This window comes from Schistocerca americana, chromosome X (genome assembly GCF_021461395.2).
Source record: "Schistocerca americana isolate TAMUIC-IGC-003095 chromosome X, iqSchAmer2.1, whole genome shotgun sequence".
In the NCBI taxonomy this organism is placed as follows: Eukaryota; Metazoa; Arthropoda; class Insecta; order Orthoptera; family Acrididae; genus Schistocerca; species Schistocerca americana.
The window spans coordinates 548,962,903-549,206,695 of NC_060130.1; the positions used below are offsets into that span (position 1 = coordinate 548,962,903).

Sequence of the window (243,793 nt, forward strand, 5' to 3'; positions counted from 1 at the left end):
TTTTGTTTTTTTGGGCTGGGGTGACAACAGTCACATAAGCCGCATGGCAGCGAAAATGTTAAAAAATTTTAAGTTTTTTCACATAATAAAATTCGGAGGCACTGTTTTTCAGCAGGCCATCGTACAAAACACCTTCTTTGTGCCACCAGATGCAGAAGATTATCTTTTATGGATGCACATCTTTTATGGATTCTTGAAGAAATGTTTTTGTTAGAGTTCACCCGTTACTTTCATTTTATGAAGTTGACACAAAGATACTAATATTTACATCACTATTAACGATAACAGACAGAAATAGTCGGTGTAATTCATGAAGAAACCTACAATGTTCGAGAAAAACGCGTGTATAGCCACCCAATGATTTACGTTGTTTTGAATTGTAACGTGCAGTATCAATACACCTCTATTTCGGACTTTGACCGTTGAATTAAAATAGGGCACAAAGATTAAATAGTCGTAGTTCATCACATTTGATAATTATCGGGTACACTGGAGTAGACTATCATGAACTGAAGCCTTAAAGAGTCTTTATCAAAGCTCATAGATCTTACAGAATGTGGAGAACAATTCAAGATTCCCTGAAAGGAGAAAACCATTTTCGCCCGTTAACGTAAAAGCTCCCTGGGTATGGTACCACATAGCATTGAATAAACCTGTGGCTGAAACGTCAGCTTTATTCAGTAACAATTATTTTACAATATGATGCAGTACCATACCCTGAAAAGTTAAAGGTAACTGTCTCTGGCTGTGACAGCCTACACACGTCCATCACTTTCTGATGTGATATTTCAGCTGGCACTTCCCCCAAACCCCATCCCCTCACCTCCTTACATAGCAAAAGTGCTTCACACTGCCTCTGCTGCCTTCATCCCTCTCTTACGCCAAAAATGAACAGTGTATCACAAACGTTTGACTTTTTAACTTGACACTCATTTTAACACCCGTAGAAATATTCAGTAACTTTATATTTGCAAAATTCAATATACACTGAAGAGCCAAAGACACTGTTAGACCTCCTTAATATCGTGTAGGGCCCCCGCGAGCACGCGGAAGTGCCGCAATACGACGTTGCATGGACTCGATTAACGTCTAAAGTAGTGCTGGAGGGAAGTGACACCACGAAACCTGTAGGGCTGCCCATAAATCTGTAAGAATACGAAGGGTTGGAGATCTCTTCTGAACAACACGTTGCAAGGCATCCCAGATATGCTCAATAATGTTCATGTCTGCGGAGTTTGGTGACCAGCGGAAGTGTTTAAACTCAGAAGAGTGTTCCTGGAGCCACACTGTAGCAATTCTGGACGTGTGGGGTGTCACATTGTCCTGCTGGAATTGCCCAAGTCCGTCGGAATGCACAATGGACATGAATGGATGCAGGTCATCAGACAGGATGCTTAGGTACGTGTCACCTGTCTTAGTCGTATCTAGACGTATCAGGGGTCCCGTATCATTCCAACTGCACACGCCCCACATTGTTACAGAGCCTCCATCAGCTTCAACAGTCCCCTGCAGACACGCAGGGTCCATGGATTCATGAGGTTGACTCCATACCCGCACACGTTCATCCACTCGATACAATTTTAAACGAGATTCGTCCGCAAAGGTAACATGTTTTCAGTCATCAACAGGCCAATGTCGGTGTTGACGGGCCCAGGTGAGGCGTAAAGCTTTGTGTCGTGCAGTCACCAAGGGTACACTAGTGGGCCTTCGGCTCCGAAAGCCCATATCGATGATGTTCCGTTGAATGTTTCGCACGCTGACACTTGTTGATGGCCCAGCATTGAAATCTGCAGCAGTTTGCGGTAGTATTGCGCTTCTGTCACGTAAAATGATTCTCTTCAATCGTCGTTGGTCCCTTTCTTGCAGGATCTTTTTCCGGCCACAGCGATGTCGGAGATTTGATGTTTTACCGGATTCCTAATATTCACGGTACACGCGGGAAATGGTCGTACGGGAAAATCCTCACTTCATCGCTACTTCGGAGATGCTGTGTCCCATCGCTCGTGCGCCGACTATTACACCACTTCCAGACTCGCTTAAATTTTGATAACCTGGCTTTACAGCAGTAGCAAACGATCTAATAACTGTACCAGACACTTTCTGTCTTATACAGGCCGTTGCCGACCGCAGAGGCGTATTCTGCCTGTTTACATATCTCTGTATTTGCATACGCATGCCTACACCAGTTTCTTTGGCGCTTCAGTGTATAACCTCTTGAAATATACTAGAGCTCCTAACAAACAATTACAGTTGGTAAATATACTCGTAGTAAGCTGTACGTCAAAATCCGTGGGAAAGCGCTACAAACTTTTGCATCAACTTTAATATATTCAAATAAATTTTAAGTACGATGGTATATTTGTTATTGCTGCTATGGTTGTCAGTCTGACCACTGGTTAGAAAATTACATGCCGCACTTAAATATTCATCCCGATATACTCTCCATGCGGGATTCTTACATCGCTGTCGTCACTGCATAATGTTTACTCCTAGATATACCACCTAGCGGCCAGTATTTGGCGGGCAGCAGCGCGGAGTAGCCGCGTGGGTTGAGGCGCCTTGTCATTGTCCGCGCACCTCCTTCCGTCGGAGGATGGTATCCTCCTTCGGGCATAGGTGTGGGTGTTGTCCTTAGCGTAAGTTACTTTAAGTTTGATGTAGTAGTGTGTAAGCTTAGGGAACGATGATCTCGGTAGTTAAATTTGGCGGCCAGCGTCAGATGCATCGAGGGCAAACTCTCAAAGCAGAAAGTGTTCGGAGCTGGACAGACAGCTCTACACTATTTCACTGTGAAGTTATTATAGTCATTGAGCATGTGGGACAATTTGCCAGTTTCACGCAGATGAATCTTTTTATTCTTGTGACAATCTTGACAATATGCACTAAACACGTATTTCTTCCTATTTTCTGAACTATTTAATACCTGCCAATATGAAGTGTAATAATGAAACTCCAACTTGACTTGATTGATGCCTGAAAAATAAAATTATTTGGCAAAAAATATGTCAGATCGTTCATCAGTTAACTATGAAACCAGGCAGCACTGCAGCCCACCTATTTTACGCAACAGAGAAAATACTTATCTGAAGTTGGGCAGGAGAGAATATACAAAAAGTGACTGTACACACACTGATTTTAATATACAGGTGAATCAACTACAAGTTGCACTGCAAATATTGCAGAAATGGTTCAAAAGGCTCTGAGCACTATGGGACTTAACTTCTCAGGTCATCAGTCCCCTAGAACTTAGAACTACTTAAACCTAACTAACCTAAGGACATCACACACATCCATGCCCGAGGCAGGATTCGAACCTGCGACCGTAGCGGTCGCACGGTTCCAGACTGTAGCGCCTAGAACCGCTTGGCCACTCCGGCCGGCATTGCAGAAATGGAGAGTGCTATGGATGCACAGTTTTCAGAGAATGAATTGGTAGCAGCGGCTCGTATTAGACAAAAACAGATTGTAATAGTACTTATAAAGTGCATTTTTTTATGGAAACATACACTTTTTAAATCGAACAGTGCCTATTGACATTAACAGGCTAAAAGGAGGCTAAGTTACAATGTCAGTGGTGTTTGTTGCAGGATTCTAGTGAGAGTCGTTTATGAGATGTATTTTGAAAAGTTTCCACACCGACAAATGTTTGTGTGACATTGATAATGTGTAGTTTCTACGAACGATGCTATTATGTCTGCTTACAGTGTGCTTGTGTGTTCCTTGAGTGCGACGTGATTTGCTAGTCAGTTGGTATGTGACAGTCCAAGCAGTAGTTCGTGAGCGGACCAAGGGATTTACTATTGCAGAAAAAGCCGCTATGCTCATGGTGTATAGAGAGTGTAGGAAGAATGCAGTTCGTTCTTGTACGGTGTAGGCGGCAAGATATTCCAATAGACAATAACCATCTCTTCAATTATTTATCATCCTCTTCAACCATTTACGTGAAAGTGGTAATGTAGCACTTAGTAAGTGTTACAGATGGAAACAAATGACGACAGATGAGAGAGTGGTTAATGTTGTTGCTGCTGTTGCAGTTGATCCGTACGTTAGCTCCCGCGCAGTCGCACGAGGAAGTGGCATGAGTCAGGCAAGTGTCCTACTCATTCCCCATCAAAAATGTTCAAATGCGTGTGAAATCTTATGGGACTTAACTTCTAAGGTCATCAGTCCCTAAGCTTACACACTACATAACCTAAATTATCCTAAGGACTCGAACCTCCGCCGGGACCAGCCGCGCAGTCCATGACTGCAGCGCCTCAGACCGCTCGGTCATTCGCCATCTATACAGGTTCCATTCTTGTCACGTCTCTGTCCATCAAGAGCCGAATGCAAACGATTAGGAGAGTCTTTTAACTTCTGTACATGGGCATTAAGACAGGATACTTCAAATGTGTCGTGTATCATGTTTAGTGATGAAGCCACATTTACCAATCATGGCCAGGTAAACAGCTAAAACATGCCCTATTGGGCTGTTGACAATCCCAGTTGGCTTCGTCAGGTGGATGGTCAGCGTCCATGGAGTGTAAACGTGTAGTGTGGGACAGTGAACCATCAGCTCATAGGCCCGGTTTTCATAGACAGAACGCTGAACGTTTACAAGTATCGCAGCCTCCTAACAGATCATCTTTCACGGACGCTAGAAAACGTTCCTCTGCAGACTAGGAGGAACCTGTGGCACCAAAGTTATGGCTATCCAGCCCATAGTGCACGAAGTACTACAGCATCGCTTCAGGAATTGTTTCCAACTCGTTGGATTGGACGTAAAGGATCTGTACATTGACCGGTCCATTCCCCGGATTTGACACCTGCAGACTTTTTTCTGTGGGGAAAATTGAAAGACGCTGTTTACAGCGACATACCAACTACATTCAATGACATGCAACGATGTATTACTACATCTTGCTCAGACGTATCCACTAAAATGCTAGCACGTGTGCAGAATTCGTTCCATACTAGACTGGAAACGTGTATTGCCGCCGTCGGTGCGCATTTTGAACACAACCTGTGATGGTCAATTGTCTCGTTAATAGTCAGAACCTACATAACTAGTGTATGCATTTCTCATGTTCTTTAGTCTATGTTACAACAGGTATTGTACAAATGTCGGTGTGAGGGCTTTTCAAAATGCGATTCGCACTAAAATCCTGCAACAGGTACCACTGATACTCAAATTTACCCTACTTTTAGCTTCCTAATGTCGATTTTAAAAGAAGTGTATGTTTGCACGAAAACTAAACTTCCTAAGTATTCTTACAATCTGTTGGTAGACTAACAATACGAGCCCGTGACTACCAAGCCAGTCTGTGAATATCGCTCATCAGTAGCAGTTTCAATTTCTGCATTTTTTGCGGTGCAAGTTTTTATTCTGTATCACGAAATCTTACTGATTTAGTAGTACATCCCTCAACTGATACCACTCAAAGACGTTACTTGATTCACACAAAATCGCTGAGGCATCCATCTTTCAGGTGATCAATATGTTAAACAATTTCCTGACAGTGTTAGTCTCGTTAAATATTCTCTCTGTGAAGTTATACTCTCTAGAAGAAAAGTGAAATAAAACGTAGCAACTGCTTGCACAGATCCCTCACTCAAGGAAGTTTGTTGTTGTGGTTTCCAGTCCAAAGGCAGGTTTCATTCAGCTCTCCACGCTACTCTGTCCTGTGCAAGCACCTTCATCTCTGAATAACTACTGGAACCTACATCCTTCTGAACCTGCTTGTTTTATTCATCTCTTGGTCTCAGCCAAGATGCAGTGATTTGGAGCCCTTGCACTGACCGGCCTGACTGCATGTTATGCGTTACAAAATACGTTTTTTTTTTATCCCGAAACCGGCCGTGGTTGGAATAAATTTATTGGTACAAATGGGCGGAACTCTTTAATTTAATTAATCGTGCCTCATAGCTGCAGATGTCCTACATACCAAAACTTATTAAGTCATCGAGGAAATTAAAGGACACGTTATTGTGTACAACTCACATTACTGACTGCATAGCTGCACTTAAGACGGCCATGGTTCATATAAGTAGGCTACGGGATGATGTCACTCCTACAGAACCTTGGACAGCACGAACCGGCAGTCCGCGTCACAGCTCAGAATACAGCATTGTACTACCCACCACATCTTCATTACGCTGGGAACGCCGCTTGCTTCCAAAGCCCACCGGTTGGCACTTACGAAATATACTACAGTGAAGAAGGAATTTGAAAAGTTACTGGCTCCTGAAATTATTTGACGTTTTCACAGCCCGTGGGCACCCCCTCCCCCCTCTACATTTAGTAAAGAAAAAAGATGGTTTCTGTCGTGCTTATGGGGTTATGGGGAATATTGTGCCTTTAAGGCGCAGACTACACTTCATTGCTACGCTGTTGCATATCTCCAGGATTTTACGGCTGTGTTAAGCAGGCACTCTATTGTTGAAAGAGACTGATTTTCAAAAAGCATATCACCAGATTCCAACGCCGCCCCAGCAGATATACAAAAGACAGCAGTAATCACGACTTTTGGCCTCTTTGAATTTATCAGAATGCCTTTTGACCGAAAGAATGTGCTTCAAACATGGCAGCGATTGGTCGATGCAGTCCTTCGTGGCCTGCTCATATGTTTCACGTATCTCGAATATTTATTGTCTTGCTCGGCCTCTGACGCTGAAAACGAGAAACGTCTGCAAATTATTTTTGATGGACTTTCCCGACACGAAATAAAGACCAACAAAGACATATGTGTGCTCTGACAACATAGGTGAACTTCTTGGGACGCTGGGTAACCCTCCCAGGCATTCGAACTTTACAAACTAAGGCTAACTTGATTCAGTCGGTTCCCCTCCCAGAGAACTTCCAATTTTTTGAGTATGGCAAACTTCTACAGATGCCACCTGCCCCTCGCCACTGCTACACAAGCACCACTAACAGCTGTACTGTAGTGCCCAACTTCATGAGGACAACACTCCGTAACATGAAACCCAGATGTGTTATCACCATTCGAAGATGTCAAATCCAGCTTAACAGACACTGTGCTAACCGTCTTCCCTCTACACTACTAGCAATATTGTTGTGGATGTGAGCCAAACCGTGACAGGAGCTACCCTAGAGCAGTAAACTGATGTTACGTGGTAGCCACTTGGGTTCTTTTTCTGTAAATTGACAGAAGCAAAAACAAAATAGAGTGCCTGCAACAGTGAACTTTTGAAGGTCTATGAAGCCATCAAGCATTTTAGACTGTATGTAAAGACACGCCATTTTACAGCTTTTGCTGATCGCAAGCCAGTTTGCTTGGCTTTCTCCACCCCCGCAATCCTTTCTCACCACGGCAGTTCCACCATATACAATTCATCGACCGGTTTACAACTGAACTTCGTCACTTGCAGGGTGCTCTCGAATAAATGCAATTTCCACGAAAGTCGGCTTAAAACAATTGGCTGCTGTTCAAGACACAGAGCTACAGGAATTATCGAAAAATCAAACACAGCACTGTGTCAGCAGAAACTACCAGTGGACATCTTCTTCATGTGGCTCCACATTTGTTAAAACCAACCACAATTTTTCGTTCCATCTAGTTTTCGAGAACAGGTTTTTAATACAATTCATCAACTCACTCATGAAGGAGTCAACACCACTATATGGTCACAAAAAGATTTGTGTGGCCGGGCGTGTGGCGTGATTGCCGGTTATGGGTGAAAACTTGTTTGGCTTTCATCCAGCTAGAGTGGGACTTCAGGTCTACCAACCTTTGGTACATTCTGTTGGGTACTGCCCACTCTTGTAATATAGGGTGCCTAGGAAGCTGCGTTTTCGGATAGCTAAACAACATACAAACAAATCTTATTAATGGAGTTTATTACAGTACTTGAATTGACAATACTGATGCTCACCCCCATGCAAGGTTTTAATTACGTATTCACTGCAACTGATATGTCCACCCGACTCATCTAGGGCATCCCAGCAGAAACGGTCGCACAAACTTTAACTATGTGGACCTCACAATTTGGCTGCCCTGCGGACGGGCAGATGGAGCAAGGCCGCCAATTTGAGTGAACCTTGTTTCGTGTGAACTGATGGTTTTATGCAACATCATAGCACCAACTACCACCTATCCAGCAACAGCATGGTAGGCTATTGGCACCGGACTATCAAGTCGACCCTAATGTGTCACAACTCTTCTTGGTTGACGGGCTTGTCCCTTGTATCATTTGGTTTGCATGTTACATTCGAACCTGATCTCCCCGTCAGACTTACTTTGGAATTTTTCAGTGAACAACGGACTACCCTCCTCAAGACCCCTCTCCTTCTTAATCCAACATATCTGAAACTTCATTTCCAGTTTCTATCCACCCACTGTGTCCCGCCACATACACTCTCCCATTTTTATGCACAAAGACTTATCTATATGTTCTCACGTGAGGCTATGTACAGACTCCATCAGCCCCTTTGCAACCGCCTTATACAGGTTCGTACACGCTTTTGGGCCATAGTACTCACACAGTGGCGATTTTCACTAATACTAAACACACCAAGGCTTCCGCAGAGCATGTCGAGACAGTTTATCGGCTGCAGACGGACAATGCTGTGAGTTTCTGCCTCTATTGCCACCCAACGACGACGCTGCAGTATGCATTAGCCAATCAACCTACGCTATTACCGGACGGATCCACCGCTCTTCTACCTTTGCCAACAGATGTAGTCACTAATGACGCTACGCCGCCACAGGAAGAACAGTCGCCGGCCGAAGTGGCCGTGCGGTTAAAGGCGCTGGAGTCTGGAACCGCAAGACCGCTACGGTCGCAGGTTCGAATCCTGCCTCGGGCATGGATGTTTGTGATGTCCTTAGGTTAGTTAGGTTTAACTAGTTCTAAGTTCTAGCGGACTAATGACCTCAGCAGTTGCGTCCCATAGTGCTCAGAGCCATTTGAACCATTTGAAGAACACTCTCAGTACACTCACCCAGTTCCTCCTACACTATATGCAGTACGAGCCAGGGCTGGCAGAACTGTCCAGTACAAATATCCATTCTTTCTGGGAGCTTCGCTCCACACGGCAGGAGGTGGGCAGGGGTAGGGGCTGAATGTGCGGCGATGCAAACAGTTGATTATTATGACAAAAAGCGTGGAATGTATGTCTTTTCTTTGACTGAATTACTTATTTTGGAGTGCTTTCCGTTTCCTGCCTTGTCTTTGTGTAATTCGCTTGTGTAACATGTACGATTTTGTGAATTACATGTGTATCATCAGTAATATAATAAAGCATTTGGTGTTAACACGGTTCCTATTTAATTTTGCCTCATTGTTCTCACGGTTTATCTCACAGTAACCACTTGTTATTAGAAATGTCATTTTAGTGCTGAGTTCTATTTCTTGGCCACGAGCTTCGACTGTCATATAAGAGGGCGGAAAGAGCCATAGGTTTATAGAACTTATTTCTTGTGTCTAGCTAGGTTTTATTCTTGGAAATATTGTGGATAGTTCAACATATATGTTCAAGTCATACCAACCTTGTTTCAGGATCTTTATTGGAATCATGCTCGATTTGACAAGCCAAATAGCTGCATAATGATAGACTACTTTCTCAAAGACCTTGTCATCTAAAATAATTTTACCTTAAATAGAATTTTTTCCATACAACAGAACAGAACAAGAAACAGTCAGACAGATATCAAGAGAGACGACAAAACCGCTAAAAGGACGAAAGATTTGGAGTTTGCAAAAAATTTAATGTTTCCACCTAAAATGTGAGGTCTTGGATATAAAGATAAAGAAGCAGAAAAAAATGGAAAACAAAAATGGTACAGCATTGCATATGGATTTCATAATTCACAAATATTTTACTTGAATATCCTTATGAAGCATCTTATGAGGCAAAAACTACCCAAAGAAATCAGGAGGCAACACCAAACGTCTGCAGTACCAACACCAGTACTGATAACATCACCAGATACAGTAGCGACTTTAGAATCAGCAGGAACAACAAAAGTAACAGGAGCAGCACTAGTACCAGAAACAGCAAAATCAACATCACTAGTAGCACTAGAATCATACAACACCGGCAGCAGCAGAATCATCAGAAGCCACACCAGAATCATCAGAAGTATCCAAGGTAACATCAGCAACAGATAAATATCCAACATCAGTGACAGCAGGCTTATACCAACAGCAGCAACATTACCAGCAAAAGAAATGGAAACACCTACAGAAAAAAAATCAGAATTAACAGGAAGCTCTTAAGATAAACAGAGACAATATTTTATCTCAGGTGAGTGGTTCACCTGAAATAATTAAAGCAATACCAACAGCAAAAAAAAAAACCAACTATCTCTCATTTAAGCTAACGGTCCATAATGTTCAATCTCTAACCTATAAATTATAGACATCGTAAATAATACTAATATCTGACATAAATATTGATGTTATCTGCATAACAGAGTATAGCAAGGAAAATTGCAAATAGAAACCATAAATAACCTTGGTTTTCTCCTAGACAGCTGTTTCTGCAGATCTTATTATAAACATAGAGGCATGACCATCTTTGGAAAGCAGAATTTAAGGCATAGATCAATTCAAACATATTGGTTTTTAGGCGGTTTTCCACATCCCCCTAGGTGAATGCCATGCTGGTCCCCACGTTCCACCTCAGTTACATGACTCGCAGTCACTTGAAAACTTTCGCGCTCTTTCACGGCTTATACTAGCAAAAATCAATTCAAACATATATCGATCTGATAACGGAAAACGACTTTGAAATGGCAGCTACTGACCGTAACTTTTTAATGATTCCTTGATAGAGAGTTTGAACACTTCTTTTTAAAATCTTAAAGATCAGTAATTACTTCAGAACAACACAGATTTCCTGAAATCCTCAGATTAAAAAGATAATTTTCTGAACGTAACACCAAGACTCAATTTAATCCTATAAGTAGATACACCAACTAGAATCTCAAGGGTTACTAAAACTACTCTACATTAATTTTTCAAGAAACATACTCTCCATACAATACCAAAGCACTAAATACAGTCTATACACTCACAAACTATGTTCAGAAAATAGATCATCCATCAAAGCAAGTGGGTGTAGGGACCTCGGCAATGGTAGTACTAAAACCTCATGCTACACTCTAAGATGGGGTGAAGTATTCAGTGAGACAGATGTAAATGCCATGTTCAATAACTTTGATGAAAGATGTAGGTATTATTTTGACCAAGCCACTCCAGTTAAACAATGTAGACTTATACAACCTGGAAATAAAAGTTGGATTACAGCTAGCTTAATAATGTCCAGTGCAAAGAAATGATTTCTCCATCCATACAGCTAACTAAATCGTATATTACTCAAAATTCAAAATTATATCAAATTACACAATACGATTTACCACTACAAAGAACCTATTAAAGATATAAAAATAAGGTAATGATGAATACACCTCCAAATAAAAAAAAAACAGAGGCCAGATGAAAAAAACATCAAATCTGAAACATGTCCACAACCAATGTCAAAACCAAATGATGACAGCCTACATGGCTTTGGAACTCATAATAGGCACCACAACGAAAATAGCACTCTACATGGAGAATCAATGTTTCCTAACCAGGTCAGACAAGATGAGCTCATTTTAGCAATGAGATCACTAAAGAAATTGAAATGTGATTTTAATGATGTTCCAGGTTGTATCATAAAACGGCCAGGGCGTTGTATTGGAGACCCTCTGAAGCCTATAATTAACCACTCGTTTCCGTCAGGAACATTTCAAAATATTCTAAAGGTTGTTAAGATCACAAAAATGGAGCTACAGACAATGTTCATGATTATGTGCTTGTAGCACAGCTTAATGGTTTCTCAATTATCTTTAAACGTCTATTTTTCAATAAGCTACAAGATTTTATGAACAAAACTCAGTGCTATCAAACTACTAGCATAGTATCAGAGCACATACACTGATGGACCAGAACACTATGAGCACCAACCTACTATCGATACAAACCCATCCAGGAGACAGCAGCGTCACCTGGCTAGGAATGACTGCTAGTCAGACACACACATCGTTCATGTAGCATTAGTCAGCGTGTTATCCATGTGTAGAATGGGAAAAGTGTGTGATCTATCTGAGTTTGACAGAGGGCAGACTGTGGTGGCCCTGAGAGTCGGCATGTGCACTTCGGAAACTGCACGACTTGTCGGGTGTTCAGGGAGTGCTGTTATTAGTGTCGCCAACATCTGGCAAAACCAAGGTGAAAACACGTCCAGACGTTGTGGGATTGGGCCGCGCCCCTCATTACAGGTGCAGGATGTCGTAGGCTGGACAGACTGGTCAAACAGGACAGACGACGAACTGTGGCCCAACTAACATCAGACTTTAATGCTGCATCTGAACACACAGTGTACAGAACAGTCCTAATGATGGGCCTCCACAGACGACGGGCCATGCATGTGCCTATGTTAACACCATGACATCAGCAAATATGACAGGAATTGGCACTGGACGTCGCAGTGGCGGAGCGTTGCATTATCTGATGAATCCCGATAACTTCTTCATCATGCCGATGGGAGGGCTCGAATCCATCGTCTTCCAGGGCAACAGCTCTTTGACACCTGTACGGCAGGATGGAGACATGCTGCTGGTGGCTCCATTATGCTCTGGAGAACATTGATGTGGGTATCTATGGGACCAGTGGAGGTCGTGCAAGGCACCATGAAGGCCAAGGGGTATCGTACATTGGTTGCAGACCATGTACACCCCTTCGTTACGTTCATATTTCCCAACGGCAGTGGCATTTTTCAACAAGATAATGCGCCAAGTTGCAAGGCTCGAAGTGTGATGAAGTGGTTTGAGGAATCCATTGGCGATTTCCAATTGATGTGCTGGCTCCCAACTCGCCACGTCTGAACCTGATCGAACACATCTGGGATGTGATTGAATGTGGTGTCAGAGCTCATCGCCCCCTCTCCAGAATATACGCTAATTAGTTGACTTGTGTGTGCTGATATGGTGCCAACTACTTCCAGCGACCTACCAAGGCCTCACTGCTTCGGTGCCATGGGGTGTCGCCAACATTTCCTCTGCCATAGGTGGACATACTCGCTATTATGTAGGTGGTCATAATTTTCTGGCTGATCACTGTAGATCCACAACCACAACTATCCACAACTACCTACATGCTGTCCTAAAAGCTACAGCTGCTAAGAAAATGGCTGCTAGAATAGTTCCAGACCTGTCAAAAGCGTTTTATATTATAGGTCATGCTGCTCTACTGTATGATTTCGAAATAAAATGTATTGGCAGTACAATATATGTATCGATTAAATACTACCTCACTAACCGTAAAAACAAGGTGTTCTTAAGCAAGACATATCACAAAAACAAGCACAATCTCATCAGATAAAACTTTAATGAAATATAGTTCTCTGCAAAGATCCACATCAAGTGTAATTTTCTTTCTCCTATACCGAACATTATTGATCCGAGTGATACTGTTTATGCTAAATAGAAAACTGTACTGCCTAGAAACATCGGAATTTTAACTATGAAGTTAGGAAAACAACTATCATTTCTTGAAAATAAACAGCAAAAGTTAAAGATTGCTTAATGATATGAATTTTCTATGTATAATTTTCTAGAGTGACCTAAAATGGTACACACACGTTCAAACTCTTCAACCAAGTTACCATCTACAGCTACATCTAAATCTACATCGATATTCTTCGAACCATGCACTTCAGAGGGGCAGAGGGTACATCCCACTGCATCAGTTATTAGGCTTTTTTCCTGTTCCATTCACATACAAAGCACAGGAGAATACTTTTTTAAATAGCACTGTGTATGCTGTAATTAATCTAATCTGTCCTCACGATCTCTACAATAGTGATATGTAGGGGGTTGTAGTATATTCCTACAGTCATAATTAAAGTCGGTTCTTGAAACTTTATAAGTAGACTTTCGTGGGATAGTTAACATCTATCTTCAAGAGTCTTCGAATTTAGTTCCTTCAGCGTGTCTGCGACACTCTCCCATGTGTCAAACAAACCTATGACCATTTGTGCTGCCCTTCGCTGTAAATGTTCAATATCCCCTATTAGTCCTATTTGCTATGCATCCCACAGGCTTCAGCTATCTTCTAGGATGGGCCACTTGAGTGATTCGTAAGCAATCTTCTTTGTAGATTGATTGCATTTCCCCAGTATTATACCAATAAACCGAAGTCTACCACCTGCTTTAACCACGACTGAGCCTATGTGATTATTACATTTCATATCCCTGCAAAGTGTTCCACCCAGGTGTTTGTATGAGCTGGTCGACTCCAACTGTGACTCAGTGACATTACAGACATAGAATACCACGTTTTGTGACTTGCAGAAGTTTACGTTTCTGAAAATTTAAACAAGTTGCTAGTCTTTGCTCATTTTGAAATCTTATTAAGATCTGAATGAATATTTATGCAGCTTCTTTCAGACAGTACCTCATTATAGATAACTGCATCATCCGCAAAAAGTCTGAGGCTACCATTAGTATTCTGTACAAAGTCATTAGTATACAATATGAACAGCAAGGCTCCCTGTACACTCACCTGGGACACACCCGAAGCAACTTTTATATGTGACGATGGCTCTCCATCCAGAATAACATGCTGCCACCTCCCTACCAGAAAACCCTCAGTCAGTCGTAAATTTCGCCTGATAATCCATGTGGATGTATCTTTGACAGTGAGTGTAAGTAGATAATAAATGTAGGTTCTGCACCACTAGAAAAATTTTATAAAAAATAAAAACTTGCTCATTAACACTCGCATTTTTTATTTTCCATAAAATTGATGTAATAACCCAGAACCTACATTTATTATCTACTCTCCAATTTACCCAATAATAATATAATATAATAAAGTAATATAATAATAGCTACAACAAAAAATCATTTTAGATACATTTCCCATAGGCGAATGTAATGTAATTAAATATATTAGAGAATTTTCAAAAAGCATTTTTAAAAACTTTTTCATAGCCCCAAAAATTGTCTTATTTTTGACTTTTGTGGAAAACGTGTTTTTTAAAAAAATTGTATTAAAAAATAAGTAAATAATAATCATGTTTTAACAACTTATTCTTAGTCCCAAAAATTGTCATATTTTTGACTTTTGTGAAAAACGTGATTTTTAAAATTATGTTGAAGAATAAGTATATAAAATTAATTACTTTCTGCTTTAGCAGCCATAATACTATTATGAGTCATTGTTTGTAAATGTTTTTTGAGATAAGACTTATTTACAGTTCAACCACATTCAGATACATAATAAAAGTAGTTTACTTTGCTTTCAGCTACCTAGTTTCAGCTACTTTTTGAAAACAAGTAATTAATTAAAATGTATTAGTTAACAAATATAATTATATACGAAATGAAATGGACAAAAAATGGACAACAATAAGAAAATAAATAAAATGAATTACTTAACAAAGTACATTATTTTAAAAACCATAGTGAGAACGTAAGTATATGATTAAAATGTATTAGTTGCCAAAATTAAATAATTAAAATGAAGTAGTTAAAAAATTAAATTGTATTAAAATTTTCAGTTTTTATTTTTGTATCTTTCTTAAAATGTTTCAGAAAAGTATATAAACATGAATTTAACATTTTTATAAATTTTTTAAGTTTTTGTTCATTTGTATAGAAGCAAATATTAATAATTAAACATTTTAAAGTAAGTATTCTATGTTGTGCATCGTGTGTAAGATTCTTTTTACCGCCCATAATTACATAAGCAAGTGTATCATTTGGAACTTTATCATTAAAAGTTGCACAAAGTTTCATAATTGTTTTTGTGTAGTTACAACGTTCTTTCTACATGTCATATTGATTACATAAATTGGATAATTATTTATAAAACTAAATGGACCAATATCAATATCTGATTTTAGTAAAATAATTCTTTTAAAATCAAGAAATGCATAATATGCTTCAAGAAAATTATTTGGAGGATTGATATTCCAAATTTCTTGAGGAAAAACTTCATTTCTACCATTTTTAAATATATATTCTGTGGTTTAACATGATCAAATATTGATTAATCAACTGATTATTTTTACGATTTGTGTGAAATACAACAAATACAAATTATGCCACGCCAAATTCTATAGAGTTATAGTAATTTGTTATATCTAGTTCAAAACTGTTTTTACCCGATAAACCAGCAACTTCTTCTGTTTGAAGTTCATAAAAAAATAGGAAATTAATAATTTTTAAAAATCACATTGTTCAAGTTCATAATTTGGTTCATATTTAACAAAAGGTACACGAATTTCCATAAATTCTATAATAATTTTAGTTTCTTTAAGTAACGTATCTTTTATTTCAATTCCAGCATATTTGGTATCAGACCAATGTAGAATTTCATGTCCAGAAGATGAACTACATGTAAAATTTACAGTTAAGTCTCCTTGAAACATATTTCCTTTATAATCTTTAAAAAAATCCACCAAGTAATGATAATTGATAAGGTACTTTATTTTTTTACTATTTATTTTTCCTGTGTTAGGAATATTTCCTTCTAAACTTATTTTGTCACTAACAGATGAAGTTAATTGTAAAAAACTGTTGATAAAGTAAAAGGCTGTTCAATTCTAGATAAAATATTATTTCCTTTTTTTATTGTTACATACTCAGACAATTTAGTTAGATAATTATCAAGTAACTTTGTGTCTAATTCTCCATCATAAGTTGGATAATCTGTACCATCATTTCCAATAATACTAAAATTCAGGTATAATTGTGCATCATTTGGATGTAGCCAACCATCATCAATATCTATTTCAATTTCTGTATAGTGTTAGGAACATTTAAATTATTTTTAGTTTTTTCATTAACAGGCAATGAATAAAAATAATAAATTTCGATTTTATTTATGATGCAGTCTAATATTATTTTAGTAATTATTTATTAAAGAAAGGTATTGTAAAATTACTGTTGCAGTAGCACCATAAAAGTCAATTCAATTATCATTTACATCATTCTAATTCTTGAAATGTAGTAAAAATAGGAACATTTACAAGATATTTTGGTTCATAAATTATTGGTCCACCAAATCCTGCATTAGGCTTAAATGAAGCAATAGTATTAGTTTCATTGTGAAAATGATAATTTTGTTTTACATACATTCCATCAGCAAGATTAAAATTTATACATATTAATTCAAAAGGAATTAATTTAGGAACGTCTTTAGCTACAGCTTTTTCATTAGGTAAAGAAGTTGATATTTACAACTAAGTACATTTCCAAAGATATCCTTTATATCCATATATAATTATTCTTCACTTTCAATAATAATTATATTTAAAATTTCATCTGCTTTAATGTGTACATTAGGTTTCTCCGAATGTATAAATTTGTTTAAATTTTTTAAGCTCTATTGAGCCACAGAAAATTCTATTGTTTCGCCATCACAATAAAGTTTATTATTTTTTGTTGTAATATTTGGTGCTAAGAAAATTGAATAAAAACCAACTAATGAGTCATTCTCATAATTATCATGTATTGGAAACGTTAACCTTTTTCTAAGTATACTAGATCTATCACAAAGTTGAAAAAGGTGACTTATTTACTACTGAAAAATTATTAATAAGTATAAAAATAATAAAAAGAGAAAAATATAAATAAATGTAAAAATGTAAATAATTTAAAAATGTAAATAAATTAAAAAATAGAAATAAATAAAAAATTATTAAGTCAATGTACAAAACCGTTTGGGAACGTCAAGTAACAATTCTAGAAAATAACTTAAAAAACAAACACAGTAAACTTTTACCAAATTCTATTAGATGTCCAATAATTGGATCAAGTGGTCGTGGAAAAACAACATTAATGATTGTAATTATATTTTAGCTCCAGGATGGTTAAATTCGAATAAAATCAAACATTTGTGTATTTCTTCGAAAGGTTAGATAACCAAAGTATCAAGAATTTATAAAACAATGCTAAAAAGTTGAAGATAACAATTAATAAACAAATTGTTTGTTTTATTGAAAATAATGAAGACATTATACAATGAGATTAATGTAAAGAAAATTCAGTTGCTGTATTTGGTGATTTTCATTTAGAAAATCAAGATTTTGTTAAAGATTATTTTACTACAGGCAAAGACAAAGATGTAGATTGTTTTTATTTAGCTCAAAAGTATTCAAAAATACCAAAACAGCTAGTTAGAGAAAATTTAAAGTTTTTCAATTTATTTAGTCAAGATGATACAATTTTATATAATATTTATCATGAATTTGTTTGTAGAGATTTAAAGTTTGATAATTTTAAAGAAATGTGTAGTGAAAGTAGCAATGATGAAGTTTGGTTTCTTAACAATAGGTATGACTAGAAAATTAAAGGGAGGAAAATTTAGAAATAAAATACATTTTTAACAATATAATTATTAAATAAAATCATTAATTCAAACATTAAACAAAAACATAAACATAAACATAAGCATAAACATAAATGTTAAATATAAATGTTAACCCAAACATTAAACATAAATGTTAAACACAGACATAACCAATAAATACAAATGTAAAACATAGACATAAATGTTAAACATAAACATTAAACATATTTAATGTTTTTTCTTCCTTAATAAATGTTTGCATTGTATGATAAGGTATTTGTTAAAAAAAGCAAGACAAACTCGAAAGAAAGCTGCACAATTATAAGAAAATTTTAAACTTTGGAAAACGCTACCACGAACAGAATATGATAAATATAAAAAGGAAGATCAAAATGTTATTGATGCTATTGAAAAAGTAAAATGAGATATTGAGTGTTTAGGTGATAATGTTGTAAAAGCAATTGAAGAAAATAGGGAAGTTGAAAAATTAATGATTCCAAATCGTTATCATATAGAAGATTCTGGAGATTTATCACCAATTAAAACATTACAAGATTCGTCTGATGATATTCCTGGAAAATATGATTATACATTAAGTGTACAGTAGTTACTTTCGTAGACTTCAAGAAGGCCTACGACTCAGTTGACAGACAAACACTATTCCAGATACTTTATGAATCAGGGATAGATGAAAACACCAGAAGACTTGTTGAACAAACGCTCACAGATCAACATCAAGAATTAAGTTTCAAGGCGAAATTTCTGAACCATTCAAAATCAAAACAGGAGTTCGACAAGGTGACGGACTGTCCCCAATTCTCTTTAACTTGGTTTTAGATAAAGTAGTAAAAACATGGGAAAACACATTAAAAAACAGAGGCACAAAGGGTATAAGCATGGGCCAAGGAAAGAACAAATTTGAAGTAAAATGTTTAGCCTTTGCGGATGATATGGCATTGATAACTGAAAACCGAACAGACGCAACAGTGATGCTTGATATGTTACACGAGATTGCTGAAAAGACTGGGCTAAAAATATCCTACGAAAAAACCGAGGATATAGAACAAACATAATACAGAAAAGTTTATGAAAACAAAGTATGGAAAAATTAAAAGAGTTGATAGATTCAAATACCTGGGGGAGTGGATCCAAGCCAATGGACTGGACAACACAACAAATAAATAAAGAAAAAAAAAGTTGGAATTTGCATATAAATTAACACAAAACTACTACAATAAGAAATCAATAGCCATACAAGCAAAGATTAAACATTATAATTCAGTTATTAGGACACAAGCAACATATGGATCAGAGTGCCTAACAATGAATAAGAAAGGCGAATTAAGAGAACTAGAAAAAAGAGAGAGAAAAATATTAAGAAGAATTCTAGGTCCTGAGAAAAACAAGGAAAACAGGTGGATTAAAAGGAGAAATGAAGACCTATACAAAAATACAGAAAAGATCACAGATACAATGAGGAAGAGACGGCCAAAATTTTATGGACATTTAAAAAGAATGGAAGAAACACGAATTACAAAGAAAATTTTTAATTACGTTAGTAAGCTGAAAAACACCGTAGGATGGATAGAAGCAGTAAAGAAAGACGCCAACAAAATAGGTGCTACAGAAGAAATAATACGTGACAGGAATAACTTTAGGCTACTTATAGAAAACGCAAACTATAAAGAAGATGCGCCAAAACCTTGACCCTAGACAGTGTGGACAGATGAGCAGAGACGAGCAGTTGGCGAGAAAATGAAGAAGTACTGGGAAGAATGGAAGAAAAAGAAACACCATAAGTCTTAAGTTGTATGCGGTCCATAGCTGGCCAAATTCATAATTTTAAAAAAATTAAGTGAAACAGAAGTTAATGACATATTTAATAAATATGAAGAAGAAAATAAAAGTAAAAATATAAACGAAATTAAAACATTAATGTTACTAAAGAATGATAAAGTATATAAATCATTGTAAAGATAAAGCATTTGGTTTAAAACCTGTTGGTATGTTTAAATATGATGGTAATTTAATGAAGAATTTAATGGTGATAATATAAAAATTGGTTATAAAACATATAAAGGTACAGATGGATTGATGGAACTTTTAAGTGAAAAACAAGTTACTATAGAATATTTAAATAAAAAGTTTGATGCTGTAGATTTATCAAATTACAAAGATACATTTTTTAATTAGAAGCATTATATTCTGATAATAATCCAAATAAAATAAGATGAAGTAGTGGTAATGACTATAATTACTTAATAAAAAAAATTGTTGATGTATATTCTCCAAATTTATGAAAACAAACTATAGACTCTTCAGATAATAGGTCTCCAGAACCAAAAGGTAAAGGATTAATTAAAAAATATGCAGATAAATCAATTGAATATGTTTGCATGAATGATGGTAGACAAATATTTGATAGATTAGCAGAAATTCATGGTGAAGAACTAGCTGGATATAAAACTTATCATAATGAAAAAGTTAGAATTGCACAAATGTTAACAAATATATTTTTTCATTTTCTATTTGAAAATCCAAAAGAAATTACATATTTAATTAGATTTTTAAATAATCTTCCACACGGATTTTGGAAAAGTGATAAATATGGAAAAGGATTTAAAACACTTTAAGTAAAAACTACCTTTTGCCTGTTTATAATTGATGTGGTCCAGGTACAAAATTAGAAGAAAGGTTAAAGAAAGGTAATAAAGATATAAATCAATTAGATGAAACTTGTAAAAGACATGATTTTGATTATAGAGGTAATAAAGATTTACAAAAAAGATATGAAGCTGATGTGAACTTCAGTTAACTGCAAAAGAAAAAATGTATGCAAGTGATGCTTCATTTGGTGAAAAAGTAGCAGCTGCTGCTATTACTGGAATAATGTATGGATAAAGAAAATTAGCTATGAGTTTAGATCCTGATGAAAATGGTTGGGGATTAAAGAAATCTTTATAAATTTTTAAACTCCTTAAATTTTTTACTATATAAAAATAAACTAAAAATTTTAAACTTTCTAAAAATACTTATTACATTTTTAATTCTATAAATGAATAACAGTACATTTGATTATACTTTGCTACCTAGTGGCAAAACTAAACGAAAATCAATTAAATTAAAATTAAATAATGAACAATTAAATGTATTTCGCCATTTTTTACAGATGTTCAAAAAAGGAAAAAAGAAAAGAAACTTGGTGGAAATTTACTTGTTACATTAGGTATTCCTGTTGTTAAAAAAATTATTGAATACTTAACAAAAATGAATGAACAAGTGGAAGGATGATTTTTACCATTATTATTAGCTGCATTACCATATTTAGCATCAATGGATCATTAGCTGGAGAATATGCAGCAACTGCAAATGCAGCAATAAATAAAAAGAAAAATTATAAACTATTAGAAGAACAAAAAGACATAACTCAGAAATGGAAAAGAAAGTAGGTAATGGAATATATAAAAAAAAATTCAAAAAATAATAAATAAATATCCTAATGCATTAAGCAATTTTGACATAGAAAAATTAACTAAACCATTACAAATTAAAATCTGTGGATGTGTACATATGTGTGATGAATTGCAAAGTAAACGACTTAAAATTGAATGTGGTATGGATAATTTAGAGATAGCTGACAATCCTTGTATTCATTGGATTTGTTACTATCAAAATAATAATAAAACAGTGGTTTTTGATTCATTTGGTGGTAATATAGCAAAACAATTATTCAATTACTTAGCAAAAAAAACGAACTATACTACAATACAAAAAGAATATAAAATTTTGATGAAGTAATATGTGGTCTTATATAATTATTTGTTTTAAAAGTCTTTTGTGAAAATTATAATTTTAATGACATTATAGATTTGAGAAATGAACATTTTTGGAAATAAGATACATTTACTAAAACAAAATGAACAAACAGTTAATACGTATACATTCAATTTAGAAATAATTTAAAAAATTGAAAATATTATTATACAACTACAGTCATCAATAAGTCCAAATATAAGTAACGTAATTGAACAATTTCAAAAAGGATTTAATGTTATTTTAAAAACAGCTAAAGGCTATATTGGTTTTAAAAACAGAAGGCTTGTTAATGTAAATGATTCAATTTATCTCCAGAGTGCTGTTACCAAACAATACTTAGAAAAGGAATATGTTACAAAACCTGCATACACCAACATTCTAACACAATTTAATAACTATGTCAACAATACACAATTTAATGAAAAAATTTATCAAACTAATCAAGATAACTACAACACTTTCAAGAATTTCTTTACAAAAAAGGAAATAGAAAAAGCTTTTTCAGATTATTACACAAAAACATATATATAAGTTAAGTAATCTTAAAGATAAGTTATATGATAAACAAATTATTGAATTCTCTTTCATAACAGGTGGTGAACAAAAAATTTACAATTTTGAATACATTTTCATACTTAAAAGAAATATTGTTCTTGGAATAATATAAATATAGATTTAAACTATGATGATTTTCAAATAAAAGTATAAGTGGATGATAAGCTGTATCAAATAATAATAATAATAATAATAATAATCAATTAGGGTGCACAAATAAAATTTTATAATGTAACATTGAAGAATTCTGTTAAATCTGTTCCTGTAGATGTAAATATATTTGTATTTAATTAAATAATAAAAACTATAGTAAATTACTTATTTATATAAATGGAAAACCATGATTATCATAGTTATTATTTAAAATGTACGAAGTTTACTTAAACACATAATCCACATAGAGTATTTACTAAAAATGGAAGACAAAGAATTGAATGTCTTTGTACAATATCTATATCTAAAAAAAGTAAATTTGTTAAAATAATTTTATAGTTGGTGAAGGTTTGAATAATAATATTCGTGAAAATATAATTAATGAATTACATAAACACATTAGAAAGAATTTTAAAAGAAGAAATGTTGTTTCTTGTAATATAGATGGTATATGGCAAGCTGATATAGTTGAAATGGGTTCTCGAATTGTAAAACGAATTTTTATAATAAATAAAGATTATGAATATTTATAAACAACAATTGATGTTTTTTCAAAATATGCTTCTGCTGTACCTATTAAAACTAAAACAGCTAAAATTATAGGTGATGCGTTACAAATTATTTTTACATTTAGAAAGCCAAATAATTTATAGACAGATAATGGTAAGGATTTTTATAACAAGCATCTGTTGTTGAACGTTTTAATAGAAACACTTAATGAAAAGATGTGGAAGAAATTTGATTTAAAAAGAAATTATAAATGGTTTAAATCAGTTAAAAATCTAATTGATGAATATAATACAAAACATTCAACAAACATGAAACAATAGAAGTAAATAACAAAAAAATAAAAATAAGTTATATTTTAACTAATGAAGAACCAAAATTTAATAAAGGTGATAAAGTTAGAATTAGTAAAGATAAAAGTCTTTTTGAAAGAGGATATACAGCTAAATGGTCAACAGAAGTATTTCAAATTGAAGGTGTTCTTCATTCTATTCCAATTATATATAAATTAAAAGATAAAAAGGAAATGTTTATGAACAAGAACTGCAGAAAACGAAATACACAGATGTATACATAGTTCAAAAAGTTTTAAGAAAGAAAGGAGATAAAGTTTATGTTAAATGGTTAGGCTTTGATAATTAACTCAACCATTGGAAACGTAAAGAAGAAATACTTTTGTAAAGAAATAGTTTACTATTTAGTTTGACATTCAATTACATTTTAAAAAATAAGTGTCAAATATTTCCATCAGTTTTTAAATCTTGGATTTAGTTATATCATTTATTTTAATTCTTTCGTCTTTTTATTAATACTTTCATCTTTTAATTGAATTCTACCATCTTTCATTTAAGTTATCTCGTTGTTTAATTTATTCAACCTTTGTAGTTTTTGTAGATACGATTTATTTGATTTTTGTAAAATTTTATTTTATCTTCGTAAAAAGATTCCATTTATATGTAAAAAAATTATATACAATTTTTTTTATATCGCAATAATGACCATGTAGTAATGTATCTACTTTATTTTCCAATACATATGTTTTACTATAATGAGTTCATAGTGCATTTTTGTTTATTTGAATTATAAATATTTCATGTTTCTCACTTTTAATTAAATTAAATTTTCTATATTGTTAAAGAAACAATCTTTGTAATCTTCTAAATATATTCTGTTTTTAACAACACACATATTTAATTGCTTGACATTTCTTTTCTATTTTGTCACCAACTTTAAATTCATACACCTTTGCTCTTAAACCCCAAATCCATCCATTACATCCATCTTTCATTTTACCAACTACTTTTTTATTTATTTGTGGAATATTATATTTATTATCGGTACGATAATCATTTTTATAACAGTAATCAATCATCGATTTCATATCTTCATAGAAATCTTCTGTTTTAATAATATAAATATAACTATCTGTATTTTGATAACATAATTCAATATTTTCTTAAAATTTAAGCTTCATAAGTCTATAATGAAAATCATACATTAATTCTTCAGATAAATCAAGTATATTTAATCCAAAATAAAGGTTTATTAAATATTATTCACGTGAATATCAGCAAGATTTCATTAAATATTTTTTTACGGTTTAGCTAGAAAATTACCACATATTTTACTATTTGAAACTATTTTTTATCTTGTCTATTTCTGATACTTTTTCATTGCTTTACAAATTACAGGATTATTCATTACTTTATAGAGATCTTCTTCAAAATCATTTGTAGCTTTAGTCCTTTCTGTGTGTTTTTGATCTATATATTTCTTTAAATAATTAGATTGTTTAAATTTGAATACATTATGTATTTTTATAAGTTGCATTCCAAAAGAGAAATATTGTTTAAGATTTCTAAAATGAACTCCATATTTACAATTTTTTTCTAAAGTAATTTTTAATTTAATTTCATTTGTACCTGGAACAGGTTTTAATTCGGGAGATAATGGAAAATCTTTTTGTAAATCATGTAATTCTTTTCGATATTCTAGATCCAGTTCTAATATATAACAATGTTGACTATTGTTTGAAATTTCCCTTATTTTTGTACAGTCAAAATTTTTTGGTTCTACCCATTTAAATCGACCATATGGTAAATATTGGCTCATAGCATAACCATAAAATTATTTGCATCTAGAAACATTATATAACTTGACATTTCTTTATTATTATAATCTTTTAAATATTTATTATTTGCTTTTAATGTCTTTTAGAACATTGTGAAATTCGAACTCTTATTCCTTTTTCAACATTAAGAGCATATCATTGTTCAATAATTTTTGACATTGCATCCCAAGATAATCCTGGTGCTGTAAAATACCAAGAAAGATCCAGCTTATATGTATTTATCATGTTTTTCTAAAATTCTCAGTAACATCAGTTAACTAAAATACATCAGTTTTAAGATATAAATCATGATTTTCACCAATATTTTTATACTGAATTCTTCCCAAACTAATTTTGCATGTTCATAATTTTCATCAGTTATATCACAATCTTTTAATTTACACCAAAATTTACTAAATATACTAAATTAAAAAATTCTGAACAAAAATTCTTTTTAATATTTGTTAATTGATTTTTCTTTAAATTTTACGATAGTTTATCAAGTGAAAACTCCCTAAATTTAAATCTATCAATAAATCTCATTTTTAAAATCTGTCTATATTTACCGAAATTAGTATATTTATTTACATTATTTGGTACTAGTTCTATTTCCTTATCATCTTTTACAAAAAGATGTGTCATAACCTGATAAATTATGCACATAAATAGTTACAAAATCAGGATGTTTTTGTTTTAAATTACAATTACTACATAATTGAGCAATATATTTTCCAGTAAAATGATCATGATGACGTACCTATTTAATATTTTTTTTATAATGACATTTCATAGTGTACAAATTGTAGATTTATGAAATATTTTGTATTCATGTAGTGTAAGTGGATTCATTTCTTCAATTTCAGAATATATTCTTCCAATTTATTCAAGTTCTTTGCTTACACATTCAATAAAATTTTTTATGACAATTCCATCGTATATAGAAAACAGGATCTTTATAATTTTCATATATATATTTAATATAATAACAAAATCCACTTGGTTCATGTGTTTGATATTTCATTGTATATGATTTTTCAGGATTAGGAACACAATTATCAGTTTTGAAAGGTAAACTTTCAAAATCATTATTAATAACAAATTGATCTTTTTGTGTAAATTGATAATTATTAAAATTAACATATTCTTCTTCACTTGGTATTTCAACTTTTAATGGTATGTTAGTTAAACAATTTGTTGTATAATTCTCTAATTTTTCTTTACTATTAAAATGTAGTAAACATAAATCACAAATAAATTATGCTTCAGTATGTTTAGTCATTTGACTTGATACTTGATTTTTTAAATAACAATAATATATATTATTATCTTTATTAAAATAAAATAGATTTACATTTTTTAGAATTTGTTATTTTTAATGGATATACTTAATTGTTTTCATCTTCATCATTATCAAATGACTGAACATTAATAGATTCATTAATTATATTTCGTATTTTTGAATATTATCAACTAATACAGAAAATTCAATATTTTCGAGTTTTTTTATCAAGATCAAGACCAACATCTATATTTTGTTCTTCTTTCAGAATTTTTATCTACAGGAAATGACGCTGCATTTATACACCATAGAAAACATTTTTCAACATTATTTTTTACATTAATACAAGAATTTTTGTTTTTTATTAATTCAGGTGACTCAATATAAGATGATCCCTTTAATGGAACATTTATATTAACTGCTAGCTGTAAACATATAATTCTGTTTAATGACCATCCTAATCCCTGTGCTTGATAATTAGAAAATTTTTCTCAAATATGTCCTTTATCATATTTGAATATTTTTTTCTGGTAAAATTGTAGATTTTGGTGTTTCTCGTCCAAATTCTTGATATATTTCATTTATTTCATCTGTTTGTATTTTACATACACAATATAAATAAAAATTTATGTTTACACCATGATGTAATGTCAAATAGTCTGCAACAATTTAAAATTTTTTTTTATTGCATTTAAGAATTGGTTAAGATCAAGTATTTATATACTATTCTTTAAATTATAGTTTGTAATCTATTTACAATTGCTCATCCAACTAAGTAATCTCTAATTGTCCTTCTGTCTCTTGGTTTTACAAATATATTTGTAGAAAATGGAAATATTCTTTTTAATGGTTTATGTTCTTTAGTTATAAAAACCTTATAAATATAATAAAATGGCAACTTTTTCCAAAGATTTTCACTACTCTCATATTTATTATTATTTTTACAATATTTTTGTTATTTTCACTGTGTTCAGGTATATAAATATTAACAGTATTTTTATAATTTATACTTTCTTCAAATATATAATGTTTTTATTTTCACTTCCTTCAGATTTATTATTATTTTCAACAATATTTATTTTATTTTCACTTGTTTCAGACATTATTTCTAACAAAATACGGATGATTACTAATAATAATTGATCGATTACTTATAATATATCTAATAAAATTAGCTTTATGTAAATTTGAATATTCTAGTAAATTATTTATTTTACAAAACTCATGAAGTTTTGCAACATTGAATTGTTGTGCAACAATGTTGGTTTCCATTTATCTCTTCTATTTACTAAAAGAAAATTTATTAATTTTCTAAAAACTGTTTTTTAATGATAATTAACTAATAGGTCCATATGGATAGTTATTTAATTAATAATTAATTAAAAAGAGATATAGTATATTATTTGCTTTAACAATCAATTAGTTTTTAAGCAATTAGTTTTTAAAATAATTAGTTTTCTATTTAGTTTACTCTTAAGTTTAACAATCAATTAATTTGCTCTTATATTTACTACAAAAAATTCATTAGATTTGTAAGAATTATTTTTATTTATATAATGATAATTACTTAATAGATGTGTATGTATTATTATATAATAGATAACTAATCGTAAAGGACTATTATTTCATAAATAATAAATCCTAATTCTAAAGCTTTCTTATTCTTTTTATATTCTAAAGTACTTTTCTTAGATCCATTATTATGTTTATCTTTATGTGATGCATTTATATAACAACAATGTAATTCTTTAATTTCTTCACAAAGTTTTCATTTCTTTGTAGATGTAGATTTTTCTTCAGTTATAACTTCTTCATTATTCATTGTAGATTTAGATTTGTTTTCATTTTCCATTGTCAATATTAATTTTGTATGTCCTTCACTTGTATTTCGCCTTAAATATTCTTTAAAATAATATTTAGCAAAATCTTTTCCACATACACAAGGAATTCGGTTTGTATTGTAATTTTGTCTAAGATATTTATTTATACATTGTCTAAATATAGTTCTAAAGCCATCTTCTGTAAATTTTTGTAAAGTAAAATTATCAAATGATTTCTCTGTATTATAATATTTACAAAATTTTGGTTTAACAAAACAATGTTGTTGAACTTGTCTCATTTTTATATAAAAATTTATTAGAATTCTTAAAAGTAAATTTTTATAATTTTTTAAATTTTAGTTTATAATTATTCATATAAATTATTAAAAAATAATCATCGTTGAATCATCATCATTGATTCAGAAGCCTTATTCCTAAATTGTCAATTTCTATCAAATAAACGATTAAAAGAGCTTGTAGTTTCTGGTAAGGAATCAAAAAGTTGATCAAAAGATCTAATTGTAGTTACTTGTAAAGAATCAAGTGTTGTCAATATGTCAACTGATGTCGATTTTTTATTTTAATAATAGTTTTACAAAGTGGGCAATTTTCTTTTTTCTTTAACCATTTGTCAATACATTCTTTCTGAAAAATTTGATTTCAATTTGTTTTAATAAAGTGAATATTATTTTCATCAATTAAGCAAATAGGACAAACAATATCTTTCTCTCACATCTCAATTATATCATAAGTATCTTTTTGTTTAGCTTGCATTTCGTTTTGCTTCTCTATTTATAAGAACTAATTTTTATTAGATTTATAACAAATAAAAAATAATCATTTAGCTACAATTTCAAAATTACAATATTGTTAAAAAATCACATTGTGAACTCTGTATCATGAAATTCATTATTTATATTTTTAAGTTTCTTCATTCCTTTATATATCATTTGCCCTTTCCTACTTATTTCATGTTCCCAAGGATCAATTAATATGTAATATCTTTTTGGTAAAATAACATTAAAATCATTATTAAGTTCCATACAAATTTTTTCTCCATATCTAGTATTTAAATATTCACAGTCAGTAATATCATATAAAATATTTGTCTCTAGTTCACTTATTTATTTAATCTCTTTTGAGACACTAACATCATTGAGTTTCATAATTATTGTCTCCATTTATATAGAAAAACCTTTATTACTTTTACAAAAATAAATTTAGAGTTTATATTGTTAAATAATATATTTTTATTTACTTGCATTCACAATGTAAAATTATTTTTCTCATTAATTTTTTTTCTTTAAATGGGCAACACTAAGCCACTGTTAAGACAGTGTAGTGAATGTATGATTAAAAATAGTATTGAGGAAATCTATAAAGATTAATATCGAACAGGTGGACATTGTTATGTATGTAAAGAATATAAGAAAATTAAATTTACTTGTAAATGTGGCAGAACTGTAAATAAGTGTTATTGCAAAAAACATTTACAAACAACAACTCATAATAATCTTACGGCTGCTAAAGCAGAAGGTATATAATTTTATATACCTTCCTTTAATATAATTTTAAAAAACACGTTTTTCACGAAAGTCAAAAATAGAACAATTTTTAGGGCTAAGAAAAAGTTGTTAAAATGCTAATTTAAAAAATGGTTTGTTAAAACAATAGTTAATTCTCTAATATATATGTAAGTAGGCTGTTTATGTTTTCTCTATGTAAGTAGGCTGTTTATGTTTTCTCTATGTAAGTAGGCTGTTTATGTTTTCTTTATGTAAGTAGGCTGTTTAGGTTCTTATATTGGTAATGCCGCCGCCACGTAGCGCTCTCTGTATGAAAATGAAATCACTGGCTGTGCTGTGTGCAGTCTGTGTCTGCTTTGCATTGTTGTAATACTCGCCATTGTAGTGTTAGGCAGCTGGCTGTGAACAGCGCGTAGCGTTGCGCAGTTAGAGGTGAGCCGCCAGCAGTGGTGGATGTGGGGAGAGAGATGGCGGAGTTTTGAAATTTGTCATGGACTGATATATTTATATATGATGATATCAAGGTAAATACATTGTTTGTTCTCTATTAATATCTTTCATTTGCTAACTATCCCTATCAGTAGTTAGTGCCTTCCGTAGTTAGAATCTTTTGTTTAGCTGGCAGTAGTGGCGCTCGCTGTATTGCAGTAGCTTGAGCAGCGAAGATTTTTGTGAGATAAGTGATTTGTGAAAGGTATAGTTTAATGTTAGTCAGGCCCATTCTTTTGTAGGGAATTTTGAAAGTCAGATTGCGTTGCGCTAAAAATATTGTGCGTCAGGTTAAGCACAGTCCTGTATAATTGTTCAAAGGGGACGTTTCATATGTCGACCCTTAGCCTAGGATACCTCACTGGAATCTTCTGATTTTTTGTTGTAGTTTGTGTAATTAGTGTAGATTTTGTTTATTGCTAGCGCGTAATTGTAGAGAAAATCTCCTTTGTAGTTGCAGTCTTTCATTGTCGTACTGTAAAACAGTTGTGGCATGCATGTAGATTTGCACCAAGTATTTCGCAGCTGCAATTAACTAGATATTATTTTCAGTGCTATGTTAATGTGTTCTCTTATTTTTGATCTTCAAATTGTGTTTTTCTGTGTTGTCGTGTGAAATACTGTGACAATAATGGCGTGTGAAAAACGTAATACTAGGCTCCAAAGTAAACTGAGAAATGACAGTGCAAATGAAAGCAGTGTGTTAGCGCCACCGAGTAATGAATTAACTGATGTTCAAAGTAGTAATTTGGTAATTGTGCATAGGGAAATGGAGCGGGCGTCAAACAATGGCGTGGACAGTGAAACAATTAGTGAAGAGGGAAGCATTATCGATCGATCGGTCGGCAATAGCTCGCCTCAGGAAGCCGAAATGATAGGACACAATTTTGCAAATACTGTAGATTCAGGTTTTGCGTCCTCACCTTTTTCTCAAATAAGTCAAGACACATTTTCAGCTTGTCAAAATGTGAATGTTGCCGGTGCAAATGCACTGCCGAAAAGAGTAGAGGAACAGATTCCAGACACTAATGCATTGTTATTACAACTAAAGCAACAAATGGAACAAAATCACAGACAAACACAGTAAAAGCTGCAAAAGTTAGACACAATGGAACAAAATCAGAGACAAACACAGCAAAAGCTGCAAAAGTTAGACTCAATGGAACAAAATCAGAGACAAACACAGCAAAAGCTTCAGAAGTTAGACACAATGGAACAAAATCTTCGGAAGTTAGACACCACACTTGAACAAACACGTGAAGATTTAACTACTGAGTTACATAACATTGAATCGAAATGTCAAAAAGTCTGTAATGACGTAAAAACACAAATTTGTGAGCATTTCCAACCTATTTTTTCGCGTCATGAGAATGCATTACAGAATCACGAAGCAGCCATAAAAGAGCTGCAAACCATTGTTCATGAAAATCATGAGACCTTGTGGGCTAAAATTGACTCAGTTGCATCTACCGATTCAGTTACGCAACTGGCAAAAACTCATGAAAACTTAAAGAACACAGTAGATTCGATTTCAACACAAATGGACACTCTGAAACTAGGTTCAGAAAAACACACTGAGGAAATGTGTTCACTATCGGAGAAAGTAGCCGAACTTTCGGATCAGGTCACTAACTTATCTACAAAGGTAGATGATGATCTGAATGACACAAGACCCGTAGCCTTCACTGACACAGAAGAGTATGAACAAATAAGAAAATTCAAACAAAATCAGAATCAAATTAATACGCAATACAAAAGAGAAATGCGGGAAGTACAAGATCAGCTGACACAGGTAATACAAGAATTACGTATTTCAGAGGACACTCGCGCCCCAATAAGGGAAGAGGGACATAGAAATACGGAACAGCCGCAAAATAATAACACAGGGCATTTCGGTAATTATGAAAGACATTGGCAAGGTACACCGAATTTTGAGATGGAACCGCCGACACGACGTAACAATGACCGATATGCTACTCGCCGACACGATGATTTTGACTATAAGCTGTTCATTACTACACGTAAATTCAAAACGTTTAAGAATTCTGCCAACGACATTCATCCACAAGCGTGGCTCCATCAATTCTCTCATTGTTTCCCTCCCAACTGGTCATTGGAGCACAGGTTAGAATTTATGTGTGGCTACTTAGAGAATGAACCAGCTGTAAGAATGCGATCGGTCATTCACGATTGCCACAGTGAAGGAGAATTTTACCATGCCTTCCTCTCAGCATATTGGTCTCAAGCCACACAAGACCGCGTAAAACATAGCATCATAATGATGAAACATTTCGAACAATCTGAATTTTCCAGTCTTGTGAAATATTTTGAAGACATGTTGCACAAGAATCAATACCTGTCAAACCCATACAGCCCCTCAGAACTTATCCGCATTTGCTTAATCAAACTGCCTGAACATTTACGACATATTATTTTAGCAGGACGTTGCAAAGACGACATTGAGGCTTTTCAGGGCCTGTTACAAGAATTAGAAATTGACACAGACAGTCGCGGGATGCGAAAACAGGAAAACAATCACTACAGGTCACATCCGTCACAATTCCGTGACGACAGAAACGATAACTGGACGCGACAAGGCTATTCTCACCACACAAATCGTGACCAAAATAGACACCACCCGTATGACAACCGTTGGCAGAGTAGTCATAATTACAGGGAAAGATCACCTCTCCGCAGTAATGACTATCACAGAGACAATCAGAGAAACAGACAATATGGGAACCAAAATAACTATTATCAAGGGAGACAGAATAACTTTAGACGCAACAGTCCAGCGCGCAGTTACGATTCAGGGAGAAATTCTCCACCACGTGACCGACAAGAAAGAAACTATCGAATCTACCGACATGACAACAGACGATATGATCGTAACGACAGACCTGAACTGCATCAGAACTGGCGAGATTTAAACAGAGCAGGGCCCTCTCGTCACGGTGAATTTGTAGAAGTTAGGTCTCCAAATCCCAATAACGACGCGCGCCAACAAAGAGACAATAGGCAATGACTCACACTGCTGGCAGCCACAATACGTACTTATGAAACTGACGACGCAGCTGCCGTAGCTAGTAATTACGTAAAAATGGAAGACATTAGGGACATCTTACTACAGGAACACGACGTAAAACATAACAACATTGCATATCCTGTGATTCACATTACTGTAAATGACGTAAAATTTACGGCAGTACTTGACTCTGGCAGTCCCATTTCAGTAATTAGTGAAACAGCTTTTAGCAAATGCAACAAATCGAACGATTGCCCCACACTTCCGTTACGTAAGATTAAATTACAAGGTGCAATCTTTGGAAAAAGTGTAGATGTACGCCAACAAACCAACTTAGAATTCTTTTGCCAAAGCCACAGCTTCTCTATGAACTTTCTTATTGTTCCATTATTGTCGATGGAAATTATACTGGGAGTAGACTTTTTGAATGAATACAAAGCTATCTTAAGCTTTCACGATGCTGAAATAAGTTTAGAGAAAGAAGGTAAGTCAATAGCTTTGAAATTTGAAGATTGGCTCTCAAACCATGACGAAGAAATCAATCGGCTTTACCTTCTGTTAGACAACAGATCGGAATTTTCTACGGAACTAGACAGTAACAATCACTCTGCAAGTACTGACAGGGATGATGTCGACGGCGCATTTGACACTAATAAGTTAATTCAGAATAAAATTCAAACAATTGAGAATTGTAATGACACTGATAGGCAGGACCTTTTTGAGATTTTACAAGAACATTCCACAGTTTTTACTCATAAAACAGGAACAATCAAGGGATTTCAATACCAATTTCGTGTTCGTGAGCATACTAAATTTTGTGTTAGACCATATGTAATTCCAGCACATTATAGGGACCGTGTTAGAACAGAAATACAATCTATGCTCGACGAGGGCATTATTGAGCCTGCAGTAAGCTCATACAACAATCCATTACATGTGGTTGAGAAGAAAAATGGATCGATTAGGCTTGTCTTAGATTCGAGACAAATCAATACTATCATTATTCCTGAAACAGACAGACCGCAAACGTTGGAAGAACTTCTTCAAAATTTTAATGGTGTAAAAGTGTTGTCTTCCATTGATCTCCGATCCAGCTTTTATCAGATCGAACTTCATCCAGAATGTAGAAAATACACAGCTTTCCTTTGTTTCGGCGTTTGTTATCAGTTTCGGAAACTTCCCTTTGGTTTGAACATTTCTTCAGCAGCATTCATTCGCGGGCTACATTCCATATTACCTGAGTCCTTAAAACGTCACATCACCTTATATGTGGACGATATTCTGATAGCAGAAGCTTCATGGGAACAACATAATCGCACTCTCAACAGTTTGTTACGTATTTTTGCAGAATCTGGAATTACAGTTAACTTGGAAAAGTCTGAATTCGGTAAGACAAAGGTGAAGTTTTTGGGACATATTATTTCTTCTGAAGGCATTCAGCCGGATCCTGAAAAGTTAGAAGCAATCAGAGCCATTCCAGTTCCATCCACAAAAAAACAAGTCCGTAGTTTTCTAGGTCTCGTAAATTTTTACCGTCGTTTTCTGAATATGCAAATTCTTGTTACACCAAAACTTTGTTCTCTCACTGGAAAAAATACTATTTGGAACTGGGACGAACAAGCACAGTTGGAATTGAATTCTTTGAAAGAAGCGTTACTTCATGCGCCAATATTAGCTCATCCAGATCTATCACAAGATTTCTGCCTTAGCACGGATTCTTCTAAAGTCGGTCTTGGTGCCCATTTATTTCAAGAAGCCATAGAAAATGACATTACTGTTCAGAAAATCATTGCTTTTGCTAGCCGAGTGCTAACAAAATCTGAAAAAAATTATTCCGTTACTGAATTAGAAGCTTTAGCTATCGTTTGGGCATTTAACAAATTCCGTTTCTTTCTTTCTGGTAAGCACGTAAAAGTGTACAGTGATCATCGTGCATTACAATTTCTTATGTCTTCAAAATTAAATCATGACAGGCTAAAACGTTGGGCATTGTTTCTGCAAGAATTCCGCTTCACAATATTCTACATTCCCGGCAAGGAGAACATTGTTGCGGACGCGCTGTCACGCGCACCTGCTGGGCTTGAGAAAAGTAACACAGAAGGCAACCTCGAGAAAAATTTCAGTATTCTTTACATTGAGAAAGTCGCCTTTGAAAACTTCATCACCACATCTTTAAAGGACATTGCTCATGAACAAGATAAAGATCCGATTTGGAAAGACATCAAGAGCAAATGGCATGAAAAGACACACACACAGATTCGGCATTATTACCTGGTTAGAAACAACATACTCTTCAAACGCTGCACTGTTGATGACAAGCTATGGGTACTTTGCATTCCTGACGATTTTGTTAATAAGCTTATTTGGTACATTCATTTCAGCTACGCACATTTTGGCCCACGAAAATGTTATCATATTCTTCGAACGACTTGTTATTTTAACAATATGGAAAAGCGAATTCGAAGAGTCTTGTCTATTTGTAAACTTTGTCAAAAGGCGAAACCATCCACTGTCTCACATCGTGCTCCGTTGTTTCCTATTATTCCTTCTAAATTAAAAGAATTTGCGGCTGTTGATCTCTTGGGACCGCTTGTCAGAACATCTAATGGATTTTCGTACGTTCTAGTCGCTGTTGAACTTACTTCAAAATTTGTTTCTTTCACTCCGTTACGTAAAGCCACTGGACGGTCTGTATCCAACGCCTTTGTTAAAAATTTCTTACGTGAAGTTGGACACGTTAGTAAAGTCATTTCAGATAATGGACCGCAATTCAGATCTGCGGTTTGGTCACGCATGCTTCGCAACCATAAAATCAAACCTGTTTTTATTTCATTGTACTCACCACATTGTAACCCGTCTGAACGGATTATGAAAGAAATCAATAAGCTTTGCAGACTTTATTGTCACAGAAAGCATCAGCATTGGGACAGATATTTACACTTATTTCAAAATGTGCTGAATGAAATGCCTCATGATTCCACTGCTTTACCACCTACTCTTGTACTGAAGAATGTAGAACCCCCGAACAGAATCAGAGAGCTTGTACCTTTCCCGAATACACGTAAACTTCGACACAAAGACATAATTGATTTGGCTCTTAAAAATATAAAATCTGCAGCAGACAAAAGGAGAAAACTACACGGTAAAGCAAATGCAAAGAAATTATATATTGGTCAGAAAGTTCTCATTAAAGCTCATTCATTGTCACATAAGAAGAAACACTTGAGTCACAAATTCTTTCTAGTTTACAATGGACCTTACAGAATCCGACGTATACCACATTATAATTGCGTTGAAGTTGAAACTCTGCGTACTAGGAAGAGTAAAGGTTTACACCACATTTCTCATGTAAAACCGTTTATTGACAGATAATCTGCTTTTTAACTTAGTCTTTGCAATTTTCACTTCACGGTACTTGTACAATTTGTCACACTGAGAAACTGTTAACATGCAACTATGTTTTAAAGCTAACTAACTATCCAGTCAAGAACATAGGTAACATAGACAAGTAATTGCGAATGCATTGTTATTGCGAACAGACGACACAGTGTTGTTATTTATACATTCCTCCTCGTTAGTTGCACGATTACATAACAAATATACCGCTTACATACTTAGAACATATACCAGCACTGCTAATGAAATTTTCATGCAACATTTTGGTTTGCTTGAGAGTGGATTCTGGATTTGAGGTGCTTTCTGTGAAATGCCAGATGACACAGTGGTTAGTTTATGTGACAGCTACACGATTTTATCACGACGCTGCTAATGCATGACAATTTACAATGTTGCTTTTGCGGTGTATCTGTTTTATATCTGCACAGTTTTTTCTGAATTCTTCTATAAAGTGAGACATGTTTTAGTGGTGACTTTTGTGCTATTGCTACAAGGAGACAGCCTTTTCCGTAGGACAACAATACGTTACAGCACAGTAATTTCTTCATCACAACAATAAGCGTAATAACTAAGAAATCTATACGCAAAGCATTTCACTTTTGTTTATCATGAGGTAAGTACATTGACTTCTGCAGAACTTAGCTTTCGGAGGACAATAACTACGACACTTCCACAGAGATTATCTTACAGCAAGACGCACATTTAACGCTACAGGACACGTATTTGAGTGATTAATTTTGTACTTAAAACATTTATTTTTAAAGAGTTTTGAATTACAAAGAAATTTTTCGTGATACATTTCATTCCATTGCTGTAATCTGTAACACCTGAGGGTATAATTACAATAATCCTCAGGGGGGTACACGCCTACTTTGTGTACCATGTGTGTGGCAACCACAAGGAACCCTAGCTAATATGGTATTTGCTTATACAACTTTACACATCGGTACCATATTTCTCTAACACACAAATTACACAGCTATCTGATTATTTAACTGAGAGAGACAAACATTTATTTTACTACATCAGTGACACATGTTTACGCAATTATACAGTTGGGTAACTTCACACTTATGAAACTGTATTTTGTCTGTACTTTGTAAACTGTTCATATTTTTTCGGAACCATTGTGATACTATGAGAGCTTTGAATGATGTATTTCGTAGGGATTCATGATTTTTAAAGTACTTTTGAGGCAGATGACACTTTTGACATGAGCAGAGAATTTTTTTTAATTATTGGAGGAAGCTACGACGATTTTGAGATTTGACTGAGGTGTTATGATGTTATTTTTATGACGACGATGTGTATTATGCTGCTGAGGTATGTTTATGATTAATAGGCTGAGGCTATATGAGTTATTTGAATATGCTTCATATTTATAATGACGAAATATTGACGAGTGTCGATGGATACGTATATGTGTAATAAGGTAAGGAGTAATGAATAGTGGGTAGGGACTCTTGACTTGTGAAAAAGGATGTTGGAAACCAAGAATCGTACTTTAAGAGTTATGACATGTGTGAATCATGTGTGAATGTATCACAATGCCACTGAACATTTTTTGGACACTGTTATATTCATAGGATTTTGTTTCTACACATTTGCAAAGTAAATTCTCGACCTGTGAAATTTTGTATATATGACTGTCACTGTAGCGGTAAATATTTCCGTACGAAAGTTAAGTGACCACCTGCACGTAATGCGTCGCGGGCACCCAGCTGTGTCAGACGCCTGGAGAAAAAGCCATTATTGGGAGCCCTTTTCAGGGCACAGGTAGAACAAAAAAAAAGGGAGGCCATTATCCTGGCCATTGCCATTCCTTTAGAGAAAGCATCGCAAATCCGACACGCTGATTACTTGGAAACATATCGTACTTTCTGATATTTACTGAAATGCCTAATAAAATGACAAGAAATATTTTTACATCTGCACACCTGATTATGACAAGCGTCTTTCTATGAGAGTTGAGAGAATTTCTACTAACTTATGAAATGTCACATGACTACTGAATGATATTTTTATGCTTTGCTTTTCATAGTTGCTTATTTCATTTGATATCTGGTTTCCAGCTGTGTTGCAGCATTGCTTTTATAAAATAAAATGCATTTGCTAATGTTAACACTTTCTGTCAACAGATCTATTAAATAATTATTTTATGATCCACATTCTTTAAAAAAGGAGCACTTGGAAAGGAAAGAACAATAAGAAGGAACTAGTAACTGCATTCATAATTTTCTTTTCAAGTAATTGGTAACTTTTTGGTAGAATAACTTCTTGTGGTGCACCACTTTAATTACATAGACGTTAAGATGTGAATATACATTTCCCTTATCTGCATTGTTGTTTAGTGTAATATTTTTTCTGCTTACGCTATGTCATGTTTAGGTATAAGTTGCTGCTGTTTGCCAGGCATAGTGTTATTGAATTTGACTTTTGCTCATTTATGCTGCTAGCTTTGCCAATTTGCATTTTTTTGCATTGCTGTTTGTGTTGATTTGTTATGTGATGCTGCATTGCCTCGTCCCTTAGTTTAGCATCTGAGCTCAGTAGATTTAAGTTAGCTTAAGAGGGGGTAGCCTCTAAGAGAATGAGTTGCGATGAATTGGAAGAAATGCATTGAGAAAACAGGTTTAGGTAGGATTTTCTTGGAAATAAATGTTGAGGTAAGAAATGTGTGAACATATAAATACAGAAAGCATGCTTAGATAGAATTTTTTTTGGTGGAAACAGAGGATGAAATAAGAGGAAAGATATATGAAGTTTTGGGTTGGACTGCAGTACCAAATGTTACACTGAAAACGAACCCTGTCCTTTCCTATTGGTGTTATCCCACTATGTGTGTGTGTACCCTTGTGTATTTGTTTTCTTCCTGTCTCTGTGTAGTTTCATAGAATTTTTTCTTCTTTTAATATTAAACTACATTCACTATGATGAGGAATACTGTTATCCTCAAATATAATTGGCATTAATAATATGTTATTTACTTTGTAAAGATATTAGACATTATTCATTCTGTTTAAATGCTCATGTGTGAAGTTGATGTTTCGCAAGTTATTCTGATCTTTTATGTATTTACTTATGTCACTATTTTTGTAACACTCATGTATATGTCTATTTCTATTCTTTTGTAACGCCTGTTTTACTACAAATGTTATCTGTATTGTTATGTTTTTAATGATGTATTGTGTACCTTTGTAATTGTATTCTCATGTTATAAAATTGTAATTGTCACCAGTTCATGATATTATTAACTTGTTAGTTACATTTCACTGCACACGTTTCTGTTGGTCATAGTATATGGACAATATGTGAGAAGTAGGGACTGATAGTGTTTGCATGTGTGTTAATGATTCAGCAAGGGACTGGATAACAGCATTGCTCGTTCTAAGGACAATTCCAAAAACTTTGTGAGTGCACAAGTGGTGGTTTATGGACTTGCTATATTCTCCGCAAGACTCTTCGATGGTGAATGTGCACCTGCACAATCGCAACAGATGGCTGCTGGTCATCTCTACAAGGACTACAGTGGGTCTGCACCTCTGGTGGCCCACCAATACCATTATCTCTACAAGGACTACAGTGGGTCTACATCTTTGATGATCCATCAATACCATTATTTCTACAAGGACTGCAGTGGGTCTGCGCCTCTGGTGGCCCACCAATATCGTAATCCCTACCAGGACTACAGTGGGTCTGCTCTGTGATGACCTACCTACCAATATTCATCAAAACTTCGACTGACTCTGCAGTGGGTTTGCTCTGTTGTGGCCCATTACCTGTCACCATGTCGAGAGTCAGCACTGTCTTTCCATTGGAAGGACAACACTACTTCTTCAAGACTGCATGGAAATCCACTACTTTCGTGTGCATTTTCTTCTACTGCTCAGACTTTGAGAAAAACACTATATTTTACCGTAATGAATGATCAGGACTGTCTTTATGGACTGTGACAAAATTTTAGCTTTTGACCAACGTTGTATCAATAAGTGTGTGCATTTTATATCTTTGTTACTGTAATTGTGAAAATTTTTTGTCAAATCTGTATTGGCCAGTGCCCAACACCATTTGTAAAAATTTTTTGTGGGGAGCATGGGGGCTATGTAAGTAGGCTGTTTATGTTTTCTCTATGTAAGTAGGCTGTTTATGTTTTCTCTATGTAAGTAGGCTGTTTATGTTTTCTTTATGTAAGTAGGCTGTTTAGGTTCTTATATTGGTAACGCCGCCGCCACGTAGCGCTCTCTGTATGAAAATGAAATCACTGGCTGTGCTGTGTGCAGTCTGTGTCTGCTTTGCATTGTTGTAATACTCGCCATTGTAGTGTTAGGCAGCTGGCTGTGAACAGCGCGTAGCGTTGCGCAGTTAGAGGTGAGCCGCCAGCAGTGGTGGATGTGGGGAGAGAGATGGCGGAGTTTTGAAATTTGTCATGGACTGATATATTTATATATGATGATATCAAGGTAAATACATTGTTTGTTCTCTATTAATATCTTTCATTCGCTAACTATCCCTATCAGTAGTTAGTGCCTTCCGTAGTTAGAATCTTTTATTTAGCTGGCAGTAGTGGCGCTCGCTGTATTGCAGTAGCTTGAGCAGCGAAGATTTTTGTGAGATAAGTGATTTGTGAAAGGTATAGTTTAATGTTAGTCAGGCCCATTCTTTTGTAGGGAATTTTGAAAGTCAGATTGCGTTGCGCTAAAAATATTGTGCGTCAGGTTAAGCACAGTCTTGTAGAATTGTTCAAAGGGGAAGTTTCATAGTTAATTCTCTAATATATTTGATTACATTACATTCACCTATAGGAAATGTATCTAAAATAAAATGATTTTTTATTATAGCTATTATTATATTATTTTATTATATTATATTACTATTAGGTAAAATGGATAGTAGATAATAAATGCCAGTTCTGGGTTATTAGATCAATTTTATGGAAAATATAAAATGCGAGTGTTAACGAGCAATTTTTAATTTTTTATAAAATTGGTCTAATGATCTGTAACCTACATTTATTCTCTACTAGTGTAGATGTGGTACTGAGTGAAATGCTTTTCAGAAATCAAGAAATACTGAATCTCCCTGACTGCTTACATCCAAAGTCAGAATGTCATGTGAGAAAAGCCTTAGTTTGGTTTTAATGAAAGACATTTTCTGAATCCATGCTAGTTAGCACGGAGGAGATCATTCTGTTCGAGATACCTCCTAATGTTTGACTTGAGAATATGTTCTAAGATACTACAACAAACCAATGTCAAAAATAATGGACAGCAGTTTTTTGGGTCAGTTCTACTATCTTTTTTGTGACTGGGTGTGACCTGTACTTTCTTCAAACTACTGGGCAGGGTTTTTTGTTCGAGATTTATCTTAGGTTATAGTTACAGGAGGGGCTCACTCAACTGAAAATTCATTATACATTGGTCAGCAAGTATATTGTGGTTATTTAATTCATAGCCAGTATTTCCACCTTTGGCACAGATGACAGAGGCAAAGTGTCGTGGCAAGGAGTCAATGAAGCTGTGGTAGGTCACTGGGTTGAGATGGCACCAGATCCGCATACACAAGTCACCTAATTCCCATAAATTCCATGGAGGGAGGTGTTGAGCTCTGACGCCACTTTCAGTCACATCACAGATGTGTTTGATTGGGTTCAAATCTGGTGAGCTGGGAGGCAGCTCATCAATTGCAACTCTCCACTGTGTTCCTCGAACCACTCCATCACACTTCTGCCTTGTGACATGTTGCATTATCTCGTGGAAAAATGCTACTGCCATTGGGAAACTTGATTGTCATGAAGGGTTGTAAGTAGTAGGTCGAAGGATTTGTGGCCCCACTCTGCATTCTTGCCAAATCCATTCAAGTAGGTGGATCCAAGATGGCCGCCATAGATGTCGCAACGTCACACTGATGTCATGGCAGGAAGTTCCCCACCCCACAACCCTCCCCCCCCTCCACTCCCCTCCCCTCCTCCATCTGGGAATTGTCAGGAAAAGGACTCAATCTGTGCTGAGCTGCTGGATAGGACAAAAGTAAGTGTTTATTTTGTATGCATTGTGGTATATTGTTTATTTAAACAATTTGAGTTTTCATTGACAGTAGCTCCATCCAGTATGTTCACCTTGAGGTCCATCCGCCCCCTGTAGCTGAGTGGTCAGCGCCACAGGCTGTCAATCCTAGGGCCCCGGGTTCGACTCCCGGCTGGGTCGCAGATTTTCTCCACTCAGGGACTGGGTGTTGTGTTGTCCTAATCATCATCATTTCATCCCCATCGACGCGCAAGTCGCCGAAGTGGCGTCAAATCGAGAGACTTGCACCAGGCGAACGGCCTACCCAACGGGAGGCCCTCGTCACACGCCATTATTATTATTATTACCTTCAGGTCCAGAGTCTAACTGACCTAATTCACAAGAACACTACCAGAGGCTGTTGCTGGCCCTCCCCTCCCCCCTATCCCTCCCCTCCCCTCCTGTGATGTAATCCAAGATGGTGGTCCACGAAAAAAAATACAGGAAATTCGCTCAGTCGGTGCTGAGCTTCCCAAAAGGACGGACATTTTTGTTTACTGTGTACTACGTGTTCAATGGATGAGATTCCTATGCTCGAGAAAGAAGAGTTTAAAAGATATATTAACAGTGATCATGCAGCTGAGGACTGTGTCTATAGCCACCTGCACAATGCTTGGGAAGCAATGATATTTGGTGAATGTCTACATCTACATCTACATTTATACTCCGCAAGCCACCCGACGGTGTGTGGCGGAGGGCACTTTACGTGCCACTGTCATTACCTCCCTTTCCTGTTCCAGTCGTGTATGGTTCGCGGGAAGAACGACTGTCTGAAGGCCTCCGTGCGAGCTCTAATGTCTCTACTTTTACATTCGTGATCTCCTTGGGAGGTATAAGTAGGGGGAAGCAATATATTCGATACCTCATCCAGAAACGCACCCTCTCGAAACCTTGCGAGCAAGCTACACCGCGATGCTACACCTTCCGTTCCTCTAGAGACTTGCGGTACACGGCTGTTAGAAGGGGGGCAAGTTCTTTCGCGTACTCTGTGTAGAATCGAATTGGTATTCCGTCAGGTCCAGTGGACTTTCCTCTGTTGAGTGATTCCAGTTGCTTTTCTATTCCTTGGACACTTATTTCGATGTCAGCCATTTTTTCGTTTGTGCGAGGATTTAGAGAAGGAACTGCAGTGTGGACTTCCTCTGTGAAACAGCTTTGGAAAAAGGTGTTTAGTATTTCAGTCGTACGCGTGTCATCCTCTGTTTCAATGCTATCATCGTCCCAGAGTGTCTGGATATGCTGTTTCGAGCCACTTACTGATTTAACGTAAGACCAGAACTTCCTAGGATTTTCTGTCAAGTCGGTACATAGAATTTTACTTTCGAATTCACTGAACCCTTCACGCATAGCCCTCCTTACGCTAATTTTGACATCGTTTAGCTTCTGTTTGTCTGAGAGGTTTTGGCTGCGTTTAAACTTAGAGTGAAGCTCTCTTTGCTTTCGCAGTAGTTTCCTAACTTTGTTGTTGTACCACGGTGGGTTTTTCCTGTCCCTCACAGTTTTACTCGGCACGTACCTGTCTACAACGCATTTTACGATTGCCTTGAACTTTTTCCATAAACACTCAACAATGTCAGTGTCGGAACAGAAATTTTCGTTTTGATCTGTTAGTTAGTCTGAAATCTGCCTTCTATTAATCTTGCTACACAGATAAACCTTCCTCCCTTTTTTTATATTCCTACTAACTTCCATATTCAGGGATGCTGCAACAGCCTTATGATCACTGATTCCCTGTTCTGTACATACAAGAGTCGAAAAGTTCGGGTCTGTTTGTTATCAGTAGGTCCAAGATGTTATCTCCACGAGTCGGTTCTCTGTCTAATTGCTCAAGGTAATTTTCGGATAGTGCACTCAGTATAATGTAACTCGATGCTCTGTCCCTACCACCCGTCCTAAACATCTGAGTGTCCCAGTCTATAACTGGTAAATTGAAATCTCCACCTAAGACTATAACATGCTGAGAAAATTTATGTGAAATGTATTCCAAATTTTCTCTCAGTTGTTCTGCCACTAATGCTGCTGAGTCGGGATGTCGGTAAAAGGAGCCAATTATTAACCTAGCTCGGTTGTTGAGTGTAACCTCCACCCACAATAATTCACAGGAACTATCCACTTCTACTTCACTACAGAATAAACTACTACTAATAGCGACGAACACTCCACCACCGGTTGCATGCAATCTATCTTTTCTAAACACCGTCTGTACCTTTGTAAAAATTTCGGCAGAATTTATCTCTGGCTTAAGCCAGCTTTCTGTACCTATAACGATTTCGGCTTCGGTGCTTTCTATCAGCGCTTGAAGTTCCGGTACTTTACCAACGCAGCTTCGATAGTTTACAATTACAATACCGATTGCTGCTTGGTCCCCGCATGTCCTGACTTTGCCCCGCACCCGTTAAGGCTGTTGCCCTTTCTGTACTTGCCCAAGGCCATCTAACCTAAAAAACCGCCCAGCCCACGCCACACAACCCCTGCTACCCATGTAGCCGCTTGTTGCGTGTAGTGGACTCCTGACCTATCCAGCAGAACCCGAAACCCCACCACCCTATGGCGCAAGTCGAGGAATCTGCAGCCCACACGGTCGCAGAACCGTCTCAGCCTCTGATTCAGACCCTCCACTCGGCTCTGTACCAAAGGTCCGCAGTCAGTCCTGTCGACGATGCTGCAGATGGTGAGCTCTGCTTTCATCCCGCTAGCGAGACTGGCAGTCTTCACCAGATCAGATAGTCGCCGGAAGCCAGAGAGGATTTCCTCGGATCCATAGCGACACACATCTTTGGTGCCGACATGAGCGACCACCTGCAGATGGGTGCACCCTGTACCCTTCATGGCATCCGGAAGGACCCTTTCCACATCTGGAATGACTCCCCCCGATATGCACATGGAGTGCACATTGGTTTTCTTCCCCTCTCTTGCTGCCATATCCCTAAGGGGCCCCATTACGTGCCTGACGTTGGAGCTCCCAACTACCAGTAAGCCCACCCTCTGCGACCGCCCGGATCTTGCAGACTGAGGGGCAACCTCTGGAACAGGACAAGCAGCCATGTCAGGCCGAAGATCAGTATCAACCTGAGACAGAGCCTGAAACCGGTTCGTCAGACAAACTGGAGAGGCCTTCCGTTCAGCCCTCCGGAATGTCTTTCGCCCCCTGCCACACCTTGAGACGACCTCCCACTCTACCACAGATGAGAGATCAGCCTCAATGCGGGCAGTATCCCTGGCAACCACAGTCGTAGTCCGATCGGGGGATGCGTGGGACGAGCTGGCCGTCGCCGACAAACCCCCATCCCGAACCCCACAGTGATGTCCATTGGCAACAGCCTCAAGCTGTGTGACCGAAGCCAACACTGCCTGAAGCTGGGAGCGAAGGGATGTCAACTCAGCCTGCATCCAAACACAGCAGTTGCAGCCCCTATCCATGCTAAAAACTGTTGTGCAAAGAACGTCTGAACTAATCTACAGAGAGCGCAAACAAATCGACACAAAATTTAAACGGTTATTAAAATACAAGATTGCCTATTAAATGCAGTAATGCTGCTACTTGCGCACTGCTGACACACTGCTCGGCGGCGGAAGGAGACTACGCGAATTTACACTATTCAGGTACTAAAACGCGATGCTACAACTCTCAAATACTATAATACGCCAGAAATTTATGAATTAGACAATGCAAGTACCAAAAACACGCAAAGAAATTAAGAATTAAACTATGTAGCAAATGAGTGAGCTAGGAGTATACGACTTGCTGCTGCAGCTGCTTATCCAACGACGGCAGGGAGACGTATTCAATAATAAGACGAATAAGCTTCATCAAATAATGAAGATGCAGCAGGTTAGGGCTAAGTTACACTTCGCAACTTATGCTGATAAATGTGTGTGCTATAACTGTAGGTCATCTGATAAAGATCCAGTCAGTCTCCGAAAGCCCAAAAGGCAAGACGTTCACCCTCTCCGGAGCGTGCACTCCCTGCCCCCCAGAGTCTTCGCGCCCGCAGGAAGAAGCCTTGCGCCAGGGTTGCAGCACCGGCAACCAACAACCACAGGGCGGCCGTGCGCTAAGCACTTCCTGTCGCACTGGAAATACCTCAGCCATCTTTGTAGCACACGGATTTCCCTGATCGTTGAACCGAACTGCCTCAGGAATTATTAAATCTGGTGCTTCAGCAATGTGCAGAACATTGTCACATACATACCTTGGAGATGTTACAGGACTAAATGTACCACTACACTAACAGAGAGAGAGAGCAGAGAGAGAGAGAGAGAGAGAGAGAGAGAGCAAGAATATTGAAAGAATTTGCGATGCAATTATAACGTTTTATTCCGAGGAATACCACCACCACACTTGAACACTGATTCTAAAAAAAAGATCACAAGACATTTGTGAGCCCCGCCCTCTCCGAGACACTTCGCGTGCTTTTGTGGGAAATACCACAGACTTCTCTTGTCTTTGAGCATGAGCTGCTTCGGGAGTTACTAAATTCAATTGAATATGTCTCTAAATACACTTTCAAAACGATCGCTGCACAGTAGTTTGCTTCAGTTTTGCGATGTATACCGCCACACTTGAACACAGACTCAAAAAGATCAGAGCACGCTTGTGAAACCTCCCTGAGATACTTCGCGCGCTTTTGTGGGAAATGCCACAACCTTCGCTTGTGCCGGCCGAAGTGGCCGTGCGGTTAAAGGCGCTGCAGTCTGGAACCGCAAGACCGCTACGGTCGCAGGTTCGAATCCTGCCTCGGGCGTGGATGTTTGTGATGTCCTTAGGTTAGTTAGGTTTAACTAGTTCTAAGTTCTAGGGGACTAATGACCTCAGCAGTTGAGTCCCATAGTGCTCAGAGCCATTTGAACCATTTGAACCTTCGCTTGTCTCTGAGCAACAGCTGCTTCAGGAGTTATTAAATCCAATTGAATACGCCTCTAAATTCACTTGCAGAAAGATCGCTGCACAGTAGTGTGCTTCAGTTTTGCGATGCATACCGCCACACTTGAACACAGACTCTAAAAAGATTTGTGGCTCACCTGTGAAACCTCACAGTCTCTCTCCACTGCCCTGGAAAATTTCCGTGCATAAACAAATTATGTAAAGTGTTTAACGCCTCATTACATTTGAAAATGTTGTTTTAAACAATTTGTTTCAAATACATTCACACACAAAGCACTGTATTATCTTCCCAGATGCACGTGGAACGGAACTACATTATGGCAAAAGCACTCGAAAGTACATTGGGCAAGAATATTGTTTATAAATTGAAACTAAAATAAATGAGCGCAAATACACCGCGTCAAAACTCTGAAGACGATTGTTAAATACGCTATCACAGTAGTTTGCTACACGAGGCACTGTCATAATTCGCGACCCGCGAAACCGCGGCGCATCCGTCAGCGGCCGCAGCTCGCCAGAGAGTGAAGCGGTGACGGGAAGCGGAGCCACTCCAGCACAAAGAACGGATCAGCAGAACGACTAGGTATTTCCAGAGCCCCACGTGCAAAAGCGCACGCAATCCATGGCCAGCAGACCTTGTCCTGCGTACACAGACCAGCATCCATCGGTAGGTGGGGTGAAATGCTGCACTCCTATTGGCTCCTGAAAATACTGTTCAGGACTTTCCATCAACCGCGCTTCCTGATTGGTTCCCGCCTGGTCTCATTCTGCCAGTGTCAGTTCTCCAGTGTGGTTGCTATTTTAGTTGCATGTGCGTCAGTTTGTTGTTAAAAATGAAGCGTTCAGCGACATCAAGCACTATCAGTTATAGCGGCAAACGACGTAGAATTGTAGAAGAAGAAGAAGAATATAAACTGCCATGTAAGTAAATAATTTGTTTCTGTGAATATGTGGTTATGATGTAGAAATCGGGAAAAAATTTAGTGTGTTAAAAAAAGTCTCTTCGGTAACTCAGTTTCTTTTCCTAGTTTTACAGCGCAACTCCAGAATTTTATTTTAGATTTCGATGGTAGACGGGAGTGGGAGGAGGAGGAGGAGGCTGGACCACAGCGAACTCTCCCTTTTGAGGTCCAGTCCCCTATGGAGAGCATGCAACTAGAGCTGCCACGTGAGTATTAAAAAAATTCATATTAGTAGCAGTGTAATTTGTTTTTTGTATCGTTGGTTTGTTTCCCATTTCATACTTGTTCTTGTTACAGCTCACATGGTGAAAATGCAGCTCGAGCTGCAGGCAGTGTGGGAGGCTGAAAAAATCGCCGGCCATATACTGTGGAACAGCTACAAGCAGCGAGTACACAGCGCCCACAGTCGCGTAAATATAGAAAAAATATCTGTGTAGTAGTAGCTATGAATTCTAGAGAGGCTAGACTTCCTAGACAGGCAGTTGGAGGCTATTCACCAAATGCAGCAGCAATTTCCGGCACCCAGTGAGACAGTAGAGCAGTCCTATAGGTGGAAAAAGATAATAGTAATTTTTGTTTGTTTATGTTTGTTGTTGTAGACGGGACAGATCGTCGGCACCATAACGATTCCGACGAGGACGAGATACCTGAATGGGTCAAGAAATCCTAGACGAAGAGCTGCAAAGGCAGCGTGATCTGGCCCCTTTGGAGGATGAGTTTTCTGAAAGGCTAGTACAGATATCTGACGAGCACCCAGAGCGTGGAAGGTAATTACTCACTCCACTTACAGATAATCAGTGTTCTTTCTTTCCTTGCAGCAGCAGCAACAAACAATGTCTACAACGTTGTACACAACTGTGTTCGTTATTCTTTCTCTCTTCTACAGCGGCTACAGGACACTATGATGTGGGTACCGGTGACGGTGAACCCTGTAACATTAAGGCGAAGTCTTGTGCGACACACTTCGCCAGCAAGGGCGCCGCTAGTCGCCGCGCGAGAGGCCGCAGCCGCCACCGCGGCCGCCACAGCCGCCCCAGCACCGCGTCTCTGGATCAAGCAAGGAGGTACCACCCCTCAGGCTAGCGGGTCAGGCCTACAGCAGCAGCAGCAGCATCGGCAGCCGTCGCCACAACCAGGCTGTTCCCACTGGTCTGAGCCGGTAGTGCCACCTTATTCTCCTTCTCAGCTTCGTCAGAATGATCGTCGTGTACGAAAGGCGCAGATATCCCTGTGCACCTCGCCGACTCCATCATCAACGGGATGGATCCCATCGCCCTCTAGAAGTAGCTTTATTTAGTAATAGAGATGATCCTGTGACTAGTGGCAGTTCCCTCTCCTGTCCTTTTAGTGAAGGACATCAGGTCAGTGACACCACACCGCAGTTAGAGTACTCGATGATTGCAGACGCCTTGGTGGAGCGTATCTCGTTCACAAGGATCGAGAATCCAGCAAGAGGGTACCACGGCCATGTCGAGTTTCTAATAGGGTGCCTTTCTGTTGCGGAAACGGAGCTCGTCAAAAAAATGGTCAAATGTGTGTGAAATCTTATGGGACTTAACTGCTAAGGTCATCAGTCCCTAAGCTTACACACTACTTAACCTAAATTATCCTAAGTACAAACACACACACCCATGACCGAGGGAGGACTCGAACCTCCGCCGGGACCAACCGAACAGTCCATAACTGCAGTGCCCCGACCGCTCGGCTAATCCCGCGCGGCAAACGGAGCTCGTCAAAGCAGTCAATGATCCGCGGTATCTCGCCATTAAACGCAGTGCAGTACTCTGCGTCGAACTATTGCACCCCCGCCAGAGTTGCCTCTGGCGCTGAAGAGACAAGTCTTCATTATCATTATTGGTAAAATGGCGTGATAACACGGAGCACGTCAATCGCCGAGTGGTTTCGTGAATCCACCTTGAGTACTATACTGCCCTGATTTTCCGAGATGGAAGTGAGATGGTCAGCTAAAGCACTCAGCCGAGTACTACGCCTGGACATCCATACACATGTCTATGATCCGGTAAATGGAGGGTCTAGCTATAACAAACGCCCTAAGGATATAGCTAATAAGCAGTTATGCACTAATGTCGAAAATAGAAAGGATCAGGCTTGTTTTGCATGGTCAGTACTGGCTTGCGAGAGAAATTACAATCGTAGCAATCATCCTAAGCGTCCCGTTACATACCATGTAGGTGATAATATTTTTAGGTGTTATAACTTTGATCGTATCGAGTTCCCCGTCAGGTTCCAGAACATACCCTAATTTGAGGTGCATAATACCAGCATATCGGTTCATGTTTGTGGCCTGGAGAGGAAAAGCAAGCCAGTCGAGCATGACAAGCATATAGCCGTCGGTCCTCCCTATTTCTCAGAATCTATCGGTGAGCATGAGATCCATGTAAACATGCTATTCTTCTCTGAAGGCGATAATTATCATTATGTTTGGATCAAAGACATGTCCCGACTTCTGTTCTCTCAGTTGTGTAACCGAAAGTGTAAAACGCATATTTCCTTAAGGTGCCTCAATGCCTTTTCTTCAGACAGTGCATCTAGTCGAGTACGCTTCCAATGATCCGGTGAGTGTCATTATGCCTACTGAGGAAAACAAATTCATTAAGTTTAAAAATGCTGACCACCAGTAGTGATGTCCGTTTGTAGTATGCGCCGACTTTCAGTGCCTCCTCGCTCCTGTGACCCGCTGTGGAGGTCACCTCACATGTCGCTTTACAGAAAAACACGTACCATATGCGGCAGCGTACCAGATTGTATCGTCCTATGATTCGACTCTTAACCGCTATAAATAATAAGTCGGATGTAATCCTGCAGTTTGGCTGCTCACTGAGCTCGGAATACTGTCATGGAAGCTTGTTAAACTCTACAGCGACAACGTTCCCGTGACGAAACGGAAGGACAATGAATATTTGTACAATAACACGGTTGACTGTCACATTTGCGGGCTGCCGTTAGACAGAAAAGCGGAAACTTCTGATGGGGACCACTGTCATCTTACAATGAAGTTCCGTGGTGCAGCTCACAATTCGTGCAATTTGATGTACCAGCTACTAAGGCACATACGCGTTTCCTTCCATAATTTAAGTGGATATGATGCTCACTTTCTAGTTGAGGACTTGGCTAATTTTGGCTGGGGACGAATCAGGTCATTGTCCTACCTGAGAGCGTCGAGAAATAAATTTCCATCTCCAAACGAATGACGCCAAGAATAACGCTCTGCTTCCTTAACACGATACATTTTATGCAGGCGCCACTCCAGAAACTAGTTGAAACTCTACCTCGAGGGGATATGCATATCACTCGAGCTGCATTTCCCGACGACGAAAAGTTTCAACTTGTAGGTAGGAAGGGGCTTTTCCCATACGAGTATGTGGATAATATGGCAAAACCCAACGAAACCAGGCTACCCGACATGACTGCGTTCTCCAGCAACCTTACAGGCGATGTCATCACGGATACAGAGTGTAGGCATGCTGTGAATGTCTGGCAGGAATTCAACATCTCCACTTTAGGAGAGTACGCATGGCTTTACATGGACACAAAAGTGCCCTTGCTTGCGGACGTTTTCGAGAAATTCCGGAGTCAAGGCATGACCACATATTCTCTGGATTCCGCCTTTTATTGCAGGGCACCTGGGTTGTCTTGGGGCACAATGGTCAAGAAAACAAAGTGCAGCATCGAGTTATTGACCGATGCTGAAATTCTTTTTCTCTTTGAGCGAGGGATCCGCGGGGGACTTTGCCAATGTGTCCATAGGCATGCAACGGCAAATAACCCACGGATGGGTGACAGGTTCAACGCATCCCTTGATTCGAGTTACATAATTTATTTGGATGTAAGTAACTTATACAGGCACGTCATGCAACCATCACTCCCTATTGGTGAGTTTCGATGGGTTCGAGGAATGCAAGGGATTAGGTGGAAAAGCCATTGAGCGTTTGGCAGCTGATTCTGATGTACGGTATATGGCGGAGGCAGAACACACATACCCTATTAGTTTGCTTATTGCACCCTACTAGTTTGCATGATGCGCACTCCGATTTGCTGCTGTATCCAGAGCAACTAATTCCGTGAGGAGGATCCACCCCAAAACTGATGTTAATGCTGGGGAATAAGTGGAGATACATTATTCATTATCGTAATCTCCAGCACTGTCTCAGCTTGGGAATGGAGCTGGTTAGAATCACCCACGTTAACTCCTTCAAGCAGTCCCCCTGGTTAAAGGAGTCTATTGATCTGAATATGATTCAGTGAGCTTCCGCAATGTGTGAAATTGAGTAAGATGTTTATAACTTAATGAATACTTGAATATTCGGCAAAACAACGGAGAATTTGAGGGCATGGCGTGAAATTTTGATTAGAACCAAATGGGATGGGCATTATGGCGTAATAAAATTCATTGCCAGATCAAATTTTAGGCGGGTCACCATATTCGATGAGAACTTTGTTGCTGTGGAGACGGCGAAGACTGCAGTAGAATTTACGAAACTTATTTATGTGAGGATGTGCACCATGTGTATAAAAAAAATAAAAGAATTAAGAAAGCATAACACATCAATTGTGTTTGAATAAATAAATATACAAATAATACAAATATAAAAAAATGTTCAAATGTGTGTGAAATCTTATGGGACTTAACTGATAAGGTCATCAGTCCCTAAGCTTACACACTACTTAACCTAAATTATCCTAAGGACAAACACACACACCCACGCCCGAGGGAGAACTCGAGCCTTCGCCGGGAGCAGCCGCACAGTCCACGACTGCAGCGCCTTAAACCGCTCGGCTAATCCCACGCGGCAATATAAATATATTGTTTTTTTTTTGTTTATGCATCCGAATTTTTTAAATTTTTTTATTTTTTATTTTTTTCCCACCTGCAGTCTTCGCCGTCTTCACAGCAACAAAGCTCTTATCGAATTTGGTGACCCGCTCTGGTGGCTGAAAATGACTTGCACGTCCGTTGAAAAAAAAAAAAAAACCCTGGTTCAAATGGCTCTGAGCACTATGGGACTTAACATCTTAGGTCATCAGTCCCCTAGAACTTAGAACTACTTAAACCTAACTAAACTAAGGACATCACACACATCCATGCCCGAGGCAGGACTCAAACCTGCGACCGTAGCGGTCACGCGGTTACACACTGAAGCGCCTAGAACCGCTCGGCCACCAGCGGCCGGCGTTCGTTGCACCCTCCATCGGTAATGCTGAAATGCAATATGGTGTTGGGGGCCACCCACAGCCTTGATGACAGCTTCCACTCTCGCAGCTACGGTCGCAGGTTCGAATCCTGCCACGGGCATGGATGTGTGTGATGTCCTTAGGTTTAATGAGTTTTAAGTACAAGGGGCTGATGACCTCAGAAGTTAAGTCCCATAGTGCTAAGAGCCATTTTTTGAACCACTCTCGCAGGCATACGTTCAATCAGCTGCTGGAAGGTTTCTTGGGGAATGACAGTCCATTCTTCACGGAGTGCTGCACTGAGGAATGATATCGATGTCGATCGGTGAGGCGTGGTACGAAGTCGGCGTTCCAAAACATCCCAAAGATGTTCTATAGGATTCAGGTCAGCTGGCCGCGATGGCCGAGCGGTTCTAGGCGCTTTAGTTCAGAACCGTGCTGTTGCTACGGTCGCAGGTTTGAATACTGCCTCGAGCATGGTTGTGTGTTATGTCCTTAGGTCAGTTAGGTTTAAGTAGTTCTAAGTTCTAGGGGACTGATGACCTCTGATGTCCCATAGTGCTCAGAGCCATTTGAACCATTTGACTCAGGTCAGCACTCTGTGCGAGTCAATCCCTTACAGGGATGTTACTGTCGTGTAACTACTCCGCCACAGGCCGTGCAAAATGAACAGGTGCCCCATCGTGTTGAAAACACAATCGCCATCCCCGAATTGCTCTTCAACAGTGGGAAGAAAGAAGGTGCTTAAAACATCAATGTAGGCCTGTGCTGTGATATTGCCACGCAAAACAACAAGGGGTAACCCCTCCATAAAAAACATGACCACAGCATAACACCATCACCTCCGAATTTTACTGTTGGCACTACACACGTTGGCAGATGACGTTCACCTACACCCTGCCATCGGATCGCCACATCGTGCACCGTGATTTGTCACTCCACACAAAGTTTTTCCACTGTTCAGTCGTCCAATGTTTACGCTCCTTACTCCATGCGAGGCGTCGTTTGGCATTTACCAGCGTTATGTGTGGCTTATGAGCTGCCACTCGACCATGAAATCCAAGTTTTCTCACCTCCTACCTAACTGTTATAGTACTTACAGTGGATCCTGATGCAGTTTGGAATTTCTGTGTGATGATCTGGATAGATGTGTGCCTGTTACACATTACGATCCTTTCAATTGTCGGTGGTCTCTGTCAGTCAACAGACGAGGTCGGCCTGTATGCTTTTGTGCTGTACGTGTTCCTTCACGTTTCCACTTCAGTATCACATCGGAAACGTTGGGCCTATGGGTGTTTAGAAGTGTGGAAATCTCGGGTACAGACGTATGACACAAATGACACCCAATCATCTGACCACGTTCGGAGTCCGTGAGTTCTGTGGAGTGCCCCATTCTGCTCTCTGACGATGTATAATGACTACTGAGATCGCTGATATGAGAGTACCTGGGAGCAGGTGGCAGCACAATACACCTAATATGAAAAAGGTATGTTTTTGGGGGTGTCCAGATACTTTTGTTCACATAATATATATATATATATATATATATATATATATATATATATATATATATAATGTGCGTCTTGTAAATAAAGTAGTTTTTAAGTTTTTCTCCTGCCGCTAGCCATCCAAGACAGCTTAGTTTTCAAGTGTATATATCTATACAACTCACAGCTCATCAGAATTATTGTAAGAACGTTTGCTATTGGGGCTATGAAAATTAGTTTTTAAGTGTACACAGTCTATCAAAATTACTCTAAAAGCTATGTTACTGGGACTGTGGAAGTAGTAGTAGTAAAAAAAGTATTTCTACATTATTTTTTAGCATAGACTTAAACATCTGAAAAAATTTTAAACATTCTCCTCCAGTGCTACTGGAAAAAATTGTAATAAAGATTCTCAACCAGCGTTACTGTTATAACATTTAACTTAAAAATATCTCTGCCTTCAAATAACAGAGTCAAATTGTACCTCAAGAACTATATTGTACCTCAAGAACTGAACTGTACCTCAAGAACTGAATTGTAATCTCAAGAACGATATTGTATTTGTGTGAACTGAATAAACGAAAAAAATCGATACCATACGTCTTTGTTGTTATTTACAAAAAAAGCCATCCCCTACTGCATTGTGTATAAATATATAAAGGATGTGCATGATACAAATGACTTTAGTTTTTCTGAAGTTATGTGGTATTAAGGAGGTGAAGTTTAAGGTGATAGATAACAAAATACATAAAATGTTTGCGTGGAATTACGTCTTTCGTGCTGCACGAATTGGCAGGAGCCACGTGACCAAGTCTGCTTACAAATACACATAGCAAACATGTTAAAATTATATCTCCTGCGCTTGAAGAAACCACAGACATAGTACCTGGACGAAACTGCATACTATCAAAGTGGGAATAGAGCGAAGAGAAATAATACACAATATATGAGGTAAAAGCTCATTTATTTCTCATCCAACTTAAAAGCAATTTTACATTACCCTAAGCAGACACAGTTACACTATTTTCACACATCTTCTTCTTGAGTCGATGGACAGCAGGAACCCATCTTGAGTGGCCGCAAACTTGAAGATTCGACGCATCCGTGAGATGTTCTCCTTCCCCTTTACGTAGATGATGATACCCTTGTGGTCAAATAATCGAAGCGACGTCACCATATCTTTATAGGATGTACCAGGATCATCCCACTGAATTTCATGGTACAAATGTGTTAAGCACTTTGCACTCTTCCGTGATTTAGTGCACTTCACATCCTTGAAAGACCTCGGTGATGCAGCATTTGCTGATAATGTCTCTATTATTCCGGCATCGACTGTGTATGCTATGCATGCAACATCTTTAAATATGAACTGTCTACGATCATCATTATACAAACACTGAACGTCTGCAATGATGTTCACACCTTGAGACACCACTGTGAAATGCTCTGGGTATGGCGCAGCACCTGTTCATTTATACAGCTCGTTGCATAACACCTGTGAGAGGACAGCAGATAATCACACGGTCATGTAGAACTGGAGTATATGCTGCCGTGTGTTCCGGGAAATTTGCTGAAGATTCAAACTCAATTCATACATCTGTAGGTCCAGACTTAATTATTTAGTTCTGTTTTGAGCAGTCTATTACAATGATCGGAGATAGCTCCTTGAATTTCCATGGACTAAGTAGACACCCTCCTCCTTCTTCTTCAGCAAAATGGTTCAAATGGCTCTGAGTACTATGGGACTTAACATCTGAGGTCATCAGTCCCCTAGAACTTAGAACTACTTAAACCTAACTAACCTAAGGACAGCACACACATCCATGCCCGAGGCAGGACTCGTAGCGGTCGCGCGGTTCCAGACTGAAGCGCCTAGAACCGCTCGGCCACAACAGCCGGCTCTTCTTCAGCACTTTCGTAGTATGAAGCACGAAACCTCGCACATATGTCATATGCTAGAATGTATATATTTTCATCCTACTGCAGGTGTGAATTGTCATATAGGTAGAATTCTGAATTCAAGTAGACCCTGGCATTAGTTAATTGGCAGTAGTGGCAGTTGTCGAATACAGTGAAGTCATTTGTTATATTCCCTCTTCTATCAGTCTGAAACGCAAGTATGATGAATCTAGGCGTCTCTAGCTGCGAAGAGTTTTATAGCCTATGTTTGTCTGCTTGCAGGCGGTAGCACTGGGCACTCATAAATCTCCCAAGAGCGGAATATTAGTGATAGATATGTACCAGAATCCAGAACTTTTGAAAGCTTCAAACGCTCCTCGTCTGGTACACTGATGTGAGAGGCATTTTCCATATTATCTCGCTGATTGTGATCATATGCTACTCTCGAGCTGCTGGAATGTATAAGCTATTATCTGTCGCACTCCAAACCAGAATGAGTTCCTGTTTAGCATTCGTGATAATCTGCTTCATGTCCTCAAAGTAGCCCACACGCAATTTTAGACGTATGAATGCAGTAAATCATTTGTACTTTGCAACTATTCTATCCACCGGCATGTCTACGAACCTTCCTGCATTTTCTAAACCATTCAGATCCCTTGGTGATGCAGAAACATATGCTTTAAGGGTTGATGTTATGTCGAAACTGCGTGTAAGGTCGATCTCAGACCCACTGAGTATATAGCGTATCCCTTGAAGCAGGGATGCTAAAGCATTACGTGTAAGCTTGGATTCCACTGCAGCACTGCAGTCGGTTTTCTTGAATTATTCTTCCAAATGTATGATGTCTTGCACGGAAGGGTCAGTGCGCCTTGGTGCTGGATGAAAATACTAATTTCGTCATTCTTGTTAAATATGGTTGAAGCATAAGATTTATGCGATAAGTATTCCCGACATATAATTCGCTCATAATATTCTACTGGACTGGTTCTGTTATGTGCGGACGTGATTCCAAGGTTTCAAGCCAACTGATTTAAGAAACTTGTAGTTCGTATATGTTATCATTTTGCAGTTCAGAGCGAAGTGACGTGCTGTGGATTTCGTACACTGGTTTTATACCGTAAGCCCATCCTGCCTTAGATGCAATTGTTCAACGTTTTCCTCATCGCGAAAGCAAACAAGTTGATTATTCTGATCCACAGTACGCAACTCCAAATAGTCCAGTGTCTGAACTGTCATTGTAAAGTACATTGCATTGACGGGAGTCTCAACAATCTTATACCCTGTTGCAACTGAGGGAAACACTCCGTAAATGCCGGCCGGAGTGGCCGAACGGTTCTAGGCGCTGCAGTCTGGAACCGTGCGATCGCTACGGTCGCAGGTTCGAATCCTGCCTTGGGCATGGATGTGTGTGATGTCCTTAAGTAGTTCTAAGTTCTAGGGGACTGATGACCTCCGCTGTTAAGTCCCATATTGCTCAGAGCCATTTGAACCAACTCCGTAAATAGTATGAATCAGACTGTCGTTGAGATAGGAGTTCGTTGCAGTGCTACACTCGGCTCAGACTGTGCTGACAGGCAGTATGTCCACAGTCTGATCTGACTTGTAAAATTTACTTCAAGACCTGTCCTTTTGTGAAACCCAGTATACGTCCTATCGAACCTTTCTGGGTAAAGTCAGTCGTTGTATTCACAGTCCTTATTTCAAATTTAAGTGTATTGATGTTTGCACGTAGCTCAATACGTTTTCCAGACTGTTTTAGGACTTCGTTTAAATCGGCGATGTCGTATGCGCCAGGTTCTATCCCAACGATTTCCTTTCCACCATTAACATTCAGAAGCAGTTTGATGTTAGCCTCCATAATATCTGGGATGATGTTGTACGTCTCCAGTCCAATCAATGCAATACTCCATTCACCCATGGTAAAATCAATTGGTGGTAAGTAATTTGTACGTAATACAGATGGTCGTTCTTTTAAAGTCAAAGTGTACGACATTGCATCTGAACCTTAAAGCTCTTCCTTATGTATTCTTCTTCTTTGTAAACGTCAAGTGACACATGATGCATATATGTCCGCAGAGGTGTATATTAAAATCCCGATAGCGCAGAAAATTGTAGAAGACATATCTTCTGTGAGTGATGTAATGTTGCAATTCTTCTGGCGGTTGCAGGTCACCAAAAAAGTCGAAATAGTAGACGGAATTAGCATTTTTCATAACATATGACACCCAGGGGTACCGGGGCCTCCAGTAACATCTAAATTTACAGTACCACTTTCACCAGTTACTCGGTAATTATTCCGCATAAACACACCACGGAATCTTGGAATGTTGATTTTTTTCTAAAAAGCTTAAGAAGACCACTATTTGTGAGTGCCCTATCTGGTAGGATTGCTAATGAGCTTTTTTTATTTGTGAGTATACTAAGTACATTCCTGTACCGTTTCAAGTATAGTCCCTTTCCGATGGCTGCGGCTTCCATCATGCTGTTATGTCTCCTTGCTTCTGCTAACTGCGATTGGGAGTTCTGGGCGTTCCTGACTGTTCGAGCTAACAGTTGCAGCACCACCAGCGAGGGCCTTACAGCCAAGAGAGCTGAGACGGCTGGGACGAGGAATGGAAGAAAACCACCAGACGTCTTGGGTATTGGTAGAACTCGAGGTGCTTTAACTGATCCTCATCTTCTTCCTGCTCCCTTCGCTTCAGAGCGTTTTTAGCTGCATACAATGCTGTCGGGATACAGTTCTTCAAACACCTTTGCTTCCCACACTTCTTCTTCGCCTTTAGTGTACAACATGTAGCATTCATAACTCGCTTGAAATTACTCACTCCTAGAAACAATTAAATTTTTCGATGCATGGTTTTATCAACTGCAAATGCTGCAGTGCGTTGACCTGTATCAATATCCTTTCTTCTGCGTATCACCTTAGCCTTATCAGATCCTTTCTTCTGTATATCGCCTTAGCCTTGTCAGCTAAAGCCCTATCTGCAATGTGACAACTTGGGAGACATTTATTTGCAGCGTACCCAATGCCGTGTTTCATACACGCTTCGTCAAGCAGATTAATCGCCTTATCACCTACCGCCAAGAGCTCTTGAAGCTTTGTTCCAGATTCACTGTAGTTATATCCCGGAATATGTAATTTCACTGGCAGTTTGTCTAGAATACCACCACTTCCTCAAAAGCATGTTATGCTACTGCCGTGCTTGCGGACTCCGGACCCCACTATATAGCAAATCTTTAGCATAAATATAACAGTTTTGAGCTGCAGGAAAACCAAGTCATTTGACTAGTGCTCTATTTCCCCGACGTCTTATGACTCTCTCCAAGAAAAACACAGCCGGTTCTAAGCTTTTCTGCAACTCCTCGGTACAGAAGCAACCTGCAGTTTCTTCAGCTTTACTGTCCTTCAAGATATAAGTTCTAGGATTCGTTCTTTACACCTTTGAAACTGTAAATATCTATGTTGACCAATGTGGAAGGTATTATTTCTCAAATGCTGTCGTGTATTTTGATATACGTACCAAATCACCTACATTCTCTCTAAGCTCAGAGATAGTTGAAACAGCCTCATTCGAGTGAGCTGTATTACCTGCAGCAGCTGATGCCATGATCAGACGTAGCCGACCTATTAGCTCGTTGTGGTCGTCATAATATACACTGAAGAGCCAAAGAAATTGGTACATCTGCCTAATAACTTGTGGGGCCCCGCGAGCACGCAGAAGAGCCACAGCACGACGTGGCTTGAATTCGGCTATCGTCTGAAGCAGTGCTGGATGGAATTGACATCATTAACCCTGCAGGACTGTCCATGAATCTGTAAGAGCATGAAGGGGTGGAGGTCTCTTCTGAACAGCACGTTGCAAGGCATCCCACATTTGCTCATTAATGTTCATGTCTGGGGAGTGTGGTGGCCAGCGGAAGTGTTTAAATTCAGAAGAGTGTTCCTAGAGCCACTCCCGCAATTCTGGACGTGTGGGGTGTCGCTTTGTCCTGCTGGAATTGCCCAAGTCCAAACAACTGCACGATGGACGTGAATGAATACAGGTGATCAGACAGGATGCTTACGTACGTGTCACTTTTCAGATTCCTATCTAGGTGTTTCAGGGGTCCCGTATCACTCCAACTGCACACACCCCAAATAATTACAGGGCCTCCACCAGCTTGAACAGACACCTGCTGACATGCAGGGTCCATGAATTCATGAGGTTGTCTCCATACCCGTAACCGCTCGATACAAATTTGAAACGAGACTCATTCGACCAGGCAACATGTGTGCAGTCATCAACAGTCCAATGTCGGTGTTGACGGGCTCAGGCGAGGCGTAAAGCTTTGTGTCGTGCGGTCATCAAGGATAAAAGAGTGGGCCTTCGGCTTTGAAAGCCCACATCGATGATGCTTCGTTGACTGGTTCGCACACTGACACTTGTTGATGGCCCAACATTGAAATCTGCAGCCATCTACGGAAGGGTTGCACTTCTGTCACGTTGAACGATTCTCTTCAGTCGTCATTGGTCCAATTGTTACAGGATCTTCTTCCGTCTGCAGCGATGTCCGAAATTTCATGTTTTACCGGATTCCTGATGTTCACAGTACACTCGTGAAATGATCGTACGGGAAAATTCCCACTTCATAGAAGATGCTGTGTCCCATCGCTCGTGCGCCACCTACAACACCACGTTCAAACGCATTTAAATCTTGAGAACCGGCCATTGTAGCAGCAGTATTCGATCTAACAACTGCGCCAGACACTTGTTATCTCGTATAGGCGTTGCCCACCGCAGCGCCGTATTCTGCCTGTTTACATGTCTCTGTATTTGAATACGCATGCCTCTACCAGTTTCTTAGGCGCTTCAGTGTGTATACTACAGTATTCGGTTGTTCACTGCTTTATCCTCAATGTCAGTACCATCACCGTTGCTTCAGTAGTATTCGTCGTTGGAAAACTATCAGTCCGTGCAGTTTTGTTTTTGCTGAGAGCTGCCTGAGAGATTCAGTAACCGGCTTGAAGGTCTCACTTAGTGTTTACTGTCGATACATATCCAACAACCTTTACGACCGTAATTTTTCTCTCACGGCTTTCCGCGCCTGAATGACTTTCTGCTTCGTTGACATCTCGGTGTATACTAATCAGACGTCTCTACAGCGTGAGGTTTTATATAACTGCTCCCACTTCTCAATAACAAGGTCCTCTACATCTCAAAAGCCTCAACTTTTTCAAGTTAGTCGCATCTTCCTTACCGATTCCATTAATTAACTCATTTAATGCACTAATCATACTCAGAAGAGTCCGGTAATACGTGTCTAGTTCCCTGCGCGTGTTTCCAACTTTATGCACGATAATCTGGATTTTCGCATCCATCTACAAGCGAATGTTCAGTCTACACTATGTGATCAAAAGTATCCGGACACTGAAAACTGAATGATGGTAGGTACAGGCGAAATTTCCAAGAGTTTCTGTATGTATATCCCGTTAAGAGAGGTGAGCACATCAGTAAACGCTGCACCATGGACAAATTTGCGGCCATGTCTGGCTCTCAACTCGAGAGAATGGGTGCATATACACTATGTGATCAAAAGTATCCGGACACCTGGCTGAAAATGAGTTACAAGTTCGTGGCGCTCTCCATCAGTAATGCTGGAATTCAGTATGGTGTTGACCCACCCTTAGCCTTGATGACAGCTTCCACTCTTGCAGGCATACGTTCAATCAGCTGCTCGAAGGTTCCTTGGGGAATAGCAGCCCATTCTTCACGGAGTGCTGCATTGAGGAAAGGTATCGATGTGGTCGGTGAGGACTGGCACGAAGTCGGCGTTCTAAAACATCCCAAAGATGTTCTATAGGATTCATGTCAGCACTCTGTGCAGGCCAGTCCATTAGAGGGATATTATTGTCGTGCAGCCACTCCGCCACAGGCCGTGCATTATGAACAGGTGCTCGATCGTGTTGAAATATGCAATCACCATTCCCGAATTGCTCTTTCTACATGGGAAGCAAGAAGGTGCTTAAATCATCAATGTAGGTCTGTGCTGTGTTTGTGCCACGCAAAACAACAAGGGGTGCAACCCCTCCATGAAAAACACGACCACTCCATAACACAACCGACTCCGAATTTTACTGTTGGCACTACACACACTGGCAGATGACGTTCACCGGGCCATTCGCCATACCCACACCCTCCCATTGGATCGCCACATTGTGCACCGTGATTCATCGCTCCACACAATGTTTTCCCACTGTTCAATCGCCCAATGTTTACGCACCTTACAACAAGCGAGGCTTTGGCATCTACCGGCGTGGTGTGTGTTTTGTGAGCTGCCGCTCGACCATGATATCCAAGTTTTCTCACCTACCTCATAACTGTCATAGTACTTGCAGTGGATCGTGATGCAGTTTGGAATTCCTGTGCGATGGTCTGGATAGATGTCTGCCTATTACACATTACGACCCTCTTCAACTGTTGGCAATCTCTGTCAGTCAACAGACGAGGTCGGCCTGTACGCTTTTGCACTGTACGTGTCCCTTCACGTTTCCACTTCAGTATCATATCTGAAACATTGGACCTAGGGATGTTAAGGAGTGTGGAAATCTCGGATGCAGACGTATGACACAAGTGACACCCAATCACCTGACCACGTTCGAAGTCCGTGAGTTCCGCAGGGGGCCCCATTCTCCTCTCTCATGTTGTCTAATTACTAATGAGGTCGTTGATATGGAGCACCTCGCAGTAAGTAAAAGCACAATGCACCTAATATGGAAAACGTATGGTTTTAGGGGTGCCTGGACACATTTGATCACATAGTGTGCTATAGAACTTAGATGTTCTGCAGACAAAAAATGACACAATTTCTTACCACCATTCTGGGTAAACAAAGGGCCTAAAGTCACTTATATTATTTTGATATGGGAAAGGTTTAGCGGAAAAGTAATACAGGTGCACGTGAACAAGTTAATTAGTTTATTATGCAGTAACTAGTACACCTTTGATCATTTTAAATAACATAGGGTAACATTTTAGTCGTAGTCACTGTCCATAATGTCACTAACAACATCTGTTAAGTCTTCCATGCCGCCGGCCGGAGTGGCCGTGCGGTTCTAGGCGCCACAGTCTGGAACCGAGCGACCGCTACGGTCGCAGGTTCGAATCCTGCCTCGGGCATGGATGTGTGTGATGTCCTTAGTTTAGTTAGGTTTAATTAGTTCTAAGTTCTAGGCGACTGATGACCTCAGAAGTTAAGTCGCATAGTGCTCAGAGCCATTTGAACCATTTTTCTTCCATGCCTGTTGTTACTCCCCTAGGCCTGTCAAAACATTATTCTTCATCATAACGTCGTTCTGCCTCTCCCTGTTGTCCTGCCCCTCCTCCTCCTGTCGTCCTCGTCATCCTGAGCTTTTTGTACTTGAAGATTGTTTCTCATACTTCAGATTATCAAAGAAAACGTGGTGAATATCGGAAATGAAGCATTTCAGCTCTTGCAGGTTCTTCCACTTCACAAACGTTATGGGTAACTGAGCACTGTACAGTGTATTCAGTGTAATCTGAGGGGGTCTCCCACGAAGTGGTTTGGAGAAGTCAGCTGTATAAAATTCAGCATCATCATTGAAAGAAATCTTAAAATGCATGATGAATGGGCATTCATTTTTTACGTGAATCCACCTAATTGACCGCCACGCAAATACATTCCTTTCGGTATCTCGTGGAACGGATGACTTGGTCAAGAGTTTCATGTTAGCGATAGGTACAAAATCTGCCTGATTCATTTTGGGTAACTGTGAATTGTTTGCTGGACCTTTTAACGACGTCTGCCCAATCCTGAGGCACGTACTCATGAGTTTCATTCCTCTTGCGTTTCTCAATAAGACCAAAATCTTGATCACACTCGTTGAACGTGTGCCCAGGTTCTAAGAATTTGTGATGAACTGTTTCAATATGTGTGTGAAAAACGATATGCATCCAGTATTTGGCAATATTTACATTGAGATTTTGTCCAGAACAACAATCTGAATAAGCTATGATGTGCTTAACGCCACAATCCAAAGATTTTACAAATGGCAACAAACAAGAACCGATTTCCTCTCAACATCCTCGACTAGTGCTTTCATCTCTCATATAGATATTGGCCTTGCCAGACACTATGTTGTGAATGCTAAGATTTATAAGTCCACAACTGACGAAGTTGTTAGTAGAAAGGCGAGGACATGGTACAGTTTTCTGTAAATCAAAACACATCACCGCAACATTGTTCTGTTTGATGCTCTTTCTTTGTCAGATTTCTTTTCTTGTCATGCACGTTCAGCCTTGCAGTGATGGAGCATCTGTTCTCGCTGCACGTATTTTTCTCCATCACTATTAGGGTCACAGCTACGTAACAAATTGTTATACTTGTCACATGTATTGCATGTACCAGTACGAGGACGGTGAAAACCCAAATTAAAACGGGTGTTGAAATCGTGCCGATATGTCCATTCCTTCACAGGGTCTTCATTTCTTTCCACACACGTACCTCTGTAAAGTTGGTACACTACAGAAATATCAGGCTTTCAGGGAGGTATTTTTTGTTAGGGTTCTGAATCCTGCTCTAATGTGAAATATAAGTGGGAAAAGACTAAATATGTTCTTCAACAACCTGCAGTTTATAAGCATGTATTTTGTTTGATGGTGCACTTTGCCCCTCTGGTCCTTCGGTGATACTCCGCTGATGGATATACTGGACACGACTCTACTGAAGCGAACATTTGATACATCAAATGTCTTTAGCAGAAACTCTTTATAAACGCGTACACCACTAAGTTTTATAATAGTACTAAGTTTCCTTTTTGTGACATTTCCCCTTCTTCGCTTTGGTTCTTTCAGTTCAACACAGCCTCCAAGAACTGCAGTTTGTACATTCCATGATCCAAGTGCCCAATATGCAGTAAATAGCTCTTCACGCTTTCTCTCTGAAAAATTGCTGTTACGTTGATATCGACAATTGTGATTGAATGGTCTTACATATTTCTCTTGATGTTCTATTCCTCGGTGTCCAGCATAGGATTTCCGAGCATTTCGCAGCCGTTTTGCAACTTCACACGTATGGTTAACTGGATTTCGTAAGCGTTTTCTTCCCCTTCTATTAGAATTCTCATCAGTTGGTGAAGTACCACTAGCATAAGATGAGGTTTCTTCTGACACAGAAGATTCTTCTGACAAAATTCTTCTAGAATGCACAATATCTGAAGATTGAGATGATGTTGATTTTACTAGTGATTCATCATCACTATCACTACGATCACAATCCGGTGGCCTGAAGTCGCTATCATCTGCAGATAGATGCGAAGAATCGGAACTGGACCCATTTACAATAAAACAAAAACCATTGCGTCATTTTCATCTGGTATTTAATTACACAGTAACTCATGTAATACGACAATTTAGCGTATATCACAAGCTGATAAAACTATCACTACTTCCTAGGAAAAGTACGTTTTTTCCATATAACTGCACACTATTTTAGGACCACTACGCGTTTCTTGCACTGGATACGCAGGTGTACACAGTAAATCACGAAACATTGTCCAAAATCGTATCATAGCCTCAACATTACCACATAAAACAAACTTGCATCATTGTATCGATTTTCCTACATATTCACAATCTATTTACCAAATAAGTTCAGTCTATAAGGCACTAACTTTGTATAATTAAATCAACAATAACTCACCTTCGTTCATTGTGGCAAATAAATGCACGAAGAGGAACAAGGAGCAACACAACGAATGTATACAATGCACTTGTATTACTTTTCCTTGGAGCCAAAACCTCAGAGCCGAAGTAGTACATGATTTCAGACACCAGAGTGCAGCTCTGAATGGAGCGTCACGTATATTACTTTTCCTCGCAACAGAATCAGTATTCCAGAACATATATGTGCATTTATCTCATTTTCTTCAAAAATATCACTTATGTCACTTTGCTTCTGACGCCCTCAAATATCATAGATATGTGGCTGTCTGCAGGGCTGTGCTGGATCTCCTGCTGTAGCTGATGCTTCATGATTCTTCTTCTTCTTATGCTGCTGCTGCTGCTGCTGGCTGATTGAGTGAGACTAGGGTCATGGAGCTCTTGAGCCCGCCCTACATCACCTCCGATGACATCACCAGATACCGTCATTCTATTGGCAAAAGCCAATCACGTGACCAGATTCAGCATTCCTATTGGTTCCCACCCTTTTTTTCTAGACTGCCGTCTTGGATGATGTTATGGGAGGGTAGTGGGGGAGAGCTGACAGCGCCCTCTGGTGGTGGTGTTGTGAACTATGTCAGTTCGTCTCCAAACCTCGAGGTGAACACATATGGTTCATTGTTCAATAGCGCGAAGTTGATACGGGATGTTAGACAATTTCAAAAGATGAGGCAGTTCCAGCACAAGTATCTATTTGCATGAGTTCTGAAATGCATCATCATGCCATCCTGCTGCATTGCCATTATTTGTCAAAAAGTATTCACCATACACTCATCCATTATCTCTTCTTTCCACTCATTGTATAGGAGGCTGTGGAGACAGTCGTCAGCTGTGCACTTGCATGTAGTACACGTATCAAATTCGTCCCTGCTCATCACCAGCATTTCCTCAGTTGTACACATAGATGCTTGCGCCAGAGTGGGTGAATGTCTTGCCTGTTCCACTTCAGAAGACTAACTGGACTTTTATCTACAGTTACAACACATGCATTTACCAGCATGAGTTTCGAAGTGTAATTTAGCCCCATCCTTCTTCATTTTTGTTATTTGATGAAGCATATTGGTCTTCTTCATAAATTCACCAAATATCATTGGTGGCTGTAGACACAGTCCTCAGCTGCATAGTTACAGCTAATATACCTGTTAACTTCTTCCTTCTCCAGCACAGAAATCTCATCCGTTGACCACATAGTACACAGTAGACAATTATGTCCATCCCCTTGGGTAGCTCAGCACAGATTGAGCGAATTTCCCGCCATTTTTCCCCAGATCACCATCTTGGATTACATCACAGGAGAGGAGAGGGGGGAAGGGAAGGGGAAGGGGGAGGGCCAACAGCGGCCTCTCAGGGTGGTGTTGTGAACTAGGTCGGTTGGACTCCGGACCTCAAGGTGAACGTATTGGATCGAACTACTGTCGATGACAAATCAAATTGCTTAAATGAACAATATATTGCAATGCCTACAAAATAAGGACTTATGGCCATCCTGTCGAGCAGCCCAGCACAGACTGAGTTCTTTTCCCACCACTTTCCAGATGAGTGAGTGGAGGGGAATAGGGGTGGGGAGGGGAGGAGAGGGTGGGGAGGGGAGGAGGGGGTGTGGGGTTAGGTTAGTAGAGATATCCCAGTTGATCTATTTTAAATTTGAACTTCCTGTCAAAACATCAGTGCAACATTTCCACATCTACAGCCACCATCTTTGATCCGCCATCTTGCATAAATTTGGCAAGAATGCAGAGTGGGGCCACACCCCTTTGCCCTACTACCATGGTCTGCAACCAGTGTACAATACTCCTTAGCCATCATGGTGCCTTGCACGGCCTACACTGATTCCATGGAAGCCCACATGAATGTTCTCCAGACCATAATGGAGCCACTGCCACCTTGTCTGTCCCACTGTACAGGTATCAAGGACCTGTTCACCTGGAAGATGAAGGATTCGTGTCCTCCCATTGGCTGATGGAGAAGGTATTGGGATTCATCAGACCACACAGCCCTCTGCCAGTGTGCTGATGTCCAGTGGTGATGGTCACATATGCATTTCAGTCATAGTTGCCAATGTCATAGTGTTAACATTGGCACATGCATGGGTCGTCGGCTGTGGGGCCCATCATTAGGAGTGTTCAGCGCACTGTGTGCTCAGATACACTCGTACTACATCCAGTTTTAAAGTTGATGTTATTTCCGCCACAGTTTGCTGTCTGTACTGTTTTAGCAGTCTGCCCAGTCATGATATCCTACATCTGTAATGAGGAGTGGCGCCGCAACCCCACGATGCCTGGACACGGCTTCACCATGATTTCACCACACTCAACACAGCATTCCTTGAACACTCGACAAGTCGTGCAGTTCCAAAATGTTCATGCCAAGCCTCAGGGCCATCACGATACCCACTCTGTTAAACTCAGATAGATTGTGTACTTTCCCCATTCTACACATGGACAGCAAGCTCACGAATACTACACCCACCATGTGTGTGTCTGACTAGCAGTCATACCTCACCAGATGAAGCAAATCCTAGACCAGTATGATTCAATCTTCGTTGATCCAATATGGATCGTAGGACGACGGCTGGCATGAATTTCTTGATGCAATAATTTACCAACAGCCGTATGTATTGTAGAAATTTATTTTATATTATGAACTTCTATGTGCTACCAGTTTCGGCATTACATTGATGCCATCTGCAGGCCCCACTCGTCATAGGCGTAAAATCGCTATACACGGTAGGAGCCGCATGATTCAGGTGCTGTAGCGGCTGATAAATTTGAGCAGCCACCAATTTGTCGGGTTGAGTCGTCCATTGCTTCCGACCGGCACAGTAGGCAGCGACAGCCCGCACGATCCAAGCTGTATAAACAGTTCTCTAAACAGGCAAATGGAATTAAGTCATGCCCTCGGTGCTATTCAAGGCACAAACGCCAAGAATGCCCATCCAGATGAGCACAGTGTCATGCTTGTGGCAAGAAAGGTCACGTACAATCCATATGTTTGCAACGGAACAAACATGAGATGTATAAGAAGTCTGCCCACTCACAAAAATCTAGTCCCAAGGCCCATGTAATCAATGCAGTGTATTCGAAGCCTGCTGCAGGCATTAGGAAAACTAGCAAGCAGTTTCTTCAGTGCTACGCCAGACCAACAAACTTTTGATTCATTTGCTTCTTAGTGGAAAACGTGTGAAATTTCAGCTGGACACAGGTGTCTCTGTTACGTTGCTGAATCGTAACACATATGAGCTCTTAGGCTTCTCACGCCTGTCTAAAACTAGCACGCACCTGACGGCTTATAATGGACAAGACATTCCCGTTCTCGGAAAATGTAGTTTGCCTACCATGTATCGCTCGCATACGGGTACTGTGACTTTCACTGTGCTATAATCACGCGATTTTGAAAACATACACTCCTGGAAATTGAAATAAGAACACCGTGAATTCATTGTCCCAGGAAGGGGCAACTTTATTGACACATTCCTGGGGTCAGATACATCACATGATCACACTGACAGAACCACAGGCACATAGACACAGGCAACAGAGCATGCACAATGTCGGCACTAGTACAGTGTATATCCACCTTTCGCAGCAATGCAGGCTGCTATTCTCCCATGGAGACGATCGTAGAGATGCTGGATGTAGTCCTGTGGAACGGCTTGCCATGCCATTTCCACCTGGCGCCTCAGTTGGACCAGCGTTCGTGCTGGACGTGCAGACCGCGTGAGACGACGCTTCATCCAGTCCCAAACATGCTCAATGGGGGACAGATCCGGAGATCTTGCTGGCCAGGGTAGTTGACTTACACCTTCTAGAGCACGTTGGGTGGCACGGGATACATGCGGACGTGCATTGTCCTGTTGGAACAGCAAGTTCCCTTGCCGGTCTAGGAATGGTAGAACGATGGGTTCGATGACGGTTTGGATGTACCGTGCACTATTCAGTGTCCCCTCGACGATCACCAGTGGTGTACGGCCAGTGTAGGAGATCGCTCCCCACACCATGATGCCGGGTGTTGGCCCTATGTGCCTTGGTCGTATGCAGTCCTGATTGTGGCGCTCACCTGCACGGCGCCAAACACGCATACGACCATCATTGGCACCAAGGCAGAAGCGACTCTCATCGCTGAAGACGACACGTCTCCATTCGTCCCTCCATTCACACCTGTCGCGACACCACTGGAGGCGGGCTGCACGATGTTGGGGCGTGAGCGGAAGACGGCCTAACGGTGTGCGGGACCGTAGCCCAGCTTCATGGAGACGGTTGCGAATGGTCCTCGCCGATACCCCAGGAGCAACAGTGTCCCTAATTTGCTGGGAAGTGGCGGTGCGGTCCCCTACGGCACTGCGTAGGATCCTACGGTCTTGGCGTGCATCCGTGCGTCGCTGCGGTCCGGTCCCAGGTCGACGGGCACGTGCACCTTCCGCCGACCACTGGCGACAACATCGATGTACTGTGGAGACCTCACGCCCCACGTGTTGAGCAATTCGGCGGTACGTCCACCCGGCCTCCCGCATGCCCACTATACGTCCTCGCTCAAAGTCCGTCAACTGCACATACGGTTCACGTCCACGCTGTCGCGGCATGCTACCAGTGTTAAAGACTGCGATGGAGCTCCGTATGCCACGGCAAACTGGCTGACACTGACGGCGGCGGTGCACAAATGCTGCGCAGCTAGCGCCATTCGACGGCCAACACCGCGGTTCCTGGTGTGTCCGCTGTGCCGTGCGTGTGATCATTGCTTGTACAGCCCTCTCGCAGTGTCCGGAGCAAGTATGGTGGGTCTGACACACCGGTGTCAATGTGTTCTTTTTTCCATTTCCAGGAGTGTATTTAGCCTTGATTCGTTTGATTTGTTTGGCTTTCAAATTCAGGACAATGTGTTGTCAGTAACTGCATTCAGTGCCAACGACAGCATAGCTAGCTTGCTGAGAGAATATCCTGAACTCTTTTCTCAAGGTTTAGGCAAGTCGAAAAATTATGTTGCACATATTACTATGAAAGACAATGTTCAGCCGAAATTTTGCAGGCCCAAAACTGTTCTCATTGCTGAACTTACAGAACTGAAAGTTAGCGGAGTTATTGCGCACATAAAAGCTAGTCAATGCGCAAGTCCACTGACTTCGCTCCCCAAAACCTCAGGTCGCATTCGCCTCTGTGTTGACTTTTAGTCTACAGTCAACCCACAGGCTGTGATTGATACTTATCCATTGCCACGTCCAGAGGATCTCATGGAAAGATTAGGCGCTGGTCACTACTTTTCAAAAATTGAATTGCACGACGCATATCTTCAAATACCACCAGATGAAGAACCTCAAACCGTGTGTGTTGTGAATACTCAATCGATCTTGTTTCAATATTTGCGTTTGCATTTTGGCAGTGCTTCCTCATCCCCCGTTTCCCAGCGGTATTTGGAACAGCTGACTGCTCAAGTACGAAACTGTTCAAACTATTTGGACCATATTGTCGTAGCAGCTCGTACAGCAGGAGAACACATTGCAAATTTGGGTGCTTTGTTTCGTGCGTTATCTGATGCAGGACTAAAGTGTAGACCGGACAAGTGTGATTTTTTTTAAAACCTGAGCTGCAGTATCTTGGTCATGTCATAAACAGTCAAAGTGTACATCCTCTTCAGGCACATTTGTTAGCCATACGTGACCGGCCAGTTCGTCGCAATCTCACAGAATTGCAGTCAGTCTTAGGGAAAATGAACTATTACATTCGGTTCGTACTGAATGCTGCGCAAATCGAAGCTCCATTGCATGGCTCGAATCGCAAGAACGTTCCCTTTTTTGTGGAGAGATGAGTGTCAAGAAGCTTTTCAAAAACTTAAAGTTGCATTGCTCAGTGATCGATGCTTCGTTCACTTTGATCCTGACAGACCAGTTGTGTTGCAAGTTGACGCTTCCTCTTATTGAATCGGTGCAGTGTTTTCCCACAGAATTGGTGATCAAGACAGGCATTTTGCTTTCACATCAAAAGTGTTGTCCAAAGCTCAGTGTAACTATTCACAATCAGACGAAGAGGCATTGGCTATTGTGTATGGTGTCACCAAATACCACAACTATTTCTATGGCAGAAAATTCTACTCAGTAACGGATCACAAGCCATTGCAGTTGCGGCCGTGGTGACAGAGCGGTTCTAGGCGCTACAGTCTGGAACCGCGCGACCACTACGGTCGCAGGTTCGAATCCTGCCTCGGGCATGGATGTGTGTGATGTCCTTAGGTTCGTTAGGTTTAAGTAGTTCTAAGTTCTAGGGGACTGATGACCTCAGAAGCTAAGTCACATAGTGCTCAGAGCCATTTGAACCACTGCAGTTTTTGTTTCATCCGACGTAGCCGGTTCCTGCACGAACTGCCCAAAAATTGCAGCGATGGGCTTTGTTGTTGTCTCAATACCAGTAAGAGATTGTGTATCGTCCGACAGCTCAACATGGTAATACGGACGCACTTTCACGTCTTCCGATTGGCCCTGGATTGGATTGGATTGTTTGGGGGAAGAGACCAAACAGCGAGGTCATCGGTCTCATCGGATTAGGGAAGGACGGGGAAGGAAGTCGGCCGTGCCCTCTCAAAGGAAGCATCCCGGCATTTGCCTGGAATTATTTAGGGAAATCACGGAAAACCTAAATCAGGATGGCCAGGCGCGGAATTGAACCGTCGGCCTCCCGAATGCGGGTCCAGTGTGCTAACCACTGCGTCACCTCGCTCGGTGATTGGCCCTTATACAGACTTTGACGCTTCTACTGCGTCTTGTTGTCACATCGATGCTCAGGGTTCTGAATATCTTCAATCTTTTCCTCTGAGCTACAGCAAAATTGCACAGGCCACGAAAGCTGATTCAGATTTGAACATTTTGCTAAAATACATTCGCACATCTTGGCCTCTCCCATTGCATAGCATAAAGAACTCTGTAGTGCGCCAATACTTTGCCCGTCGGCATAGCCTCGCTATACAGCATGGTGTGATTCTTGTTTAAAATGACAGTGGACAGTCACGTGTGTTGATCCCTAAAACTTTGCAAAAAGACCTGTTACAGTTTCTTCGCCACGGACACGGGGGATTATTCGTACGAAACAGCGCGTCGACACTGTGCTTGGCAGGGTTGTTGTTGTTGTGGTCTTCAGTCCTGAGACTGGTTTGATGCAGCTCTCCATGCTACTCTATCCTGTGCAAGCTGCTTCATCTCCCAGTACGTACTGCAGCCTACATCTTTCTGAATCTGCTTAGTGTATTCGTGTCTTGGTCTCCCTCTACGATGCCCTCCAATACTAATTTGGTGATCCATTGATGCCTCAGAACATGTCCTACCAACCGATCCCTTCTTCTAGTCAAGTTGTGCCACAAACCCCTCTTCTCCCCAATTCTGTTCAATACCTCCTCATTAGTTATGTGATCTACCCATCTAATCTTCAGCATTCTCCTGTAGCACCACATTTCGAAGGCATATATTCTCTTCTTGTCCAAACTACTTATCGTCCATGTTTCACTTCCATACATGGCTACACTCCATACAAATACTTTCAGAAACGACTTCCTGACACTTAAATCTATACTCGATGTTAACAAATTTGTCTTCTTCAGAAACGCTTTCCTTGCCGTTGCCAGTCTACATTTTATATCCTCTCTACTTCGACCAACATCAGTTATTTTGCTTCCCAAATAGCAAAACTCCTTTACTACTTCAAGTGACTCATTTCCTAACGTAATTGCCGGCCGGAGTGGCCGTGCGGTTCTAGGCGCTACAGTCTGGAACCGAGCGACCGCTACGGTCGCAGGTTCGAATCCTGCCTCGGGCATGGATGTGTGTGATGTCCTTAGGTTAGTTAGGTTTAATTAGTTCTATGCTCTAGGTGACAGATGACCTCAGAAGTTAAGTCGCATAGTGCTCAGAGCCATTTTCCTAACGTAATTCCCTCAGCATCACCCGAGTTAACTCGACTACATTCCATTATCCTCGTTTTGCCTTTGTTGATGTTCATCTTATATCCTCCTTTCAAGACACTGTCCATTCCTTTAACTGCTCTCCCAAGTCCTTTGCTGTCTCTGACAGAATTGTAATGTCATCGGCGAATCTTAAAGTTTTTATATCTTCTCCATGGATTTTAATACCTACTCCGAATTTTTCTTTTGTTTCCTTTACTGCTTGCTCAATATACAGATTGAATAACATCGGGAGAGGCTACAACCCTGTCTCACTCCCTTCCCACCCGCTGTTTCCCTTTCATGTCCCTCGACTCCTATAACTGCTTTCTGGTGTCTGTACAAATTGTAAATAGCCTTTCGCTCCCTGTATTTTACCCCTGCCACCTTCAGAATTTGAAAGAGAGTATTTCAGTCAATATTGTCAAAAACTTTCTCTAAGTCTACAAATGCTAGAAACGTAGGTTTGCCTTTTCTTAATCTAGCTTCTAAGATAAGCCGTAGGGTCAGTATTGACTCACGTGTTCCAGGATTTCTACGGAATCGAAACTAATCTTCCCCGAGGTCGGCTTCTACTAGTTTTTCCACTCGTCTGTAAAGAATTCGCGTTAGTATTTTGCAGCCGTTACTTATTAAACTGATAGTTCGGTAATTTTCGCATCTGTCAACACCTGCTTTCTTTGGGATTGGAATTATTATATACTTCTTGAAGTCTGAGGGTATTTCACCTGTCTCATACATTTTGCTCACCACATGGTAGAGTTTTGTCAGGACTGGCTCCCCCAAGAGTGTCAATAGTTCTAATGGAATGTTGTCTACTCACGGGGCCTTGTTTCGACTTAGGTCTTTCAGTGCTCTGTCAAACTCTTCACGCAGTATCATATCTCTCATTTCATCTTCATCTACATCCTCTTCCATTTCCACTTCCCTCAAGTACATCGCCATTGTATAGACCCTCTATATACTCCTTCCACCTTTCTGATTTCCCTTCTTTGCTTAGAACTGGGTTTCCATCTGAGCTCTTGATGTTCATACAAGTGGTTCTCTTTTCTCCAAAGGTCTCGTTAATTTTCCTGTAGGCAGTATCTATCTTACCCCTAGTGAGATAAGCCTCTACATCCTTACATTTGTTCTCTAGCCATCCCTGCTTAGCCATTTTGCACTTCCTGTCGATCTCATTTTTGAGACGTTTGTATTCCATTTGCCTGCTTCATTTGCTCCATTCTTACATTTTCTCCTTTCATCAATTAAATTCAGTATTTCTTCTGTTACCCAATGATTTCTATTAGACCTCTTCTTTTTACCTGCTTGATCCTCTGCTACCTTCACTATTTCGTCTCTCAAAGCTTCCCATTCTTCTTTTACTGTATTTCTTTCCCCCATTCTTGTCAATCGTTCCCTAATGCTCTCCCTGAAGTTCTCTACAATCTCTGGTTCTTTCAGTTTATCCAGGTCCCATCTCCTCAAATCCCCACCTTTTTAAGTTTCTTCAGTTTAATCTACAATTCATAACCAATAGATTGTGGTCAGAGTCCACATCTGCCCCTGGAAATGTCTTACAATTTAAAACCTGGTTCCTAAATCTCTGTCTTACCATTATATAATCTATCTGAAACCTGTCAGTATCTCCAGGCTTCTTCCAGATATACAACCTTCTTTTATGATTCTTGAACCAAGTGTTAGCTATGATTGAGTTATGCTCTGTCCAAAATTCTACCAGGTGGCTTCCTCTTACATTTCTTAGCCCCAATCCATATTCACCTACTACGTTTCCTTCTCTTCCTTTTCCTACTGTCGAATTCCAGTCACCCATGACTATTACATTTTCGTCTCCCTTCACTATCTGAATAATTTCTTTTATTTCATCACACATTTCTTCAATCTCTTCATCATCTGCAGAGCTAGTTGGCATATAAACTTGTACTACCGTAGTAGGCGTGAGCTTCGTGTCTATCTTGGCCACAATAAGGCGTTCACTATGCTGTTTGTAGTAGCTTACCCGTACTCCTATTTTTTTATTCGTTATTAAACCTACTCCTGAATTACCTGTATTTGATTTTGTATTTATAACACTGTATTCACCTGACCAAAAGTCTTGTTCCTCCTGCCACCGAACTTCGCTAATTCCCACTATATCTAACTTTAACCTATCCATTTCCCTTTTTAAATTTTCTAACCTACCTGTCCGATTAAGCGCCTTGACATTCCACGCTCCGATTCGTAGAACGCCGCCACAAACATTCTCTGCTCGTCCTAAGTCGCAATCACCATGGGAACCCGTGCATATAGACTTTGCTGAACTTTTTGGAACACTCGTTGGTTGATTGTGGTAGACTCTTCTAGCAACTTTCCTTTTGCTGTACCAATGAACTCGACAATGTCATGTAGCACAGTTTCGGCGTTGTCCTCTATCTTTTACCTCGAAGGTTTACCTGAAGTCATAGTGTCGGACAACGGCCCTCAGTTCACGTCAAATGAATTTGAAACGTTCTGTGATCGCAATGGCATGCAGCATGTATCACAGTCAAACGGTTAATCGGAACGTTTTGTCAGAACCTTCAAGCAGCAAATGGCTAAACTCCGCACCGCACACACCTGGGATCAAGTATTGCAACTATTTCTCGCCTCCTATCGTACGCATCCACGAGATGGACCATCGCCGGCGGAATTGCTTCACGGCCGGCGCCATCTACATCTACATGGATACTCAGCAAATTACATTTAAGTGCCTGGCAGAGGGTTCATGTAACCACCTTCACAATTCTCTATTATTCCAATCTCGTACAGCGCGCGGATAGAACGAACACCTATATCTTTCCGTACGAGTTTTGATTTCCTTTATATTATCGCGGTGATCGTTTCTCCCTATGTGGGTAGGTGTCAAAAAAATATTTTCGCACATCGGAGGAGAAAGTTGGTGATTGGAATTTCGTGAGAAGATTCCGTCGCAATGAAAGAGGCCTTTCTTTTAATGATGTGTAGCCCAAATCCCGTATCATTTCAGTGACACTCTCTCTCAGATTTCGCAGTAATACAAAACGTGCTGCTCTTCTTTGAACTTTTTTGATGTACTCCGTCAGTCATATCTGGTAAGGATCCCACACCGTGCAGCAGTATTCTAAAAGAGGACGGACAAGGGTAGTGTAGGCAGTCTCCTTAATAGATCTTTTACATTTTCTAAGTGTCCTGCCAATAAAAAGCAGACTTTGGTTTGCTTCCCCACAACATTTTTATGTGTTCCTTCCAGTTTAAGTTGCTCGTAATTGTAATTCATAGGTATGTAGTTGATTTTACGGCCTTTATATTTGACTGATTTGTCGTGTAACCGAAGTTTAACGGATTCCATTTAGCCCTCATGTGGATGAACTCACACCTTTCGTTATTTAGGGTCAACTGCCAATTTTCGCACCATTCAGATATATTTTCTATATCGTTTTGTAGTTTGCTTTGCTCTTCTGATGACTTTATTAGTCGATAAACGACAGGGTCATCTGCAAACAACCTAAGACGGCTGCTCAGATTGTCTCCCAAATCGTTTATATACACTCCTGGAAATGGAAAAAAGAACACATTGACACCGGTGTGTCAGACCCACCATACTTGCTCCGGACACTGCGAGAGGGCTGTACAAGCAATGATCACACGCACGGCACAGCGGACACTCCAGGAACCGCGGTGTTGGCCGTCAAATGGCGCTAGCTGCGCAGCATTTGTGCACCGCCGCCGTCAGTGTCAGCCAGTTTGCCGTGGCATACGGAGCTCCATCGCAGTCTTTAACACTGGTAGCATGCCGCGACAGCGTGGACGTGAACCGTATGTGCAGTTGACGGACTTTGAGCGAGGGCGTATAGTGGGCATGCGGGAGGCCGGGTGGACGTACCGCCGAATTGCTCAACACGTGGGGCGTGAGGTCTCCACAGTACATCGATGTTGTCGCCAGTGGTCGGCGGAAGGTGCACGTGCCCGTCGACCTGGGACCGGACCGCAGCGACGCACGGATGCACGCCAAGACCGTAGGATCCTTCGTAGTGCCGTAGGGGACCGCACCGCCACTTCCCAGCAAATTAGGGACACTGTTGCTCCTGGGGTATCGGCGAGGACCATACGCAACCGTCTCCATGAAGCTGGCCTACGGTCCCGCACACCGTTAGGCCGTCTTCCGCTCACGCCCCAACATCTTGCAGCCCGCCTCCAGTGGTGTCGCGACAGGCGTGAATGGAGGGACGAATGGAGACGTGTCGTCTTCAGCGATGAGAGTCGCTTCTGCCTTGGTGCCAATGATGGTCGTATGCGTGTTTGGCGCCGTGCAGGTGAGCGCCACAATCAGGACTGCATACGACCGAGGCACACAGGGCCAACACCCGGCATCATGGTGTGGGGAGCGATCTCCTACACTGGCCGTACACCACTGGTGATCGTCGAGGGGACACTGAATAGTGCACGGTACATCCAAACCGTCATCGAACCCATCGTTCTACCATTCCTAGACCGGCAAGGGAACTTGCTGTTCCAACAGGACAATGCACGTCCGCATGTATCCCGTGCCACCCAACGTGCTCTAGAAGGTGTAAGTCAACTACCCTGGCCAGCAAGATCTCCGGATCTGTCCCCCATTGAGCATGTTTGGGACTGGATGAAGCGTCGTCTCACGCGGTCTGCACGTCCAGCACGAACGCTGGTCCAACTGAGGCGCCAGGTGGAAATGGCATGGCAAGCCGTTCCACAGGACTACATCCAGCATCTCTACGATCGTCTCCATGGGAGAATAGCAGCCTGCATTGCTGCGAAAGGTGGATATACACTGTACTAGTGCCGACATTGTGCATGCTCTGTTGCCTGTGTCTATGTGCCTGTGGTTCTGTCAGTGTGATCATGTGATGTATCTGACCCCAGGAATGTGTCAATAAAGTTTCCCCTTCCTGGGACAATGAATTCACGGTGTTCTTATTTCAATTTCCAGGAGTGTAGATAACATGGACACTGCTCCACCTGTTCCACTCTCCTCAGCATCCGACGCTGAAGGAAGGCCGCAAGTATCGCTTCGCACTGCATGATATTGTGTTTTTCAGGGTTTTTAGAGCCAGCAGACGGTGAGTGCGAGGCGAGATCCATCGTCGACTTGGCGCATGCATTTATTTCATTTCAGGCCCAGACAGATTGCAGCGCCGATATCACAATCAAATTCGCCAGTATCATGTGCACGAAGATCCTTCTGTAACTCTTCCCCCAGATTCATGGATCCCAGGGACAGCGTGGCCACAGCAGCCGCCAGAGGGTGTCATCACGACACCGCGGGACGACCCCATAGAGGCGGAGCCTTCGCCTCCTCCGCCTCCTCTCGTCCTATCGCCGCCCACGCCGCAGCAGCTGACGACTTCTACAGCGTGGTATCGGCCTCAGGAGGTGGACGCGTACCCATCTGGGCGGTTTCCGGGGGACATCTCCGCGAGAGCGAAGGCCGGATGGCGGGGTACAAGCGTAAGTCTGAGGTCCCCTGCCCCCACAGTATCCGGTCCCACAAAGTGTCCAACCTCCTGCTTCTCCTCCCGTCGTCGTGCTCCATATACGACGACGGTCCGTCGCTTTGAGGGGGGGGGGGGGGGGGGGAGAAGAATGTTGTGGCTACAAGAAGTCAAGCGCCAGCACGCCAGTCGAAAAAGATAGAGAAGAGATGACTGTGAGAAGACATCAGCAATCGCACACTGACTGACCCCTCTCCAGGACGACAACACGGCAGCCATGGCCCCTATGTGAAGAGGATATAAGCGCTGCGACTGACTGGTGACGACCCTGATGTTCAGGAAGCCGGGGAAAGACCACTCCCTCCCACAAAATTACCGACCCATCAGTCTGCAGAGCGCCCTCAGCAAGATCGTTGAGAAGATAATACTAAAACGACTCACTAGGCACTGCATCACAAACGACACCCTGAGGCCGGAGCAATTCGTCTTCAGGAATCACCACTCGACAACACAACAACTCCTCCGCGTCGGATACATAACACACGGATACAATACAAACAAAGCAACTGGGGTGGTGTTCCTTGACATCGAAAAGGCCTTCGATCGTCTGTGGCACAACGGCCTCATACGCAAACTCAGTGACGCAGGGTTCCCCAACAGGCTCGTACGTCTCATACACTCATATCTCGACGGACAGGGGTATCAACACCGACGTGCAGGGCAAACAATCGACACGACATGGTATCCAGGCAGGAGTGCCCCAAGGAAGCATCCCAGGGCCCTTACTGTTTAACCTCTACATTAACGACCTCCCAGCTACACGCAACACGACGGTGGCAATCTACGCGGATGACACTGCCATCCTTGCGCAAGATTGGAAGCCGTCTAACATTAACTCACGATTACAGACTGCACTCAGAGCAGCAGAGCCTTGGCTGGTGAAATGGCGTTGTTGAGTAAACGTCGACAAGTGCGAAGTGGTTCTGTTCACTAGAAGACCGAGACTACTGCGCAGACATCAACACTGCAACCCAATAACACTACATGCTCGCCCAATACGTTTCCGCGAGAGCGTCAAATACCTCGGTGTCTGGCTAGACCGGAAACTACTTCCACATTCAATACGTGACCAACAAAGCAAACGCGAGGCTCAAACAACTCTACCCTATGCTTAACGGGCGTAGCACTCTGAATAGGAGGTTGTCCAGGTCCATGTACATGACACTTATTCGACCCCCGATGACGTATGCAGCCCCTGTCTGGGGATACACTGCGCCCACACGCCTACGCCGTCTGCACCTCATACAGAACAAAGTACTCAGAATCATAAGCAACGCTCTGCGCTACACACGCACTGCGGATCTTCACCGGGAATATCGGCTAGATACCATCTTCCAGGTATTCCAAAACTCTCCACACGGCTGTACAGTAACGCGAGACACTCGCGTAACCCGTTTATCCTTTCTCTGGGCAACTACGACCACAACCATAAATGGAAACATACTAGACCAAAGACACTATTAGCAAGCAACTAAACATCTATGGTCCATAGCACGCTGACACGACAGTAGTGGCGAGCCCCTGCAACACAGCTACTACTGGCAATCCCAGATGCTCGACCCGCCGAAAAACAGGCAATCGCAGGGAAACCGTACTGTACACAGCAGCACACAAAGCAGCCCCCACACTGTGAGCTGATCTATGATCGATCGCCCACTAATGTATGACGACCCTGAATTGTTACAGGGACGCAGCAGCTGCAGCCATCCCTTCAACGAGCTTCCGCAACGACAAAGGTAACGATGCACGATACCTCTCACTAACATAACCACATCTTGCATGCACTGTCGCAGCTAGCAAGCGACTTTTGCCCTTACTACCCGTCCTACTGTCGCAGAGGTCTTTCTCCCTTGGCGCTTCCCTTGGCACTTTTTTCCCTCTGCCCTTACCAACCACTACCCTTCCATCGCTTTCGTCCACTTTCTGTCTCCTGATGGATCATGTCAAAGAGTAATCCTACCCAGACACATGGATAACATCACAGCCCGAATCCTGTGACTCACGATTTGAAAACTAACATGTTAAACGGAGGTGACAGTAAAACTTTTGGTTTGGTCACCACGTTGGTGTGGGCGTGGACGGGCCCCATCCTTTATAAAGAAAATTATAAAAAATGGTGACGGCCCAGTTCAATAGCAGCTTCAAGATGAGCGACTCGCATAGAAGCGTCAACACTCTCTATGTAGCAGATTTGGAACTGTTTATACTGAAGAATCTAGATTATTTCGTATATCACCCTTTGCATGCGACACATCTGTGCAATTACAAAGTTAAGTACTGTATCTTTTCATTTTGTAATAAAACTCATTAATACGGTTTGTTTGAATGTTTGTCTAGCGAAATGACTGTGCAGGATTCCTAGACACCGCTTATTTGACGACGAGCATAGAGAGATGACAGTCCATGTCTTCTCAGTGCTTGATCAACTATTCTTCTAAAGTTGAGCCACAGTCCCTGTCCCTGTCCTGTGCTGAAAGTTCCAGGTTCTTTATGGAAATATGACACTACTGCTTTTTTACCTATTCAATGAACATATAAATCTTTCTACTTATTGTAGTTGCTCTTTGTACTTTGATATTTATTGTTGCTATACTTACCTCATAGCCATTGATACCAGTTTCAATGTAGACTTCCTCAAAGAGGTTGGGTCTGTTTGTTGCCATTTGCTCCAATACATTTTTATCGTGAGTGGGGTTCCAAACTATCTGTTCCAGCTCATTTTCAGTGGAGACATTTAGTAATGTTTCACAGATTGTCTTGTCACACCCACCACTAACAAAACTGTAATTTTCCCAATTGATAGTTGGACAATTAAAGTCTCCACTGATGATAAGAGTGTGACTGGGGAACTTATGTACAAGTGAACTGATGTTTTCTCTAAAGTTTTCCGTTGCAACAGGTGACGAGTCTGGTGGTCAAAAGAAGGGTCCAGTTGTCATATTTGTCGGCCCCTGTTACTGAATCTTGCCAAAACTATCTCGCATGCAGCTTCAATTTCTATCTCAGTAGATTTGTTTACTGCAACTAATACACCACCTCCATTTCCCAGTAGCCTACCCTTTCGATATACACTAACTTTTTTCCGAAAGATTTCACTGCTGTCAGTTTCAGATTTCAACCAGCTTTCTGTACCTCGTATTATGTGAGCTTTTCACTTCAAACTGTGGAACTTTGTAGCAAATGCTTTGGCAGTAAAATACTTGAATTTTAATTCTCTCATCTGTGGGGGCATTCTTTGGAATCTTACACTTATACTTCTGCATCTCCTACAGCTGTCGTTATCTGGACTGGATGGAGAATCGTCTATCTAGAAACCCCTTGTGTGCACTCCACATGGGCAGTAGCCTCTGATGTGTAATGCGCACCTGACCCATTTAGGGGACCCTACAACTCTCAATTCTACGGCGCAAGTCCAGAAAATCATAGCCTAGCTTCTCACAGAACCTCTAAAATCTCTGGTTCAGCCCTTCCACTCGATTTAGAGCCAGGGGGCTACGATTAGTTCTGGGGACAATGCTGCAAATTGTGAGCTTCGTTGGAACTGGACGCACAAAACTGGTCTTCTCAATCTTCTCTGCCAGTCACTGGAACGACACAAGAATGACTTCAGAGCCCAAACAACAGGCATCATTTGTTCCAACGTGCGTCACAGTCTACAGTTGATTGTACCCTGTTCCCTCAATGGCTGTTGGAATAGCCTCTTCAGAAAGTTGGAGAAGGCCCCCAGGCATACATACAGACTACACCTGGCTCCTCGTGTTCTTTCCTCTCCCTTGTTGCATATCTTAGGAACTACCATCACTCGCCATATGTTTAAACTGCAGATGATTAATCGACCCCTACCCTTTTGTGTTTGCTCCCTCTTGACACAGGACAAATGAGGTTTCCCTAAAACAGGCGATGTGAGTCCCACTGTCTCAGTTTCACTGAGAGACAGAAACTTGTTGGATAGGGGATCAGTATAACATCATAAGTCCTGCCTAGCTCTCACCTGTGCAGCATGCCTAGATCTACCACTGACGCCATTTGCAGTCAAGTGGCCGAGTAATGACACATTCTGTACTTCCTGCAGAGGACGCAGGACAAACAGGTGGGGACAGTACTTGAGGTGCTTTTGGTACCAGTACCAGAGCTACACAATTGTTGGAAGCTCTTCCAACACACTGAGCTGCAGCAGTTGCCAACCATTTGACAGTAGTCAGGGCGATTTCCAGCTGCTTACAAATGTCAACTAACTCATCCTGTGTTCGATAGCAACATTCACTGTGGGGCTGCATTGTGGCTGGTACTCTGTATTACAGGACAGTTAACAAATAACTGTAAAATTTGCCTGCTGACTATCTTTTAATCTGTTGAGCTAAAAAATTACCAGTTGGCTATAAGAAGTGAAGTAAATACACGAAATGAGGTTTCTATTAAGGCAACAGAAAAATCTGTGGTAAAAACTACTAGTTTCCTAAAACTTTTTGAGGTTCATTATAGTTCTTTAAAAAACTCGAAAATAGAGTTACTGTACGATACGTGTAGATAATATATACTCCTCTTGAATGGAAAACTAGATGTAACACACGATTTAGTTCTGCAAATTTTCAAAAAATGTACGATTGTTTGCATTGATATACACTGACATCTGGGATGATCTATTCTTCAGCAGTAAATGTGAGTCACAAACGCTGATTTGTCACGATATAAGTTACCTGCAACACACATATCGGTAACATGCGAAAATTTTCAAAAACAGTTTTTTAAGTGTCTGAAAGTTCCCAAAAATAGCCTATTACTCAAGTAGTTATACAATGAAATTAGAGAAAGTTTGTTTTGAATAAGGACAGGACTGCTATTCTCAAAACTTTTAAAAGAGCACAAATAACAGTAAGCCTACCGCTGACTATAAGAAAACAAGTTTATCGCGGCACTCGCAAATGTTCGAAATTTCACAATAAATCACAATAAAAACAAGTAGAGTATTCACATAATCAATGAAAGATTATGCATAAGTGACACAAACAGTAAAATATGAGACTCTAGAATTTCAAAAGGACACACAAATCTGACACATGTGGTCTCACACAAAGGAAAATTCTGAAGTTAGCTATTAAATATACATAAACGTACTAGCCGATTGCACGGATTTTTACTTACCTGATTCTGTGACAACTTCTACACTGGCATCCTAAAGGTAAACACTGCAGTGTCAGTCTGTCTCAGTCAAAACCGCGAAAAAGTGCAACACTGACAAAGCATGTCTTCTGCTTGCTGCACCTAAAAATGCTATTCTGTTTGTTCTATGCTACAAGTATTGAACAAAAACTGTAACACAGAAGTGGCATTAAACGCATATCATGCACATTTCCAACCCGTTATCAGGTACAGAATAATATCCTGGGGAAATGTGCCATGCAGTCAATCTACATTTAAAACTCAAAAACAATGCATCAAATTGATATGTAACAGCAAGAGACAAGTTTCATGTTGCCCTCCTTTCCATGTACTAAAATGCTTTTATTCGCCTGTGCTGTATGTGAAACAGTAGTCTTTCTTACAGAGCATTTATTAATGTCCAATGCTTATGAGCAAGACACTGCACTAACAACTATCTTCTTCATATACTGGTCTATGTCTGCCAGACTTTTAGTGCTATTCAGTAAGCGACCAAAGATTTTTGTGGCAGAATAATTCACCCATCTCTGTGCCAAAGTCAGATTTAACCTAGAATTCTGAAGATCATCCTTTGTTCTAGTGTTGTAGGTATGCACTTCGCAATTATTTTGGATTGGATTGTGTTATTAATAAAAAAATTCGTAAGTCAACATGTATATTGTGAAGTTGCCGTGAATATGCCAAGTTTTTTTAAATAAATGTCTGCAAGATGATCTCAGGTGGGCTGCAGAAATTATGCTGATTATACGCTTTTGTGCAATGAATACTTTTTCTCATAATGATGACTTGTCCCAAAATATGATGCCATATGAAAGTAGTGAATGAAAATAGGCATAGTAGGCTAATTTTCTGATATATCTATCACCAAAATTTGCAGTAATCCTAATAGCATAAGCAGCTGAACTCTAATGTTTCAGCAGATCATCAGTATGTTTCTTCAAGCTCAATTTCTCATCAGTGCACACAACCAGAAATTTCGAATATTCTGCTTTAGCAACAGACTTCTGTTCAAACTAATATTTACAATGGTGTTACGCCATTTACTGTACAGAACCGTATATACTATTTTTTCTCAAAATTTAGTAAGAATCCGTTAGCGGAGACTTGATAATTTTCTGAAAGACATTATTCAAAATTTCCTCACCTAATTCCTGTTTGTTGGGTGTGATTAATCTACTTGTATCATCATCAAAATGAACTAGCTTTGCATTTTCATGAATACAGAGTGGCAAGTTACTAATATATATTAAGAACAATAAGGGATGCAAGACTGCACCCTGTGGGGTACCATTCTTGATACCTCCCCACTCCTCTGGTGATTTTTGCAGACTATCTGCACAGTTAATTTCAACCTTCTGTATTCTTTCAGTTAAATATGAATTAAATCATTTGTGCACTGTCCCACTCATACCACAATACTTAAGCTTATCTATAAGAATTTCAGGATTCACACAGTCAAAAACCTTTGAGAGTTCACAAAAAAATCCGATGAGTGATGTTTGGTTATTCAGGACATTTAATATTTGATCAGTGAAATCATATATAGAATTATCTGTTGAAAAGCCTTTCTGAAAACCAAATTGACATTTTGTAAGTACTTCATTTTTACAAATATGTGAAGCTACTCTAGAATACATCCCTTTTTAAAGAATTTTGGATAAAGCTGTGAGAAGTGAGATTGGGCTGTAATTGTAAGGATGAGACCTATCCCCTTTTTTATGCAGTGGTTTGACAATAGTATATTTCAATCTATCTGGAAAAGCCCTGTTTCAGTGCGTTACTACATATGTGACTGAGAATCCTACTTACCTGTTGGTAAAAAGCTTTTAGTACTCTGTTGGAAATGCCATCAATTCCATGTGAGCTTTTCTTTTGAGTGAATTTATTTTTTTCCTCATTTCAGTAGCAGAGGTGGGTTGAATTTCAGTTTTATCGAATTCCATAGGCATTGCCTCTTCCATATACATCCTCGTATTTTCTAATGAATAGGTGGATCCCATTTTCTCTACAACATTTAAAAATGATTATTTAAAATATTTTCTACTTCTGACTGTTTGTTAACAAACATTTTATTGAGTTTGATAGAAACACAATCTTCCTGTGCTCTCAGTTACCCTGTTTCCCATTTAACGATATTCCAAATTGTTTTAATTTTATAATCAGAGGTGCTAATCTCAGACATAATGCACATGCTTCTGGACTCTTTATAACTTTTCTTCATGCAGTACAGTAGCTTTTATAATGTTTGACTGTTCCTGGATCATTGCTCCGTCTAGTTGTAAGATACATTTCCCTTTTTTGTTTGCAAGATATTTTTATCTCCTTAGTAAGCCATGGCTTTTTAAACTTTCTTGCAATTATGTTTCACTGTTTTCTTAGGGGACACTGCTTTCAGATGTACTAAAAAAGGTATCATGAAATAGGTTAAATTTAAATTAGTATCAGGTTCTCTATACATCTCATCCCAATCTAATTGTTGCGAGCTTTCCCTAAAATTTTCAACTGTTCAGTAGCTAATTAAGCACACTATTTTGGAGAACTGTTTTGCATTACTGTATGGAGTTCTGTCATAAACTGTAACTAGCTGTGCATCATGATCATACATACCATTCTTAACATGAAAAGTTTTTATTTGATTAAATTTATCTTCATCTATAAAAACATCATTGTGCTGCTTTCCTATACCACCAGAGTGGGAAAATCAATAACTGATGTCAAACTGAAAGAAAAAGTAATACTGCAAGGTCAAGCTTCCTATCAGACTCTTTCAGAAAATCTACATTGAAATCCCCACAAACAATAATTTTCTTCCTTCCATCTGACAAATAACGCAAAAAAGAATCCAAGTTTTTCAAAAACGTCTGAAAATTTGTCAATGGAAACATACACAAAGCTACGAATATAAAGTACCATTATTTGGTGTAAGTTCACATACACATGCTTCTACGTATATCTTACTCTACACAAAAATGTTTACTTTCAAAATTTTTCAGTCTGTCATAAAGTTTAACATGTATGGCAACTCTCCTTCTCTCTATAGTGTCCCTACTTATATGTGCTGAAAGCTTATATCCATCTACATTTATCTTTTCCATATCAGTGACTATATGATGTTCAGAAAGGCATAGTATATTTATTCCACCCTCAGTTTCTAAATCTTCTAAACAACGAAGTAGCTCATGTACTTTGCTTTTTTAATCCCCTGATATTCTGATGCAATGTGTTAACATTATTTTTCACTGTGCTTTTATGAGAATCTTGTGACATACTAACATCATTTTTCACAGCACTTTTATGAGACTCTTGCAAGATCTCACCATCTCTAGAACCTGCTTGTCTGATCTTCTTCTTAAACTAAATTTCATTCAATGTTGAGTCACTGGAAACTAATCTTAGTCTAAAAAGTGGTACTTCCATGTGTTTCAGTGCCCTCTCCTTAAAAATTTTTGCTATCGTCCCACCCTGTTTACACTTTCCTTTCCTACTGAGTTGCAGGCAATGCCTTGTGAAGTCCCACCTACCAACAGCATCAACAGGAACCAAACCTATGCCTGACAAAGTGGCTGCCTGAAGCAGCTGCTCTAGCTCCCTATTCACCCTCCTGACAGAGCTGCTCAGCTGGAGCTAATCACACCACATGAAAGCAGGAACCAATTTTATGGTTCGTTGCAGATGCTATTTTTACCAGGTCACACTTAATATTGTAGAACTGATTCCTATCAATACTGCTTCCAGCTCCGCCCACTACAGTAATATGATCCTGCTTCTAAAACCCTTGTACAATGGTCTTACATGCTCTAACACTTGGCTGAGACATGCACTGGGCTTGAAAAAAGCTTGTGTATTGGTAACTGTTACCTAATTTTTCCTTTAAGATCTGGTCCTCATCTCCTGCATGGATACTACCTAACAACTGAACTTTCCTTCTACTTCCTAATTTTTTTGAAACAGTTGGTTGCCTGGCGAAAATTTGTTTGGTATTAACTACACTTAAATCTACCTGAGCCTCTCCTTTGGTTAACTGAGGTAACAAGCAAATCTATTGTTTGTTCAATGGTGGTACTGCAGTAAATATTTGAATGTGTATGTGTCCATTCTCAAATAATCTGTCGTCTTCCTGATCGCTGTTCTACTCGCGAAGTAAATGAACGTGAGAAGTCCGTCGTGCTTAAGGAGGTACCGTTAGTGCCTTGAGGATTTCGATGTTTTCCCTTGTTTCGTGCATCTTTTCCTCCTCGTAAAATGCTTCATTTCAGACAGAGGTCTATCAAAATGTTATAATATTTTTGTAGTTGGAGATGTTGATACCTTCTGACAGTCTTTGGCCGATGCATAAGTTTGACTGAGTTGCCAAGAATTCAAGTTTTGGTCGGAGAAGTAAGCGGACGTGGGGAGTAGTAGTATCTATGGTCGGAACTGTAGCGTCATTGGTCTGTACTGTGCTGTTCTGTTATGTAGATATGTATACATCTCTGCCTAGTAAACAAACAATGTTTGTTATGAAGTAAGGGTCCAGAAAATGGTAGTCTTTATTTGGGAGACATGCAGCTATAACTCTACATCTCGACTTGAATCGTGTAAGATTTAACTCTGAATCAGTGATGTATTAATTGTTCGGGATAATTTTGCAGTTACTGGATGTGTGTTGCGTACAAAAATAACACATACATTCAAAACAAATCTTCTACACTGTTAACTGCTAATGCCCAAATTTTATTTCTGCACTAGTATTAAGTAACTGCATTGTGTGTAGATCACGTATGTCATGGCAGATTTAATCGCAGCCTCAACTGATCTCCTTTACAGTGTATCTGAAAATATCAACACAAAAGATACAGTGTTGTATCCAAATAAAATTTAAAAAACAGTCGTTTGCTACATTTGACAATTACTTGACTAGTCTCAGTCTAAACATGTGTATTGGTAAATCCAGAAAAGAAATCGATAACGAAGTGAAATTCATGTCTACAGTATAAAGAGAGTCAGGTGTATCTACAATTTTTGTAAAATTCTTTTTAAACTACAATAAAACGTCACTAGACTGAAATATTCTTTTTAGAATTGTATGACCAACAATAATCGAAAATTACTTCATTGCTGATGTAGATGATCACCCGATTCGTGACAGTATTTTCAGAAACAACTCGTCTGATGTAGTATCCGTATGTTACGATAGAAAATCGTGTCACCTAATGTTCATTGCACCATGTGCCTTTCTTCAAGCACATACGTGTGTTTTGGTTGGCAAATAGAAGTTGCCATACAGTATCAAGCTCTCCATTTGCTACATCACAGATGGATATTGTTATATTTTTGGTAACCCATTTGATCTGTTAGATACATGCTTGCCATATTATTATGATCAGCATTGACCACTTTGAATAATTACTAGATTCAACACCCACAACAGTTTAACTGCAATTATTCGGATAACATTTTCTAGGCTGCAGGCATTATTGGCAGAACATACATATGAAATTACTTTGTAGGAGACTGCACTGCTGCAGTCCTTCCCATTCTTTTATGACTTTCTTCGTATCTGATCCAATGTCAGACTGTTCTGCAGTTGGTTCTGTATGGTCTAGCTTAGTTGACAAACAACATGTACTTCAGGCCAGAGATTCTCAGTTGAGACGAGTTCATACTACTGAGATGAGTGGTCCGTTTTGTTTTCTCCCATTCTATGAGACTCCTACGTGAAATTTTCTATTGGAATGGTGCATTTTTACATTGTAAAAAGTACAAGCCAGTTTCATATTGTTGGTGAAATGTGGGCAACAGAAGAGGATTAGAGTGTGATAATGTCCCCCTTCAAAATCTTGGTTGTGGTAAATCTCTAGTGTAGCCAAAGTTTTGGGTCATGTATGAATCATCAGCTTTGACCAGTGATGTAAAACTAATGGCTGCTGTGATGTTACATTTTGGTGAGTATATTTACACTTTTGTTGTTACTTGGTAATGCCAACAAAAAGCAAAAGTTTTGACAGATTGATCTGTCACTTAACCTGAGGTCTAGGTTATGTCAGGAGATGACAGTTTGTTTGATAGTTGGCATAGTTAACAAATGTGAAAGTAAAAAAAGAACTTGAAACAAATTATCACTGACATCATATTAGGGTCACCATGTTGTTTGCACCATTTATTGCATGTTTACTATGTCACTGGTAAAAGCTAATGACTTGCACCAAATATTACTTTTTATCCCAAGTTTTATGTCTGCTCAGTTCATAATGTGATTTTCGTTATGGATGACTAAAAAAGCAAAATAAATCAAAATGCAAGAGAGGGGGGGGGGGTGTTGTCAATAACTAACTATTACATTGAAGAGAGTTCATCTCAAAGTACATTCGAATCCATAGTTAGTAATACTATCATAAAGCCAGTAGTTTAGAATGACATTTTTGTTTATCCCAGCTGCTACTCTGTTATACTTTACACAGGGAGTAATGCACCATTCACCTATCATGTTCCAGCTCTGTGTGCATCCATAAGAATATCACAGTGTTACAGATTTGTGTTTAGTCAGTCTTTGCCCATGGACATTAGCTGATAATTTTCAGCTGAGAGTATCGGGTGCATCATACAATTTTTTATTACAATAAATGTACAGTAATGAAAACAGGATTACATTTTACAGGCACATACAGGGTTATTACCTATTTTCCATTACAGTATGACAGCTAACATATATTTTGATATTTAATACTCATTCATATTGTACCAGTATAAACATGTCTCTGTAAGATCCATTTTCAAACAATTTTGAAATAAATTTAATTTCTGTACTTGACTGAGTTTGGTAGCTTGGTAAAATACTTTTGCCTACTTCATCTGGACCACTCATTGTCAGTTTGAGATGTCATTGTCCTGTGTAATAATTTTCCTTTCCTCTTGTTATGAGTTGATGTATGTCTTTATTTCGGAGGTATAATTATAGTAGGAAAGGTCTGATAGACTGTAAACCCTTTAGAAGTGAAGGAGACCACTCCCCAAAAAGCAGAGGCATTGAGTCATTCGCAGGTATAAAAGAGAGAAAACTTGCTAGCTTTTGAGATTTATCCTTTCTCGAACTGGGGTACAAATACATTCTGAAAGCTAACACGTTTTCTCTCTTTTTGCATCTGGCCTATTGATGACTCAGTACTTCTACTTTTCAGTGAGTGATCTCCTTTACTCCTAAGATATTTATATCGAAGATGTTTATCACTTACTCTCACTACCATAATATTTAGATATATATACAGGCTGTGTGATATTTTTGCTATATGGCTCACTGCTCTTTTCTGAATTTTGAATGCAATTTTTAAGTAGCTATCTTGTGCACTCCCCCCCCCCCCCCTCCCCCCTCCATATAAATTGAGCAGGACAAGTGTGAAAACGCAAGTGTTGTCAGAACTTTATCATCCACAGTGTTTGCAGTTTTGTGCATGAGGTAAATCTGTGCATTTACCTTGTTACGCAGTACATCTATGTTCTCCCCCCCCCCCCTCTCCCCTCCCCATGTCAAATGCCTGTTTATAATAATTCCTAAAAAAAATTGTGCTGCTTACTTCTTTAACTGTTTCACTATGTAATGTTCTATTTACGTTACACATTTCACTGTAGTTTGGAATACTACATGCATTGTTTTAGATTGATCATGTGCAAGCTTCTTCATCTGTGAAAAACTACTGCAACCTACGTTCTTCTGAACGTGCTTATTGTATTCATATCTTGGTCTCTCACTACAATTTCTACCCCCCTCCCTTTGCCTGTTTTCCCTCCAATAGTAAATTGATGATTTCTTGATGTCCTATCAACTGATCCCTTCTTTTAGTCAAGTTGTCCCCAATTTTTTTCAGTACCTCCTCATTAGTTACGTTATCTACCCATCTAATCTTCAGCATTATTCAGTAGCTTCAAAAGCTTCTATCCTCTTCTTGTATAAACTGTTTATCATCCATGTTCCACTTCCAGACATGGGTACACTTCAGACAAATGCCTTCAGAACAGATTTCCTAGCACTTGTTAACAAAATTTCTCTTCTTCAGAAATGCTTTTCTTGCCATTGCCACTCTACATTTTATATCCTCTCTGCTGCTTAAATAATGGTACTCATCTACTACTTTAAGTGCCTCATTTCCAATGCTAATTCCCTCAGCATCACATGATTTGATTCAGCTGCATTCCATTATTTTTTTGCTTTTGTTGATGTTCATCTTATACCCTTCTTTCAACACTTTATCCATTCCGTTCAGGTGTTCTTCCAAGTCCTTTGCTGTCTGTGACAGATTTACAATGTCATCAGTAAACGTCAAAGTTTTTATTTTCTCTCCATAAACTTTAATCCCTGCTGCAAATTTTTCTGTGGTTTCTTTTACTGTTTGCTCATTGTACTGTTTGAATAACGTTGGGGATAGGCTTCAAACCTGTCTGACACATTTCTTAACCACTGCTTACCATTCATGCCCCTTGACTCGTATAACTGCCATCTGGTTTTTGTACAAGCTGTAAATAGCCTTTTATTCTCTGTATTTTACCCCTGCTGCCTTCAGGATTTCATAGAGAATATCCAGTCAACATTATAAAAAGCTTTTTTTAAGTCTATTACCTTAACCAATCTTCTAATGTCATGGGTCAGTATCACCTCTTGTGTTCCTACATTTCTCCGAAACCCAAACTGATCTACCCCGACACTGGTCTACTACCAGTTTCTCCATTCTTCATTAAAGAATTCGTGTTAGTATTTTGAAACAATGACTTACTAAACTGATAGGCTGATAATTTTCACACCTTTCAGCAACTGCTTTCCTTAGAATTGGAATTATTACATTATTCTAGAAGTTTCAGGGTATTTCACCTCTTCCGTGTGGAATGACCGCGCAGTTTGAGGCATCATGTCAAGGGCTGCGCAGCCCCTCCTGTTGGAGGTTCGAGTCCCCCCTTGGGCGTGGGTGTGTGTATTGTTCTTAGAATAAGTTAGTTTAAGTAGTGTGTAAGTCTAGGGACCTATGACCTAAGCAGTTTGGTCCCTTAGGAATTCACACATATTTATTTCGCATGTCTCATACATCTTGCACACCACATCAAAGGGTTTTGTCATGGCTGGCTCTCCTAAGACTGTCAGCAGTTCTGATTGAATGTTGTCTAGTCCTGGGGCCGTGTTTCGACTTAGGTCTTTCATTGCTCTGTCAAATTCCTCTTGCAGTATTGTATCTCCCATCCCATCTTTAGCTAATTCCCCTTCTATTTCTATATGATTGCCTTCAAGTCCATCTCTCTTGTGTAGACCCTCTATATATTCCTTCCACTTTTCTGTTTTCCCTTCTTAGCTTAGAACTGGTTCTCCATCTGAGCTCCTGACTTTCATACAGCTGCTTCTCTTTCCTCCAACGGTCTCTTTAATTTTCCTGTAGGTGGTATCTATCTTTCTCTTGGTGAAATATGCTTCTAAATCCTTACATTTCTCTTTGAGCCATTCCTGTTCAGCATTTTACACTTCTTGTAAATTTCATTTCTTAAATTTTTTATTCCCTTTCACTTCCTTCAGTAGGTGCATTTTTATGTTTCCTTCATTCATCAGTTAAATTCATTGTCTTCTATATTACCCAAGGATTTCTACTAGGCTTTGTCTTTTTAACTATTTGATCCTCTGTCGCCTTCACTGTTTCATCTCTTAAAGCTACCTGTTCATCTTTGACTGTGTTCCTTTCCCATGTTGTAATCAACCATTGCCTAATGCTCTCTCTGAAATTCTCAACAACCTCTGGTTCTTTCAACTTATCCACGTCTCATCCATTTAATATCCTACCTTTTTTGCTATTTCTTCAGTTTTAATCTACACTTTACAATCAATAAATTGTGGTCAGAGTCAACATCTGCCCTCGGAAATGTTTTGAAATTTAAAATCGGTTTCTGTCCACATAGACAACCTTCTTTCATGAATCTTAAACTGATGTTTTAGCAATGATTAAATTATGCTCTGTGCAAAATTCTACCCTGTGGCTTCCTCTTTCATTCTTTTCCCCCAGTCTGTAGTCACGTACTATCTCCACATACATTTCTTCAAACTCGTCGTCATCTGTGGAGCTAGTTGACATATAAATTTGTACTACTGTGAAGGGTGTGGGATTCATGTCTATCTTGGCTATGATGATGCATTCACTATGCTGTTGATAGTAGCTTACCCGCATTCCAATATTCGTATTCATTATTAAGCCTACTCCAATGTAACCCCTATGTGATTTTGTAGTTATAGACCTGTATTTACTTAACTGGAAGTCCTGTTCCTCCTGCCACTGAATTTCACTAATTCCTGCTATATCTAACTTTAACTCATTCCTTTCCCATTTTCTAATCTACCTGCTTGGTTAAGGGATCTAACATTCTGCACACTGATTCGTAGAATGCCAGTTTTGTTTCTCCTGATGACAACATCCTTCTGAGTAGTCCCCACTAGGAGATCCAAATGGGGAACTGTTTCAACTGTTTCACCTTCAGAAGTTTTTACCCAATAGGGTGCCATCATCATTTAACCATGCAGTAGAGCTACGTCTCCTCGGAAAAAATTATGGCTGTAGTTTCCGCTTCCTTTCAGCCATTCCTGGTAGCAGCACAGCAAGACCATTTTGGTTCATGTTGCAAGGCCAGTTCAGTCAATCATCCAGACTGTTGTCCCTGCAACTACTGAAGAGGCTGCTTCCCACCTTCAGAAAGAACATGGTCATCTGGTCTCTCAACAGATACCCCTCCATTGTGGTTGCACCTACAGTATGGCTGTCTGTATTGCTGAACCATGCAATCCATCCCACCAACATCAGAGTCCATAGTTCTTTCTTTATTAGGTTTGAAACTTCTGTGTCAGCTATTGGGATTAATACTGTGGTATGGTTGATATGTGGAAGTTTTGGTATCGTACTCTCTTCATCTGTTTTATCAGTTCATCTGCTACAGTTGTGTAGTATCGGTTAAAGTTGTTTGCATTTCTAGAGGATATACATCCTTTTTGGCATCTTTCAGTGGGCAGGTGTCCTCTGTCCATTTTGTTCCTTTACCCTCTCTTCATTTATGAAGGACCACAAGTCATTTTAATAAATCATTTGAGTAATTTTCTCCTTTATATACAGCTGTCTTAGCTTTATTTCTGTGATGCAACTGCAATACTCTTACTTTTTTATTTTGTGCTTGTATGTATTGTATTGTATGTTAACTGGGGACCTAGAAACAATGGAGAGGCTCTGTCCCCGCCGCAGCCACAGTGGTCCACAACCCCACGATGACTACCGTAGTCCACTTCACCCCTCCGCAGCCCCACACCGAACCCAGGGTTATTGTGCAGTTCGGCCCCGGTGGAACCCCCAGGGAACGTCTCGCACCAGACGAGTGTAACCCCCATGTTTGCATGGTAGAGTAATGGTGGTGTATGCATACGTGGAAAACTTGTTTGCGCAGCAATCGCCGACATAGTGTAACTGAGGTGGAATAATGGGGACCAGCCCGCATTCGCCGAGGCAAATGGAAAACCGCCTAAAAACCATCCACAGACTGGCCAGTCCACTGGACCTCGATACAAATGTGCCGGGCGGATTCGTGCCAGGGACCAGGCGCTCCTTCCCGCCTGGAAAGCCTAATTTGTGCTTCGTATTATACGAGGGCAGTTCAATAAGTAATGCAACATTTTTTTTTCTCGGCCAATTTTGGTTGAAAAAACCGGAAATTTCTTGTGGAATATTTTCAAACATTCCTGCTTCGTCTCGTATAGTTTCATTGACTTCCGACAGGTGGCAGCGCTGTACAGAGCTGTTAAAATGGCGTCTGTAATGGATGTGCATTGCAAACAACGGGCAGTGATAAAGTTTCTTTTGGCGGAAAACCAGGGCATCTCAGATATTCATAGGCGCTTGCAGAATGTCTACGGTGATCTGGCAGTGGACAAAAGCATGGTGAGTCGTTGGGCAAAGCGTGTGTCATCATCGCCGCAAGGTCAAGCAAGACTGTCTGATCTCCCGCATGCGGGCCGGCCGTGCACAGCTGTGACTCCTGCAATGGCGGAGCGTGCGAGCACACTCATTCGAGATGATCAACGGATCACCATCAAACAACTCAGTGCTCAACTTGACATCTCTGTTGGTAGTGCTGTTACAATTGTTCACCAGTTGGGATATTCAAAGGTTTGTTCTCGCTGGGTCCCTCGTTGCCTAACTGAACACCATAAAGAGCAAAGCAGAACCATCTGTGCGGAATTGCTTGCTCGTCATGTGGCTGAGGGTGACAATTTCTTGTCAAAGATTGTTACAGGCGATGAAACATGGGTTCATCACTTCGAACCTGAAACAAAACGGCAATCAATGGAGTGGCGCCACACCCACTCCCCTACCAAGAAAAAGTTTAAAGCCATACCCTCAGCCGGTAAAGTCATGGTTACAGTCTTCTGGGACGCTGAAGGGGTTATTCTGTTCGATGTCCTTCCCCATGGTCAAACGATCAACTCTGAAGTGTATTGTGCTACTCTTCAGAAATTGAAGAAACAACTTCAGCGTGTTCGTAGGCACAAAAATCTGAACGAACTTCTCCTTCTTCATGACAACGCAAGACCTCACACAAGTCTTTGCACCCGAGAGGAGCTCACAAAACTTCAGTGGACTGTTCTTCCTCATGCACCCTACAGCCCCGATCTCCCACCGTCGGATTTCCATATGTTTGGGCCAATGAAGGACGCAATCCGTGGGAGGCTACGCGGATGATGATGAAGTTATTGATGCAGTACGACGTTGGCTCTGACATCGACCAGTGGAATGGTACCGTGCAGGCATACAGGCCCTCGTTTCAAGGTGGCGTAAGGCCGTAGCATTGAATGGAGATTACGTTGAAAAATAGTGTTGTGTAGGTAAAAGATTGGGGAATAACCTGGTGTATTTCAATGCTGAATAAAACAACCCCTGTTTCAGAAAAAAAATGTGTTGCATTACTTATTGAACTGCCCTTGTATGTTTTTTTGAGAAGTCATAATACACTTTCAGTTTATTTCTTGCATGGGTTAATGGATTACCTCTCCAATCACTCACTCAGCTACCTTTTCTTTTTTTGGTATTAGTTAAATTAGCCTATTTATGACAGGACATGTAACATAATAATAATAATAATAATAATAACAATAATGATAATAACTGGTTCAATTTAGTATTTGCATCGTTGTCTACATACATTACTTACCATTTTTCTGTCATTACCTTCATTTTTTACACACATCAAAAAAAGTTTTGCCTCACCCCGGTTCCCAGAACTCCTGAAGATTGAATGTGGATATTGTATCACAGATACAGTCCCTTTGACAGTTCAGAGATGTCACTAAACTCACCCACAGATGTAAGCAACCATGCATGAGCAGTGCCTATTAGACGATTGGGGTCCGACAACCGATCAGTTCCAGTCATTCCACCAGGAAAGAGGTACATGGCTCATGTTGTCTGTAGTTCAATCATGCCTAGACGGCCAATACTGCGGTTTGATCGCATCCGCATTGTTAGTTTGTGCCAGGAAGGGCTCTCAACAAGGGAAGTGTCCAGGTCCTTCAGAGTGAACCAAAGTGATTTTTTTTGGACATGGAGGGGATACAGAGAGACAGGAACTGTCAGTGACATGCCTCACTCAGGCCGCCCAAAGGCTACTACTGCAGTGGATGACCACTACCTATGGATTATGGCTCGGAGGAACCCTGATAGCATTGCCACAATGTTGAATAATGCATTTCGTGCAGCCACAGGATGTTGTGTTACGACTCAAACAGTGTGCAATAGGCTGCAAGATGCACAACTTCACTCGCGAGGTCCATCTTTGCAACCACGACACCATACAGTGCGGTACAGATGTGCCCAACAACATTCCGAATGGACCGCTCAGGATTGGCATCATGTTCTCTTCACCGATGAATGTCGCATATGCCTTCAACTAGACAATCGTTGGAGATGTGTTTGAAGGCAACTCGGTCACGCTGAACTCCTTAGACACCCTGTCCAGTGAGTGCAGCAAGGTGGAGGTTCCCTGATGTTTTGGGGTGGCATTATGTGGGGCGGCCGTACACCGCTGGTGGTCATGGAAGGCACCGTAATGGCTTTATGATATGTGAATGCCATCCTCTGACCAATAGTGCAACCATACCGGTAGCATATTGGCGAAGCATTCATCTTCATGGATGACAATTCGCACCCCCATCGTGTGCATCTTGTGAATTACTTCCCTCAGGATAACGACATCACTCGACTAGAGTGGCCAGCATGTTATCCAGACATGAATACTATCGAACACGCCTGGGCTAGATTGAAAGGGCTGTTTATGGACGGCATGACCCACCAACCACTCTGTGGGATCTACACCAAATCGCTGTTGAAGAGTGGGACAATTGGGACCAACAGTGCCTTGATGAACTTGTGGATAGTATGCCACAACGAATACAGCCATGCGTCAGTGCAAGAGGACATGCTACTGGGTATTAGAGGAACTGGTGTGCACAGCAATTTGGACCACCACCTCTGAAGGTCCCGCTGTATAGTGGTACAACATGCAATGTGCAGTTTTCATGAGCAATAAAAAGGGTGGAAATGATGTTTATGTTGATCTCTATTCCAATTTTCTGGACAGGTTCCAGAACTCTCGGAACTGAGGTGATGCAAAACTTTTTTTTATTTGTGTATTATGTTTTTGATAACTTCAAACAGTCTTTATGTTAATGTCTTATCATGATGGCAAATGGTCTACTAGTACCTGGGTGTCACAGTAGCATGAAGGAATATTTGATAAGGGGTGATCAGAAAACTAAGGTTACAAAGCCTGTGGTGAGACATTTATGGTTTATTTCACGCAATCAATACAGCCAACTGATGGTAGTCCTACATACATTAGGTTATTTTTTCACATAGTCTCCATGTCAGTTTAGGTGCTAGTCACTTTGTAGGTTGAGTTTGTATACATGCTCCTAGTAAAAATCCTGTCCTTGCCTGTTCAGACACATTGTCACAAAGTGTTTCACCTTCTCCCAGTTCTACTGGCATACGTCGTAACATGATCTTCCTGTTCTAAATCATCTCCTCCATGTAAACTGTGTTCAAATCTGTTGATGCCGAGCTGAGTCAGTCATTGCAATTCTCATCAGTGACATTTTCTCTACAGGCCACAAACTTTTGACACCATTCCATGGCGTACTGATAAAACATTACAGTATCTTCATATATCTCTACAGCTGCCAGTGAATTTCAGCTGTGACTACACATTCCACAGAAATCAAATAACTGAGTAGATTTCTTTGTGAGAACAGGTTTCCAAACGAGTTGCCATTTGTGTGTACCCACAACTAGTGTTGTAGGTGGCACGTGGCTGAAACTTTCCATAGTTGCCAAGCACAGGTTCAAATGGCTCTGAGCACTATGGGACTCAACTGCTGAGGTCATTAGTCCCCTAGAACGTAGAACTAGTTAAACCTAACTAACCTAAGGACATCACAAACATCCATGCCCGAGGCAGGATTCGAACCTGCGACCGTAGCGGTCTTGCGGTTCCAGACTGTAGCGCCTTTAACCGCACGGCCACTTCGGCCGGCGCCAAGCACAGGTATGAGAATTATCACACACTACTAATTTCTCCATAACAGGTGAAACTCCAGGAATATTTGTTTGTAACCTTACTTTCTGATTCCCTCATGCTCCCCGTCCCCCCCCCCCCCCCCCCCCCCGCCGTCCCCCCCTCCCCCCTGGCCTTATTGTTGTTGTTGTTGTTGTTGTTGTTGTGGTCTTCAGTCCTGAGACTGGTTTGATGCAGCTCTCCATGCTACTCTATCATGTGCAAGCTTCTTCATCTCCCAGTACCTACTGCAACCTACATCCTTCTGAATCTGCTCAGTGTATTCATCTCTTGGTCTCCCTCTACGATTTTTACCCTCCACGCTGCCCTTCAATGCTAAATTTGTGATCCCTTGATGCCTCAAAACATGTCCTACCAACCGATCCCTTCTTCTAGTCAAGTTGTGCCACAAACTTCTCTTCTCCCCAATCCTATTCAGTACCTCCTCATTAATTACGTGATCTACCCACCTTATCTTCAGCATTCTTCTGTAGCATCACATTTCGAAAGCTTCTATTCTCTTCTTGTCCAAACTAGTTATCGTCCATGTTTCACTTCCATACATGGCTACACTGCATACAAATACTTTCAGAAACGACTTCCTGACACGTAAATCTATACTCGATGTTAACAAATTTCTCTTCTTCAGAAACGATTTCCTTGCCATTGCCAATCTACATTTTATATCCTCTCTACTTCGACCATCATCAGTTATTTTACTCCCTAAATAGCAAAACTCCTTTACTACTTTAAGTGTCTCATTTCCTAATCTAATTCCCTCAGCATCACCCGATTTAATTTGACTACATTCCATTATCCTTGTTTTGCTTTTGTTGATGTTCATCTTATATCCTCCTTTCAAGACACTGTCCATTCCGTTCAACTGCTCTTCCAAGTCCTTTGCTGTCTCTGATAGAATTACAATGTCATCGGCAAACCTCAAAGTTTTTACTTCTTCTCCATGAATTTTAATACCTACTCCGAATTTTTCTTTTGTTTCCTTTACTGCTTGCTCAATATACAGATTGAATATTTCTGCCCTTATTATGTGATCAATATTAGTGTTGTATCCTGCCTACTTGTCAGATATAGGGTGCCTAGGAAACCTGCTTCTCGGATCGCTAGACAATAATTCAAGCAAATTGTATTAATGAAGTTTATTACAAAAGGAAATGATTACAATACTTAACTTTATGAAATACAGATGTGTCGCAAGCAAAGGGAAACAGACATACAAGAAATCCCTTCAGTATATACAATTCATAATACAAGAGAAGTAATAAATTCCCAAGTTGCTACCATACAAGTGCCTGTTCTTGATGCTGCTGTGGAAGTCGTAGAACTGCCAGTCTTCAACTGGGCCATGGACAGGCGGCACTACGCTTATGTCCTCTTTGTGTCAAGGACGCTGCCATCGGGTTGTCGTCCTAGTGAGGGGTCGGTCCACATGCAGTTGGCATGTCTTCTTCATAGCCCTCTCTGCTCTCTTGTTCCCGACCGGCATGCCAGTGCTTGACTTTATGCTGGAATAATTAGTTTCATTATTTCACTATGTTTAGTTACTCTGGCATGCTTTATCAATTTCTATTTTTAGGTTGATTGCATGCTGTAAGTCCAATAGTGTCTTGTGTTGTCAGTATTTTCCCTAGTGTCTATGTTCAAATCCACAATAATTATTAAATAAGCACATTTTTTTTGACAAGTCTTGAATTGTACCTTCTAGTTGTTCAAAGAACGTTTTTATTTCTCCATCTGATGATTGGTACACGCCTAATAAATAACACAGCTTTGCTACAATTTTTATTTCCACAGTTGTAATTTCAAAGCTCATTGCATCAGCATATTTTTGGTATTTTGGATGGGTTTAGTTGATATGTAGCTAGAGAAAATGGTAGCCCCACCACCTTTATCCAATGTTCTGCAGAAACTGGTTATATTTGCATATTCATTTGCTTTATTATTTATGTTCCATACATCCTGGTGAAGTATTGTAACTGTTGTCTTTAATTTTAATGATTCCCCTTTGTGCGATGCACTAAGCATTTCACTAGCTCCCCAAACTTCAGTTACACTGCATTGAATTGTTGGAGGTTGTGGCACAAAAATGACTCATCTCTTTGTATTATGTTTAAACTCCAGGTGATATTTTTACACTGGTAACTAAGTTGAGTACTTTCACTTACATATTTTTCCAAGGCCTTCTGCGGTTCCCACGATGCCATAAAAAATCTCACTTAATGTAGGAGGCTTCCTAGGTCTCAGTCACCTACCTTGACTGGGTGCTTCTACTGCAGATCTCCCAGGGCTTGGGCACCTACACTGTCTGGCTGCTGTTGCTAAGGGCTACAGTGTCCTTTGTCTCAGTTGCTGCCCTCATTTGGTTGCTGCTGTAACTGATGACCCTTCTGTGTTTACTTTTGGCACCAGTGAACACTTCGTTTGCTCTTCTGCATGAGGTAGCAGGATGTTTGCCAAAGGATTGTAATCCATGTCTTGCATTTTGAAGCCTTTTTGTTAGTATGATTTCACAGTCCATATCATGTGCCTGCTCTTACCTTGTTCTACAATACACCTGTGTTAGATTTTACATTTGCCTAACCTGTGGTGTTTTTCAGTATCATGATCCTTGGTTTGTGCTGTAACTTTACTGTAATGTGTAAGTGCTAACATCTCCTGATGTATGGTATTAGTATTGGTATCACTTGCAGGGTTTCTGTGTGTTTTTGGCTTTCCTCACGGAGGTGACATTGTATTTACATTCCACTGCTGCATCACGTACTGTTCAGTATGGTATTTGATATGGTGGAACAGAATCTGTGGATGCTGCTAATCATACATCTTTCAGTTGCTTTCAGCTCTTGTTTTAAATCAATCTTAACTGCTGTACCTGCTAAACATTTCAACTGAGCATATATGGTTGCATATAGACCAACAGCAGTTTTGTCAGCATCTGTCTTCATTCCTTACAAACAATGTAGATTTGTTAATGATCAGCCAACCATTTTCCCCTCAGGCTGGTACATACCTCTGTAAAAAGGATCTCAACCTTAAGATGAGCAAAGAACAAAACCAGTAAGTGGATCAGCTGCATGACTGGGTGTTGAAGTGAAGCTGTCTGTAGCATGCTGTGTGTGTTGCATTTTCTGCATCTAGTTTGTATTAGGCTTACTCTGTTATGTGTGTATTTGTTAGGTTCTCTAACCTATCATGGAACCTGTATGCACAGACACTTAAAATCGTTTGATACGTCTAAATTCTAATTTGGCAGGGGCTCAAATCTCTGTCTGGTAGTCCCAGTTTAAGTTTTCTTTAGTTTTATTTAATTATTTGAGGCAATCAGTCACCTAGTTCCTTAAATAAGGCAATGAATTATTTATTTTCCCCAGTAGGATCATTTGTTCTCCGTCAGTAATAAAATGATGTTGAATGCAAACCTCCTTTCTTTATGTGTATGGACTTACTACATATATGTGTAAAGGACAAGTAGTACACAGTAAGTGTGACCTATATACACATGACAAATGCTGATTGTTCTCATCCTCACTAGTCTGCATGTGCTGTTCTGGTAATCATCAGATGTGTAGCAGGAAGTGGTGAAAATGGCAGATTAAAAATTTCCCACTGGGGTACCACCTGTTGCTTCAAACATTAAAAAGGTATTTTGTATGAGAACTGAGGAACCCATATTACACACAGTAGTACTTCAACATGTAGGTGTGCTTTCAGACAAACCTAATGAGAGTACCATTACCTACAACAGAAGAAATATACACCAAAAATTAAATTCCCCAGCTGAGAAATCCATTAAAAATAATGTGTGATGAAGCAGATGTAAACCTACATCACAAAAAAAAAGAGAAGAATGCAGTTGAGACCATCAGGCAGTAGAATTGTGAGAGGTAATCTTGCTTTGTCCATAGCGTTTGGTAAGCAACATGTTTATAGTGGGTTGTGCCAAATGGCAAGCACTCGTCTTTTGATTTGGTATGGTGTTTGTAAACTCTCTGTTCCTTAGCTGTGGGATGGTGAACACTGCTACGTACCAGAAAAAGACAAAGGTGATGAGAAGTACCAGAAATGAGAATAGTGAGAAATTGGTGATCACGAAGTAGACAAAGCCAAGCAATTCTCTTACCTTGGTAGCAAAACAGCCCATGACGAATGCCACAAGGACATAAAAAGAGACTAGCACAGGCAAAGAGGACATTCGTGTCCAAGAGAAATCTACTGGTGTCAAAAATAGGCCTTAGCTTGAGGAAGAAACTCCTGAGAATGTATGTTTGAAGCACAGCAGTGTATAGTAGTGCATCATAGACAGTGGGAAACCAAAACAGAAGTCAATCGAAGTATTTGAGATGTGATGCTATAGAGGAGTGTTGAAAATTGGGTGGACTGATAACGTGAGGAATGAGGAGTTCTCCACATAACTGATGAGGAAAAGAATGTATGTGAAACACTAACAAGAAGAAAGGACAGGTTGACAAGAGGTTTGTTAAGAAATCAGCAGAGTGTAAAAACTGTAGTGGAAGACAAAGATTGGGATGTATGCAACAAATAATTGAGGTCATTGGATGCAAGTGGTACTCTGAGATGAAGAGGTTAGTGCAGGGGAGGCATTCCAAGATTGCACCAGTCAGAAGACTGATGACTCAATGTGTCAGTGGGATGGGTGGATGTGAAACAGTCATTAGTAGGTAACTTCTGAGCTACCTGATACTCCCCATTTGTATAAACTTTGTTCAGATAAGTAAGACTGTCTAGATCAGCCTTTATTTTACAGTTCACGTGTGGGAACACCATGACATTCAGTTATTAATTTAAAAACATAAAGCAATAACACCCACTCAAGAAAAAAATGTCTTCAGGTAGGCCACTATGAGCTACATCCTGTACAATAATTTCAATGGCTAACAATAAACTAAATGCATATCAGAATGTGTTCTTTATAACTGAGAGAGTACTGTGAAATTTTGAAGAGACATCACCTTTTTATGCACGCAAAGACTTGCATTGTATAGCAAGTATGCCAGAACCTGTCCAGTGTTTGAGAAACATGTACTTTGGGAGGAAACAGCTTCATAGTGTCAAGCAGAACAAATACACAAATCAAAAGTGCTTGATGAATGTTCATTTGTGCATAAATTACACTCTACCCACAATTTTCATATGGTTGTTGTTAGCAGGTGTCTAATGCATGTAGATGTGGGAACAGCAAACTAGAGCAGACAACTGAATTTTTGCTAACTTCCAGTTATCCAGTGATGTCTCAGTTATAAAAGCTGGACTCATCCATCAGCAAATAAGACAATACATTCATAACCCAGTTCATTGTCTACAGTACAATGGACATGCAACAACTGGAAAGTATGGTCAAGTTGTGCTTGGAGATGAGAACCTTGTTAATATCTGCTGTTTTTAGTGAACTGCAAAGTCAACAGTACTATTTAGTACTGTGACTGTCAATACATAATTGATGAAAAGAAAAATCAGGAGCTAAAAAGCACAAGAAGAATGCTCTATTCAGTATCCAAAACATATGTTTTTCTCAGAAACTACTAATTTGTGACATAATTTGCTTCAGTGGTCAAAGCAATAGTTGTGACAATGGTTACTCCAAAGCAAACTTTACAGGTTGAAGTGGCCATGAACTCTGGCTTGTCCAAATTCACTTGCAATTATGGAATTGCCACAAACTAATTTGACTTCTCCACACTGCCAGCAAATTGAGCAGGCCACACTTTCTCCACACAAGGAAAAAGGTGCAGTGAAGAAACTGGAGATCAAAAGAAGTAGCCCAAGCCATGAGACTGTGCTGCACTGTTCTTGTGTGATGGATGTGAAGAAGATGAAATTACATAGTTGATCCAGACATTGTAATCTGTCTTACAGAACCATCAAGCCCCTTAGAGAGCCTCATCTCAACATCCATGCCATGATGGAAAGATATAGGTTGAAGATCATGCAAAATTTCGTGTGTAAGTTGGGTTGCATTTTGCAGTGGAAGATATGAAACATGAACCTTGACGAGATGGGATGGCTTGTATGCCTCAGTGATACAGTTAGCTGTACCGGAGGTGCAACAGCAACAAACTGGTGTCTGTGGCAAGACTAGATAAACTTGTGGTTTGTGAAGGGGGCAGTAGCCCTTTCAGTAAGTGCAGGAGCTAAACTCCAGATGACTGATTTTGCCTTATAATATTTAACCAACATATAATTGCTATGTTGATACTGCATATGGCAGGAATCAAGGGGAAACTATAGCTGTCATTTCGTAGGGGAATGCAGCTGTACAGTATGGCTTAATGATGATCGAATCATACAAAGTTAAGGGGATGAGACCTGGATAAATTGAAAATCTGGGTTTGTTGAGAGTTTCGTATGGACCACTAGGCAACGATTAATAGATACAGGGGAAAGAAGTATAATAGAAGAGGAATGGTTAGTTTTGAGAGATTGAAATCTGGTACCCCGCCTCCACAGAATTTGAATGCCCACCAGGAAATGGACTTGGATAGCCATTAGAGAGCATAATCACTGCAATGCTGCACTTGCATAGTGAGTGCCCCACCTGCCTCGCTATGGGCTATTTGAAAACAACATCTCTTGGCACTTGGTCTTTCTCTCTTATCACAATTTGGATAGTGTCTCTTTCTTTTCCCTTGACCTGTTGACAAGGTTGCTTTGGGTTGTGCTAGTCTGTGTCTTGTCCACCATCAGTCAGCCGTGTTTAGCTTGACTACCACTTGATGTCATATTGACTTCCACAAGTGGCCTTTCTGCTTTGTAGCTTCACCCATTTCTCTCCCAGGTTCTGATGTATGCATTAATATCCAATTACTTGCTCATATAGCATTGGCAATGAGGAAAAAGGAATTATTTTGGTGACATGGATGCTAAATTGGTTTGCCCACTGGAGAAACAGCAGCAGCTTCAGCCAGATCTGTTATAAAAGTCACTTTAGCTTCATGTGAAAAAACTCCGAGTGCACGAGGCCACTTCACACCATGCCTCAGCACCGCCCATGGTCAACAAAGCTATTTGTCCTCCATCATTTTCACCTCTCAGTGAAACTACGGAGGACTAGGTCACATTCTAGCATTGACTGAATCAACATTGCACTGCATTTCAAGTCATGGATGATTCATTGTAGTGACTGTTATTTCTGTAATGGGCATCACCAGACACATTTCTTCTGCTCCAAAATTGGTGCCTCTGTCTGACCTCACCACACTCTCCTTTCAGGAGATATTCTCTCTTTTGACTAATTGTTATACCCAGAGATATCATTTTGTTGCTACCAGGCTCATGTTTCACCAATACCATAAGCAGCCTGGACAGCCGTAACGCTCCCAGGTCACTGACTTGCAAGCTTTCAGCTTCAAATGCGATTTCACTTGTACCAGTGAAGGTTGCAAGGCTTTGTACATGGACTCCATGATTCATGATGATGTGGTTCAGCTGGCACCTGACCCTGATATTTACACACTGGCACTGCAGCTGAATGGAGGACATCTTGCTTATTGTGCAGTCCTTCGAAATTGTATTGGCTTATGGCAGGGTCACAAATTGTGATGATTATTCACCACCACGTTTTCCACCCATGCGTAACAGGTTTGGGTCAACCCCTAGGTTGCAACAATATTGTGATTCATCATTGGCCAGTGTCTCTATGGCATTAGACACTCTGGTCGCCCCTCATTAATGGTCACGGGATCACACCCTTTGTTACTGGGAGTATTCTTTTGCTTACTCCCGAGCAGACTGTCCGGATCAATGGGGGTTCTGCATCTGCTGTGGCAAAGAGGGGTAATATACTATTGTGGGTGATGCAAGCTCAATAAGAGAAAGGTGCCCAGGAAGCAGAGAACAATAGAACTTTATTACTACAGGGAAAGTATCCAATAACATGAACAACAGAAACAGCTTCCTTGTACAGACAACTTACTGAGTATCCTGCTCTATTGAAGAATGTTACTATAACAATACTGTTCTGGAAAGTCCAAGTGAGCATTCAGTCTGTCACAGTCAAGAGTCATTCCTGTAGGCACAGTCAGTACAGTTGACAACCTGGTTCGGATTTAACATGCTACAGTCAGAGGAAGAGACTCACAGCACTTCTGAAATATATATCAATGTCAGAGACAGATTCACATTTACTGGCGAGATGCTGTGCAGCATCTTGTAAAGGTTACCTGACAGGAATTCCTGGAAATATTCTCATGTCAGGTGGTGTGCAGATACTAGTTGGTGACGACTGTATTGATTGGATGTGGTGCCCTCAGTACTGCAGTGTCCAGTGCAGGCAAGCTGAGCTGTGTCAACTTGCAGGTGTTTTGACAGAATGACAACCTGCAACACTGTGTTGTGAGGTGTGTTGCTGGATCATAAGGCACCACCTATATGCCACATTCCTTTTCCATTTGGAAGCAATGGCAGAGCAATCTTGTTGCGTAGATGGTGGCTGCAATGGAGACAACAGCAGAAGATACATCATTCTTCTTCCCAATGGAGGAGATGACAAAGCCATCCGGGAGAAGTGGCCCGGAGAACAGGAGCACCAATGAAGGCCAATGGAAGCCCTGGTGGGGGGTGGCACAAAGAGAAGACTCCAGCACACTACAGAGAGGGGAAGACCATGGAGAACATAGGACAGGACCACAGTTGGAGATGTCTGCAACCCGCAACCAGGACAGAGTGGCACAGAGCGGGATCATGACAAAGGTGTATGGCATGCTGCAAAGATGTCTATTATGAAAGAAAAATCCCTGTGCAAGAGACATGTGAGAGTCACAATTGGGGGAGTAGTCCCAGGAAGGAAGCAGGGCCTGGATGATGGAGATGGAATGCTGACAACAGGCCTTGCAGCCAGAGGGGACAAGGGGTGCCTTGCAGGGGCGAAAGAGAACAGAAAGATGCCACCAGATGACTGAGTAGGTGCTGGCATGCTGGAGGCTGAAGCCGATGGCATATGAGATACCAGGGAGAGGCGGTCAGTCAGTAGCCAGCAATGTGTGACCTGCAGTGCACTGATGGAGGTATGGAGGGCACTGGTGTTGCTGTAACCTGAGGAGGCACCAAGGTTAGTGGCGAGAGTGCCTCTGGCATTGGAACAGGTCACAGGAGCCACCCGTGTGGGGACCAGAAAGCATTTCATGTCAGATCAATACAGGCTGGCTGAGAGGACAGTGTCAGGGTGCTGGCACCTGATGGGAAACAGGTGCTGGAACCAACAGTGGTCAGCAGTATGCAAGGGTGCCAGTGGTGCCGGCCAGGCAAGAACCACAGTAGAGAACATGGCAGCAGCCAGATGCAGATGTGACAGAGCATGGGAATCATTCCAGCAGATTGTCAGACATACCGTTGCCATTGGTGGGAGGAGCCCAGAGTAGTCAGCTGTGCTCGAAAGGAAGCCAGCGATGGCTGTGGGCTTCTAGCAGAAGGTGCAAGCAGTGTTGAGCACTGCCAGTGAGGGCCAGCTGCCAGATGAGGTGAGGAGCAGACCTGGAAGAACGAAAAACATGCAGAGCCATTGTCAAGAATGGACAACCAAATTGCCAAACCTGGCAAGACCAGGTGCAGCCAGATCTTGTGCACAACTTCCAAGACCAGAGGACGGGAGGTGCAGGGAAGTCCTTGAGGCCACTAGAGGTAGCCATGAGAAAGGACATTTGAGGAAGGTGACCAGATGTGGGCAGCACCAGGCAGAGCCCCACTGAAGGCAGAACATGTACCGTGGAGGTGCCTGTTAGAGAAGAAGATGAGAACGAGAGACTGGTGACACCTACACTTTTAAGGGAGGAGGGTCCAGAGGTGTAAAAGGACAGCGGAGCTGGACCTGAAGGCTGCCATACCAAGCAGAATGATTGGAGATGTGTCAGAAGGTAACAGTCTAGAATCAGCAGAAGTGGCAAAGAGATGAGCGATGGCACCAGTGGATAGAGTAGCTGAGTCAACAAAGTGGTTGGCTGCCAAGGGCACCAGAAAGACAGAAGAGGGTCCAACAGACCAGGTCAGCTGTGGAAGAGGTGGAGCTGCAGGGTGAAGCAGCAGGTGAGCCTGACCCAGTGGTGAGGACTGCAATGGTGCAAGAGCAGGCAGTCCAGGAGCTAGGAGATGGAGGCACCAGAGCTGGTGGCACCAGATCGGGGGCAGAAGAGGCAGCACAAGAAGCGAGTGTGCAAGAGACATAGGGATTGGGATCTGCAGGTGGCCAGGAGAGAAGCATTGAGAATAGTAGAAACGTGCAGGAGCTGGTTCAGTGCAACAAGGAACATGGGCCAAGGATCTAAGGCAAAATCTGAAGGAAAGAGAGACACCTTTGTTGAGTCCAGAGCTGGAGAGGCTCCTGGACAGCAAGGTGCCACCATTGAAGAAGCACTGGGGTGCACAGGAAGTGCCCAGCAAGATGCAGAAGCTGTGTTGTCCTGGCTGTAGCACTTGTGGATGTCATCACTGAACAGTGCTGCATCAGGTGAGTGATATTCCAGGTCAACCGAGCCACAGTTGACCTTGTAACTGGGAAAGCTGCCGAACAGAAAGGTGTGGATTGTAAGGAGTCACAGTAAATGGGTAAGCGAGACCAATGAAAAAAACACTGAAGAGGAATCAGCATTGACAAGAGAAGCAGATTGTGAGGAAAATGACACTAGCATTAAATGCAGACAAAGCAAAACAAATAAGAATAGGACATAGAAGCACAGAACAGTAGAGAATAAAGTGTGCACAGCAAATGCAACCCAAAGGAAGCAGAAACAATGTTGTTCAAATGTGGAACAGAACCGTGTAATCTCCTTGGGGAGACACAGAGAGAAGTGCCATCTGGTAGAGCAAAAGATCCAGAGGTTGAAGATCCAGAGTCAAAAGTGTCAGAAAAGTTTACCCTTGTTGCTAATGAAAGTATCCCATTGTGGGTGATGCGTGTTCAAGAAGAGAAAGGTACGCAGATAGCCAAGAGCAACAGAACTTTATTACTACAGAGAAAGTACACAGTAATGTGAACAGCAGAAACAGCTTCCTAGAATAGACAACACAAAGAATGCCGACATCTTCTGATGAACTGTCGCTATTATAATACATTTCTGGATGGTGCAGGTGAGCACTCAATCTGTTGTAGAGCCACTGCCTTAGTCACGGTCTGTATAACTTGTGCTGGTGATGTACTGGATTTGTTGCAACGTGCTATACTCAGAGGTAGAGACTCACAGCACATCTGAAGTGTACATCAGTGTCCCAGCCAGATTCGCACTCACTGGTGAGCTGCTGGGTGGTGTCCTATAAAGGCCCCTTGGCAGAGGAATACCAGGAAATAGTCTTATGTCACATGGGTTATGGATATAAGCTATTGGTGGCTTTATCCAGTGAATATGATGCCCTTAGTACTGTAGTGGTTAGTGCAAGCTGAGCTGCATGACTCTCAGATGTCTTGACAGGACGGCAACCTACAACACTGTGGTGTGTGGCTGGATCATAAGGCACCAGCTATATGCCACAAGAGGCATTTGTACTCAGTGCTTCAAAGCTGTGCAACCTGCTTCCATCCTACCCCCATGAGTGCACCAGGACATTGTACATGCAGTAGTCCCTCCGGGCAACTCCTTCACATATGAATTGTTTCTCACACGTTGCATTTCTCACTAGGATGTTTCCAGGTGGACACAGAGACTGTTGTTTCTGTAATAAACCAGGTGATGTATGCACGACTGGTTTTGACCAAATTGTCCCCTTTGTAATGGTGTTTGGTGGCCTGTAGGTATGGTTCTCAATCATTGTGGTCTACAAATGCGTTACGTGGCTCATCACAGTGTTTGTCATTCACTACCCATCTGCCATCAACAGTTTTGACTTTGACGCCTTTATGTTGTTTTGGTTTTGTATTTCAGATGAAGTCAAGATGGTATTAACTGCAGTTTCTTTCTTTCCAGAACCTGGGTGATCTCTGCACTGTGTTTGCATCCATATTTCAGCTGGATTTTGGGTGAGCCTCAAACTTTAAGACTCATGTCAGCTATCAGCCACCCAATATGTCTCATTTTTACTGTTCCATACCAATTCTGGTAGCCACATGTGCTGTTGTAGAGCTATATCATCTCCAGGCTGCTGGGCTTATGAAGCCAATGAAATATAGTGCATGAGCCATTCCGCTAGCAATTACAGAAAGCTCATTTGTTCTTTCTGATTGTGAGAAGATTTCAAGGCTACAATCAGTGCCCAATCACAGGTGGAAACTTATCCTATACCTTGGCTGGAAGACCTTGCTGTAGGGGATTATAACTCTAAGATTGACTTTGCCAATGCATACATCCAGTTACCCTTAGATGATGAACCACAGAACATCACTGTTTTTAATACACCTTTTGGATTATGCGAGTATAAGTGTCTCCTATTTAGCATTGCCTCAGACCCTGCAATTTTTCAATGATTTCTGGAACAGCTGATGGAGCATATTCCAGCTTGCATGGTTAACTTGGATGATCTCATTGTTGCAGGAGCATTTTTGATACGTCCACACCATTCTTATGACCCTGTAGGATGCAGGTCTGAATTGTTGTTTGGAGAAGTGCAGGTTTTTTCAACCACAAGTGATGTATTTGGGACATTGGCTCACCAAAGAGGGAATCTGGCCCACTGATAGGAATGTTGCTGCAATAGACATCTTCCCCCCTCCTCCCGACAAACTTATCTGGATTGCAGATGTTTTTGGACAAAAATCAACTTTTATTCCTAGTTCCTATTCTCCGTGACCCACGTTGTGCAACCCCTTAATTAGGTGCATAAAATGGTGTGCCTTGTAATTGGGCTCATGCCTGTGACCAGGTTTTTACTCACTTGAAAACCATGCTGAAATACGCTCCTCACTTCACACCATTCTGTCCTGGTCACCTGTTGGGTTGTGGTGGCTGATGCATCCACCTATGGCATCAAGGCAGTCTTGTCACACAGGAATGAAGATGCATATGCATCCAAGACATTGAATCCTGCACAGTGAAACTGTTCCCAGATCAAAAAGGAAACAATGACAATAGTGTTTTTCATTAAAATAATTCATAGCTTCCTTTTTGGGAAGCAGTTCTTTCTAATTACAAATCACAAGCTGTTGGTGGCATTATTTGGATCACGTTCCAGTGCCCCAGAGCAGACAGCCCAATGCCTCCAGTGCTGTGCATTGTTCCTGACTGCACATTATACCATCCTGTATAAATCCAAGGCCCACTGTTCCAAAGCTGATGCATTGTTGCATCTCCTCACTGGGCCAGACCCCAGTTTCAAGCAACAGGAGGTCCTCTGCCTCCACATCAATACTGAGCAGCAACATACAATGTGCAGTTACCACATTACAGCTGCTTGTGTTGCCACTCTACCTTGTGGCAGGTCCTCCTCTTCGTGATCCATGCCTAGCCACTTACCTCATCCATTGGTTGGTAAATGAGTTCAGCTCATGGAAACATATTTCTCACAGGTTCTTGGTTGTCAGTGACATCATTTATGTGAACACTGAGACACACACACATTGGGTGGTCATCCCAGCAGTATTGCATCAATGGATGTTAAGCTTGTTTCAATGGGGACATTGGGGGATGTCCCACATAAAGGCATTAGCTTGCTAACATATCTACTGGCCAGGGATCAACAGCAATATTGAAAGAATGGTGTGTGTTGCAGAACATGCACAAGCATCAGACATCACCCTAAAAATCTTTCACCCTCCAGCTTTCACCCTGCCTCACCCGGGACCGCATCCATCTCGATTTTGCAATCCGGTTCTTGGAATTGATGTGGTTTCTCATTGTGGGTGCTTACTTGAAGCACGCATATGTTGTACACATGGTGTCCACCGTGACTGATGCCACCCTCACCACCTTGGCCCAGGTTTTGGCCATTGTAGGGATGCCTTGTACATTGGTCTCTGGTAATAGGTCACAATTCATGGCATCTGCCTTCAAAGATTTCTGTGAGGCCAATGGCATGAAACATATTTGCAGCTCTTTGTTCCATCCTTCCTCAGATAGTGAAGCAGACACTCTCATTTGGACTTTTAAGCAGCGAATGAGAAAAGCTGTTGATTCCTCTACCACTTCATTGGCCCTCACCCTGTTTGTGAGCACTTATTGCACTACACTGATTAACAATTGTAGGCCCACCAAGCTACTCCATGGGCAACAACCACAGATGTTGATTCATCTTTTGACACCGTTGCTTTCAGAGTTCCTCTCCCATCCCTTTCAGCAGTACATGACTGGCGTGGCAATATGGGCTTGCTCCTATGAGAGTACTGAGGCTTGGACACCAGCAACGGTAGTGGAGACCCACAGGAAATGGGTTACATCAATACAGGCACAGAAGGGGCTTGAGCACTGCCAGCACAGCCAACTGAGGCCTCGACTGCAGGTGTTGCATTCACTGCCACCTCGTCCACTGCCTTCAGCTGGCAGTTTTGTGCCACGACTGGTGCCCCTGGTGGGTTGCCTGTGAATCCCCACAGTTACACTGGCTTTCCATTTCACATCCATGTGGATCAGTGGAAACCCCAAAGGCATTCTCGTTGTCAGCAGTATTGCAATGGATACTGCCAAACACACTCTCTTCCCTCAGCTGGCAGTCGAAGGGACCAGAACTTCATATGCGCCTTCACTCCACTCCCTACAGCACCATACGGGGTGTTTCTGCCCTTACACACCTGTTATGGGAGGAGGTATATGGTATGTGACCCAGTGGGAGTTTAATGCCTGCTGGAGATGGTCATTAGAGAACATAATATCACAATATGGATGCAGTTGCGTAGTGAGTGCACTACCCATCTTGCCACTTGAATACGTCAGCCAATGGTGTTCCTTGCACCCAGTATAAATACGGCTGCTCAGTGAACAGTCAGTCCCATACTCGTGTCTGATATTGCTGATTATCATCATCACTTGACACTTGGTCTTTCTCTCTGGTCACGATTTGGAGTGTCTCTCCTTGTGCTCTTGGTGTATTGACATCATTCTGGAGAACGTTTCTACTTTGCACCTTGTTGTTGCATAGCGTACTTTTGGCTTGTCCTAGTCTATGTCTTGTCTGCCATCAGTCAGCTGTGTTGACTACCACATAGTGTTTGTGTGTTTTTGTTTTCTTCCACAGGCCTTGCGGCTTCACTTGTTTCTTTCCCAGGTTCTGATGTGTGCACTGATATCCGGCTACTCGCAGATGTAGCAGAAATAGAAGGTAGCAGAGGAATAAATAGGCAAATTGACAAAGCTTATTAGAAATTCTTGTATAGCACTCAAGATATTGAGTGAAACTGATGAGAGGGTAAAACATAAAAATGCAGTGAAAAGAGAATATAGATGCCTTAAAATGAGATGAGAAAAAGTGCAAAGTGGCTAAGAAGGTATAGCTAGAAGCCAAATGCAAAGCTGTAGAAACATTCATGACTGGGGGAAATATAGATGCTGTGTATGGGAAAATGAAGGAGACTTTTGGAGAAAAGAGAATGTGAATATCAAGAGCTCAGAAGCCAATCCACAACTAACATGGAGAACACAAAGAACATAGCAAGGGCCATAACCCTATTTCCCAGAAACTTCGCACAGCGGAAGAAGGGTCAAAATAAGTGAACACGTCTCAGCTTATACAGATACTTGACATTTCTGAGAAAATTATTGTCAAAGTTTTCAGTATAATGTAGATGCCTTTTGGTGTGTGGTAAGTTCAACCGAAGTGGTGGCACAGTGGCTAGTGTTGCAGCTTTTGTGCCCCATGTTTGAGCCTAGTTCCTAGGTAACATTGTTAGTCCTTCTCTACATATTCACCCTTAAGTGCAACATATTTTTCCCAACAGTGGAAGAATTGGCAGAGACCTTGGTTGTAGAGTCTGCATTTTCTCTGTTCAGGAAAAATTACACGTCAAAAGTCACCTTGTTTTCCTTCTGAAAATACCTGCTGTGCAATGGTTTTCTCATTCGGATGGAAATGGAAGAAGTCAGCATGTGCCATTTCAGAAGAATCCTGATGTAAGGCATAATTTGATGGCCCTGAATAGCAGCATGTGTTGCCTCAGTTTGGCAGACTATTTGAGTGAGTGTGAGCAGTCATGGAACTTAGCAGGTGGCAGCTTTTATTATGTTTAGAATTTTGTGCAAGCTTTTGAAACTTGATCCATCACTGATTTTCAGTTTTTCATCAGGCTCTCTACTTTTCTTGCGATTCCGAGCTCTTCGGAGAGAAATGGTGTGCTATTTTGTTCTTCATCATTCAGACTTGTGCCACCAATCCACTGTGTCATACTATATAATTTCACTGGATTGTTGCAGGCTTGGTCCCCTTCAAACATAGATAATGAATTGCCATATTTTACCCCTGTCATAGTGGTCCCTTATTTAGAGGACCCACATGACCGACATGCAAGTTGGGTATCCGACCTCCTTATAGGAGCGCAGAGAGAAACATCGCCAGTGGATATGAACAATAACAGGTTTTCCAAATATACACGGAACTATTTCGTCATACAACATGTAACAGTGTTCCACCAGTTGGAACTCGTGACGCATGTAGCACTCTGCCGACCCGGCTTTATAAGCACGCCCAGACAGTCAGAACAGCAGTGTTTACCTACCACTAGGAACAGCTCTGGCCAGTACTTACGTTGTCCCTAGCATTGTATACACTCGCCGTAGCGTTGTAGTAGCACGTTGTATTTTATGATTGGTAGAGTAGATTTTGGTCAGTATTTTCTTCCATTGTTGTGTTTCCTTATCTGGTTTACCACCACAAGAGTTGTGGATTTTCTTGTTGTTCTTGCATTTAAAACTTAGTGTATGCCAAGAAGGCGTTTTTCTTTGATTATAATAAAGTGTGTTCAAATTGACTGTTAGTTCTTTCTTGCCGACCGCAGGACACTACAACCCCACTTTATCAGTGGGCTGTGCTATTTTGTCTAGGCTCCTTTGGCTGCATGCTAGGGTAGTGAGGTGTGGGGATTTCAATGTGTACCAGGACTAGACATGTACCTGCAAACAAACAAAATATTATTTTTTGCAACTTTATTGCTTCAAGGTGATAATTAAAACTTTATGACCATCCTTTGTATTACTTACCCCAAAAGGCCAAGTTGTTGAGAGTCTTGCTATCAAAAGATTATTTTTTTTATTTTTTTTTTTTTTATTTTTTTTTTTATTTTTTTTTTTTTTTTACTATGAGAGAAAGCACATTTATACAGCCATATGGTTATTCTTTGTCATTAATTTTTCATTATGGTCTCCAACACTTGCACAAACAGCTCAGTGGGGCGTAGGTGGTGATCTACACTCCAGTGATCACTTCACCATATGGATTCAGGTTCCAGACAGACTGGGGCTCAAAAGAAAACCTTTAGTTTGAGTACCCAGCAAAGCAAAGTAATGCTGTACGAACAGTCAGCAAGTCACGTGGCTCTGTGTGAACATAGACGCATCATCCAGAAATGAGTGGATCATTTCACCAGTTGATCTACTACATTGCTGATGCCACCAAACCAGTCTTCAGGAGAGATAAACTGGAAGCCTGTTCTCTGATTGATTTGCTGCCCATCTGTGGGCTTCCCAGTCTTTAGTGAGAATTTTATGGACTGCCCCAACACGTGACAATAGTAGGACAGGTAGTGTTGGCATTCACTTGGGTTGGGAGGGTTGGTACTCACTGGAAGTTTGTTCTCATATCCTAAATGTTCACATAACCAAGCATTCTCAATAAAATGCTGGTTTGTGAATACCATTTCATGTTGAAAAATTCATCATGACCCACCCAGATAGCTGCAAGCATTGGCATGCCATTTCTGTGGTTTGGAGAGGCATGCAGACCTCAGATCGAATCCACATGGTTGATTAACAACAAGGGCCAGTGTGCCAGCCATCCTGGATGTGATTTTCACTTGGTTTTCCACATCAGGCTAGATGAAAACTCAGTTACACGATTCGCAAACATTTCGAAAAAGTTGGCACACTTTCACATGATAGGAACAAATGGGATGCGTAAATTACATTCTGGGGGGGGGGAGAATCGGTCACAAGAAGGACATCTGGCCACCCTCTACTATTAACATGGCCATATCCAGAAATTAATATGCCGACTCTGTGAAGGCACAGGATAAAGCCCAGGAAGAAAAAGGTGAAATATTAATCTACAATGCCACTTTCTCCATGTATGGGTATCCCAGTGTTGTGAGGGAATGTTTCAGAATGCCATTGCAAGAGGCAGCTATAGGTCAGACAGTGTTGGTGTTGGCATGGATTGAGGAAGTTGACTTTCACTACAGATCTGTCCTAGAAACTCTCTCCCTCACTCTCCCAAATGTTGATATTGTAATATTGTCAGGTGGTCTCCAAAGTGTTCATTGGAGATTGCCAAAAGAAGATTGATTATGAGGAAAGAGTTTGTTCCTCTCACTAAACGCATATATTCATATCTAGCAAGGGTGCTGATAACCATGCCAATGGGTGTGTAAAACTGTCATCGTCATAGGTCATGGCAGGAATTTGTGAACGCCATAGATTGTTCCATGATGCCTTTCATTGTGATGTGACAATTAAGAGGATTTCAGGGACACTCTCAAAGTGCACTACACACCATGAGAATGAATAACTGTTGAGATGAAACAGCCATTAGTTCTTCACTGGACAGGGTAGTGTGTTGTGTTTTTGGTGTTTCCATATTTATGTCCAACTCCTGTACTCCTCATTTGAGGAGAATATACACAAACAAATCTGTAGCATGGCCATGGGCACTCACATGGCATACTGCTGTGTCAACCTGTTTATAGGCCATCTACAGGAAACCTTCCTAGCCACCCAAAACCCCAAACCCCTTATTTGGCTCAGGTTCATTGAGAATGCCTTTGTAATCTGGACCCAGGGCCAAGACACCCTATCCTCATTCTTTTACAGCTTCAACACCTTCCCTCTCATCAGCCTTACCTGATCCTCAGCCCAATGTGCCACCTTCTTGGACATTGACCTCCATCTGTCTGATAGCTCCATCTATACCACTGTGCATATTAAATCCACTAAACATCAACAGTACCTACATTTTGATAGCTGCCATCCCTTCCACACTAAAAAATTTCTCCTGTATAATCTGACCACCCATGGATAGTGCATCTGCCATGATTAGAAATCCCTTGCCCAGCATGCTGAAGGCCTAACAAAGGGTTTCACTGAAAGGCACTATCCTCCAGATGTAGTCCACAGACATATGTTCCACACCTCGCACATTGCTAATCTCCAGACAGCCCCCAAGACCCAGCTGCAAATGAGTGCCCCACTCCTAACCCAGTATCATCCCAGACTGGAACAACTGAATCTTATCCTTCACCTGTGATGTGACTATTTATCATCATTTTTGGAAATGAGGAACATCCTACCCACAATTCTTCCTACCCTCCCAAAGTGGTATTCCTCTGCCCACTCAATCTGCACAGTGTCCTAGTCCATCTTTACTCCACACCCATTCCCAACTTTCTGGCCATGTGTGTCATACTTATGTGAAAGACCCAGGTGCAAGACCTGTCCAATACACAATACACTCATTCAGCGCATCTTACTCCAGTACACCACAGGCTTATCTTACCCTATCATAGGTAGGGCTACTTGTGCAGTCAGTCATCTCATATACCAGCTCTGTGGCAGTTTCTGCACAGCATTTTATGTAGGCATGACCACCAACCAGCTGTCTATCCGAATAAATGGCCACCACGAAACTGTGGCCAAGAGCAGAGTTGATCACCAAGTGGCAGAACATACTACTGAGCCCGAGCTCGATTTCAATGGCTGCCTCACTACCCTTCTGGATCCTTCCCTCTAATATCTCACCTGCCTCAAGATGACTGGGTGTTTGTGTTGTCCTCATCATTTCAGCATCATTCACTAAAGTGGCGAGATTGGACTGAGCAAAGGTTGGGAATTTGTATGGGCACTGATAACTGTGCAGTTGAGTGCCCCACAAACCAACATCATTATCCTCACCCTCTAAATCAGGTTCTTTGAATTAGATAAATGCATGTTCTCCTTGCAACACGTTTCCATCCTATAATCTTTTTGTCTCATGCCCACCTCCACCTGCTCCCCCTCCAGGACCCTATCTTCACTCATCCTGCATAGACATCCTTTTCCCTGCAGTATTCCCTTCCTCTATAGTAAAAGTAAAGTTCTTTATCTTGTTTATGTGGATAGTAACAACTCATCACCTCTACAACTCAGTGAGTTATTACCATTATTCCTTAAATTATTTATGATCAAAAAGTGAATAAATTATTATATTTCAAACATCTCAGTTAGGAAAAAAAATTAAATATGTAATTACTTATCTTAATTTTACCACATTTTTAACTGATTTGAGAGGGTTGCACTAAAGGCATGTTGGTTTATAAGGATAAAAATTAGGTGTTGTAGGTACTCAAAAATTTCATTTGCCAAAACAGGTCTGTAAAGTATCTTTTTGCATTTAAATGCATTTAAAACTGCCCAATGCCATAACCACTTCTTTTTCACTTTCTATATTAATTTACTTCCTTTCCATATTCTTCTATGTGCTCTTCTTGATTTTGTAACATGCAACAATAATTTATCTGCTTACACTCCATGCTCCATATATATTGCTTTCATGCAGTTCACACCAAACTGAATTCTTATTTGTTCTGAAACATATTTCCTGTTTGTACACCATCACTGAAACATTAAACTTCATCATAAATTCAGATTGTAAGTGTGTTTCGTCACACAAAAGTGTTTCTTGGAACCTACCCCACACGCATTAGTTAAAGATCTGATTTGGGTTTTGGGTACTGCTATGAAAATTCATCAATAAGTTTTCATTTGAATCATCTCTGAAGATAAGTTTGATGGTCTCTATTTCTATTTGCAGAAAAAGCCTGTGCATGGTTCTTCTGTGCCAGCAGTTATTGAAGCACACTTTGCCATGTATCAGTTGCCGTGATGATGTTTGTTACTGATGAAGCAACAAATTCTAGGCATCTTATGTGCTAACATGCCACAATGCAACAAAACAAAACTTGATTGGAAATACACAAAGCTACAGTGCAAAGCTTTCATAACAGTGAATGAGTGCAGCCCGATACAAGAAGAGTGGAAAACAGTATTGATACTGAAAATTCTTTATTTTAGACTTGAAAATATATGCAAACATCATTTTAATTTCAACAGGGGAATGACATTTGATGGAAGAATGTTGAGCAAAGATCAGTTAACATTTCTTAAATTACATCAAACATATAAATTTCTTATATCAAGCTCTTCCAGAAGGCATCCAGCATACATTAATAATTTGTTTTTTAAATGACTGTTTTTATCAGTTTTGGCATCATATCCCCTGAAGATAAACTCAGAGAAGGTTCCTTTTAAAAGACCACAACGATTTACCTGCACCATCCCTGTCCAGTTTGAGTTCGGGCTGCATCTCCTATGACCAACAAAGTGTTAAGCCCCAGTCCCACTTCTTTCTTTATGTTACCCAGGCCCAATTTGAATTTTTATGTATCTTTAGATGACATCCAAATCATTTTCATTATTAGATTTACATACAGTAACCTATTTTCCTCCTATTTGATGTCCTCTAATGTACTATTGCAAAGAACAATCTCTTAAGTCTTGACCAAAGCAATGAAATGTGTCTCACCAACACATTTTTACATTATTTCCAGTTTTAGTTCCATACTGATTATTTCTGTTTTCCTTACATTAACATCATCTTTAGTTACAGATTGTTGTAGTCACTTTGAACTGGTTTAAGTCCATAAGCAGTTTTGCTAAAAATTCAGAAAATATACTGAAGCCACACTCAGGTGAGAATTATCAGCCGTAAGAAACATACAGTGAAAGAGATATCACAAATTTTCTCATCTCTCTGCCAATACTGTCGTAATGTCACCATGTTAGATATAAACTGTTTCATGTTACTTACATTTGATGTGCATTATTGTTGTTACTGTTTGAGGAAAAATGTAAATCAGACATTTAATCTCTTGTTGCACAGTTTTGTTACAGAAATGTATTGTGCCATCTTGATTGCTGCCATAATTTTGCTTTCACCTCCAGTAATAAATGCTGAGAAAGGAGATGAGGATGATAACTGGGTTGATCCATTCTATATAGACAGGTACAGTCACAGAATAATAAACTGATTACGTGACTTTCATAGTTGTATCCATTTTATGACTAAAAGGAAAATTTTGTGTCTGAAATAAGGAAAGTATTTTAAGATATAAGCAGTAACTTTCTTGAGAACTGAGGAAGTAAGAAAGGTAAGAGAGGGAACAGCCCAATGATAATATTTATGCAAGTGTAATGCATACATTCTTAACCTTTCTCCGTCAAAATAACTATGGTCCATGTAGTACAAGGTGCTGTCCAAAAGTTCCCAAAATTTTTTTTTTTTTTTGTTTTTTTTTTTTTTTTTTTTGCAGTTAATCCAGTGAAAGTAATATGTAGCACTTCGTGTATCATTTGAAATAAAATACCGAATGAAGATAATTATTGTTGGTGAGTGCTTTTGTGTTGATGATTTCTCTATATGTTGATTATTCATGATTTATGTTAGAGATTAGTATAGCCATTCTCCATTTGGTTTTAAATTAGGGAAAATTACATTAGAATCATATCAGATGATAAAGCATGTTGGTGTGTCTGAGTCAACTGCTTGAAAATTACCTCAATGTTAGTTAATAATGTTGATTTTTCAACAAGACCATTAATAATCTTGACTGCAGAAAATATCAGTGCTGCCAACTTGTAATCCATTCTGCAGCCTCTTGTAATATTGTACAACAGATGCCAGAGATTTGTGCCTAACAGACTCTATGTGAAATAGGTTATAATGATGTGTATCTTCATATTTTCACAACTCAATGATTGTTCCATAAAATTTTGGGCATGCAACCCATGAATTTCAGTTCTTCTAATGATATTTCATCTGTATACTGTCCAGCCATCTTCAGAGTGAGCCAAGGTGACTCATTCTGAATATGGCAGGACAGTATATAGCCGAAATATAAAAAGAAGAAGTGAAATTCATGCAGCTACACACCCAAAATTTTATGAAACAGGTTACAGTGATGTATCTATCGCCAGTCAACAAAGACAACTTTACATGAAAATCTACTGGAATCATAGGCATTTGTCAATGCTGTGTGGAGTGGCTGTGCGGTTATAGGTCACTGATAGCGAGGTCCCTCCCGCCGGAGGTTTGAGTCCTCCCTCGGGCATGGGTGTGTGTGTTGGGCTTAGCATAAGTTAAAGTTAGTTTAAGTAGTGTGTAAGTCTAGGGACCGATGGCCTCAGCAGTTTGGTCCCTTAGGAATTCACACATAGCTGAACATATGAACATTTTTCAAGTTAAACATGGTCCCTAAGTGGCACTAGGGCATAAACTTTAGGAATCTCGGCTAGACATTATTGAGTTGACACTTCATGGGTACATTACTAAGCTGGGAGCCGTTCAGCTTTCCCAGTTCTGTATATTACTTTCTGTACACACTTCAGCAACCATTATTAGACATGGTGGTGATATATTGTGCATTTCAGAGAATGGTGATCAAGCAGTCTCACACTAACTTGCATAACCCTATTTGTTATGGTTTATTCAGATATGTCAGACTGTACGTTTCTGTAGGGCCCCAGAGCCAAAGGCTCTGAAGTCACCAGTGGCATGGGGATGCTGGAGTGGAAGCTGCAGGGCGAGGCACATGGCAGCTGAAGGCTGCAGAGAGACTGCGGCAACCTGTAAACATGTTATTTTTCTTTGCCTCAGGTGATATGGGTGTCTGTTGTCCTGCTCATATCAAATTCCGCTCACTCGGCAGTTTGGTAACTCTGCTTTGCTGAAGACAGAGCCCTGTCTCCCATGTCCCAGTTGCAACAGCTGCGGTGAGGTGCTCTACCCCAACAGCAAACTGTCCAATGATAACCGTGCTCTGACCTCCGATGACAAGTGGCACTCGCATCACACCGACCCACTCCCCTTAAGCGCTAAGGCGGATGTATTTTGCAGCAGCCACGATGTGACACCCATGCCTCTGGGCAGGAGTTGACCATGCTGCTGGAAGACTTGGTCTGTCCTGCTGCTCTTAGTCCCTTGCGAACTCAGAAGCTCATACCATTTCCCTGCCACAGACTGGAATTGTGATCCTCATTGGAAGATTCGCGTGGCCATCTGCATAGCACAGCACCATTGTCCATCAGAGCTGTGACACTAAGACACTAGTATTACTTGACTGCCCCCATTTATACTCGGCAGAGCACATATGTTTTGAGAATCCACCTCTTCTAGTCATGTACTGCCATACATTACGTTAGCACCAGTTCACTGGTTTTGATTATGGTTTGTAGCAAAAGTTGCTCGCAGTCCTGCTGAGTACACCATTTTGGCAACTCGTGCACCCATGTCAACGCGACATACTTTGATACTCCATGTTGTAAAAAGTTACCACCAACAACCTGTGCCTTACTTACAGGTATGGCTACAATTACCACTGCAAATTCTCACAAAAACTACCTTATGCGGTGATGCCGCTACAGTATTTTCCCCTGTGGGAAAACTCGGTTACATGTGTTTCTCTAATCTATTACATGTCTTCTTCAAGTGTTCATAATAACATATATTATTTGTGGTACCGCAGGTGTTTTGCCTTGCCCACATGCACATGGGTCCTACTGTTACACTGTTACTTAAGCACTAGGCACCAAGAATTTTGGAGTTCCCTTTCCTCTCCATCTCTTGGCATCCAATCCACTGGGATTTTTACCACATATAGTTCCCTTGGTTTTCTGGATTTTCACTTTATAAGAATGAAAGCAACACATAACAGGGCCAGGGCCACTATGGCATTCGGTACGGTGGCACTCAGAAGGATTGTTACCCGCCGTTGTCCTTCTCTGTAACGCATGACATGCTGCATCAGCTGCTCAACTGAGATGTGCTCTTCTTGCTCCATGAACTGCATCAGACCCGGCTCCAACGACTGATTCAGAAAGGTTATACTGTATTTCATTGAGACAAAAATCCTAAAATTGCCGCCAGCCAGTACAGCTGCAGCTGTGTGATGTTAAGTTGTGTGACCCTTGAAACTGATGCTGCTAGATGAAAAGTTGGTCGTATTATATTGCACACAGTCCCATTAATCAGTATTCCACTTCCTCTGAGTTCTATGTGTGTAGCTTCCGCAAATCACCCTGCTCAAAGCATTTTGCTACTACCTCCAGACTTTCGCAGATGGGGTAAACCCAATGCAACCCAACTCGCTGCAGACTCAGCTTGGGTTTCACTATACCCCCCCGGGCAAACTATCTCCTTTTGTCTGGCTAGAAATAATTGCACCACACCTGCATTTGGATCAGTGTTTATCACTCTGGATGGACACACAGTTATCCTTCCTCTATAGCAATTTTGAAATTCTGCCCTTGAAATTTTAGCTTACCTGCTATGATTTGCCAAGATTAGTGTCATCCCCTCAATCCTGACTTCCGTGAACTTCCTCAAAGCCCCCAACTTTACTAAAAGTGAATGGATGGTATAGCACTGGAATTTTGCGTGCTTCCCCATTCCTGGAAATCAAACCACAACACATAGTTGTGCTTGGTTAGTTTTTGCTACCACTGATGCAATGTGATAGTAAAATGGTAGGTTTTGCTTTCTAGGTTCCATTACCAAACTTAACCCCAGAGGCAGTTCTTTCTGTGCATTACATAATGCCAGCAATCACCAGCCCGGAAGTAACAAATTAGTACTCAGCTGCCCATGCAAGGTGTGATGCAAAGCTTCCTGCAGGTTCATCACTACTCCCTGCACATTTCAAACACTGTCAGCTACTCCCTGCAAAAGTCTCATCAGTGCAATCATGATAGCCATCACTTACAAGCATCCCTGTAAGGCTCCTAGATTTTGATTCTTGTCTTATGATGTTTAAGCATAGTCCACCACATTTTGTGCCAACTTATGAAATAACCACATGTTGTTCAAGACTTCCCCTTCCAAACTCTCCATCTGCCATGTGCTACACATCTGTTGCTTTATTCTCCTCTGCCAATTTATTTACAGTTTCCAATATGCTGTTTAGATCCCTAACATCACTTTCATCTGCCGTTCCAAATACTGTCTTCAAAATTTTCCCACCTACCAAGGCATCCATCCCAACGAGGATGATGAGATGCATCACTGCCAAGATTCCCATTTTCAGTAACTTGAGGACAGGGATCACCAGCAACCTTCCTGCCTTTTCAAAAGACTGCTGCCCCTAGCAGGCTCTACATAAATCAAACAACATAACTAAATTACAATTATATGGAACAGTCATTCACTACTAACTAATATAAAAAATTACATATACTTCCTACTACTCCCTAGCTCATAACATGTATGGCACCTCATTCTCTAGCCCAATCACATCTTTCTGTTCCTACCTTCACTCTATTATTTTTTTCCTTCCCTTGTGGGATTTACATCTGGACAATCCTTAAATAGCCACATATGCCCAGGTGCACAATTGTCATTCTGGTGGGCACTTGAAGTTTAACATTTCAGGTGGGCTGGTTTCTTCTAAATGACATGGCCCTTGATACCTGGTGGTGAATTACTTGGTCTCCTTTTTCAGTGTATATGGACCGAACAGCATCACCCTTTGCCCCACTCTGTTCTGAGATAAACTTGCCATTCATCTCAGTGCCTCCTCCTGCTTTTCCAAAGCTCTTGTGTTTGCCTTTTGCACCCATTTCCATATTTCTCAAACTGTTCTTGCAAACTCGCACTCTGATTCCCCATTTCTTCCCTTTCCTACCTTTATCAGGTCAAATGGAGATGGCATTTTCCATCCATATATTATCTCATGTGGAAACAACCCCATATTTGTGTGGACTTTTGAGTTGTAGGTGCAGACAACATATCCCAGATATTCATCCTAGTCTTGATGATGTGAGTTTACGTAGTATTTGAGCGTCTTACCAATAATGGCATGCACACATTCCATCATCCCATTTGCATGCAGATGCAGTGCACTCATCCTCAACTTCTTTATGCTCAGCAAATGACAAAGTTCCTTCAATAGACCTGACATAAAATTGCTGCTGTGGTCAGTAATTATCATTTTGGGTACACCCAACTTCAGAATCCAGTTGTTCACCTACACCTGTGTGACCATTGCAGAGTGTTGATTTGGCATGGCAGCCATTTCTACATACCTCAAAAAATGTTCCATTATCATTAGAACGAATCTGTTCCCTGCTGGTGTTTGACTGAACGGTTCCATGACATCAATCCCCAACACAGATAATGGGCTTGATGCTTCTGTCAATCTCTGCAGTTGTACCTGCTTATGACTCAAATCGGCTCTTTGCACACACTATATACAACTCCTCACATGCTGGTCTATGTCATTTCTCCTTCCCTTCCACCAGTACCTCTCCACCAATCTCCTGTTCGTGAACCTACAGACAACATGACGGCCCTTAATATTTCCTCCTTCAACTTTGCTGGCACTAATACTCATGGTGCTAACCTCATTTCTCTGCACAGAAGACTGTCATATGTGCTAAACTGCGGCTGTGTCTGGTACTGCTCACAATCACCATCAGTGTCCTGCATTTTCTGCCATATTGCAAGATCGTTACCCAGGCTTTCACTATTGCCACTTTTCTACTTAGTGTGTCTGCATTACTGTATTTTTTTTCCCTGGCTTGTGTATAACTTCATAGTTGAACTCACTAAGCTTTAAAGCCCACCTTGCAAGTCTGTTAAATGTGTCTTTTAGTCTGAGTGACAACTTCAAAGTGACATTGTCTGTTACCGCATGAAATTTTTTCCTGTACAAATAACACTTAAAATACGTAGCCCCATAAACCACATTAAGCATTTTCCTCTCTGTAATTGAGTAATTCCTTTGCACTGCATTCAATTGTCTTGATGCATAGGCCACAGGATGCTTCTTCCCATCAATTTCCTGGCTAAGAACACACCTCAGTGCCTGATTAGATGTGTCTCATGCCAGAATAACCTCTTTCTCAAAATCTGGGAAAACAAAAACCAGACTTGATGTCAACACTTCCTTTAACTTGTCAAATGCTTCCCGGTACTTCCTTCCTAGTCAAATTTCACACCTTTTCATAACAACCATATAAACTGTGTCAACAGCTGTCCTATGTCAGTAAATCCCTTCCCAAATTTTCTATAGAAATTCGAAATCCCAAGAAAGGACTGGACTGCTTTAACTGTGTTTGTTTTTGGAAAATCCCATAGTGCCTTGCCAGCCTCAGATTCATCCAAGCTCCATTTGTACTTATAATATGGCCCAAATATCTCACCTTCTCTGATTCTCCAGGCACAATGTCAAACATGTTGCTCATAACATCTGAAACACTTTCATTAGATGCTACTCATGCTGTTCCATGCTACTTGAAAATACTGTGATGTCATCTAGGCATACGAGACACTGCCGTGATTTCAAATCCATCAACAGACTGTGCAACAATCTCTGAAACATTGTGGGAGCATTCCTTAGACTGAATGGCATCCTATATTGGTAGTAGCCTACAGGCATGGAGAACGCAGTTTTCAGATGATCTTCTGGAGCAATGTCTAACTGATGATAAGCACTCATCAGATCCATGGTCAAAAATTACTGGCACTGTTTGAAGTGTTCCAAAATCTCAGATATATTTTGAATGGGGTACACATCTGTTATTGTCTTGCTGTTGAGATGATTACAGTCACAGCAGAACATGTATTCCCTTGTCCCATCCATAGACATTTTTGGCACAACCATGATCCCAGCTCCCAAAGTGCTATTCCTATGTTCTATTACACTGACAGCTAGCTGCTGGTTAATTAACTCTTCCACTGTTGATTGCAGACACCTTGGAATACAATAGGGTTTACAGTAAACTGGTGCTTCGTCCTCTGTTGGTTCAGTGGTTCAAATGGCTCTGAGCACTATGGGACTTAACAGCTGTGGTCATCAGTCCCCTAGAACTTAGAACTACTTAAACCTAACTAACCTAAGGACATCACACACATCCATGCCCGAGGCAGGATTCGAACCTGTGACCGTAGCAGTCGCACGGTTCTGGACTGCGCGCCTAGAACCGCGAGACCACCACGGCTGGCCTCCTCTGTTGGTATTCTATGCTGAACTGTTGAAGTTGCTGGCACTGGCTCTTGTGGAAAAAAACAAATTCTCAAATTCCCATAACAACTCTTCCATCCACACATTCTCAACTCTTTCATATGCTCAATTTTCTTACGTAATGCAGTTCTACCTGTGGTTCATGGTTGTCCGCTGTGGGCACCCATTATGCACCAATCAGTAAATTTGCTATCAGTATCCCTTTCCTCAGATTCACTTCCATAACACTATAATTACCCCTGTTCACAGATACTACTCACCCAACATTCCCCTCTTATTCAAGTACAATACTACATTTCACAAAACAACCTAATGAATCCAAGACACCATTTTCTTCTAATGGTTCGACAACACACACCATACCTACAGTTTGATGTGACTCCACATTCACCCAAAGTGGCTTCCTGGTGCCACTAGACACACAATCATGTGAATTGAGCCTTAATGTTAATGTACATGGTTCAGTTGGTTTGTTCATTACTTTTAACACCCCTTATGACAGTTTCACATTGACAATGGTTTCTTCTAGCTGAAATAACATTCCACTAATCTCCACAGTTTGCTGTCCACAGTCAGTTTTGGCATGATGCTGGAACAAGAAAGCTATCCCAAGGATCATGTCATAGTCTTCTCTCTCAAGTGGTATAACCTCCATGCACTGGTCAAATTAAACCTTCGAAAGTCCACGTGCATTGTCCCCAATGGTGTGACCTCCTCATCCCCTACTCCATGCAACTTATAACGTGGTGGGTTCAACTTCTGTTGACCTACTAGGCTCTTACTAGTCATGAATGCATGTGCTGCTGTCTCCAACAGAAACTTAAATTTCCAGGTTCCTGTAAATCCTACAACTGAACATTCCTCCTATACGTACGTACTTGTAGCATTGAAATTAAATGGGAAATCCTGTAGGTGGACCTTGAGCTTCCTCTGCCATTTAACAACTGCTTAACATTACCACATCCACCCCTCCATCCTCCACACTGCTGGTTATCACTTCTACCCATGTGCCCTGGTGGCTTGCAACACTGCTTCTGCACATGTCCCATACGACCACACTTGTAACACCTTATGCTAGTCAAAAACACGGTCTGCTTATCACATACCCCCATTACTATGTCTGTTTCCTCATACTGAATCGCCATCTGGCAGAACACAAATCCCTCGGTGTTCCTACATGCACGTTTCTAGACATATTTGTCAGCAACCACTTCAAAAAGACATTCAGTGCTCTCTGCTTGGCCTCTTGTACCAGAACCTTATTTGCCTTATGACTTTGTTCCAGTTCATAAGTGTGCTTGTTCATCTCTCTTATCCTATGTGTGAATTTCTCTGCTGTTTCCCCTTGCCTCTTTAACATCGTACTCAACCTCTCCCAAAAGTACCATGTGCTATTCTGTTTCGTATGTCTCTGGAACAACCTTTCCTTCAACTGCTCAAACACTGCCACCTTTTTCAAAGACTCAGAACACTTAACATACATTTTAACTTCTCCCGCTAACAGCAACTTATCCATGTGCAACAACTGATTATCAGTCCAACCTCTCTAGATCCTCTATGAAAGAATGCACATCCTCAGATGCTGTACCCGAAAATGTCACAATCAACCTTGCGGCAGCTCCATCTATCTCCTGCTATTGCATTTGAGGCAATGATCACTGGTTACTCCTCACTGCTAACTGATAACTTAAATGTGTATTATCCACTACTAATTGAGCTACCTTTTCCAGTAAAATCTGCACCACCTCAATTTATGACATGCCTTGCATCCCTGTCTCTGCCATTGTACTGCTTTTAGGCTTCAAAATCACAAATCACAAACTGCACAACCACAAAAAGAAAAATTTCTCAGCCTGGTCAAGCCACTACTCCTCACACTTATTATACTAAACCACACAGATACAATATAGAACGAAACAACCCTAATTTCTATGCCATACTGCTTAAACTGAAAACATTGATTCACATTATGGCCAAAACGGCAACAAATGTAACACACTAGTGCCACAGACTTATTATAAGGATCAGAATAACCCAACAAACACTGCTTGTGTCCTACAGGTACCAAAAAATTATGATTCCTACCCCCACGAGACTGTAAAACAACAACAGGTTCCACATTCTACAATTTCACTTATGTTCACAACAAAACAATTCTGAAATGCTTCTCGGCACCCTTTTCTTAATAGCCAACACACTGATATAAAAACATATGTAACTGTACAACTCCCACGCCTTTTCCACATTACAAAACAAAACTGTTCATCACTCACCACACCTTGTGACTGCTGTATCCGAATAGCTCTTACAGATTATGTAGGCGGTGGATCTGAACGCCGTACTGCAAAGACATCACCAGTTACTGTGACTTCAAATGAAGTCGCCAGAGTAAAGGGATGTTGTAGCGGAGGCCATAGGGCAGAGCACAGGGCAGCTCATGGCTGCAGAGAGATACTGCGACAGTCTGTAAACATTATGTTTTCCTTTGCCTCATATGATAGAGGTGTCTGTTGTCCCACTCACTCAGCAGTTTAGTCTCACTGTTTTGCTGAGGACACAGTCCTGCTGCCTGTGGCCCAGTTGCGACAGTGGCACTGAGGCATGCTACCTCAGTAGTGAACTCTTTGATGACGGCTGTGGGGTGGCCTACCATTTCATGTGGCACTTGCACCATGCTGACCCACTCCCCACAACAGCAGAAGGTGGATGCTGGTGGGTAAATGTCCTCTGCAGTACCCGTGATTGTGGCATCCCACCTGCCTCCCTGCAGCAGTCGACTGTGCTGCTGGAAGACCTGGTCTGGTCCACTACTGGCTGGTTGCGAGTCCCTTGCGAAATCCAAGGGTCAAACTGTGGCCTCGCCACAGACTGAAACTGCAGTCCTTCATTGGAATTTTCATGTGGCCACCCGTGTAGCACAGCACCATCATCCAAGAGAGCTGTGACACTGAAGACATTGATATTACCTGACTGCCCTCAATTTATACTCGGCAGTACACATATGTTTTGCAAATTCACTTCTTTAAGCCATGTACAGACACTTATTAAGTTAAGCCAGTGCGCTGGTTTTGATGGCGGTTTGTGATAAAATTTACTCGCAGTCCCACTGAGCGAGCCATTTCGGCAACTCTTGTGCCTGTGTCAGCCTGCCATACTTTCATACATCATCTTTCACAGAACTATTATCAACAAGCCCACGCCTGAATTACAGGTATGGCTGCAAACTACTGCTCCAAATTCACACTAAAACTACCTTATGCAGTGACACTGCTACAGATTTATCGGCTCTCACCCAGTCACTGAAGTTAGGCAATGTGAGGTCTGGTTAGTACATATGTGGTTGACCACATGGAAACACTGGGTGTTGTTGGCTCAGGGACTCACAACTCACCAAAGTGGCATCCAATTGTAAGACTTGCACCATACACCATTATTATTAAATAAAATCCCAGCACCTTTTCGGATCTAAGTAGTTCAGAATCCATAAGGAGAAATTAGCTCCCAGTGGTATGTGTCAGTAATAGACAGTGTAATAATATGGAATGTCATTGTGCAAAATTTTCTCTCTCCTTGTAAAGAGAAAGAAAAAGGATACAAAGAAGGTTAGAGTTTAATGTCACATTGACAGACAGGCCAATAGCTTAGTTGATAAGTGTCAGACTACAAATACTAAGGTTTGGATTCCAATCCAAAATTCCTCCTAGGATTATTTCTGTGGCTTATTACACCTTTCACCTCCAGCAGAGTCTCCTTTCTCCTCCAGCAATGAGTTGTGTATGTTAAAAATGCCAAGTTGGACTGTGGTTCACTTCACATTAAGCTGTGGATCCCCCTAAAGTTACCTGGTTAAGTCAGTTCAAAGGTGGTCAAACCAACCTTGAGGTTGTTGAAATCGCTGCTGAACCGGAGCCAAATATTTTCCAGCCACAGCAAGGTCTGATGCGACCTGTTGATGTTTTTGAGTATTGCTATTGGTGAAGTCTTTGCTGGTAAAGCAGACGTTCTTGATGTATTCAAGTTGATTGGCAAAGTGCAGGAAGGTATTCACTGTCATTCTTTTATTAGATATGCTACTGGTCAAGCCTTCAATGATATATCTGAAATGATTAGATATAATTTTGGTGAAGATGTTCATTTGGATTTCCAATCCTGTAAGAGACTGCAAGATTGGTTGAAGTATATAATAAAGCTGATGCAAATCCTTTGACTAATATTTCTGTTAGTCATTTAAGTTTTTTTGTTTAAATTCATAATTGGGCATGTAAAATATCTGTGACTGATTATATGCACCCGAAGTATTGTGGTTGGACTGGTGAAGTAGTGAATTGGTATTATGAACCTTGGTGGAATCACATTCTGCACAAGAAACAACTCTATATAGTTGGTCCCATCAATATTCATAAATGTACTGTTGTTGACAAAATCATTGGTCGTGATGAGTTCATGGGGTCGACCTTTGTGTTCCGAATTTGGGTGTGGTGGCTATATTTCAAATGTCCGTGAGGTAATTTTGTTTGATGAGTTTGATTGGTCAAAGTGGTTGCAGTATGCTGATATTCTTAAATTAATTGTTGAAGGTAGGAGGGCCACAGTTAGTGTTAAAAATGCTCCAGGATTTAGTATTCAGTATCGTGGTCTTGCAATATTTATTTCTTATGAATATATCGTTTATGATGAAGAATTGAGAAATCATTTAAGGTTGCTGAGGTGCATGCATCATCTTCGCAGTGTTCAATAATTAAAGTAGAAGATGAGGTTTCAAAGGAAGTTGTATCACCCATTGTGTCACACATCGACATCGAGGCGGCAGAGAGTAGGTTGTGTATGGAGGTGTCAACACATGATTGTAGGTCAGAGGATTCACCAGAGGTGGACATGATGTTATTATGCGACAAACAGTTATCGTCATCAACGTCATCGGACTCATAGATTTGCCCAATATTTATATGGTCGGAAGCCTGTGTACTCCACTGTAGCATCTCTAGATATTCCGTTTAATGTGGAATTTAAGTATCGTGGTGGAGATTTTACTGATTCTGCAATCAAATCTGAATGTGATACTAAGAGTGTTCTTAATCAGTTGTGTGTGGAAAATGCCTTTAAGTATTGTAACCTGACTGTGAGGAAGTTTAGTTTTGTGTTTCATAAGATTAATTGTTTAGTTGACGAGTGGCGGACTATTGCTGGCAAAAGTAGTGAAATTAGGCAAGATACTCAGTTCACTAGAACAATATTGAGTGATGCTAAAATGCAAGTCGAAAAGATTGGATTCTTTGAGAAGTCCCTGTTGGCTGCATATCCCCTATGCATGATGTATCTCATTTATATATAGGTAGCATGCCATATATTAGGTGGAGGAATCAACATATCCATCTTCTTCTACAAACGGATTTGTAATAAAAACTGTAACGGGTTATATGGAGCTAAAAGTGTATGTTACATTTTGTAAACGATTGGATGTAGTTGCCGATATTGATTAGTATATGAAATCGCTATTGTAATTTTTTGTAATAAATTTCCATGTTGAATACACTGCTATAAGGTTTTTTTGAACATAATTAGATATCCCTGACTGCCCATCCTGACATTATATACAGTCAAATAGGGCATTAAAGATGGAATGCTAACTGAGTTGGGGAAGAATTAGTGTTTTTTCTCCCAAAAGAACCACTGCTATACTCTTAGAAAAATTGTGGGAAACTATTATATTGCCAGAAGTGGGTTTGAACTTTGCTTCACCTTAAAGCAAATATACTGTAGTGCCTCAAACATTATTTTGTCACTGACAGATGAACAGATGTCATTTTTCTCAGACTTCCTCACTGCCTCAGTCTCAGCCAGCTGTCACTGGCCAGGCATAAAGTGCTGCTCTTTGATTTTCATTTTTGGTTGTGTTCTTCTGTGTACATACTTATATAGTTTGCTATATTCAAGTCTGTGAACTTGCCTACAGACTGGATTCTAGTTGTATGTGAATTATTGATTGGGCATTTTGTGATGGAACACTGGTGTCAGCTACAGTGCAATTGGCATCTAAAAGCATGAAATTACTGATGAACTGCACTGTACCCTTAGTTACAGCAAAGGTTTAGTAACATTCAATGGTGTCACACACATCAGCGTACCTAAGTTTCAAGAGGAGTGGGCAAAGAAATTAGTCAAGAGGAAGTTAAATGGAATGAAATTATGACGAGTATAGTTGGTACTCACAATATAGTGAGATGTTGAGTTGCAGATAGACATAACAAAAAGACTGTCAGAAAGTGAGCTTGCGGCCAACATTTTCCATTGTTTAAATATAGTGAAACAGTTCAGAGGTGCACTTGGGAAAATTCTGTGTTTATCTTTTGTCATATCTGTGCTGTGTCATTGCCGTGTATAACAAACCCATGCATTGTTTTAAATGTCTGTATTTTGGGCACACCACTGCATAATGTAAAGCATAGGCAATTTGTAGGAAGTATGAATCAGCAAGGTGTGCAGATTCCCAGGTTTATGTAAATTGTTCAGGCAGTCTTCCTGTATGGGGTGTAGTGTGTCCTGTCTTCTGTGATGAAAAGAAGATTCAAGACTTTAAAGTGATAAATGAATCCCATAAACTGTGGACAGATTGGTACACATAGTTCTATGCCCCCTTGCTTTGCAGTATTATTCACGTCATGTACTTGTCCATTTGCATCAGCTGTGAATAATATTAACAAGCATGGTGATGAAGAGAGAGACTGTACTGAGAAGCCCTCTAAGTTTAAGTTCAAAATGAAGTACTGCTTTGGAACATTAAATGTAAATTCTTTTCTGAAGATTGAGAAACAGGAGGAATTGAAAATATTTCTGTAGAAGAATGATATAAATCTTAGCAGTGCAGGAAATGAGATTCTTTGATAAGAATGTAGTTGACCCACAAAATTACAGAATTTATAAAGAGAAACCAGCAGTAAGGATAATAGAAAACATGCTAATGTTTGGAACAGAATTTTATGTAAGCAAAAAAATTGTAGATAGTATAACAGAATTTATGTTGCAATCGGAAAGAATGTGCATGTTAACAATACAGTGCAAGAATAAAAGCTATATACCCTAAAAAATTGCCATGTGCCTATAAATGATGATAACAGAAGAAATCTGGAGAAAGTTAATCAGGTTTAGGGTCTTTTAGAATCTGATATGGACCTTTTTATGATCTGAAATCTCCAACACACCTAAAAACAGTATTCAAATATGCCTCAGCAACTTCAGTGTGTAAGTTGGAAAAGAAAAGAAGTTTAAGAATATTGTGGGTGAATATCCAGTACACATAAGAATGAACAGAAATGGTGAGAGACTGATCAATATGTGTAAAATATTCCAGTTAGAACTGATGTCTACACATTTTTGCAACTTCCAAGAAAAGCCAAAACTTGGAAATCTCCAAATACAAACCTGGGAGAATTTCAACTGAAACACATAGCCATATCTAAAAGGCATATAATGCAAATTATGAATAAAAAAGTGATTGGAAATGGGGAATTTGATTCAGATTGTTATCTCTCCAAGATCAAAATACAATTTTTCGCATCTAAAACAAAAAATACAACCAACAAAGTAATCAGATACAACTCTACTAAACCTAATACTACAATACGAAATATAGAAATGAAATGACCATGTGGCACTGATGGCTAGTAGGCCCCATCTGGGGAAGTTCGGCCACCGAGATGCAAGTCTTATTTCAGTCGATGCCACACTGGGCAACTTGTGCACCAGTGATGATGAGGAAATGATGATGAGGACAACACAACACCCAGCCCATAAGTTGAGAAAATCTCCAATCTGGCTGGGAATTGAACTCAGACCTGCTGCGTGGTAGGCAGACATGTTACCACTCAGCTATGCAGGCGGACAGAAAATATAGAAAAATTTAGAGAAGAAATTGAGACAGCAAAACGAGGTGACTGGCATGAACTCCAGGCACAAATTACTAAAGCAGCAGAGAAAACTTTAGGTCTGGCAAAGAATAAAAAGAAGACATGATGGAATGAAGAGTTTGAAGATGCAGTAGAACAAAGAGCTCAGAAGTGGAGAAAATGAAGATGTTCAAAAAAAGAACAATATTTAGAAGAATTCAGACAATAAAGAAAAGAAACAGTAAAAATAATCTGAAAGATCAAAAGAACCTTTGAAAAAAACTCAGCTTATGGAAATACAAGAAAATTTTACCAAAAGTAATACTAGAAATTTTTACCAAACTTTTAAACATGTACTTAAAGGGTATCAAGTGCCAAGTATTTGTTTCAAAGATGAAAATGGCAGAATAGGATTAAATAACAAAGAAAAATGCAAGGTACTAGCAAATTTTTTTGACAGGCTCTTAAACTGGTCAGCTCCAACAGTTAAATTGGGATTTCCAGCAGTACCACAATATCTGGAAGAAGATTTCCCACTAACAGAGCAAGAAATTCATGAAGCTATCAAATCCATCAAAAACAACAAAGAAAGTGGTGAAAACTCCATTAAAGCATAATTATCAAAATGGTCAGAGCAAGAGATTATAAATTACCTACAGTTTCTTTTTTTGACAACATTTGGAAAATTGAAAAGAGTCCAGAAGGGAAGAAAACAGCATTATTCCACCCGCTACATAAAAAGGGAGACAGACAAAATGTCTACAATTACAGAGGATTGACAATTCTGCCAGTGACATACAAAATATTATCAAAAATTCTCCTGGACAGAGTGGTAGAAACTTTAGACAAACAATTGCGACAATATCAGGGAGGTTTTCAAAAGGTAAGATCCTGCACAGAATGTATTTTTAACCTAAAACCAATACTTCCCCTTAGAATGTTAACAGAAAACCTTTAATAGTATTGTTTATTGATTTCAAAAAAGTGTTTGATTCATTAGACAGAGAGACATTAGATAAACTCATTAGAGTATATGGTGTGAAAGTAAAATTAGCAAACATAATTCATGAAACTCTAACAAAAGTGGTACCTAAATGTAAATAAATGGGAGAACTATCTCAGCCATTTGAAATAGAAACTGCTGTAAGACAAGGGGATGATTTATCGCCTTTACTGTTTAACTGCATCGTAGAAAAAATTGTAAGGGTATGGAATTTGGAGCTAAAGGATCACAAAATTGAATTAAAAAATGTAAAATTCAGGATGGAATAATTACTTGTTTGACAGTACTATTGTTGTGTCTATCTGCGATTCAGCATCTCTGCTACAAAATTGAACCAATAATTCTAAGAAGTAAAACAAATGGAATTAAGGTAAACTGTCTGGGATTTGCAGACGATTTTGCAATTCTTTCAGAAAATCTGACAGACACAGTTAATCAAATAAATCTGGAAGAAATAGCAATTGGAACTAGTCTCAAAATTACAGCTGAAAAAACCAACTTATTGACAAACATAAAAAATGTACCAAAATTTGTAGAAGTAGGTGAAATAGAGTAAGTACATAAATTTGAATATCTTTGAGAAATTATACAAGCCAATGGACTACAAAAATTAGCAGTAGATGTAAGAGTTAACAAAATGGAGAGAGCATATGGTTTGATGAAGAACATTTACAACAAGAAATGTGTATCAAGAAAAACAAAAGTATAACACCATACCAAAGTGCTACAACCAGAATGCTTATATTACTGACACAAATCTTTTCAAGCATAAAATATTAAATTTAGAGAGCTTTCAATGCAGAAGAAATAAGAAATTGGGAGAAGATGGAGGAGTAATGGAAACATAGAAAATAACAAGAAAAAGAAGAGGAATTTAAATTCTTAAATCAGCCTAATTGCTCAGCATGAAAATAATAATAATAATAATAATGTACTTTTTCAGAGACAGAACTAAGAGGCAGGCTAAAATACATTCCCATGCAAATGCAGTTGCAGAAGTGTAACCTGTAGTGAGTTCCAAACCAACTGTAGAATGCTTGCTGCATCCATGACATTTGGTAAGGCACACATACCAATTGGAGAGTACCTCAGGAAGCTAGGTCTTCATGGGTTGGCTACAGATTTGATGAACCTAGGTTTCCTGAACTGGTGACCAGTGAGTGCCACTAGTTCTCTCTAACTGGAAGTTCTGGGAATGCTCTGGCAACCACTGTGAGGTGGCTCTGTGGAACATTGCTCATCACAGGAAGCATGGGTTTTTGCTTGACTGCCCATATTTTGAGCATGATATAAACCTATATAAAATCCTTGAACCTCAATGAATGGTACATGTTAATGTGGTGAATAGATGTTGAGCTGAAACAGCTGGTAGGGGGCAACCACTGGGGAGTTTGTTACACTTAAGTTACATAAAGTTTAGCCACGCAAGTGGAGCTTTTGGTGGACCCTTATTTCCTTAGTTGTTTGTGGGACAAAGTGGCTCATGATTCTTAAACCACAAAATCCCCCAGCAGGTTGAGTAGATCACTGTTTGTATCTACCATCCAGTGACCAAAGAGAACTTAACAGGCTCTTCCTCCAGAGCTCTCAGCAACATATATGACAACATTGAATTGTAATAGGGTACAGCTGTATCAATATTTATGTATAATTATTAAATGGGATGAAGGTACATTTGAAAAAAGTGTCCTTTCTGTATTCTGAAAGCACTAGAGTGTGTTATTACATCACTCAGATGAGTGAAACAGCCTAGAGATGTGATGATATAGTTAGAAAGAAGCACAGCTAAACAAACTTACCAGCTGCTTAAATGTAAGGAGTTATGGGAATTTCTGTTTTGATAGAAAAACATAAGTCACTTAACTCAAACCGGTTATGTATATAAAGATGAAGGAATTGCTATTAAAATGGTCTGATGAGGGGGTAATAGATGCATAAAACATGATTAAATGCTTCAGTGGTGGGCTTCAAAAGACTGATTCATTTATTGTAAACTTTGACTCACAGAATGTGCTGCAATATGTTAAGGCAGGATTCTTCCAATTGAAAGTGTGGCTATATATCTCAAATCCCCTGTGCTGTTTTAAATGACAGTAATATGGTCACACAACCCTAGCATGAAATGGGAATTCAGAATTCTATATCAGTTGTGGTGGCGACCATGCAGAATGGAAATGAAGCTGCAAAATATTCCAGAAGCAAAGAAGGTGCAAGAGATTAAAATAAATAAGCAGGTACCCTACACTGAGGGAAGAAAGTTACACAAGATGACGCAGCAGCCCACGTTCATGACATCCTTTGTGTCAGTAGTTAAGAAACTGTTCACTGTCGAAAGTCGGCATGTCCACACAGATGCAGACCAATAGTGTAACCACAAATACATGCTCCTGTAAATGTAGTTACAAAGCAACCAATACCGTCAAACCAGTGCTAAGTAAAACAGTTATGGTAAGTTTCAGAGACCACCAAAAAGACAGCTATATCATACCAAAGAAAGTCAAAACTATAAAAAAAAGCAGCATGCCAAAATGTCCATCACCATTGAAAAAATAATGCCAGGTGAATAAACAAAAACATAAATGTGCTTTACCACTCGACCCAACAATTCAGAGATTTATAAAAATAAATCCTTCTAGAACTTTTCATTACAACATAGTAGACAGGACAATTTCTGAACTTGTGGAGGGCAACAGTTTTAATCATCTTCCTTAAAATGGAAGGACCAAACTACCCCCATTGGTTGTCAGAGTGTTTCTTGTAACTAGCTCCAAGTTGAATGCCATATCTGTGAGCGTGCCAGGGAATGCGGCATGCTTTGACTGTCTCCAGGTTCGACTAACCTGGGGTTCTTGACATGGAGATTGGTGAACACCCTGTATGTGCTTCAGTGGCTGCCATTCTTGGTTTATCCTCCTGAATCTTGAGGATGGCAGATGCCTCTATAAAAAAGCACTGAAAATTAATATATGCTATGTGGCAATGTGCATAGCTCTTAAGATGGAACAGTCATTATCACCATTGCACTCTTTCCACCATTGAAATATTTGTCTTCAGTGGTGTGACCCTGGTGAGTGCATGGCAAATTTCACTGCATATTTCTTCAGTTTTGTTAACTGATAAAGTGTAGGTGGCTTGTTCCACACTGCATACAATGTCCACAATTAGTAGTGATGGTGAAGTCAGGATGAAGTTTAGTCCTTTCCTGAGCACCAACATTACTGCATCATTGATCACTCTTTGTGTCATCAGGAATCACTTGAAGAAGCAGTGACTCTGCTAAAATATCATGGAGAACTTAAAATGTGACTGAGTGGACATCCACAAATTCTACAAGATCAAACAATATACCTATGATATGCTGTCTGCATAGGAAATGTTGTTGTGTTGTGGCCTCCATCAGGATGAGATTGTTGATGGCCCAACAATACCTTAACAACTCACACTGGAAGGAAGTAAAGTAGTTCTTCCAATTCTAGATCCCAGGTCAGACACCTGTTGACCATGCGTTATAGTATCTTTCCTACACACCCAGTGAGTGCCATGCAGTGATAACTACTGAGGAAGGTGCAAGCCTTCTCTAGTTTCAGGAAGTGTACTAAAACTGCCTCACTCTGTGAATCAGGAATGTCTCCAAACAGTCAAATTTTATTACGAAGAGATAGGAGGATTGCTTACTTTCATGTTACTTTTTAGATTTTTTAACAGGCTTTCCAAGCTTTTCGCTGTTCTTTCATATGCAAGTTGTTATTTACGACAATATGCTCTCCATCCCACTCTGTAAGGGTAAGTTGGATGGTATTGTCAACTGAAAATTACTGAAAAAAGCAGTGAGTCCGACTATCTCCCTACCTGCAAGCCCCTTGAGGTATTTTCCCTGTAAAACAACTCCTCAATTGCAGCTATTAGATGTAGTAGAGTGGCAACTGAATGCAAAGAAAAGAAAAACAATCTGTAGACCATTAGATAGACTAACAAACAGTCTCTTCAGAAAGATGTAATATGATCAAGTCCTTTACAGCAGTTGTTTGCGCAATGATACAGTAGATTTTTCCTGTCAGAGGCTACACTCACCATGGCTTTATAAACTGGCAGAGGAGTCACAAGTTATGTTGGCAAAATCCACTTCAGAGCTTGCCCTAAAGTGCATTCTTGAAAGCGTGAAGTTAATACAAAATGAATCCACTCATCATGCAGTAGTATAAGTTGGCATTTCGTGAGAAACAGTTTATAATGTGTACAGTGCTTCAGCTACTCGACCAAATTTAGAGTCTGAAATCAGGTGGGGAGTAGATTTAATTCCTAAGTCCCCCATCTAGCTTGATAAAAAAATCACACACAACAGAGTTTCTGAGGCAGAGTGCAAACAAACACCCGTGATAGCATCCTTGTACTGTCAAGACTCTTCCCTGGACAGTAAAGTGAGCAGATTTTGTCAGATGGAGCAGACAGCAGATGGGACATCCACCTTCAATTCACTAGTGGCTGCTTTCAGCTGAAGCAAAATGTGCTCCATCCAACTAACTAAATTACACTTAGCATTTCCATTGTAGTCTGTGCTGTAGCTTGATAGTCTTTTAACATTTGGTGGTCTTTTCAACCTAGTCTACAAAACATGATATAGTCAGATGTGAGCTCTGAAAGAACTCGTTGTGACTTAATTTGGTAGTAACTGTACATTGCTTAGAAACCATACTTCCTCATGAATTTCGATAACATACAACATATCAAAATATCTATTCTGAGGTTTTACAATATTTACTGAAATCATTAATTTCAGAATAACACAATCCGATTGAAAGTTATTTCGACATAGGTACACGGAATGCTTTCTTTATATAAAATACACATTACTGTTTACTTACAGCTCTCTATCTCCATTCCTTACTGGACATGACACATCAAAAAGATGTATGTTAAATTTTGAAACAGCTTTACAGAATGTGCTTTCATGGTGCACTCTATGCACTGACTATGTATTTACAGCATGTAAATCATCCAACAATTCCAAAATTAATGCACAACAGACTGTGACATCACAACTACACTCTCAGCACAGAATGCTGTGTGTCAAAAACTATTGTCAGATGGGAGAAAACCTCATTTGCTTTCCCACATGCTGTACTTATTTCACACTTGGCATGAGATAATGCACAATCCTGTTCCCATATAAATAAAAGGGGCAGTTACATTTCTTGGAGCTGTTGAAAAGGAAATTCCAACTGCCCCTCTCCCTTAATACCTGATGGTGATTTAAAGTTGGGTCCTGGTTTTCAGTTGCAGTGATTGAGCTGAGGTACTGAACTTTGCCATTGCATACACAATGTCTCCAGGACTGGAGACACCCCAGCTTTGGTACAACAGTTATTGATATAACAACAGTTATTTGCTTCAGTACACCAGTTATTGGTATAACAACAGTTATATACCAAATATCCTGTTGTGGCTTCCCATACCTTAGGAGAACTGGTGTAACAGAGTACTGAGTTCAGAAATAGTTGTCATCCCTTTTCTTGCACTATTTCATTGATCTAAATCTCCTTTCTCTAATGACCTGAAAGGCTGTGATGTTCTCAGCAGATGGCTGGTGTTTGAACCACAACAAAGCCATGCACATGATCCTAATTGCTGAGTGGCACATGTCTCATCATGGAATCTACTGAGTGAAGTGGCACAATGGTTAGCACACTGGACTGACATTCAGGACGACGACGGTTTGGAACCCACATCCGGCTATCCTGATTTAGGTTTTGTGTGATTTCTCTGAATCATTTCTGGCAAATGCCTGGATGATTCCTTTGAAAGGGCATGACCAACTTCCTTCCCCATCCTTCCCTAACCCGAAGAGACCGATGACCTCTCTGTTAGGTCCACTCCCCCAAATCAACCAACCAACCATGGAATGTGTTGCCTTTGAAGTCAGGACTTTGGGATAGATACATCACTTGCTTGATGGCGTAAGCTTTTAATGTGGTCCACCAATTTCTGGATGCTGTATCACGGTTCAAAAGCAGCCACTTGGCTGTACAGCATCCAGCTTCCTCTGCTGAGGATCCAGGGTGGTGGTTACCTTTCAGGAACTGCTCAATCTGATAGATGGCTCCAGATGTGGAATTGGTCATTACTCGACTGAAAGTACTCGGTAGTGAAGCCACTTTATAAAAAGGGAGATAGGGATAATGTTGACAATTATAGACCTATTTCTATGCCATCAGTGTTTGCTAAAGTTATCAAGAGGGTTGTATATACAAGGTTACTGCAGCATTTAAATTCACATAATTTGCTGTCAAATGTACAGTTTGGTTTTAGAAATGGCTTAACAACTGAAAATGCTATAGTCTCTTTTCTCTGTGAGGTTTTGGATGGATTAAATAAAAGGTTACGAACGTTAGGTGTTTTCTTTGATTTACCGAAGGCTTTTGACTGTGTTGACCACAAAATATTACTGCAGAAGTTGGAACATTATGGAGTAAGGGGAGTAGCTTACAATTGGTTCGCCTCCTACTTTAAGAACAGAAAGCAGAAGGTAATCCTCCGCAATATTGAGAGTGGTAATGATGTTCAGTCCCAATGGGGCACTGTTAAATGGGGCGTTCCCCAAGGGTCGGTGCTGGGGCCACTGCTGTTTCTTATTTATATAAATGATATGCCTTCTAGTATTACAGGTGATTCAAAAATATTTCTGTTTGCTGATGACACCACCTAGGTAGTGAAGGATCTTGTGTGTAATATTGAAACATTATCAAATAATGTAGTTCATGATATAAGTTCGTGGCTTGTGGAAAATAATTTGATGCTAAATCACAGTAAGACTTAGTTTTTACAGTTTCTAACTCACAATTCAACAAGCACTGACATTTTAATCAGACAGAATGGGCATGTTATAAGCGAGACAGAACAGTTCAAGTTCCTAGGCGTACAGATAGATAGTAAGCTGTTGTGGAAAGCCCATGTTCAGGATCTTGTTCAGAAATTAAATGCCGCTTTATTTACCATTAGAACAGTATCTGAAATAAGTGACATTTCAACACGAAAAGTAGTATACTTCGCATATTTTCATACGCTTATGGCCGGCCGAAGTGGCCGAGCGGTTAAAGGCACTACAGTCTGGAACCGCACGACTGCGACGGTCGCAGGTTCGAATCCTGCCTCGGGCATGGGTGTGTATGATGTCCTTAGGTTAGTTAGGTTTAAGTAGTTCTAAGTTCTACGGGACTTATGACCACAGCAGTTGAGTCCCATAGTGCTCAGAGCCATTTGAACCATACGCTTATGTCATATGGTATTATTTTTTGGGGTAATTCTTCTGATTCAAAAAGGGTATTTTTGGCTCAAAAACGGGCTGTTCGAGCTATGTATGGTGTAAGTTCGAAAACCTCTTGTCGACCCCTATTCAATAGTCTGGGAATTTTGACATTGCCCTCACATTATGTATTTTCTTTAATGTCGTTTGTTGTTAGCAATATTAGCTTATTCCCAAGAGTTAGCAGCTTTCACTCAGCTAATACTAGACAGAAATCAAATCTGCATGTGGAATGCACTTCCTTGACTCTTGTGCAGAAAGGAGTACAGTATTCTGCTGCATTCATTTTCAATAAGCTACCACAAGAACTCAAAAATCTTAGCAGTAGCCCAAACTCTTTTAAGTCTAAACTGAAGAGTTTCCTCATGGCTCACTCCTTCTATTCTGTCGAGGAGCTCCTGGAAGAGCTAAAAAATTAAGCAAATTCCAGTGTTACATTCTTGATTTTCTTTATTTAAACTAACGACTTGTCGCCTGAATATGTTTCTTATATTTCATTTTATCTGTTTCTACAATCGTGTTATAATTTCATGTATTGACTCGTTCCATGACCATGGAGACTTCTCCTAAATGTGGTCCCATGGAACAATAAATAAATAAATAAATAAATAAATAAAAAATAAAAAGTCATTGACCACATCCCACTGAGCAATGCCTGTGATGTCAGCAAAGTAGAATGACACCACTAAACTGCTGAATTGTGTGCTACTAGGCCTAGTTGACATCATGCCCATGGCGTATATTTGCATTAAAATTTCTTACATGTAGGAGTAGTTAGGGTAGATGTGAAATCAGGTGAGAGAGTGCATTTCCAAACAGAGCTCCATTGAGTGGTAAATAAATGTTACTTAATTTAACCTTACTTGGAATGTGCACTTTTATAGCAACTGCCAGAATAACTGTTCCAAGGCCGATGGGAGTGGAATGTTGTGTCACCACATTGACGGATACTTCACCTATAGCTCCATCACTGCTGAAGTCACCTTTTTGGTGGAGGCTGTGTCTTCCGACCACAGGGGCATCAGTCTTTCCTGTGCTAACAGTTTCAGCTTCTCCACATATCTTCTGAACCTGTTCATGTTCAGCTTTGGTACAGAAACTATTTGTCAATGAGGTTTTTGTCTCCCCTGTTCTCTTCTGCTTCTTGGAGAACCCATTTCAGAAGGGGAATAGCTGGGAGGACATGAGCGTTCACTCAAGGAGACCCCAGTATGAATGAGTAAGTTCTGATGTATCTTATGGTTTGCTTGTATTGATTCAGGTTTCTAGAGGTTTTAAGTCACTTTGTTTTCTTCTTCTGATCTGATGATGTCATTGTAGGTTGAGGCAGACTGTTATTTCAGCGATTTCCCATCCAGTGCTATTTATACTTCAAGCGCCAGAAACTGGAGCTAATTCAGAGGTGGCAGCAGGGTGAAAGACCACCACATTGAACAGGTATTATGTTGAAAAATGGGTTTTGTACCCAAAAGAGCGGGGAATAATATGGTTATTGGAATCCGAAATCAAACCAACCTGCTTCCAGAAAAGAAATATTGTATTAGGTATTGAATGCCCTTGTACTTGAAATATCTTCCACACCCACATTTTGGGAGGGTTGAGCTATAAAAGCTAGAACAGATTCCATTTACTTGAAATCTGAAAATCATTTTCAGGCTCTGTCTTCAGTGCTTGCAGGTTAGTTGAATACTTCTTTGCAGCTTCTTGATCCAGTGATGTTTGTTGATCCAACAGTTCTGATCAAATTTGAGGAAAGTAACTATGAAACTTCCTGGCAGATTAAAACTGTGTGCCCGACCGAGACTCGAACTCGGGACCTTTGCCTTTCACGGGCAAGTGCTCTACCATCTGAGCTACCGAAGCACGACTCACGTCCGGTACTCACGGCTTTACTTCTGCCAGTATCTCGTCTCCTACCTTCTAAACTTTACACATGCTCTACTGCGAACCTTGCAGAACTAGCACTCCTGAAAGACAGGATAATGCGGAGACATGGCTTAGCCACAGCCTGGGGGATGTTTCCAGAATGAGATTTTCACTCTGCAGCGGAATGTGCGCTGATATGAAACTTCCTGGCAGATTAAAACTGTGTGCCCGACCGAGACTCGAACTCGGGACTTTTGCCTTTCGTGGGCAAGTGCTCTACCATCTGAGCTACCAAAGCACGAGTCACATCCGGTACTCACAGCTTTACTTCTGCTAGTATCTCGTCTCTTACCTTCCAAACTTTACAGAAGCTCTCCTGCGAACCTTGCAGAACTAGCGCTCCTGAAAGACAGGATAATGCAGAGACATGGCTTAGGCACAGCCTGGGGGATGTTTCCAGAATGAAATTTTCACTCTGCAGCGGAGTGTGCGCTGATATGAAACTTCCTGGCAGATTAAAACTGTGTGCCCGACCGAGACTCGAGCTCGGGACCTTTGCCTTTCGCGAGCAAGTGCTCTACCATCTGAGCTACCGAAGCACAACTCACGTCTGGTACTCACAGGCGAGCTTCTGTAAAGTTTGGAAGGTAGGAGACGAGATACTGGCAGAAGTAAAGCTGTGAGTACCGGATGTGAGTCGTGCTTCGGTAGCTCGGATGGTAGAGCACTTGCCCGTGAAAGGCAAAGATCCCGAGTTCGAGTCTCGGTCGGGCACACAGTTTTAATCTGGCAGGAAGTTTCAGATCAGTGCACACTCCACTGCAGAGTGAAAATCTCATTCTGGAAACATCCCCCAGGCTGTGGCTAAGCCATGTCTCCGCATTATCCTTTCTTTCAGGAGTGCTTGATCTGCAAGGTTTGCAGGAGAGCTTCTGTAAAGTTTGGAAGGTAGGAGACGAGATAGTGGCAGAAGTAAAGCTGTGAGTGCCGGACGTGAGTCATGCTTTGGTAGCTCAGACGGTAGAGCACTTGCCCACGAAAGGCAAAGGTCCCAAGTCCGAGTCTCGGTCGGGCACACAGTTTTAATCTGCCAGGAAGCTTCATATCAGCGCACACTCCGCTGCAGAGTGGAAATCTCATTTTTGAGGAAAGTGTTTCACATTTTTATTTTCTGTAACTATGCTATCAAAATGTCAAGTTTTCACATGAAACATTTAATAGAAGACATAAAGAGTTATGTCTGTTGGTTTTTTCCTTGGAATTCTTCATTTTACTCATTTAGTTTAACTGTTATATCAGTTACAGGGGTCAGAACCAACAACCAACTCAGATCATCCAGTAGTGAGTAATCTTCCTCTCTTTCAGACACAAAAGATTTTATCATTGACAGAAGTTCTTTAAATCTGTTTAGAAGCATACCTGTACTCATCCATCGAACTTCAGTGTGGATTAGCTGTTCAATTCTTGTAACAGTGCTGTAAGATTTTTTTCTCTGCAGTGATTGTGAGTGAATTGAAGTCACAATTTTTTTGAGAGTAATCATAACATGTGCCATTTTCAAAATATTTCCATAAAGTGCTTTCTGATGAGTACAAAGATACTTAAAGAAAGACAGGAAAGATTTGTTGTTTGCACACAAGGTAACAAAACCTTTGTGTTGCCTATCATGCAAGGCACTCCATCAGTAGGAATAGATGCAAGTTTCTGAATTGGTAAATCATATTCAGAAATGAAGAATTTGAATGCAATGTAAACATCTTCTGTTTGTGTGATATATTTCAAGGTCAAAATTGTATGCAAGTATGCTTTTACATTGAAATCTGAAAAATTCAGTCTTACAAAAATCGTAACTTAAAGTGTATGGATTCCATCTATTGGCTACTCCAATGGGAAACGCAAGCAGGATTGCAAATCTGCTATCAGTTGACCTTTTATATTTTCTACCACTAATTCCACTTTCATTGTTATAGTAGCTCTTGACAGAGGCATGTCTCAAATGGCTGATGTTTCCTCTGACTTGTTGTTAAATGTGGAAAACAAGGACCCAAGAAAGCACTGCATAACTACCATGCCATTGTTAAAATTATTTTGCATATTTGATCAGTATTTCTGATACATGAAATGATGCTATGTTTGATTAAATACTCTTTGCAGGCTTTACAAAATACTACTTTGCTTTTAAGACTAGAAAGTTTCTTCTTTCTCAGCTCACTGTTGACAGCTGCTTCTTCTTCTAAATCTTTGTGAACTGTTCCTGAATGAGGTTCCATACTCACTTCTTAGGTATTAAGTTAGAGCTACATATCAAATGTGTACACCTATCTTTATGCATTGTAACAAAAAAACTGTTCTTGCCACTCACCACGGAAGTGGTATATTTTTCTGTGTTAAGCTGCACTCACTTTCACAAACACATTACTGAGTGAGTACTATAACTTGACACATAGACTTCCTAGTTCTGATTGGTAGCACTCAGCAGCAGTTGGGAGGCTTTGTGCCGTAATGGTTTGGGGATGATTGTTGCCAACAATATAGGATACTGATTGTAGGTGTTGACTGCATCCTTGCTGAGCTGTTCTGTCACTGTGGTGTGTACTATTGTGCTGTTTTGATCATGATTGTTTTGAAAATAAGTGATGAGACAATTGTTTGACTTGTGAATACAAACAGCAATCTCAGTTTTGATAACACAAAGTATTTAACTGGTCGTTACCTCTGTCATGCACATTTTTATTTTATGGAAGCTCGAAAACAGAGATGTATGTTGGCTTCTAGAGGTGGAGCTTGTTCCCCTGGCCCTCTCCTCCTCTCCCTGCTTATTGTTAGAATATTTTGTTATAGTAATCATAACAAACTAGAAATTAATGTCATTGTTTTTGCAGTATCTGTCATTTTTGTATTATAAATGATTTTTTACTAGGTTTTGCTTACTAAGTATAAAATGCATACAATAATGCTGAGTAAAGTCATGTGCACTATGATAAGTGTCTTTCGAACTTGAGTATTCTTTGTATGTTTCAGTAAGATGAATACTCCTGCTGATGACTGGATAGACCCATTAGATTTGGAAGGTCACAGGAACTTGCAGAAGACTCTAATGTATGTATTATGTGATGCTACTGACCTATATTAGTGTGTGGAGGCATTTTTCAAGGCTGTGTTAATGTGATCATTTAGTTCAAATATGATAAACATAGAAATTTTGTGACCAAAATGCAGACACATCACAAAAACATTTTAGAGAATTTTTTCCAAGGGAAGCCAATAAAAGATAGAAATGCCCCACCTCACTTAAGTAGCACCATTCAGAGACTGTTACAAATGCTCGTACCTAAACTTGTAATGAAATACAATCTAGTAGGTAAGAGGAATATAGAGTGACCACATAGGAGGTAGATAGAATTGTGAAGTCAAAACAGCAGCTGTGTAGTCCCTGAAACACAGAAGAAGAAGAAGAAAAACAAGAAGGATCAGTTTCTTTATAGTGAATGATGAATGTTTAACACAGATTAATGTAATGTTTGGCTTACCCCATAGAAGTGTGATGGAATCGTTAATGCTCTCAGTATCCATAAATGATTTGTCTTACAAGGCCATTAGCACACACATATTGTTCACCATGATGATGTTTACTTGAAAGTAATATTGCTGCATGACTGTGAGGATATACCAAACTACTTGGACAGCATTTTCAGCAGGTTTAGGTCACCTCAGATTCATACAAACGAATGGTTATGCAAATAACAAGAAAAAACATGATGTTTCAGGCTATAGCATTAATCATAATTTTATCCAGCATTTCATGTAACTTAAAAACCTCAGGTCATACCGAAGAAAATTAAACAATCACATCAGTACCAGAGAAAGTATAAGTAAGAAACACATGTGTTAAGGAGAAAAGTGGGTTGCAGATTTTGGGAAGTTCAGCGCATGTGCTAAGGAAACTGCACTTAAGATTACTGACAAATATTCTAGCATGCTATTTCAATGTCAAGGGTATTTATTAAATTGACCTGATACAAGATGTGGAAAGAAATCATAAATGCTGTGTACCATATTGACATGACTATACAAAAGTGTGACAAAATGTTTACGAAATATAAGTGAGAAATGCTCAAATAAATGTTGATTAAATATGAAAAGTTTTTACTTTGTGATGGACTAGGGGCTGAATCCAGTTCATTAACATCTGAGTGTGCTATCTTAGCACGTCTAATGGACTGACTCAAACATTTAGTTAGACATGGGCTTCTGTCGATTTCTTTCAAACTTGTCAAGATGATGTGGCATGACATCTCTACAAGAAAGGGTACAACAGGGTGTTTTGGTTTGTCCACTGTCTCATGGTTACAGCTGAGACTGAATTCTCTTATCATATGCCCCAAAATACCATAATGATTCATTAACCAGCACAGATCTTTGAAGCTTAAGCAGGATAGCAAATGCGCTAAGGGGTATACTCGTAGGAATTAGTCGTTACTACGCTATATAAGGCATGTGGTTCAAACATGGCTCCCACTGTTCCATGAATCTGTAGTAGCTGGGATGCGTGGGTCTGACTGCTGACCTGTGTTTGGTTCCATCTCTGTACTGAAGTATGTGGACTTGTAGGTATTAAATGCGAATGTGCTGACAGTGGCTGTGAGTTACGGAGTCTCTTTGGCAATACATGGAGCCACAGTGTGAACCTCCTTTAGGAGTCAGTGGAAACACAAATGAAAATATCGATGAAGAGCACAACCCAAAGTGAGGGGAAATGGCAAAGAGAACGGTACCTCCCCCATGATAGACACTGGTTCTAAGGAAAATACTAGGATACCACCACAGTAGGGAAAAATGTAACCAAGAAGGACATGTTAATGTCTCCCTCACAAAGAATTGCTAAGATTTAAAAAAAAAAAATCAAAACAGCAACTAGAAAGGACACAAAAAGGGACAGAAGAGATAGATGTGTTAAAGGAAAGCAACAAATCATTGAAGCAGAAGTCATTTCAAGACAAGGAACAGATAGGTATGCTGAAAATGCCATGTTGTGAAGCCCAGCATCTCAGAGAAGAAAATGAAAAGTTGCATGTGAATGATGTAAAGACAAACTGTGTCATTTGCAGCTGGGGTGGCTGTGGGGGGAGGGGGGGTCATGTCAGGGAAACATAGGATGGTTCAAAAATAGCAAATATCAAGGCCAAACAAGCCATGATGCTATTTGTTAATGGGAATAAAAAAAACCTATAAAGGATACACTTACCAAAGTGATAATTCTTTGACAAGATAAAGACAGTTAGGTTACCAGCACACATTGTGATTATGGAGACATACTCAAAGGAAGACTGCCAGAGAATCATGTAAATAAATAGCATGTTTGAAAGAAATTTGTTGTGAAGAATTGAAAAGGAGGTGTCCCCTAATGGCAATTTACAATGTGCCAATGACTTCCTGGAGGAAATGTATGAGCTCAATTTGAGTGACATCCTTTCTAGCAAGGATGACCAAAATGAAGATAGATTGAGATTCAAGACAGGTCCAAGGGACAGAGGAGTGGAAAATAACATTATTGCGATAAGCCCAAGGGTGCAAAGCCAGCTCCTTAATCAAGAATGGGTCTCCATAAACTTCCATGCACTAAGTATACAGAACTTTGTGTCAGTAACAAAGTGCTTCAATTGTTGTGACTTTTGGCATTCCTTAAAACTCTGTAGGCTACACAAACAGGAGTGCTCTGTCTATGATGAATTAGGACACAAACAGAAGGATTTTCAAAACATGGATGCCCTGTGTGCCCTGCAAAATACAAAACCATGAATGCAAAGGTAAAAAGGGCTTCCAAACATATGAACAGCATTATCAAAGTTAGGTATCTCAAACAGACTATGGACTAGATGATGCAGAATGCGGATGACATTCCAAACAAGTTTAGTCTTTAGCTTTTGCCACTATAAAATGTCACCACATCCGAGGAACAACAGAACGATTCACATTAAGCAATCGGACCACATCAGGTTGCGACTGCCCTGTTCCCATTCTTCCTATGGCCTTCCACCACAAAGTTTCTTGTAGGTGTCTTCTTTGTGTCATACTGCACCGTCTGTGACTGTATACACAGCAACTGTGGATGTGGGACTACCCAGCAAACACTATCCTGTTTGATAGGTGCCCTGACATCATCACTGACACGGTTGTCCATTGACTGGAATGCCATCCTCCATGCAGAACATGATTGTACTGATGTCTGTTGACAGTTTGTATGATTATATCATGGATTAGACACAGAATGGGGAAATAGTGATTTGTTGCCTACGTTTGGTCACCAGTGTAGTTCATAACTATATGAAATGGAGATAGATTTCTACCAACCACATAAAGGAGGCATTGGTTCATTTCTTGACTGACCACAGCCCATTCCCTGTATATCTGCATCACGTCCACCTTCATCAAGACAGCAAGTGCTCATGTGAGGAGAGAGGCTCCCCCAAGCACATCATCTTGCACTGTTGACAGTTGCGATATGAATATAATGACATCTAAGAAATTCTGTGTGTTGCTGACAGATGTGCTGAACTGAGCAGCACAGCTGACACAGTACTGGATCAGTTCCAAAATGAGTAGAGATTGCTATGACCGTACAGGAGTTTTATAAGTATACATCTGTAATTCGTAAAAACTGTGCCATATGAGCTGAACTTTGGGCAAACAATGTACTAACTGTGTAGACTTGTAAAACAAATCGGGGACTGATGACCTCAGATGTTAAGTCCCATAGTGCTCAGAGCCATTTGAACCATTTGTAAAACAGATCACAAAGTAGAAAACTGTTTGGTTATTAAATTAACATATTTTGGAAGGCAGTACCATCTGAATATAGGACAGGGTTATAAGCCCAATTACAATTTTGTAATCTCAACAGCATGTTGAGGCAAAATACACTCCTGGAAATTGAAATAAGAACACCGTGAATTCATTGTCCCAGGAAGGGGAAACTTTATTGACACATTCCTGGGGTCAGATACATCACATGATCACACTGACAGAACCACAGGCACATAGACACAGGCAACAGAGCATGCACAATGTCGGCACTAGTACAGTGTATATCCACCTTTCGCAGCAATGCAGGCTGCTATTCTCCCATGGAGACGATCGTAGAGATGGTGGATGTAGTCCTGTGGAACGGCTTGCCATGCCATTTCCACCTGGCGCCTCAGTTGGACCAGCGTTCGTGCTGGACGTGCAGACCGCGTGAGACGACGCTTCATCCAGTCCCAAACATGCTCAATGGGGGACAGATCCGGAGATCTTGCTGGCCAGGGTAGTTGACTTACACCTTCTAGAGCACGTTGGGTGGCACGGGATACATGTGGACGTGCATTGTCCTGTTGGAACAGCAAGTTCCCTTGCCGGTCTAGGAATGGTAGAACGATGGGTTCGATGACGGTTTGGATGTACCGTGCACTATTCAGTGTCCCCTCGACGATCACCAGTGGTGTACGGCCAGTTTAGGAGATCGCTCCCCACACCATGATGCCGGGTGTTGGCCCTATGTGCCTCGGTCGTATGCAGTCCTGATTGTGGCGCTCACCTGCACGGCGCCAAACATGCATACGACTATCATTGGCACCAAGGCAGAAGCGACTCTCATCGCTGAAGACGACACGTCTCCATTCGTCCCTCCATTCACGCCTGTCGCGACACCACTGGAGGCGGGCTGCACGGTGTTGGGGCGTGAGCGGAAGACGGCCTAACGGTGTGCGGGACCGTAGCCCAGCTTCATGGAGACGGTTGCGAATGGTCCTCGCCGATACCCCAGGAGCAACAGTGTCCCTAATTTGCTGGGAAGTGGCGGTGCGGTCCCCTACGGCACTGCGTAGGATCCTACGGTCTTGGCGTGCATCCGTGCGTCGCTGCGGTCCGGTCCGAGGTCGACGGGCACGTGCACCTTCCGCCGACCACTGGCGACAACATCGATGTACTGTGGAGACCTCACGCCCAACGTGTTGAGCAATTCGGCGGTACGTCCACCCGGCCTCCCGCGTGCCCACTATACACCCTCGCTCAAAGTCCGTCAACTGCACATACGGTTCACGTCCACGCTGTCGCGGCATGCTACCAGTGTTAAAGACTGCGATGGAGCTCCGTATGCCACGGCAAACTGGCTGACACTGACGGCGGCGGTGCACAAATGCTGCGCAGCTAGCGCCATTCGACGGCCAACACCGCGGTTCCTGGTGTGTCCGCTGTGCCGTGCGTGTGATCATTGCTTGTACAGCCCTCTCGCAGTGTCCGGAGCAAGTATGGTGGGTCTGACACACCGGTGTCAATGTGTTCTTTTTTCCATTTCCAGGAGTGTATATTTAACACTAAAATTTTGTGTGGCTATTGTGTAGATACAGTAGCTGAGTACCCAGTATTGCCTGATCAAGTATTTATCCCAGCCTTCTAGTAGCCCATCTCCTCCTTCCTGTCCTCAGCTCATGGTCTAGTGGCCAGCATTGCTGCCTCTGGATCATGGGGTCTCGGGTTAGATTCCAGGCTGTGTTGGGGATTTTCTCAGCCCAGGGATTGGATGTTTGTGTTGTTCTCACCATTTCATCATTATCATCATTTATGACAGTGGCTAGATTGGATCGTGTAAAAATTGGACTGCGAAAAAATTGGGACTTTGTACGGCACTGATGACCGCGCAGTTGACCACCCCACAAACCAAACATCATCACCTCCTCCTCCTCACTCTCTCTGTCCATCTCCTTCTACCCTTCTCTCTCAGTTCTTCTTGTCCCTCTCTCTGTCCATCTCCTCCTCTGCTTATCTCTGTCCAACTCCTCCTCCACCTATCTCTGTCCCTCTCGTACTCCCCTCTCTCTATTCATTTTCTCCTCCCCCTCTCTCTGACCATCTCCACCCCTGTATCTGTGCCCATCTCCTCCTTCCCTTCTGTGTCTCTTCATATCTTCCTCCTCCACCCATCTCTGCCCATCACTTCCACCCCAATAAGAGGTTGATGGCTCTTATCCCACAGTATTTCTTTCCAGATAGTAAGTTACATGTGTACCAAGTTTGACCGAAATTGATCTAGGGTAACGTATTTCACACATTTGTGTACATGTGTTTCACCTATATCTCTAGTGAATTTTGTTTTCACACAGCTCAATTTTTATGAGATCTTATCCTTTCAGCTATGTGTTGTGCATTTATATAATTTTGCAGGTACATTTAGCAGCATATGTGGATACTGTCTGTGAAATGAACTGAGAATAGAGTTAGTAGTAAAGAAGTAATAAATTAAAATGTCATGCATGATGCAGCAGTTTTTCAGTGCCAATGAATATCATGTCTCACCTGTTGTCAGCCTCACCACAGCTTTTCAGTTAATAATGTGCGCTCACTGCATCTTCTGCAAAGTGAGCCTGTAGACAGTGAGACTGCTAGTTTGCATTGTTCAACTTCCCAAATCATTCCTCAGGGGAATGTTAAAGAACATTATATGCCATGAGACTTGTCTACATGCACCATAGGAAGAATCTTTGAGACTCTTATCTATTCTAAGAACTTATACCTCCTGAAGAAATGATTTATGACTTTTTAGCAGTGCTTGATGGTAATTCTTCACTATTGTTATGTCATGTTTTTGAGACATGCTGCTTGGTGGTAAATGGCTTCATATCTTCCTCAGGCAACTGCTCCCCCATATAAAGCAACTTGTGAGACAGAGAAGCCCAGAAAGGAAGGTGCCAAAATGAATTGTCAAGACAGGAGTTCCTAAACTCAATCAAAGAATAAATTGCACTAAAGAAAGGGAAGCTATCAGAAGGATCTTCAACAAAGAATCCAGGTCACCTATATCAGCTGCAGTGATAGCAATGGTGGAACCTTATGTTAGTGTAAATGCTGCAGCTATCGCAGATCTAGGTTTTATATGCTGTAAAGAGATCATATACATGGGTGGTTGCTATTTTATTTACAGCTATGAAGTAAAGAACAACTTTCATTTCCTCAAGAGTGAGCTGGAATCAGTTCTGTCCCAAGCTCCACACACTGCTCCTGATAGTGATCATATTCAGTACTGCATGTTGCTACATCTTAATAACTAGTGAGAGGAAATCCTCCGCATAACTTTCAATCAAATTTGCCAGATAGGTATGCTCATACCCACAAAGTGCCCTTCAGTCTGTTCAGTTACTGTACCTGGCAGGTGGCAGTGTACAAACCCTCCAGGACTTACTTTTTCACCTACTGAGTCAAGGAAAGAAGTATCATTCTACTGGGTATCAGTGTATGTGAGAATTCATGGAAATGGCACTGCAAATCAATCAGATAAGCGTGCTTCCACAGGACATATTGTGGCAAAATTTCTCGTCACTTTACATGCTATCTCCTTGCTGTTAAGGCACAGGATCATGTATCAGGAAGAATAGGAAAAGCTGGATGTACAGAACAAGAAGCTGTAGTTGGTCAAGCCAATTCATTGAGGTGAGAGGAAATAAAGGTAATGTGCCTCTGGGTAGCCTATAGCCCTATCACACAGGTTTCTCCTTCAGCGAGAAGGTCCATCACAGTTCACCATTTGTGGTGTATGATCCTCTGTATGCCACATTTTAATTGAACGTGTTTTGTATCATGACAAGAATGCAGAAACCAGTTTGTAAGCTAATCTGCCCTCTGTTTTCAAGTATGGCAAAACATGTATTGAATGTGTTTTATGACATCTGACTTACTTGAATTGTTAGTTACAAGATTTTAGAGTCTCTCTGGATTTCCCCTCAACATTCTGAATTAATTGTTTTGCTTGCCTATTTGTATTTTAACATTTGCCTACTTTTAAAACAAATGTGTAGTTACAGTATTGGATTTTGTGTGAAAGAGTGTTGAATGTTTGCTTGTGTGGGAGTGTGTCTGATTTTGATGAATAATTTTTTGGCTTCAGTTTTAAAGTTTTAATTATTTTATTGTTGTTGCTGTTGTGGTGGTGTTCAGTCCGAAGATAAGTTTGAGGCAGCTGTGCTACTCTATTCTGTGCAAGCCTCTACATCTCTGAATAACTACTGCAATTTACATCCTTCTGAATCTGCTTACTGTATTCATCTCTTAATCTCCCTCTACAATCGTTACCCCTCACACTTCCCTCCAGTACTAAATTGGTGATCCCTTGATGTCCCAGAGTGTGTCCTATCAACCGATTTCTTCTTTGAGTCAGATTGCACCACAAATTTCTTTTTTGCCCAGTTCTGTTCAGTACGACCTCGTTAGTTATGTGTTCTACCCACATAATCTTCAGCTACTTCTGTAGCAGTACATCAGTTGTTCTGCTGCCCAAATAGCAATTCAGTCAATCTTCAATACGATGACTGCCATAGATGACAAGCCCTGACCACTATGAAAGTCTGTAAATATTATGAAATAGCAAACACACAAAAAAGATCACTGTGTATCGATGTTTGAACTTAAGTAGACCCACCAATGAAGATCCAGACAGGGGTGCTTGCATATCATTGGCAGCAGCGTTTGTGTTCATGGCAGCACTCTCTTACTGCAGTGGCGGCTGTAGGGTATGCAGCAGTATGATTAATGACGTGCATATTTTAATGTAGGACTGACCGGATGTGGCCAGTGCCGCACACCTGATTTAATTGAACTACATTCCATTATCCTTGTTTTACTTTTGTTGATGTTCATCTTATATCCTCCTTTCAAGACACTGTCCATTCCTTTCAACTGCTTTTCCTTTACCGCCTCAAACAGAATCACAGTGTCCTTGGCAAACCTCAAAGTTTTTATTTCTTCTGTCTGAACTTCAGTTCCTACACCAAATTTTTCTTTTGTTTCCTTTACTGCTTGCTCAGTGTACAGATTGAATAACATTGGCAATAGGCTACAACACTGTCTCACTCCCTTCTCAACCACTGCCTCCCTTTCATGCCCCTAGACCCTTATAATTGCCTTTCATTTCCTGTATTTTACCCTTGCTGCTTTCAGAATGTAAAAGAAAGTATTCCAGTCAACATTGTAAAAAGCTTTTTCTCAAGTCTACAGATGCCATAAATGTAGGTTTTCCTTTCCTTAACCTATCTTTTAAGATAAGTTGTAGGGTCAGTATTGCATCACGTCTTCCTACGTTTCTCCAGAATCCAAACTGATTTTCACTGAGTTCAGCTTCTACCAGTTTTTCCATTGTTTTATGGAGAATTCATGTTAGTATTTTGCAATCATGACTTATTAAACTGATAGTTCAGTAATATCCATGCCTGTCAGTACCTGCTTTTTTTTTGGAAATGGAATTATTACATTCTTCTTAAAGCCTGAGAGTATTTTGCCTGTCTCATACATCTTGCTCACCAGATGGAAGAGTTTTGTCATGGCTGGCTCTTTCAAGGCTACCAGTAGCTCTGAAGGAATGCTGTCTACTCCCAGAGCCTTGTTTCGACTTAGGTCTTTCAGTGCTCTATCAAATTCTTCTCACAGTATCATATCTCCCATCTCATCTTCATCTACGTCCTCTTCCATTTCTATAATGTTGCCTTCAAGTTCATCTCCCTTGTATAGGTCCTGTATATACTCCTTTCAGCTTTCCCTTCTTTGGTTTGTACTGGCTTCCCATTTAAGCTCTCAATATTCATTGATCTGCTTCTCTTTCCTCAGAGGCCTCTTTAATTTTCCTGTGTGTGATGTCTATCTTTCCCATAGTGAAATATGCTTCTAAATCCTTATATTTGCCCTCTAGCAATTCCTGCTTAGGCATTTTGCACTTCCTGTCAGTCTCATTTTCTAGGCACCCTTTGTATTCCCTTTCACCTGCTTCATTTGCTGCATTTTTATATTTTCTCCTTTCATCAGTTAAATTCAATATCTCCTGAGACATTCAAGGATTTCTATTAGGCCTTTTCTTTTCACCTGCTTGGTCCTACGCAGTCTTCACTATTTCATGTCTCAAAGCTTCCAATTCAGCTTATACTGTATTTCTTACCCATGAGTGTTGTTGCTCAATGCTCCTCCTGAAACTCCCAACAGCATCTGGCTCTTTCAGCATATCTAGATCTCATCTCCTTAATTTTCTACCTTTTTGCAGTTTCTTTAGTTTTATTCTACATTTCATAACAAATAACTTGATCACAGAGTCCGCATATGCCCCTGGAAATGTCTCACAGTTTGTAATCTTCTTCTGAAATCTATGTCTTACAATTATATAATCAATCTAAAACCATCTGGTGTCTCCAGGTCTCTTCCATGTATACAGTCTTCTTTCATGATTCTTAAACCAAGTATTAGCTATGATCAAATTATGCTCTGCACAAAATTCTACCAGGTGGCTCCCTCTTTCATTCCTTTCCCCCAGTCCACATTCACCTAGAATTTTTCCTTCGCTTCTTCTTCCTACTATCAGATTCCAGTTCCCTATCACAATTAAATAGTAGCTTACCTGCATTCCCATTTTCTTATTCATTATTAAACCTACTCCTGCATTACCTCTATTTCATATAATGTAAGCTTTCATGGCCGGTATTGTCTTCACTTAAAACTTCCGGGCTGATAGGCTGTGGTCGAAGTATAAAAGTCTCCCCTGACATTTCGTCTCCGACTGCGGGAGACATCCTCGGAGGTACAGCGGCGAACTGCGAAGAGAACTCGAGGAAGCGCTGATTATATAGGCAGTACAGAGATCGCCACTGTCGATCACGTGGCATCAGCTATGAGATTGTCTGTGGTAATGCCAACATTCTCGATTGAAAGTAATCGATCGTCACGCTTGCGGTGCAACGCTGACATCCAAATTTTATCCAGTTTAACACCTTCGTCTTTCCTGTTAAAATTATTATGGTGTTTATCAATCTCGATAGCCTCTCTATACATGCATGCATAATAATGCGAGGCTTTTGATATAACGCTCGTCTTGCTGAATTCTATTTCATGATCACCTTCCTGGTAAACATGTTTTGCTATGGCCGACTTATCCGTGTGACCCAGGCGGCAATTCCTCTTATGTTCAACAAGACAGGTGTTCACACTTCTCTTTGTGGTACCAATATAAACCTGTCCACAACTACAAGGAATTTCATTGTGGCATTATTCCGACACTGCCTCACCACAACCTACTTTCAATACAATAATAACTTTTATGAACAGATTGACGGGATGGCTGTGGGCAGTCCTCTTAGTCTTGCTATGGCTAACTTATTTATGGAAACTTTTGAACTACGGGCATTGCAGACTGCCAGTAAGAGACCAGCCAGATGGTATCACTATGTCGATGACACGTTCGTAGTATGGACACATGGAGCAGAGGAGTTGGTTGTTGACACATTTAAACAGCATTAATCCGAAAATCCAGTTTACTATGGAGATGGAAAGGAAAGGGCAATTGAATTTCCTGGATGTGTCTGTGATTAAATGACGGGATGGAACATTGGGCCATAAGGTGTATAGAAAGGCCACACATACTGATCGTTATCTACATAAAGAATCAAACCACCGCCCTAGACAAAAAAGAGGTGTAATGAAAACCTTGGTAGACAAGGCATACAAAATTTATGAACTTGTTTATTTAAAAGACGAGATTGAACATCTACGGTCAACTTTCGTGAAGAATGGCTATTCTAGCAAGGATATAGATCGAGCACTTCACTCTAGGCAGAGAATCAGGAGCAACGATGAACAACAGTCGCCCAAGGGCAAAGTTTTTCTTCCGTTCATTAGTAAGGTCACAGATCGCATCAGGAAAGATTTAAGCAAGTATGGGGTGGAAACTATTTTCAGAACCACCAGGAAAATAAAAGAATATTTAAGATCAGCAAAAGATGCACGACACCCTTTGGCTACACTGGGGGTATATAAGATTCCTTGTAGTTGTGGACAGGTTTATATCTGTACCACAAAGGGAAGTGTGAACACCCGTCTTGTTGAACATGAGAGGAATTGCCGCCTGGGTCACACGGATAAGTCGGCCATAGCGTGTTGTTCAAACCTACCAGTAACAAATCTCACAGCCTGCCTCGGAATTGCTTCTATGCCTTCCTTCTATCCTACGTGGTATGGATCCCAATCACTCTAGCAGAATAGGTCACACCAGCATCTTGTATGCAGTCTCCTTTGCAGGTGAACTACTCTTTCCTAAAAGTCTCCCAGTTAACCAGAGTCGACCATTTGCCTTCCCTACCACAGTTTTCAAATGCTCATTTCACCTCACATCGCTTTGCAACATTACACCCAGATGAAGGACTTGACCGTGTTAAGCAGGACACTAATAATACTGTATCTGAACATGACATGTTTGTTCTTTCTACTCTTCCGTATTAACTTACATTTTTCTACATTTAGGGTTAGCTGCCATTCATTACACTAACTGGAAATTTTGTCTAAGTCATCTTGTATCTTCCTACAGTCACTCAACTTTGACACCTTTCTGTACACCACGGCATCATCAGCAAACAACTGCAGATTGCTGCCCACCCCATCTGCCAAATCATTTATGTATATAGAGTACAACAGCAGTCCCATCACACTTCCCTGGGGCACTCCTGATGGTACCCTTGTCTCTGATGAACACTCGCTGTCGAGGACAGCATACTGGGTTCTATTATTTAAGAAGTCTTTGTGCCACTCACATATCTGTAAACTTATTCCATATGCTCATACCTTTGTTAACAGCCTTCAGTGGGGCACCATGGCTGAGTTTTGCATGAGTGATGCTTTCTAAAACCATGCTGATTCATGGGCATAAGCTTCTTTGTCTCAAGAAAGTTTATTATATTCAAACTGAGAATATATTTTCCATTTTAAATTGTCTTGCCTAACTGCACAATTAAGGAAACTAATATTCCATGCACTGATCTTTTAGAGCACCAGTTTTGTTTCTCCTGATGGTAGTATCCTCCTGAGTAGTCCCCACCTGGAGATCTGAATGGTAGACTATTTTATCTCCAGGATTTTTTACCCAAGAGGATGCCATTATCACTTAACCATACAGTAGAGTTGCATGCCTTTGGGAAGAATTATGGTTGTAGTTTCCCCTTGCTTTCAGCCATGTGCAGTATCAGCACAGAAAGGCCGTTCTGGTTTATATTACAAGGTCAGATCAGTCAGTCACCCAGACTGTTACCCATGCAACTAATGAAAAGACTGCTGCTCTCCTTCAGGAACCATACATTTGTCTGACCTCTCAACAGATACCCTACCACTGTGGTTGCACTTGCAGTACGGCTATCTTTAGCACTGAGGCATGCAAGCCACCCAGCCAATGGGAAGGTCAATAGCACTGGGAGGGTGTATGGTAATAATATTAACAACAATAATAACCAAACAGTGCAGTAGTACATTAATAAGGGTTACTCCTCTTTTATGTGTTGTATGGTCAGTCACATTAACATCAATGCAGTTACAAATTGTCTTTCAAACTACAATGACCCATTAACCCCTATAAACAAAATGACCACCCATAAACAGTTGTTGACAAGGAAAAGGGTGTTATTTCATAACAGTGAACTTCAGACATTGGAGTGATGTATACTGATGGAAAAGAATCATAACATCAAAAAATAATTAATGTAGAATAATGAAATTTTGGGAATAAATTTGTTTAGGTAACATATTTAAGTGATTAATGTTGCTAGAGCACAGGTTAATGTGTAACTACGAGAATGTTGAATGCAAGCATGCAGACATGCATGCATTGTGTTGTACAGGTGCCGGATGTCATTTTGTGGTATGCAGTTCCTTGCCTGTTGCATTTGGTTGGTCATTACAGGGATGGTTAGTGCTGTTTATGGATGACACTGGAGTTGTCATCTGATGATGTCCATATGTACTCGACTGGAGACAGGTCTGGTAATCATGCAGGCCAAGGCAACATGTTGACACTCTGCAGAGCTTCATGGGTTTCAACAGCAGTATTTGGGTGAGCTTTATCCTGTTGGAAAACACCCCCTGGAATTCTGTTCGTGAATAGTAGTGCAACTGGCCAAATCAGCAGACTGATGTAGAAATTTGCAGTCAGGGTGTGTGGGATAATCATGAGAGTGCTCCTGTTGTCATTTAAAATTTTACCCCAGACCATAACTTGAGGTACAGATTCAGTGTCTCTAAGATGCACACAGACAGGTGTGATAACTATATGCAAAAAGAACAAACTGGGATAGAAGTTCCAGTGGTTGATTCCAGGAATAATAAATAGCTAATTACTATTACTGTTGCTTAGGTGGCTGCAGTCCAGGCCCTGCTATTCCAATTCAGGGTCGAGCCATCTGTAACTATGAGTCCAAAGATGTTATGATTCAGTTGCTTTAAACCTATAAATCTTCATGCTGATTTAGTGGAAGATAATGTAAATGTTGTTGGTAATTATGTAGTGATACAAGCTTCATTAATATTCTGTAAGGTGTTTGTTAGTGAACAAAATTATTATCTAAGTCATTACTTGTTATTTCAGTATATTTTCTTAGCGTTCTGTAGAGAATCATTTATAAATTTTAATTGCGGGTGGTATTATGCAATGACTCAGGAAGAAAGATATTTTGCACTACAGTGTTGCAATCCTTAAAAAAAAATATAATCATTCAATTAAAAACATAAAGAGACTAAGAAATGTGCCTGAATAGATGTTTGATATGTTTCCTGATACCCCAAAGATATCAAAAATTTTTGATAATTGTAGGAAGCAGTTTGGTTCATTGAAAAATATTCAAGAAATTAGTGACTGCAAAAATTCTTTGGCTATTTTCCTCCACCTTCTGGTGTTCCGGAGACACTAAATATGTCTCTTCAGGATTAGGAGATTCCCCTGTACATCAGATGAGGGAGCAGCCCACAAAAAAACAAAAAATTAAAAACCATTGAGTTAGCACTAAAAAAAGACAGTTATTTGTTAATGCAAAGCATTCCTCAGAAAATGAACATGAGCCATTGGAGCAGTCTGTAATAGGTAACTTGAAAGCTAGTTTTTGTTCAAGTAATAGGAAAAATAAAGTAATGCTACTAACTTGTTTGCCTGAATCGTGGAGTATTAGGAAGATAATGCGTGAATTCAATGCTCCCAACTACATAGTACGCCAGGCAAAAAGGAAAGAAGTATATTAGAAAATCCTGATCAAAAACTGTGAGAGAATTTATTATCACAAGAAGTTGTGCAATCAGTGAGTAATTATTTTTATGAAAATGACAAAATAAGCAGAGTGATGCCAAGGAAGAAATACTGTGTAACTGTGAAGGGGGGAGATGGAGATAGAATAGTAATACCTGAAAGACTTATTATTTCAAAACTAAATTCCAGCAATGATGATTGGATTTTCTAAATTTGCAGCCGGCCGGTTTGGCCGAGCGGTTCTAGGCGCTACAGTCTGGAACTGCGTGACCACTACAGTCGCAGGTTTGAATCCTGCCTCGGGCATGGATGTGTGTGATGTCCTTAGGTTAGTTAGGTTTAAGTAGTTCTAAGTTCTAGGGGACTGATGACCTCAGAAGTTAAGTCCCATAATGCTCAGAGCCATTTGAACCATTCTAAATTTACAGAACGGTTATTGTAGAACACACTCAGTATGCTTTCGCACTACACATCAAAATGTCAAACTAATGCTAGAAAACGCTAAGTTCGGTATCTTAAGCAAAGGAGAATTGACCTTGTATAAACACTATTTGACAAAAGTGCTGTGCAACCCAGCATCATTCCACTGCATTATGGAAACTGTAGTTTTCCTAGAATTCACATGCATTTGATTTAGAAAAGCCAAAGGCATAAAAGGCATCAAACACGAGAAGGTTTGCTGAACTAGCATCGTGCATGACCGTAAAGGTAATAGGCCAAGTCACTGATCTATAGGTGACATCAATCATGAAATGGCCAGGCAAGGGGCTTTGCTGTTCACCATATCTCTGTAGGCACCTGTTTACAAGTGACAGCAGCAGTGGGCCGAGATCTGAATATGTTCGGCCATTGAGGAGGGAAACAATAGCACCGGTGCCTACCTGCAGGTACAGATGTCGCAAAAGAACCAAAACCCTTCATAAAAACTTGTTAGAATCCTGATGGAGAATGGACTTTGATGATGACTCTTCCTGGATGTCTATATCCATGTACTCTTATGCTGCATTCTGTGCAGTTATGTGGCAGACTACCACAATGTGGGCTTTTTTTTTTTTTTTTTTTTTTTTTTTTTTTTTTTTTTTTTTTTTTTTTTTTTTTTTTTTTTTTGACAGACAGCCCAATGCTGGAGAAACACTTGATCTGTCATGTTTGGAGTAACAAGATGCACACAATGGCAATAGGGAGCGGCAGCTGGAATACTGTTTACATGCCGTGCAGAAGCTGCCTGATTGTCTGGTCTGCACCACCGAGAGGTCGTCCTGTCTGGATGCAGTGGATGCCACTGGGCCACACTGTACTGCTGCGACACCACACAGTGCTTCCAGCTGCTGGCCACCAGTGTAGACCTCATACAATGGGGTGATGGACAAGACCTCTCCAAGGGAGGGGCTTTCTAATTGGAGGGCCCATTGCCAGACATCCTTATTCAGGGGGAGGGAGCAGATGATAATATCACAAACCATGATGTCCGCATATGACTCTTTTGACTTTGCTGTGACAAAATGGTGCTTGTGACTAAGGCCATGGATGCTCAAGGCCTAGGCATGATTAGACTGATGGGGCTCCTTCATGCATTGGTGCACTTCAACCCTAGGGGCCATGACGTGTGCGCGGCGGCAGTAATAGGAAGACAGCAGTGAGCATAACTTTTCAAAATTCCAATCGGGAAGGTTCCTGCAATGGTACAGCTGCTGCAACACCTGATGAATGGTGGGAGAAATCGATGACAAAAACAGCTAATAACATACCCTCACATCCGTAATGTGGAAGGCATGGAAATGTTGCTGTAGGCAAAGTTAGTACATGTCCCAATCTTCCGCTGTCTCGTCAAAGGCAGGAACTGAGGAGAAAACATAGTTGGAGATGAAGGGGGAGAGCGCAACACCAGCACAGCTTGTCAAATGACCATAAGTAGTTCCTACTGTTGTTGCAGCAACATCTGAAGCAGTCGCTCGATGTCAAAACAGCATGAGAAAAGCAACAGATGAAAAAAAAAGGACCCTGCTCATTGCCAGTGTGTTCTGAGCACAAGTACTCACAAATAATAACAGACACAACACTTTGTTATGCTTAGAATACTTGTACGAGAAGACACTTGCCATGGATGGGTGCACAACTAGTCTGATAAACATTGGCCGAATGTCAACATATGATGGAGAGTGAGGCTGGCCTGGCCTGACTCTATAAGCCATCACCCGACTGGTGTAGTGCACTGCAGAGAGGCTTCATGCACATCCAAGAGTGATGGCCTCTGCCAGTGCTAGCATCATTTCACACCTTACAACTGTGCAACCCAATTGTGGGTGTGGAAGCTATGCGGGTCACTACAGAGGGTATGTCAATAGAAAAGAAATGTGGGCAACTGAACTATGATTTTGCCAAGTCAGTCACCTGACTTACATCCCATTGAACTCTTATGGGATGAACTTGACAGGGAGATCAGAAAACAGGCTGAAAATCTGGGGAGTAATTCACAGGCAAAATTTGCAAAAACACTACAAAATCTTATCTCCAGAATGCTGAGAGTTTGTGCAGCTGTTCTGAGATCAGCTGGTGGATACTTTGAAGAAGCTAAAATCTAAATCATATTGTGTCGTACTTAATGATAGAGAGAGAAAATATTTATTTTGTTGGTCTGTTTAGTTTGTACAATGTATTTGTACATTGGAATATAGTATATAGCTTCTTTCATGGGTGAGTGAAAACTTTTGACCTGTTGTGTACATTGACATCAGACAGAGACTGGGATATGGTACTGCCAGTCAAGACATTCATGTACATGACAGCAAAGCAAGACAATACACATTGTTAATCATTTCACGTGATCCATGGTTGAGAGTCTGAAACAACAATGGATACTCTCTTTTCATTACAACCTGATAGTGCTGAGAAGGATTACATAAAACAGCTCATCGCTATTCAGAACTAAAGAAGAAAGACAGTTGGCATGTGTTCAACCCTTGGATGCCCAGGATAAGGACTGTGAAAATTATAATACCAAATACCAACCTGTAATCTACAACTCGTGTCTTAGTAGGCAGTTTTTCACTGTGTGGATAGTCAGGCTGTAAGAAAAATGATAAAAGCACTACTTTAATGTGTACCAAATCCTATGTCACGTGTCAGACATCACCTACAAAGCCAAGGATGATGATCCTAAATAGAGGAGACAAAATTGGAGTGATCTTGTGCACTTTGCATGAAATTGTATCTTAATTCTGAACTGCAGATCAATAATAGGGGCTTTCCATGTATTGAAGATGAATATCTGCCTGATGATGTGATACCTTGATGGAATAAACTCAATTTTGAATGTCATATTGAAGATGAGGAAGTGACAATACAACTTGTATGTGACATTCTTCCAGTAATGTTATATGAAGATCCACCAACTAGATCCAGAGGCAGAAAGCTCCAGTTCACTCTGAAACAATGGGTTGCAGTTTTTCCAGGACGAGGAACAATGCTTTATGCTGTACATCATATGTTTGGGTGTAGCACTTGTGTTCACTAGCAGGTAACTTGCAGATTGCCAGTTTCATTCCCTCCTGCATCTATTTATAATTTAAGAATTCTGAAATAACTTGGGACCTAATTTTGGAATTTACTAGAACATACGTACATATAAACAAGAGCGATGTTTGCTGAGACCAGCTGTTCAGCTCTGTCTATACGTTAGTGTGTGCAGAATAAATGTGCTTTCAGAGGAACTGTTACTTCTTGTTGATGCTCTGGCTATTGGAAGTGGTATTTGATCCTGGATTATGTGTGGCATTATAATGCATTAGGTGCCATTTGTAAGTTTAATATATTTCTGGCTAAATTTATATACACCTTTTAAATCTGTTTCCATATGGGAATTATGAAATGTTCTGGCTGACCATGGATAAAGAAGGAAATTAAAATATCATGAATAGGGAACTATGTGGACAGGTTAGGACAAGCAAGGAAGTACATCACCTTTCACATTGCAGTAACAAATAAATTTGTAAATTATCTATATTATTAATTAACCCAAAGCTAAAAGTAAAACTATACGGGACTTTGTCAAAAAGAAAACCAGGAAGTCTCAAACAGGACCCAAATTTAGTTATTATGGGAAATGACAAATGAAATGTGGTTACATGTAGATAGCAAACATTTTTGTCACAACAAAATCATCTTTCAGTCATTCAGAACAAAATAAAATATTCAAATGACAGAAAATCACCAAATGAATCTTCTGTTATTTTAGTTATTTGACTGCACAAGTGACAACATTCATATAAATAGACTTAAATGCTTTAACATTGAAGATAAAAGTAATAACAATTTCACTTCCTATTTAACCATTTGAATGCAGGGCCCGTCTGTTATGTTGCAAGTGTCAGTTGTGGTCAGAACAGTGTTGTGTGTAGTTGTGCATGCATTATATTGGAGATAGTGAATTCAAATGTGGGAAAACTGTTGGTCCTCGTATGGTGGGTGCTTCTGTAACCAAGATAGATGAATTTTTTTTTGTATTCGAAGAGACACAGTAGGAAAGAAATACCAAATGCATGGATACTAGAAAAACTGCTGTGGCATGCCTGCACAATCTGCCACTGCAATGTTTATATCTGACACTAGCGGCAGCCGGGTGCCACCATTGCCCACAGCCAGTATCATTGGCCGGCAAATACAAACATGTCGGGTTGCTGCCAGCAGGTCCTTGTCCAATTACATCTTCTCCACTGTATGCAAATGTTCTTGAGTCAGTCCAGCACTGTGCTGGTGTGTTTTTGTTGTTAGTGATAGCACTCTGTACTTGGACAGTTAATAGTTGTGTCCATGTTTCCCTAACCTAGTCATTATTCAGCATGCAGTTGTTTGGCAACAATATAGTTCATTCCACGCATGTCTTTCATAAGTGAAAACAGATCCGGCATTGGTTCAGTTGCAACAACTTGAGTGACAGCAGCAGCAGTTAGGATTTTTTCATCAATTATATTTACAAATTCAGTGGGACAGTGGGAGCAATAGCCACTGCCCCCCCCCGCCCCCTCCCCAGCCACTAGCTGTTATGTGCCTGACCGTGCAACCCCCCCTCCCTCCTCCACCTCTCACCCCCAGGTTTCCCACCATTCCAAGAAGCAAAGAAAAAGATTTGAACACAAAAGTATGATGTAAGCAGCAACATTTTGCAGCGTTTCAGCGTTTTTCTTGTCGTGGACTGCATCTGAAACATTTCATTTGCTTCAAAAACTTGGTCTATTGAAAGATCATCTGCATTGTCATTTTCTGAAATGTGTGACTTCCTTATCATAAGCAAACCCATGTGATAGTTGCCTATTTGGAGTTCACCAACAGCAAAAGAACTCTGGCCAATCTTATTTAGCGTGGGTAGCTGGCCTCAAAGGTGTCGATAGCATCTCAATGAATTGTTCACAAATAGAAAAGGAAGAACAGACGATAGTCTACACAGTCAACAATTCCATGCCTTCCTATATGGAAACAAATTTCATTTCATTGCCAACCATAAACCACCTGTGGCACTTTTTGGCCCCCGTTCTTGGCTTCCTTGCAGGACCACACAAAGACTTGACCAGTAATCAGCTGGCGATTGTTGATGAAACCCTCCTCCTTAGTATGGATTCGGATAAAGCCCACACTGGCATCCCATCAGTCCTGTGGTTTCTCCACTGTGGCATAACCCACATGAAAATGCTAACAAGATATGTTGTCTACTGGCCCAGCCCTCATTCAGCGGTTGAGAAGCTTGCCCCTCCACGTGGCTGCAAATAGTGTGCCAAGCGTCAGGGAACCCCCGCCCCTCCTCGAAATTTTGCTCCATGGCCCACTCCTGATCAGCCAAGGGACTGCACCCATATCGATTTTGCGGGTCTTTTCTGTCATTCCAACCCACTCCTGATCAGCCGAGGGACTGCACCCGTATCGATTTTGCGGGTCTTTTCTGTCATTCCGTGTATTTAGTAGTTGTGGATGCACTGTCAAATTACCCATAAGTCATGCACATGAGTTGCATCTCAACCGACATGACTGTGCGGGCTCTAATGTAGATTTCTGCAGATGAAGGTTACCACAGACTGTTGACTCCGATAATAGCTCACAGTTTGCCCTGACATTGTTCCATGATTTCTGCAGCCAGACTGGTATTTCTCACCTCACGTCCACACCATTTCACCTCCAATGGAGTGGTGAGGTGGAACATATGGTGCATGCATTTAAGATGCAAATGGCAAAGTGATTGGTGAACTCGTCTACTGATATGATGTAGCCTCTGTTCCTAAGCACCTAGAGGATCACCCCCCTGAACAGGTGCAGCCTAGTGGAAGTCCTACACGGCCAACAACACCTACGCTGCTACATCCACTCCATCCTGCACCACAGCCTGCCAGCAGGCATCATTGATGTCAAGATGGATCTACTGCCCACCCTGATCCCTTAACTGATGTTGGAAAGTGGCTGGCCAGATATCGCCTGCTCATCAGAGCACGGGGCGGACCTTCCCCTGTTATTGCAGCCTGCAACGCTTGTTGCCATTTGGCCCACAGAGCCTCCACATGTGTGGTCATCACCATGGCCAGTGCACAATTGTCGGGGCCACTTCAGCTCTTACACCCTGCCAGGCCAGAGACAGCTGACAGCCAATCCCTGTGGGGCTGCTGCCTCTTCAGATGTGGATCAACTGATGGAAGCCAACATCGTTGCCATGAATTTGGCATTGCACCACTGCTGTCACCGTTATCATTGTTGTCGGGTCTTCTGGATGCATCTGATGGTTTCTTCACCTATGCTGACCTTCTGCTAGCATCGACCTGGCCAGCGTGGTCCTCCTGTTTTCACCAGCTCTGCAGAAGAGGGGAGGGATATGGCAGCACACCTGCACAATCTGCCACTGCAGGATTTGTATCTGGTGTCAGCGGCAGCTGGGTGAAGCAGGTGCACCTGCAGCCAGCACCTTGACCAGCAAATACAGATACAAATATAAATATAAATATATCAGGCTGCTGCAGCAGGGCCTCATCCACATGTGTTTTCTTCACTGTATGTGAATGTTCTTGAGCCAGAGACATGCCAGTCATAGGACTCTGTACTTGGGCAGTTAATGGTTCTGTTAATGTGTCTCTAATCTTGTCATTATTTGGCATGCAGTTATCACCCAGTGCAAATCTGTGTATGTTGGGGTTCTCAATAAGAAGTGTAGATACAGCAAAAACATCATCTGCTAAGTCACAATGCGGATGATAATGTGTGTTGAATGACCATGACAGACGGTCATTAAAGACAATTATGATGGAAAATAAGGGGACAGCAGCTGCAAAGTCACTGCAGAACTGAATTTCACACTCATAAGGTGTCAGCACCAAAACTACATAAAAGGTGCTCCATAAGCCTGTAATTACAGGGCGAGCTGGAATTCTGAAACCGCACATTAGTAATGCAAATGCCTGTAATAGGTAAACATGCTGCCAAAGCCATAGAACTTGGACACTGGAGCGATGGGAAAAAATCGTTTGGCCAGATGAGTCTTGCTACACACTGTCCCCAACTTCTAGCCGAGTTCACATTTGGTGTATGCTGTCACAAGCCTATGATGCAGACTTCTTTTTGCCGAGATTGAAATGTGGTGGGCGTTCATTGATGATTTGGGTAGCAATATCATGATACTGCATGGGCCCCATGCTTACTCTGCAAGGTTGCATTACTGCCAAGGATTATGTCACAATTTTGGCTGTTCAGGTCCATTCCACAGTACAATATTAGTCCCCCAATGATGATGCTGTGTTCCAAGATGACAGGGCCCCTGCTCACATGGCTCACATCATCCAGGACTGGTTTTGTAAACATGAGGATTAAATGACGCAGCTGCCCTGGCTGGGACTGTCACCAGATCTCAATTTTATTGTGTCTGTGTGATATACTTTGGAGAAAAGGCTGTATGGTCACTATTGGTTTCCATAATCATTACCAGAACATATTTTCTTTCCTTGCTGTTCATAATGATAGCTCTGGTCACACATTATGAAACTTCTTGCAGACCATATTCATTTATGTTTTTCCATTGCTACATCTAATTACTTTTACCAGTTGCAATCATTTAAATAAGAGTAAGAAAAACAAAAATTAGTGTCACCTGATAGAAAAATTCTGAATTCTATAGCAGGGTGTTCAGAGGCCACAATAAATTCTGCATCATCAAAAATGTTTTCATATTGGATTATTTCAATTTTTTTTAATGTAATGGGAGAAAAAAGAGATTCTACATCATCTCCTGTTTGTTAGCAATGTGGTAACCAATTGTTGGTATCTGGAGGCTGGGGACACACATTAATCTGTAAATATTACTGCAGAACCCAGTTCTGTTTTTAACGATAATAGAACAATAATTTTTTCCCACTTATTACCATTTTGACAAAGTTTTCTATAATTAATATTGTGTTCATTTGATTTTTGTGTGTGTACTTGTGACAAAACTTTTATTACATGTAAGAGATGCCACAATTTGTCTCTAAATGGAATTTCAGGTGTTATTGCCTTTATTCCTCTAATTTCCATTGGTGAATATGCTCTATTTCCCAATAGGAATAATATTTTCCTCTTACTTTTTTCTCAGAATACAGGACTTTTGGCTTTTATTACTGTAACAATCATAAGGTGTCATCTTATAAAGAACTATGTGTGTTTAGTATTTGTTCTTTTCTCTCATTACAGAAAATCTTCATCTGAGAATGAGATTATCAAACAATTACCAGAAGATAGTAAAAATGCTGAACTACCAGGAAATGTAGAGAGCACCAAACAAATTCTACAAATAAATGAAGAGTTGGAAGTTTCTACAAATATGATTGAAAAAAATGAAGGAGAAAGCACAGAAACTGAAAGTAAAACAAAGTCTGATGAAAATTTGCCAAAGGAAGACATTTGTCGATGTGCAAAAAATGAAATGGAGCATAACTTCCTGCGAAGATTTATTAACTTACTGGTGAACATTTGTGTCAGTAAAAATAATGAAATGCAAAAAAAGATTTCAGTTACATTAGAAATTTCACCAGAGGAACTGAAGCAACTACAAAGACTGAAAGATGACAGAGATGTTGCCCCAGCCATCAGACTGCTAAATACCATAATCTCAGATATGAAATTTAATGGCCATGAGGAGGACTACTCTTCATTTTTTCATGGGGTTATACGAATGATTTCTTCAAAAGAGGTAAGAAAAAATTAAAGAGATGCACATGTGTTTTAAGACATGTAATTATGCATTTATCTGACTCTAGTCATCTACCCTTAGTCTGCCAGTGAGTGCTCTTTATAGGCCGGTCAATGCATGGATAACAAAAGGTTGTGTTGCTGAATGATGTTTGATTTAATTGAGAATGTGGATGAAAGAGATAAGTGGCCTCTAGTGCAATGTTACAAAGCTGTAGTTAGTTTTCCACAATTTTCTAGACCTATTTTTAAGAATTTCCATTATACTTCTCAATAAATTGCAGGAAAATAATGAATTTTATACCTTTCAGAACTATAATTCAGAACTTTATTTTATCTTCCTTTTAACATATGGTCTTAGGAAAGTCAACCATTTGCCTGTGAGAAAATCCGCTGAGTAGCATACAACTATGTTTAACAGAATGCAATTTTTTCCACAAATGAGGAGCACTGAATGCCTTAGCACATTTCTCAAACTTTCAACTTTTTACCAGACACTAATTCTGTATCATAACGCTAGTGAGCAATGGTATCAGCTCTGATGAGTGGGGTGAAAGGAGAAGATGTGAGAGGTAGGGAAGAAGAGTAGGGAGAGAGATTTTGACAAAATGCATCATAAATGAAGATGGTAAATCTGTCTCCTCAGCACGGTTTTATCAGTTACATTAACAAAACCATCTCCAGTACAGTCTTAACTGTTGCAGTCACTAAATCCAAGCCAGTTGCTAATGTGAAAACAGACTTGACTGCCATCAGGATTCAGAGTTTGGAAATATGCCGCTGCTGGCAACACCAAAGGCTTCAGCAGTTCATTCATCTACATTAATACTCCAAAGCCATCTTATGGTGCATGGTGGGGGTATTTCATGAACTGCAACTGTTTCCTGTTCAATTTGTGAATTGTCTGATTTAATGTAATGGTCAGTTTGTGAAATACATGTGACTGTAAGTAATTTTTTGCTTCAATCGTCTGACATGGTATATTATTGTAATAATATTCTTGTTGGATCTGCAACTGGATCATACAATAATCTTAACACAATATTCTAGCAGTCTAGCCAGTTGCCATCTTTAAAGGCAAATGCTGTTTGCTAAATCTTTCTGTAACTGATTCCTACCATGAACAGCAGCTGTTTTTAATGCCTCATTGGATTAAAAGCATCTATCAGAATTAATAAAATGTTGTGGGCTATTATGCTGTGGTCAAATTGATTTCACCTTAAAACCCAGCATTGTGTCCCCATATGCAGAAGACATTTTCGTGAGGGATCGTAACTTTGTTGAATGTCTGATTCTCATCCTGGCTCAAAGAATAACCGTTCTTGAGCAATGCATTGATGAGATGTTTTAATTCTGCTTCAAGCAGCTGTGGTTCACAGATTTTCTTTGTTCTATCTGCCAACATTTTTATGATGCCTCGCTTTTGTTGTGAGTGGTAGTTCAAATCCCAGTGTAGGTAATGGTTTGTGTGTGGGTTTTCAGTAAACCATGAGGTCCAAGTTACCATCTTCTTTCTTGAAAACTAGTACATCAAGAAAATTTAATCTTCCATCTGCCTCCTCCTCCTTCATAAACTGAATCTTCAGGTTGATCCCATTCAGATGTTTGTGAAAACGATCCAGTTCCTCCCTGCCATGCTGCCACAAAACAAACGTATCATCCACATAACAGAACTAGATATTTGGTTTCTTGTTCACAGTTTCCAAAGCCTACTACCCAACTTTTTCCTTAAAGAAATTCACTATAACCAAGCTTAAGGGGCCTCCTATAGGGGCACCATCCTTCTGTTCATAGAACTCTTCGTTCCGTTTGAAATATGTGGTTGTGTGACAATATTTAAACAGTTCCGCAACATCAGGAGGAAAAATATGATTCCACTGTTGCAACAATTTACTGAGTGGAACCATTGTAAACAGGGACACCACATCAAAACTAACTAATATGTCCTCCAGTTGTATCACTATGCCATTTAATGTACTGATAAAATGTGCCGAATTTTTTAAATATGAATCTGATCGGCTCACATATGGTCATAATAATGTTGTCAAGAACTTGACAATTGAATAGGTGAGTGAACCAATAGCACTCACTATAGGCATTAGAGGAACATGTTCTTTGTGCACCTTTGGCAATCCATAAAGTCTTGGTGCTAGGGTAACTGAATCGAACAGACGTTTTTGAATGCTTCTTTATCCACTGCATAACACTTCTAAGAACATTGTCAGTGGGGTCTTTACTTAGTTTCATATATGTTTGCAGATCTAATAAGTCATTAATCTTACTATAATAGTTGGTCACATTCAAAACAACCATTGCATTTTCCTTGTCAGTGGAGAGAGTGATGACACTGTCTTCCTCATTCAGGTGTTTTATGGCATTTCTCTCACCCACAGTTAAATTACCTTTTATAGGCTTTGTGTGAGACAGTACTCTTACAGCTCCTTTATGAATTTCTTCAGCCATAACCTTGACGATGTGGTTGATGTTTGGTTTGTGTGGCACTCAACTGTGCAGTCATCAATGCCTGTACAAAGACCCAATTTTTTACACAGTTTAATTTTTCTCAAGCCAATCTACCCACTGTCACAAATGATGATAATGAAATGATCAGGACAACACAAACACCCAGTCCCCAGGCAGAGAAAATCCCCAACCCGGCCAGGAATCGAACCCGGCACCCCGTGATCCAGAGGCAGAAAGGCTAGCCACTAGACCACGAGCTGTGGATAGCCGTAACCTGGTCCACACTATTAATGCCTGCTTCTACACTGGCTATTATTACTTCCATGGGCACAACTCACAGGCTAATGGCAAAATACCCACTCTTGGCGAACACAGATCTCTCATAGTCAGATAACAAACTTCCTGATAAGTTGATAACCATGCAGGAAGTGCCTTATTATGCTGCAGATAATCAAATTTCTTCATCTGTCTATTAGACATTGTCAACATACTCTTCCTAATAGTATTGTGCAATGGTCTGTCAGTTCTATCCCAGTCACCACTACACAATTTATTGCTGATAGTAATATGAAGAGACATTAACTTACAGTCTGTGCTTGCCAGGTTCCAATGGATCTGTTGAATTTGCTGTCATAGTAAAGCCTCTTCTGTCCATTTGAAAATCCTCTGTGCCTTTGCCGAGTTGTATAGTAGATTAATTCTCAAAAACTTTGGAAGAACACTGACTGCTCTGCAGCGAGACAGGAATGTGAAGGAACACAAAAGCTGCACTCTCTTCTTCTGGAGACCAGAATTGGAACATCACACCTACACGGAAGATACAAGATCACCTAAAACTGGCCAACAATGCTTGATAACCACTGGGAAAAGCTGTAATTTGTAGGATTCTGTGTATTTGTTGGGAGGTGGATGTGGATACTACTAAAAGAACTGTCAAAAAAGACTTGAAGAGCACAAGGGCAATTGCAGAAGGGGAGATTGACAGATCAGCTGTTGCATAACATGACTTACAGCTAGGAGACCATCACATTCATTTTGATAGGACTCAAGTACTAGCAGCTACAAGTGGATACCATGAAAGGCTATACAGAGAGGCCATAGATATTGTAAAATGCCCCAGGAATTTCAAATAGGAAGGAGGACGACATTAAATTGAATGATATTTGGATTTCGGTGCTGAAGAAGATGTGGTCCATTCTTGCACTACGGGATGATAGCAACAACGAACGATGCCAGTCAACAAGGGCCAATTGCACTTGCGTATTCAAAATATGTGATGTCATGCCACTGTGCAGAAGCAGAATTTTGCTGTAGTCAGTAGTGAGGTTCGAATCAGACATTCAACAGAGCTATGATCCTCCTTGAAAATATCCTCAGCAGGTGAGAATGAAACGTCAGGTTTTAAGATGAAATCCATTCAACCATGGTGTAACAGCCCAGAACATTTTATTAAGTGTGACATTTCCGGCTGTGGAAGTTTACATTTTACTAAAAGCATCTATGTGAGAAATTGTTGCTGCTGCTCCGTTACTTAAATTGAAAGTACAGTGTCTCGGTGGTGGAAAACTGGAAGAAATGTTGAAATGCTGTGTAGCATGTCCTTGCCGGCCAAATGAAAGTTTCTTTTTCATACATATTGTAAAAATGGACGTATGTGGATGTATGTGTGTTCGTTCCACATCTCCTCCTAAACCACTGGACGGATTTCAACCAACTTTTCACACATATCACTTACTGTCTGGAAATCATCATTGTGGGGGCAAGAACCACCTACCTATCAACAGAGTGGGGGTAGGGGTGAAAAAGCAGTGTAACCAATAACACGCAAATACCAATACTTTAGTCATCCCGTATTTGAGAATGAGAGCACTTAGAGACTTGCACCAAACCTTACACATAATTTCAAACCTTTAAGAACCTTTTTCACACTGACTACCCCAACAGAATGATAAAGGAAAAAAAATTATCATCAACATTTTCACTGTTCATGCAGTAAAACAGCAGCATGAAGGGTGACATTTTAATTTCCTAGCTCTTTACTGTTAACTGTATTCATGACACATATACGACTCATAGTTCAGGACATATGACATCATGAACACAGATGCATGAAAACTGCCTCATCATGCAAGACATTTAAATCTATTACTTCATCGCTACTAACTCTATTTACAACACTTTTCACTGACAGTAGCCACATATGCCACTGGAATGTATCTGCAACATTATGTCATTGTACAGCACATAGTTCAGAAGAGCATAAACATTGAGCAGCATGAAAATGATACTACAGAGCTAGAGATACAGGTGAAATATGTGTACAAATACAAGTAAAATATGTTAAATACATGTGAAATATATTTGACATGTGTGTACATGACCAAAGCCTCAGGTAAAAATTTCATTGAAACTGCAGGAATGATTTCAGTCAAATTTTGTACACATATTAGTTACATTGTGGAAAGAAATACTGTTGGTGTAAAAACCACCAGCCTCCCATTGGTGTGAGTGTGATAATGTGGAGAGAGAAGGGGATGGAGGAGCTCAACAGGCGAAGGATAGGCCTTGTCTCTGTTTATAATAGTAGCTGCCATATTATTTATAATTGCTCCTGCATCTTACTATTAAGGCTGTTCCTTACAGGGATCAGCTGAAATTAGGTTGGAAGATAATATTATAAATAGAGAGGAGGGTTGTCCTTTAAGTAAAATGTGAAATCATGTTTCATTCATAATTATGATATTAAAAAAAGAAAAGTCTTTGACTTGACCAACAGAGGCACGTACTCCGCAGCAACTCATTGTTTCTGCCAACTTTCACCACTGGGGATCTATACCTTAAAATTACATTACGGCAAGAATATTACCACTAAATATGCTGGGAAAGTTTATGTAGCCATGTTTGTTCATGCGATTTAAATAGTAAACTGTTGTGTGATGCACAACATATCTCTTTTATCATCTACTGCTGGAGTTGGCTGAACATTTCCATGATGCTTGTGCACTTTCCACACAAACATGTGATGACTCATCGGTTGGTTAATGAAGCGATAGTGTCTACAGACACTGGTTATTTAATATTGGCTGCTGTTATGACTGCACATGAGATTGGATTCCTTCCAGTTTACATTGGTCAAGCTGCCTGAAGATGGTATAATGGAACATGGAAACTGGTTGCATACATTAATTAAATGGAAAAGAGACAGCTGCATGTTGTTTAATTTTTATTTTATGTTCATAAGGAGGCTGTCCTCTCTGCTCACATGGTCATTAAAGAGTTCAGGAGTGATGTTCTAAGAAATTTGAGGAAGGATATGGGGAGACTGTCCACAGACGTGTCATACAAACAGTTGGGTTAGTATATTCACTCGAAGGGGACTACCATGAAGGTGATGGTGCAAAATAAGATCTAGGTAAGCTGTAATAATTTTAACTAATATATTTCAAGAACGTTTGGACACCACATTGTAACAAAGCATGTCATTCACAATGAATTAGCTGATGAGATATCAAAAAGTCCGCAAGGCTATTTGTAGATGACGTTGTAAACAGGGAAGTTGCAAATGTAGCAAATTATAGCCAAATGCAGGAATCAGTGCATAATGCAAGGGTGGATAATTGACTAACAATACAGTGTGTCCTAGGAGGAATAGTCAATATTCAGGAATATGACATGAATGATAATTTGAAGCAAAAAAATTCATATGGCTATATGCCCTATTCCAAATGGTTTCCGAGATAGAACAGATTTAATTTACATTGATATTTCTTGTATTATTGTGTACATTGCCAGGTTTACACATGTTCAACAGTTAGTAAACATTCAGCATATATATTATAATCAGCTGAAAAATACATATTTTCAACACATTCACATTCATATTAGAGTTCACAGTAACAGGCAGCTCCAAAAGCTGGGATTACACAACCATCTGCCTATATTCATTTAGTCCACAATGTATTTTCAGGTACCATGTTGATGAAGTTCTGCCTGACAGCAATGACCATGGGTATGCTGTCCCCAAAGAGTGTGTTTTAAGTGTTATCCTCCTTACCATAGTCATAAATAGTATAACATCCACAATCAGAAGCCATGTGCAATGCTCCTTATTTGTGGACAGTTCTAACCCTGCTGCAGCAACTCATTAGTTGCAACTCTCAGTTAGAAGATTTGAGGAGTGGGCTGCAAAGATAGGTTATAAATTTTTTTGGATAAGTATATGTATTTTTAATTGTTCTTGATGTGTTTTTAATTTCTCAAACTTGCAAATTATGCACACCATCTCATGTTTTACAGATTCACTTAGGTTTCTGGGCCTCATATTTGAATCAAAACTGTTGTGGCTAACATAGCTAATATTCCTCAAATTCCCCATCATACCAAGCTATGGATTGCCCTACTATGGAATAAATTAGCTCAAATCATCTATGATGAATCAGTCCATTTGGGATCTGTTTGAAACATGAACTAGAGACAAGTACTGATCCAAACCCAATGTTGGAACCAACTGTCTCTTAGGTTACTGAAGAGGCCCAGTGTAATTTTAGTTCTGGTGAGGTACAGAAGAGACTGCATTTCTGCAAATGTTTTTAATGCAGTGTTTTATGATATTTTAAATGAACACTACAACTCTCTGCCTGTGTTCCCAGAGGGGTCCAAGCAGGAGGACTGTTGCCTGTTTTGTGGCTTTCCCTGACTTTGTCCTCAAGATTCAGTACCTAAGAACTTTATTGTAAGTAATGCAGAATTACATGTGATCTTGAAGACACTGGAGCAGATTAAATGTACAAGGTGTATTCAAAAAGTAACCAAAATTTTGAAATGTTGCATGTTGTGTTAGCCCAGTGCAGTTTTTATTTATTTGTGTGTGTATATACACAAAACAGGTCCGAACGCTGTTGCAGAGGCAACGGAAAAAGCATGCGAAGTTCAGAAGAATGCGAAATCCCAAAGATTGGCTAAAATTTACAGACGCGCGAAATTTGGCACGGACTTCAATGCGAGATGCCTTTAATAGGTTCCACAATGAAACATTGTCTCGAAATTTGGTAGAAAATCCAAAGAAATTCTGGTCGTATGTAAAGTACACAAGCGGCAAGACGCAGTCAATACCTTCGTTGCGCAGTGCCGACTGTGCCGCTAAAGCGGAGTTATTGAACACAGTTTTCTGAAATTCCTTCACCAGGGAAGAGGAATGGAATATTCCAGCATTTGAATCACGAACAGGTGCTAGCATGAGTTTCTTAGAAGTAGATACCTTAGGGATTGTGAAGCAACTCAAATCGCTTGATACGGGCAAATCCTCAGGTCCAGATTGTATACTGATTAGGTTCCTTTCAGATTACGCTGACACAATAGCTCCCTACTTAGCAATCATATACAACCACTCACTCACCGATAGATCTGTACCTACAGATTGGAAAATTGCGCAGGTCGCACCAGTGTTTAAGAAGGGTAGTAGGAGTAATCCATCAAACTACAGACCTATATCATTGACGTTGGCTTGCAGTAGGGTTTTGGAGCATATATTGCATTCGAACATTATGAATCACCTCGAAGGGAATGATCTATTGATACGTAATCAGCATGGTTTCAGAAAACATTGTTCTTGTGCAATGCAGCTAGCTCTTTATTCGCACGAAGTAAAGGCCGCTATTGATAGGGGATCTCAAGTTGATTCCGTATTTCTAGATTTCCGGGAAGCTTTTGACACCGTTCCTCACAAGCGACTTCTAATCAAGCTGCGGGCCTATGGGGTATCGTCTGAGTTGTGCGACTGGATTCGTGATTTCCTATCAGGAAGGTCACAGTTCATAGTAATAGACGGCAAATCATCGAGTAAAATTGAAGTGATATCAGGTGTTCCCCAGGGAAGCATCCTGGGACCTCTGCTGTTCCTGATCTATATAAATGACCTGGGTGACAATCTGAGCAGTTCACTTAGGTTGTTCGCAGATGATGCTGTAATTTACCATCTAGTAAGGTCATCCGAAGACCAGTATAAGTTGCAAAGTGATTTACAAAAGATTGCTGTATGGTGTGACAGGTGGCAGTTGATGCTAAATAACGAAAAGTGTGAGGTGATCCACATGACTTCCAAAAGAAATCCATTGGAATTCGATTACTCGATAAATAGTACAATTCTCAAGGCTGTCAATTCAGCTAAGTACCTGGGTGTTAAAATTACGAACAACTTCAGTTGGAAAGACCACATAGATAATATTGTGGGGAAGGCGAGCCAAAGATTGCATTTCATTGGCAGGACACTTAGAAGATGCAACAAGTCCACTAAAGCACACAGCTTACACTACACTCGTTCATCCTCTGTTAGAATATTGCTGCGCAGTGTGGGATCCTTACCAGGTGGGATTGATGGAGGACATCTAAAGGGTGCAAAAAATGGCAGCTTGTTTTGCATTATCACGTAATAGGGGAGAGAGTGTGGCAGATATGATATGCGAATTGGGATGGAAGTCATTAAAGCAAAGACGTTTTTCGTCGCGGCGAGATCTACTTATGAAATTTCAGTCGCCAACTTTCTCTTCCGAATGTGAAAATATTTTGTTGAGCCCAACCTACATAGGTAGGAATGATCATCAAAATAAAATAAGAGAAATCAGAGCTCGAACAGAAAGGTTTAGTTGTTCGTTTTTCCCGCCCGCTGTTCGGGAGTGGAATGGTAGAGAGATAGTATGATTGTGGTTCGATGAACCCTCTGCCAAGCACTTAAATGTGAACTGCAGAGTAATCATGTAGATGTAGATGTATATATGTGTGTGTGTGGGTGTGTGTGTGTGTGTGTGTGTGTGTGTGTGTGTGTGTAGAGAGAGAGAGAGAGAGAGAGAGAGAGAGAGAGAGAGAGAGAGAGAGAGAGAGAGATCTATATATATACAGACAAAGCAAGAAACAAAAACAGTACTGCATCTGAAATCAAGTCCACAGAAAATAACTGTAACAGAAATGGTGACATCATTGGTCACCAGATTTGATGATTACTGCCTCACAGTAGCAGCAAAAATGGTACCCATTAATGAACAACTACATACAGATGCATTAAATTTACTTCAGCAGACACTGCATGTACAACCAACAGACATTAATGTCAAAACTAAAACCTCTCAGGAAATGTCAAAATTAATCAAGTGCCAAATTGTTAGTAATTCTGCTAACTATGAAGGTATTTCATGTAGAGTATTATCATGTTGTGCTGACTTGGAAAGATTACCATGATATTTGTGATCCGTCAATGGCACATGGCATATTTACTCAAAGACTTAAATATGCTGGAGTGACACCTCTGTAAGTTTTCATGAATAATTGGCCATACTGGAAGCTATACAAGATATCAGAAGTGAAGTTCTGACAAAGCTAAACAAGAAGAAACACCCTGTTGGTAGTTTGTGACACAAGTTAACAATTGGACAGATGGTAATATACTGATCCACTGTGTGGTGGTTGGAGGAAATCATAGGCAATGGTGGGGGAGCTGACTTCATACAAGAAAATTAAACAGCTTCTAACTGTCATTGCATAATTTGGCATGACCGTGTGCAAGTAGGGTATTTCCAGATGTAAGTTGGTTTACCCAAGTGGTAGCAGGAGCATGCATGTGTAATTCATGCCTGTGGAAACCCAGCTTATCTATATATATATATATAAAAGAAAGTCGTATTAGTTACACTATTTATAACTCAAGAACGGCTGGACCGATTTGGCTGAAAATTGGTGGAGCTCAGAACCAGGAGACGGAAAGAGGATACTTTTTATCCCACTCAGTCACTATAAAACATGGTATAACAAAAACGCATCTGGCATGAAATAACAAAACGCACATGTCAGCTAAACATCACTATACAACATGGTATAACAAAAACGCATCTGACATGGAATAACAGCAGTTGATTCTTCTGGAATAGCAGCTACATTGTTAGAAGGATACCGTACGGCTCATTCAGAATTAAAATTACCGTTAAATCTTCAAGCTATTGAAGAACCAACATGTAATATTACAAAAAGCTCAGCAATAGCTGAAGTTTTATCAACATCCAAGATCATCATCTTGGACGAATGCACAATGGTGCATAAACGTGCATTAGGGGCACTTAGCCAAACATTGAAACATCTATACAATGACTTGAGATCTTTTGGAGGAGCAACTATTTTACTGTCTGGCGATTTCCGCCAAACACTGCCAGTATTTCCAAGATCGACAGCTGCAGACGAAATAAATGCTTGCCTCAAATCATCGAATCTATGGCGCTATCTGAAGAAACTTCAGCTGACAACAAATCTGAGAGTTGCATTGAATAATGATACATCTGCTGAAGATTTCTCTGAGCAATTGCTGACTATTGGTAATGGTCGAGTAACTGTCGAAGAATCGAGTAGATTACTTCATTTCCTCATAATTTCTGCAACTTTGTCTCATCAAAAGATGAACTTATCAACAAAGTATTCGCAAACATCATTAATACTTACAAAAGTAATGAATGGTTGAGTGAGTGAGCAATTTTAGCTGCTAAGAATAAAGATGTAGATGACCTAAACTACATAATTCAGAATGAGATCATTGGTAAAATGCATTCATTCAAATCTATTGACTGTGTAACAAATGAAGATGAAGCCATCAACTATCCAATTGAATTTTTAAACTCCTTGGATGTGCCTGGCTTACCACCGCACAATTCACACCTAAAAGTTGGCTCCATAGTAATCATGCTTCGAAACATAAACCAACCAAAACTGTGCAACAGTACATGTTTGGTGGTAAGTAAATTGATGAACAATGTTATTTACGTGACGATACTCAAAAGGAAAATTTGAAGGTGAAGAGGTTCTCATTCCAAGGATCGCAATGATCCCAACCGATATGCCATTTGAGTTTAAAAGACTTTAATTTCTGATCCGTCTTGCATTCACCATGACCATTAACAAATCACAACGCCAATCCTTGAAAGTTTGTGGTTTAAATCTGGAATATCCATGTGTTTCACATGGTCAGTTATATGTGGCATGTTGACAGGTCGGAAGACCATTTGCATTGTTTGTTCTTGCGCCTGATAATAAAACAAAAAATTTCATGCATCACAAGGTACTTAATTGAAGAGTGGAAGCTATCCACCAAAAAATATAAAGAATCATTAAAATACTTAATTTTTTATTTGTATTTCCAATAAAAAATTGAACTTAACATCCAAAATCTGATTATTTATTAGCTTTAAGGTGGAACAGAGTTCACCGGATCAGCTAGTTTGATATATAGTCTGTTTTCAGCTGTCAAAAGTAACACTTGTGTTTTGGTAGTATCAGTGATTACTTATTTTGAATGAAAAATTGATCATAGAATTGTATAAATTTTTCCTAAAATAAAATAGAGTGCACAGAGTTTTAAGAAAGTCAAATATCACTTGTGGTGAACCTGTTACACAAAATTTGTTCCGAAATTGTTGAATTTCAGACAAAAGTAGTACCGAATTAAGCTGATCAAGAGTCACTAGATGAAGTCAGCAGTGTTTCAGATGCTGAGAGAGGGAAAAAAAAATAAAAAATAAAATAAAAAAATCTCAGTAATTGCTGTCAGATGTTAAGGTTGTGCTTAAATAAATGCTCTGATTTCTGATGAAACAGTTAATGACTTTTGTATCACAATAATGCACCTGCTCATACTTTATTGTTGGTTCATTAATTTTTGCTCAACAACAATACTTTAACAATGTCCCAGTGTTCATAGTCACCAGGCATAACTCCAGGTGACTTTTTTCTGTTCCCAAAAATAAATAAAACCTCAAAGATCTTTGTTTTACAAGTATAGATGAGATTAAAAATGCATTACTCTAGCTAAAAGATAGCTGACACATCAAGTTCCAGGAGTGTTTCAGGGATCTGAAGAAGTGGTGGCATAAATGTATAATATCTAATGGGGGACTAGTTTGAAGGGATAACACTGATGTAGACAAGAAAACACAAATCTTTCCAAAAAAACAAACATTCCAATTTTTATTATCACTCAGTCTTTTGGATTGCAAAGTTGCACAAAGGCTGTTGAAGCAGATGTCATTCTGTAGGGTTCCAAGACCCATGGGAATTAATGGAAACAAATTAGTACATGTAGCAAGCAAGGGGGCATGTAGTTATAATGAGATGGATCAGTGTGCTACCCCCTACATCCTGCCTTAGGAGGCACAGAATTGTGTGAAGCTCGAGAGAAGAACAGCAAGAAGTGATAAATAATAAGCTGTGGCTTGGAAAGTCAGCAATACAGCAGAGTCATACCTCCTCCCTCACAGTTGAATTGTGGTTACCTGCATTTGCCTATTATACAGGACACTGTCCTAAGATGCTTGACCTCATGCTCCAACAAGAGGACCCTCCAGTGTACAATGCTTGTGGGGTACAGATCATAGTGTGTTAACTTTTGGTTGACAATGGTCTGTACTTAGACAAGATAGCAGAGGCTAGTTTACATGTGGATCTGCCCTGTTTTTCAGAAGCTAGTGAGATGAATGTGATAAAAATTCTAAGATGGTTAAGAAGCCATGCTTAAAATGACATTAGAGAGGAAATTTAGAAGGGTGGTGGGTTGATTTGTGTCTTTTCTTTTCAAGTGGTCAGTTAGCCATACATACTCATGGTATTATTTTATCCTCCTTCTTGTATTACCTGTGTTTTACAATTTTTTTAGAGCATTTGGCTAAAATGTGCAATATTTTACATGGTGTGATAAAATGTGTGGGTGGATGAGAGTGAAATTTGGAGAGAGCGAGCATAGCTTTCAGCAAGATTGAATTTTATACTTTTCAAATATTTGAGGCAATTTAAGCACACTTGTTTTAATTATTTCAACAAGGGCACTGATATAGCCACAGCAGAACCCCTTGAAACTACACAAATACCCCCTCGCAAGGCACACAGATCGACATACCAGAGGTAACTGCTCTTCCTCATTGGAAATTATCAGTTAAGGCTTTTTTTGTATTTAAAGGGAAATGAACTAGTAAAGAATCATATTTGGAAAATAACTAAAATTTAAGACAAGTGTGGACTGAACATGCTGGATCTGTAAACAACTGAAAATTTAGATGATACTCAGAATATATATTTGAAATGTATTGTTGATGTCTTTGCACCAAATCACCAGATGAAACCAAGATTTTACATTATATAATTTCATTTTTTTTTTCTTTTCCTTAATGCCGCACTTAGTCATTAGTTAGCAGATAGGAACGGTAAATTGCAAAGCTTTCAGATAAAGTTCATCCTCATAACACGATTCCTCTCTCTCTCTCTCTCTCTCTCTCTCTCTCTCTCTCTCTCTCTCTCTCTCTCTTTTCTTGCTTCTCAGCATTTGTTCAGTTTCGCAAGCTATAGTCTTCACTGCCTAATGACTAGTTTAAGCAGTACTGGAATGCTTTTAAGCTCAATTAATGCAGTTCCTTTTGCTATAAGAAAGTAATTGTTGGAATTGAAGTAAGTGAAAATGGAAAGCTACTTCAGTTAAATGACTCTTGTGAAATGAAATTATGTGAATGTAGCTGGATGCTGCTCAGAACTTTTCAAATTAGGTGAAAATAATTTTTACCATGCATCATCCACTTCCATTCCCCAGCCCAAAAAAGTCATAAATGTATTTGGTTTTCCATGGCATCAGTCCTAGGCATCTCTAGGCATCTTAGAAGGAAATTCTAATGCTGATACCATTCACAGCATAAAAAATTTGTACAGAATTACTTGATTGTATATTATACTAGTATTACTACGCTTTTTTTTATTTGTTATCTATGGTGATTGCCATGTCGGTGACTTGAGCCTTTCATATCTGAATTATTAGACTGTAAATCATTAATATTATAATTTTAAGATTACAATGCTGTTGTAAGAATACAATCTATGAAATAAATTTGAAAATGAATTTTCAGGTCTGGATGGAAATTGGTGTAATCAGTTTTGCCATCTTACCATCATTTTTGTTCATACTGGGTGGAAGAATAACAAGAATTATTTGCATCACATTACTTATGACTTTTTCTGTGAGCTACTATGGAACTTATAGATTCCTTCGGATGGTAAATTTATGCAAAATTAATAATGAAATGGTAAATCTTTGGTAGTTGTGTAGTATTATGAATTTGTGAGTGACTTCCCTTTTTGTGCCACAGAAAGCAAGAGAAAAGAACGAGAGAATATTATCAGACACATTAACATGTACACCACAGGAACGATCTTGGTATCACAGTATATTTGGGTCCAGCAGTGATAGTGAATGCCAGAAAAGATGGAATGCTTTGCACATTGACCCCTCTGATGAAGTTACACCAGTGAATGTCATATCCCATATGATAGGAGTTATCATATTCCAACCATTGGAGCAGTTTGGGATCATGTTTTCAAGTTTTTCAAACCAAATATTTGGTAAGTTTACTGTATATTTTAATGTCATTCCTCTGAAAATCATTTACGTATTTTCAAAAGCCAAAGAACATATTGCAAGGCAGTACTTTCTGCAACCACAGCTTTAAAAAAATACAAATTTCAAACTTATCTGTCACAATGAGAGACTATTATGGGGTTTCAGAAAAGTGATCCTGTAATTTTGTAGTGCAGTAACAGTTACACTGCTAGAAACAAGGAGGAAAGAAACATACAGAAACGAAAATTGTAAGTGACATGTCAGAAACGTAGTTATTTAACAATGACACATTGATCCGTACAGTTACAAACATTTAGAAAAGTAAAACAATTGTATTGAACTGAGGATTGGAATAAAGCACAAAACTAAATCTGTGGATCACAATAATAAGCATGTTTATTTTAAGACAAATAAACAACACTATGCAACTGCAGACTGTGTTGAATAGTGAAGCAAAACTTTGCACAATGTCAGGAGAAAAAGAAGAGAAGCTAGCATCACAATTTATATTCTGAACACTGAGAAGTTGTATACAATAAGAAACAGGCTAAGCATTAACTTTTTTTGTATGTGCTAAAGCATTTGGTCATGAATAAATTCTGTATTTATGATCTCATGCATACTGTGAACTATTTCAGAATAACATTTTCACCTTTTATAAAGAATATAAAATGTGTGATTTTACGTTTTCCTGGTATAGGAAGATTTTGAATATTTCTTGGGTATTCAGCAGTGCTGCATTGTCCAGAAGGCACGATATTTTGCAAGCCAATTTCTTGGCATTTTCAGGCAGTCCTGACAACTGATTGTCTTTTGCTGGGCCCCACCTTTATATCCCCTACACCATCACCAGCATCTATCCAGCCAGCTCCAGGTGCGGACCTAGTGCAGTGGTGTGGTGAGCATGTCCTAGGGATACAGTCCAAGGCTCTTGATCATGCTGCCGCCAGTGCTTGACACTGGTCTCTGCTGATGTGGCAACAAAACACCCTCATTGGTTGCCGCTATGGGAGCAGATTTCCACATAGATTGCCACTGTGCTTTGTCCATGCTTTAGGCAAATCCTTATCTGCTATAACTCCCTGAGTGCTCATAAATTTATACAGAGCATGTCCCCAACAGGCAGACATCCCCAGAACATCTAGGACTACTTTCCCCACCTACAATGATGGGAAAAGGAGCAGTCATTCTACTGGGTACCAGCTAATATGGTAATTCAGGAAAATGAATTAGCAGACGGGCACTTTGTACTCAAACTTTCAGGGTTACATGTGCTGTCCTCTTGACATGCTACGTCCATAATGTTAAATTGCAACACCATGTTTTGATGTGAAGAATAGAGCCTGGAAGTGATGGACAATAAACTGTGGCTTGTAAAATCAACTACTTGGCTGTGCTCTACTTCCTTTCAGCCACTGAGATGAGATGAATCTATTTCATTTCGCTACAGATAGCGTACACTCAAATAACATGGGCTCCTGCTGTGCCAAGAGGACCCTGCAGTCAGAACAGAGATTGGGCGGTAGTTGTTGACATCAGACGTATCCCTTTTTTTATGCAGTGGTTTAACAATGGCACACTTCAGTCTATCTGGGAAAATACCCTGCTTCAGAGAGCGATTGGGCAGTAGTTGTTGACATCAGACGTATCCCCATTTTTATGCAGTGGTTTAACAATGGCACACTTCAGTCTATCTGGGAAAATACCCTGCTTCAGAGAGCTATTACACATGTGCCTAAGAATCCCACTTATTTCTTGGGAAATAAGTGTGTGGTTACATTGCATTACATTGATTCTTGTTCCGTAGATCATGAGTACAACATTTTGTAATGATGTGGAACATGTCAGTTTTAACATAAGGTTTCTTTACATGTTATAATTAAATCTTCTTCTCTTTTCAGTTACTACTTAATATGTAAAAATTCATGTATTAAGTAGAAGTAGTTGTCATTCAGAATTATTTTTAGTTTGTTTTTGAATGGTGGTTGGTGATCTGCCAGACTTTTAATACTATTTGATAAATGACCAAAGACTTTTGTAGCAGCTTAGTTCACCCATTTGTGTGTAAAAGATTTAACCCAGAGTAGTGAAGATCATCATCTCTTCTAGTGTTGTAGCTATGCTCATTGCTATTATTTTTTAATTGGGATGGCTTATTAACAGCAAATTTCATATGTGAATATATGTATTTGAAGGTACTGTGAATATCCCTAGTTCCTTAAATAAATGTCTGGAAAGTGATCTTGGGTGGGCTCCAGCTTTTCTAACAATGAATACTTTTTCTCTTACTGATGAATTACCCCAAAATATGATGCCATATGAAAGCAGTGAATGAAAACAGGCATAGTAGGCTAATTTACTGATATGTTTGTCACAGAAATTTGCAGTAACCCTAATAGCATAAGCAGCTGAACTCAAACGTTTCAGCAGATCATCAGTGTGTTTCTTCCAGTTCAATTTCTCATCAGTGCACACACCCAGAAATTTTGAATATTCTGCTTTAGCAGCAGACTTCTGTTCAAACCTATATTTACAATGGTGTTATGCCACTTGCTTTACAGAACTGTATATACTATATTTTCAAAATTTAGTGAGAATCCATTTGCAGGGACTGAATAATTTTCTGAAAGCCGTTATTTATAATTTCCTCGCGTAATTCCTGTTTGCTGTGTGTCATTACTCTACTTGTATCACCATCAAAAAGAACTAGCTTTGCATCTTTATGAATATAGAGTGGCAAGTTATTGATATATATTAAGAACAATAAGGGATCCAAGACTGAACCCTGTGGGCACCATTCTTGATACCTCCTCACTCCTCTGCTAATTTTTGCAGACTATCTGTACTGTTAATTTCAACCTTCTGTATTCTTCCAGTTAAATATGAATTAAACCATTTGTGCATTGTCCCACTCATACCACAATAATTAAGCTTATCTAGAAGAATTTCATGATTCATACGGTCAAAAGCCTTTGAGAGATCACTAAAAATCCCAATGGGTGATATTTCATTATTCAGGGCATTTAATATTTGATCATTGAAATCATATATAGAATTTTTTCTGTTGAAAATCCTTTCTGAAAACCAAATTGACATTTTGTTAGTACTTCATTTTTACAAATATGGTTGGTTGGTTGGTTGGTTTGGGGAAGGAGACCAGACAGCGTGGTCATCGGTCTCATCGGATGAGGGAAGGATTGGGAAGGAAGTCGGCTGTGCCCTTTCAGAGGAACCATCCCAGCATTTGCCTGGAGTGATTTAGGGAAATCACGGAAAACCTAAATCAGGATGGCCGGACGCGGGATTGAACCGTCGTCCTCCCGAATGCGAGTCCAGTGTCTAACCACTGCGCGACCCCGCTCGGTACAAATATGTGAAGCTACTCTAGAATAAATCCCTTTTTAAAGAATTTTGTAGAAAGCTGTCAGAAGTGAGATTGGGTTGTAGTTGTTAGCATGAGACATAGCTCCCTTTTTATACAATTATTTAACAATAGCATATTTCAGTCTATCCAGAAAAATGCCCTGTTTCAGTGAGCTGTTACATATGTGGCTGAGAATCCTACTTATCTATTGGGAACAAGCTTATAGTACTCTGTTGGAAATGCCATCAATTCCATGTGCACTTTTACTTTTGAGTGAATTTAATATTTTCATAATTTCAGTAAGAGAGGTTGGCTGAATTACAATTTTATCAAACTGCATAGGCATTGCCTGTTACATATACAGCCTTGCATTTTCTAATGGACATCTGGCTCCTATTTTCTCTATAACACTTAAAAATGATTACTAAAAATATTTGTACTCTGACTTTTTGTTAACAATCTTTTCATTGGGTCTAATAGAAATACAGTCTTCCTGTGCCTTGCCCTGTTCCCCTTTTAACAGTATTCCAAATTGTTTTAATTCTATGATCAGAGATGCTAATCTCAGACATAATGCACACATATAATATTGTGTAACATTGTCGGAGAACAACGATCTTATTGTGATATTCAATGCTACCTGGTGCCATTGCAGACGTGTGTTCTGATAAGAAAATTGTATAAATTGGAGCAGTGATCAATAAGGAAATATTCTATTGACAATGCAGGCTGAAAATGGGAAGGTTCAGTGAAATAAGTGACTTTGACAAATAGCAAATTGTTATGGCCTAGCATCTGTGTATGAGCATCTTGTAAATGGTGAATCTGATCAGCTGTTCTCATAGTACTGTCGTGGACATCTGTGGAAACTGGTTAATATGACAGTGAAGTGACAAGGTGTTCGAAAGCCATCCCGTATCTCATAATGTGGAGGCAGAGGCTTGCCTGCTCTGCAAATCAGGATAGTTGGTGATCTATGGCAGATATGATGACAGAGTACATTGCTGATGCAGGCACAATTGTTTTGGAGCATGTCGTTCAGTACACATTGTTGAATATGGAGACCCCCCCCCCCCCCCCCCCCCAGTAGATGACTCCTACGTGTTCACATGTTGACCTAACGGAATCATGAATTTTGATTTCAGTGGGCATGAGATCATTGAGATTGGACTGTGAGTAAGTGGAAACATACTGCATGTTCAGATGAATCATTTATCTTGTTACACCAGCTGGTTGGTCCTGTCCATATATACTGTTATCCAGGTTTGAAACATGCACCATGCCTTGGACTCAGCCTGGTGGGAGCAGTAAGTATGAGGGACGTTCACAGGGACTTCCATGGGACCTGCAATAGCAGTTGATGGCACCATGACAATTGTGGACAGTGTGAACATTACTGCAAACCAACCACATCCCTTCAGGCCTGATGTTTTGCCCTGTCATGATGGCATCTTCTGGTTAACTGTTCATGTCACAGGGCAAGAATCATGCTACAGTGGTTTGAGGAGTATGACAGTGAACTCACACTGATGTCATCACCACCAAATTTGCCTGATTGAAACCCAATGGGATGCATTCATGATGCTATTGGATTCCAGTTTTGTGTCCACAGATTAGCAGCCCATAATTTTAAGTGAAGTGGCCTATGGGTAGACATCTGGTGCCAAGTGTTGCTAGAAACCTGTCAAGGACTTGTTGAATACATGCTATGCAGATCACTGCTGTGTTGTCTTCCATTGGTGGACTAGTGCTCTATTAAGCAGGTTTTGATTCCTCAGTTTACGATATGAAACAGCTGAAGGACAGTCAGATTTGATACAGATTCTTTTTCATAATTCAAGACTCAAATAAACAATGAAAAATTACTTAGAATAGTTATAGGTTGCCACAGTTAATTACACAACATTAAAGGAAAACACAGTGCTTGATCATAAGTATCCTGACACAACCTGAGAAGAATATTGTAAAAGTTGCCAGAGAGAAGTCATGATAACCAGTAGCAAACACAACGGCACACAGCACACTGTGAGAGAGCAGACTGGGTCAGTCTGTGGAGTTCATACATCAGTCTGATTAGTTTTTGCATTTCTAAAGTCCCTGAGGTGAATAAAAAATTGCCAGTGTCCTACCACTGTCCATGCCAAGGTACAGAAAGCTGGCTTAAGCCAGAGATAAATTCTGCCGAAATTTTTACAAAGGTACAGACGGTGTTTAGAAAGGATAGATTGCATGCAACCGGTGGTGGAGTGTTCGTCGCTGTTAGTAGTAGTTTATCCTGTAGTGAAGTAGAAGTGGATAGTTCCTGTGAATTATTATGGGTGGAGGTTACACTAAACAACCGAACTAGGTTAATAATTGGCTCCTTTTACCGACCTCCCGACTCAGCAGCATTAGTGGCAGAACAACTGAGAGAAAATTTGGAATACATTTCACATAAATTTTCTCAGCATATTATAGTCTTAGGTGGAGATTTCAATTTACCAGATATAGACTGGGACACTCAGATGTTTAGGACGGGTGGTAGGGACAGAGCATCGAGTGACATTATACTGAGTGCACTATCCGAAAATTACCTCGAGCAATTAAACAGAGAACCGACTCGTGGAGATAACATCTTGGACCTACTGATAACAAACAGACCCGAACTTTTCGACTCTGTATGTACAGAACAGGGAATCAGTGATCATAAGGCCGTTGCAGCATCCCTGAATATGGAAGTTAATAGGAATGTAAAAAAGGGAGGAAGGTTTATCTGTTTAGCAAGAGTAATAGAAGGCAGATTTCAGACTACCTAACAGATCAAAACGAAAATTTCTGTTCCGACACTGTCAATGTTGAGTGTTTATGGAAAAAGTTTAAGGCAATCGTAAAATGCGTTTTAGACAGGTACGTGCCGAGTAAAACTGGTGTGAGGGACGGGAAAAACCCACCGTGGTACAACAACAAAGTTAGGAAACTACTGCGAAAGCAAAGAGAGCTCCACTCCAAGTTTAAACGCAGCCAAAACCTCTCAGACAAACAGAAGCTAAACGATGTCAAAGTTAGTGTAAGGAGGGCTATGCGTGAAGCGTTCATTGAATTCGAAAGTAAAATTCTATGTACCGACTTGACAGAAAATCCTAGGAAGTTCTGGTCTTACGTTAAATCAGTAAGTGGCTCGAAACAGCATATCCAGACACTACGGGATGATGATGGCATTGAAACAGAGGATGACACGCGTAAAGCTGAAATACTAAACACCTTTTTCCAAAGCTGTTTCACAGAGGAAGACCGCACTGCAGTTCCTTCTCTAAATCCTCGCACAAACGAAAAAATGGCTGACATCGAAATAAGTGTCCAAGGAATAGAAAAGCAACTGGAATCACTCAACAGAGGAAAGTCCACTGGACATGACGGGATACTAATTCGATTCTACACAGAGTACGCGAAAGAACTTGCCCCCCTTCTAACAGCCGTGTACCGCAAGTCTCTAGAGGAACGGAGGGTTCCAAATGATTGGAAAAGAGCACAGATAGTCCCAGTCTTCAAGAAGGGTCGTCGAGCAGATGCGCAAAACTGTAGACCTATATCTCTGACGTCGATCTCTTGTAGAATTTTAGAACATGTTTTTTGCTCGCGTATCATGTCATTTCTGGAAACCCAGAATCTACTATGTAGGAATCAACATGGATTCCGGAAACAGCGATCGTGTGAGACCCAACTCGCCTTATTTGTTCATGAGACCCAGTAAATATTAGATACAGGCTCCCAGGTAGATGCTATTTTTCTTGACTTCCGGAAGGCGTTCGATACAGTTCCGCACTGTCGCCTGATAAACAAAGTAAGAGCCTACGGAATATCAGACCAGCTGTGTGGCTGGATTGAAGAGTTTTTAGCAAACAGAACACAGCATGTTGTTATCAATGGAGAGACGTCTACAGACGTTAAAGTAACCTCTGGCGTGCCACAGGGGAGTGTTATGGGACCATTGCTTTTCACAATATATATAAATGACCTAGTAGATAGTGTCGGAAGTTCCATGCGGCTTTTCGCGGATGATGCTGTAGTATACAAAGAAGTTGCAGCATTAGAAAATTGTAGCGAAATGCAGGAAGATCTGCAGCGGATAGGCACTTGGTGCAGGGAGTGGCAACTGACCCTTAACATAGACAAATGTAATGTATTGCGAATACATAGAAAGAAGGATCCTTTATTGTATGATTATATGATAGCGGAACAAACACTGGTAGCAGTTACTTCTGTAAAATATCTGGGAGTATGCGTGCGGAACGATTTGAAGTGGAATGATCATATAAAATTAATTGTTGGTAAGGCGGGTACCAGGTTGAGATTCATTGGGAGAGTGCTTAGAAAATGTAGTCCATCAACAAAGGAGGTGGCTTACAAAACACTCGTTCGACCTATACTTGAGTATTGCTCATCAGTGTGGGACCCGTACCAGATCGGTCTGACGGAGGAGATAGAGAAGATCCAAAGAAGAGCGGCGCGTTTCGTCACAGGGTTATTTGGTAACCGTGATAGCGTTACAGAGATGTTTAATAAACTCAAGTGGCAGATTCTGCAAGAGAGGCGCTCTGCATCGCGGTGTAGCTTGCTCGCCAGGTTTCGAGAGGGTGCGTTTCTGGATGAGGTATCGAATATATTGCTTCCCCCTACTTATACCTCCCGAGGAGATCACGAATGTAAAATTAGAGAGATTAGAGCGCGCACGGAGGCTTTCAGACAGTCGTTCTTCCCGCGAACCATACGCGACTGGAACAGGAAAGGGAGGTAATGACAGTGGCACGTAAAGTGCCCTCCGCCACACACCATTGGGTGGCTTGCGGAGTATCAATGTAGATGTAGAAGGTCCTTCACCAAATATCAAAGATTTACATGCTATACATGCTTTCAAGTAGATTGAATTATTTCTTATGTTTTGTATATTTTGAAAAATTTCTCTGCAGGTGTCATCTAAATCTTAAGGCTTTTTCTACTATGCAGAAATTCATTTTCATGGAATGGACTGTAGAATATTAACAGTTAGGGAAAAAAAGGTATCAGTGAAACAAACTAGAATCAGTTCTCCTTCCACATTCAGAACAGTTACTGTCAGTTTGTGAAATTGTTTGGTCAGTTTTTCTTATTCCATGTCTGGCACATGAGCCACAATGACTGAAAGAGTGGGGTTTCATTACAGTTGAAAAGAAATTTCTTTAATGAAATAGTCCTCTTAAAACATTTAAACAACAACTTCAGTCAGTGATTTAAATCTTCAGTTGCTGTAGAATGATATATGAAACTTGAAAACTGTATGATGTGTGTATTCTTTCTTTGTGTGTTCTAGTGTATATGGTTATCCAACATTCCCTAGGCTGCAGCCTGTCCAGAAATCTGCTCCCTAACTGACTATCTAAGATTATTTGTTATTTTTACTATCTTTTTCTTTCTTGGTGTTGAAACATAGTAGCTTATTGTAAGATAATTGAGAAGATACATAGTAATTCTAGTGTTTAATTTTCAGAATCACAACCATTCTTGCGTGGAATGGTTGTATATGCAACAGCTGTCATGATCATTATTAGTGTGATCTTTTTCTGCTGTTATGGGCTGCATGGTAGAAGCAGAGGTCTTGGAAGCCACAATTATCCTTATACATTTGCAGGTCAGCGATTTTGTGATACAGAACCAGATGCTAGCTCATTTCATCCAGATAGTAGAAGCCAGGTAATGATTCTCAAGTACCATACTTCATTGGCATTCTTGGTTGAGAAGTATATTTTTGTCTGTTTTTGTAATACCTGTTGTATTCACAATTTATGTAAAACTCTTATGCCCCTTTAGGATTTATGCATGAATTTTAGAATAACTGTATAACAACATGTTGTGACAACTTCTTCATAACACAGCATGTGGCTATCTTCAGGCTCAGGTGCTCCACATCACAAAATGTGAAATAATTTATGTTGTATCGAAATATAGAAGATAGCTGCAGCTTCTGTTTCTGCAGATTTACTCCTGCAGAAGATTTTTTAGATTAATTAATTTATTTATTTATTTTTATTTTCATAATAATTTTTGTAAGAAAACATCAAATATGAGCAGCAAATTAGCAGAAAATTTTATTAATACTGTTATGTAACCTGGCCCATTGGGACATTTAATGAGCTGGTTTTGAATCTTCTCCAAAGGAGGCAGCATAAGCATGTTAAGACCAAAGCAAAGTGTTGCATCAGTACAGAAGGGTTGGAATGTAGTTGCCATTTTCCTCTAGATTAGTTTAAATGTAATTTTTTCAATAGACCCATAGTGAGGTGATTATCAAGGATGTAGAGCATTCATAAAACAAGAATAACTAATATGTATTTGTAGCCACAAAAAGGGAATATGCTAATGCCTTTTCTGAAGGTCCCAAATAAAATTATCCTCACAGATGTGGAATAATATGACGTGCATCATCAAAGAGAAAGTCAGTTTACTGCACTTATTTACATTTACCACATTCATGCAGAAGTTAGATTTTACGTAACACTCACATTTGGTATTATTAATAATACAGGGTATTTGGAAAGTTGCTGCACATTTACAACATATATTGAAAATAATGTCCACAGTCAGCTATACAAGAAAAAAGTGTGGTGGTGTAAGGTCTGTTCCCCAAAAATTCCTCCAGAATACACATAGTGGTGTTAGCTATGTGCACAGTAGCACCAACATATTGAAACCATGAGTAGTTGATTTGGCGTTCCTTTAGCTGGCCAGTAAAGTCATGGATCACTAAATAGCAGTGATCACTTTTTATGGTTTCGTCAAAATATAGAAGTCTGATAATGCACCATTTGGATACTGTTACCCACATTCCAATATGTGTTTTGTGTGTTAACATGATTAGAGAGGTAGACTAGGACCCACATTCCAATATGTGTTTTGTGTGTTAACATGATTAGAGAGGTAGATTAGGCCTCATCTGTATGGGAGGTGACATCAAGAATATCAGTGGTATTCCTCCAAATATAAGATATAAACCATTTGCGTTAATAGATTCACTTTTCATTATCTGTATCTTTCAGTTCTTTTACTGCTGTTGCTTTATATGAGAAAAATTTCAGTGTTTGCCTAAACACTGATGCAAGCTCAGTAACTTTTTCTTGTGCCAGATTGCATAATGATTTGCTAGGCTGTGCTGTGTGAAATCATAAATATCCAACAACTTCTGTTCATTTAGTTTAGATAATCTTCCATTTCATTCAGAATCTTACATGGACTGTCCCCCTCAGAATTTCTCAATAAATTGATGAACCGTATTACTATGAGGTACAGTTGTTTCAGGAAATATTTCAGCAGATGCCTCCTGCACTAAATCCATGTACTTATCATCTTGATGAAAAATATGTTCAACAAGAAAAATATGTTCCTCAGTTGAAAGCACCATAATTTAAAAACAAGTTGAACATTTAAACACTACACAATGCATTTGGTAGCATTCATCAACTGAACCAATCAGTTAATTGCTAAGCAACAGTAGCAAACACATTTCTGCCAACTCTGTTGCAAACTTCCAATGTAATGTTTGTCCATAGTCCAGTGCACAGAGACTTTCCAAACACACTGTATATACACGTCATTTGGTTCTGCTAAGAAATTTCTCAGTGGAGGAGAATGTCTGCCCACCAATAAATCCCTTAGGCTTCTCTTAAACTGAACTTTATTAGTAGCTGAAGTTTTTGTTCGTGGTGGAAAGTTATTGAAAATGTGTGTTACTGACAAGGGGACTGCACCTACCTGTTATCACTTGTTTTGTCCAAACTTTTGGTATATGCAGGCCTTGGCCAAAAATTAAAATAACGGAAATGGGAGCTCCAGATGTCCAGGTGTTTAGAAAAAAAGCATTTTCCATCTGGGCCAGGCATGGTTCCCAGGCAGGTGACACAGCAGAAAGGATACAGAACAGAAATGCTAAGGTCATGGGGTCAAGCCCCATGCAGAAACTTTTTTATTTTTTTTAGTTTTCAGTTTTTAAGTTACAGTAAAACCCCCTTTTAAAACTTTTCAGCAGACTGACCCAAAAATGTGTAAAATGCAGGAAAGTGTAAAATACAGGAAAGTGTAAAATCCATGAAAGCGTATGCAACACAACAAGTGAAAATGGATAAATTACTCATACTGACATTCTCCTAATATTGTTCAGAATTTAAAGTTAAAGCATATTAAATTTTGCCTATTTTTAAAAAATGTGAAATAAGTAATTGTTTTTGTTTCTTTCTAACAGGAGTTAGCTCTACTATTTTGTGAAATCACATTGAAAAGATATTCATGTTCTAATGTGAGACTTATTATTGATAATCATTATAAAATGATGGCAAATAAAATTTGTAACACAATATTGCTTGAAGCACTAAAATTGGTGGTCTTCATAAACAGAGGACAGTAGACAAAAAATCAGCAACTTATTTATGATGAGGAGGTCACTTGGTTTGGGGCGTTCTGGGCGGGAAAGAGGGTGGAAATAGTCATCATGTTTTGGAGCATCTTGACGGGGAATATTTGTTTTGTAAATAAAAAACGCTTCCTCTTGCTGCACTATATTTTATTCTCCCAGACGCGTTTCACCTTTTTTTCACTTTAAGGCATCATCACTTGGATGGTTCTCCATGTTTTTAGTTGGCAGCGGTGTTTCCTCTCATCTGGTCAGATGGGGGTTGCACTACTGCTCTATTTATGAAACACAATAAATGTAGATATTTTATCGTTACCATCAGAATTTTTTGATTTTAAAGGTGTAATGGTGGTCATTAATTGTACTAATGTTGTAAGAGTCATATTCATATTACTGAAGTTATTTGTAAGGGCTGGTTGGAGGTATTCTGTGGCTGCATCTATTGAACCTGACTACCTCATCTTCCAGTAACATTAATGAAATGCTTGTTAAAATATTTTACAACACTGAACATATATGTTATCAATATATCATTTACTCTTAATGCAGTCTACTTCCGTTCATCGCTGGTTCTACCAGACTCCTTCTTCACTGTATTCCACATTGTCTCTACTTTGTTACCTGATGTGACTATTTTTTTTTATCGTAATGAATTTCCTTTGATGTGTGGATCTTCAATACATTGAGGTATCGCTTGCAGTGAGCTGTAGCATCAACATCAAAGCAATTTCTGTCTGACAGGTGCAGTTTCATTTGTGTCTTACTAGATACCTTTACTTCTTCTGTAATCCATGGATTCTTTTTTGTAGACTTGTCTAATCTGGGTTACTTTTGAGAGGAAATAGCTTTTTTTTTTTTATGCGACTGGCATTCTTCTGAATTGGTAGTGTCCCCAAGCTGCTCAAAATGCTGTTTCGTGTTGATCTTGCAGTGCAACCTCTGTCTGGTGATAACCACTCCTCAAATCCATTGTTGAAAAATATTTACATTGCCCTAAATGATCCTACGTTTCTGTGATGTTTCGCAAAGGGTAGGCATCTATTAAGGTTTTCGCATTTAGGTGTCTGTAATCACAACAAAACCTATATTTTTGCGTTCCATTTGTTGATTTTTTTTGACACAATGACTATCCCTACCCCCCACACACTATTACTTTCTTCAATTATTCCATATTTCTGCTGTTGATTGATAAATTCCTCCAAAATTGGCTGAAAGTTCTAAGTATTCTGTACAGTTTGCCATATACTGGTGATTCATTTCCCATTGGTGTGCTGTGCTGTGTAATATGCGTGGCTGGTAATAGACCTTTCGAATAAAATAAATCCTTAAATTCCAAAAGTATTTTTTCCAACTGTTCCCTATTGCTTCTGTCTAGGTGCTTCTCTTTTCCTCATAAGGCTGTTTGCATGGCATCCAGCAATTGTCTGTGGCTGACACCCCTCATGTTCCATTCTTCTCCCTCCAGGATATCCATAATATTGATTAACAACCTGTTAATTCTTTGTCCTTCCTTTCACCCTTTATATCTTGTATGTGTACAGTACCTCCTTTAACTAAGTGACCCGCCTGATCTATATGTCTTTCTCTTCGAATGGTTCCACCACACACAAAATTCATACCGGTAAGCTAGACTCAACTCTGACCCAAAGTGATTTCCCAGTACCCTTAAGTATACAATCATGCGAATAAAGTCTTAGTCTGATCGGTTTGTTTTGCAGGACAGACTCCCCTCGCAGCATCACTACACTGGCAGTGGCTTCACCTAACTGAAACATTTTTCTGTCAAGTTCTAGCCTATGTTGCCCAAAGATCGATTATGGTGCAATGCTGATATAAGAAATCTAGTCCTAAAATCATGTTGTAGTCCTCACTCACATGTAGCACAATCTCTACACATTGTTTAAATTGAACCACATCCCAGCAAAAGTCTGTGGTCACCGATTCTAATGCTGTGACATCTTTATCCCCCACCCCACACTAAATGTACTGTGGTGGGTCCAATTGCTTACATTTCATCAGATCACTACTGGTGACCGACACATGCACCTCAGTGGCCAGTAATATCCGGCAACCATTTTTCCTACTATTTCTCTTGATGCACAATCCTCCTCTGCGTACAATTTTGTAGCACCCAGTCTTACTGGGAATGGCCGTTGGTGGGTTCCCAATGGCATTTAACACCTTATTCTTCCCTTGTCATCTACTTCTAAAACTATTACTTCCTCTTACTTTATTCACATCACCCTGAGACTGGGGACATTGCATCCTTACATGCCCTGTTCATTCACACCTAAAACATTTTATACTTATTACAAACTCAGACTATTTACTCTGCATTCCAGTTAACGAATTGATCTTCTCACACCCTATAGCTAACCACACTCCAGCACCTTCTGCTCAGCTTCTTGCAAAATAATTTCTTTGACTGCAGCATCTTGTCCTAATTCATAGGCACATCCATTAATTTTCTTATCCTTTCTGCAGATTGTTCCACAGTTTCTCTTAGTTATTACCTCTAAGCATTCCTTATAGTGTCTGCCACTATTTCATTTCATATATCTCTGAATTAACCCTTCTGTAAATTCTTCGAATGTTGTGACTCCTGTGAGAGCTTCTGTATGCCCTGCGCAAGTCTTAGCTTCCACTAATAATCTCAACTTTGCAACACTCAATAATTCCTTGTCATACCAACTTTCCATCTCTGGTAGATTTCCAAGGTCTCACACAAAGGGTTCACATTCTCAGTTGCCTTACCAGAAAGAGGAGCAGTTAAACTTGTAACTGACAAAGCTGCACCCAATTGTGATGATCGCAATTCTAGTACTGTTGAAGACTTGAGATCTAACACTCACAAGTCAAGAAAACAAAATACATTAACTTAATTCTTACATCTAATATTGAGCCATCCCAACTCCAGGCATTGCCTAGCTGTCTGCCCCTAACAGTTACATGTATAACATTTTACTGGAACTGATTCTGTACCTGATGCAGCATGCAAAACAATAGATGCCTGGCATTCGTGACAGTGCAAAAGTGGGGTGAGCATGACATCACTGGAATGCCACTGTCAGTGATGCCTCCGGCTGCAGCTGTGATGACAGTATGGCAGCACATCTGACAATACCGTGGAGAAGCCAGCCTCCAGCAAATGGGCGGCTCTCTGCTCTGGCAGCGGCACTCTCATGACTCAGGGTAGGGTGCCCTGACCATTGATTGTACAGCGGACCCCATACTGCATTCCAGGATGTTGCTGTGGATGTCACAGGCTCATGGTGTAGGCTGTGATACTCAGATGAGAATATCTTAGTACACAAATGGCTGAGCACTTATATGCTCCAGACTATGATGTTCATTTAGGGCTTAAGGCACATACTCTAAACACTTCTGTGGTAGAAAGTGAGGAAAGGCTTGCAGCGTAGGCTGTTGCTATACCGGGCCCAGCTGGCTCTGCTTTGCAATGCCTGTCAGCCACGTTTTGCTTCACAACACATAACACTCTTGCCTGCCTGCAGCTGGCTCTGTTGCAACTCACTTTCATTCTGGCATACTTTTGACCAAATATGGTGGATACACTACACTGTGATGCTTACAGGAGCGATTTTAAGTGATCTCCTTTGTAGACTGACTGAATTTCCCTAGTGTTCCACCATAAACCAAAGTCTGCTACCAGCTTTACCCATGACTGAATCCATATGATAATTCCATTTCATATCCCTACTAAGTGTTCCACACAGGTGTTTTTATAGATTTACCAATTCGAGCTGTGACTCACTGATGTGTTCGTAGGATGCTATGTTTATTCATTTCTGAACATTAAAGCAAGTTTCCAATCTTTGCATTACCTAGATATCTTATTAAGGTCTGACTGAATATTCCTTCAGACTGCAGTTCATGATAGATAACAACATCATCTCCAAAAAGTCTGATGTTACTGTTAATATCATCAGCAAGGTAATTAATATACAACACTCAAAGTTACTTTTACATCTGTCGATGACTCTCCATCCAAGATAAAGTGTTGCTTCCTCCCTACCAAAAATTGTCAATCCATTCACAGATTTTGCCTGATACCGCATACAATGATACTTTTGATGATAAGCATAGGTGTGGTACTGAGTCAAATACTTTTCAGATATTGAGAAATACTGCATTTACCTGACTACTTTGAGCCTTGGTTTTGAGGATGTTATGTGAAAAAAGTGCAAGTTTTGTTCCACTTGATATATGTTTTCATAATCCATGCTGGTTGGCATGGAAGAGGTTGTTCTGTTCGAGTCACCTCATTAGGTTTAAGTTTGGAATATGTTCTAAGATTCTACACCAAATGGATGACAATGATATTGTGGACATTCGTTTTGTGGGTCACTTCTGCTACCCTTCATGTAGAGAGTACTTAACAGAGGGGCTAACTCAGCTGCAAAGTGGGTGTAGAATTTGATGGGGATTCCATCTGGCCCTGGGGCTTTGTGCAGTTTTAACAATGTCATCTGTTTCTCACTGTCACCAACACAATATCTATTTCACTCTTCTTTTCTGTGGTAACAGGATTAAATTGAAGGAATAGTCCTTTGTTTTCCTTGGTAAAGGAAAATTTGGAAACAGAGTTCAGCATTTCTGCTTTCGTTTGACTACTCTCAGTTTCAGTTCCTGTCTTGTCCAAGAGTGACTGGACGCTAACTTTGATGCTACTAACAGCCTTTACATATAACCAGAATTTTTCTGGGTTTTGTGAAAGATATTTTGACAATATTCTGATAAGGTAGTCACTGAAGGCTTCACACATTGTTTTCTTGAGAGCCAAATGCGTTTCATTCAACACCTCTCTGCCTATAGCCCTCTGCTTTGTTTTATATCCACTACGCAGCAGTCTCTTTCTTTAGAAGTTTCTTTACAGTGACTGTATGCTACAGAGGATGTCTCCTGTCATGAATCATTCAATGGTACATGTCTATCCAATGCATAGTGAACCATTCTTTTAAGTTTGAGCCATAGCTCCTCCACATGCACCTACTCAGTGCTAAAAGTTTCAGGTTCTTCATTGAGATATGACACTTGTCTAGTTCACTGAACATGTAAATTTGTCTACTTATTTTAGTTGCCGATTGTACTTTGGTATTCATTGTTGCTATAACTATATCATGATAACTGATACCAGTTTTGATGTGGACTTCCTCAAAGAAGTCAGGTCTGTCTGTTCCCATTAGATGTAGTATATTTTTACCATGAGTGGGCTTGCAAACTGTCTGTTCTAGGTAGTTTTCAGAGAAGCCATTTAGTAATGTTTTACAGGATATTTTCTCATGCCCACCACTAAAAATAATATTATAATTATCCCAACTGATAGTTGGATGATTTAAGTCTCCTCTAATGATTATTGTATGATTAAGGAAGCAAGTTTTTGGTTACATCAGGAGATGACTAGTGGTCGATAGAAGGATCCCATTATAATATTATACCCAGTCTTGATACTGAGCCTCGACCAAACAATCTCACATGCAGCTTCAATTTCAGTCTCAGTGATTTTTATTTTCGTGCCCACTGGGACAAATATACCACTTCCAATTCCCATGTCCCCATCCTTGCAATATATACTTAAATTTTCTCCAAAGATCTTACTGCTGTCAACTTCTAGTTTTAAAAATCTTCTGTGTCTAATATTATGTAAGCTTCAGTGCTTTCTAGGAGTACTTCAAACTCTGGTACTTTGTTGCAAATGCTTTGGTGGTTAACTACTAGGATTTTAATACTGTCACCTGTGTGATGGCATTTCTCTGGATCTTATGCTTATACTTCTGGGCTTCCTACAGCTGTCATTATCTAGATTGGATGGACAGTTCTCTAAAAAAAAAGTCTCTTCTGGGGAGAATGGTACAGATTATGAACTTTGTTAAAACTCTGTGAGCAAGGCTGGTATTCTCAACCTTCTCTGCTAGTCACCAGAATAATCCGAGTATTACCTCAGAGCCCAGATGACAAGTATCATTTGTTCTAATGTGCACACAGTCTGCAGTTGATTGCACACTGTTCTTTCAGTGGCTCCCAGAATAGCCTCTTCAACATGCTGAATGAGGCCTCCAGGTATACACACTATGTGCACCTGATGTTCCTTCCCATCCTTTGGTGCCATTTCCATAAGTAGTGCAATTATTTGCCATGCATTTGAGCTGTTGTTGACTACTAGACCCCTACCCCTTTGCTTTTGCTGCCTGTTTACACAGGACACAGCAGGTTTCCCACCAGGTGAAGGGAGTCTCACTGGTTCAGTTTTGGTTCCAGTGGGAGACAGTACCTCAAACTTGTTGGTTGGTTGGATGGTTGCAACATCTTGAGTTCTCCCTGATCTGTCAACTCTATACAGTACACCTAAATGATGGCTAGAACATCCTGAGTTCTTCCTAATCTGTCTACACTATACGCTACGTCTAAACATACCATTGAACCATTGACATGCCACTCTTTAATCACTTGACAGTAGTCAAAATGATTTCCAGCTGCATGCGAGTAGTAACCTACTCATCCCTCTTGAAGAACGGCAAGCACAGTGGGGCTGCTTTATGCCAGGTGCAATATTTTACAGAACAATAAACAAATACCTTGTGCCTGATGCAGTATTTTACAGAATAATAAACAAATAAGTGTATACTAAGCTTGCTGACACTCTTTTTAATATCTGAGTCTGGTATTGTACATGCATTACCAGTAGCCTATTGGAAAGAAAGTGATCTACAGCCAAACATGACATGTCTGTTATGACAACAGAAAACTTTGTACGGGTTTCACTGTTTCTCTGAAACTCTTTTAAGGTTAAGGTCACTGAAAAAAATTGACAGTAACATTAATTTATGATAAATGCAGACAATATAATTTCTTGAAACTTCCTGGCAGATTAAAACTGTGTGCCCAACCGAGACTCGAACTCGAGACCTTTGCCTTTCACGGGCGAAAGGCAAAGCTCCCGAGTTCGAGTCTCGGTCGGGCACACAGTTTTAATCTGCCAGGAAGTTTCATATCAGCGCACACTCCACTGCAGAGTGAGAATCTCATTCTGGAATATAATTTCTTATTAAAAAACAGAGCTAATTTATAGTAACTGCAAAACACAAACACCGATTTGCTATGACATAGGATGTGATGTTGTTACAACCACAGACCTGGAGTTTACTGTTATTAATCTTGGAGTTAAAACATAATGCTGCTGCTGCCAGAAGCTGTAGTGTTTCTCTACAAATTGTATTGTTTAGGACAGTTACAAGGGTAGATTGAAAAATTCTCAAAATCACCACGGGAGGTCAGCACCTGCGCAATGAGTTGTTCACGTGATATTCATTGGACTGTTGCCTGTAAACACGTGCCATGTCAGTGCTCTTGGAAGATAGCTGTGGTGGTGATGTGACTCTGTTGTTGTTCCCACGTAATGATTTGCAAAGATGGAAAAAGTCAGGATTCGACCAGTGATTAAGTACTTCATAAAGAAAGGTATGAAAACAAATTTCCAGGACACATTGGGGACTTTGCTCCTTCATATTCAACTGTTGCCAAGTGGACAGATGTATTTAAATTTGGTCAGGAGAGCTTAGATGATGATCTGCACAGTGGTCAGCCAAGATGTCTCACTACTCCAGTAATCATTGCAAAAGTGCACAAAATGGTCATAGAGGATCACCGATTCAAAGCGCATGTAATTACTCATGCTTGCCAGATGTCATCTGAAAGGGTATATCACATTTTAACTGAAGAATTAGAAATGAAAAAATTATCCGCAAGATGGGTGCCGCAGCTCTTGACGCTGGATCAAAAACCCATGAGAGAAACGAACAAGATTTTTTGCACTGGTTTGTGACTACAGATGAAACTTTGGAGCACTACTATAACCCAGAGACAAAACAACAGTCAAAGCAGTGTAAACATGCTGATTCTCCACCACCAAAGAAAGTAAAGACAATTCCTTCGGTGGGAAAGGTCATGGCATCAGTTTTCTGGAATGGGAAGGGGATTCTGTTTGTAGATTATCTCCACACTGGGCAAACAATTACTGGAGAATACTATGCTAATCTCTTGGACAAATTGCAATAAAAGATATGTGAAAAAAGGCCAGATTTAGTAAGGAAGAAAGTCATCTTCCATCAAGACAATGCACGTCCACACACATGAGCCATTGCTAAGGCAAAATTACATGAACTAAGGTATGAATTGTTGTCATTCCCACCTTATTCACCTGATATGGCTCCGACACACTTCGATCTCTTCCCAAAATTGAAAATTTCTCTTGGTGGATGAAGATTCACTTCAACTGAAGAATTGATAGCCAGAGTTGACAACTATTTTGCAGGTCCTGAGGAAACTCATTTTTGAGATAAGATCAAGGCACTGAAACTTTGATGGACCAAGTGCATTAATCTACAAGGAGACTACATAAAAAAATAAAAAAAGTTTCAGTGATGTAAGTACTCTTTTTCTATTTCATTCTGAAAACTTTTCAAACCACTCTAGTAAATCAAATAAGCTGCATTAAGATTTACAGAACTCTTCTACACTACCTTTTCCCACCTCCATGTAAGTAAACTGTCACAGAAGCCCATTTCCTTTATTGGAAACATCTAACTTACCAGTACCTAATATTCAACGTGGAACAAAATAGGCCTGTTTTGAGGGTTGGAACTTAAATAATGGCAACTATTTATTCACAACCGATACAAAAGAGGTACATGTTTTCACCTGTTACTATCCTTCAGTGTAGTGACCAGCATTGTGTAGAACCCATTGCCAGCAATGTGGAAGGCGTAGTATACCGTTACCAGAGCCTGTTCTGTTGATGGTGTGAATGGAGTGGTCTAAAGTTATGGTGATTCTCATGTACAACTGTGATGGTGTAATCTTAACGCATTACATTCCTCCATGGCAGACCATCAGTGCACAGTATTACTGTTCGTTTTTGGAACATCACCTGCTACCAGATTTGCGAAAGAAGCGGCGACACTTTCTGCACAACCCCCCCCCCCCCCCCCCCCCCAATCCCCCAATCAGTTTGCACAACAATGCATGGGTGCGTACAGCGCAAGCTGTGGCTGCTCTGTTTCGTCGATGGGACTCAGAAATACTGTACCATCCACCATACTCCCTGGACTTAAGTCGTTGTGACTTTGATTTGATTCCGAAGATGAAGGAACCACTTCATGGCATTTGCTTCAGAACTGTTCCAGAGATTTGACAGGCAGTAGACCACTCCATTCGCATGATCAACAGAACAGGCTCTGCTAACGGTATACTATGCCTTCCACATCACTCACAATGGATTCTACACAATGCTGGTGACTACTTTGAAGGACAGCAACAGGTGCGAACATGTAACTCTTTTGTATCGGTTGCGAATAAATAGTTGCCACTATTTAAGTTCTAACCCTCGTACAACACTGAATCAACTTTCCCCCAAACAGTTAATGGATCTCAATTTATCTTAGTTAGAAGCCAACAGTCATGAATGCCGACGTAAAATCTGGTTGCACCCGCTTCACGTAGCCAAGTTATGCATATAGACTGCTAGTGAGGTAGGCAGCAAAAGTTTGTTCTGTCTGCAATGAGCATAGGACAAGCATCTTAAAATGGAAATGCCCTGGCAAATTAAAACTGTTTAACAGACTGGCACTCAAACCTGGGACCTTTGCCTTTCACAACCAAGTACTCTTCAACTGAAGAATCCAAGCATGTCTCATGACCTGCCATCTCAGTACCTTATCATTATTTCCAAACTTCACAGAAGTCCTGCATACCTTGCAGAACTAGCATTCCTACAAGAAAGGATATTCCAGACACATGGAAGCAAGGATGCTACAGAGACTTGGCTTAGCCATAGCGTGAACTTTATAAGGTAGAATATGAGGTATGGTGGAAGAAGAGCTGTGAAAAAGGGTTGTGAGTCGTGCTAAGTTAGCTCAGTCAGTAAAGCACTTGCCTACAAAAGGCAAAGGCAAGGTGCATGTCCCAGTCTGGCACATAGTTTTAGTCTACCAATAAGTTTCAATCATGCACACTCATCTGCAGAGTGGAAATTCAGTCTGGAAAATATCTCTAAGGCTTTAGGTAATCCATGTCTCCACAATATGCTTTCTTCCAGTGTATTTTCAGAAGGTGGTGCACCATACCTTGTTAGTGTTTGAAAAATGTCATAGTTTCCCTCTTAAGCTGCTGCTAAAATTCTTTATTTAACAACCAGTTTCAGTCTATAGACCATCATCAGGTTCTTAAATCATTGGTGTCTGATAATAAAACCATGAATTAGTCACTGTCCGCACATTGTAATATAAATTACATCATCAGTATATATAAACTATGCAGGGCAGTCCACTCTTTTATGTAACCTAAGCAGTTGGTGATAAAGCTATGAATGAGTATGTTACTTATGAGCTGTGGGTCACAACCTCCTGAAAATATATTGGAAGAAAGGGTATTGTGGGCATATTGCTAAGCCACAGCCTGAGGTTGTTTTTTTTATTTTTTATTTTTTTTTCACAATCGGTTTTCACTCTGCAGTGGACTGTGTGTGATTTGAAACTTCCTAGTAGATTAAAACAATGTGCCACACTGGAACTTGAACCTGGACCTTTGCCTTTTGTGGAAAAGTGTTCTACCAGCTGAGCTACTCAAGCACAACTCATGACCCATCCTCACAGCTTTACTTCCACCAGTACCTCATCTTCTACCTTCTAAACTTCAGGCTATGGCTAAGCCATATCTCCACAATATCCTTTCCTCTAGGATTAGTAGTGATGTAAACTATGCAGTAGAACTGTAAAGTCAGCAGGTAGGAGAAGTAATGGTAGAAATAGAGCTGTGAGGGTGGGTTGTGAGCCGTACTTGAATGGCTCAGTCAGTAGAGCACTTGCACGCAAAAGGTAAAATTTCCAGGTTTAAGTCCCATTCCAACACACGGTTTTAATCTACTGGGAAGTTTCATATCAGTCCACAGTCCTGCACAGAGTGAAAAATTTCCTTTCTTCCAGAAATTCTAATCTTGCAAGGTAAGTAGGATAATTTCTGTAATTTTTGGAAAGTAGGATACGAAGTACTGGTAGAAGTGGAGCTATGATGGCAGGTCATGAGGTATGCTTAGATAGCTGCTGGTAGAGCACTTGCATTTGAAATGTAAAGGTCCTAGGTTTGAGTCCTGGTCCTGCACACAGTTTTAATCTGCCAAGAAGTTTCAAATCAGCACACAATCCCCTGCAGAGTGAACATTCTTTCTGGATCCTAACAATTATTTGTACATTTTCTATCCTGCCTGGCATAGCTAGAAACTAGCTAGGAACTGTTTATCCTCTCTTGCTCCAGTGGGTACACTGAACCATGGGGAAAAGAACACGTTGCCCTATAAGTCTGCAATAGACTGAGTTCATGAGGTGAATGACGCACTAACAAGTTCAGGATGTAGCAAAGTCCACAAAGCAATACAACGGTTCCAGATTAGTATCCAGAAACAAACTAAATCAACCTGGACGTGCAATTGTGTGTTACAAACAGCTACAAATTATAGCAAGGAGTAAGCCATGCTGTGAGCCTAGGCCACAAGATCAATGACAAACAGTTGACATCGAATGGCACCAAGTGGCGTGTGTATCTCAGCAGTGGCTCCCCTTACAATAGCTGCCTGCAACCACTGCTGACAGCCTTAGTACCTCTGAAATGTCCATGTCCATGCTAGGCAAGGAATCCAAATCACTGTTGGATCCAAAAGTATACTATCTAAAAAAGATTTAACTAAGTAACATAACTTGCTAGAAATACTGAAAATTAAGCATGTAAATCAAGTAAAAGCTATTACAAGCAGACTGCCTTTGGGTATCTCAGCATGCTGAAAAGCAACTACAGTTCACATAAAATACGTTGTTTTGGTATGGATGACTTGAGATTACTAAGATGCTTTATCAGCAATAGAAAATTATATGACTAACATGGGTATTCTGCCAACCATCAAATACTTCACAAACTGATTCTCTGCATGAGGGAGTTGAGTGCCATTTGGATTTGGCAACAGAAAATATTAAATGAAGTCAAGAACAATATGGATTGACTGTAGGTCTCTTAACAAAAGAATTGTAGCAATCTGTAAGTCTCATTAGCTCATTATGATGGTAGATTGGCATAGAATACAGGCCCCAGAAAAACTTTGGAGCTGTGTGAAATACATTTGTAAAATATCAGATGAGAGAAAATTAGATTACAAGGAGGATGAAAGTGTCAGAAATGATGAGCTGGGTAAAAGAATAAAAACATTAAACTGAACCCAACACTAGATTCAAGCCAGTAGTCTTTGTCATCTCATCACATGTCTAATCCAAATGATATTAGGGATTTGCCTATTAAATACACTCCTGGAAATGGAAAAAAGAACACATTGACACCGGTGTGTCAGACCCACCATACTTGCTCCGGACACTGCGAGAGGGCTGTACAAGCAATGATCACACGCACGGCACAGCGGACACACCAGGAACCGCGGTGTTGGCCGTCGAATGGCGCTAGCTGCGCAGCATTTGTGCACCGCCGCCGTCAGTGTCAGCCAGTTTGCCGTGGCATACGGAGCTCCATCGCAGTCTTTAACACTGGTAGCATGCCGCGACAGCGTGGACGTGAACCGTATGTGCAGTTGACGGACTTTGAGCGAGGGCGTATAGTGGGCATGCGGGAGGCCGGGTGGACGTACCGCCGAATTGCTCAACACGTGGGGCGTGAGGTCTCCACAGTACATCGATGTTGTCGCCAGTGGTCGGCGGAAGGTGCACGTGCCCGTCGACCTGGGACCGGACCGCAGCGACGCACGGATGCACGCCAAGACCGTAGGATCCTACGCAGTGCCGTAGGGGACCGCACCGCCACTTCCCAGCAAATTAGGGACACTGTTGCTCCTGGGGTATCGGCGAGGACCATTCGCAACCGTCTCCATGAAGCTGGGCTACGGTCCCGCACACCGTTAGGCCGTCTTCCGCTCACGCCCCAACATCGTGCAGCCCGCCTCCAGTGGTGTCGCGACAGGCGTGAATGGAGGGACGAATGGAGACGTGTCGTCTTCAGCGATGAGAGTCGCTTCTGCCTTGGTGCCAATGATGGTCGTATGCGTGTTTGGCGCCGTGCAGGTGAGCGCCACAATCAGGACTGCATACGACCGAGGCACACAGGGCCAACACCCGGCATCATGGTGTGGGGAGCGATCTCCTAAACTGGCCGTACACCACTGGTGATCGTCGAGGGGACACTGAATAGTGCACGGTACATCCAAACCGTCATCGAACCCATCTTTCTACCATTCCTAGACCGGCAAGGGAACTTGCTGTTCCAACAGGACAATGCACGTCCGCATGTATCCCGTGCCACCCAACGTGCTCTAGAAGGTGTAAGTCAACTACCCTGGCCAGCAAGATCTCCGGATCTGTCCCCCATTGAGCATGTTTGGGACTGGATGAAGCGTCGTCTCACGCGGTCTGCACGTCCAGCACGAACACTGGTCCAACTGAGGCGCCAGGTGGAAATGGCATGGCAAGCCGTTCCACAGGACTATATCCAGCATCTCTACGATCGTCTCCATGGGAGAATAGCAGCCTGCATTGCTGCGAAAGGTGGATATACACTGTACTAGTGCCGACATTGTGCATGCTCTGTTGCCTGTGTCTATGTGCCTGTGGTTCTGTCAGTGTGATCATGTGATGTATCTGACCCCAGGAATGTGTCAATAAAGTTTCCCCTTCCTGGGACAATGAATTCACGGTGTTCTTATTTCAATTTCCAGGAGTGTACATACCACTATCATTTATTATAAATCATATATTTGTATACATGTGCAGTCACAAGCTTTATTGTTTTCCTTCGAGGTAGATTGCTATCAGAATCACTCCAATACATGTGTCCAGTAACAATTGAATCTTTCACTTATTCACTGTTAAAAATACTTTTAACTCACAAGTCAAGTACTATTGTAATGATTTGGTGAAGATTGGAACAGGGATTTCTATAAAATATCAAAATCATCATTGTCCCAGAACAGTTTGGTTTCCATCCAGACCACAGCACTAATTCATTAATCAGTGTGTGGATCGAGGAATCTGCTCAGAGTACAACAGAAACCACTCTTTGTATGGAGAACCCATGTAATTATATCACAAATCATTATTAATAAAATTAGCAGTGATTACCTTGGCATATTCTGAGTTCATCAGTTCTTAATGTTTTCTTCAAATATTCTTCCACAAAGGAAAATAAAGAGATACTGCCACCTTTCAGCTGTCATACAATAGAACTGATATAGCTATCATGGTTATTGTTGTTGGAAAGCAACAAACTCAAGGCCTCAGGGCCTGACATAGTGGCTGTTGGGTTCTCTACAGAAGTAGATTTGTAATTGAGTTAGCTCTGCTCTTAATCATAATTTACTGACATGTTAGCAGAGAACTGTTCACACACACTGAAAAGGATCACATGTCACACTCACCTAGGGAAAAAAAAGAAAGGCAGCAGAACAGACCAACATAACTACCAGTCTCTATCTGGATGTAGCATAATTCCTCAACATATTCTGAGTTTGAACAAATTGCCATCCATTGCATTCAGTAAGAATTCTGAAAACATCACTCCTCTCTTGTCTGGTCTAAAGTAATTGTTTGACATCCCAGTGGAACTGATTCCCATTACAGTATTTGGAAAATTTGTCATATTTTTGGTCCCATGTTCAGTGGTGGTTTATGGAATGCAGATATAGGTTTAATTCATGTGAAGCTCAGCTGGCAGTATTCGTTTGTGACATCATAAGACCTGCTGACATAAGTACTTGCTGACTTAGTGTTCCTAAACTTTCAAAATTTTTAAAGACCACACCAATTCTTGTTGAATACCATATGTTTGTATGGTGCATCTAAGAAGATTTCTGTCTGGATTGGAAACTTCTTCAATGGCAGAACTTAGCATTTCATTTTAGATGTAAGGAAGATAAAGTCAGTGACTGTTTAGATGGAGAATCATCTACAAACTTGAAAATCATTTGGAGTGGGGACCATAGAAGTTTTTAGAGCCTTTACTATTCATGTTATATCTTTGTGACCAGTGGATAATGTAGTTCCAACCTCAAAGCTTTTCAAATGTAATACAGTTATTTGTTTTATGTTGTTGTCCTATGAACTTTGTAGTGATATCCATCTAGATCTTTGCCAGAACATCAACATGATACTAAAACTGACAAATTGTTCTTAATGAAGAGAAATACAGTAGTTTACATTTCACAAAATGTAAAATTTCAGCAGCCTTTGAATACATGGTTATCATTACAGCTTGTAGCTCAGATGGTTCAAATGGCTCTGAGTATTATGGGACTTAACTGCTGAGGTCATCAGTCCCCCAGAACTTAGAACTACTTAAACCTAACTAACCTAAGGACATCACACACATCCATGCCTGAGGCAGGATTCGAACCTGCGACTGGAGCGGTCACGCGGTTCCAGACTGTAGTGCCTAGAACCGCTCGGCCACCCCGGCCGGCCAGCTTGTAGCATTCAAGCCATAAAATACTGTACAGGTAACCATTGCTGTGGCCTGAGTGGCGCCTGTGAAAGGAGAGCCCACATTCGGAGTGAGTGGTACCATGGCAGAACATTCACACATTAAGGAAATTAAACTTTCTTCTGCGGGTGGCTGCACAGCCCCAACAGTCTCTTCTGAAGGTAAGACGTATTACAATGTGGAGAAGCATGACCCTATTCCCTTCCTGAGCTATGTCACGGGAGGAACATAGGGCTCAGAGACGAAGTGAGGACTACTCCTCCCCCCAATATTTGGTATGTTCTAGGATGATGGACCATGATTCGTTTTTTACTACAAAGCATATGTTCTTTGTTGAACATCTCAAGGACAGGTTTGTGGAAGTGGCAGTGATTTGAAAAATGAAAAGTGGCTCCATTCTGCTTAAAACAGCTTCCCCTTCTCAGTCATGGGCACTGCTCACTTGCAACAAGCTGGATGATATTCCTGTTGCTATAACCTCCCATAAAAGTCTTAAAATGGTACAGGGTACCATTTTCTACTGAGATCTTCTTTTACAGACTGATGACAAGTTGTGTGCTAATTTGGAGTGGTGAAATGTGAATTTTGTCCTTTGTGTCCAGCAAGGACCAAAAGAAAGCAGAGTGGATAGTGAAATGTTCATCTTGGCCTTTGAAGGTGACTCATTGCCTGAGAAGGTCAAGGTGGTAGTGCATCAGCATTATGTCAAGCCGTACATTCATCTTCCCATGCAGTGCTACAAATGCATGCAATTTGGACACATGTCTTCGTGTTGCACACCAGATTAGTCTCAAGGGGCTGTGGCCGTCAATTGGAAAAGAATGCACCTTTTGCCCTGCCCCCCATCTGTGTCAACTTTGGAGAGTACGATTCCTCCTGTTCACCAGATTGCACCATTTTCAAACATGACAAGAAAATCCAGGAATACAAGACCCTTGATTGCATCACATATCAAGAGGCCAAGAAGAAGTAAAACCACCTAAATCTGACACATGTGACAATGACGTATGCTACTGTTACAACGATGTTGTCCACTTTAGTGACTGCACTATCACCCTCCATATCTTCTACATCTGACCCTCAGGGCCACCTGACTACACCTGCTTCCCTGGTGATTGTGGTTCTCCTCATACTGCTTCCCCCACACCCCTTTTGGGAACGTCAGCTTCATATTTGCCGGGGACATCAGTACCCAACCCCAGCTGTAGAAGCAACTCTCTCCTCCAGCACCACTTACCTGGAAAGGGTTCCTTCAGACATACTTTTCCCAGAGCTCTGCTGACCTGCAACTGGAAGCCAACTGGTGACCAAAGGAGCCACAGGTTGCAGGTCATACAACTTTGAGTTCCTTTTGTTCCAAAATCAGTGGGGGAGGGGAGGGGGGGGGGGGCAACAGGCTCTTGCCAAAGGCTAAATTATCTTAAGGACAAAAAGAGGGAGATTCTGATGGCCCCCATGCTACCAGACCCCGCATGTTCTGCTTCTGTGTCCAAGGCAGCATTCCTGGTGGCCCCAATGGCCCCAAACCCTCCCATGGACCCTGCTTCTGGACAAATGTGTATTGATGGTGTATCTTCGCAACCAGTGGCAGCATGTGGCATGGAGGTGTGATATGTCTTCTGGGTCCCTTCATGCCCCACAAGATACTGATAGTGTGATCCTCTTGTGGAACTGTAACAGTTTTTTCTGACACTTTTTTGGGCTACGACATCTTCCGTGCACTTCCCCTTTTTTGCATTGTCCTCCAGAAAACTTGTTTTCCAGCAATGCGGACTCCTACCCTCTGTGACTGTTGGAGCTATTTTAAGAAGAGCACATACTATGAAAGAGCATTGGGTGGTGTTTGCATGTACGTTCTGGACTCTCTTTACAGAAACACATGCCGCTCAACGTGATTTTGGGAACTGTGGCTGATGGTGTAAAAACAACTCTGGAATTTACCATCTGTAAAGCGTATCTCCTTCCCGACGGTCAATTGTCCCAGAATGCATTGTCTGCACTGTTCTCTCAACTCACCCCACCCTTCCTAGTATTGAGTGATGCCCGCACCCCTTTGTAGGGTGGAACTACGACCACTGGCTGGTGTAAAACTGTTGAAAATTTGCTTGCAGAGCTCAGTCTTTGCCTCTTGAATAATGGTGTTGCCACACACTTCAGTGTGGCGTATGGGTCTTATTCAGTCATTGACCTCTCCATTTTCTGCCCAGGTCTTCTTCCATCCATCCACTGGAGAGTCCATGATGACCTATGTGACAGTGATTATTTTACAAACTTTTTGACACTTTTACAGCTTCACTCGCCTGGGAGCCCAACCAGATGGACTCTCTCCATAGCTGATTTGGATGCTTTCACCACTGCCGTTGCCCTTCATAGCTCGCCACATGGAGGTATTGTTGCAGTTTTCCAGAGCACAACTGTAGCCATTCTGTTGGTAGCTGACTCAGCAATCCCCTCTTTCTTGGGATCCACCTGTCAGAAGACAGTACCTTGGTGGACCCCCAAAATAGCCATTTCCATTACAGATGGCAGGCGGACTCTCCAACACCATAAGTGACATCCATCGATGGAGCACCTCGTTGCCTTTAAATGGCTCCATGCTAAGGTGTGCCAACAGAACTGAGAATGCTGAGAGTGATATGTTGCTACCATTGGACCTCATACCCCTCCTTCACAGGTCTGGGTAAAGAGTCAATCCCCTATGGATGCCAGTACCCTGCAGGTGTACCTGGTATCTCTTTGATTGGTGATGTCTGCACTGATCCAGATGCTGTTGCTGAACATTTTGCTTTTCATTATGGTTAAGCCTTTGCATCTGAGAGTCATCAGCCAGCATTTCATGTCCTCAAACTTCCTTTACCATTTACTACACACCACCTAGAACCTTATAATACTCCATTCAGTGAGTGGGAATTCCTCACTGCCCTAGCTATTTGCCCTGACTCATCTCTATGGACAAATCCTCAAACCCATATCAGTGGATTTCCAACACATCTTTGCCATTCTCAATCATATCTGGTTGGGTTTCTGTCTTAATGGTGAGAAAGTGTAATTGTCCCAGTACTGATATTGGGTAAACACCCCCTTGATATGGACAGCTGTTGCCCAATTAGCCTCACTAATGTTCTCTGCAAGTTGCTCAAACATATGGTGATCCAACAGCTGTGTTGGTACCTTGAGTCTTGGGTCTTTTGGTTCTGTCCCAGGGCAGTTTTTGCTAAGGCTGTTCTTCCACTGACTATTTGGTCTGCCTCAAATCTGCTATTCAGTCAGCTTTTGCTCAACATCAGCATCTTATCACTGTTTTTTTTTTTTTTTTTTTTTTTTTACTTGTGTAGGATGTATAACACTATATGATGTTACTACAACCTCGCTACCCTCCATGAGGGGGACCATCAGGTCCAACTCTCGACTTTTATCAGGAACTTTTCATCTCACTGTACTCTCTGGGCTCAAGTTGGTGCTTTCCGTGGTACTCTGGTATCCTGGTCCAACAATTTTAACAGCCTGCAAAAAGGCATGGACATAGGCAACAGCCACTAGGTGACGCCTATATAATCTGCGAGTGCTGCTGTCATTGCCACAGTGCTACGCTTGGGCCATATTTGCTGCGCCTATCTATCGGCACTCACAGGGGTTCTATAAAGCCGGTAACACCGGGCCTCAGACCATAGTTGTGCTCTGACAGTGCAGATTATCATATCTCTATTCATCGTTGCTTTCGTTGCTGGTGGATTTGTATGCTCTCTTTGTGGTCAGTTGTCCCTGTTGTGTGTGTCTGTGTTTTACCGGAGAGTCCCCATTGACGCTGTCACCCTGTCAGCTGGTGCACTCCGGTCTCGCTCGGCTCTGCGTACTTGAGGTAGTTCCCATTTACAAGAGAATGGGGTTCTACAGGGATCTGTATCGAGAGAGCACCTTTTTCTAGTTGCCACTGTGGGGTCTACAGTGTCACCCTCCCTGTATGCTGATGACTTTTGCATGTACTATTGCTCCTCAACTGTGGGTGTTGCTGAACATTGACTGCAGGATGTCGTACACAAGGCACAGTCCTGAGCTATCACCCATGGCTTCCAGTTTTCCACCACCAAGACACGTGTCCTGCAATTCTGTCACTGTCATACTGCTCATCCCCAACCCAAACTCTACCTCGAAGACCAAATGCTCAGTGTGGTGAAGTCTTATAGTTTTTTGGGATTTGTCTTTGATGGCCAGTTGAAGTGGCTTCCCTGTCTTCACCAACTTAACCAACATTCAGGTCAAAACAAACATGCTGCTCACACCTTAATACTTTTCGCTGTCTCGGTAACACCATCTGGGATGCAGATCACCCTACACTTTTGTAGCTCAACAAAGCTATGATCCTGTTGTGTCTTGATTATAGGAGCTTGGCATGTGACTCAGCATCACCTTTAACATTGCGGATGTTAGACCTGATACAACATTGGGAGGTCTTACTTGCAATAGGTGTCTTTCTCACCAGCCTTGTGAACAGCCAACTCATGGAGGCTGGCATCCCTCTCTTACAGATCAAACTCCAACAACTGTTGCTGAGCTATGTAATACACATTTGCTGCTTCCATGAGCATCCAAACTACTGTGTCCTATTTCCTGGTAGGGATATCTACCTCCCACAACAGAGGCCAAGGCCTGGAGTCACAATTACAGGTCACATACAGTCTCTGCTCTGAACTCCATCTTTCTCCACTGTCTTCTCTTGGCAGTGAGAAACTGTGAGCACCCCCATTGTAGGCACATGCAAGATGCAGCAAACTACACTCCTTCTGAATGGCTGCAGTATAGTCAGTGCAGAATTGGTGACCATTGCTTGAGCCCTCAGTCACCTTTGTTCCTGCATTGGCTAGTTGTTCTTAATTGGCAGTGACTCCTTCAGTAGTCTTCAAGCTGTCGACACCCATTGATTGTCACTAACCAGGACCTCCTGTATGACCTCCACCACACTGAATGGTGAGTCATCCGTATGGACCCCTGATAACAGGGAGCACCCAGGGAACGAACGCGGTGACCGGTTGGCCAAGTTGTCTGCCAGGATGCTGACTTTAGAGGTGGCAGTACCTGAACCAGATCTTTGGTTGATTCTATGCTGACAGTTGTTGGAGGCTTGTAATGTAGATTAGTGTGCTCTGATTTCTCCGAATAAACTGCAAACCATACAGGAGACCATGACCATGTGGTAGTCTTCCCTTCATGCTTCTCAGAGGGAATCTACTGTCCTTTGCAAGCCTTGCATGGGCCATACTTGGCTCACCCATGGCCCCATCCTTCGGTGTGAGGATCAGCCCTACTGTCGATGTGGTGCCCAGGTTCGGCAACCCACATCCTACTGGATTGCCCTAATTTGGCAACCTTACTGTAAAACCTTAAACTTGCTGACACACTGCATCAGTTGCTAGAGGACAATGCCAAAGCAGCTGGTTTGGTTTTACATTTTACCTGTGAAACTGGTTTTTACTCATCTCTTTGATACAGGGCACATTAGCCTCGTCGGCCGATTGAACGATTTGAGGGGTACCCCACTGCCTGCTCTGACATGACCTAACCTAACCTAGAGGACAATGCCAAAGCAGCTGGTTTGGTTTTCCATTTTACCTGTGGAAGTGGTTTTTACTCATCTCTCTGATCCAGGGCACATTAGCCTCGTCGGCCGATTGAACGATTTGAGGGGTACCCCATTGCCTGCTCTGACCTGAGAGGCATGTGGTGCCTTTGCTCAGTGGTCTGACCTGGTTGCTGCCCTTCCTGCCATTTTAATTCTTATTTCATACATGTGTCACTAGTTGACAGACTCATCATCATTGTTCTGTTTCCTGAAATTTTTATCTTGTCTATGTAGCTTGTACTCTTGTGGTAATAGAGGGTGTGGAAGCACCAGTTGGATGCAAAGGATGTGTTTCCGGTCATATAATGTTTTCTGGGGACCTCCAGCTGCTTTATGGATGGGAAAACTCTTCCACCTTCACCCTTTTACCCCTGTTTCATTTCTACTTGCTGCTCTCTCTTGGCTTTCTTGATTCTTGGACACAGTCAAGTCCATTTGGATTTGTCTTTGTGTACTTCCTCTCTAGGGACTGTTCCCAGCTTGAAACACAAAGGATTAAGGGACTGATGACCTCATAGTTTGATTCCTTTAACCTCTTCAATCCATCCATCCATCCCTATCTCATTAGACTAATAATTTTAGGTAGGTAACTAATTCTAAAATTGTGAGATATAAGCATTAATGCATGACATGACAAGGCAGCAGCCACAGCAAATGCATTAATTACATTATTTGATATCCGCATGCAGTTGGCGATGACAGTTAGATGCAGCCTGCCACTTCCTTGGTGTGATATGTTCATTGTTGGCTCCACCTAGTTATTGGCTTGCTCATTGTTCTGCTTTTGTTAGTCAGTTGTTTGCTTGCCATCCAAGTTGACAGACATGTGAAGTGAATCCATTATTGCTGCTTCCCATTTCACAACTTTCTCAGTGTATTTTGGATTGTTAAGAAGAGTCTCAAGAAGAGGTGAATGAATTTTTCCTGTTCAAGTACCAACTACTGGTTAAGCAATTGCTAATTTACACCACTATCTTTCATATACTATTGAACATAAATAGCTGAGTAAGTAAGATATAAGTAGGTGTGTCAGTTTTTTGTTTGTAATTGTGGTGCCACTGAGCAGTGATCATGAAAATGTCACTGTAAAGGATGTACACAGTTACAGACTAAAAATTACTTCACAGTAAAGACAGAACTGAATTCAGCATGTGCTTCAAGCCATCTGTTCACTGCAGAATAAAATTTGCACACACAGGTTGACATCTGGTCATATCTCAAAAGAGAGCACACAATTTGTAATGCATTTTATCATGGCTCTTGTACTTGCCAAGTCACCTCCTGAACATGTCTGTTCTAGACATGTAGCACATGACAACATTCCTCTTGTAAAGCTTAGTATGCACTGATTCATTGTTCAGACTAATTACCACAGTTCCTTGAAGTTTGAAGTTAAGTAACTCACAGCCCATTGTTTGAAGAATTTGCAGAGTGTGATTACTAATCTGAAGGAAGCAAAAATTGGCAATCTAAAATTGTCATTTTTTTTAAAAAAATTCGTCCCCCAAACCATTTCCAGAAGTCTTACAAAATCTTCTGTTGTCATCTGCAAGAAATTTTCCACCTTTCATTTTTTTGAGGCATCAAGAAAATTTGTGCCCAACTCTGTTTCCTTCTTTAAGCTCAGGACTCCACCAAATGTTTATACACTGCCACTACTTTTCAGCTGGTGCACTTTAAGCTATATGTTGCTGTGAACAAAATGTAGCTATCATATCAAAATAAATATTTATGATTGTACAACACCTGTATCTCTTTATAGCCAGTGGAAAATAGTTTACCAGTCTTGTCTATAATTTCAAAGTGTCCAAACAAATAATATCTTACTATATGAAGGTGCGTCCCAGAAGCAGAGGATTTTTGCACTCTCAGTTTGGATGGGGCTGCATCACACCATGCAGAGCTTTGCAGAGATACACTGTGAATAGCGGTGAGTTTAAGTGAATGCAGGCTTGCAGCTGGAGCAAGTCAAGACAGCAAATGCAGGATTTATTATGCTGTACCATCATTTTTTATTTAAGGAAAAAGCCATCATTAGTGGCAGAAATCATTGCTAAACTGTGAGGCAGTGCATTGCAAAAATAGTCTTTCCTGTGAACTGCATACTGGTGAGAATAGACAGTTCAGAAGGGTTACCAAATGTCAGTCGAATACTCTGAACATATGTTGTATCTGAACCATGAATAATGAACACAATTTGTACAATTGTAATATCTCACAGAGAGGCTGACAACTACTTTGCACTTTCTGGCAACTAGATTCTTTTATTAATTTGACCTATCTGTTCAAGATATCCAAAGTATATCAATGATTGTCACCAAAGTTTACATATTGTTTTCCTTTTCAATTGTTTTGCAGCATACACCATTCATAACACATTGCCAGTAACCATTTCTTTTCCATACCAAAAGAAAACACACAATACATTGATTTCCAAAGTGGCATATTTTATGGATTTCTTTGTAGGAATAAATATACATAACCTCAGTTTGCAAGTAAATATGATGAATATTTTGACAGCATAAGGTGAAGTTGTCAGTTTTCTTCACAGATTGGAGCTTTAACAGTGCAGGGCTGAAGCTAACACGTTTTGATGTTACCAGAACTGATAGTGATCCTCAACAACCAGCAGTGAAGTTATTTCTTATCATTAGTAGTAAATCCTGTCATTAACTGTTTTCCTGAATGAGACAATTAACATGTAAAAGCTGAGTTTTAAGACCATCTTCACCCATCTTCAATAAATCCAGGAATATTTTTGGGTAGTGAAGTTCAAGCCAGAACACAATGTATCGGACTACGTGGAGGCAACACATGGAAAGTAGATTTCTCTAAAACAGAATTAGCGATATTGTGGAGAAAGATTAGTGACAAGTGTTCATTATTATCAGAAAAAGTTTTAAGAATATTGATTTCATTCACGACAACTTGTACGTGCGAAAGTGAATTTGTGAATGTGATGGCAATGAAAACAAAAGCAAGGATCCAAATGAACCTGGAACACAATTTATGATTTGCTCTGGCCAAGACCAAACCAAATATAAAAAATATTGTTAGAAATAAGCAGTACCAATCATCTTATTGACCTTCATTATATTTTGATTTAATATAACACATACAAAAACATGAGAGTTTTATTTGTTGAATGTTAATGAAATACTATTTTTTTATGTAATTTTAAGAATAGAAATGTTGAAGCAAGTTTTCACCATTTTAAGCTTTAGTTAGATACTAAACTCTGTTGGGGCATTGGTTTCTGTATGTTTTTGTTCAGAGTAACAGTATCAGAAAGGTTGGGAACCACTGACATAGGCTCTGGTGTAGGTAAGGCATTTGGCAGATTTTGATTTATCAGTAGGATAATGGATAAGTATCATCTGTGTATGAAAGATATTGCTGATCAAAACACTTGTGTCAGGATTAGACTAGATGAGAATAAATTACATGTACTTCTCATTTCAATAGGTCCAGAATCAGGAGATCCTCTGGACTGTAGAACATGTCAGAAAAAGCAGGAATATCCAATAAATATTTACAAAGAAAAGCAAATATGCTAATGTACCTTCCACAAATCCCAAGTGGAATGGTCCCATTGGATGTGGAATAAATTTTTAAAAAATCTTAATCGTATTTTAATCTAAATGGTAATAATTAACACTCACAAAACATGTAAATGTTCTGTACACTGAGGTGTATTTGATAATTCTTGAAATAGAAATATTCATCAAGTAGAAAAATCATTTTACAACACTTACTACTGCACTGAACTTGTACAGAAATCAGATTGTACTAATACTTTCATTATTTGGTATTATTAGTAACATACACACATTAGTTGTTTCTAATTAGAAATTCATCATTGGAGTAGGAATTGGCCACCAATAAATCCTTAAGGCTTAAAATTTTTACGGTTGCTGACAAATTATTGGAAATGTGTGTTCCTGAATAATGGACAACTTTTTGGAACAAAGCAAGTGACTTAAAATATTTGTGAAGACTAGTCTTATTTCTAGTATTGATGGACATGGAAAACTTTAACGTGGCTTGATGAGTTACCTCAAAAATAATCTCGTATGACATTATGGGATGAAGGTAAGCATAGTATGCTAGCTTGTTTATTTTTATATTACCTTATGTTTGACAACATTCACACTGCAAATGGAATTTTATTCAGGTACTTCAGCAGTTCTGTGGTACGCTTCTCCCAGTTGAATCTATTATCAAGCTGTAAACCCAAGATATTAACACTGTCAACTTCTATTCTCTCTTTGTCATTATATTTTAAGCATAGACTGAAGGGAAACTATTACAAGTTCTAAACTGCACTTGGTGTGTGGTTTTTCTTTTTTCAAAATTTTGTGACAAAGAATTGGTAGGAACCATTTATTGATGTCAGTTTCATTAGCCGATCTTTTTAAGATTGTACATCATTTGCTCTTATTGCGATGTTAATGCCATCAGCAAACAAAACAAACTTGGCATCTGGTAATGTTACAGATGAAATGTCACTGATATACATAAGAAAAAGTAAGGACCCTGAGATCTACGTCTATATCTGCATACACATTCTAAAAGCCCTCGCCACTACTAGATGTTTGCTTTCCTGTTCCACTCGCAGATAGAACGAGGGAAAAATGACTTTCTGTATGCCTCTGTATGAGCCCTAATTTCTCATACCTTATTTTTGTGGTCCTTACATGAAATGCATGTTGGCTGCAGTAGGATTGTTCTGCAGTCAGCTTCAAATGTTGATTCCCTAAATTTTCTCAGTATTTTTCCTTGAAAAGAATATCGCCATCCCTCCAGGGATTCCCGTTTGAATTCCCAAACCATCTTTGTAACACTTGCTTGTTGTTTGAACCTACTGGTAGCAAATCTAGCAGCCTGCCTCTCAATTGCTTTGATGGCTTCCTGTAATCCAAGCTGATGTGGATCCCAAAACTCAATCAGTACTCAAGAATACATCACACTAGTGTCCAGTATGCAGTCTCCTTTACAGATGAAGCACACTTTCCTAAAATTCTCCCAGTAAATCAAAGTTTACCATTCGCCTTCCCTTTCTCAGTTCTCACATTCTTGTTTCATTTCATACCGCTTTGCAACATTATGCCCAGATATTTAAATAATGTGACTGGGTCAAGTGGGACAGCATTAATGCTGTGTCCGAACGCTATGGGTTTGTTTTTCCTACTCATCCACATTAACTTACATTTTTAGACATTTGGAGCCAGCTGCCATTCAGCACACCAACTAGACCAACTAGAAATTTTGACAAAGTCATCTTGTCTCCTCTTACAGCCGCTCAACTTTGACACCTTCGCGTACACCACAGCATCATCAGTAAACAATCACAGACTGCTGCCAACCCAGTCCACCAGATCATTTATGTGTATAGAAAATAGTAGCAGTCCTGTCACGCTTTCCTGGGGCACCCGTGATGATACCCTTGTCTCTGATGAACACTGGCCATCAGGAACAATGTATTGGGTTCTATCACTTAAGAAGTCTTCGAACCACTCACATATCTGGAACCTTTTTCATATGCTCATACCATCATTAACAATCTGCAGTGGGATACCATTTAAAATAACCTTTTGTGGAACACCATATATAATTAGTTCCCAGTTCGATGATGCCTCATAGCTTAATACATGAGTCTTTCCTAATGACTCCCTTTGTTTCCTGTAAGAGATGAAGGATTCAAAACATTTGGCAGCATTTCACTTTATCCCACTTCTTTCTTCTGAGGTTGGCATCCCTTTGCTGTTGTAAAGATAAGTTATTTAGATTGTATTAACAGTTAGTTTATACAGATTACTCAATAAATATGTGTATTAGTGTGTTTTATAAGCTTACTTTTAAGAGTTTCACTTTCCTACACGAATTATTCCAGAAAATGCAAAAACATCGTAAAGTTGGGTTGCAGTCAAATTTCTGTTTATGTTTTGGTGTAATGAACTTAGAGAAACTGGTTTAACTCTTCTTTTTTCTCTCCAGCAATTTAAGTAGAGCATATCTCTTCATTATTTAGTTCATATTTCCAGAAAGTAGTGTTAATTTCAAGTTGTCTGATTCAGAAACTTTACGTCAGTACTTTGTTTACATACACTTGTGTATAGGCCTAATTTTTGTAAATGTATTTTCTTATTTATCAGTAATTTAGTTGACTTATTCTTACTAAAGTTTTATTTTTATCATAAATTGAAAGTACTTTACTTGCCACAGAAATGTTAGTTCTGGTGTTCAGTGTGATGGGTACTGTAGCCTTTGTGCTGCAGTGACTGTAGTAGCTTGGGAAGTAATGAGGCTCTTCAGTGGTTTTGTGGCACATATAGTAGTGATAAGAAGATAGTAGAAGTCATAGAGTATCAAGTTCCACATACATTTCGATTAGCCTCTTTGGTTTGATTATTCTTGTTGACAGTGATTGACGACAGGAAGGGCATCCAGCCACTCTCTGCGACTATCATTGCCAAATCCATAGTAACAAGGCCGACCCCAAACTTTACAGAAGCTCTTCTGTGAACCTTGCAGAACCAGCACTCCTGAAAGAAAGGATATTGCAGAGACATGGCTTAGCCACAGCCTGGGGGATGTTTCCAGAATGATATTTTCACCCTGCAGTGGAGTGTGCGCTGATATGAAGTCCTGAGTTCAAGCCTCGCTCCAGCACACAGTTTAATCTGCCAGGAAGTTTCATATCAGCGCACACTCCACTGCAGAGTGAAAATCTCATTCTGGAAACATTCCCCAGGCTGTGGCTAAGCCATGTCTCCACAATATCCTTTCTTTCAGGAGTGCTAGTTCTGCAAGATTCACAGGAGAGCTTCTGGAAAGTTTGGAATATAGAAGACGAGGTACTGGCAGAAGTAAAGCTGTGAAGACGGGGTGTTAGTCGTGCTTGGGTAGCTCAGTTGGTAAAGCACTTCCCCATGAAAGGCAAAGGTCCTGAGTTTGAGTGTCGGTCTGGCACACAGTTTTAATCTGCCAGAAAGTTTCAACATTGCATCATAATTCTGAACAACACAGGCACTGCAATATCATATTTATTTGCTGACACTTGGCAAGCAATTTATAATTAAAATGTCTCTTTGTACAGGAACATACGTAATGAATTTATGAGTGCAAGCTGTAGACACTTTGTTGGCAATGTATGGCAGTTTGGGTCTGGCTGTGGAGTGTATTGGGATAGCCTAATAGTAAGGTGACCCCTCACAATAAGTGGAGCCGGCCGCGGTGGTCTCGCGGTTCTAGGCGCGCAGTCCGGAACCGTGCGACTGCTACGGTCGCAGGTTCGAATCCTGCCTCGGGCATGGATGTGTGTGATGTCCTTAGGTTAGTTAGGTTTAAGTAGTTCTAAGTTCTAGGGGACTGATGACCACAGCAGTTGAGTCCCATAGTGCTCAGAGCCATTTGAACCATTTGAACCACAATAAGTGGGAAATCTGCCTGCAATTCCTGATCCAGCACAAATTTTCATTGTCAGCTGGTGGTTTTTTATATTCGCAAATGAAAATACATTTCATGAACACCGTGCATGTGTATATTACACTGAAGAGCCAAAGAAACATGTACACCTGCCTAATATCGTGTCGGGCCCCCACGAGTACGCAGAAGTACCACAACACGATGTGGCATGGACTCGACTAATATCTGAAGTAATGCTTGAGGGAATTGACAACATGAGTCCTGCAGGGATTTCTATAAATCCGTAAGAATATGAGGGGGTGGAGATCTCTTCTGATCAACACGTTGCAAGGCATCCCAGATATGCTCAATAATGTACATGTCTGGGAAGTTTGATGGCCAACGGAAGTGTTTAAACTCAGGAGAATTTTGCTGAAGCCACTCTCTAGCAATTCTGGATATATGGGGTGTCCAATTGTCCTGCTGGAATTGCCCAAGTCCATCAGAATGCACAATGGACACGAATGGATGCAGGTGATCAGACAGGATGCTTTTGTGTGTATTACCTGTCTGTCATATCTAGACATAGCAGTGGTTCCATATCACTCCAACTTCACACGCCCCGCACTATTACAGAGCCCCCACCAACTTGAGCAGTTCCCTGCTGTCATGCAGGGTCCATGGATTCATGAGGTTGTCTCCATACCTGTACAGATCCATCCGCTCAATACAATTTGAAATGAAACTCATCTGACCAGGTAACATGTTTCCAGTCATCAGCAGTCCAATGTTGGTGTTGCCGGGCCCAGGCCAGGCATAAATCTTTGTGTTGTGCTGCCATCAAGGGTAAAAAAGTGGGCCTTCGGCTCCGAAATCCCATATCGATGATGTTTTATTTAATGGTTCGCACACTGACCCTTGTTGATGGCCCGGCATTGAAATCTGCAGCAATTTGCAGAAGGGTTGCGCTTGTGTCATGTTGAATGATTCTCTTCGGTTGTCGTTGGTCACATTCTTGTAGCATCTTTTGCCGGCCGCAGTGATGTCAGAGATTTGATGTTTTACCGGATTCCTGATATTCGCAGTACACTCATGAAATGGTCATACAGAAAAATCTGCACTTCGTAGGAGATGCTGTGTCCCATCACCTATGTGCTGACTGTAACACCACACCCAAACACACTTAAATCTTCATAACTTGCCACTGTAGCAACAGTAACTGATCTAACAACTTCGCCAGACACTTGTTGTCTTATATAGGCATTGCCCACCGCAGTGCCATATTCTGCCTGTTTTCATATCTCTGTATTTGAATATGCATGCCTATACCAGTTTCTTTGGCACTTCAGTGTATAATCCTTATAAGTATTATTTGGTTCATCATAACACTTCTGTAGCCATTTAACTTGCTCATAATTCTTATTTATGTAGCTTGTCTTGTCTTATATTGTCAGTTCGTTTTAGTTGTGTGATCTCTCTAATTTATTCTTCTTGAATAGCGTAATGCATTAATTACTTGTTTTATAATTACAAAAGTGAACAAATGCAGATGGAATATGTGCTCCATTTTAATGAGTCTTGGTTTTTTAACTAGCTAATGTCTGGATTTTTGTAAAATTTTGTTTTAATACAAAGACTTGGTAAGCTTAAGCTTAATTAACTATGAAAGTTGTTTCTTACATTATTATATTCGTTTCATTGTTGCAGATATTTAAACCCAGAGGAAGAAATAGTGTACCAGGCTCATCGTATGAAGCGCTTCCTCAGCAACCAGTTTATATTATTACTAACTACACTGATCACATCCCAAAGAACTCTCTTACTAAAAAAGTCAGAATAAAACAACAACTTCCTGGAAAAGGGGAAAGTTCCAGTTCTAAAAAGAAATCAGGAAAGTCACTTAAAAGAAACACTAAAAATAATTGCATCATAAATGATAATACTGAAATAAACAATGTTCCATCAGATAAAATTGAGACTACTGATGATGAAACTTTGTAATTGGCGCTAAAGCACTCAGCTTGTATGATGATAATGTCTGATGCCTAAGGAATAAGATAAAGATTTTGGAAATTATCAATTCAGGGTAAACCTCTGAAATTTCGTGTGTGCATGTAAATCGAATTTCACTTGGTTGTGAACAGATATTACTTTTTAAATATTTGTTTACTGTTGTTTTATTGAGGATATGATTCTGGAACATGTATTGAAGATCCTTTTCGATAGAACATTGCATTCTTATTCATTTATTAATCCATTTGTTGTGAAATAAAGTTGTAATACAAAATCCATTCCTGTTGTATCAGAGAAACTATCATCAAGAAGAACACTTTCTGTTTAGAATGAAACTTCCAGCTGAGTTCAGGCAATTGTGAACCTTCCTCACAGGCTAAGAGTATGTGTGGAATAAAGGCTCAAATCTATTTCTTTATGTTTCACAGGCAGATCTCTGCCATCTAATTATTGCCTCATAACCTGAGTCCAAATTTCAGTGTGCCAATGCCTCTCCTACATTAGAAAAAGTAAGGCCATGAGCAATTTTCTATTGGTAGAGAGTTGTCTAGGCACACAACTTTAATCTGTGAGGAAGTTTTGCCAGAAGTCAGTGTTCTGTGAGCACAGACACTGCCTCAACGAATTTGCTGTGGCTATGCAAATGACCAAATTATGCTAATTTATCATAACTAATCCTGTGAAAGATGATTAAATACATCCCTGGAGCACATGGATTTTATGGATATACTGATTCTTGTGCATAAGAAAGTCTGAAATTAAATACCTGAAACTATCAGGCAGCCTCGTCCACTAGCTTACGGTTAGAGGATTCAGGCAGTCAATATTTAGGGTGGCTACTAAATGAAAGAGTTGGATCGGTTAACTTTTTATTTTTATTTTTCAGGAAGAAACAAGATCAGAAAACTTTATGAACAGATTCAAAGCACAAGAGCTATTGAAATATGGGTTTCTTTATCAAGATGTACCGGTATATTCAGTAATTAATTACGAAGGGTCGCCACCATCAGTACATTGGACAAGTTGATTCAAATGGTGGCCGCATAACAGTTTACAGACAAACAAATAATAATTTCAATTATGGTAAAAAAAATAATCAAATTAGCATGACCTCAACAGAGTATCCTACTGGAATCGAATTCGGAAGCAAGGAGTTGCAAGATCATTAGAGGTGGTGGTGCTGACCACTGAGACATGAGAGTAGCTAATGGAGAATGCCGCTGATAGTAGCAAGTTGACTGCATGAATAAAAAGCATCATGTTGTTGATACTAACACAGCTGAATAATCTCAAAGTCACAAAAAAGCTTAAGTATAACTCCAGAATGACTTGGTAGAAGGTCGAAGTCCAAACATCTCCTTCACTCAGTTACCACCAGCCTGACTCCCCTCACTCTGGCACGCAAGCCCTTCCATCTCACCTCAGAATAGCACTTCCAAAAACCCCTCTGCTACCAATCAGCAAAACGGCCTAAGTGAACTGCCAATCCCAAACCTAGAAATAGGAACAGAATAATTTAACATACATCAGCCAATGGAACCCCTTAGATTCACTGACCAGCAGGGTCCAGGCAAAGATTCCCACAGCTGGTTCTACGCAATGGGAAATTCTGCATATTTAAGGAAGGCTACATGGCTCGTTTGAACAGAAGGAGTTCTGAGAAGGCTTTTGGCATATGTGTCAATATTTCTGGCATATGAAGACAGTGCAGTGAGAGCAAACATAGCAGGCAGTTTCACTGTGGATGGCCAAAAGCACTCGCCGATGGCTTTTAATGAAGGCCTGGTCTCAGCGTGACCACCCATGAGGTACCGGATGCTGTTATCTGTAAAGCTCACCTGAGCATCTTCAAGTCCATCTACCATTGACCATACACAGCCACTGAATAATCTCTGGGCTGCTGTTTGCCACAGGGCTGTCCTCTTGGGAACCCAGGTACTAGGAAAAATGAGGCTTGACTATGTCATTCTGCAGTGTGTGGGAAGGTTGCTGTTCAACAGTTATAGGAGGTACCATATGCTGAGTCAAGACTTGAACAGAGAAATCTGAATGTAACCAGAAGTGAGCTCAATACCAAAATCCAGTATGATCACCAATTTCCATTACTAGCAGCTGTGGCTTAACCACTCATGAGTTAAATCTTTACAATTGTGAGTCATGCATGTTAAACACAGAACAATTTGGAAAGAAAAATGAAGACATCAAAGTTTGATATGCTAATCGCTTATGCAAAGCAGGATGTATGTGAGGTAAGGCCTGGAACAATATGCTGCCTCACATCAGCCTTGTGTCATATTTAAAATTGACGCCAGTAGAGGTTTCACCAAGAAATATGGTGAGATTTTCCCCAGAAAATTTTTCACAACCCAACAGATAGCGAAAATGTAAGAATCATAGTAGAAAAACTGAAAGAGGAGAAGAGTGAACATTGAGAATCTGTTGTGCCTCTGCAGTATTCCTATTCATTATTACATGATATCCACAAACACACTTAAGCTAAAGACCCTAGAGAAATGAATCTAAAATAGAAAGAATTGGCTTCAGTTTGCCACACATTCATACAAGTTAAACACCAACATCTACCGCAGTTGTAAATGAGTAAGAAAAATGATTAATTTTCTCAGAAAAGGAAAGACACTCTTGACAATAGATGTGCATATTCAAACAAGATTGTACAAGCATAAAGTGTGAAACTTTATAAAATATGATGTGCGACTGCAGCATTTTTTTAAGCTCATGCAACTCTTTGTGACATGTTACTTCGTACAAGAATCATCATCTATATGTGTGTAAACGTGTGTTGTGAACAGAACCCACAAAAAAACATCAAAATCACAGTAGTATGTGTCACTGTGCACGTGTGTTTTGTGCAACCATGAACAAAATTAAGAAACAATAAATAGCTTAGACTGATGCCATGACAAAACATGCTGAGCCCATTTTACATAATAATAATGAAAACAATTTCAAATGTCTGCAGAAAAATACATCACAAATGAGTAGGGAAACAAACCTTTACACATCTCTGTGAGATCTGAGGAAACACAATATGCCTCACTGTGACTTCCAGATATGACAATAATTTAGCAGCAGCATGTGATATAAAGATTGTAATATTGCTCTGCATTCACATTGCACGTGGATCATTATTGTGAAGAATATTCAATCAAAAGTTTGTGGCAGATTGTGATTTGTGGAGGACATCTGAGTGGTTACACCTGGTGGCACGTGGGATGAGCGTACACCAATTCTTGATTTTTACCTACAGTGTTGCAGCACAGGCTAGAGTGCAAGTTAGTGATTAGGTTACTTAGGTAGTTGCTTTGTGGCAGGAAATGAGTGTGCTTGTAGGATGTCACATTTAATCAGGCGAGTGATTGTTCTTCACTGCATGTGAATAGGGGTATTGTAATTCACGAGGAGACAGAAATAGTGGTGTTAATCTATGGTATCACTAGGCACACTGGGAATTGAGATGAGATTCCCTTTTGAGAACGGATCTGATGCATAGTTGCGTGCTTTGTCATCATGCGTGACGAATTACACGAAATTGGTGCTCGACAAACAAGAGAAAATGTACTTTTGGCTTAGGATAGCCTCAGTTGACACATAGTAAGTATTGCATGACACCTGTTTGTTGACTAGACAAGAGGGCTTGTTGGAAGCATTTTATTGTCCTTTACCAACTGCTGTCTGTGTCAGTTGTCCCTATTCATTCATCCTGCACAGCTGTATAGACCTGACACCAGACGAGCTGCCACAGTGTTGTAGTCCATAGGCTCTCATTGTGTCAATCATGTGCCACCACCCTTTGGGGCACTTACTTGGTCTCAGTGTTTGAAGGACAGCTGTTTTGTCGTCCAGCTATCTATGACCCAGCTGAGACACATCAGCACCCCTCTGGCCGTGTCAGATGCCCCATTTCGCACCACCGATGGAGCTGCACATGTGAGTGCCTTTGTGTTTCTACCTACTCTCTCTGTATACTAACAATACCTGGATTACTAAACATGTCAGTAATTGTGTTCAGACAATTAACAGCACAATTTCCTGCACCTTATGGGTGACTAAATTATGCCTAGGTGCTCAAACTGTTCATCGCAAAATTATAGTTTAATAAGCAGCTGGCCTCACAAAAATTAAATATTTATTCATCAAACTAATGTGAAAATGGGCTTCAAGTTTCTATCCTTCAGTTGAAGTCGACTAAGAATTAATGATTTACATGGGCTTTCTTGCTCAAAAGGTTTTGTACAGATAGGATAGAAAATGACATGACCTTTGAACACAGAACTGGCAGACAATAGAGGAATCTGTAGATTCTGTACAATCAAGGAAATATGAGAGGAAAAGAAATAGAATCTTCTATCATACATTCATCCATTCATCTTCATTGTTAGATGACTAACTCCAGGTTAGTGGCTAATCACATGCTTTAACTTTGCCCAAAGTAGATGTTACCTAATCTAGAGTAGTATCTCAACACCGGATGTCTGTAGTATATTCATGACACAGCACTGGGCAACTTCATGTGCTCTGCTGTCATCATGCCACGCAAATATGGGTGAGACAATACCATATTTCCTGCTTTGTGATTGTTTTCTAATCAACTACTCATATCATTGTCATTTTTATAGTGGCATCTGCTATGTGACCAAATTAAAAAATGTCTTTTCAATACTCCCTTAACGTCATCACCTATCTCATCAATTCCTCCATCATCTCCATCTATATATCTTCTTCTGGCTACTGCTTCTGTAAGATATCTTTTACAAGTGTGCAATATGCATACCCAAGTTATCAATTCAACAACAAAATTCCCACATCAAACACAATATATCTTGCCCAGACACTTTCACCTCACATGTAAAACATTGCAAATCCCTCCTGAGAAAGAACATCAGCTGTTAGTTGTACTCATCCTGTGTGCATGCTGTTGTGGACAGTTGATCCAGTCCATCACGTACTTGTCTTGTGGATGATTGCTGTCAGAATGTTCAGCATTGAGTTGGAGTTCATCATTTTATACTTTATGTCTCTGGCATATAATTTAGGCTGGTTTAGATTTCTTGACTCCAAAACTTCTGAAACAGAACTTGCGGATAAGCACTAACAAAATGCATGTAGTGCCCCGTCAGCACCACTACACTCACACAGTCAACAAAATCATTATGTTAGATCGTAAGCAAAATATCTGACGTGGTGAAAAGCAATAACGTACACCCATATAATATTGTTTCTATGATAGGGTGGCCTCACTATGATTGGAATCTTTCATCCCTGCGCTTGTTGTACTGGTGTTGCAGCATAACAAGCTGCTGTTGTACTCAACGTGTTTTAGTAAGGTCTTAAAGGTCTTAAAAGCCTGACAAACTGCTTATTTGCTTCTGTCTCGGATTCTTCAACTGACGTTCATCTGATGATTTTACTGACGTTTTGCCAGCACTAGTGGCTGGCATTGTCAAAGCTTCACCCTCCATCGCCAGTGGTTAGATGGAGCTGAGCTCGCGACTGCAGACTATATGTACCTGGCATGCCAATGCCCGAGGGCTTCTCTGCAGTCATTTCTGGTGCAGTTCTCCTCTTGCTACCTGCGATGGTCATTCGCTGCAGTACGGGAAGCCAGGATCTGTACTGCAGTGAACGACTGTCGCAGGCAACAAGAGGAGAACCACACCGGAAAAGACCGCGGAGAAGCCCTCAGACATTGGCGCGCCAGGTACATGTAGTCTGCGACTGCGAGCTCAGCTCCAGTTCACCACCGGCAATGGAGGGTGAAGCTTTGACAATGCCAGCCACTCGTGCTGGCGAAACGTCAGTAAAATCATCAGACGAACGTTGGCCAAAGAACCTGAGACAGAAGCAAATAAGCAGTTTGTCAACAAGTGGCCATGAAATTCTTAACAATGTTCTCTTAAAAGCCTCTTCATACTCTCCACAATTCCCAACCAGTGTCTGCTGGTACAACTGTGGGAATTTACTGTTGCAGAGTTAGATGAAATCTTTATGTGGGAAGAAGGTGTCGAGGAATTGATTTTTGTGAGAAGGCCTTTCAAAATATGTTACTGGACTGCACATGCCAAAATTGGTGAAGTTTATCCCTAAAGTAATCTTATCTTCGAGTCTAGATTGTACCTCCTGTGATCAATATGTCATGAGGAACTTTCTTTGAAACTCACTGTACATTTGACAGCTTAGTGCTGCTGATCATATTTTTGACGAGGCTTTTACCTTGAGGTATCTGCAAATAAATTTGAGTTGGAATTGAACCAGCCATGTGGGTGGAACAGAATGATCAAATTGCTCTATAGAAGCTTTGGAGTGCAGATTCTAATTATTCTCCAAAAATGCCTGAAATTTCCTGAGCTTCGAGAAGTAACTGGAGTTCAAACACTGCTTCTTTACTGACCTCATGTCTTCTTTAAAGGGCAGATGTGATTCGACACATGTGCCACATGCTAGTCGAGACTGCCAACTTCTGTTGCTTGTCTGTGACAGATTCTGGTTAGTACCTAATGTAGCATCTAGGCTAGACTGTATGCTACAGTCAGGCACTCCAGCGTAATCCATCACGCCTACAGCTTGCGTCACTTTACACTGCAGAGTAATGAGCTTCTTCATGATCACCTCCTTTCCCTGTTTGCAGCTTGTATTTATGTTCTCTTGCATTTATTTAAATTGTAACAAATCTTCGGTGTCTGTGTAGTTGGAAACTGGGACAGGGGATGTCCTGTCAGATCCTAGGTCTAAATCTCATATTGCTGTCATGACCTGGCACTGAATTTGAGTCGGAGTGGTGTTAACTACTGTTTCTACCATCTTATTCCTCCTAAACACTTCTAAAACTTTCTTAACTCCTTGGAAATGTATGTGATAAACTGTTCATGATTGCTTAGCTTATCCACAACTACCTTATTTTGCTCTTCTGGCTTCTCTAACATATGGTCAACCTTTTTGTTGTGCACCTCATGAACTTTGAATGTATTGAGAATTGTTTTGATCTCCACTTTCTGTTCCTTATTATATTGTCACATTTCCTATTGAAGTGCATTATGATCAGCCAGCATCTTCTTCATCTGCTCACTCTGCTGAAGTATGAGGTACCAAACTATACACTAAAAGTCATCTTATGTGTGCATACAGTAGATCTGATGGGTGGCTCTGTTGCTTGGCTCATTTGAGCTACCATGTCCTGCAAAGAGTCTTCTCCTATGTCTTCCCCCATTCTATCATATGCCCCAACTAATCCACCATTGTTTGTACCATCAAACGCTTGTTAACTATCATTTTTTCCCTGCTGCTAACTGATCCTCTGCTTGACCCAGTGGGGTATCAAATGCATCACCACTACTTTCCCCCTGATGCAGCACATTATCTAACTCCATTCTTCAACTGCTTGTTCTGCATCTACGTGAACTAACACCATTATGTTTTCCATTGTGCTTAGTTGCCAGGTTTGGCTCCTAGTCCTCATTCACTGTGGGAATGAGGAACCTGCCAAACCTGTGAAATATGGTACCAGAAAAACACCTACACCCTAACACTAACAACACTGAAAGCATGCAACTATGTGGACAGAACATCATGCTGAAAAAGAAATGCACAAAATTATCAAATTGTGCTGCACAGAAATTTAAATGAGAAAAACCCCTCACAATTTTAAAAAGTAACTGGCTTTTGTTTCCTCCTTTGTATAAACTCACTTTGAGTATTTGGTTCATGCAAAAATTTTGAGCTTGACTACTAATCAAAAGAGAAAGTTAGTCACCAGACCATATGAACGAAGTGCTGGCAGTGATGTCATTTATGCATCACTGAGTCCCAAAAATTTAAGGAATGGCAAGAATGCCAGTTATGCATCACCGAGTCACCAGAATTGAAGGAATGGCAGGGTTTCCAATTATGCCACAAGTCGATGTTCTGTGAGCACAGACACTGCTTCAACGAATTCACTATGGATATGCAAATAATCAAATCTTGGTAATTTATCACATCTCATCCTGACAGAGAATTAACTACTCCCATGGGGCATGTGGATTACATGGATGTATTGACTCTTCCACATACGAAAGGCTGAAATTAAATACGTGAAATTATCGAGTGGCTTGGTGCACTAGCTGATGGTTAGAGAATTCAGGCAATAAATATGCTGGGTAAATTAATAACTACTAAATGAAAGAGTTGGATCAGGTAACTTTTTATTCTTCATGAAGAAACTAGGTAAATTAGAAAACTTCATGAATAGTTTTGAAACACAAGAGCTACTGAAATATGGGTTTCTTTAACAAGATGAATATTGAGTAATTAATTACAAAGGGTCATCACCAGCATTACACTGGCCAAGTTGATTGAAATGGTGGTCACAAAACAAGTTACAGACACACAAATAATAATTTCAACCGTGGTAAAAAAAAGAATCAAATTAGTATGACCTCAACGGAGTATGCAGCTGGAAAGTAATTCAGAATCAAGGAGTTGCAAGATCATCATAACAGTTGCAAGTCCTACAGGTGATAACAGCATCAATTAATTGATTCATGAGAGGTTAGCAACTGAAAATCCCCAAGAAAAGAAAAGCTGCTTTGAAAAAAAAAAAAGGAAAAAAAGTGCCTGACTTAGAGATACTCAAACCGTGCTGCCTCACAAACACTAAACCGAGTTGTAAAGTGAAGTCAAGTCTCTCTTTCCCCATTCTACCTCATAACCTGAAATTTAAGGCACACATTGCAATTTGCAGTCCTAATAGTGGCTGCGTAACTATTGGTGGCATAATTAGAGGTGAAGGTGGTGGCACTGAGCACTGAGACATGAGAGCAGCTAATGGAGAATACCACTGGTTGTAATGAGTTGAATACATGAAGCCAAAAGCATCATCTTGTTGATACTGATGTGGCTGCATAATCTCAAAGTTACAAAAAAGTTAAAGTATAGCTCCAGAATGACATGACAGAAGGCCAAAGTCTGAACAACACCTTCACTTAGCTAACCATCAACCTGACTCCCCTCACACTGGCATGCAAGCCCTGCATTCTCTCCTCAAACAGCACTTCCAAAAACCCCTCTGTGACCAATCAGCAAATGGGCCTGGGTGAATCTCCAACCCCAGACCTAGAAATTGGTTCCCTGTCTTCCCGCCATATAATTTAATGTGCATCAGCCAATGAAAACTATAGTTTGCTTATCAGCAGAGACCAGGCAAAGATTCCCACCACTGGTCTTTCACAATGGGAAATTCTGCAAATTTTAGGAAGGCTTCATGGCTCATTCCAACAGAAGGAGTGCTGCGGAGGTTTTCGAAATGCACATGCATCAATATTCTGGCTGGGGAAGACATTCCCACTAGCACAAAGCAGGCAGTTTCACTGTGGACAGCCAAAACCAATCATCAATGGCTTTTAATGATGGCCAGGTCTCAGTCTGACCATCCATGAGGTACCATACGCTACTGTCTGCAAAGCTCACATGAGCACCATCAGATCTGTCTCCTATTGACCAGACACAGTCATCGAATAATCTCCAGGCCACCATTTGCCACAGAACTGTCTTCTTGGAAACCTAGGTACTAGGAAAAATGAGGCTTGACTGACATGTCTCTCTGCAGTGTGTGGGAAGGTTGTTGTTCCACAGTTAGAAGAGATCTCACTTGTCGAGCCAAGATGTGAACAGAGAAACCTGAATGTCACCAGAAATGAGCTTGATACCAAAATCCCATATGATCACCCATCTAACATTAATAGCTATGTCTAACCACTCATGAGTTATGTCCATCCAACTGTGAGTTAGCGATAGTAAACACAGAACAGTTCAGAAAGCAAAATAAAGAAATGAAAGTTTGATATGCTAATTGGGTTTACAAAGCAGTATAATATGTGAAGTAAGGCCTAGAACAGGCTGCCACCTCTCAGATTCAGTTTCTATTTGTGTTTGTTTTGAAGCTGAAAGTAATGTTGAAGTTACTAAAAAGATACAGCAGCTACACATTGCATACAGTTTGGTTGACTAAAACCAGTTTCCCTCATCAGATGTGAATATCACCAGATCTATAGAAGTTTTCACAGATCTGTTGCTGCTTGCATCTGGTGGCTGAAACCAGCAATAGTAATTCAAATTGTGAGGGGCTTGTAGCCTTTTTATGTGAATATTAATTACAGTGGTTATTGTGACCCTGGCAGGCCATGACTGATGATACCACTGTTTTGTAGAATGTTCTTTCACAGCACCGACAAATGCTGAATGTTGGGTCATTGATATCTCCACTCTGATATAAAGTAAATACAGAATTCTCTCTCCATCTCTACCTCCGTTTCAGATGTATCATTGGCAAATGGCAGCTTTGTTTCTCGGTTCCAAAAGGTGTTTCAGGTTAGTGACTTACATCTAGACTCAAGGTCAGCATCTCAGGTGCCATTAATTCAGATCCCCTCTTCTTATCAGTGTTTCACATCTATATTGGCAGTCACCAGATGTATTTAAAAGATACTTCAGTCAGAGGATTAGTAAAAATGTAATCTGCTCGAGGACTTTCTTAGATATTTCATTGCCAGCACACATTCATGTATTAAATAGTGCGTACAAGAAAGTTTCTGATCTCACCAGCAGTTTTTGTAACTGGCAATCCACAATAATGGATCTTCTAATTTCTTATGAGCCTCAGTCTGGCACACAGCTTTAATCAGCCAAGAAGTATTAAGCAAATAGCATGATTTGTAAAAAGAT

At 40.3% G+C, this 243,793-nt stretch overlaps 1 protein-coding gene across 2 annotated transcripts; it reads left to right on the forward strand.

The window, feature by feature from the left end:
- Positions 1-90,249: 90,249 nt before the first annotated feature.
- Positions 90,250-233,421, forward strand: LOC124555225. 2 transcript variants are annotated; one of them, XM_047129080.1, is made up of 9 exons: positions 90,250-90,404; positions 113,340-113,392; positions 123,418-123,540; positions 151,626-151,703; positions 175,357-175,855; positions 190,233-190,379; positions 190,473-190,725; positions 199,591-199,793; positions 232,772-233,421. In XM_047129080.1, exons 3-9 carry the CDS (start codon positions 123,431-123,433, stop codon positions 233,063-233,065), a joined length of 1,584 nt encoding a protein of 527 aa, XP_046985036.1. In that variant the 5' UTR covers positions 90,250-90,404; positions 113,340-113,392; positions 123,418-123,430; the 3' UTR covers positions 233,066-233,421. The 2 variants fall into 2 exon arrangements, with proteins under 2 accessions (XP_046985036.1, XP_046985035.1); XM_047129079.1 differs by lacking the exon at positions 113,340-113,392 and having other exon boundaries at positions 90,251-90,404; positions 232,772-233,419.
- The last annotated feature ends 10,372 nt before the right edge of the window (positions 233,422-243,793 follow it).

Excerpts from the sequence above, each read along its gene's own strand:
- LOC124555225 (XM_047129080.1), top strand. The coding sequence starts at position 123,431 with ATGTATTGTGCCATCTTGATTGCTGCCATAATTTTGCTTTCACCTCCA. Across the intron at positions 190,380-190,472 it reads CTTATAGATTCCTTCGGATG|AAAGCAAGAGAAAAGAACGA; the intron begins GTAAATTTATGC and ends TTTGTGCCACAG. Across the intron at positions 199,794-232,771 it reads ATCCAGATAGTAGAAGCCAG|ATATTTAAACCCAGAGGAAG; the intron begins GTAATGATTCTC and ends TCATTGTTGCAG.